The sequence below is a fragment of the Muntiacus reevesi genome, chromosome 4 (genome assembly GCF_963930625.1).
Source record: "Muntiacus reevesi chromosome 4, mMunRee1.1, whole genome shotgun sequence".
Lineage (NCBI taxonomy): Eukaryota > Metazoa > Chordata > Mammalia > Artiodactyla > Cervidae > Muntiacus > Muntiacus reevesi.
This window is the reverse complement of record NC_089252.1, coordinates 145,560,522-145,821,122: the sequence shown is the minus strand read 5'-3', so window position 1 is coordinate 145,821,122 and position 260,601 is coordinate 145,560,522. Positions and strand designations below refer to the sequence as shown.

The 260,601-nt window shown below is 38.7% G+C and overlaps 3 protein-coding genes and 1 pseudogene across 7 annotated transcripts in view; 2 read left to right on the top strand and 2 right to left on the bottom strand.

Annotated features, from left to right (window-relative positions):
• Window positions 1-33,286: 33,286 nt before the first annotated feature.
• Window positions 33,287-123,290, bottom strand: FAM186A (family with sequence similarity 186 member A). Its single transcript, XM_065935063.1, is given in 11 exon segments — window positions 33,287-33,443; window positions 48,835-49,017; window positions 49,667-49,818; window positions 52,206-52,398; window positions 69,230-70,249; window positions 70,340-72,912; window positions 73,162-74,255; window positions 74,258-75,601; window positions 87,433-87,603; window positions 88,547-88,763; window positions 123,120-123,290. Coding segments are annotated over 11 exon segments (7,275 nt in total).
• Window positions 123,291-127,502: 4,212 nt separating this feature from the next.
• LARP4 (La ribonucleoprotein 4) lies at window positions 127,503-198,346 on the top strand. Of its 4 annotated transcripts, XM_065934428.1 has the most exons (17): window positions 127,528-127,648; window positions 138,320-138,368; window positions 148,786-148,933; window positions 150,248-150,400; window positions 154,260-154,335; window positions 160,128-160,264; window positions 161,747-161,850; window positions 168,209-168,319; window positions 169,050-169,103; window positions 180,020-180,232; window positions 180,411-180,544; window positions 186,113-186,322; window positions 186,963-187,011; window positions 188,818-188,979; window positions 191,935-192,059; window positions 192,177-192,342; window positions 193,464-198,344. In XM_065934428.1, the coding sequence occupies exons 4-17, from the start codon at window positions 150,271-150,273 to the stop codon at window positions 193,800-193,802; spliced, it is 2,010 nt and encodes a 669-aa protein (XP_065790500.1). In that variant the 5' UTR covers window positions 127,528-127,648; window positions 138,320-138,368; window positions 148,786-148,933; window positions 150,248-150,270; the 3' UTR covers window positions 193,803-198,344. The 4 variants fall into 4 exon arrangements, with proteins under 4 accessions (XP_065790499.1, XP_065790498.1, XP_065790497.1 ...); XM_065934427.1 differs by lacking the exon at window positions 138,320-138,368 and having other exon boundaries at window positions 127,503-127,648; window positions 186,131-186,322; window positions 193,464-198,346; XM_065934426.1 differs by lacking the exon at window positions 138,320-138,368 and having other exon boundaries at window positions 127,503-127,648; window positions 148,789-148,933.
• LOC136166077 (large ribosomal subunit protein uL24-like) lies at window positions 178,280-178,791 on the bottom strand (annotated as a pseudogene).
• Window positions 198,347-216,479: 18,133 nt separating the features above from the next.
• DIP2B (disco interacting protein 2 homolog B) overlaps window positions 216,480-260,601 on the top strand; it is a 223,070-nt gene continuing 178,948 nt past the window's right edge. For both annotated transcript variants that reach the window (XM_065934424.1, XM_065934423.1), the window contains exon 1: window positions 216,480-216,709. In XM_065934424.1, the coding sequence (XP_065790496.1) occupies window positions 216,610-216,709 (100 nt within the window). In that variant the 5' untranslated portion in view covers window positions 216,480-216,609. The remainder of the gene's footprint in view (window positions 216,710-260,601) is intronic.

Below are 260,601 nucleotides of genomic sequence, written 5' to 3'. Positions count from 1 at the left end.
CTCCCAAGTTCTCCTGCAGCTCTAGCCGTTATTATTCCTTCATCTCGACCTCTGCTCTAAACGTTGAGAGTTCGTAAGGAGGCCTAACACTTAACCTTCCTGGCCCTAGATTTTGCCCCAGGTACGTGTGGGCTGCATGAATGCCCTTCCAGAGTATCTTTTACTTTTCTTGCACCCCAGGTGTAGTCAAGTTCAAACTACAAGTTTTCTGCAGTTTTCGGAATTCAAGTAGCTTGATAAGTACTATAAGTGGCTCGTGGTCGGAAACACCTGTATTTACACTTCCTAAAGCAGTTAAGGGGCTTCCCAGGTGGCACTAGTGATTAAAAAAAAAAAAAAACCCGCCTTCCAATGCAGGGGATGGAAGAGACAGTGGTTCGATCCCTGAGTTGGGAAGGTTCCCTGGAAGAGGAAATGGCAACCCACTCCAGTATACTTGCCTGGAGAATCCCATGGCGAGGAGCCTGGTGGGCTACTGTCCATAAGTAGCAAAAAGTCCGACCTGATGACTGAAGCGACTTAGCACCCACACATGCAAAGCAGTTAGTTAAGGACGATTTCTATAGACCGGTCACTTGTTTTGTTCTTTCAAATACCCAGCCTAGTCTAACTGTGGATAGGTATCAAACATCAAGACTCGTATTCCCATGCTACCTGCCAGTTTTCTTGAGTCCTAGCAAATATATAGGATGGTACTTCAGAAAATGCATCCCATTAGGTGTGGCGTTCCTTTAATAAATTACCCGTCTCCATTTTTTTTTTTAAACAACCCAATAAAGGTCCTTATTCTCTGCTAAAGAAATTAGGAAGACTAACTGAGGTCAGAATTTTGGACCTAGATTTCAGTCTTGACTCAGCCACTTACCAATTAGGCAAATTACTACTTGTTCTCTTGCACCTCATTAAGTGCCCTCTTGGTAATAGAGTTAGTTGTATGCCACAGTTGGCTTTTACCAGTTTGCAGGACTGATTACTGGGGATTCCACATGGCTCAGTGGTTAAAAGAATCCAGCAGTGCAAGAGCTGCAGGAGATGTGGATTTGATCCCTGGCTAGGGTAGATCCCTTGGAGGAGGAAATGGGAACCCACTCCAGTATTCTTTCTGGGATAATCCCATGGACAGGCACCTAAGACTGATCTCTGTATTTGGAGGGATTTTTATGAGTCAGTTGTTAAGCATAACCACTATTAAAAGTCAAATTATATAAACTAACAAATATGTTAAGAGGTAATAAATGCTCAAAATGTCACTTTTCTTTACTTCATTTTACTAATAACTCTAAATGTTGTCTACTTATCTGTAGGGTGGAAATATACTATATAATGTTGTGTGTCTTCCCAACTCTATTCATGTTCGTGTGCTTGTCTTGTTTGTAGCATGAAATTGGCTGCAGTAAGAGTATTTACACATGGAAATTGGCAAATACTACAAACAAAGGCTTGGTTTCTGGCTGTATTCATTTTCTAGACCAACTGTAGGCAATTTTTTCTGTAAACAGCTTATTAGTAAATATTTAAGACCTTCTAGTACATATGGTCTTTGTCACAAGTACTCAACTTTGACACATAAGTGGGCATAATTATGTTCTGATAGTGCTTTATATACAAAAAACAAGCAGTAGGCTCATGAAGAAAATATTAATACTTAACAGTGTATCAAATCTGTGGCCTTGACATTTTGAGTAGTACAAAAAGTTTAAGTATTTTTCCAGTGTTCAAAAGTTATTATCCAGTTCCATAAAGTAGTTGCTCATGTCATTGATATATGAATGAAGCTCCCAACAGTGAAGTTCACTGTTTTTCTTTTGTCTTACTACTGAGTAAAACAAAAAAGGTCAGTTTTCATCCCAGTCCCAAAGAAAGGCAATGCCAAAGAATGCTCAAACTACCGCACAATTGCCCTCATCTCACACCCTGACAAAGTGATGCTCAAAATTCTCCAAGCCAGGCTTCAACAGTACAAGAACCGTGAACTTCCAGATGTTCATGCTGGATTTAGAAAAGGCAGAGGAACTAGAGATCAAATTGCCAACATCCACTGGATCATTGAAAAAACTGGAGAGTTCCAGAGAAATATCTACTTCTGCTTTATTGACTATGCCAAAGCCTTTGACTGTGTGGATTACAATAAACTGTGGAAAATTCCTAAAGAGATGGGAATACCAGACCACCTGACCTGCCTCCTGAGAAATCTGTATGCAGGTCAAGAAGCAACAGTTATAAATGGACATGGAACAGCAGACAGGTTCCAAATTGGGAAAGGAGTGCGATAAGGCTGTATATTGTCACCCTGCTTATTTAATTTCTATGCAGAGTACATCATGAGAAACACTGGGCTGGAAGAAGCACAAGCTGGAATCAAGACTGCCGGGAGAAATATCAATCACCTCAGATATGCAGATGACACCACCCTTATGGCAGAAAGCAAGGAAGAGCTAAAGAGCCTCTTGATGAAAGTGAAAGAGGAGAGTGAAAAAGTTGGCTTAAAACTCAACATTCAGAAATCTAAGATCATGGCATCTGGTCCCATCACTTCATGGGAAATAGATGGGGAAACAGTGAGAGACTTTATCTTTTTGGGCTTCAGAATCACTGCAGATGGTGACTGCAGCCATGAAATTAAAAGATGCTTGCTCCTTGGAAGAAAAGTTATGACCAACCTAGATAGCATATTAAAATGCAGAGATATTACTTTGCCAACAAAGGTCTGTCTAGTCAAAGTTATGGTTTTCCCAGTAGTCATGTATGGATGTGAGAGTTGGACTATAAAGAAAGCTAAGCACTGAAGAATTGATGCTTTTGAGCTGTGGTGTTGGAGAAGACTCTTGAGAGTCCCTTGGACTGCAAGGAGATCCAACCAGTCCATCCTAAAGGAGATCAGTCCTGGGTGTTCATTGGAAGGACTGATGCTGAAGCTGAAACTCCAATACTTTGGCCACCTGATGTGAAAAACTGACTCATTTGAAAAGACCCTGATGCTGGGAAAGATTGAAGGTGGGGGGAGAAGGAGATGACAGAGGATGAGGTGGATGGATGGCATCACTGATTCAGTGGACCTGAGTTTGAGTAAACTCCGGGAGTTGGCGATGGACAGGGAGGACTGGCGTGCTGCAGTCCATGGGGTTGCAAAGAATCGGACACGACTGAGTGACTGAACTGAACTGAAACCAAAAACGTCAGTCAGCATCCATGTCTGAACTACACTTCTTTGGCAGTGATGTGAACATCTTGTTTGCTGAATCAAATTGTAATTAAGCATTTATTCATAGTCTGATTGTTGTGAGATATTACTGGAAAAAGAATTAAAACTGATAGTAGATAGTCAAGAAATAGCAAGTCACACTGAAGGTACAGTTATAGACACAGTATTTTAGTTTAAAATTCATGCCAAAGACTCCATTAAAAAGCTACTAGAACTAATAAATATGTTCAGTAAAGTTACAGGCTACAAAATCAATACACAAAGTCTGTTGCAGTTCTGTTCACTGGCAATGGAATATCAGAAAGAGAAATGAAGAAAATAATCCCATTTACAACTGCATCAAAAAGAATAAAATAGGAATAAATTTAATCAAGGAGGTGGAAAACCTATATATTGAAAATTATAAAACATTAACAAAAGAAATGGAAGAAGACAGATAAATGGAAACATTCTGGGCTCTGGGATTGGAAGAATCAGTATTCTTAAAATGTCCATACAATCCAAAGCAATCTAGAGACTCAGTGTGATCCTTATCAAATTCCCAATGGCATTTTTCAAAGGAATGAAAATACTCTTAAAGTTTAAATTGAACCACACCAAAACCAAACCAAACAAACAAAAGAAAAACCCACAACTGAATAGCCAAAGTAATCTTGAGAAACAAGAACAAAGCTAGAGTCATCACACTCCCTGACTTTATATTATAAATCTTCTATAATTAAAACAATATGGCATTGGCCTAAAAATAGACATGTAGATCAATGGAACAGAAAAAAGAACCCAGAAATAAACCCATGCATATATGGTCAATTAACTTATGACAAAGGTACCAGTAATATTTAATGGGGAAAGGATTATCTCTTTAGTAAATGGTGTTGAGGAAACTGTCTTACACCATAAACGAAAATTAATTCAAAGACATTAAAGATTTTAATGTAAAACCTGAAGCTGTAAAACTCCCAGAAGAAAAAACACAGATAGTAAGCTCCTTGACAGGTCTGTTGATGATTTTTTGAATCTGACACCAAAAGCAAGAGTCACAAAATCAAAATTATATAGGACTACATCATACTAAAAAGCTTCTACACAGCTAAGGAGACCATCAACAAAATGAAAAGGCAACTTACTGAATGGGAGATAATATATATCTGATAATGAGGTAATACCCGAAATGTATAAAAAAACCTCATACAACTCAATAGCAAATAAAGGTCAGTTAAAAATAGGTTGAAGATTTGAATACACACTTTTCAATAGAAGACATACAGAATGTAAACAGGTTCATAAAAAGATACACAGCATTAATCATTCAGTTCAGTTCAGTCACTCAGTCGTATCCGACTCTGCGACCCCGTGAATCACAGCACGCCAGGCCTCCCTATCCATCAACAACTCCCGGAGCTTACTCAAACTCATGTCCATCGAGTCGGTGATGCCATCCAGCCACCTGATCCTCTGTCGTCCCCTTCTCCTCCTGCCCCCAATCCCTCCCAACATCAGGGTTTTTTCTAATTTGTCAACTCTTTGCAGGAGGTGGCCAAAGTATTGGAGTTTCAGCTTCAGCATCAGTCCTTCCAATGAACACCCAGGACTGATCTCCTTTAGGATGGATTGGTTGGATCTCCTTGCAGTTCAGGGGACTCTCAAGAATCTTCTCCAACACCACAGTTCAAAAGCATCAGTTCTTCAGCGCTCAGCTTTGTTCACAGTCCACCTCTCATATCCATACATGACCACTGTAAAAACCATAGCCTTGACTAGACGGACATTTGTTGGCAAAGTAATGTCTCTGCTTTTGAATATGCTATCTAGGTTGGTCATAACTTTCCTTCCAAGGAGTAAGCATCTTTTAATTTCATGGCTGCAGTCACCATATGGAGTGATTTTGGAGCCCCAAACAAAAAGTCTGACACTGTTTCCACTGTTTCCCCATCTATTTCCCATGAAGTGATGGGACCAGATGCCATGATCTTAGTTTTCTGAATGTTGAGCTTTAAGCCAACGTTTTCTCTCTCCTCTTTCACTTTCATCAAGAGGCTTTTTAGTTCCTCTTCACTTTTTGCCATAAGGGTGATGTCATCTGCACATCTGAGGTTATTGATATTTCTCCTGGCAATCTTGATTACAGCTTGTGCTTCTTCCAACCCAGTGTTTCTCACGATGTACTCTGCATAGATGTTAAATAAGCAGGGTGACAATATACAGCCTTGACGTACTCCTTTTCCTATTTGGAACCAGTCTGTTGTTCCATGTCCAGTTCTAACGTTGCTTCCTGACCTGCATATAGGTTTCTCAAGAGGCAGGTCAGGTGGTCTGATATTCCCATCTCTTTAGGAATTTTCCACAGTTTATTGTGATCCACACAGTCAAAGGCTTTGGCATACTCAGTAAAGCAAAAATATATGTTTTTCTGGAACTCTCTTGCTTTTTCAATGATCCAGCGGATGTTGGCAATTTGACCTCTGGTTCCTTTTGTAAAACCAGCTTGAACATCTGGAAGTTCACGGTTCACATATTGCTGAAGCCTGGCTTGGAGAATTTTGAGCATTACTTTACTAGCGTGTGAGATGAGGGCAATTGTGCGGTAGTTTGAGCATTCTTTGGCATAGCCTTTCTTTGTGATTGGAATGAAAATTAACCTTTTCCAGTCCTGTGGCCACTGCTGACTTTTCCAAATTTGCTGGCATATTGAGTGGAGCACTTTCACAGCATCATCTTTTAGGGTTTGAAATAGCTCAACTGGAATTACATCATCTCCACTAGCTTTGTTCATAGTGAGGCTTTCTAAGGCCCACTTGACTTCATATTCCAGGATGTCTGGCTCTAGGTGAGTGATCACACCATCATGATTATCTGGGTCATGAAGATCTTTTTTGTACAATTCTTTGTATTCTTGCCACCTCTTCTTAATATCTTCTGCTTTTGTTAGGTCCATACCATTTCTGTCTGTTATTCAACCCATCTTTGCATGAAATGCTCCCTTGGTATCTCTAATTTTCTTGAAGAGATCTCTAGTCTTTCCCATTCTATTGTTTTCCTCTATTTCTTTGCACTGATCACTGAGGAAGGCTTTCTTATCTCTCCTTGCTATTCTTTGGAACTCTGCATTCAAATGGGAATATCTTTCCTTTTCTCCTTTGCTTTTTGCTTCTTTCTTTTCTCAGCTATTTGTAAGGCCTCCTCAGACAGTCATTTTGCTTATTTGTATTTCTTTTCCATGGGGGTGGTCTTAATCCCTATCTCCTGTACAATGTCATGAACCTCCATCCATAGTTTATCAGGCACTGTGTCTATCAGATCTAGTCCCTTAAATCTATTTCTTACTTCCACTGTATAATCATAAGGGATTTGATTTCAGTCATACCTGAATGGTCTAGAGGTTTTCCCTACTTTCTTCAATTTCAGTCTGAATTTGGCAATAAGGAATTCATGATCTGAGCCACAGTTAGCTCCCGGTCTTGTTTTTGCTGACTGTGTAGAGCTTCTCCATCTTTGGCATTAATCATTAGGGAAGTCCAAACTGAAACCACAATGAGATATCACCTCACATGTGGTAGAATGTCTATATCAAAAAGACAAGAAATAACAAGTGCTGGTGAAATGTGGAGAAAAGGGAACACTTGTGAACTATTAGTGGAAATGTTGAGAGTCACTTGGACTACAAGGAGATCCAACCAGTAACTCCTAAAGGAGATCCGTCCTGAATATTCATTGGAAGGACTGATGCTAAAGTTGAAAACCCAGTGCTTTGGCCACCTGATGCAAAGATCTGACTCATTGGAAAAGACCCTGATGCTGGGAAAGATTGAAGGCAGGAGAAGGGGATGACAGAGGATGAGATGGTTGGATGGCATCACTGACTCGATCAATATGAGTGTGAGCAAGCTTTAGGAGTTGGTGATGGATAGGGAAGCCTTGTGCTGCAGTCCATGGGGTAACAAAGAGTTGGACATGACTGAGCAACTGAACTGAACTGAAGTTGATGCAACCACTGTGGAAAATAGTACAGAGGTTTCTCGAATAGTTAAAAATAGACCTACTATATGATACAACAATTCCACTTTGGGATATTTATCCAAAGAAAATGAAAACACAAGAATAGCAGTTGTTGTTGCTCAGTCACTAAGTCCTGTCTGACTCGTTGCAGCCCCCTGGACTACAGTACACCAGTCTCCTCTGTCTTCCACTGTCTCCTGGAGTTTGCTCAAATTCATGTCCATTGAGTTGGTGATGCTCTCTAACCATCTCATCCTCTGCCACCCTCTTCTTTTTTTTTTTTTTTTCTGTCCTTCATTTTATTTATTTACTTATTTATGTTTTTAAAAATTTATTTATTTACTGAAGGATAATTGCTTTACAGACTTTTGTTGTCTTCTGTCAAACCTCAACATGAATCAGCCGTAGGTATACATATATCCCCTCCCTTTTGTTTTTGTTTTTTTTTTTTATTTATTTTTTTTTTTAATTTTTATTTTTCAGTGGGTTTTGTCATACATTGATATGAATCAGCCATAGAGTTACACGAATTCCCCATCCCGGTCTCCCATCCCACCTCCCTCTCCACCCGATTCCTCTGGATCTTCCCAGCCCAACAGGCCCGAGCACTTGACTCATGCCTCCCACCTGGGCTGGTGGTCTGTTTCACCACAGATAATATACATGCTGTTCTTTCGAAACATCCCACCCTCCCCTTCTCCCACAGAGTTCAAAAGTCTGTTCTGTACTTCTGCGTCTCTTCTTCTGCCCTGCATATAGGGCCATCGTTACCATCTTTCTAAATTCCATATATATGTGTTAGTATACTGTAATGTTCTTTATCTTTCTGGCTCACCTCACTCTGTATAATGGGCTCCAGTTTCATCCATCTCATTAGAACTGATTCAAATGAATTCTTTTTAACGGCTGAGTAATATTCCATGGTGTATATGTACCACATCTTCCTTATCCATTCATCTGCTGATGGGCATCTAGGTTGCTTCCATGTCCTGGCTATTATAAACAGTGCTGCGATGAACATTGGGGTGCACGTGTCTCTTTCAGATCTGGATTCCTCAGTGTGTATGCCCAGAAGTGGTATTGCTGGGTCATATGGCAGTTCTATTTCCAGTTTTTTAAGAAATCTCCACACTGTTTTCCATAATGGCTGTACTAGTTTGCATTCCCACCAACAGTGTAAGAGGGTTCCCTTTTCTCCACACCCTCTCCAGCATTTATTGCTTGTAGACTTTTGGATAGCAGCCATCCTGACTGGCGTGTAATGGTACCTCATTGTGGTTTTGATTTGCATTTCTCTGATAATGAGCGATGTGGAGCATCTTTTCATGTGTTTGTTAGCCATCTGTATGTCTTCTTTGGAGAAATGTCTGTTTAGTTCTTTGGCCCATTTTTTGATTGGGTCATTTATTTTTCTGGAATTGAGCTTCAGGAGTTGTTTGTATATTTTTGAGATTAATCCTTTGTCTGTTTCTTCATTTGCTATTATTTTCTCCCAATCTGAGGGCTGTCTTTTCACCTTACTTATAGTTTCCTTTGTTGTGCAAAAGCTTTTAAGTTTCATTAGGTCCCATTTGTTTATTTTTGCTTTTATTTCCAATATTCTGGGAGGTGGGTCATAGAAGATCTTGCTGTGATTTATCTCAGAGAGTGTTTTGCCTATGTTCTCCTCTAGGAGTTTTATAGTTTCTGGTCTTACATTTAGATCTTTAATCCATTTTGAGTTTATTTTTGTGTATGGTGTTAGAAAGTGTTCTAGTTTCATTCTTTTACAAGTGGTTGACCAGTTTTCCCAGCACCACTTGTTAAAGAGATTGTCTTTTTTCCATTGTATATCCTTGCCTCCTTTGTCAAAGATAAGGTGTCCATAGGTTCGTGGATTTATCTCTGGGCTTTCTATTCTGTTCCATTGATCTATATTTCTGTCTTTGTGCCAGTACCATACTGTCTTGATGACTGTGGCTTTGTAGTAGAGTCTGAAGTCAGGCAGGTTGATTCCTCCAGTTCCATTCTTCTTTTTCAAGATTTCTTTGGCTATTCGAGGTTTTTTGTGTTTCCATACAAATTGTGAAATTATTTGTTCTAGTTCTGTGCCACCCTCTTCTTTTGCCTTCAGTCTTTCCCAGCATCAGCGTCATTTCCAATGAGTTGGCTCTTCACATCAGGTGGCCAAAGTACTGAAGCTTCAGCTTCATCAGTCCTTCCAATGAATATTCAGGATTTCAATATTTAATATTGAATATTTGATATTTAAATATTCAATATTTAGGATTGACTGGTTTGATCTCTTTGCAGTCAAAGGAAATTCAAGAGTCTTATCCACCACCACAGTTCAAAAGCATCAATTCTTACATGCTCAGCATTTCCTGTGGTCAAACTCACATCTGAACATGACTACTAGAAAAACCATAGCTTTGACTTGACAGATCTTTGTCAGCAAAGAGATGTCTCTGCTCTTTAATATACTGTCTAGGTTTGTCATACCTTTCCTTCTAAGAAGCAAGCATCTTTTAATTTTGTGGCTGCTGTCACCATCTGCAGTGATTTTGGAGCCCAAGAAAATAAAGTCTGTCACTGCTTCCACTTTTTTCCCCATCTATTTACCATGAAGTGATGGGACCAGATACCATGATCTTAGTTTTTTGAATGTTGAGTTTCAAACTAGCTTTTTCACTCTCCTCTTTCACTTTCATCAAGAGGCTCTTTAGTTCCTCTTCACTTTCTGCCATTAGAGTGATAACATCTGCATATCAGAGGTTGTTGATGTTTCTTCTGGCAATCTTGATTGCAGCTTGTGATTCATCCAGCCCAGCATTTCCCATGATGTAACTTCTATGCAATATAAGTTAAATAAGCAGGGTGACAATATACAGCCTTGTTGTGGTACTCTTTCCCAATTTTGAACTGATCAGTTGTTCCATATCGGGTTCTAGCTGTTGCTTCTTGACTTGTGTTCAGATTTCTCGGGAGACAGATAAGGTAGCCTGGGATTCTCATCTCCTTAAGAATTTTCCACAGTTACACAGTCAAAGGCTTTCACATAGTCAATGAAGCAGAAGTGTATGTTTTTCTGGAATTCCTTTGCTTTTTCTATGATCCAACCAATGTTGGCAATTTGATCTCTGATTCCTCTGCCTTTTCTAAACCCAACTTGTATATCTGGAAGTTGTCAGTTCACATACTGCTGAAGCCTAGCTTGAAGGATTTTGAGCATAACCTAACTTGGCTCAGATGGTAAAGAATCTGCCTGCAGTATAGGATACCAGGGTTCAATCCCTGGGTTGGGAAGATCCCCTGGAGAAAGAAATGGACAGTATTCTTGCCTGGAGAATCCCATGGACAGAGGAGCCTGGCAGGCTACAGTCCATGGGGTTGCAAAGAACTGGACACAATGAAACAACTAATACTTCCTTACTAGTATGTGAAACGAGGAAAACCGTAGGGTATTTTGAACATTTTTTGGCATTGCCTTCTTTGGGATTGGAATGAAAACTGACCTTTTCCAGCCCTGTGGCCACTGCTGAGTTTTACAAATTTGCTTCCACTAGCTTTGTTCGTAGTAATGCTTCCTAAGGCCCACTTGACTTCACACTCCAGGATGTCTGGCTCTAGGTGAGTGACCACACCACCATGGTTATCCAGGTCATTAAGACCTTTTTTATATAGTTCTTCTGTGTATTCTTGCCACCTCTTCTTAATTTCTTCTGTTTATATTAGGTCTTTGCCATTTCTGTCCTTCATTGTGCCCATCCTTTATTCCATATTGCAAAAGAAATTATATGAAGATATTTAAAAATATTATAAAAGGGAATGCTAAACAAGTGCTATAATTGATCAGACATCTACACTTTTGTAGAAAACACCTTGTGATTTCTCTTCAGTGCACAGCTGAATCAATTTCTGTATTGGTAATGGTATGTGTTGTTTTAAAAGAATTTATGTCAGCTACAAAGAGTGTATTTCTAATACATTATTGTCCTAACTTTAGATGATTGTGGCTTTGATAATATTCAAAAACAAACTTAATTTCATTTTATTTTAATGATGCTTGTACAATAGTGGGAAGGAAATCTTGAGTAGTCACAGATTTGTTAGAAAATTTTCCTGAAGTCATTATTTGGCACTGTCATCAGTTGCAATTCAGTATCTGAAATAAAATAAGTCAGTCATTTAAAAATACTCTGGATAAAATGTATTCTATTTATCAACATTCTAATAAAAAGAAAATTGATTGGAGGGGGACTTCCTTGGTGGTTCAGTGCAGGGGGCCCAGGTTCAATCCCTGATTAGAGAGCTGAATCCAACACGTCCCAGCTAGGAGTTTGCATGTTGCAACTAAAGATCCCGTCTGTTGCAACAAAGATGAAAAATCCTGCATGCTGCAGCTAAGACCTAACACAGCCAAGTAAATATAAATATATATATATATAAAGAAAGATAGAGGGGTGTGTGTTTGGTTGGTTCACTGAAAGGATAGATAGACAGGAGAAGAACTATACAAAAAAGATCTTCACGACCCAGATAATCACGATGGTGTGATCACCAGCCTAGAGTCAGACATTCTGGAATGCAAAGTCAAGGGGGCCTTAGGAAGCATTACTATGAACAAAGCTAGTGGAGGTGATGGAATTCCAGTTGAGCTCTTTCAAATCCTAAAAGATGATCTGTGAAAGTGCTGCACTCAATATGCCAGCAAATTTGGAAAATTCAGCAGTAGCCACAGGACTGGAAAAGGTCAGTTTTCATTCCAATCACAAAGAAAGGCAATGCCAAATAATGCTCAAACTTCTGCACAATTGCTCTCATCTCACACGCTAGTAAAGTAATGCTCAAAATTCTCCAAGCCAGGCTTCAACAGTACAAGAACCATGAACTTCCAGATGTTCAAGCTGGATTTAGAAAAGGCAGAGGAACCAGAGATCAAATTGCCAACATCTACTGGATCATCGAAAAAGCAAGAGAGTTCCAGAGAAATATCTACTTCTGCTTTATTGAGTATGCCAAAGCCTTTGATTGTGTGGACCACAACAAACTGTAGAAAATTCTCAAAGAGATGGGAATACCAGACCACCTGACCTGCCTCTTGAGAAATCTGTATGCAGGTCAGGAAGCAACAGTTAAAACTGGACATGGAACAACTGGTTCCAAATAGGAAAAGGAGTACGTCAAGGCTGTATATTGTCACCCTGCTTATTTAACTTAAATGCAGTGTACATCATGAGAAACACTGGACTGGATGAAGCACAAGCTGGAATCAAGATTGCCAGGAGAAATATCAATAATCTCAGATATGAAGATGAGACCACCCTTATTGCAGAAAGCGAAGAACTGAAGATCCTCTTGATGAAAGTGAAAGAGGAGAGTGAAAGAGTTGGCTTAAAACTCAACATTCAGAAAACTAAGATCATGGCATCTGGTCCCATCACTTCATGGGAAATAGATGGGGAAACAGTGGAAAAAGTGAGAGTTTATTTTCTTGGGCTCCAAAATCACTCCATATGGTGACTGCAGCCATGAAATTAAAATGCTTGCTCCTTGGAAAAGGAATGACCTTGCTCCTTGGAAAAGAAAAGTTATGACCAACCTAGACAGCATATTAAAAAGCAGAGACATTACTTTGCCAACAAAAGTTCGTCTAGTCAAAGCTATGGTTTTTGCAGTAGTCATGTATGGATGTGAGAGTTGGACTGTGAAGACAGCTGAGTGCTGAAAAATTGATGCTTTTGAACTGTGGTTGTTGGAGAAGACTCTTGAGAGTCCCTTGGACTGCAAGGAGATCCAACCAGTCAATCCTAAAGGAAATCAATCCTGAATATTCATTGGAAGGACTGATGCTGAAGCTGAAACTCCAGTACTTTGGCCACCTGATGTGAAGAACTGACTCATTTGAAAAGACCCTGATGCTGGGAAAGATTGAAGGCAGGAGGAGAAGGGGACTACAGAGGATGAGATGGTTGGATGGCACTACCAATACAATGGACATGAGTTTGAGTAAACTCCGGGAGTTGGTGATGGACAGGGAGGCCTGGTGTGCTGCAGTGAATGGGGTCGAAAGAATTGTACATGATTGAGCAACTGAACTGAACAAAGTGTAGTTGGGCTATGCTTTCTTTAAAAATGGGGAAATTTTTCAAGAGACCTTAACCCTAGAGGATAGGAGGTAGTAGTCATCGATAAAACCAGAAAGGTAAGCAGGGGCCAGGTTTTACCAGGTATTGAAAGACATATTAAGGAATTTGAAGTCTATTGTAGGAGAACTGGGGAGCCAATAAGTGTTGTGCTTTAAAGTATGGATTACCTACCTCAGAATTAGTTAGAAATCTTACTGAAAATCCCTACTCCTATATTCTACTCCACACCTATTGAATCAAAATCACTGGGGTAAAGTCCTTAAATCTATGTTTTTTTAAACAACAATGCTAAGTAATTTCTTACACATATTGAAGTTTGCACAGTATAGTGTTTGAGGCCAAGGAATGATATGATCAGATGAATATCGGGAAAGATAACCGGTTGCAACATGAAGAACAGTTTAGAAGGTGGCAAAACTGGAGGCTAGGAGACACACTAGGTGACTGTTGGACCAGTCTAGGTAAGAGAAGTTGATGATCTTAACTAGATTAGGACTGGAGTTTGAGAAAAGATGAATTGGAGAGATGTGAATATCAAATTATTTGGAAGATGAATTGTCAAGGCTTGACGATTTACTCGAATATGGAGATAACTTGTGAAACTGGATGAATGTCAGTGCTATTTCCTGATCTGGAGAATCCACAAAAACTAGTAAGTTCCTCATGGTGATGGTGGGAGAGTAGAAAGCAGAAACCAAGTTCAACTATGCACATGGGAACTTAGAAGGAGAGAGCTCTAGTAGGCAGCTGGAGGAAAGCTCCATAGTTGCTAAGGGAAATCTATTCATAAGATATAGCTATAGCAGAGGCAGATTTGCTGTGAAGCTGATGAAGTTAATCTTCAGGTCTCTTGCAAAGGCTCCTTTCATGGCTCTAAGACAAACCCTGAGAATTCTGTATTTGAAGAGCTATATCAATTTTCTTAAATTGTGTGAACTTAATTTTCTTAATTTCTTAATTTTCCAATTATATAAAAAGCCTCATAAAACCTTGAATCTTGTTTCTGAACTATATAAGTCAAAAATCATCAGCACACAGATGGTAACAAAGGACCTTGAAAAGGATGAGATTACGTTAGGAGAATGTATAAAGTATAACACCTCAGAGGTCTTAATATGTTACATGTTATTTTCCAGGAGTAACTATTAAATTAGATATAGAGAAAAATCAGGGGAAAATTTTTAATAATGTAAAAAGTTTGTAGTCATATGATACACTATGACAATTGAAACTAAAGCTTTATATATTTATATTAAAATATTTAAATTTGCCTTTTTGGGTAGGCCCATAAGGAATCATTCTGATAACCACATATGAAAAAATTAAACTCTCTGAGTTTTTTTTATAACTTTTAAAAGAAGGGTGAAAACTTAAGAAATATTGTGGTTCTTATCTAAATACTTTTAGAATCCAATAAATATTTGCTAGATAATAGATAATATATATGTCATATATAATATATAGATAAGTGTATCATTTATTCTTTGCCTTAAAAAAATCTATTCTAGTTGAGTCATTGGCCTTCTCTTCTTCATTCTTAAAAATTGTCAAGGAAAGGAAATCTTTAATAATGTTCCATGATCAGAAATCTCTTATGTCTAACCTAAATCTCTGATTCCTGTGAAGGAAGAGGACCATTTTTTAAAAAATCAGCCTTATTGAGGTTATGTTTTACATACATTAAAAGTCATCAGTTTTTAGTATACATTTCAATGTCGTTTTGCAAATGTGTACAGCAGTGTAACCACCATGACCATCCAGATATTTCTGTTACCCTTTGTATTCAGTCTCCCCCACAGTCTCTTACCCCTGCCCCAGGCAACCACTGATCTGTTTTCTGTCATTGCAATTTTTTAAAAAATACTTATTTATTTGGCTGTGCCAGCTCTTAGTTGGGGCACGCAGAATCTTCGTTGCAACATGGGAACCCTTAGCTGTGGTATGTGGCATCTAGTTCCCTGACCAGGAATTGAACTCCGTCCTCCTGCATTGGGTACGTGGAGTCTTAGCCACTGTACCACTAGGAAAATGCATGTCATTGCAATTGACTTTACTAGAATTTTATGTAAATGTTCATAGTCTTTTGTATCTGTCTCTGGCTTCTTTCACTTAACATAATGCTTTTGAGATTATCCATGTTCTCTCAGTGGTTCATTCCTTTTAAAACTAAGTAGTATATTGCATTGTATGGATATATCACAATTTATTGATTCACTAGTTATTGGACATTTGAGTTATTTCTAGTTGGGGCCTATTATGAATAAAACTGCTATGAATGTTTACATACAAGTTAAATGCCAGTCCATATTGACATTGTTTTTTATTTCTCTAGGGTAAATACTTAGGAGTAGAATTGCTTAGGAGTGAGTTGCATTGCGGTGTACATTTTTTAAAAACCCACCAGATTTTCCAAAGTGAATGCAATATTTTGCATCCCCACTAGGAATGTGTGAGTTCTGGTTGCTCCTCATCCTCTACTGCACTTAGTATTGTTGATCTTTTTAATTTTAGTTGTTCTAGTGGGTGGGATGATACCTCATTGTGGTTAATTTACATTTCCCTAATAACTAATGATGCAAATCATTTCATGTGCTTATTTGCATTTCATATATCTTTGTTGATAGAGTATCTATTCAAATCTTTTGCCCATTTATTAATTGGATTATTTGTCCTATTGAGTTGTAAAAATTATTTATATATTTGGATACAAATCTTTTATCAGATACATGCTTTAAAAGTATTTTCTCCCAGTCTGTGGCTTATTTCTTAATTTTTCTTAAGTGTCTTTCAAAAAGCATATTTTTTTCTTTTTAGTTTTTCTTTTAATTGTCATATGTTTTTTATTTTATTCATATTTTTAATTGAAATATAGTTGATTTATGATATTAAATAAGTTTCAGGTGTATAACATAGTGATTCCCAATTTTTAAAGGCTATACTCCATTTATAATTATTTTAAGGTATTGGCTATATTCCCTGTGCTGTGCAATATATCTTTGTAGTTTATCTATTTTATACATAGTAGTTTGTAGCTCTCAATCCCCTAACCCTATCTTGTCCCTCTCTACTTCTGTCTTCCCACTGGTGACCAGCAGTTTGTTCTATATATTTATGAGTTTGTTTCTTTTTTGTTATATTCACTAGCTTTATTTTTTAGAGTCCACATATAAGTGATAAAATAAAATATTTGTCTTCTCTGTCTGACATTTCATTAAGCATAAAAACCTCCAAGTCCATCCATGTTCTTGCAAATAGCAAAATTTCATTCCTTGTTATGGCTGACTAGTATTCCAGTATATGCATATTTGTGTGTATATATATATATGGCACATCTTCTTTATTCATCTGTTGATGGACAGTTGGTTGCTTCCATATCTTGGCTATTGTAAATAATGCTGCTATGAATGTTAGGATGCAATAGTGTTTTTGTTTTTTTTGAATATATACCCAGGGGTGTAATTGCTGGGTCATATGGTAGTTCTATTTCTAGTTTTCTGAGGAATCTCCATCCTGTTTTCCACAGTGGTGCACCAGTTTACATTCCCACCAGCAGTGTTCGAGTGTTCACTTTTCTCCATACCATGAACATTTGTTGTTTATGATCTTTTTGATAATAGCCATTCTGATAGATATGAGGTGATATCTCATTGTGGCTTTGATTTGCTGTTTCTCTGATGATTAGTGATGCTGAGCATCTTTTCATACACTGTTGGTCATCTGTATATCTTCTTTGGAAAAATGTCTATTCAGGTCTCCTGCCCTTTTTAAATAATTGATTTATTTTTTAGATGTTGAACTGTATAAGCTATTTATATATTTTGGATATTATCCCCTTATCAGTCATATCATTTGCAAATATTTTCTCCCATTCAGTAGGTTGTTTTATTGATGGTTTCCTTTGCTGTGCAAAAACTTTTAAGTTTAATTAGGTCCCATTTATTTATTTTTGTTCTTGTTTCACTTGCCTTAGGACACAGATCCAAAAAAAATATTGCTGTGGTTTCTGCCAAAAAGTGTTCTGCCTATGTTTTCTTCTAGGAGTTTTATGATTCCTGGTCTTTCATTTAGGTCTTTAATTCATTTTGAGTTTATTTTGTATATGATTTGAGAAAATGTTCTAATTTTATTCATTTACATTTAGCTGTCCAGTTTTTCAAGCATCACCTATTGAAGAAACTGTCTTTTCTCCATTGTATATTCTCAGACAAGGAAAAGAAGTAAAAAGAATCTAAACTGGAAAGGAAGAAGTAAAACTGTCGCTATTTGCAGAAGACATGATACTACACATAGAAAATCCTAACGATGCCACCGAAAAATTACTGGAGCTCACCAATGAATATGGTGAAGTTGCAGAACACAAAATTAATATACAAAAATCTGTTGCCTTTTTATAAAATAACAGTGAACTCTCAGAAGGAGAAATTAAGAAAACAATTCCGTCTGCAATTGCATCAAAAAAGAATAAAAACCTAGGAATAAACCTATCTAAAGTGGTAAAAGAGCTGGACTCAGAAAACTATGCTGATGAAAGAAACTGAGGATGACACAAACCGATGGAAAGACATACCATGCTCAGGGATTTAAAGAATTAATACTGTTAAAATACCCATATTATTCAAGGCTATTTACAGTGGCTTTTTTTCACCAGTGGCTTTTTTCACAGAACTAGAACAAATAATTTAAAAAATTGTTTGGAGACAAAAAAGACTCATAATAGTCAAAACAGTCTTGACAAAGAAGTACAGAGCTGGAAGTATCACATTCCCTGGCTTCAGACTATTCTATAGAAAGTAGAAGTTTTAAGTTTTGATGAAGTGCAGTTTATCAATTTTTTTCTTTTACAGCTTTGTGGTTTTTTGAATTCTGTCCAAGAAATGTTTGTCTAACCCAAGGTTTTAAAAATTTTTGTCTATGTTTTGTAGTTATAGAAATTTTATAGTTTCATCTCTTACCGATTGTTTTATGATTCATTTCAGGTTAATTTTTTGGTATACAGTGTGAAGTAAGGGTAAAGGTTTTTCCATATAGATATCTAGATATTCCAGCATCATTTGTTGAAAAGGTTATCCTTTCCCCCATTGAATTACACTGGGCCTTTTTTTGAAATTTAATTGAATATATTTGTGTTAGTCTATTTTTGGACATTCTATTCTATTTAACTATATGTCCATGAAAATCTTTTAGTAATGAAAGTAATTGCTGGTGACAACTATTCTGAAGTTATTCTTGGATATTATGAGACAGGGTTGAATTCTATACATGTGAAAAATTTGTATTCTTCCCAGACACCTAGTACTCTAATTGACAATGTATATGTGTATTTAGCATATTTTTCCATAAATGAATATACATTTTTTATGTAAAAGAAGTAATTAGGCATTTTTTTGTTTGCTTAGAGCTAACTTCCCAGAGTATAAAAAAGAGAGTAAAATAAATTCTTGTCATGTGGAAATCTTTACAATAACCAAACTATATTCTATTAAGGAAAAATGAAAAAATATAGAAAAGTTCAAAGAATAAAGCAGAATAAATCTGCTCTTTGGGAATAACAGCAGCATCAATTCAATTCACTTCAGTCGCTCAGTTGTGTTTCCCTGTCTATCACCAACTCCCGGAGCCTATTCAAACTCATGTCCATCGTGTCGGTGATGCCATCCAACCATCTCATCCTCTGTCGTCCCCTTCTCCCACCTTCAGTCTTTCCCAGCATCAGGGTCTTTTTCAGTGTGTCAGTTCTTTTCATCAGGTGGCCAAAGTATTGGAGTTTCAGCTTTAGCATCAGTCCTTCCAATGAATATTCAGGACTGATTTCCTTCAGGATTGACTGGTTGGATCTCCTTGTAATCCAAGAACTCTCAGGAGTTTTCTCCAACAGTTCAAAAACATCAATTCTTCAACACTCAGCTTTCTTTATGGAGAAGGAAATGGCAACCCACTCCAGTATTCTTGCCTGAAGAATCCCGTGGACTGGGGAGCCTGGTGGGCTGCCGTCTATGGGGTCGCACAGAGTCGGACATGACTGAAGCGACTTAGCAGTGGCAGCAGCAGCTTTCTTTATAGTCCAACTCTCACATCCATACATGACTGCTGGAAAAACTATAGCTTTGACTAGATGGACCTTTGTTGGCAAAGAAATATCTCTGCTTTTTAATATGCTGTCTAGGTTGGTCATAGCTTTTCTTCCAAGGAGCAAGCGTCTTTAAATTTCATGGCTGCAATCACCATCTGCAGTGATTTTGGAGCCCAAGAAAATAGTCTTTAACTGTTTCCACTGTTTCCCCATCTATTTGCCTTGAAGTGATGGGACTGGATGCCATGATCTTAGGTTTCTGAATGTTGAGTTTTAAGCCAACTTTTTCACTCTCCTCTTTCACTTTTATCAAGAAGCTCTTTAGTTCTTCTTCTTTCTGCCATAGGGTGGTCTCATCTGTGTATCTGAGATTATTGATATTTCTCCCGGCAGTCTTGATTCCAGCTTGTGCTTCTTCCAGCCCAGCATTTCTCATGATGTATTCTGTATATAAGTTATATAAGCAGGGTGACAATATACAGCCTTGATGTACTCCTTTCCTGATTTGGAACCAATCTGTTGTTCCAAGTCCAGTTAAATACTACAAATCAAGGAAGGGGATTTTCTGACTTCTGCTTCCAAGCAATTTCAATAAATAGAGGAGGAAGTTATTTTCCTTTTTTATGAGACTGACGCGCTGCCTACTGCGCTAAGAAGGCTCTATTTTCCTTTTTTAAAAAACTTATTGTTGGCAGGATTAGTGTACTTCCTTTCACTGTTTTAGGATTTAAAATACATATACACTAATGTTACTGAACTTCATAAACCTTTGGGATTTTTGTCAGATTCCCAGATTGCTGAGTGTTTCAGCAAAAAGTCACTCTGTTGTGGAAATGTTCCAGAGCCAGGGAGATGCTGCATTACCAAAAGGGAGGAGAATGCCCAAACATTAACAATTGACTTTGATGGATCCCTTGCTCTGGTGAAATAAGCATAGGATTTGGAATCAGAATACATTTGCATTTCATCTCTTTGACTTCTTAACATGGTGTGGGGGCAGGGAGTGGTTTGCTCACATTTCTTAACTTCTTTAAGTCTCAGCTTCTTCTTTGGCAGTAATAATACTTGGCTGACACTGTTGCCATGAGGATGAAATTAAATGACCTAGTATTTTGCTTAGCATATGCTCCACATTCAGTAAATATCATATCCCTTTCCCTTTTCTCTCAGTCCTCCTGCGTTTAGACTGAGAAGTTTTCTGGGAGTCAACTGCATACCTCACAGCAGAAGCTAATTTGTTGGTTCTTCCTCATTTTGGGGGAGGTAAAAGATGGATAGAAGTTTGAAAAGTACTGGGGAACAGGAGAACAGATGAGCTTAGGGATCAGACTCTAGGATAAGAAACTAGTTCAGCAGGAAGTGTGTGCTGTCAGCCCCTTAAGGATCATATGCTCAAGGTGTCCAATCCCATCTCACATGTTTAATACCTCAAATGTCACTTGATGGTAGAAGACTCTCTAGGGAATTCTGTGAGAACAGTACCCAGCTGTAGTGGAAGGCTGACCTGAGAGCACCTTTTAGACTTTCTCTATCCTTCTTTGTCCTCATGTAATTTAGTTGTGTCCTCTCTTGCTTCAACTTTTAAATTCAAAGACACATTATTAGTGTTTGTCACCTTAAATTACCAGATTCTGGCCCTCTTCATCGCCTCCCACCTTTAGCCTATGAAAGAGATAGTGGCAACACCTAATTTAAGCTGTCTCTGATTCTTCCTCCCTGCTTCCCCACACACCTGCCCTTTCACTTTCATTTCTAAAGCAGGAAAAATCTCTTTTCAAAATGCCCCAGCTGTTAGCAAACAACACATCCTCAGTTATATGTGCAAATATCTTAATGTGCATTGGGGATATTACATAAAAATTCTCAATTTTATTTTGAGAACATAGGCCAAAACTGAAAACACTCTCAATTAATTAGTTTGATTAGACTAACTGACTGTTATATCTGTACCACTACTCCAATTCTGTGATGTCTGTATCACTATTCCAATTCTAATGAACAAAATGAAGATTAGAGTTTCTATATTGTTTACACACTGTATTAGACCTTGTGAATATAAAAAGTACAAGATTTATACCTCATACTTAAATGACAAGGAAGGCATTTAAGATTAGAATTCAAAGTCCCTAATTCTGTTTTTCTGGCATGTACAAAAATTCTATCGTATAGCATGTTGGATCTATCTCAAGCATAAAAATGCACAGACTTTTCTTATTCTGTATATAAAATATATTTTTATATATGTACATATATTTAACTTAGACTATAACACCTATCAAATAATATTTCATTGATTAATTTCCAAAAAGTTCATTATTTTTTATAGATTTTTAAAATATTTATTTTTGACTGTACTGGGTCTGTTGCTATGTGCAGGCTTTCTCTAGTTGCAGTGCATGGTCATCTCATTGAGGTGGCTTCTCTTGTTGCAGCACGCAGTTCTAGAGCACATGGCCTTCAGTAGTTGTGGCACATAGGCTTAGTTGCCCTGTGGCATGTGGAATCTTCCTGGATCAGAGATCAAACCTGTGTTCCCTGCATTGGCAGACAAATTTTTAACCACTGGACCACCAGGGAAGTCCAAGCTCATTCTTTCATCTGCTTCTTTTTTTGAGGCATGAATTTGAGCCTGCTTAGATACATATACCAACTTTTTTTTCACTTTCTGTTACAGTATCACTCAGATGTAGCATCACCAATAGTAAGAAAAACACTGCCATTATCACTCTTTTCTGTAGAGTTCTAGTTAGAAGAAATAATTAAGAGTCTTAATATTTAAGCCATTGCTACATGGATATTCTGGTTCATGCTACTGAAAGCACAAATAAAGAAATTCAGTCTATAGTTAAAGCGTCTAACCTAGATGACTTTATTTAGGTATTCTTCCAGATTTTCGAAGACTAAATTATTTACATCTTATGTAAACATTTCAATAAAATAGAAAAAGTGGAAATATTCTCCAACTCTTTCAAGACCATGATAGCCATACTAAAACAAAACAGGAGAGAAAGAAAAAGGCCAATCTCATAAAAATTCTAAGTAAATTATTAGTAAACTGAACCTAGCAGTGAATTGAAGAGATAATATGATAGGTCTAATTGGGTTTATTCCAGGAATGCAAGGAGGTTTAACATTCAAGACAAAACACACTATCAATGTAAATTACCATGTTAACAGATTAGAGGAGGAAAAACTGTGGTCATCTGGGAAGAGGAAGAACAAACATTTGAGTACCCATTTATGATAAAAGCTCTTTATTGTTGTTGTTCAGTTGCTCAGGCTTTTTGTGACCCCATGGACTGCAGCACACCAGGCTTCCCTATCCTTCACCATTTCCTGGAGCCTGCTCAAACTTGTATCCATTGAGTCAGTGATGCCATTGAACCATCTCATCTTCTGTCATCCACTTCTCCTTCTGCCTTCAATCTTTCCCATCATCGGGGCCTTTTGCAGTGAATTGGCTCTTTGCATCCGGTGACCAAAGTATTGAAGCTTCAACTTCAGCATCAGTCCTTCTAATGAATATTCAGGATTGACTTCCTTTAGGATTGACTGGTTTGATCTCCTTGCAGTCCAAGGAGTCACTCTAGAGTCTTCAACACCACAATTCAAAAGCATCAGTTCTTCGGCATTCAGCCTTCTTTATGGTCCAACTCCAGTAGTCATCCATACGTGACTACTGGAAAAACCACACACTATACAGACCTTTCTTGGCAGAGTAATGTCTCTGCTTTTTGATATGCCATCTAGGTTTGTCATAGCTTTTCTTCCAAGGAGCAAGTCTTTTAATTTCATGACTGTAGTCACCATCTGCAGAATTTGGAGTCCAAGAAAATAAAGTCTGTCACTCTTTCCATTGTTTCCCCATCTATTTGCCATGAAGTGATGGGACCAGATGCCATGATCTTAGTTTTTTGAATGTTGAGTTTTAAGCCAACTTTTTCACTCTCCTCTTTAACCTTCATCAAGAGGCTTTTTAGTTCCTATTCACTTTTTTCTGTAAGGGTGGTGGCATCTGCATATCTAAGGTTATTGATATTTCTCCTGGCAATCTTGATTCCAGCATGTGAGTCGTCCAGCCTAACATGTCATATAATGTACTCTGCATATAAGTTAAATAAGCAGGGTGACAGTATACAGCCTTGATGTACTCCTTTCCCAATTTGGAACCAGTCTATTGTTCCATGTCCAGTTCTAACTGTTGCTTCTTGACCTGCATACAGGTTTCACAGGAGGCAGGTAAGGTGGTCTGGTAATCTCATCTCTTGAAGAATTTTCCACAGTTTACTATAGTCCACACAGTCAAAGGCTTTCGTGTAGTCAGTGAAGCAGGAGTAGATATTTTCTGGAACTCTCTGGCTTTTTCAATGATCCAATGGATGTTGGCAATTTGATCTCTGGTTCCTCTGCCTTTTCTAAATCCAGTTTGAACTGGATCTGGGAGTTCTCAGTTCAAATACTGTTGAAGAATTGCTTGGAGAATTTTGAGCATTACTTTACTAGCATGTGAGATGAGTGCAATTGTGTGGTAGTTTGAACATTCTTTAGCATCACCTTTCTTTGGGATTGGAATGAAAACTGACCTTTTCTGGTCCTGTGGCCACTGCTGACTTTTCCAAATTTGCTGGCATATTGAGTGCAGCACTTTCACAGCATCATTTTTAGGATTTGAAATAGTTCACCTGGAATTCCATCACCTCTGCTAGCTTTGTTCATAGTGACAATTCCTAAGGCCCACTTGACTTTGCACTCCAAGATGTATGGCTCTAGGTGAGTGATCACACCCTCATGGTTATCTGGGTCATAAAGATCTTTTTTGTATAGTTCTTCTGTGTATTCTTGCCACCTCTTCTTAATATCTTCTGCTTGTGTTATGTCCATACCATTTCTGTCATTTATTGTGCCCATTTTTGCATGAAATATTCCCTTGGCATCCCTAATTTTCTTGAAGAGATCTCTAGTGTTTCCTGTTCTATTGTTTTCCTCTGTTTCTTTGCATTGTTCATGTAGGAAGGCTTTCTTATCTCTCCTTGGTATTCTTTGGAACTCTGCATTCAGATGGGTATATCTTTCCTTTTCTCCTTTGCCTTTACCTTCTCTTTTCTCAGCTATTTGTAAGGCCTCCTCAGACAACCATTTTGCCCTTTTGCATTTCTTCTTCTTGGGTATGGTTTTAATCACCGCCTCCTGTACAGTGTTATGAACCTTTAACCATAGTTCTTCAAGCACTCTATCAGATCTAATCCCTTGAATCTATTTGTACTTCCACTGTATAATTGTAAGGGATTTGATTTAGGTCATACCTTAATAGCCTAGTGATTTTCCCTACTTTCTTCAATTTAAGCTCTTAGCAAACTAAGAAGAAAACTTTCCTAATCTGTTAAATCTACAAAAAACGTTAAGTGAAAATCATTTTCAACATTAAAATGTTATAAGAATTCTCTCTAAAACCAGGAACATGGGAAGGATATCTACTATTTTGCCACTTCTAAACAGAATTGATTCTTTTGCACTGTGGTGGCGGACTCTTGAGAGTCCCTCGGACAGCAAGGAGAGCAAACCAGTCAATCCTAAAGGAAACCAGTCCTAAAGGAAATCAGGATGAATATTGGAAGAACTGAAGCTGAAGCTTCACTACTTCGGCCACCAGATACAAAGAACTGACTCGTTGCAAAAAACCCTGATGCTGGGAAAGATTGAAGGCAGCAGGAGAAGGGGATGACAGAGGATGAGATGGTTGAGTGGTATCACTGATTTGATGGACATGAGTTTGAGTAAGCTCCGGGAGTTGATGATGGACAGGGAAGCCTGGTGTGCTCCAGTCCATGGGGTTGCAAAGAGTCGGACATGACTGAGCGACTGAACTGAACTGAACTGAAGCAGTATTTTATAGATAAAATTCTAGACAGGGGAGTAAGTCAAGAAAAAGAAATAAGAGATAGGAATAAATCTAACAAAATATGTGGTAAATACAAGGAGTAATTTTAAATTTTATTGAAAACATTAAAGAAACATTAAAGAAGCTAAATGAGTAGAGAAGTATACCATGTTTACATGTAGGAGGACTCAGTGTGAAAAAGATACTAATTTTTCCAAATGTATCTGTAAATTCAATGCAGTCTAATAAAAATCCCAACAGTATTTTCCTAGAAACTTGACAAGTTGATTTCTAAAATTTATAATAATTAATATACAATATGGTATTCTTGGTACTAGTATTGGTCAATGAAATAGAGTATAGGGCTTAATAATAGATTCCTACCTAAAAGGATTAATTTGATATATGATTAAACATTACATTTCAGATCACTGGCTGATGAGGTAGTCAGTAAAAAGTGTTGGGATAATTTACTTTTCATATGGAAAGATAGGAAATAGTATCCTATTCACATCAAAATAAATTTCAGGTTCCGTAAAGCCCTAATATAAACATCTCTACAAAGCAGAGAATAGGATTTAGAGCTGAGCGACAATAATTCAATAACTGGGGCAGTACATTCCACCTGGTACCAACTGGTACCAGTACATTCTATCTTTCCTCTAGATCATGTGTGTGTGTGGTTAGTCATTCAGTCATGTCCAACTCTTTGCAACCCCATGGACTCCTTTGTCCATGGGGATTCTCCAAGCAAGAATACTGGAGTGGGTTACCATGCCTTCCTCCAGGGAATCTTCCTAATCCAGGGATCAAACCGAGGTCTCCTGCATTGCAGGCAGATTCCAAACCCAGGTCTCCTGCATTGCAGGCAGATTCCAAACCCAGGTCTCCTGCTTTGCAGGCAGATTCTTTACTGTCTGAACCAGCCAATTTCACTATGTCTTATCTTTCATCTTGTCCTCCCCAGTCCATTCTCTATTCCAGTAGAGTATATGCTCTAAAATGAAAATTTTCTTGTTATACTCCCCAGCTTAAAATCCATTCATGGCTTCTCATTATCCTCTGTATAAAATTTAAAACCCTCAGTGTGGCCTGGCAAGCTTACATCTCTAACCTCATCTCTTAGCTCACTACCCTCACTCTCCCTTCCCTGCAGGGTAGGTTCCAGCTCTTTTGAACTTTAGATCTTGAAGTACAATACTGTCTGGCCTCTGGATCCTCTCATGACAGGCTCTTGAACTGGAATACTTTTTCTTGCCGTGTTTCACTTGATTAAATCTTCTTCCTCATTCAGTCCCATCCTAGGGGTCATTTCTCTGGTAAACTTCCTCTAACACTCTAAACTAGATTAAGCATCCTTTCTAAAATCTCCATTATTAACCTCTAAGTTTACCTATTATTATCATGTCTATCAAATCATGAGATAAATGCTTGTTTGTTCCCTTACTGATTTCTTCCAGTTCATGAAAGCAGGGGTCGTTTATCTAATTGACCACTATTACATCCCAAAGGCTTAGCATATTGTTGTATAGGCATTCAAATACTTATTAAATTATCTCAAATATAATTTCCTTATTCTTTTTTTTCCTGCCTACCTATCTGTAATATGACTTTGAAGTATATACATATTTATTATTTTATTTATCAAAAAAATGTTTGTTTCTAGGGAATTCCCTAGAAATCCAGTGGTTAGGACTCCATGTTTCCACTGAAAGGGATACAGATTCCATCCCTGGTTGGGGAATTAATATCCTACATGCTGCATGCAGCACAGCCAAAAAAAAAATTTTTTTTTAATTTTACTTCTAGTAATGTTTTAATGATAGCTAAATCCACTAGCACATGAGTCAGCAAACTATTTCTATAAAGGATCAGTTAGTAAATATGTTGGACTCTGTGGACCACAGCATCTATTGCTGCTGTTTCTACTTCTTCCTCTTCTTCTTTTGCTGTTAAAATTCTTTAAACATGTAAAAACTATTTACTGTACAAAATAGGTCATGGGTCAGATTTGGCTCACATGTTATAGGTTGCCAATCTCTGCACTAAAACACAATTTGAGTGCTATAGATTTTGTTAAAATTAACTCAGCCAATTAAGTCATTCATTGCTTTTGTAACTTGATGATTTAGATTGAATATTTCTATTGCCACTTCAGAAATTGAAAACTGAAGCAAAGAAGGATTAGGTGACTTACCTCAGATCATACTTTCTGTGTAGTAGAGCTCAGACATGTTGTTCTCACATATCATATGTGTCTTAAATCAGTCCTAAAATATTCTACCTTTGTAAATAAACTGGTAGAAGTGGAATAAAAGGAGCTAAGAGTTTCAGTTATTCTAATGGTCAGAAATATTATTAACATTTTAGATCCTAACATTGAAGGAACACCCCAAAAGTAGGTCCATTGGATAAGAGGATTGTGTCAAATATTATATGATTAAAGCGTGTTGCTTTAATAGAAGGACTGATGCTGAAGCTGAAGCTCCAATATTTTGGCCACCTGATGCGAAGAACTGGCTCATTGCAAAAGACCCTGACGCTGGGAGATTGAACGTGGGAGGAGAAGGGGACGACAGAGGATGAAATGGTTGCATGGCATCACCCACTCGGACATGAGTTTGAGCAAGCTCCAGGAGTTGGTGATGGACAGGGAAGCCTGGTGTGCTGCAGTCTGTGGGTCAGACACGATTGTGCAATTGAACTGAACTGAGAGCATGTTGCAATAAATATGTCATGATGCCTTCCCAAGGAGTGAGAAAAGGTTAGCAATCTCATCCAGGCCATAGCCTTATGCAAACTGACCTCATCTAGAAAGTAAACTATTTATTCCAATCATTTAGAAGTGATGGAAATTTGTGATAATTGAATTCTGGCAGTCGGTTCTAAATAGTGATCTACAGAATCTTTACCTTAAAAGAAGTCCCAGATCTTTCTTTCATTGGGAGATGTTTTTTTCATTAGATTTATTGGTGAAATGAAGTCTCTCAGTCGTGTCCAACTTTTTGCGATCCCATGGACTATACAGTTCATAGAATTCTCCAGGCCAGAATACTGGAGTGGGTAGCCATAACCTTCTCCAGGGGATCTTCCCAACCCAGGGATCAAACCCTGGTCTCCCGCATTGCAGGCAGATTCTTTATTAGATTTATTAGAGAAGTATAGAATTGTGTTTTAGGGTTGCTTGATTGATTTTGTCTAAGTGTTAAGCAATGCCAGGATCTTTGGTAAACCAGAGTTTTCAAATAGAAGATGAATTAGAGCTATGAATTCCAATTAGTTCATTTATCTAAGAGAACTGGAAGACAGTGCTTTAGTTTCAGCACTCTTGAAATTAAAAATTAGTACTTGAAATGAAGGCTGACCATAATTCTTATCTTGATTTCTACTAAGTTGTTCATTTGTTGAATAGATAAACTAGATAGAAAAGGAAGAAAAGATATAGTCCTTCATAAGTAGCTTTTATTCTAGGTGGAGATAATCACCACTTACTTACAAGAAAGACTTTATACTTATCCTCTCATTTTGTCCTTTGCTTGAGGCTCTTCATCAAGGCAAAGCCCTTTAAACTCAAGCAGGACCAAGTCCAAAATCTTAAATTGCACTATCCTTAAAAGGTCTTTTGTCTTCCAAACAAGTCAGATAATGTTGGAGCTTTCCATTAGTGAGTCATGCTGACTAAACATAGTTTCTGTGTTTTTCTTGCCATAAACTTTTAATCTCTTTCTTTCCTATTGAATGACAAAACTCAAAAGTTAACAAGCTCTTGTATAGAGTATTTTCATGATTTAAGACATTTCTGTGATCTAGGCATTGACAGCAGACTATATGATCAAAGAACAGCTTTTTATTTTAGTAGATAAACAATCCAAATTTTTACTTTTGGTGCACTGTCTGTGGCAATTTTAAAACATTCACAAATTCTTTGATATTCCTTCTTTCAAATGGTAGGATCCCTCCCCTTGAACATGGATAGTACTGAGGGCCTTGCTTCTAATGAATAGAATGTGGCAGAAATGACAGTGTGGTATTTTTGAGACTAGGTCATAAAATGGCCTTGTGGCTTCATCCTTTCTGTCTCTCTTGAATCATTGGTTCTGGGAGAAGCCAGATACCATGTCATAACAATACTCAAGAGGGTCTGTGAAGAGATCTACATGACTTCAGCCAACAATCATGTGAGTGAGCTAATTTGAAAGCAGATCCTCAGGCAACATCTTTTTTTTTTTTTTTCCTTAGGCAACATCTTGACCACAACCTTCTGAGAGACCCTGAGCCAGGACCAGCTAGCTAGATGCCAGTGAACTCCTGACCCACAGAAATTATGAGGTAATATGTGTGTGTTGTTTTAAGCCACTAAATTTTGGAGGTAATTTGTTACACTGACATACCATCGTGTAATATTTTGTAGTAAAAGTTTTGATAAACCTTTTATGTCTTATAGATTAGCCAACCAACATTGCTTTTAGTTCTCCTAAAATCTTACTTTTTTGTCATTATTTCTTTGGACTATCTTGGACTGAGAGATAATCATTAAAATTATTATAATAGCATCATTAGCATTTTTCTGTTTCTCCAAACTTCTCTTGTAGTTGCTACTTTACAAAAGTTGTTGTTGTATTATTTGTTGCATAGATATTCATGACTATTATATCTTTATAGTAATTATAGCTTTTAGCACTATGAAGTGTTATTTAATGCTCTTTTTTTTTTGCTTGAATATTGCCTTGTCTGGTATTATAACCATTGATTTTAAAATTTGCTTTTACCCAGTACCTCTTTGTTCATTCTTTTAGGTTCTCTTATATAGAGCCAAGAATTAGGTTCTATTTTGTGAGTCAGCCTGAAAATCTTTTTCTCCTTTTAAGTGTTTTAACCCTACACACACACATATACACACAAACACACACACATGACTGCTATGTTTGATCTCAGTTATGTCATCTTTATAAATATGAAAAGTCCATGGTCTTCCAGAAAACTGTGTTCAATTTTCTTTGCTCTTTGTTTTTCTCTTGATATTTATTTTTTGTTCTAATGATTCCCTTTATACCAGTACTCATATTATACCTTGGTACTTTTTTCTTTATACATTGACTATTTGTTTCCAGCTTGGAGCACTAATGAAAGAACTTGAAAGCACCTTCTCTTTCCTCTGTGCCCTCCACCATCCAATTTTAGTTGTTAGTGCTATTTTTCTTAATGTTTTTTCTTGTGTTCCTAAATATGTTTTGGTTCATATGACTCAACTTTGGCCTTAAATGACATTCCTTTTTTAAAAAAGAATTTTTATTTATTTACTAATTTTTGGCTGTGCTGGGTCTTCATTGCTGCACACTTTTCTCTAGTTGCAGTGAGCCTGGCTACTCTCTAGCTGCAATGCATGAGTTTCTAATTGCAGTGGCTTCTCTTGTTGCAGAGAACAGGCTCTAGGGCGCACAGGCTTCAGTAGTTGCAGCTCCCAGGTTCTAGAGCATAGGCTCAATGGTCATGGCACATGAGCTTAGTAGCTCCAAGACATGTGGGATCTTCTCGGCCCAGGGATCCAACCTGTGTCTCCTGCATTGGCAGGCAGATTCTTTATCACTGAGCCACAAGGGAAGCCCCTAAATGACATTTTTTAATCCCACTTTTAACCTTTTAGACAATCAGTGAGGTTATTCTACTTTTTCCTCATTCCCCCATCTCTCATTTTTTTTTTTTTAAGTTCTGACTATATTGTCAGAGCATGTAATGTTTATGTACTATTTTTATTCGCACCTTTGTTTTAGCCTTAGATATATATCCAAACAGATCCATTGAACACTACCAGTCTCTTTGCTGAAGTTTTCTCAGTCCTCTCTTAGTTGGGAGCACTTTGTCCTTAGGAAGGACTCCTAAGTATAATAGTCCCAAGGTTTAGCATCTGAAATTTTTTTTCCCCTAAAGCCTTGCTATTTATGAGACAGTTTGTCTACATTAAAAGTCCTTGGTACACATTTTTTCCCCTTGATTATATTATAGATGTTGCTTTACTGTTTTCTGGCTTTGAATGTTGCTGAGAACTCTGATGACTAACTGGTTTTCTGTCCTCAGAAAGTGACTTGGTTTTCCTGCCAGGAAGCACAGGAAGTTGTTTTTTTTTTTTTTCCTCTTTGTATTAAAGTGTAATAATTTCCTATGCTAAATCTAAGAGTTGATTTTTGGGTATATTTAACTTGGTATATGGTATGCCCTTTTAATGCATGGATTTGAATCTTCTTCCCCTATACACTCTACCCCCCTCCAAAAAAGTGTATTGAATTACAGTTCTATTCCATTATTTTTATTTTCTTCATCAAGACATTCAGAATATGTGTTGGATGTTGTTTGTCGGATTTCTAGATCACTTTCCCTTTGATCCTTTCAATCTCTGTTTCATCATTCTTATTTCCATCCTCTGTGTCCTAAATGTTATATTTGGTCCTAGTTACTCTTTTCTGTTGTTTTAGGTTGCATTCCCTGGGACATAGACTTTGAGACAGAGATTTGAATGCATGAAGTATACTGGAGAGTACCTTTGGGATCAATGTTAAGGATGTGATGATGTTAAGGAAGGAGAATTGGACAGAAGGAGGAACTGAGCTGTAATTAGTGGTATGCTGATGAATGTTTAACAACCAGTTCTCTGGAGCAGGGGGAGCCCTGATCTGTTGCATTTTCCAGCATGTGTGTGCGTGTGTACTAAATTACTTCAGTCGTGTCCAACTCTTCGACTTCATGGACGGTAGGGCACCAGGCTCCTCTGTCCATGGGATTTTCCAGGCAAAAAGACTGGAGTGGGTTGCCATACCTTCCTCCAGGGGATCTTCCCAACCCAGGGATCAAACTCACATCTCCTGCAGCTCCTGCATTGTAGGCCGATTCTCTACTACTTCGATTTTAGCAAATTCTAAGCTACCAAAATGATGTCACTGAGCATAGATCTGCATAGTAATACCCATACAGATGCAATAGATATACCTTAAGAGCATAGATGTAATAAAATGTTTAGGAAGTAATGAATACTGGGTATTTATTACCTTGGTTTTGAATATAATTTATTTAATTTTAACTTTTATATAATTTAAATTTTAGTAATGGGTTATGGTTAACAACTTGCTTGTAAAATTCCTAAAAATGTTAATTGGCTCCAGTGCTTTATTGACCATGACCAGTCACAACAAAGATTTCAGCTCATACCATGAAGAGTTCTGAAGTTAGGATGGCCCTTCAGCATTGCTCCTCCCTGAGGCAAGGGCCTGGTCACTGAATGCAGGCAGACCCGGGGGAGAGGGTTAGACCTTGGATGAGGGAGTTTTCTTTGGCTAAAGGAAATACTCAGAGAAGGACTCATCCTCCAACATTCCAGCAACTTGGAGTATGAGGGTTTCAGTCTCAAAGTGAGTGTCTGGGGAATATATCACAGGATCCACTACAATTAAATATCTTGTAGTTTAGTCTTAATTTCTGCTTTGGGACAGCATTTTTTCCTGGTATCTGGTTCTGCAACTGCTCCTAAGTCGCTTCAGTCGTGTCTGGCTCTGTGCGACCCCACAGACAGCAGCCCACCAGGCTCTGCTGTCCCTGGGATTCTCCAGGCAAGAACACTGGAGTAGGTTGCCATTTCCTTCTGGTATCTGGTATACTTTAATTTGTCAAAACTTGTGACACTCGTTTCTGTTTTTTTTTTTTTATCCTTATAGTAATTTTGTATAGATACTGATTTTTTTGGTTATTTGCATTCATGTTCAAATATGTTGCATTTTTCTGGGTAACCATTCTGGGTCACTTTTGGAGAGAATGGAGAGGTTTTTGTGGGTCTTTTCTGGTTTTTCAGCTCAACCACTCCCTCTCCTGTTGCTATAGTGAAGAGCAGTTTTCTTAATTGTAATGTGTATGTAGAGTGGTGGTGTTGTTTTGTTTTTTGTAGTCAGACTTCTGATTCTCTTGTTCTTTTTTTCAGTGCTTTACTTATTATAGTAACTATTTTTCTTTCTTCCAATTACTACTGGCTACTGCTCCAAGGAACAATGACTACTTTCCGAAGTGCCTTCTCCAAAGGGAACTTCTCTTCCAAAGGGCACTTTGGAAAAAGGGTACTTCTCTTCCAAAGGGCACTTTCCAAAGTGCCTCTTCCAAGGGTCCTTCTCAAGACTACCATCTTTGTTCCTGTGAATTTTCCGAGCCATATATATTTTAACATTTATTTTTATTTATTTATTTGACTGCTCTGGATCTTAGTTGCCCAATGTCGGATCTTTGATCTTTGCTGTGAAGTAAAGGATCTTTATTTAGTTGTGGCATGTGAATTGATTTCTGTGTTTTGACTTCTCTTGCCATTGCTGATCTGCCATTTTTCAGACCAGATCTCAGCTGTTCCCAATAAAGTTTGGGTTATTTCCTCCTTGGACATGAATCCTTGTTGATGTTACTGGGTTCTACCATCACCAAGACCCTACATATTCCCTTACTCTTTCAAACAGATTCTGTGACCACAGATAAACTTGTAGGGGTTCTAGATGGTCTCTTCTGTATTTTCCTCAACCTGCATATAAAATTGGAGATTGTAGGATTTTTTTTTTTTTTTTCTGTATTTAGTATCCGTTGTAGGAAGTTTTATTTTATTTATTTTTGGCTGTGCTGGGTCTTCATTTCCAGTTGTGGAGAGTGAGGGATAATCTCTAGTTGTGGTGCATGGACTTCTCATTGCAGTGGTTTCTCTTATTGAGGAGCATGGACGCTAGGGCACATGGCTTCAGTAGCTGCAGCACGTGGGCTCAGTAGTGCGGTTCCTGGGCTCTAAGCACAGACTCAATAGTTGTGGCACACAGGCTTAGTAGCTCTGAGGCATGGGGGATCTTCCCAGATCCGGGGTTGAACCTATGTCTCTTGCATTGGCAGGCGGATACTTGACCACTGAGCCACCAGGGAAGCCCCAGTAATAGGAATTTTTATTTGTTTTTCTTTTTGCTCCCTATAGCTTTTTGGAAGAGGTATGAGAAGAGTTGTGGGTTTCCCTGGTAGCTCAGCTGGTAAAGAACCCACCTGCAATGCAAGAGACCACAGATCAATTCCTGGGTCAGGAAGATCCCCCTGGAGAAGGGATAGGCTAACCGCCCCCCACCCACCCCGCCCAGTATTCTTGGGTTTCCCTTGTTACTCAGATGGTAAAGAATCCACCTGCAATGAGGGAGACCTGGGTTCATTCCCTGGGTTAGGAAGATCCCCTGGATGAGGGCATGGCAAGCCACTCCAGTATTCTTGCCTGGAGAATCCCTGTGGACAGAGGAGACTGGCGGGCTACAGTCCATGGGGTCGAAAAGAGTTGGTCAGACATGACTGAGCTGCTCAACACAGCACAGCACATGGAAAGAGTCATAGAATGCCAGAATGTGTATTTGTTTTTATTAATAATATGCATAAATAATATTGTGCTTCAAATATCCTTCCATTTTTTCACTTCTCATGGTTTAATATCTGTCTGTGCACTATATGTACACTAGGTTGTTGCTTTTGTTGATACATTTCTTCTCATCTGCATCCACCCTATTTTGTGTACCTGTTCCCCTGGTTAATATACCTGAGTTGGTTCCACTAACCTGCTACCCTCCTGGAAGAACATCTTGACTGTTGAATTCAGTTATATAATATTTATCTGTATCTATTTTTTTAAATCTATTTTCATTTGTGACATAGATTATGATTCTCTTTTCTTGTACTGTCTGTCTGATTTTGGAATAAATTTTTTCCCTTTTTTCCTATTTTCTGGAGCAATTTAATTGACAAAAGGATTAGTGGTCCCTTGAAGTCTTGGAAACTCACTCTAAAACCATGTAAGCCTAAGGCTCTTTTCTAGGGAGTAAGGTCTTAATTATTTTTCAATTTATTTATGGTATTTTGTTTGTTTATATTTTAATTTCTTTTGCCAATTTGGCATTTTATAATTTTACAAAATCATATACTGCAAGTAAGTTTTTTAGTGTATTAGTCTATAATTAATCATAATACTCTTTTCAATTGCTGCTGTATTTGGAGCTGGTTCCCTTGATTTTATTATGTGATTTGAATATTCATATATTTTTTGCTGATTAACTCATTAGGGAGTTGTCCATCTTACTCATTTTTGTAAATAAAACAGCAAAAATTAGTTCTAATATAACTGAAGTTACAATGAATGTTAACCAGTTAAATAAGACAAAAACTCAGATTGGAGCTTAGACTGGACATAAATTAAGGTCTAGCAATATATTATTTATAAAAGACACTTTAAAAAATATGGAAAAATTGAAAGTGGAGATATAAGTAGATGTTTCAGGCTAATATGAACAGAAACATCAAATAAATAAATGTAGAAACAAAATAGATATATTCAAGGTAGAAATTCAAGGTGAAAAGTATCAGGGACGAAGTCTAAAGAATAGGCAGACTATCAGGAGCTCAACCACGTGAAATTATCAAGTTGATAGTTGGATATACAGGACTAGAATGCAGGGGCAAAGTTCAGAAGCAAAATAAAAGCTGAGATTAAGTTTGGAGTCATCAGAATATACATGGTGTTTAAAGCCATAAGACTGACTGAAACTATCAAGGAAGTGTATGCAGGAAAAGAGGTCCAAAGAGTAAACTCTGAACCATCCCAACATTTTGCCATCAGAGAGATGAAGAGGAGCCAGCAAAATGATGTAGAAGTAGCCAGAAAGATAGGAGGCAAACCAGGAGAGCATGATGTCCTGGAGCCACCTGGAAAAGATGTTTACAAAGAAAAAGAGTGATTGGCACTTTCAAATGTAGCTGACAGGCCAAGTAAGAGTAAGGCCAAGTAAAATGACCTTTGAACTTAACAATCTGGAGGTTGTTGGCGACCTTGCTACGAGTAAGTTGGATGATGGAACTGGGGCAAAGACCTGATTAGATGGGTTCAAGAGAGAAAAGAAATTGAGACAGTGAGTTTACACAGGTTTTGAAAGGAATTTTTCTGTGAAAAGGGTGAGAGAAATGGAGCAATAACTGGCAGAGGAGGTGGATCTAAGAGAGCTGTTTGTTTTTAAGTTAAATGTTAAGAAAATTAACATCATGTTAGAAAGGAAAATGTCAGTGGTACTGAGAGAAATGAGAGAATTATTGAACTGATGTCCTTGAATAGGTCTAGTGTGCAAGTAGAGAAGCTGGCACTAAATAGGCAGCATACAGTTAAGTTCATCCACAGATAGCAAGAGAGAAAGAAGACTATACAAGTACAAATTTAGATAATTAGGGAGATATGGGGGCTAATAATGGGGCTTCCCAGGTGACTCAGTGGTAGAGAATCTGCCTGCTGAGGCAGGAGCTGCAGGAGCTGCTGCTGCTGTTGCTGCTAAGTCACTTCAGTTGTGTCTGACTCTGTGCGACCCCATCCCTGGGATTCTCCAGGCAAGAACACTGGAGTGGGTTGCCATTTCCTTCTCCAATGCAGGAAAGTGAAAAGTGAAAGTGAAGTCGCTCAGTCTTGTCCGACTCTCCGTGACCCCATGGACTGCAGCCTACCAGACTCCTCCATCCATGGGATTTTCCAGGCAAGAGTACTGGAGTGGGTTGCTGTTGCCTTCTCCGGAGATGCAGAAGATGCAGGTTCAATCCCTGGGTCAGGAAGATCCCCTAGAATAGGAAATGGAAACCCATTCCAGGTTTCTTGCCTGAAAAAAATCCCATGGACAGAGGAACCTGGTGTGCTACAGTCCATGGAGTCGCAAGGAGTCAGACAACAACTGAGCAAGTACATACAGGTGGCTAATAATCTGAGTTAATCATGATTGCTTCCATTTTCTCAGTGCAGTAAGGAGCTACATGACTATCCAAAAGAAGGAAGATGGAAGAGAAGGCCTCAGAGATCTGAAGGGACAGGAGAAAATACAGAATTTTTTCCAGGACAGTGAGAGTAATGGATTAGAGAAATAGAGTATATTTGCCAGGCAGTATTATGGGCCACTTGAGGTTAATGATTATTTGAAGTAAGATCAGTCAGCAAGTTTGAACGTTTTCCTGAAGCCACATTCAGCTTCCAGAGTGCAGTTATGAGACAGACAGAAAAAACTGAATTTAAGTTGAGCTGTGATCAGCCAGGGATCTTTCTTTCTTCAGAGTAAGAAAGAAACAAGTGAGTTCAAGTTTAGATCATATATCAGAAACTGAGTATAATTATCAACTGTGGAATTCTAGCTGGGTTCCCAAGGAAGTGAGGATATGAAGGGATGAGAGGCAGTAAGCAGGTAGTTAAATCAATAAAGGAAAGGACCCTGTGGAGTTCAAAAGGATTGTTGGAGTTGGGGTACTAGAAGGAGCAAGCTGGAAAGAGATGATGTTTGGAGAATGAATTACTTGAAACTGAGACTATGGAAAGATTGCAGTTTTCCTCCCCCCACCCCCCACCCTGCTTTTTTTGTGATGATAAAGTCAAGGTTATGATTAATGGATCAAGGGTTATATCTCTGAAGAAGAATAGATCAAAGAATTGTGAGGCCAGGTGTTGGAAAGAACTGTATGAATATTGAAATTGCTGGTGATGACTTCCGGCTCATTTGGTAAAGAGTCTGCCTGCAATGCAGGAGACCCGAGTTCGATCCCTGGGTTGGGAAAATCCCCTGGAGAAGAGAATGGCAACCCACTTCAGTATTCTTACCTGGACATTCCCATGGACAGAGGAACCTGATGGGCTACAGTCCATGGAGTTGCAAAGAGTCGGACATGATTGGGCAACTAACACACACCACGCACACACACACACACACACACACACACACACATGTGACAGAAGTACTGGATTAAGTTACAGTGAGTAAGGAGGAGGTAAAAGATTTCAACAGAGAGAGCAATGGATGGTATTCAGTCTAATGACAGGAGATTTAAAGTTGAATCTTATTAGAAACTAGGAGAGAATGATCTGGAAGTAGCATTGAGGAGCGAGGAAGATCCCCATGTCATTTCTAGGCCAAGTGAATAAGAGGGATGAGAGTTAAAATAGACAACACTTGACGGACTTCCCTGGTGGTCCAATTAAGAATCCACCCGCTGGTACAGGGGACATGGGTTCAACCCATGGTCTGGGAAGATTCCACATGCTGTGGGTCAGCTGAGCTCACGTGCCACAATTACCGAGCCCCCTGGGCCACAGCTACTTAATCCAGAGCACCTAGAGCCTCTGCTCCACAACAAGAAAAGCCACCTCAATGAGAAGCTGGAACACTGCAACTAGAGTAGCCACTGCTCATCGAAACTAAAGAAAGCCTGGGCAACAACGAAGACCAAGTGCAGCCAAAAATATACAATAATTAATTAAGTAAATAAATAAAATAGACATCATTTGAGTGGGTTGCAAGTGAGGAAGTATTATCAGTGTTATCAGGAAAGAGCAAGGGGTCAGTTATTGCTTTGCATATTTTGAGGTTACAGTGTTATAATCATCTTTATTAACAATATAGGTGCATGGTATTATCTCTGTGTTCTTTATCTACTATCTCCCTTTGCCCCAATTATGCTTCTTGCCTTGAATTTATTTTTGCCTGTTATTACATGTCCTCTTTGCCTTGGCGGGTGTTGGGGTGGGGTGTACATATTTGTCCCTTTCTATCTCTTTGTTTTAACTTTGTCCTGTCCTACTTTTTAAAAATTTTAATGGCGTTTAGTTGATCTACAGTGTTGGGCTGTTTTTTGCTCTACAGCAAAGTGAGTCAGTTATACATATATCCGTTCTTTTTTTGATTTCTTTTGTCCTGTCCTTCTTTTAAGTGTGACTCTTATAGACATTATATTGCTAGATCTTATGTTTAAATTAAATCTGAGCATTCTATCTTTTCTTGGTAAATTAATAAATTATCTTTATGTTGAATATTTTCTTTCTTCCTAGTTTAAATTTTCTTTCATTTTTTTTCTTGCTTATTTCCTTATATTAACCAGTTTTTTCTATGGGTTTGAAAAGTACACATTTTATATTTGTTCTTCCATTGGTTATCTTTAACTTGTTAAGACTCTTACTTGTATTTATCTTTTCCAACTTACTAAACTTATCAACACCTATCTGTGCCTTCGCCCTTCGTGGTACAGATACTTTTTAAAAATTATTTATTTAAGTATTTGGCTGTACTAGTTCTTAGTTGTGGCATGCAGGGTCTTTGGTCTTTATTGTGCCATGCATGATTCTTAGTTATGGCATGTGGGATCTAGTTCCCTGACCAGGGATCAAACCCTGGTCCCCTGCATTGGGAGCACAGAATCTTAGCCACTGGATCACCAGGGAAGTTCTAGGACAAATATCTTAATATACACTCTTATCTGTCTCTGGATATTGCACTCTCCCCCTACTTTGTTATATGTGGTATGTGTGTGTGTGTATAATGCTTATGTATATACAGTGTTTTTTAGACACCAACAAGCTTTACACAATTATTTTCTCATTTTTACTATCTTATATTTTATAGCATTTCCTAAAATTTTCATTCAATAGATTACTTCCTTCAAGAATACTTTTAAAAGGGGTCTTAATGACAATCTGATGAGACCTTGAAGGTCTGAGAATATATTTGCTATACCCTCATGTTTAAGCGATAGCTTAGTTGAATATAACTTAGCTTCAAAGTTTCTGTTTTTAATATTTTAAAAATATTTATTGCTTTCCTGTCCTTACTGTTGCTCCTGAGAAGTCTGACATCATTCTGATTCATTTTCTTTGTGGGTGAGCTGCTTTGCTTAGGATTTTCTCTTTGCTTTGGAGTTCTTAAATTTCATTAAAATATCAATAAATATTCAATTTTCCTATATCAGCCTCATTTATCCTCCCTATTTACCCTCCCAATATCAATCTTTTTTTGAAGGTTCTCACTTAAAAAAAAAATAATCTTCCCTACAATAACTTTTTTCTCTCCTGTTAGGACTCCTATTATATAAATGCTGTCTTTTCTATGTCTAAATTCTTTTTTTTTTTTAATTCATTTTTTAAAATTTATTTTCATTTATTTATTTGGCTGCGTAGGATCTTAGTTGCAGCACGCAGGCTTAGCTGCAGCGTCACATGTGGGATCTTAGTTCCCTGACCAGGGATTGAACCCTCATCCCCTCCATTGGAAGGCAGATTCTTAACCACTAGACTACCAGGGAAGTTTCTCTAGCCTCATATTTACTAATTTTTGTATTTTTTCATCTCTTATTTCTTCTCAATGTCTTCTAGAAAAGTTTCTTGACTGATCTTGGTTGATGTCCATTTTGCTGTTTATATCATCTAGTGAGTTTATTTCAATTATGCATTGAATAGTCAGTAATCCTACTTGGTTCTTCACAAATGTTTGTTTCTGCTTCATTATCAATATCCTCTTGGGAACATTTATTTGGCTTATTGTTGTTGTTCAGTTGCTAAGTTGTGTCTGACTCTTTGCAACCCCATACCTGCAGCATGCCAGGCTTCCCTGTCCTTCACTGTCTCCCTGAGTTTGCTCAAACTCATGTCCATTGAGTCAGTGATGGCATCCAACCATCTCAGCCTCTGTTGCCCACCTTTCCTCTTGCTCTCAATCTTTCCCAGCATCAGGGTCTTTTCCAATGAGTCAGCTCTTCACATCAGGTGGCCAAAGTATTGGAGCTTCAGCTTCAGCATCAGAACTTCCAATGAATTTTCAGAGTTAACTTCCTTTAGGGCTAACTGGTTTGATCTCCTTGCTGTCCAAGGGACTCTCAAGAGTCTTCTCCAGCACCACAGTTCGAAAGCATCAATTCTTCAGAACTCAACCTTCTTTACGGTCTTTATTTGGCTTGTATTCTAGTAATTCTTTCATCTCGAGTAGGTTATTTATTTTCTTCCTAAATGTCTACGTACTTTCCCCTGTGAGGTCATTTTCTTTCATGAGTATCCATTATCTCAGGGGGTAATGGAAGGAGAACAAGGTGGGAAGTGTCAAAACCTAGGCTTTAGCTTGTATACCACTCCTGGTGAGTGAGACAGTCCAACTTTGAATATTCTTATGTGTATTGCTCTCATCAGAGGGCTTTGCCCCTTGGTGAACTTCTCTATACCCAAGGCTTTGTTCTTTTCTAAGGATGTATTTGTCTAGCCCTCTGGATAAAGAGAAAGCCTACGAGGAAAGGTAGGAGGAAAACTTTAGATGCTTGTTTCTTGAATCAGAAGTTTACTGTTGTTGTTTTTTTTAATCCAACCTTCCAGTAGTGTTCCCCTGTGAACTTACTTTCTGGTATTATAGAAGAGCTGATGGGAAAGGTAGTGATCTACTCTGGGCGGTGTTGGATAGAAAAGAATCCAACTCAGGATTTCTCCCCAAATCTACTCTCCATGTTGGAAGCCTGGCCCTCCTCTGTCCAGGGCTTCTATTTTCCTTCTTTATCAAATCATAAGTATCTCCTGACCCTCCAGGGATTTCTGCTGGTTTCATTTTCTTTTCTTTTTTTTTTTTTTACCCATTCATTTCTTATTTCTGAGGTATATTTAGGCTTGGGTTGGCATGGGAGGTATAGTGTACCACTTTGTCATTACATCAGGGATCATTTTGTAACAGCCTACCTTAGTGTTTGTTGAAGCTTTGTGTTTCCAGCAATTTAGAGCAGAAGATATTCTTTCTTGAGTGGTAGTAGTCTGGAAATGAAGATGTTTAGCCTGAAGAACTACAGGCAGAAATAAAAGCATAGGATAGGCAAAGCAATGTATATATATGAAAGAGAGCAAAATAGGCATTTTACTGAAATGTTGAAATTTACTTTCAACATACTTGTATTTAATTTTACAGTCACCTGGGAATCTTCTTAAACCTGGAAACAAGACAAGAAAATCTTATTACAAGTTGCTCTTGAACACATTTGTGGGAATATAGATGATTTATAGGGAAATTGAGTGCCTCCAAAACTCACAAAGTTAAACTAGTAAAATTAATATGTAATTCATATATATAAAAGTCACCTTAACAAGGCAAAATGTCTCCCAGGATAAAATAAGGAAGAGCAGGACTTGGCAGTAGTTTATATTTATTAGACAGTATTCTTACACCTAAAGTTAGAACATGGCCTGATTATTGACAATGGTTGTTATTTCTAGGCATGGACTTGTCTGTATTTTCTGGATTTTTTATGATGAACATTCATTACCTTTGTAACTGGAAAAAAATTATTTTATTGAATTTTCATAGGAAAATCATCATATAAATATACAAACCTGTACAAGGATATTTGCTGCAGCATTGTTTGCAATGTTGAAAAAGATCCAAATTTCTATCAGTGGAAGAACCATTCAATAAATTATGATAGATCTATATAATAAATATCATGTAAACAATAAAAATGATGCTGTAAGCCTATATTAATGTAGAAAAATTTCAAAGATTTACTGTTAAGTGAAACACAAAGTAGGTTAAAAGATGTGTCTGATATGAGTCCATTTTTGCAACCAAAAGTAAGTGCATGGAAATGTTTTGAAAAATATATGCAAGAAGTTACTACTCAGTCTTAACAAATAAGTTGATCAAAGTGAAAAATCAGCAACTCTTCTTTGATTCTTTGGAGAAGTGAGGTCACAGGGAAAACCACTGCCCCCAAATTGGATAGACAGATGATAGAGAATTACAGCTTAACTAAATCAGAAGCTCATGAGCAGAAACTCCTGCAGGAAGCAGCGCCTGGTAGAAAACCTAAAACTGTGACTGATGAATGGTTGGAGGCTCAGTATTAACAAGTCTGAGAGTTAAAAAATCCAGGGGACCTAGTCAAAACGACCTCCAGAAACTCTACTAGATCCTGACAGTGAAGATTGGAGAAAAATCCCGTTTACCCCAGGGACTGGGGAAGGTAACCATTCTGAAGTAGAGCAGAGCATTCTGTTTTTCTTAACAAATCTACCCTCAAGAGAAACTATTTACCAAAGTTTAACATGCTAGAGTTTCATCAGGGCCTAACCTGCTTGAAGGAAATACCCAACTCCAGTCAACTCTAGCCATCCTGTCCCATCTAAGGTGAGGTAGGGGTCAGGGTACTAGCAAGCATTGGTAAAGTTCACAGTCCAGAGTTATAGGCTCTCCAAAAGATGAGACCTAATCACAGAGCTGTAAAATGTTTCCCCTTCTCCCATACTTCACTACCATACCACTAGAGGCCTATTTGCCAGAGTTCCTTTCACCTAATATATCTCGATTTTAATTTAAAACTTACAAAGTACACTAAAAGAAAAAAAGTACAGTTTGAAGAAGCTGAACAAGCATCAGAACCAGAGTAAGGTACAGTAGTGATATAATTAAGATAATTACAGTCATAATTAACTATAATTAATATGCTAAGGACATTAATGAAAAGGTAGATAGCACATAGGAATACTGGATAACGTTAATTTTCTTTAAAGAAGACTTTTCAAGAGAAATTTTAAAATATTTTGAACTAAATTAAAATGAAAATAGAAACTTATCAAATATTTTGAGCTGCAGCAAAACAGTATGCTTAGAGGGAAATTTATAGCATTGAGTGCACATGTTAGGAAAGACGCTTCCACCTTTGGAAACTAAAAAATGAGGAGCAAACAAAATCCAAAATAATCAGGGGAAAAGAAATAATAAAAATTAGAGCAGAAATTAGTAGAGAAAAGTAGCAGATTTAACTGGGCACCTTGCTCAATTATGTGTTTATGTTTTTAAGTACAAAGCCAAATGTGTAGAAATATTAACACCATATTCAGGATCATGGTTTCTCTGGCTCATGAAGGAAAAAAGGTCATTGGTTAGGGGTACAATGGAGAAATTCACTTTTATGTGTGTTTGTATTATATATTTTTAAGTTTTGCTTTTTGGATTTTTCCTTTCTTTTGTAAAGAGTGTATTTTATTTCTGCATATGCAGATTTTTAATATTACTATGTTTCTTGCAATCTGAAATATTGATAATAAATACTGAAAAAACTTCAATAGCCCTCTAGATAAAGTCCGGGGAACCTAATATGGATTACAAACACCTTCATGGTTTCTCTGACCCTACTTACCTCTCTAATCTTCCCACTTCCAGTTTGTACACAACAGTCTCACCAGGCTGACCAATTTTCCTCAAAAGACCTCCTTCCTCCTCTCCAGCACAGCCAGTCCTCCTCCCCTTATCACCCATCTTTCTCTTGATAGTAAATCTTTGCTTAATTGTCCATATCTTTAGTAAAACATCTCTGGCACTTTTTCTTTGTCTGGGTTGGATACTTCTTTGTACTTCCAAAATATTTAGCACTTTCACCATCATTTACCACTTAATCATACAGTATTGCAACTGTTGATTTACTTCTCTATAGCTTCCATTAGAATATAAACCCCCAAAGTATAGAAACTTATGTCTCACTTATTCTAACATCCCTGGCCTCTGCTTAGTATTTAGCAATGATAGGCCCTCAATAAATATTTTTATAGAAATTATTTAGTTAATTAATGATAGTCTGGTTTATTTAACGTTCTTGAGGCAAGCTATAATTTTATTTTTAATGTGAACCCTGTTTTATAATCAGTATTTAGTTGGAATCATAAAATCTTACCATCCCATACTGTGGTTAGAAATTATTTCCTGAAAACAAATAAACAAAGAAACTCAAAACAGAAATCATTACCTGGAATAAAATTCTCTTCAGTCATTCACATAATAAAGTTTGGGTTAAACTAGGTCTTGCTTTTGTTTTTAGGATTAGCTCATAGTAAGCGTTCATCAGATTGCATAAACCATTCTTAGGCAATTGTGATAAAGTTCTTAAAGTTGCCTTTTATTTTTATAAATTCAAATTTGGGACTATAATAGGTATTACTCTAATGTATGGTAAATATGTACTGATACCACTTGCATTTAAATGAACCAAATAAAAATGCCATTGTTACTTATATTTTCTTCTTAGCTTACTCTTTTGCTTCATTTTCCCTAGAGCCTGTGTGCTGCTAACTAAAGACTGTGATTTTCGAATAGCTTCTAACCCCATTTGTTAAAAAAAACAATTATACCTTGATAGAAAAATACAATTTTCCTTTTCAAACAGAAGTTTATATAGCAACATGTTAGCAGCAGTATTATCCCTGAATGGTAGAGGTCGAAAGTAATTTGTCGTCTTTGTTATACTTTCTTATGCCTTATATATTTTTGAAATTTTTTAATGAAAATATTTCAAATTATATTTTGTTGAAAACTGTTCCTTTGGGAATTCCCTGGAGGTCCAGTGGTTAGGACTCAGCACTTTCACTGCTAGGGGCCTGGTTTCAATTCCTGGTGGGGGAACTGAGATCCCACAAAGCATGCAGCATGGCCAATAAATAAATAAATAAATACTTCTTTAAAAAAATTGTACTTTTGATAGTTGTTATCTTTTGTAATTCATCAGTATCTTATCATCCCCTACTTTACTTTTTACCTCTTTGGAGACAGAAACATATATTTATTCGTTCATTCAACATTGAACTTTTTTGAATATTTATAATGGGTCAAGATGTCAGACCTCTTGGGATACAAAGAGACAGATGCATAAACAGATCATTATAATACCTGTGGTAGATACAATGATAGAGTAATAAGCTTAGGATATTATGGAATTTTAGGAAATGGCACATAATGGCAATAGGGAAGATTAGGAAAAGCTTTCCTCAGGGGGAAAAAATATAAACTAATTAAGTCAGTAATGTTTTTGAGCTGTAAGTAACAGAATCCCTGACTAAGGATGGTTGAAACTAAAAAGTTATTCATTGCTCACCTAACAAAAAGGTCAGAGGCAGGTGTACTCAGGGTTGTTCTAGTAACTTAATGTCATCAAAGATAGGGTTTTACTTATCTTCCTCCTCTGTAATTCTTGGTGTATTGTCTTTTTGGTCCTGTGGTTATCACCTGAGGGTTGCCAAAGATGACACTAGCTCTAAGCATCACATAACACATCAAGGCAGGAAGAGAAATTTTAATCCCAGTCACCTCTGTTGGAAACAGGAAGAAAGGGTACTGGGGGAATAGGGAGGTTTCTGTTTGTATATATTTTTAATTTAAAAAATTTATGAGATAACGTAAAAGAAGCAATATGTTATTGGTCCTGAATTTTTTCAAATATTGTTCCTTCTGCCTGGCATCCATGGTCTCTTGAAACTTTCTCACATGTTGTATCTCAGTGCCTCATTTATAGTACCTGGTACATAGTAAATAGTAAATATTTTTGAAAGTAAAGCAGGCAGAGCAAAAACACAAGCAGTTGAACACAATAGGCAGCTAATCTCCCTAAAATATATTGTCTAAAATCAGGGAAAGTAAGTAATAAGGTAATTACAATACATGATAGGTGCAAGGATAGTGTTAATTACAAGATACTAGTAAGATTATGCTCAAAATACTTCAAGCTAGGCTTCAGCAGGACGTGAACCCAGAACTTCTAGATGTACAAGCTGAGATTAGAAAAAGCAGAGGAACCAGTGATCAAATTACTAACATTCGTTGGATCATAGAGAAAACAAAAGAATTCCAGAAAAACATCTGCTTCTGCTTCATTGACTACATGAAAGTCTTTGACTGTGTGTATCACAACAAACTGGAAAATTTCCAAAGAGATGGAAATAACAGACCACCTTACTTGTCTTCTAAGAAACATGTATGTGGGTCAAGAAATAACAGAACTGGACATGGAGAAATGAGCTGGTTCAAAATTGGGAAGAGTATGACAAGGGTTTATGTTGTCACCTTGCTTATTTAACTTACATGCAGAGTTATGCAGAGTAGATCATGTGAAATGCTGGGATGGATGACTCACAGACTGGAATCAAGATTGCCAGGAGAAGTATCAACAACTTCAGATACATAGATGATACCCCTCTACTGGCAGAAAGTGAAGAAAAACTAAAGAGCCTCTTGATGTGGGTGAAAGAGGAGAATAAAAAAGATTATTTGAAATTCAACATTCAAAAAACTAAGATCATGGCATCTGGTTCCATCCCTTCATTGTAAATAGAAGGAGAAAAAGTGGAAACAGTTACAGATTTTATTCACTTGGCCCCAAAATCACTGTGGATGGTGACTGCAGACATGAAGTTAAAAGACACTTGCTCCTTGGAAGGAAAGCTATGACAAATCTAGGTGCAGTGTATTAAAAAAGCAGACACATCACTGCCAACAAAGATGTGTATAGTCAAAGCTATTATTTTTCCAGTAATCATATATAGATGTGAAGTTGGACCATAAAGGCTGAGCACCGAAGAACCGATGCTTTCAAATTGTGCTGGAGAAGACTCTTGAGGGTCCTTTGGACTGCAAGGAAATCAAACCAGTCAATCTTAAAGGAGATCAACCCTGAATATTCATTGGAAGGACTGATGCTGAAGTTGAAGCTCTAATACTTTGACTACCTGATGCAAAGAGCCAACTCATTGGAAAAGACCCAACTCATTGGAAAAGACCCTGATGCTGGGAAAGATTGAAGGCAAAAGGTAGAGGAGGCCCAGAGGATGAGATGGTTAGATAGCATCACCAACTCAAGTGAACATGAATTTGAGCAAACTCCAGGAAATAGAAGGACAGAGGAGACTGGTATGCTACAGTCTGTGAGGTTGCAAAGAGTCAGACACAACTTAGTGACTGAACAGCAGCAACAAGATTATGTAATATTTCTGCTATTATTTTACTTTATTAAAGTAAAATTTTAAGTGTCTTATTTCATGGTCGCTCAGTCGTTCCTGACTCTTTGCGACCCCATGGATGACTGTAACCTACCAGAATCCTCCATCTATGGGATTCTCCAGGCAAGAATACTGGAGTGGGTTGCCATTTCCTTCTCCAGGGGATCTTCCTGACCCAGGGATTGAACCTGGGTCTCCTGCATTGCAGGCAGATGCTTTACCCTCTGAGCCACCGGTATCTGCCACCTAAACAAATTTATGAGTTAATGCTGTTTCTTCTTACCCCAGGACTTGGATTTCACCAGAATAAATGAAACTGCTGCCACAAATTCTTTCAGGTTACAAAGTTCAATCTTCTAAATTCTTAGTTTAGAACATTAAATTCTCTTTCCTGAAAGAGGTAATGCAGACTCTAAAACTCTTTAGTTTCATTGGAATGATTTCCAATGATAGGCTAAAATCTGGTTTAACAGAATTTGGAAACATGGAACCACATGACCACCTTACCTATTGTTTCCAAGTGTCTTCAGTGTATCCTGGGATCTAAGCCCTGAATTTACTTCAGATTGGGCCTAGATGTGACAATTGAATTTAAGGTCATGTTGCTGAAGCATGAAGTGAGCAAAAGCACTTTACAGTGGTCTTTCTGGTATTTTCAATAATAAATCCCTAAGTGGAATTCAAAAGTGGACCTTTCTAGTGTTAGATTAAGTTTTGCCATATTATAACTGTTTTTTGTCTGTCTGTTTATATTCTTCCAATAGGCCCATGAAAAGAAACACTAGAAGACTAATGCTGAATTTATGGGTACTTTCTTATAACTGGTGTGAGTTTGACGTCACACCAAGAACCTACTTTTGGTAACTCCCTGGTGCTGTAAGTCAAGTTAAGGAAACAAAAGGTATGTGATCAAAGGCCCAATTATCAGAGTTCTCCCAGTGCTTAACTTACCTTGATTGAATACATGTAAGAGATCTTATGAAGGCTGACTGAACATCTAACTGAAGCAGCATAGGAATATCTGGGTACCCACCCAGCTGGGCCCAGAGTGAATGCATTGATGTCTTCTCTGTTATTGGGTAACTCGAAGTGGATAGATCTGCATTCCAGATGGCTTGCAGTTGGTCGTCTTTTCTAGAGAATCAGAGAGCACTCCTTAAGCATCAAACTCTCCTGAGCTCCAAAGACATTCAAGATATAATTCCTATTCTCCTCCCTTCTCTTCACCACCACCCTGTCCTATAGAGCTCCCCCTGGCACTGAGGAACTTTAGTTATGGTCACTTCAACTGAGAGATGGGTTAAAATAGCAGAATTTGCAGAAATAGCTTTCTTTTTTTTTTCCCTGAAAGTTGCCTTCCCATGACTTCACCTACTAATATATTTTAAACAACTTCCTTAGCTTCATGGAGTACACATTCCATATTCAGGCTATTACCCCACCTCCACAACAATCTTTTCCCTTTCTTTCCCAAAGTTTCTACCTTTTTTTTTCTTTAAGAAAATGTTTCTAAGTTTCTTCATTGTGTATATTGAAATAATTTGTTTCTTACTAACAAAGAATCAACTTCATTTTTTTAAAGGAACTCAAAACTAGATGTTAAATTTTTAAGTAGAAATAAGCCTTTTGCAGACTAGCTAAGAAGATTAATACTTGCACCACCATTATCCACTGCACCATATCATAATTGTGGAGAAGAGGAATCTCTTGGGCAGAAAAAAAAAGCATTAATTTCCATTTATTATCCAAAGAAAGTTTAATGTAAGTCTTTCCTACCACACACCTAAATTTATTGAGAATGTTATACTTCCTTTTGTCTTCTTTAGGTAGCTTTAGGCATGGCTTTTGAACAGATTTGGTAGAGGCAGGTATTTGCTTTTTTTCAATGACCAAAGGGATAGGTTGATCGAGATTCAATTTATATGTCTCTTGAAGCTAAAAGTAAATAAATCAGAAAAAGGAAATCATGAAAAGAAAGGGCCAAAGTCTTTAGGACGATCTTCTGAGTTGGCACTAGCTAAACTATGACATATTTCCTCTTCCAAATTCTCTTTCTCCATGCCTTTTCTCCCTTCCTCCAACCACTCCTCAATCTGTACCCACCTCCAACACACAATTTCAGAGTTGGCAGTTATTAATATATAAAGACCATGGTCCTGCTTTAAGTTCTAGTTTTAGTTCTCTCATTTCCTAGCTTTGTGACTTTGGATTAGTTGCCAATTTTATTGGCACCTCTTTCTTCTCATTTCTAAAACAAGGATAATAATACAAGGTTGTTGTGAGAGTTGTATAATATGTTTGGAAAACTTCACAAATTGTGAAGAAGCACTGTGCAAATGTAATGATAGCTAACACTGACTGTCAGATGCTTTCTATATGTTAACTTGCCTGCAGTGTGGGAGACCCGAGTTCGATCCCTGGGTCAGGAAAATCCCCTGAAGAAGGAAGTGGCAGTACTCTTGACTGGAAGATCCCATGGACGGAGGAGCCTGTGGGGCTACAGTCCATAGGGTCGCAAAGAGTAGGACATGACTGAGCAACTTCACTTTCACTTTCATTAATATTTACAGTCTTATGAGATAGGTGCTATTATTATCCTCGTCTTACATATGGGGATATGAAGCTCAGAAAATTTAAGTGGCTTGCCCAAGGTCTCTTAGCAAGTATGTAGTAAAGCTGGTCTGGTAGCAGAACCAACTTGTTGACCACGATTCTGATTCACTGTAAGGTATTTATACATGTCTACCCTTTCATTCCTTTTGTTTTTCCCTCTCTTTTCTTAATACCTTCATACCTACTTCATTATCTAGATTCTAGCTTTCCTGACCCCAGACCTTTATTCATCTTTTGAAATACCCTAGACATTGTCATTCCTGTCAGACAGCTCATGACATTGCCAATTCATCTTGCCTTACTCCATCTACATTGGTCATACTTTCCAAACCCAGAACTGTCAAAAATATCCATGTTTAAGGTGAGAGAGTTTTAATATTTATATATTGTAGCTTGTAATTTCTGGAGAATTCCCTGATGGACTAGTGGTTAGAATTCTAGGTTTTCATTCCAGGCCTGGGTTCAATCCCTGGTTGAGAAACATATCCTGCAGGCTGTGTGGCATGACCAAAAAAAAAGTAACTTCTAAAAAATTCACAGCATGCCTATAATGAGAAGTTTCTCTGTACCTTCTAGAGTAGCAAGTAAGCTAATCTTATTAATTAATTACTTTAGTGAAACACAATGATGTATAAATAGAAAATATTCCTAGAACTCCAAAAACATTCCAGAGCTGCACGCTGGAGAAAGTAAGGGCAGTGTGTAATTCCAGAGCAAAGAACTCTAATCTCAGCTTTGTAACTTTTGAAAGGTCACTATCACTTCCAAAAGCAACACTGATGGTTATCAGAGTGAATTCACCCATTCACACTGGGTGAATGTCAGAGTTTAACAGGATCTTCTGTGCCTGGTACTCTGTAAGCAAGTTAGTTAACTCTTATCTCCTTTTTTGTAAATGTTTGATATTAAAACTTGCTTTCTGATAGTTTTGAGGAAGGAAGTAAACACCAAGAATCAGTTGGACAGCAATGACTTCAAGAGGTTTCATATCTAGAGGCTGGGAGGCGTGGGTTGACTAAGAGGGAGTTGAGCATTTCTGAAAGTCTCTCCCATTCTTACAGGCTTCCAGATGGTGCAGTGGTAAAAGAATCTGCCTGCCAGTGCAGGAGATGCGAGAGATGCAAGTTCAAGCCCTGGGTTGGGTAGATCCCTTGGAGTAGGAAATGGCAACCCACTCCAGTATGCTTGCCTGGGAAATCCCATGGACAGAGGAGCCTGGCAAGCTATAGTTCACAGGGTTGCAAAAGAGTTGACATGACTGAGCAACTAAACACCACCGTCAATAGATATAATTAAGTTAAGGATCTCAAGATGAGGTCATGCTGGTTTAATCAGATGGGTCCTAAATCCAATGATACATTGGCTTTATAATAGAAAAGAACAAAAAACACACTAGACAGAAGGACATGGAAAAGACAGAGGCAGAGACTGGAATTATGCAACGACAAGCCAAGGAATGCCAAGGATTGTCTATAGCCACCAGAGTCTAGAAGAGAAGCTTGGAACAAATTTCTCCCTCAGAGCATCTGGAAAGAACCAAACCATAAGAGAATACATTTCTGTTGTTTTTAAGCCATGAAATTTGTTAACAGCAGCACAGGGAACTAATATATATGGTATCTCTAGGAAACTGTTATTAATATTTTCAAACCCTGCCCCTTTCACTTTTCTTACAACAGATTGGGGAGAAGGAATAGAAAACAGATTACCTGGCTGAATAAGTACGTCATTTTCCTTAGGCACCGATTCCGTTTCTGCTCTAGAGAATTCTGCTTCTCTGTCCAGATCTGCATCACCTTTTTTTGATAATCATCAATCCTCTTCAGCATTATGTAGAGGTTCTGGGTCTCATAACTTCTTCCAGTATTCTGGATGGCTTGTAATCGTTTAATTATGTTGTTTCTTGGAAAAATGAACAAGAGTTAGGTTGATAAAATTACTGACACTAACTCAGCAAACCTGGCCTCAGTTACTTTCCATTCTCATCTCATCCTTAGCAAGTAGAGATGGTAGAGGGGTGACAGTCTTGCTTAATGTGACCTTAACCTAGTTCCCTATATGACTAAACTTTCAAAACTCTATATAACTGTCAAATTCTCATTTAACTCCTCACAGAGTTTTTAGTGTTACAGTAGTGCTTATTATTTTTTAAGGAAAGTGAAGTCGCTCAGTCGTGTCCGACTCTTTGTGACCCCATGGACTGTAGCCTACCAGGATGGAAAATCCATCCATGGGATTTTCCAGGCAAGAGTACTGGAGTGGGTTGCCATTTCCTTCTCTTAAAATACAGTAATATTTTAGTAGTGATATATATAAGACATATAGAAGGTATTTAATACCTTGAAAAAGACAAGTGTCCTTGCCTTCAAAGCACTTACAAGCCAGGTTAGAAGACTCATAAAAATTAACTGTGTCAGAGAGAGAATGAAATAAATGCTAAATAGCAGTTGATCTGTTTGAACAAAAAGGAAAATGTAATTAATTCTAACAAGAGGAATAAAGAAGGCTCCATAGGAAAATGTTGAATAAGATCTGGAGGATGTAGTACTCTGTTTTTTGTGCCACAACATTTGGGCCTAGATATTTTTTTTGCCATCCCCATTCTACAGGAGAGGAAAAGGAATCTGAACGAGTTTTCAGAAGTCACATAATTAATTAATAACAGATTTGGGAAGCAAACCCAGATCTTTCTTTCCACAATACCAATATTTCTCAAAGTGTGGACCCTAATCACATGGACTGATTCATCTTGTGGGGAGGAGGGAGGGTGGTACTTGTTGAATATGCAGATTCCAGGGCACCTCCCCAGACCTTTTGAATAAAAAAGCTTGGTGGTAGGCTTCAGGATCTGTATTTTAAACAAAATCTCAGGCAAACCTTACAGCCACTAAAGTCTGAGAAAAGGGGGATGAAGAATTCCAGATTGAGGGACTACTGTAAATACAGGCAAGACAATGAAAGTTGTATTTTGGGAGTAGAGAATAGCATGGAAATTTTTAGACCGCAGATACGTGAAAGGATACATGTTGGGGGATAAGGCTAAAACAGCTGGATTATGAAGACTTTAAAAGGCATGTTGTGGAGTTTGGATTCAGGGGGAGGTAGGCAATGGGAACACACTGAAGATATTTTTCTGAGTAAATGTGCTTTTCATGTATAGAGGAGCTTCCCTACTGGCTCAGTGGTGAAGAATCTGCTTGCAAGCAGGAGCTGCAGGAGATGCGTGCTCGGTCCCTGGGTGGGGAAGAGCCTCTGGAGGAGGGCATGGCAACCCACTCCAGTATTCTTGCCTAGAGAATCCCGTGAACAGAGGAGCCTGGCGGGTCGCGAAGAGTCGGGCCAGAAATGACTGAAGCGACTTAGTGCAACACATGCCATACATATAGAGATAGTGGGGGGAAGGGAATAACTCTTAGGTCTCCTTTGCGGGTTATAATTAATAGCTTAGAATGTACTGCATATGTGGATCATTTAATACTTAAATATACTAGCTTTCTGAATTATTTCATTTTAAATTAATTTTCCAATAGCCTTAGGGTTTTTTTTTCATATCCCATGGGTGATTTTTATTTTTCTACTTCTATGATCTTTATTGCATGTGTTTTTTTTCCAGTTTTTTTTAATTGAAGTATAATTGATCTACAATGTTGTGTTACAGCAAAGTGATATGTATACATGTGTATAAATAGTATAAATATTATAAATGTATTTACATAGTCTCCTTCAGATTCTTTTCCATTATAGGTTATTACAAGATACTAAACATAGTTCCCTGAGATTACATGTGTTTTTAATCACATGTAATCATACACATGCATCTCCTGTATCATTTCTCCATGCGTTACCAAATTCCTATCACATCCATTCCTATAAATAAAGATGTTCTCAATGAAGCAATTGGGTAACATTCTAATAACCATGTTTCATATGTATTTGAGATATAAGTGACTGTGTATATTTATAATTGAGGTATTTTATATTTATATAAAATTGAGATATAAATTTAAACTAAGTTTAAGGTGTATAATGTGTTGATTTGATGATACATTTATATACTGCAATATCGTTACCACTGTAGTGTTAGCTAATCCCTCTATCATGTCACATAATTATCATTTCTTTCCTGTGATGAGAAAAATTAAGATTTGGTCTCTTAGCAACTTTGAAGTTTACATAGTATTTTTTTTTGTTTTTTTGGTTTTTTTGCTGCACTGGGTCTTCACTGCAGTACATGGGCTCTTGGTTGCAGTGCATGAGATTCTCTAGTTGGGGAGCACTGGCTTAGTTTCCCCTCTGCAAGTGGAATCTTAGTTCCTGGACCAGGGATCGATCCTGTGTTCCCTGCATTGGAAGATGGATTCTTAAACACTGAACCACCAAGGAAGTTCCTATAAATACAGTGTTGTTGACTATAATCACTATGCTATGTATTAGATCTTCCCAATAAATTTTATTTTTCACATCAAATCTTTCCTGCTGTTTTTCTCCCTATTCACAGTCTTTTAGACTTTTCCCATGGTTTTTCCTTATTGAAATTATATGTCCCAACTTGGAAAAGTTTGCAGTTTCATTTCAAACTTAGAGATTTTATTGTTTTTGTGTTTTAAAATATAATTCAATATCTAATCACCCAGTCAAATAGCAACCACTGAGGTATCTCATTATTTAAAATTTTCTATCTAGAAATATTTTTGTTCATTTCTTCCTACCATTTGTTCGCACTCTTAGCAAACTGTACTTATATTGATAAAATACTGCCCTCATTCTAATAAATATTTTATAGAATTTGGTATAAAATTATGATTCAAAGGAAGGTGTTTTAACATTTACTGAGCATCTACTATGCATCAATCACTGTGCTGGAGATGTTATTTCTATTTTAAAATTTATGTTAAAACATTTTAATAGTTTAAAGTATATTATTTCATTTAATCATCACAATAATTCTTTGAAGTATATATCATTACATCATCAGTTTTACAAATTTGAGTCAGCACATTAAAATCTTAGCGACGTTCAGAACTAGAAACTTGAACCAAGATCTTCCTGACATTAAAGAGAAGATATGACTAAGATTTGGATATAAAACTATTACTACCCTCCTACACTGTCAAGGGGAATGTAAATTGGTATAGGCACTATGGAGAACAGTACGGAGTTTTCTTAAAAAACTAGAAATAGAGTTACCACATGATCCTACAATCCCACTTCTGGGCATATATCCAGAGAAAACTCTAATTTGAAAAGATACATGCACACAGTATTTATAGAAGCACTATTTGCAGTAACCAAGATATGGAAGCAAACTAAATATTCATCAACAGATGAATGGATAAAGATGTGGTATCTATATGTATGAATATTACTCAGTCATAAAAAATGAAATGCCATTTGCAGCATTTGGATGGACTTAGAGATTATCATCGAAGATGGCAATGGCACCCCACTCCAGTACTCTTTCCTGGAAACTCCCATGGACAGAGGAGCCTGGTAGGCTGCAGTCCATGGGGTCTCTAAGAGTCGGAGACGACTGAGCGACTTCACCTTCACTTTTCACTTTCATGCACTGGAGAAGGAAATGGCAACCCACTCCAGTGTTCTTGCCTGGAGAATCTCAGGGATGGCAGAGCCTGGTGGACTGCCATCTATGGGGTTGCACAGAGTCAGACACGACTGAAGCGACTTAGCAGCAGCAGAGATTATCATATTAAGTGAAATAAGACAGAGAGAGATAAATATCATATGATATCATTTATATTTAGAATCTAGAAAAATAATACAGGGAATTTCCTGGTATTCCAGTGGTTAGGACTCTGTGCTTCAACTATAAAGGGCATGGATTTGACCCCTAGTCAGAGAAGGCCAAAAAAAGAAAAAATATACAAATAAACTTATTTACAAAACAGAAATAGACTCACAGACATAGAAAATAAACTTATGGCTACTAAAAGGGTAACCAGGGGGTGGGGGAGATAAATTAGGAGTTTGGGATTAACATATACACATGTATACATTAACATATACACATTTGCCAACAAAGGTCCATCTAGTCAAAGCTATGGTTTTTCCAGTAGTCATGTATGGATGTGAAAGTTGGACTATAAACAAAGCTGAGCACCGAAGAATTGATGCTTTTGAACTGTGGTGTTAGAGAAGACTCTTGAGAGTCCCTTGGACAGTAAGGAGATCCAACCAATCCATCCTAAAGAAATTCAGTCCCGAATATTCATTGGAAGGACTGATGCTGAAGCTGAAACTCCAATACTTTGGCCACCTGATGCGAAGAATTGACTCATTTGAAAAGACCCTGATGCTGGGAAAGATTGAAAGTGGGAGGAGGAGATGACAGAGGATGAGATGGTTGGATGGCATAACCAACTCAATGGACATGAGTTTGAGTAAGCTCTGGGAGTTGGTGATGAACAGGGAAGCCTGGACTGCTGCAGTTCATGGGGTCACGAAGAGTCGAACACGACTGAGCGACTGAACTGAACTGAACTACACACATTACTATTCATGAAACAGGTAAACAACAAGGACCTGTACAGCACAGGAAACTATACTCAGTTTCTTGTAATAACCTATAATGGAAAAGAATCTGGAAAAAAAAAAAAAAAATATATATATATATATATAAATGAATCACTTTACAATTAACACAACATTTTAAATTAACTATATTTCAGTTTTTAATAAATAAAAAGCTTATTGCTAAAGAGTGCTAACCACCATCTGAGCTGGTAGAGTTTTGCCTCAGAGCTGATGACTGCTTGGAAAAGACCCTGATGCTGGGAGGGATTGGGGGCAAGAGGAGAAGGGGATGACAGAGGATGAGATGGCTGGATGGCATCACTGACTTGATGGGCATGGGTTTGGGTAGATTCTGGGAGTTGGTGTTGGACAGGGAGGCCTGGCGTGCTGTGATTCATGGGGTTGCAAAGAGTCGGACACGACTGAGCGAATGAACTGAACTGAACTGAACTGATGACTGCTGACTGATTAGGTAGTAGCTGCTGAAGTTTTGGGTGGCTTTGGTGATTTCTTTTTTTTTTTTTAATAATTTTATTTATTTATTTATGGTGTGTTTAGTCTCCATTGCTGCATGGGCTTTTCTCTAGTTGCAGCAAGAGGGGGCTACTCTCCAGTTAGGGTGCATGGCTTTCTCATTGCAGTGGCTTCTCTTGTTCCTGAGCATGGGCTCTAGAGCTTGCAGCCTTCAGTAGTTGCAGCATGTATGCTCAGTAGTTGCAGCTCCCAGACTCTAGAGCACAGGCTCAATAGTTGTGGTGCATAAGCTTAGTTGCTCCAAGGAATGTGGGACTTACCGGATCAAGGATCAAACCCATGTTTCTTATATTGACAGGTGGATTCTTTACCACTGAGCTATCAGGGAAGCCCTGGTGATGTCTTAACATAACACCACAATGAAGTTTCCCATATCATGTCCTTTTATGGATGATTTCTCTGTTGTGTGTAATGCATTTGATAGCATTTTACCCACAGTAGAAATTTTTAAAATTGGAGTCAGTCCTCTCAAACCCTGCTACTACTTTATCAATGAAGTTTATGTAATATTGTACATCCTTTGTTGTTATTTCAGCAATCTTGTCAGCATCTTCATCAGAAATAGATTCCATCTCAGGAAACCACTTTCTTCACTCATCCATAATGCAACTCCTCATCTGTTCAAGTTTCATCATGAGATTGCAGCAATTCAGTCATATCATTAGGCTCCACTTTTAATTCTAGTTCTCTTGCTATTTCCACCACATCTGCAGTTACTTCTTCCTCTGAAGTCTTGAACACCTCAAAGTCATCCATGAAGGCTGGAATTATCCTCTCAACTCCTGTTCATGTTGATATTTTGCCTTCTTTCTCTGAATCATGAATGACCTTTTAAACAAAATATTTATTTATTTTGGCTTCATCGAATCTCAGTTGCAGCAGGCAGGATCTTTGTTGCAGTGCATGGACTCTCTAGTTGTGACACGTGGGTTCAATAGTGGCGATACTCAGGCTCAGTTGCTCTGCAGCATGCGGGATTTTAGTTCCTTGACCAGGGATCAAAGCTGCATCCCCTGCGTTGCAAGGTGGACTTTTTAACCACTGGACTGCCAGGAAAATCCTATGAGTGACCGTAATGGCATCTAGAAAGGTGAATGCTTTCCAGAAGGTTTTCAATTGACTTTGCCCAGATCCATCAAAGAAATCATTATCAATGGCAGCTACTGTATAACCTTATGAAATGTATAATAAGACTTAAATGTCTTAAAAGGCAGAATTACTCCTTGATCTGTGGGCTGCAGAGTGAATACTGTGTTGGCAGGCATGAAAACATCATAAAATAATTCTGCATCTTCAATAGAGCTCTTGGGTGACCAGGTGCATTGTCAATGAGCAGTAATATTTTAATAATCTTTTTAAAAAAGTAATAATATTTTTTTCTGAGCAGAATATCTTAACAGTAGGCCTAAAATATTTAGTAAACCATGTTGTCAACAGTTGTGCTGTCATCTAAGTTTTGTTGTTTCATTGATAGAACATAGGGAGAGTGAAATTAGCATAATTCTGAAGAACCAAAGGATTTTTGGAGTGGTTAATGAGCATTGACTTCAAATAAAAGTCACCAGTTGCATTAGTCCCTACCAAGGAAGTCAGCCTGTCTGAAGCTCTGAAGCCTTGAAATCAGTCATTGACTAATCCTCTGTAGCTATGAAAATCCTAGATGGCATATTCTTCCCATATAGACTGTTTTATATACATTGAAAATCTAGTTTTTTTTAGTGTAGCCACCTTCATTATTTTAACTATATCTGGATAACTTGCTGCAGTTTCTGTATCAGCACTTGCTGCTTTACCTTGCATTTGATGTAATGAAGAGGCTCCTTTTCTTAAACATCATAAATCAACCTCTGCTAGCCTTAAACGTTCTTCTGCAGCTTCCTCACCTCTTTCAGCCTTCATAGAATTGAAGAGAATTAGGGCCTTGGTCTAGATTAGGCTTTCCATTAAGGGAATGTTCTGGCTGATTTGATCTTCTATCCATACTACTAAAATTTTCTTCACATCAGCAATAAGACCGTCTTTCTTATCATTTGTAAGATTCACTAGAGTAGCACTCTTGATTTCCTTCATGAACTTTCCTTTGCATTCAACAACTTAGCTAATTGGTGCAAAAGGCCTAGCTTTCAGCCTTTCTTGGCTTTCAACTTGCCTTGCTTGCTAAGTTCATTCATAATCTAGCTTTTGACTTAAAAGTGAGAGACTTGAGACTCTTCCTTCCACTTTAACACTTAGGAGCCTTTGTAGGGTTATTAATTGGCCTAACTTCATTATTATTATGTGTCTCAGGGGATAGAGAGGCCCAAGGAGAGGGAGAAAGATGGAGGAATGGCCAGTTGGTGAAGCAGTCAGAACATACAAACATTTATCATTTAAATTTGCCACCATCTTATGTGGATATAGTTCATCATTCCTTGAAACAATTACTCTTTTCACACACACACACACATACACACACTTTGCTTCTTGCTTCCTTTCTTTGTTCTGCTACACTCTCTGCCTTTGCTGCCTTAATGACTCTTACCAGGCCTTTGAGACATAGTTCAAAAGTCTGAACACCTAGAAGCTTCACCTAACTCTTGTGTTTGCTCAGTCTTCTGTATAGAGTTGGTGATATACCATCATTGTTCTTTCCACCTCATACTATATAGTCATCTGTTTGTGTGATTGTTTTTGAGGAGACTTTGAGTGCCCTTGAGGCAGGAATATGGTTTATCCATTTTTGTATCCTTCCACCCTCCACCCTCTGGGCCTAACTCACCCTGTCATGTTTTTAAAATGTTGATGATGAACTAAATGATAAGTTAAATCCTATCTATCACTACCACATTTAGTATCTTTAAGAACTTTCTTCAATACGTATGGAAATGAAATGTTTCATTATCAGCACATGGTATAATTTTATATCCTCTCCATCATTGCTTCTCAGGTATATTAACACTGATCATATGGTAATGTAACTCTAAAACAGTACTTTAGTATTTAAATATGAAATCTTTACTTACAGAGGTTCTACAAAAATTTCTTTATTCAAAAAAATTTATATTATTATAGTTTACATTTTCTTTCTAATACAATGTCACAATCTTCTTAACTTAGCCATTTTTATTATGGAATTGTTCATCTGTCAGTATGTAATTCTTTGTTAGACTTGTTGGTGATTTGATCATTATAATATTAAATATTAAAGAAGAGCTTACTGAAAAATGAATGAATTGATCCTTGATGGGATTAAAGTTTTGTGTATAAATTAAATATTGTTGTGAAATGTTGATCTGTCTATTTCAGTTTTTAAATGATTTTACCAAAACAGGTCACATCATGTCACTTAGGTCTTCAAAATATTTAATAATTAAAAACAAACTTAATTGCCATGTAAAAATTAAATTGTCAAAGAACTTCCCACAAAAGTACCAAGTTCATATATTAGCATAGGTAAAAATCTGTCAAACTTAAAAAGAACAGCTAATTTTATCATTAAATTGTTCTACAGCATAGAAAAGAAAGTTTTCACATTTTTAAAATGATGCCAAACTTAAAATTATACCAAAATTTGACAAAGAAAGCACCAAAAAATAAATAAATAAATAAACCACCAGTCAAACTTATGAATGGAAATCAGTACAAAATAAAATCCTAAATAAAGTATTAGCAAATATAACACATTCAAAGAAGGATACTGGGTTGGCCAAAATGTTCATTCAGGTTTTTCTGTAAGATGCTACAGAAAAACCCGAACAAATTTTTTGCCAACCCAATACAAATAGGATTTATTCCAAGGATGCAATGATAGTTTAAAACATTAGTCATATTACTAAATCTTAGGAGAAAATATTTTCTCTAATAACCATGAAAATGAAGTGCTGAAATTACATTTAACAAAATGTAATTTAATAAATTTAACAAAACTCAACATTCACTCTTGATTTTAAAGAAATAATGAAACAGGGGCTGAAGGATACTTCTTTAATATGATAAAATGTATTTCAACCCAAAAGCCAGCATTTTTTAGTGACAGATACTAGAATGATGTCCTCTATCACCATTATATTTTTAATCAATTCATATTTACATTTTAGTAATTAGCAGTGAAAGAATGACTTACATTTGGCATTCTGAGTTACAAAGGAATGGAGAAAATAACTCCCCTCAAAATGAAATTGATTAAGGTTAAAGATGTTTTGCAGCTTTTTTAGAAAGGAAAATATAAATATAAACAATCCTTTTAAACATTCTTGAAGGTGAATTTTTCCTAGAAAAAAATAATATGAGGCCATGGAAGGGCACTTCTAGCTGTTACTCTGGGTAAGTCAAATTAACAAAGATGGCCTGGTGCTGGTGGCCACATCACCAATATTTTTTAATATAGTTCTTAAGGTCCTAATCAATTCAGGCAGTCAGGAGACAGAAATGAGATATTTAAAAATTGGAAAATCTAGATGTAAAAACATGATTATTTATAGGGGATATGATTATATAATTGGAAAACTCAAGAATATGAACTGAAAAACTATCACATGCTTTTGAATACAGTAAGATGGCTGCATATGAAATTGATATAGAGAAATCTAGCCTTCCTTTATACCACTAACAACCAGTTAGAAGGTGGTATAGGAGAGAGTCCATTTACAACATCAAAAATAAAAACTACCAAGATATACACTTATGGAAGAATATTCAAGAGCTAGATGAAAATTTTAAAACACTCCAATAGAACACACACACACACACACACACACACACACACCCTGAACAGATAAAAAGGTATGTCATTTTCTTGACTAGTAAGACTATGTTAGTAAAGATAAGCTAGGTTTTGCTGTTTTAACAAATAATCCCAAAATCTCAATGACTAAAAACAACAAAAGTTTATCTGTTGCTCATAGTACAAATCCATCATAGCTTTGGAGAAAAGAACTTCATTTTATACTTTCAGGAACACAGGCTAACAGAATAGCCATCACCTTGAACACTATAGCTTATCATGCCAATGGAAAAGGAGACTCTGCTGCTGCACCGCTAAGTCGCTTCAGTCGTGTCTGACTCTGTGCGACCCCATAGACAGCAACCCACCAGGCTCCCCCGACCCTGGGATTCTCCAGGCAACAACACTGGAGCGGGTTGGCATTTCCTTCTCCAATGCATGAAAGAGAAAAGGGAAAGTTAAGCTGCTCAGTCGTGTCCGACTCTTAGTGACCCCATATACTGCAGCCTACCAGGCTCCTCCATCCATGGGATTTTCCAGGAGAGAGTACTGGAGTGGGGTGCCATTGCCTTCTCCACAGGAGACTCTAGAGGGTCTCAAACTAACAATGGCAAGCTTAGCACAGAAACGACACACATTAATTCTGCTCAGATCTCATGGACAAGTACTAGGAAACAGTAATAATAACTTAATAACTATCACAAAGACTCAGCATCATAAAAATAAAGCTACAGCAAATAACAGTAATCCAAGTCTATGCCCCAACCAGTAATGCTGAAGAAGCTGAAGTTGAACAGTTCTATGAAGACCTACAAGACCTTCTAGAACTAACACTCCCCCAAAAATGTTCTTTTCATCATAAGGGACTGGAATGCAAAAGTAGGAAGTCAAGAGATATCTGGAGTAACAGGAAAATTTGGCCTTGGATTACAAAATGAAGCAGGGCAAAGGCTAACAGAGTTTTGCCAAGAGAACGCACTGGTCATAGCAAACATCCTCTTGCAACACCACTAGAGAAGACTCTATATGTGGACATCACCAGATGGTCAATACTGAAATCAGATTGATTATATTCTTTGCAGCCAAAGATGGAGAAGCTGTATATAGTCAGCAAAAACAAGACCAGGAGCTGACTGTGGCTCAGATGATGAACTCCTTATTGCAAAATTCAGATGTAAACTGAAGAAAGTACTTGCACCACCTGGGAAGCTCCAAACAACTAATAATCAGCTATTAAAATATTAAAAGAAATCTCAAAATAATTTAAACTATATATATATTTCTCAGAGTGGAAAGGGCTTTTTAAATTAAGGCACAAAGCATTATTTAAAAATATATAAACATGAACTCCTTATTGCCAAATTCAGACTTAAATTGAAGAAAGTGGGAAAAACCACTAGATCATTCAGGTATAACCTAAATCAAATCCCTTATGATTATACAGTGGAAGTGAGAAATAGATTTACGGGACTGGATCTGATAGACAGTGCCTGATAAACTATGGGCAGAGGTTCATGATATTGTACAGGAGACAGGGAGCAAGAACATCCCCAAGAAAAAGAAATGCAAAAAAGCAAAATGGCTGTCTGAGGAGGCCTTACAAATAGCTGTGAAAAGAAGAGAAGTGGGGGGTGGAGGGAGGGGGGAAGAAAAAGAAGAAAAGTGAATGCAAAGGAGAAAAGGAAAGATATACCCATTTAAATGCAGAGTTCCAAAGAATTGCAAGGAGAGATGAGAAAGTCTTCCTCAGCGATCAATGCAAAGAAATAGAGGAAAACAATAGAATGGGAAAGACTGGAGATCTCTTCAAGAAAATCAGAGATACCAAGGGAACATTTCACGCAAAGATGGACTCAATAAAGGACAGAAATGGTATGGACCTGACAGAAGCAGAAGATATTAAGAAGAGGTGGCAAGAATACACAGAAGAACTGTACAAAAAAGATCTTCATGACCCAGATAATCACGATGGTATGATCACTCACCTAGAGCCAGACATCCTGGAATGTGAAGTCAAGTGGACTTTAGGAAGCATCACTATGAACAAAGCTAGCAGAGGTGATGGAATTTCAGTTGAGCTATTTCAAATCCTGAAAGATGATGCTGTGAAAGTGCTACACTCAATATGTCAGCAAATTTGGAAAACTCAGCAGTGGCCACAGGACTGGAAAAGGTCAGTTTTCATTCCAATCCCAAAGAAAGGAAATGCCAAAGAATGTTCAAACTACCACACAATTGCCCTCATCTCACACGCTAGTAAAGTAATGCTCAAAATTCTCCAAGCCAGGCTTCAGCAGTACATGAACCATGAACTTCCAGATGTTCAAGCTGGATTTAGAAAAGGCAGAGGAACCAGAGATCAAATTGCCAACATCTATTGGATCATTAAAAAAGCAAAACAGTTCCAGAAAAACATCTATTCCTGCTTTATTGACTATGCCAAACCCTTTGACTGTGTGGATCACCATAAACTGGAAAATTCTGAAAGAGATGGGAATACCAGACCACCTGACCTGCCTCCTGAGAAACCTATATGCAGGTCAGGAAGCAACAGTTAGAACTGGACATGGAACAACAGACTGGTTCCAAATAGGGAAAGGAGTACGTCAAGGCTGTATATTGTCACCCTGCTTATTTAACTTCTATGCAGAGTACATCTTGAGAAATGCTGGGCTGGAGGAAGCATAAACTGGAGTCAAGATTGCTGAGAGAAATATCAATAACCTCAGACATGCAAATGACACCACCCTTATGGCAGAAAGTGAACTAAAGAGCCTCTTGGTGAAAGTAAAAGAGGAGAGTGAAAAGTTGGCTTAAAGCTCGGCATTCAGAAAACTTAAGATTATGACATCTGGTTCCATCACTTCATTGCAAATAGATGGGGAAACAGTGGAATCAGTGGCTGACTTTATATTGGGGGGCTCCAAAATCACTGCAGATGGTGATTGCAGCCATGAAATTAAAAGACACTTACTCCTTGGAAGGAAAGTCATGACCAACCTAGACAGCATATTAAAAAGCAGAGACATTACTTTGTCAACAAAGGTCCGTCTAGTCAAGATCTATGGTTTTTACAGTAGTCACATGTGGATGTGAGAGTTGGACTGTAAACAAAGCTGACTGCCAAAGAATTGATGCTTTTGAACTGTGGTGTTGGAGAAGACTCTTGAGAGTACTTTGGACAGCAAGGAGATCCAACCAGTCCATCCTAAAGGAAATCAGTCTTGAATATTCATTGGAAGGACTGATGCTGAAACTGAAACTCCAATACTTTGGCCACCTGATGCAAAGAACCAACTCATTTGAAAAGACCCTGATGCTGGGAAAGATTGAAGGCGGGAGGAGAAGGGGATGACAGAGGATGAGATGGTTGGATGGCATCACTGACTCAATGGACAAGAGTTTGAGTAAACTCCGGAAGTTGGTGATGGACAGGGAGGCCTGGAGTGCGGTTCATGGAGTTGCAAAGAGCCGGGCACTACTGAGCGACTGAACTGAACTGAACTGAATATAAACATATAAAAATAAAAATTATTTAGAAAGAAAAACCCACCAAAAGCAGAGTCTAAACACAAGTGGGGAAAGTTTTGTAGTTTATAACACAGACAAGGGACTAATTTTCTGAATATTTGAACAGGTCCCAGAAATCAATTTAAAAAGCAACAGAAATAAAAACAAAAATAAACAATTGGGACCTAATTAAACTTAAAAGCTTTTGCACAACAAAGGAAACTGTAAGCAAGGTGAAAAGACAGCCTTCAGAATGGGAGAAAATAATAGCAAATGAAGCAACTGACAATTAATCTCCAAAATATTAAAGCAGCATATGCAGCTCAATACCAGAAAATTGAATGACCCAATCAAAAAGTGGGCTAAACAGACATCTCTCCAAAGAAGACAAATGGCTAATTAACACATGAAAAGATGCTCTACATCACTCATTATCAGAAAAAAGCAAATCAAAACCACAATGAGGTACCATCTCATACCAGTCAGAGTGGCTGCTATCAAAAAGTCTACAAACAATAAATGCTGGTGAGGATGTGGAGAAAAGGGAACCCTCTTATACTGTTGGTGGGAATACAAACTAGTACAGCCACCATGGAGAACAGTGTGGAGATTCCTTAAAAAACTGGAAATAGAACTGCCATATGACCCAGCAATCCCACTTCTGGGCATACACACTGAGGAAACCAGAATTGAAAGAGATACATATACCCCAATATTTATTGCAGCGCTGTTTACAATAGCTAGGACATGGAAGCAACCTAGATGTCCATCGGCAGACAAATGGATAAGGAAGTTGTGGTACATATACACAATGGAATTTTACTCAGCTATAAAAAAAGAACACATCTGAGTCTGTTCTAATGAGGTGGATGAAACTGGAGCCTATTATACAGAGTGAAGTAAGTCAGAAAGAGAAACATCAGTACAGAATATTAACGCATACATATGGAATTTAGAAAGACAGTAACAACATTCCTATATGTAAGACAACAAAAAAGACACAGACGTAAAGAACAGACTTTTGGACTATGTGGGAGAAGGCGAGAGTGGGATGATTTGAAAGAATAACACTGAAACATGTCTATTACCCGATGTATAATAGATGACCAGTGCAAGCTCAGTGCATGAAGCAGGACACTCAAAGCTGGTGTCCTGGGACAACCCAGAGGGAGGAGTGGGAAGGGAGCTGGGAAGGGGCTTCAGGATGGGGGGAGACATGTGCATCCATGGCTGATTCATGTTGATACATGGCAAAAACCACCTTAACATTGTAATTAGCCTCCAATAAAAATTAGTTAATTAATTTTTTAAAAAAGGAACTTGATAACCCAGTTAAAAAATCGGCAAAGTATTTGAATAGAATCTTCACAGAAAATAAAATGCACATGGTTCTTAACTCTGTGAAAAGAGTTAACTTCAACCTATAATAAAAGTAATGCAAATGAAAGCATGGAAGTGCCATATTTCATCTATTACATTGACAATGAACAAAAAAGTTGATAATATTTGTGGGGAAATACTCTTTTATAATGCTGACCAATATATAAATTGTTACAACCTTTTTGGAGAACAATTTGACAAAAATTTATCACAATTACAAAATGTTTACCCTTGATTTAGAAGTTCTACTTTTTGGGACACACATACAGGTATACATATGTATATACAAGATTGTTCATTGAAGTACACTTTTTATAATCCAAAATATTGAAAACAGCATAAATGTTATGTTAACCTCATTAGAGGTTAAGTAAATTCTGGTAAATCTAGACTTTGGAGTACTATAAATCTGTAAAATGAATGAGTAGACTCTATATATTAATACCTAAATTCTAGCTTGTTATGAAAAAATCAAACATTGTAATTTTAAATGTATAAAGAGTGGGATAAAAGAGCCTATGTACTTTGCTACATATGTAGAAAGTATCTCTGGGTGGAATACCTGGGTAGCCCTAAAGGAGGGGCCTAATGGCCAAGAATAAGACTATTAAGGAGGCTTTTCACTCTATTTGTATTTTTAAAATACTGCACCAGGTGAATGCAATTATTTATTTTAATTTAATATAACAAAGGAAAAAAAACATAAAGGAACTGGAGAATGACCAGAAACATGTTACTTCAAATTCTCAACTGGATGATAGTGTTTACATGTAAAAACAGATTTAAAAGACTAGGAACATTCATTCTGGGAAGAGAAAAACACACTATAGAGCAGAAAATATTTCAACAATTCTAAGGTAACTTCAGCTTTGAAATGAAAATTTCTGTCTACACACTAAATGTCTTTCTTTTACACCTTGTTATTCCAGTGCTTAGTTTTCAAATGAATTCAGTCCTCAAAAATGTAAATATGAGAACAGGGTACTTTGTTTTATTCACTGCTGTATCCATAGCATCTAGAACAGTGCTTGCCAAATAGTACATATTCAATAAATATTTGTTGAATAAATGACATAGATTTTTCCTATAATTAATGATAGCCTTTTCTATTATAGATCTTAGTTTAACATATTGTAATTTTAGGTTAGAAAAGTTCTCCAAATAAGGTAACACAGTATTATAAATTAACTATTTTAAAAAGGGGAAAGAATTTCTACAATAAAAAAATGTTTCTTAAATCCCCAAAACAATAAGTTGGCAACCTCAAACACAAAGGCCAAGAATGGCAGGCTAATTTCAATTTTAAAAATCAAGACTAGAACCTGTTTCCTGTAGGTCACTCCAGCATCAAGGCTCCCATGGCAACATGAAGTACATAAACCTGCCTGCCATCTCTCACTTTAATAGATCTTCTGTCCAACTTCACTTCAGTAAAAAGTAAATTAAAAGAAAGAATCATAGGTCTTCTGGTGAATGCAAGATGAAAGTAATTCAGAATAGCTGCAAGCATTTCTAAGCTTTTGAAGTTGGTACTTTGGAGATCAACCATGATCCTCAAAATATATTTTAGAATCTCTGCTAGAGATATATATGAGTGAAATGGATGTTACATGACATTTCTTATTTCTAAAAAATACACCTCCTTTTGCTATCTTAAATATGCTTCCATCTTACAAACCTTCTATAACAGAATCTTTTAGAACAGCTAACCTGACAAATCAGAGAAGGCAATGCACCCCACTCCAGTACTCTTGCCTGGAAAATCCCATGGACGGAGGAGCCTGGTAGGCTGCAGTCCATGGGGTCGCTAAGAGTCAGACACGCCTGAGTGACTTCATTTTCACTTTTCACTTTGATGTATTGGAGGAGGAAATGGCAACCCACTCCAGTGTTCTTGCCTGGAGAATCCCAGGGAAGGGGGAGCCTGGTGGGCTGACGTCTATGGGGTCTCACAGAGTCGGACATGACTGACTTGACTTAGCAACCTGACAAATACATATATACTGATAGGATAATGAGGGAGGATATTTGAAATCAGGACTAAACCAGACAACTAGACATAATATTTACATCTACCTTGCCCGCTGGATCAGTCTGTAGGCATTGTACTTGCGGAATAAGTATCCCAGCCGAACTTTGTCTGTATGAAGTGTCTCAATTATGAGATTCCTAGCTTCTGTGTGTAGCTGTGAAGGGAGTATAGAAGCTTTTGTGGCCTGATTTAAGAGTATCAGGTTCTTCCGCTGAGCCTCCACATCAACAAAATAGTTCTCTTCTTTGAGCTCTTGGGGATAGGAAGTGGGCACCATCATCTTGGGTTGCTTGGTATCTGAAACTGAAGTCAGCACCCAGGGCATATTGACAGGGGGAAGTGGGGATTTCTGGTCCCATTCAGAAGGTGAGCTCTGCTGTGTTTTGAGTAGTTGAGTCGTAACAAGAGAAGGTAGTGGTGTTACAGGCTTAATGAGAGTAGGAAGGGTCCTCTCATGAACATAAGGGGCTTGTGATACTGGTGTCTTGTAATCAGTGAGATGGCACTTAAACATTCTAAATCGTTCCACGGTAAAAGGATCTTTGGGTATCTGGATTTCTTCAGAAGCGTCAGGGGCTTGAATTACCTTGAAACTTGGAGCACTGGGATGGACCAATACTGATTTCAATTTCAGAGAAGAAATAATTGACAATCTTTCCTTCCTTTTCTTAGAGACAGCAGAGGACAAATCTTTCTGTGGCTTCTCAGGGATTGAGGGAGTCAACAGTGTTAGGGGATGCCCAGGGGTGGGAGAGACCCATACTGGGGAAGCTTGCCCAGGAAGGGTCCTTGGTGACAGATGCTGCCTAAGGGTAGAAGGGGCTTGTAACTGGGGAGGTTGCTTATGAGTGGCAAAGGTCTGGGATGCCTGAAACTGCTCAGAGAGTGTTAAGCGTCCAGATTTCAAGAACTCTTGAGGGATGGAAGAGGTCCCAGGAAACAAGCGCTTGCCAGAAGAGAAAGGAGCCCAGATTTTGGGAATCTGTGCAGAGGTGACTGGGACTCCAGATATAAGGGGCTGTCTGGGGTCAGGAAGGGGCTTCAATGTCAAAGGTGACTGGGGAGTCATAGAGTCCCTAGATGTGAAGAATCGCCCAGAACTAAGAAGGGCCTCTGGTTCAAGGGGCTGCTGTGAAGTGGGAGAAAGCTCAAATATTGGACTGGGAACTGGTGTTGGGAACGGAACAGAGGTTGATAGATCCTTAGACACTAGGGTCTGTCTGGAGGAAGGTGAAGTCTGTGGTGCCAGGAGCTTCTCAGGGTCTGAAGGAATCCTCATGCCCAAGAATTTCTCAGAGGGGGCTTGTTTAAGAGGAAACCTTGATAGATGCATAGGAGTAGAAGGCACCTCAAATACAAGGGACTTCTCAGCAATAGCAGCAGATGATACTGGGGACATCTTAGGAGTGTGAGGAATATGTTTTGTGACAGATTTATCAGTAATGGAAGAGATCCCAGCTTTCAGAGTATGCTCTGAAGGAGGACCAGCCCAGGGTGGTAAGGGCTGCTCCTTCATGAGAGGAGTTGTTGATGTTGGGTCCTGCACAGACCTAACAGTAATACCCATGGACTTAGCCTCCCCTGGGGTGAAAGGAGCGTCCAAAGGTTGGATTTGTTCTGGGATGTGGGGATATTCTAAGGTATACACTTTATCTGAGGTGAGAGGAACCCCTAATTCTGCAAACTGTTCACGAGAGAGAGAAACCCCCAATGCTTGAGCCTGTCCTAAAGTGAAAGGGGCCCCCAAACCCTGAGCCTGTGGAATGGTGACAGGGATTCTCAGTGCCTGGAACAGCTGAGGGGTAAGAGTGATGCCCTGAGCCTGTACCTGCTCAGGGGTGATGTGTATCCTCAGTGCCTGGGCCTGCTGAGAAGTGAGAGACACCCAAGGTGCCTGGGCTTGATCAGGAGTGAGAGTGATCCCTAGTGCATGGGCCTGCTCAGAGGTGACATGGATACCCAGGGCATGGGCCTGTTCAGAGGTCACATGGATCCCCAATGCCTGGGCTTGCTGAGGGGTGAAGACGATGCCCTGAGCCTGGGCCTGCTGAGGGGTGGCAGGGATTCCCAAATCCTGGGTCTGCTGAGGGGTGAGAGTCAGAGTCTGAGCTTCAGCCTGCTGAGGGGTGACAGGAATCCCCAGTGCCTGAGCCTGTTGAAGGGTGAAAGAAACCCCCACTTCCTGGATATGCTGCAGGGTGACAGGAATCCCCAGTGCCTGGGCCTGCTGAGGGGTGAGAGTGATCCCTGGTGCCTGAGCTTGTTCAGGGGTGAGAGTGATCCCAAGTGCCTGGGCCTGCTGAGGGGTGAGGGTGAACCCTGGTGCCTGAGCTTGTTCAGGGGTGAGAGTGATCCCAAGTGCCTGGGCCTGCTGAGCGGTGAGGGTGATCCCTGGTGCCTGAGCTTGTTCAGGGGTGAGAGTGATCCCAAGTGCCTGGGCCTGCTGAGGGGTGAGAGTGATCCCTGGTGCCTGAGCTTGTTCAGGCGTGAGAGTGATCCCAAGTGCCTGGGCCTGCTGAGGGGTGAGAGTGATCCCTGGTGCCTGAGCTTGTTCAGGGGTGAGAGTGATCCCAAGTGCCTGGGCCTGCTGAGCGGTGAGGGTGATGCCTGGTGCCTGAGCTTGTTCAGGGGTGAGAGTGATCCCAAGTGCCTGGGCCTGCTGAGGGGTGAGGGTGATCCCTGGTGCCTGAGCTTGTTCAGGGGTGAGAGTGATCCCAAGTGCCTGGGCCTGCTGAGGGGTGAGAGTGATCCCTGGTGCCTGAGCTTGTTCAGGGGTGAGAGTGATCCCAAGTGCCTGGGCCTGCTGAGGGGTGAGAGTGATCCCGGGTGCCTGAGCTTGTTCAGGCGTGAGAGTGATCCCAAGTGCCTGGGCCTGCTGAGGGGTGAGGGTGATCCCTGGTGCCTGAGCTTGTTCAGGCGTGAGAGTGATCCCAAGTGCCTGGGCCTGCTGAGGGGTGAGAGTGATCCCTGGTGCCTGAGCTTGTTCAGGGGTGAGAGTGATCCCAAGTGCCTGGGCCTGCTGAGCGGTGAGGGTGATCCCTGGTGCCTGAGCTTGTTCAGGGGTGAGAGTGATCCCAAGTGCCTGGGCCTGCTGAGGGGTGAGGGTGATCCCTGGTGCCTGAGCCTGTTCAGGGGTGAGAGTGATCCCAAGTGCCTGGGCCTGCTGAGGGGTGAGGGTGATCCCTGGTGCCTGAGCCTGTTCAGGGGTGAGAGTGATCCCAAGTGCCTGGGCCTGCTGAGGGGTGAGGGTGATCCCTGGTGCCTGAGCTTGTTCAGGGGTGAGAGTGATCCCAAGTGCCTGGGCTTGCTGAGGGGTGAGAGTGATGCCCTGAGCTTCAGCCTGCTGAGTGATAGGAATCCCCAAAGCCTGAGCCTGTTGAGGGGTGAGAGAAGCCCCCATGTCTGGGATATGCTGTGGGGTAACTGAAATCCCCAGTGCCTGGGCCTGCTGTGGGGTAAGAGTGATCCCTGGTGCCTGAGCTTGTTCAGGGGTGAGAGTGATCCCAAGTGCCTGGGCCTGCTGAGGGGTGAGAGTGATCCCTGGTGCTTGAGCTTGTTCAGGGGTGAGAGTGATCCCAAGTGCCTGGGCCTGCTGAGGGGTGAGTGTGATGCCCTGAGCTTGAGCTTGCTGAGAGGTGACAAGAATCCCTAGTGCTTGGGCCTGCTGAGGGGTGAGAGTAATCCCTGGTGCCTGAGCTTGTTCAGGGGTGAGAGTGACTCCCAAGGCCTTGACCTGCTGATGGGTAAGCATGATGCCCTGAGCCTGAACTTGCTGAAGGGTAACAGGAATCCCCAGAGCCTGGGCCTGCTCTGTGCTAAGAGCCATCCCCAAACCCTGAGACATCTTAGGAGTAGTTTCCCTCAGCGCCTGAACCTGATTAAAGGTGTCTGTGATTTTCAGTGCCTCGGCCTCTTCAGAAGTGAGGTCAGTTTCCATTACTTGGGCAAGCCTAGAGGTAAGAGTGATGGACTTTGCAAGAGATGCTCCAGAAACAGAAGAGGATTCACGTGAGGAAGATTGTGTGGAGATGGGAGTAGTGGTTGGAGTGGGATGCTTTCCTTCAGCCAGATCCCCTAATTTCTTAAGATTCCCAGTGAAATCTTTTCTTTGGTGTATCTGCGGTATGTCTTTCGGTGTGCTCTCCCAACTGTGAAACAATGGGACTGAAGTCTGACTGAGCACCTGTTCTAGTTGTTCAGCTGTCTTCATCTTCTTTGCTGTTTTTTGCTTCTGACTTTCATAGTCCCCTACCTTTCTCCTTGCCTTCTCCTCCTCTCTCTCCAAACTGCTTTCTTGCTCCAGATGTCTCAGTTCCTTCTGAACCTGCATCATCTGCTGTCCTTTCTCCTTCTCCAAAGGCACACCTTGTTGTTTCATTTTTTGTTTCCATGCTTCCAACTGCTGCTGCTTTGACTTCTGATACCCTTCTTTCTCCTCTTCCCTTTGCTTTTGCTTCTCATCTAACTCGATCTGCTTTTGTATCTTGTGTTTTTGCTGTCCCTTCCACACCTCTTCTTCCTGCCCCTGTTTCTGCTTCTGTTGCCCTGGCTTTCCCTCCTTCATTGGGAGCCATGCCCCTTCCTTCTCCAAATTCTTATTTATCATCTCAAACCTCCTTTCTTCTAGCTCTTGTTTTTCCTTCTCTTTATAGTCTGTCCCTACTGTTGAGGCTTCTGGAACATTCCTTTCACTTTCTAGTTCGGTCAAGATCATTTGTATTAAATTGTCAGTTAGTGGGTCAAGCCTCTCCAGTGAAATTAAGGTGCTAATTTCTGACTTTGCACTAGTTGTTTCCTGAGAATGCCGTTCTGGCATAAATGAGACTGCCGTTTTTTGTTTCAAAGGTTTCTCTCTAATTCGTCCTTCATTTTTTGTATCTTTGTATTTTCTTAAGATTTTTGTCACAGTTTCAGCCACTTTTTGGAAATATTCCTCCATTTTTGCCTTTATGATTCCTAATTTCTCAACTTCTGATCTTCTTAATAACTCTTTTTTTGACTCAGTATTTTTATACAAGGGCTTTCCTATGTTATCAGTTTTCTCTTTAAGGAATGACACTATGGCTTTCTGAACTCTTCTAGGTTACTCTGTTCACTTTCGCCATCTGGAATACCTGATTTAGCAAGTGTAAGAGACTTGAATTTCTTTGTGAAGACTGACATATCTTTCTCTTCAGATTTTTCTTCTTTTCTTGTAGTGCTTCCTGGAGAGATATGGTGTTTCTTTCCTTTTATTTTTTCAGAGGAATAATCAAGTTGGCTCAAACTGGATGGCTCTGGTGGGCTGCTCATCTCATTTCTGCCATCTTTGTTCACTGACTCAGTGGTGAGCTCCTCTTTATTCTCTGAAGAAATTTGACTTTTACTCTGTGAATATTCAGATTTAGCCTTGCTGAGTTGTTCCATTATAACACTTGTTCCACTTTTACCATCTTGGCTCTTGTCAGAAGGGAAATCAGAAGGAAAATGTTGATTTTTTGATTCAGTGAGTGACATTGATTTGGCTTCAGGAAAGGGTTTTGTTTCTTTTCTCTTCTTATCCAGTGCTTGTACTTCTAAGTGGTGATCAGGTTTGGTCCCTGTGACTTTCTGTTTACCTTTATCATCATTCACATTCGATTCAGAGGTCTCCTGCACAGACAGGCCTTTTGTGTGCATTTTTTTCTGTGACTGGAACTCGTCAGCCCCATCTTTCTGAAAGGCACCACCTTTCTTCACTGATATCTTATCTTCAGTGATCTCTCCAGAAGACTTTTTCTGCTCACCAGTTAAATCTTCAGTAGCTACACCTTGGGCTGCATATAAAAGAGATGAGTCCCACTTGATCCCCAAGGCTTTGGTCCCTTTTTTGGGGGCCTCATCTACCATGTTTTCAAATTCTTTGGCCAAAATACTGTCTAAATTGTCTTCTGTGTCAGCTTGGCTAATGGCTGATTGTGGAGAAGGCTCAGGTAATACTTTCAGTGTTGATGTGGGCAATGCTTGGTGTTCTAAAACTTTGGATCGAATAAGGTGTTCATATTTTTCTTCTGCTTCTTGAAGTTTTTGCTGAAGCATTTCATTTCTTTCACTGAGATTTTGTATTATCTTCAGGGAAATCTCTTGTTCTCTTTCAACTGTCTCATTTGCATATATATCAGAAGTATGGAGGTTAATAGCTTTCACTTCATCATTTAGTGTACTCAAAGCTTTAGAAAGGTTTACTGTTGTTGATGATATATATTTAATAGCATTGTTTTCCAGTTTATTGAACATTGAAGTACCTATGAGTTCCTGAAGCATATCTTGGATTTCTGACACCTTTTTTTCGGTGGCAAATTGATCACTAATCATCTGATCTGGTCTTAAAGCATGAGCTGTTGCAGGTCGCTTTATAACTCTTTCTTTCCATGATTTCCATAGAGAACCTCTAGATGCTAGAAGAAAAAAGACATAAAACATCAATGAGGTTGCATTTCTCCTTTTGTGCTGTGCTGTAATCTAAGTCTAAGTGTAAGTGTTAGTCGCTCAGTTGTGCCCGACTCTTTGCGACCCCATGGACTGCAGCCCGCCAGGCTCCTCTGTCCAAGAGATTTTCCAGGCAAGGATACTAGAGTGGGTTGCCATTTCCTTCTCCAGGGGATCTTCCCAACCCAGGGATTGAACCCAGGTCTCCTGCACTGCAGGCAGATTCTTTGCTGACTGAGCTACAAGGGAAGCAGACTAGGGAATTTAGCCTAAATTAACAGATAGATATAGGGTGAAGTTTCATTAGGGAAGTTTGGCCCCAAAATAAACAGCATTATTTTCAAAAGAATGACGCTTTCTCCACAATTATCTAGAAGTTCTTCTTCCAGAGTTTAGGAGAAAAACTCAGCTGTGACCTCAACTTACTTTAGGTTACAATTTTGAGATTAGATTAGGATGAATACCAAAATTTTCCTTTGGTTTTGATAATGCTTGATGCTTTCCATTTTTTTTAATGGGTTCCTGTCTTTCGTTTTTCCCATTTCTGAGTCAAAGCTAACCTTAGTTCTTTCAGAAGGATCACAAAAAATAGAAGGCAAACATTTGAAGGGATTTTCAAAATGGCTGAATGAGAAACTCAGCAAATTTTTCCCAAAAGAGTAAGAAAAATGCTGAGCAAATTTGCCAAAACCAACCATTTTAGGACTTTGGAAACTGACCAGAGGCATACAACAAATTGAGAAGAATTAGTTCAAGAAAAATTTGCTGTGATGTTTTAGCTTGTAGCTGCTTCCATCTCCAACTCCCTAGCCCTATGGCCTGGTAGTTCTACCAGAGTGAAACAGGCTGTGAAGACTGACAACTCTGCTGCCTGAGGGGGTTGATTTGATCTGGAGCAATGCAAGATTATAACAATACTACTTTAACCCATAAATAGATTCATTAGCAAAGAGTATAAGCCTTACTAGATTAATCTGAATTAATTGATGATTGACTGATCATTGGCTGACCACTAAGCTATGCTGAACCAAAAGTAACCCTTAAAATTCAGGCTTAAAAATAAAAACCGGAGTTTCCCTGGCAGTCCAGTGGTTAAGACTCCTCTGGTGGGTTTGATCCCTGATCAGGGAACTAAGATCCCACAAGCCTTGAGGTCAAAAAACTAGAATGTAAAACAATAGAAGCAATACTGCATCAGATTCTATAAAGACTTTAAAAATTGTCCACATTAAAAAAAAAAAAAACTTAAAAAAAAGAAAACCAAGTGGAAAAACTGGAGTTGAATAGTATAATACCGGAAATGAAAAATTCACCAAAAGGGCTCAACAGCATACTTGAGCTGATAGAAGAAAATAACCAGCAATCCTAGTGCTAGATTACTAGAGACTGTCTAATCGGACGAACAGGGAGGAAAAAGCAATAAAGAAAAATGAACAAAGGCTCAGAGATTTGTGGGATACCATCAAGCATACCAGTGTACAAGCAATAGAGGTCCCAGAAGAAGAGAGAGGGACATTTAAAATATCTAAAGAAAGGACTTCTCTGTGGTCCAGTGGCTAAGACTTCATTCTCCCAAAGCAAGGGACCTGGGTTTGATCCCTTGTCAGGGAAAAAGATCCCATATTCCGCAACTAAGAGTTTACATGCTACAACTAAAGATTCCCCATGCCCAGTGAAGATTGAAGATCCCATGTGCTACAACTAAGACCCACCACAGTCAAATTTTAAAAACATATAAATAAATAAAAATACTTTAAAAATATATTTGAAGAAATAATGGACAAATGATCCCAAATTTGTGGAAAAACATTAATCTACACATTCAAAAACTCAGCAAATTCTAAGTGGGATAAACACAAAAAAAGCCATACCTGGAACATCACAGTCAAACTGTTGAAAGCCAGACAAAATAAGAGTCTTTAAAGCAAAAAGAGAAAAATGACTCAACAATCAAAGGAGACTCAGTTAGAACAGAGGAACCACAGAAAATTTAGTAGGTTACTTCTTACTGGAAACAATGGAGGCAGAAGTCAGGGAATGATATATTCAAAGTGCTAAAAGAATAATGTGTGTGTGTGTTAGTTGCTCAGTAGTGTCTGACTCTTTGTGACCCCTTGGACTGTAGCCCAGGTTCCTCTGTCTACGGAATTCTCCAGGCATGATTACTGGAGTGGGTTGCCATTTCTTTCCAAGAATTTCGTAGCCAACAGAATTCTTCTTCAAAAATAGCTACGAAACTTGATGCTATATTACTAGAAGGTAATTCCATCATTCCCTGGAATAACACTCTTTCCAAAGTACACGCATGTACAACTCTCATGCTGTTGTTCAGTTGCTAAGTCTGTCTGACTCTGCCAACCCACGAACCACAGCACACCAGGCTTTCCTGTCCTTCACTGTCTCCTGGAATTTGCTCAGACTCATGTTCATAGGGTCGATGATGCCACCAACCATCTCATCCTCTGTCACCCCCTTCTCCACCTGCCCTCAATCTTTCCCAGTGTCAGAGTCTTTTCCAGTGAATTGGCTCTTCATATCAGGTGGCCAAAGTATTGGGGCTTCAGCTTCAAAATCAGAACTTCCAACAAATATTCAGAACTGATTTCCTTTAGGATTTGCTGGTTTGATTTGCAGTCCAAGGGACTCTAAACAGTCTTCTCCAGCACCATAATTCGAAAGCATCAATTCCTCGGCACTCAACCTTCTTTATGATCCAGCTCTCACATCTGTACGTGACTACTGAAAAAACTATAGCTTTGACTAGGCAGATCTTTGTCAGCAAAGTGACGTCTCTGCTTTTTAATATGCTGTCTAGGTTTGTCATAGCTTTGTTTCCAAGGAGAAAACATCTTTTAATTTTGTGGTGTTCAGTCACCATCTGCTGTGATTTTGGAGCCCAAAAAAACAAAATCTGTCACTTTTTTTTTCATTCTTTTTTCATTTTGACATTTTGCATTTTCACACAAAGAAATAAAGAGCACTAATATAAAAATATCATAAAGAGCACTAGTATATGTAGGTAAATAAAAATACAGCGAAAATATTTTTTTTCTTTTTCCTCTCTTAGTTAATTAAAAGACAATCATATAAAACAGTAATTATAAAGCTATATTTTTACTGTTGGGCTTAAATATGTAGTATACATTGTCACCCTACTTATTTAACTTATATGCAGAGTGCATCATGAGAAACGCTGGACTGAAAGAAGACAAACTGGAATCAAGATTGCCAGGAGAAGTATCAATAACCTCAGATATGCAGATGACACCACCCATATGGCAAAATGAAGAGGAACTAAAAAGCCTCTAAATGAAAGTGAAGGAGGAGAGTGAAAAAGTTGGCTTAAAGCTCAACATTCAGAAAACTAAGATCATGGCATCTGGTCCCATCACTTCATGGGAAATAGATGGGGAAGCAGTGGAAACAGTGTCAGACTTTATTTTGGGGGGCTCCAAAATCACTGCAGATGGTGATTGCAGCCGTGAAATTACAAGATGATTACTCCTTGGAAGGAAAGTTATGACCAACCTGGATAGCATATTTAAAAGCAGAGACATTACTTTGCCAACAAAGGTCCATCTAGTCAAGGCTATGGTTTTTCCAGTAGTCATGTATGGATGTGAGAGTGGACTATAAACAAAGCTGATTGCCAAAGAATTGATGCTTTTGAACTGTGGTGTTGGAGAAGACTCTTGAGAGTCCCTTGGACTGCAAGGAGATCCAACCAGTCCATCCTAAAGGAAATCAGTCCTGGGTGTTCATTCGAAGGACTGATGCTGAAGCTGAAACTCCAATACTTTGGCCACCTCATGTGAAGAGTTGACTCATTGGAAAAGAACCTGATGCTGGGAATGATTGGGGGCAGGAGGAGAAGGGGACGACAGAGGATAAGATGGCTGGATGGCATCACCAACTTGATGGACATGGGTTTGGGTAGACTCCGGGAGTTGGTGATGGACAGGGAGGCCTCACGTGCTGTGGTTCATGTGATCACAAAGAGTCAGACACAACAGAGTGACTGAACTGAACTGAACTGATACATGGCAAAGCACAAAGGAGATGAAGAGGGTGGAATTATTGGAGCAAAGATTCTATATTTTGCTGGAATTAAGTTAGTTCCAATCTGGAAAAGATTGTGATAATTTAAGATGTATACTGCAATTCCTATAATTACCACTAAGAAAATGTAAGAAAAAGTGGAATTAAAAGGTACAGTAGAAAATACCTATTTAACACAGAGGCAAGAAAAGAATAGAAGGAAAAAAAAAGATACACGAGAAAAATAGCAGGTATATATTAAGCCATATCAATAATTACATTAAATGTGAATTAATTAAACACATCAGCTAAAAGTCTAGAGTTGGACTATAAAGAAAGCTGAGTGCCAAACAATTGATGCTTTTCAACTGTAATGCTGGAGAAGACTCTTGCGAGTCTCTTGGAGAGCAGAGATCCAACAAGTCAATCCTAAAGGAAATCAGTCCTGAATATTCATTGGAAGGACTGATGCTAAAGCTGAAACTCCAATACTTTGGCCACCTGATGTGAAGAACTGACTCATTTGAAAAGACCCTGATGCTGAAAACGATTGAGGTGGGAGGAGAAGGGGACGACAGAGGATGAGATGGTTGGTGGCATCACCGACTCAAATGGACATGAGTTTGAGTAAACTCTGGGAGTTGGTGATAGACAGGGAACCCTGTCATACTGCAGTCCATGGGTTCGCAGAGTTGGACATGACTGAGCGACTGAACTGAACTGAGCTAAAAGTGAGATTGTCAGATTATATTTTTTTAAAAAAACCCAAAGGATCCAAATATAAGCAACAGATGTTATATTCAATTATACTAACAATAAACACAGTAATTGGGTGCAGTCTCAAAAATGACAGAATGATCTCTGTTTCCAAAACAAATCATTCACTATCACAGTAATCCAAGTCTATACACCAACCACTATTGCCGAAGAAGCTGAAGTTGAACGGTTCTATGAAGACCTACAAGACCTTCTAGAACTAACACCAAGAAAAGATGTCCTATTATTATAGGGGACTGGAATGCAAAAGTAGGAAGTCAAGAGACACCTGGAGTAACAGGTAAGTTTGGCCTTGGACTACAAAATGAAGCAGGGCAAAGGCTAACAGAGTTTTGCCAAGAGAGCACACTGGTCACAGCAAACACACTCTTCCAAAAACAAAAGAGACTACTCTACACATGGACATCACCAGATGGTCAATAAAGAAATCAGATTGATTATGTTCTTTGCAGCCAAAGATGGAGAAGCTCCATACAGTCAGCAAAAACAAGACTGGGATCTCACTATGGCTCAGATCATGAACTCATAATTGCAAAATTCAGACTTAAATTGAAGAAAGTAGCGAAAAAATCACTAGAAAATTCAGATGTGACCTAAATCAAATACTTATGATTATATACAGCAGATGTGACAAATAGATTTAAGGGATTAGATCCAATAGACAGAGTGCCTGAAGAACTATGTATGAAGGTTCATAATATTCTACGGGAGGTGCTGATCAAAACCATCCCCAAGAAAAAGAAATGCAAGAAGGCAAAATAGTTGCCTGAGGAGGCCTTATAAATAGCTGAGAAAAGAAGAGAATGAAAGGGAAAGGAGAAAAGGAAAGATATATCCATCTGAACACAGAGTTCCAAAGAATAGGAGAGATAAGAAAGTCTTCCTAAGTGGTCAGTGCAAAGAAACAGAAGAAAACAATGGAAGGGAAAGACTAGAGATCTCTTCAAGAAAATTAGAGATACCAAGGGAACATTTCAGGCAAAGATGGGCACAATAAAGGACAGAAATGGTATGGACCTAACAGAAGCAGAAGATATTAAGAAGAGGTGGCAAGAATACACAGAAGAACTATACAAAAAAAGATCTTAGTGACTCAGATAACCAAGATGTTGTGATCACTCACCTAGAGCCATATATCTTGGAATGTGAAGTCAAGTGGGCCTTAGGAAGTATCACTATGAACAAAGTTAGCGGAGGTGATGGAATTCCAGCTGAGGAATTCCTAAAGATAATGCTGTGAAAGTGCTGCACTCAATATGCCAGCAAATTTGGAAAGCTCAGCAATGGCCACAGGATTGGAAAAAGTCGGTTTTCACTCCAATCCCAAAGAAAGGAAATGCCAAAGAATGTTCAAACTACTGCACAGTTGCACTCATCTTACACTCTCGCAAAGTAATGCTCAAATTCTCCAAGCTAGGATTCAAGAGTATGTGAACCAAGAACTTCCAGATGTTCAAGCTGGATTTTGAAAAGGAAAAGGGACCAAAGATCAAATTGCCAACATCTGTTGGATCATTGAAAAAGCAAGAGAATTCCAGGAAAACATCTATTTCTGCTTCATTGACTTCCAAACCCTTTGAATGTGTGGATCACAACAAACTGGGAAATTCTTCAAGAGTTGGGAATTCCAGACCATCTTACTAGCCTCCTGAGAAATCTCTATGAAGGTCAAGAAGCAACAGCTAGAACCAGACATGGAACAATGGACTGGTTCCAAATTGAGAAAGGAGTATGTCAAGACTGTATAATGTCACCCTGTTTATTTAACTTATATGCAGAGTTCAGTTCAGTTTAGTTCAGTCACTCAGTTGTGTCTGACTCTTTGTGACCCCATGGACTGCAGCATGCCAGGCCTCCCTGTCTGTCACCAATTCCCGGAGTTTGCTCAAACTCATGTCCATCGAGTCAGTGATGCCATCCAACCATCTTGCCCTCTGTTGTACCCTTCTCCTCCTGCTTTCAATCTTTCCCAGTATCAGGGTCTTTTCAAATGAGTCAGCTCTTTGCATCAGGTGGCCAAAGTATTGGAGTGTCAGCTTCAGCATCAGTCCTTCCAATGAATATTCAGGACTGATTTCCTTTAGAATGAACTGGATTGTTCTACTTGCAGTCCAAGGGACTCTCAAGAGTCTTCTCCAACACCACAATTCAAAAGCATCAATTCTTTGGCGCTCAACTTTCTTTATAATCCAACTCTCACATCCATACACGACTACTGGAAAAACCATAGCTTTGACTAGATGGACCTTTGTTGGCAAAGTAATGTCTCTGCTTTTTAATATGCTGTCTAGGTTGGTCATAACTTTTCTTCCAAGGAGCAGGTGTCTTGTAATTTCATGGCTGCAATCACCATCTGCAGTGATTTTGGAGCCCCAAAAAACAGTGTCACTATTTCCACTGTATCCCCATTTATTTGCCATGAAGTGATGGGACTGGATGCCATGATCTTAGTTTTCTGAATGTTGAGGTTTAAGCCAACTTTTTCACTCTCTTCTTTCACTTTCATCAAGAGACTCTTTAGTTCTTCTTCACTTTCTGCCATAAGGATGGTGTCATCTGCATATCTGAGGTAATTGATATTTCTCTCAGCAATCTTAATTCTAGCTTGTGCTTCATCCAGCCTAGCATTTCTCATGAGGTCCTCCTCATATAAGTTAAATAAGCAGGGTGACAATATACAGCCTTGACGCACTCCTTTCCTGATTTGGAACCAGTCTGTTGTTCTATTTCCAGTTCTAACTGTTGCTTCCTGACCTGCATACAGATTTCTCAAGAGGCAGGTATGGTGGTCTGATATTCCCATTTCTTTCAGAATTTTCCAGAGTTTGCTGTGGTCCACACAGTCAAAGTCTTTAGTATAGTCAATAAAGCAGAAGTAGATGTTTCTCTGGAACTCTCTTGCTTTTTCAATGATCCAGTGGATGTTGGCAGTTTGATCTCTTGTTCCTCTGCCTTTTCTAAATCCAGTTTGAACATCTGGGAGTTCATGGTTCTTGTACTGTTGAAGCCTGGCTTGGAGAATTTTGAGCATTATTTTACTAGTATGTGAGATGAGTACAACTGTACGGTAGTTTGAGCATTCTTTGGCAATTCCTTTCTTTGGGATTGGAATGAAAACTGACCTTTTCCAGTCCTGTGGCCACTGCTGAGTTTTCCAAATTTGCTGGCATATTGAGTGCAGCACTTTCACAGCATCATCTTTTAGGATTTGAAATAGCTCAACTGGAATTCCATCACCTCCCCTAGCTTTGTTTGTATTGATGCTTCCTAAGGCCCACTTGACTTCGTATTCCAGGATGTCTGGCTCTAGGTGGGTGATCACACCATCGTGATTATCTGGATCATGAAGATCTTTTTTGTATAGTCCTTCTGTGTATTCCTGCCACCTCATCTTAATATCTTCTGCTTCTGTTAGGTCCATACCATTTCTGTCCTTTATTGAGCCCATCTTTGCCTGAAATGTTCCCTTGGTATCTCTAATTTTCTTGAAGAGATCTCTAGTCTTTCCCATTCTATTGCTTTTCTCTATTTCTTTGCATTGCTCACTGAGGAAGGCTTTCTTATCTCTCCTTGCTATTCTTTGGAACTCTGCATTTAAATGGGTACATCTTTCCTTTTCTTCTTTCCCTTTGGCTTCTCTTCTATTCACAGCTATTTGTAAGGCCTCCTCAGACAATCATTTTGCCTTTTTGCATTTCTTTTCCTTGGGGATGGTCTTGATCCCTGCCTCCTGTACAATGCTACGAACCTCTATTCATAGTTTTTCAGGCACCCTGTCTAGCAGTTCTAATCCCTTGAATCTAGTTGTCACTTCTACTGTATAGTCATAAGGGACTTGATTCAGGTAATACCTGAATTGTCAAGTGGTTTTCCCCTACTTTCTTCAATTTAACTCTGAATTTGTCTATAAGGAGTTCGTGGTCTGTGCCACAGTCAGCTCCTTGTCTTGTTTTTGCTGTTTGTATGGAACTTCTGTATCTTTGGCTGCGGAGAATATAATCAGTCTGATTTCATTATTGATCAACTGGTGCTGTCCATGTGTAGAGTCTTCTCTTGTGCTGTTGGAAGACGGTATTTTCTATGACCAGTGTGTTCTCTTGACAGAACTCTGTTAGCCTTTGCCCTGCTTAATTTTGTACTCCAAGGCCAAATTTGCCTGCTACTCCAGGTATTTCTTGACTCCCTTTACTAGACTCCCTTACTAGAATACTTTTGTGTTCTAATCCCTGATAATGGAAAGGACATCTTTTTTGGGTGTTAGCTCTAGAAGATCTTGTAGGTCTTCATAGGACTGTTCAGTTTCAGCTTCTTCAGCATTATTGGTCAGGGCATAAACTTGGATTAATGTGATATTGAATAGTTTGCCTTGGAAACAAGCAGAGATCATTCTGTAATAAGCAGAGTACATCATATGAAATGCTGGACTGGATGAAGCACAAGGTGGAATCAAGATTGCCGGGAGAAATATCAATAACCTCAGATATGCAAATGACACCACCCTTACGGCAGAAAACTAAGAGGAACTAAAGAGCTTCTTGATGAAAATGAAAGAGGAGAGTGCAAAAGCTGGCTTAAAACTCAGTCTTCAAAAATGAGGGTCATGGCATCTGGTCCCATCACTTCATGGCAAATAGATGGGGAAACAATTTAAGCAGTGCCAGATTTTATTTTCTCAGGTTCCAAAATCACTGCAGATGGTGGCTGCAGTCATGAAATTAAATGATGCTCGCTCCTTGGAAGGAAAGCTATGGCAAACCTAGACAGCATTTTAAAAAGCAGAGACCTTACTTTACTGACAAAGGTCCATCTAGTCAAAGCTATGGTTTTTCTGTAGTCATGTATGGATGTGAGAGTTGAACCAAAAGAAACCTGAGCAATGAAGAATTGATGCTTTTGAACTATGGTGTTGGAGAAGACTCTTGAGAGTCCCTTGGATTTTAAGGAGACCAAACCAGTCCATCCTAAAGGAAATCAGTCCTGAATATTCATTAGAAGGACTGATGCTGGAGTTGAAGCTCCAGTACTTTGGCCGCCTGATGCAAAGAACTGACTCTTTAGAAAAGACCCTGTTGCTGCAAAAGATTGAAGGCAGGAGGAGACGGGGTGACAACAGAGGATGAGATGGTTGGATGGCATCACCAACTCAAAGGACATGAGTTTGAGCAGGCTCCAGCAGTTGGTGATGGGCAGGGAAGCCTGGTGTGCTGTAGTCCATGGGGTTTCAAAGAGTTGGACATGACTAAATATCTGAACTGAACAATAACCACAGGGGACCTAGAGAGACTATACAAATATCAAACAAAATAAACTTTAAGGCAAAGAAAAGGAAATGGATCTAGTGACAACAAAGGACATTTTATAAAAATAAAATCATCTGTTCATCAGGAAGCGCCACAGTTATAATCATATGTGTACCTAACAACCGAGTCTTAAAATACAGGAAGCAGATAACTGACAGAATTAAAGAGAAATAACAATAATAGTTGCAAAATTCAGTATCCCACTCTCAATGGATAGATCTAGATAGAAAATCAGTGAATATATATATATATATATATATATATAGATAGATATATATGACTAGAACAACAATATAAACAAACTGTAAAACACTCTACCTGACAACAATGTAGTGTATATTCTTTTCAACAACACATGGAATACTTTACAGAATAGGTCATATGCTAGGCTATAAAACAAGTCCCAATACATTTAAAAGGATTAAAATAATACAAAGTGTGTTCCAAATTGCAGTGTGCTAGATAGATGGATAGACAAAATATAATCTCCATTTGGTTCAGTTTTCAGAGTTGAACCCTGACTGATAAAGGTTCTTAATGCAACACTACAACCATCATCCATATAAGAAAAAAAAAAAAGATAAACTGATGGAACTTCATCAAAATTAAACACTTTTGGGCTTCAAAGCACCATTAAGAAAATGAAAAGACAAGCCACAGACTGGGAGAAAATATTTGCAAATTATTTTTCGGAAAAAGGACTTGTATCCAGAATATCTAAGGAGCTCTTAAAACTCAATAATGAAAATGGGTAAGTATTTGAATAGATATTTCATCAGAGAAGATATAGGAATAACCAATAAGCAAGTGAAAAAGTACTCAACATCATTAGTCAGGGAAATGCAAATTAAAGCCACAATGAGAAACCACTTCATACTTATTAGGAAAGCTATAATAAAAAAGAGTAGAAACTAACACAACATTGTAAAGCAATTATACTAAAAAAAAAAAAAAAAAGACAATAACTAGTGTTGTTGAAAATGTGAAGTATGTGGAACCCTAATACATTGCTGATGAAAACTGAAATGGTGTTGTCACTTGGGAAGTCAGCTAATAATTTCTTTAAAAGTTAAATATGTTTACCAGCAATAGATAAATAAATGACATAGAAATTCTGCTCCTAGGTATCTCCAAAAAGAAATGAAAATTTATGTTCATACAAAAACATATGTGTGCGTTCATAGTGGCATTATTTAAAAAAATGAAAAAGTGGGAGCAATGCAAATGAACTGGTAAATGGATAAACAAGGTTTGGTATATGCAAACAATGGTGTACAATTGGCACTAGAAAGGAAGAAACTATAATACATTCTGTAACACAGCTGAACCTCAAAAATATTATGCTAAATGAAAGAAACCAGACATAAAGGACTATGTGAAATATGATTCCATTTTATGAAATATCCAAGAAATGCAAATTTATTGAAACAGAAAATAGATTATTTATTGTCTGGGGCTGAAGGTAAGAATGAGAATTGACTGCAAATGGGCCTGAGGGATCTTTTGTGGATCACAAAATGTTCTAAAGTTAGACTGTGGTGATAGTTGCACAACTCTAAGTGTATTAAAAGCCATTGAATTATACAACTATTGTGGGTAAACTTTATGGTATGTAAATTATACCTCAATAAAGCTGTTTTTTAGAAAAAGTAATATCTATATCCAATGTCTTAGAACACTGTTACCTGTTTTTTTCTTTTGTTTCTTCTTTTCTTCAAGCAAATACATACTAATTCTGCTTAGTATCTTGATATTGTTTTCAATAGCTTTGAACGTTTCTGGTAACATCTCCATTTGTGCTAAACAGTGATGGTGTTCTTCAATATCAATTGCAGTAATCTCAGACAAAGTGACATCTTGAAGAGAGTAAAAAAAAATTACTTTTGTGCAGAAAAATAATTATAACCATATAGGCTTACAATATTGCCTACCTACTCAATACTGTAGTATTGGGAAATACAGATATTTTATACTTATTTCTATTCTGAGGCATTTCTCTGTGAAGAAATGAAAAAAGAAAAGACTTGGAATGGAAGACTGAATAGTAAATCTTGGGCATGAAAATATGCTTAAAACATAGTTAAAATGTGTCTAATTGGTTTAATTCCCTGATATCAGGGATAAAGGTCTAAAATGTGAATATATGCCTTAATACTGGGGATTAAAACCCCAATTAACTCCCTTGGTAAGTTTTCTAGTATTTCATAACCCCTGTTATATGAGATTTCTTGTAACTAAACGAAATTTCTCTTTTTTGTATTCTTAGTTTATTCATTCTTTCACTCAACTAGAGTCTTCTCTGTCATATATTGTTCTAGATGCTGAAGACACAGCATTGAATAAAACAAATTCCCTGACTTTATTACTATTTATATTCTAGGGAAAGGAAACAAACAAAACTTTTTAAAAATATTAATTATTAATTATAAAGCATGCCAGATGATAAGAAAAGCTATAGACAAAAATAAAGAATTGTAAAGAATAACAGTCAGTGCCAGAGTGTAGAGAATGCGGATGGTCAGAGAACACCTCATTTTAAAGTGAGGTGTAAGCAGAGAATGAACCATGTGGCTACCTGGTAGAAAATGTTCCAGGCAAGGGACTAGGAAGCATTGAGACAGTGGGCAGGAGCATGCTAAGTGAGCAAACTTGTTTTCCTTATTTTATTCTTCCTGAAACAGAGAGCAACTGTTTAACCATCTTAACCTTTCCTTCTTTAGTCTTCTAATCCTTCAACATTTACTTATAATTCTGTTCTGTAGGTTTTTCATTAACTTTAAATCACTTCTGGAAACTTACTCCATTCTTCCAACCAGGCCAGAATGTAGGCAAGAGTCTTGTTTTTAATTTCAGCAGTCTTAGCACAATCAGTTATTTTCTCCAGCAAACTTCCTTTCTGTTTCTTATGTTCTGTAAAGGATATTTTCCTTCCAGCATGCATATTCTCATACATAGTATAGCGATTTATTATACGCTTCACATTTTGCATTATGTCTGTCAGCTGCGTATTAAGATGCTATAAGAATAAGAAGGGGGATTATAATAATAAATCCTGTTTGACAATAAGATTTGATCAGCTTTCTTCCTAGAATGTCAGTGATAGTACTATAAAGCTCTCTAATCAAAGGCTTTTTAATTCTAATTTTTCTGTAAGTCTAAGATTTTCCTCTTAATTTTTTTTTCTCTGCCTTCATCCTAGAATTTCTATGATATAATGAAAAGAATATTTGGTTTGAAACTATATCTGGATTCTAACTCTAGCTTCCTCCTTAAAATGACTTTTAGTGAACTTCCCTGGTGATCCAGTGGTTAAGAATCTGCCTGCCAGTGTAGGGGACATGGGTTTGATCCCTGGTCTGGGAATATTCCACATGCCATAGGGCAGTAAGCCCATACACCACAACTACTGAAGTTCCCTCTCTGTAGAGCCCATGCTCCACAAGAGAAGCCACCTCAATGAGAAGCCTGAAACTAGAGAATAGCCCTCCTTTTGCTGCAACTAGAGAAAGCCCTCACAGCAACAAAGACCCAGCACAGCTGAAAAATAAATAAAAATTGTTTTTAAAAAGATAACTCTTTAAAAAATTATTTTCTACAATCATGACTCATCTGTAAAATAATGGAGATGCTAAGTTCACGGTTGATCTGAAACATGTAGCATATGTGAAATGCGTTATAGACTGTGGCTGCTATAAACAAACTAATTAAAGGAAGTCACTTTTTAAAAAATTAACCCTTACACCTGGAAAGCGGCTATTGGAATATTCCACATGACTTTTATTTCATTATTTCCCCTCCTCAAGAATCTATCAGTAAATTTCTTCTGTTCATCACTTTATCCTGGTAGTTCTCAATGGGGGTAATTACTGCCTCATATATGGCAGTTAGAAATTGATGGGACTTCCTGGTGGTACAATGGATAGGAATCTGCCTCCTTATGCAGGGAACATGGGTTTGATGTTGGGTCCAGGAAGAGTCCACCTGCAGCAGATCAACTAACCTCGTGCACCACAGCTACTGAGCCCCTACTCCAGAGCCCTGGAACTGCAACTACGGAGCCCGGGTTCTACAATCACTGAAGCCCGTACTCCTAGAGCCCGTGCTTGGCCACAAGAGAAGCCTGAGCACTGCAACCAAGAGTAGACCCCGCTGACACAACTGGAGAAAGCCCACGTAAAGCAATAAAGACCCAGGGCAGCCAAAAGAAAAAGAGAGAGAGAAGTAAACTTCCCTGGTGGTTCAGTGGTTAAGAATCTGCATTGCAATGCAAGAGACACCAGTGCAATCCCTGGTCCCAGAAGATCACACGTGCTGCAGAGCAACTAAGCCCTCGAGCCTTCTACTGAGCCACTACTCTAGAGCCCCCGAGTTGCAATTACAGAACCTATGTGCTGCAACTACTGAAGCCTGCACTCCTGGAGCCCATGCCCCACAAGAAGAGAAGCCACTGCAATGAGAAGCCCACACACTGCAGCAGAGAGTAGAACCCCCATCCCACCACTGCAACTAGAGAAAGCCCATGCACAGCAACGAACTCCCGCCATAGCCAAAAAATAAAGATAAATATATAAGCTTAAAAAAAAAAAAGGTCATAATATCTGCCAAAGAAGAGAAGCACTTCCGGTTGTAACAATGAATGGAAGGGAAGACATTGTACTTAGTAAAGCATGCTAAGTTGTGGCAGCCCATCCTATGTGCAATGGACAGTACACGTATTTGACAATTGGCTCATCCTGCATAAATTTTCACTGTCCAATGGGATATTCACATAGGTTACATAAAATCTGTTTATAATTATCTGAGTCTAGAAACTTACTCTTTTTAAAGTATAAATGAAAAGTAAGTTCTTACCAAGTTTAATTGCTTACTGAATTTTCCAGGAATGCAAATATTATGCAAATCAAAGGAAAATGTTCTTTAGGATTTCTCCAATAAAATTTCACCATTCACCAATAAAATGTTCACCACAATACCAACCAGCAATGCACTATTCCTAATAGTATGTAGTGTCACTGCAATAAACCTGCATTTGTTTCAGCCTATATTCATAGCTTTCATATTTATTTTAATTCTGCATAAAGATGCAAGCCTCTGCTACATCTTTGTAATGTCTTCTAGTGAAGTTTGACTTAGAATTTACACATTGAAATGCATGTTATTAAATTTAGCACTTTTATTTACCTTCATATATTAATTTTTTAAAGTATGAGAGTAGATATTTTATTTAGGAAGTTCACTTCAGAGGAACAAAAGGAAAGTTAAAAATATTATAAAAGGGCACAGTAAATCTGATAGATGGAGAACAACTGCTCCATCTTTTCCAAATTTATCAATTGCTTTCTCAATTTGACTTCAGATAAACCTAACTTCCTCTACAGCTCTTACAATAGCAGTGAGATTTGGATTTTGCAAGCCAAATCGCCATGCCAAAAGTGTAATCAAATGTTAGGTGCTAGAATTACTGCAGTCATAAATAGAGAATGCAGTTGCAGTAAATTAAGTCAGAAATACAGGAGAGCAGAGACAAAGTTTGATAAGTCAAGTGATGAAGAATAACATTACAAACTAACACATAACATGGTGATTAAGGAAAAAATATTACCAACTTCTCATATATTCTCCCACAGAATGGAAAAAGAACTCTTTTCAATTCATTCTTTGTGGCCAGAATTACCCTCATACCAAGATGGATAAAGATATTGCAAAAAGAAAAAAAACCCACTACAGATCAACATCTCTATAAATTTTGTTGCAAAAATCCTCAACAAAATACTCAATAGAATTAGCACCATATTAATAGAATTATATACCGCAATCACGTGGGATTTATTCCAGGGATACAAAAATGGTTCAACATGTGAAAATCAATGAATGAAATACACCAAATTAACAAAATGAAGGAAAAATCATATGATCATCTCAACTGATACAGAAAAAGCATGTGATAAAAGTCAACACCCTTTCATGATGAAAGCTCTCAGCAAAGCAGGTGTAAAGGGAAAATATAATACAATAAAAGTCAATATAATAAATGTCATATATTGACAAGCCCACAGCTAACATCATACCGAAAGGTGAAAATCTGAAAGTTATTCCTTTAAGATTAGGAACAAGTAAAGGATCCCAACTCTCATCTGTTCTATTCAACATATTACTGGAAGTCCTAGCCAGAGTAATTCGAGAGGAAAATAAATTTGAAAACATCAAAATTGGAAAAGAAAAAAAAATATTTGTTTGTAGATGATATGATCTTATATGTTGAAAACTCTAAAGCTCACACACACACACATACCCCATACCTGTTAGGAGAAATAAATAAATTCAGCAAAGTTGCAGGATACAAAATCACACACACACACACACACACACACACACACACACACAAATCACACACACAAAAAAACATGTTTAATTTTCTGGGACTTCCCTGATGGTACAGTAGTTGAGAAACCACCTTGCAATGCAAGGACATGCATTTGATCACTGGTCAGGGAGTTAAGATCCCACATGACACTGAGCACGCTAACCTATGGCCCACAGTTACTGAGCCTGCACGCTCTGCAGCCCACATGCCACAACTAGAAAGTCCATGCACTACAACAAAAGATTCCACATGGCACAACGAAGATCCTGCAAAACTAAGACTTGATGCAGTCTAATAAATAAATAGATATGTTTAATTTTTTATATACTAATAATGAGCTATCAGAAAGAGAAATTAAGAAAATGATCCCATTTACAATTGCATCCAAAAAAAATACCTGGCAATAAATTTAATTGAGGTGAAAGACCTATATATTGGAAATGAAAGGCATAAATGAAAGAAGTGAAGAATTAATATTGTTAATTCTCCTAAGAATTAAAATGTTCATACCACCCAAAGCAGTCTACACATTGAAAGCAATAGTTTTCAAAATTCCAATAACATTTTTTATAGAAATAGAACAAAAAGCTGTAAAATTTGTATGGAATCGTAAGAGACTCTGAGTAGCTAAAGCAATACTGGGAAAGAAGAACAAAGCTGGAGCTCCTTGATTTCAAACAATAGTACAAAGTTATAGAACTTAAAATAATATGATATTGGCATAAAAACAGACCCACAGATCAACGGAAAATAAACCCATATACACATACGGTAAATTTACAAAAAAGGAGCCAAGAATATACACTGGGGAAAGGACAGTCTTTTCAATACATGGTGCTGTAAAAACTGGGCAGCCACATACAGAAGAAAGAAACTGGGGATTGCTATCTTACACCATGCCTAAAAATTAACTCAAAATGGATGAATAACTTGAATGTAAGACCTCAAACTATAAAAATTCCTGAAGAAAACACATAGGCAGTAATCTCCTTGGCATTGCTCTTGGTGATAATTTTTTAGATTTCACACCAATAGCAAAGGTAACAAAAGCAAAAATAAGCAAGTAGGACCGCATCAAACTAAATAGCGTCTTCACAGCAAAGGAAACCATCAACAAAATGAAAAAGCAACCTACAGAGTGGGGGAAAATATTTGCAAACCATGTGTCTGATAAGGGGGTAATATTCAAAATATATAAAGAACTCGATACAACTCAATAGCAAAAACCCAAACAATCTGATTGAAACATGGACAGAAGATCTACACAGACATTTTTCCAACAAATACATATAGATGTTCAATGGGTACATAAAGTAATTACTGTCATTAACCATCAGGAAAATGCAAATCACAAAATGTACCACACACCTGTTAGAATGACTGTTATCAAAAAGATTGGAAACAATAACACTTGTTAATGTTCGCAAGGATGTGGAGAAAAGGAAATCCTCATGCATTGTTGGTGGGAATGTAAGTTGGTGCAGTCACTATGGGAAAAAAAATGGGAAAAAAAAGCTGAAGCTCCAATACTTTGGCCACCTGATGCTAAGAGCTGATTCACTGGAGACCCTGGTGCCGGGAAAGATTGAAGGCAAAAGAAGGGGGCAGCAGGAGATGAGATGGCTAGATAGCATCACCAACTCAATGGAAATGAATTTGAGAAAACTCTGGGAGATAGTGGAGGACAGAGGAGCCATGGGGTGACGAAGAGTCAGACATGACTTAGTGACTGAATAACTATGGAAAACAAAATGGAGGTACCTCAAAATATTAAAAATAGAACTACAATATGATCCAGGAATTTCACTTTTGGGTATTTATCTATAGAAAACAAAAATAGTGGAGAAGGAAATGGCAACCCACTCCAGTATTCTTGCCTGGAAAAGTCCATGGACAGAGGAGTCTGGCGGGCTGAAGTCCATGGGATTACATGACTGAGCATGTGTGCACGAGGGTGGAGGGAAATGGGTTGGTAGCAATAAAGTGGTAGAACTAAAAAAAAAAAAAAAAAGAAAACAAAAATAGTAATTAGAAAATAAATATGCACTCCCATGTTCACTGTAGCATTATTTACAATAGCCAAAATATGGAAATGATCCAAGCATCCATCAATAATGAACAGATAAATGTGTGTATATATACACCTACACAAATATACAATAAAATATTATTCATCTGTAGAAAAAGATAAAGGTTTTCCATTTGCAACAACATGGATGGACTTTGAGGGCATTACACTAAGAGAAATAAGTCAGAGGAAGAGAAATACCATATGATCTTTCTTACATGTGAAATCTAAAATAAAACCAAGTTCATAGCTACAGAGAAGAATTTGGTTGTTACCAGAGGTGGGGGTAGGGATGATGTGAAAAGTGGGTGAACTAATTTTTATTTTTTAGTTTAGTTGAAATAAATTGAACTTAAAAAATCAATTGTGGATTTCCCCGGTGGTTCAGTGGTTAAGAATCTGCCTGCCAACGCAGGGGACACAGGTTTGATCCCTGGCTTGGGAAGATTCCACATGCCACAGGGCAACTAACCGCTAGCATCCCAACTACGTGAGATCATGCACCCTAGAGCCTGTGCTCCAAACAAGAAAAGCCACTGCAATGAGAAGCCTGTGCATCACAACTAGAGAAAGTCCACATGCAGCAGCGAAGACCCAGCAAGCCAAAATAAATAAGTTTTTTTTTTAATAAAAAAATTTCAAATAAAAACTTTTTTAAAATCTGAAAAGGAAATTAAGAAAGCAATTCTACTTACAGTAGCATCAAAATAATAAAATTATTCATAATAAACAACCAAGGAGGTGAAAGACAATGTTAAAACATTAATACTATTGAACGAATCTATAGATAGTGCACTCCTTAGCAAAACCTCAATGATATTTTTTGCAGAAATAGAAGTACATCTTTAGGATTCATGTGGTATCTCAAGGAACCCCAAATACCCAAAACAGTCTTGAAGAATGAAGTTGGAGATCTCATACGTCTCACTTTCAATTATTATTGTAAATTTACAGTAGTTAAATGGCATATTTTAATTATAAGAGACATATAGAATACAAAGCCCAGAAACAAACTTTCACTCATATGGTTAAATAATTTTTTTTAACTTAAAAAAATTTATTTGGCTGTGCTGGGTCTTAGTTGTGGCACTTGGAAACTTGGATCTTCTGCAGCATGGGCGATCTTTAGTTGTGGAACTCGGACTTTCAGTTGGGGAATGTGGGATCTAGTTCCCTGACCAGGGGTTGAACCCCGATCCCCTGTACTGGGAGTGTGGAGCCTTAGCCATTGGGCCACTAAGGAAGTCCCTGGTCAAATAATTTTTGACAAGAGTGTCAAGGTTTTTCAATGGGAGAGGACAATCCGTCAACAAATGATGTTGGGAAAACTGGTACCCCCACGCAAGAATGAAGTAGGACTCTTATCTTATACCATATACAAATATTAACTCAAAATGAAGAAAAAAACCTAAGCATAAGACCTAAAACTATAAAACAGAAAACATAGAGAGAAAAGCTTCATGACTTTGAATTTGGTACCAAAAGTACAGGCAACAAAAGTAAAGATAGATTGTTTAGTAGCTAAGTCCTGTTCAACTCTTCTGCCACCCCATGGACTGTAGCCCGCCAGGCACCTCTGTCCATGGAATTTTCCAGGCAAGAATATTGGAGTGGGTTGCCATTTCCTTCTCCAGGGGATCTTCCCAACCCAGGGACTGAACCCACATCTCTGCATTGCAGGCGGATGCTTTACCACTGAGCCAGCAAATCAAAATTTAAAACTTTTCTGCATCAAAAAACACAATTAACAGACAACCTATAGAGTGGGGAAAAAATGTGCAAATCATATATCTAATGAAGGGGTAATACTACAGTATATAACGAATTCTTACTACTCAGCATCAAATAAATAAATAACCCAATTCATAAATGGGAAAAGGACTTGAATAGACATTCAAAAAAGATGTATAATGGCCATGAAATTAAGACCCTTGGTCCTTGGAAGAAAAGTTATGACAAACCTAGACAGCATATTAAAAAGCAGAGACATTACTTTGCTGACAAAGGGCCGTATAGGCAAAGCTATGGTTTCTTCACTAGTCATGTTTGGATGTGAGGTTGAACCATAAAGAAGGCTGAGTGCTGAAGAATTGATGTTTTTGAACTGTGGTGCTGGAGAAGACTTTTAAGGGTCCCTTGGACAGCCAAGAGATCAAACAGTCAATCCTAAAGGAAATTAACCCTGAATATTCATTGGAAGTTCTGATGCTGAAGCTGAAGCTCCAATACTTTGGCCACCTGTTGTGAAGAGTCAACTCATTAGAAAAGACCCTGGTGTTGGGAAAGATTGAGGGCAAGAGGAGAAGGGGGCAACAGAGGATGAGATGGTTGGATGGCATCACCAACTTAAAGGACATGAGTTGGAGTAAACTCCAGGAGATAGTGAAGGACAGAGAAGGCTGGTGTGCTGCAGTCCATGGGGTCACAGAGTTGGACAAAACTTAGCAACTGAACAACAACAGTGTCAATGGCCAACAAGCATATGAATAAAAGCTCAATATCACTAATCATTCAGTTCAGTTCAGTCGTTCAGTCATGTCCGACTCTTTGCGACCCCATTAACCACAGCACACCAGGCCTCCCTGTCCATCACCAACGCTCAGAGTCCACCCAAACCCATGCCCATTGAGTTGGTGATGCCACAGCCATCTTATCCTCTGTCATCCCCTTCTCCTCCTGCCCCCAATCCCTCCCAGCATCAGGGTCTTTTCCAATGAGTCAACTCTTCACATGAGGTGGTCAAAGTATTGGAGTTTCAGCTTTAGAATCAGTCCTTCCAATGAACACCCAGAACTGATCTCCTTTAGGATGGACTGGTTGAATCTCCTTGCAGTCCAAGGGACTCTCAAGAGTCTTCTCCAACACCAGAGTTCAAAAGCATCAATTCTTCGGTCCTCAGCTTTCTTTATAGTCCAACTCTCACATACATACATGACCACTGGAAAAACCATAGCCTTGACTAGACGGACCTTTGTTGGCAAAGTAATGTCTCTGTTTTTGAATATGCTGTCTAGGTTGGTCATAACTTTCCTTCCAAGGAGTAAGCGTCTTTTAATTTCATGGCTGCAATCACCATCTGCAGTGATTTTGGAGTCCCCCAAAATAAAGTCTGACACTGTTTCCACTGCTTCCCCATCTATTTCCCATGAAGTGATGGGACTGGATGCCATTACCTTAGTTTTCTGTATGTTGAGCTTTAAGCCACTAATCATTAGGTAAATGCAAATCAAAACCACAATGAGATATCACTTCACACCCATTTAGGTGGCTACTGTGAAAAACAAATGAACAAGCAAAAAATAGAAAGTAACAAATTATTGGTAAGGATGTGAAAATTGGAATTCCTGTGCACTATTTGTGGGAATCTAAAATAGTGCAGTCACAATGAAAACTGTATTTGCAGCTCCCCAAAATATTAAAAATAGAATTACCATATGATCCAGCAATTCTACTTCTGAGTATATACCCAAAATAACTGAAAACAGGCACCCTAACAGATAGTCAAACACCTATGTGTGTAATAGTATTACACACAATAGCCAAGAGATAGAAGTAACCCAAGTGTGCATTGACAGCTGAATGGTAACAAAATGTAGACTATATTTACATTGAAACATTATTCAGCCTTAAAAAGGAAAGAAATTCTGAAACAGTAGATTCCATGGACAGAGGAACCTGGCAGGCTACAGTCCATACGGTCGCAAAGAGTCAGACATAACTGAGCATCTGAGCACACATGTGGTTAAACTATAAGACATTAAGATAAGTTGGGACTTCCCTGGTAGTTCAATGGTTAAGAATCTGTCTTAAAAAAAAAAAAGAATCTGCCTTCAAAACTGAAGAAACAAAAACTTATAGCCCAAGAATAAATGCTGCAAAAAATGAATGCAAATAAAAGTTTAAAAAAAAAAAAAAAGAATCTGCCTTCAAATGCAGGTAAAGTGGGTTTGATCCCTGTTCAAGGAACTAAGATTGAACATGTCTTGGGGCAATTAAGCCTGTTCACCACAACTAGAGAAGTGTGATCATCAAAATGAAGACTCAGCACAGCAACCCCTCACCCCCCCCCCAAAAAAAAAGACATTAAGCTAAGTGAAACAAATCAGTCATAAAAAACAAATACTGGAGACTTTCTAGGTGGTCCAGTGGTTATGATTTCTCCTTCCAGTGCAGAGGGTATGGGTTCCATCCCTGATTGGAGAGCTAAGATTCCACGTGCCCCTCAGCCAAAAAACCAAAACATAAAAAAACAGAAGAAATATTGTAATAAATTCAATAAAGACTTAAAAAATGGTCTACATTTAAAAAAAATACCGTATGAATTCACTAATATGAGGTATCTAGACTAGTTGAATTTACAGAAATAAGTAAAATGGTGGTTTCCAAAGGTTAGAGGGAAGAAGGAAATAGGGTATTGGAAGATGAAAAAGTTCTGAGGAAATTCCCCAGTGGTCCAGTGGTTAGGACTTCACTGTCTCACTGCAAGGGCTGTGCAGTGCTGCCAAAAAAAAAAAGTGAAAAAGTTCTGGATGTTGATTGCATGACAATGTGATTATACTTAGTAGTACTGAACTGTATACTTAAAAATGATTAAGATGGTAAAATTTGTGTTATGTGTATTCTACCACAATTAAAATTAGACAAAATGTTTTAATATATAAAAGGAGTAATCAGATGTTAGGTGCTGGAAATATTGCAATAAGGAACAGAAGATCTAGTTGCAACAAATAATTTGTCAGATATACAGGAGAACCAAGACAGAGTTTGCTAGGTCAAGTGATGAAGAATACACTACAAGCTAACCAGTTGCTCATAAATTCTTCCAGAAATCTGAAGTGGGAAAAACATTTCCCAGCTTATTCTTTGAGGCCAGTATTATCCTGATGCCAACACCAGATAAAGACATAAAAAAATAAACTATATCAATATTCTTTATGAACACAGTCACAAAAATGCTTAACAAAATATTAGAAATTAGATCAAACAATGTACTAAAAATACAACAGTATGAACAAGTGGGGTTTATTATTAGAACATAAGGCTGTTTCAAAACTGGAAAATTAATAAGTGTAAATAACCATATCAACAGACTAAGAAGAAGCATATGAGCATCTCAATAGATGCAGAAAAAGCAGTTGACAAAATTCAACATTCCTTCATGATTTTTTTTATTCTATAACAAATTAGGAATAAGGATAACTTCTCCAAGCTGATGAACATTTACAAAAAATTTACAGCTAGCATTATACTTAATGGTGAAAGCCTAAATTGCTCTAAGAATTCCTTTTTATTCAATCTTTTATCAAGGTCCTACCCAATTCAATAAGTTCAAAAAAGGAAATAAAAGAATATTGGAAAAGGAGAAATAAAAAGGCTTCCATTCACACATCAAACAAAACCTAAAACAAACCAAAAATTAAACAAAAAACTGTGTAAAAATTCCCAAAGGAATATATTTTTAAAAAGCTGACAATATATAAAAATCAAAATCATGCTTCTATACACTAGCAATAAACAATTAGAATTTGAAATTTAATAAAACTATCATCTGCAATTATACTAAAAACATGAAAATATTTACAAATCTAACAAGAAAATTGTACATTGAAAATTACAAAACCACTAATGAAAGAAATCAAGAAGATCTAAATAAATGGTGACAATACTAAGTACAGACAAGGATGAAGAGCAACTGGAACTCTTACAGTTTTCTGATGGGAATGCAAAATAGTAAAGCCATTTAAGATAACAGTTTGAGAATTTCCTATAAATGTATGCTACCACAGGACCTAGCAATACCATTTCTAGGTATTTAGCCAAGAGATGAAAACTTATGTTTATAAAAGAATTCATACATGGAATGTTTATAGTGACTTTATTCATAGTTGCTCCAAACTAGAAACAACTCAAGTATCTTTCAACTAGTGATAGATTCAAGTGACATAGGGTATGATTCCATTTGTATGGCATTCAGGAAAGGAAAACTATAAGCACAGAAAACTAATGGCTTCAGGAGGCTATCAGCCACGAAAAGGGTGGCCACGGAAGGGTGTAAGGGGATTTTTCAAGGAGTTAGAACTGTTTTCAATCTGAATTTTGGTGGTGATTACACATCTATATGTCTTTGTCAGAATTCTCAAACAGTACACCAAAAAGGGTGAATTTTACCTTAATTTTTTAAAAAAGGCAGTAGAATCACAGAATACTTGGATTTGATTCCAGGACCCACTATGTGTAACAACCATGACCTTTAGGCCAGCCTCAAATATTGTCAGTTTCTTCATCCATGAAATAAGATTAGTAGTAATACCTATCCCTGTTGAATCATTCTGGGGATTAAATGAGGTAATCTATAGATAAGTTTATGCCATACATAACATGGTAAACACTTTAAGTGCTACCAGGTTATTAAGTGCTTACTATGTGCCACACCCTTCTTCACTGGAAGAACTGATGCTGAAGCTGAAGCTCTAATACTTTGTTCACCTAATGTGAAGAGAAAAAGACCCTGACGCTGGGAAATATTGAAGGCAAAAGGAGAAGGGAGCAGCAGAGGATGAGATGGTTAGATAGCATCACCAACTCAATGGACTTGAATTTGAGCAAACTCCAGGAGATGGTGGAGGACAGAGGAGCCTGGCATCTGTCACCAGACAGACATGTTAGAAACATGTGCCACAGGAGTGAAAGGGTCAAAGTAAGAAGATGGGTAGAGAGAGCACCATAACCCAGAGCAGGACAGAATCTGAGAGGCAGATAATAACAATAGCAGTGCTAGGGAAAGCACACTGACTGAAACTGCCCACCCTGGCCAAGCACCATTAGTGTGAATTGTTTTAGGACAGAAGATCCTGGTAAGGAACATGGAACCAACAAGCCACCACCAACCGGAAAGGTTCAAAAAAAGTCAAAAGGAGACACCACCTGTACTGCTACCTCCCAGAATCCTTCTCGCTGGCATCCGTCTTGGCTGAGCAATTTGTGAACAACCAAGAAGGACCCTGAGTCAGAATGATTGGCCAAAGACAACCCAGAAGCTAATGCCATCACCATAAAACCCGAGACTGTCAGCCACAAGGCAGAGCAGTTCTCCTGGGTTCCCCTACCGTGGTGCTCTCCGCTGGGGTGCCCTTTCCAATAAAGCCACTTGCTTTGTCAGCACATGCATCTCCTCAAACAGTTCTTCTCTGAGTGTTAGACAAGAGCCACTCTCAGGGCCCTGGAAGGGGACTTCCTTCCTACAACAACAAAATGAACATATGGCAACCCACTCCAGTATTCTTACCTGGAGAATCCCATGGACAGAGGAGCCTGACAGGCTACAGTCCAGAGGGTCGCAAAGAGTTGTACACAACTGAAGCAACTTAGCGTGCATGCATGCACCTATTCTCCAGCTGAAGAAAGAGAAAATCCTTAAAGTTTCCTGTGTTCCCAATATCAATTGCATCGCTTTCCCAATGTCCAAAGATAAATACTATCCTGAATTTTAGTCTCTATACTTTTAACACTATAGTAAACTGAATGATGTCCCTCCAGCAAAAATATTGTTAGCAAACACAAGTTCACCTGCCCAACACACAGTGAGGCCAAACAAATGGAAATGTTGGAACAGAAAAAGGTTTACTGCAGGGTCAAGCAGGGAGAAAGGGTGGCTCCTGCTCAGAAACCCATAACTCTCCAATGGTTTGGGGGGAGAAGTTTTTATAGGCAAAACTGGGGGTGAGGGCTGCAGTGTGTGTGACTTCTGATTGTTTGGTGGTATGATAACAGGGCAGAACTCTAGGAATCTTGTGCTCAGCCTTAAGTTACCACCCTCCACCTGGGCAGAGGCCTTACTGCCTGCAGAAGAAGGATTATTATGAATATTTCTTGAGGAGGAAACTGACCTGCCCCCAGGCTGCACTGTCAGCCTAGACTGCTCCTCCTTTGTTTCTAAATTCCCTCCCTTCCCTGATTAGCAACTATTTGAATCTGCCCTTTGGAACACAGGGAAGGTCAAGGAGGCTGAAGCCTTTTTTCCTGCAAATAAGAAACTGGGGATATGGAAAGGATTTGTACCAGGGAGGGCCCCACAGTGTCTTACTCCCTTTCTGGAATGTGTAAATGTCACCTTATATGAAAAAAGAGTCTTGCAGGTGTGATTAAATTTATGATCGTGGAGTGGAGAGATTATCCTGGATTATCTAGGAGAACCCTATTGCAAGGTCACATGTGTCCTTATAAAATGGAGGCAGAAGGGGCAATATTTAGACACATAAGAGAAGGTTCAATGTGAAGATGGAGCAGAGAGAGATTTAAAGCTGGAGATTGGAGTGATGTGACCACAGCCAAGGAATGACAGCAGGTACAAGAAACTACAAGACACAAGGAATGGATTATCAGAGAGAGTCTAGAGAGAGTATAGCCCTGCTGACAGTCAGCCCAGGGATTAGCAGATTTCAGACCTCTAGAATTTCTGACCTTTAAATTGTGAGAGATTAAATGTTGTTGCAGGCTTCCCAGGTGGCTCAGTAGTTAAGAATCTGCCTGCCAATGAAAGAGAGGCTTCCCTGGGCTGGGAAGATCCCCTGGAGAAGGAAATGACAACTCACTACAGTATTCTTGCCTGAGAAACACAGAGCTCCAGAGGTGCTGGAATGTAATGTGGAGGCTGAAGAAAAGAAACCTGAGGAATGGTCAGAGGCATGTGTGGAAAAGACTCTTGAGGGTCCCTTAGATAGCACGATCAAACCAGTCAATCCTAAAGGAAATCAACCCTGAATATTCATTGGAAAGACTGATGCTAAAGCTGAAGCTCCAATACTCTGGTCACTTGATTTGAAGAGCCAACTGATTGGAAAAGACCCTGATGCTGGGAAAGATTGAAGGCAGGAGGAAAAGGGGGTGACAGAGGATGAAATGGTTGGATGGCATCATCAACTCAATGGACATAAGTCTGAGCACACTCTGGGAGATGGTGAAGGACAAGGAAGCCTGGCATGCTGCAGACCATGGGTTTGCAAAGAGTCAAACAGGATGGAGTGACAGACAACAACAAAATGCTGCTATTTCTTTTTCTCCCATAAGAATGCACAAAAGGAAGGTTAAAAAAGCTCAAGCTATTAATACTTCTGCATAACTTAACTAAGTTCTCAAAGTTCAGAATATTTATAGGATTAGAAAAAAAATACCCAACACCTAATAAGATAAAATTTATAATATCTGATACTTGATTGAAAAGTAACAGACAAGGGACTTCCCTGGTGGTGCAGGGGACACAGGTTCAATCCCTGGTCCGGGAAGACTTCACGTGTTTCAGAGCAACTAAGCCCCTGCTCCACAACTACTGAGTTTCCCCCTAGAGCCTGCACAACGCAACTACTGAGCCCATGTGCTGCACTGCAACAGCTGCAGGCCGCATACCTAGAGCCTGTGCTCTGCAACAAGAGAAGACACTGCAATGAGAAGCCCACGTGTCACAACAAGTAGACCCCACTGACAGCAACTTGACAAAGCCTATGTGCAGCAAGACCCAGCACTGCTCTTAAAAAAAAAAAGTTCAAAAAAAAAATATCAGGCAAGAGGGGTGATACCAGGGAAATGGCTGAGCAGAAAGCATGAAGAATCTATCGGTCCAACTAGGCAAAGCTGTTTTGGCAGAATCTATCTGATTTAACAGTCTTGAAATTCTGGCGTCTATTCAATGGTTTCCATATGTCAAAGGAAATCTTGACCAGTAAATTCTTGGTGAGTGTGTACTAAGTCGCTTCACTGGTGTCCGACTCTTTGTGACCCTATAGACCATAGCCCACCAGGCTCCTCTGTCCATGGGATTCTCTAGGTAAGAATTCTGGAGTGGGTTGCCATGCCCTCTTTCAGGGGATTTTCCCAACCCAGGGATCAAACCCACATCTCTTACATCTACCTGCATTGGCAGGCAGGTTCTTTACCACTAGCCCTACCAATTTCATTCAACTGAAGCCTTTAGCATAACAGTTCATTCACTCAGTCATGTCCGACTCTTTGTGACTCCATGGCCTGCAGCATTCCAGTCTTCCTTGTCCTTCACCAACTCCCTGTCCTTCACCAACTCCCAGAGCTTGCTCAAACTCATGTCCACCAAGTCAGCGATGCCACCCTACCATCTCATTGTCTGTCATCCCCTTCTCCTCCTGCCTTCAATCTTTCCCAGCATCAGGGTCTTTTCAAATGAGTTGGTTCTTCGCATCAGGTGACCAAAGTATTGGAGTTTCAACTTCAGCATCAGTCCTTCCAATGAATATTCAGGGCTGATTTCCTTTAGGATGGACTGGTTGGATCTCCTTGCAGTCCAAGGGACTCTCAAGAGTCTTCTCCAACACCACAGTTCAAAAGCATCAATTCTTCGGCACTCAGTTTTCTTTATAGTCCAACTCTCACATCCATACATGACATACATGACATACATACACACATGACTACTGGAAAAATCATAGCTTTGACTAGAGGGACCTTTGTTGATAAAGTAATGTCTCTGCTTTTTAATATGCTGTCTAGGTTGGTCGTAACTTTTCTTTCAAAGAGCAAGCGTGTTTTAATTTCATGGTTGCAGTCACCATCTTCAGTGATTTTAGAGACCCCCCAAAAAAAGTCTATCACTGTTTCCACTGTTTCTCCTTCTATTTGCCATGAAGTGATGAGACTGGATGCCATGATCTTAGTGTTCTGAATGTTGAGTTTTAAGCCAACTTTTTTACTCTCTTCTTTCACTTTCATCAAGAGGTTCTTTAGTTCTCCTTTGCTTTTTGCCATAAGGATTGGTATCATCTGCATATCTGAGGTTATTGATATTTCTCCTGGCAATCTTGATTCCAGCTTGTGCTTCATCCAGCCTGGCATTTCGCATGATGTACTCTGCATATAAGTTAAATAAGCATGGTGACAATATACAGCCTTGACATACTCCTTTCCTGATTTGGAACCAGTCTGTTGTTCCATGTCCAGTTCTAACTGTTGCTTCCTGACCTGCATACAGGTTTCTCAGGAGGCAGGTCAGGTGTTCTAGTATTCCCATCTCTTTCAGAACTTTCCAGTTTGTTGTGATCCACACAGTCAAAGGCTTTGGCATAGTCAATAAAGCAGAAGTAGATGTTTTTCTGGAACTCTCTGGCTTTTTCAATGATCCAATGGATGTTGGCAATTTGATCTCTAGTTCCTCTGCCCTGTCTAAATCCAGCTTGAACATCTGGAAGTTCACAGTTCATGTACTGTTAAAGCCTGGCTTGGAGAATTTTGAGCATTACCTTGCTAACATGTGAGATGGGTGCAATTGTGTGGTAGTTTGAACATTCTTTGGCATTGCCTTTCTTTGGGATTGGAATGAAGACAGATCTTTTTGAGTCCTGTGGCCACTGCTGAGTTTTCCAAATTTGCTGGCATATTGAGTGTAGCACTTTCACAGCATCATCTTTTAGGATTTGAAATAGCTCAACTGGAATTCCATCACCTCTGCTAGCTTTGTTCGTAGTGATGCTTCCTAAGCCCCACTTGACTTCACATTCCAGGATGTCTGGCCCTAGGTGGGTGATCATACCATTGTGTTTATTTGGGTCATGAGATCTTTTTTGTATAGTTCTTCTGTGTATTCTTGCCACCTCTTCTTAATATCTTCTGCTTCTGTCAGGTCCATACCATTTCTGTCCTTTATTGAGCCCATCTTTGCATGAAATATTCCCTTGTTATGCCTAATTTTCTTGATGAGATCTCTAGTCTTTCCCATTCTATTGTTTTCCTCTATTTCTTTGCATTGATCACTGAGGAAAACTTTCTTATCTCTCCTTGGTGTTCTTTGGAACTCTGCATTCAAATGGATATCTTTCCTTTTCTCCTTCTTTAGCTTCTCTTCTTTTCTCAGGTATTTGTAAGGCATGATAGCAGCTACTCATTTTTTACCCTCCACATCTGTGACAGAAGTGTTCCTAGAGCAGCTTAGAAGAGCCAAGGAGGGCAATAAGAAACTTATACTCCAAATATGAGAGATCTGTTATGATTGTGAATTGTTATTTCAAATCACAGAGGTGTAGACACTAAGCCAACTACCACAGTTGTAACTTCCACTGAGTGGAAGCAGCTTTCAGGGGATTTAGAGGCAATATCAGGATTTTTCCCTCACTTTTCCTTTTTTTCCTCTTGGAAGCCAGACATTTAAAGGTTAGGAAATTGAATGCAATTTTATTTTTAAGGGAACTTAGAAGGTCACCAGGTTCAGTTCAGTCACTCAGTCATGTCCGACCCTTTGCAACCCCATGGACTGCAGTACATCAGGCTTCCCTGTCCTTCACCATCTCCTGGAGCTTGCTCAAATTCGTGTCCATTGAGTTGGTGATGCCATTCAACCATCTCATCCTCTGTCGTCCCCTTCTCCGCCTGCCTTCAATCTTTCCCAGCATCAGGGTCTTTTCCAATGAGTCAGTTCTTTGCATCAGGTGGCCAAAGTATTGGAGTTTCAGCTCCAGCAGCAGAAGGTCACCAAGCATGCCCATAAAAAGATTCAGGTTCAGAAAAGACCTGAAAGGACCTAAAAATTATACCTGGCACATAGTAAATACCATACAACTCTAAAAACAAGCAACAACCCTAGGAGAGAAAAAGAATCTTATTTCTAGACTAATCACATTATAAGATTCAGATGTCCAATTTTCAATAAAAAATATCATAAAGCATACAAATGAATAGGAAAACATGTCCCAGTCAAAAGAAAAAAAATTACAGAAACCATGGGGAAGAAATTAAGACATTATCAGATAATTGCTGAGGAAGATAGCACTAGAACTGTTTTATGAGGTATGCTAAAGGAGTCCTTCAGGTTGAAATGAAAGTAATCAAAACTGCACGAAGAAATAAAAAATATTTGCTAAAAGCAAATACATGGGAAACTATAAAAGCTAGTATTGATGTAATTTTGGTTTATTATTTATTATTATCTGAAGTGAAGTGAAGTAAAATGAAAATTGCTTGGTCATATCTAACTCTTTATGGCCCAGTAGACCGTAGCCTGCCAGGCTCCTCTGTCCAAAGAATTCTCCAGGCAGGAATACTGGAGTGGATAGCCATTCTCTTCTCCAGGGGATCTTCCCAACCCAGGGACTGAACTCAGGTCTCCCACATTGCAGCAGATTCTTTACTGTCTGAGCCCCCAGGGGAACCCTTATTATCTACATGATTTAAAATACAAATGCATTAAAAAAAAAAAAGTTACTCTTTTGGGACACAGGATGTAGGAAGACATGATTTGTAACATCAGAAACTGAAAGCAGTAGGGACAGAGCAGTATAGGGGCAGAATTGTATGCTATTAAAGTTTAACTGGTATAAATTCAATTTAAGAGTGTATAACTTTATAATGTTATGTGTGATTCCCATGATAAACACAAAGAAAATAAGTATAGTATATACTCAAAAGGAAATGAGAAGGGAATTAAAACATTTCACTAAAAAAAAATTTTATAAAACACAAAAGATGACAACAATGAAAGGAATGAAGGGGGAAAAGTTTTAATACAAATAGAAAATAAATAGCAAAAGCTAAACCCTCCTTATCAGTAATTACTTTAAATGTAAGTGGATTAAACCATCTTATCAAAAGTTAGGGATTAACAGAATAAATTTTAAAAAGCCAATGATCCCTGCCTTCTGTAAGATACTCACTATAGATCTAAAGACCCAAAGAGATTGAACATGAAAGGATAGAAAAAGATATCCATGTAAGTAATAACCAAAAAAGACACTGATGCCAGGAAAGATTGAGGGCAGGAAGAGAAGGGGATGACAGAGGATGAGTTGGTTAGATGGCATCACCGACACAATGGACATGGGTTTGGGTGGACTCCAGGAGTTGGTGATGGACAGGGAGGCCTGGCATGCTGTGGTTCATGGGGTTACAAAGAGCTGGACACGACTGAGCGACTGAACTGAATAACCAAAATGTGGGTAGTTGTATTAATATCAGACAAAATAGTCTTTAAATTTTAAAAAAAGATTACAAGGTGGGGGAGAATGGATACATGCATATGTATGGGTGAGTCCCTTTGGTGTTTAGCTGAAACTATCACAACATTGTTTACTGGCTATACCCCAATACAAAGTAAAAGAGTTTAAAAAAATTACAAGAGACTATAATGAAAGTTTCAATAGACCAAGAAGAAATAACAATTATAAACATGTATGCACCTAATTACAGATCCTCAAAATATAAGAAGCAAAAATTAACAGACTTGAAGGAAGAAACAGATAGTTCTACAAAAATGAGGCAAGATTTCACTTTTGATAATGGATAGAACAACTAGATAGAAAATAAGTTAGGAAATAGAGGACTTGAACAACCAATAAATCATCTAGATGTATATAGAATACTCCATCAAACAAGAGTATATAAAAAAAAGAAAAATAACAATATATGATTTTCTCAATGGCAGATGGTACCTTCTCCAGGATAGACCATTTCCAGGCTAGGCCACAAAACCTCAATATATTTATTTATTTGTTTTTGGCTCTGCTGGGTCTTCATTGCTTTGCACAGGCTTTCTCTAGTTGTGGAGAGCCAGGGCTATTCTTCATTGTGGTGTGCGGGCTTCTCATTGTGGTGGCTTCTCTTGTTTTGGAGCACAGGCTGTGGGGCGTGTGGGCTTCAGTGTTGTGGCTTACAGCCTAAGTAGTTGTGGCTCATTGATTTAGTTGCTCCACAGCATGTGGAATCTTCCCGGACCAGGGATTGAAACCATGTTCCCTGCATTGGCAGGTAGATTCTTATCTGCTGTGCCACCAGGAAAGTACTCAATATATTTAAGTATGTATTACACAAGGTATCTTTTCCAACCACAATGAGATTGTTATAAATCAACCACAAAAGGAAAACTGGAAAATTCACAAATATGGGGAAGCACATACTTAAACAACAAGGGAGTCAAAAAAGAATTACAAAGGAAATTAGAAAATACTTAGAGATGAAAATGAAATCACAACATACAAAAAACTTATGGGATGTAACAAAAGCAGTGCTAAGAGGGAAATTTATAGAGATAAACATGAAGAAAAGAAGGTCTCAAGTCAACAACCTAACTTTATGCCTTGAAGGAACTAGAAAAAGAAAAACTAAACCCAGTTAGCAGAAGGAGGGATCAGAAAAATTAGAGCAGACATGAATAAAGAATATAGAAAATCAATGAAACAAAAAGTTGACCCTTCCGCTCAAATCAACATAATTGACAAACTTTTAATTAGACTGACAAAGAAAAAAAGAGATTACTCACATTACTAAATTCAGAAATCAATGTGAGAATTTTATTGCTGATTCTACAGAAATAAACAGGATTAACAAAAACACAAATTTGAAAAGATATCTTCACCCCAAGGATCATAGCAGCATTATTGACAATAGCCAAGATATTGATACAGTTGGAGAAGGCAATGGCACCCCACTCCAGTATTCTTGCCTGGAAAATTCCATGGACAGAGGAGCCTGGTAGGCGGCAGTCCATGGGGTCACTAAGAGTTGGACATGACTGAGCAACTTCACTTTCACTTTTCACTTTCATGCATTGGAGAAGGAAATGTCAATCCACTCCAGTGTTCTTGCCTGGAGAATCCCAGGGACAGGGGAGCCTGGTGGGCTGCCGTCTATGGGGTCGCACAGAGTCGGACACGACTGAAGCGACTTAGCAGTAGCAACAGCAGTAAGGGTCCATTCCAGATGAATGGACAAAGAAGATGTACAGGACTTCCCTGGTGGTACAGTGGATAAGAATCCACCTGCCAGTGAAGAGGACAAGGGTTCGATCCCTGGTCTGAGAAGATTCCGCATGCCCTGGGCAACTTAAGCCAGCACAGCTACCACTACTGAAGCTTGTGCACCTTCAGCCTGTGCTCTACAAGAGAAGCCACCACAATGAGAAGCCTGTACACTGCAAGGAAGAGTAGTCTGCCCGTGCTTATTACAACTAGAGAAAGCCCATGCACATCAGCAAAGGCCCAGCACTACCAAAAATAAATAAATAATTTAAAAAACAAAGATGTACACACACATATACCACAGAATACTACTCAGTCATAAAAAAGAATGAAAACTTGCCACTTGAAGTGACATGAATGGACTTGGATCTTTTCAAAGTGAAATAAGTCAGACAGAGAAAGACAAATACTGTATGATGTTACTTATATGTGGAATCTAAAAAATACAACAAACTAGTGAATATAACAAAACAGAAGCAGATTCCCAGTTATAAATAACAAAGTAGTGGTTACCTGTGGGGAGAGGGAAGTGGCCAGGAGCAATATAGGGGTAGGGGATTAAAAGATACAAATTATTAGGTATAAAATAAGTTACAAGGATATATTGTGTAACATAGGAAATATAGTAAATATTTTATAATAACTATAAATGGAGTCCCTTTAAAAATTGTGAATCACAGAATAGCTGGGTGGATAGGTGGGTGGATGAATGAATGGGCCGGTGGGTAGATGGATGGATGAATGAATGGGTGATGGGTGGGTTGGTGAAAAATAACTGTGAATCACTATACTGTACACCCACAACTTATAAAATATTATACATCAACTATACTTCAAGTAAAATTTTTTTCTAAAAAATAATGAACAACCGTATGCCACCAAATTGGTAACCTAGATAAAATGGAAAAATTCCTGAAAACACAAAACATATGAAAACTGAATAACAAAGAAATACAAAATCTGAATAGACCCATAATTAGGACAGAGAACAAAACAGTAATAAAAAACCTCACAACAAAGAAAAGTCCTAGACCAGATGGTTTCACTGGTGAATTCTACCAAAATGGAGAGTTGATGGAGAAGGAAACAACCCACTCCAGTAATCTTGCCTGAAAAATGGACAGAGGAGCCTGGAGGGCTGTGTTCCAAAGGGTCACAAAGAGTCAGACATGACTGAGCAACTAAGCATGAAGAGTTGGTATGTCCCTGAGGTAGACCACTAAAAGTGTACTGCTCACCTTGCCAACTGAAAGAAAACTGATTCTGGTGGTTCATATTGATAGGTATGGAGAAAAGCCACATGCAGAATCAGTAGCTGCATACCAGTTACCAAAAGGTATGATAATTTGCTTAAGCAATGAAACCACATCTGGTACATCAGCTGTAATTGAGGTCAGTTCAGTTCACTTCAGTCACCCTGCCGTGTCCGACTCTTTGCGACCCCATGAACCGCAGCATGCCACACCTCCCTGTCCATCACCAACTCCTGGAGTTCACCCAAATCCATCACCATGAGTTGGTGATACCATCCAACCATCTCATCCTCTGTCGTCCCCTTCTCCTCCTGCCCTCAATCTTTCCCAGCATCAGGGTTTTTTCCAATGAGTCAGCTCTTCACATCAGGTGGCCAAAGTATTGGAGTTTCAGCTTTAGCATCAGTCCTTCCAATGAATACCCAGGACTGACCTCCTTTAGGATGGACTGGTTGGATCTCCTTGCAGTTCAAGAGACTCTCAAGAGTCTTCTCCAACACCACAGTTCAAAAGCATCAATTCTTCTGTGCTCAGCTTTCTTTATAGTCCAACTCTCACATACATATATGACCACTGGAAAAACCATAGGCTTGACTAGATGGACCTTTGTTGACAAAGTAATGTCTCTGCTTTTTAATATGCTGTCTAGGTTGGTGATAGCCTTCCTTCCAAGAAGCAAGCATCTTTTAATTTCATGGCTGCAATCACCATCTGCAGTGATTTTGGAGCCCCCCAAAATAAAGTCAGCCACTGTTTCCACTGTTTCCCCATCTATTTCCCATGAAGTGATGGGACCAGATGCCATGATCTTAGTTTTCTGAATGTTGAGCTTTAAGCCAACTTTTTCCCTCTCCTCTTTCACTTTCACCAAGAGGCTCTTTAGTTCTTCTTCGCTTTCTGCCATGAGGTTGGTGTCATCTGCATATCTGAGGTTATTGATATTTCTCCTGACAATCTTGATTCCAGCTTGTGCTTCCTTCAGCCCAGCATTTCTCATGATATACTCTGCATATAAGTTAAATAAGCATGGTGACAATATACGGCCTTGACGTACTCCTTTTCCTATCTGGAAACAGTCTGTTGTTTCATGTCCAGTTCTGACTGTTGCTTCCTGACCTGTATACAGTTTTCTAAAGAGGCAAGTCAGGTGGTCTGGTATTCCCATCTCTTTCAGAATTTTCTACAGTTTATGGTGATCCACACAGTCAAAGGCTTTGGCATAGTCAATAAAGCAGAAATAGTTGTTTTTCTGGAACTCTCTTGCTTTTTTGATGATCCAGCGAATGTTGGCAATTTGATCTCTGGTTCCTCTGCCTTTTCTATTTTTTTTTTTTTTTTTCTTTTTTTTTTTTTTTTAATTTTATTTTATTTTATTTTTTTAATTTTATTTTATTGCTCTGCCTTTTCTAAAACCAGCTTGAACAGTGGGCCTTAGGAAGCATCACTACGAACAAAGTGTGAAGGTGATGGAATTCCAGTTGAGCTATTTCAAATCCTAAAAGATGATCTATGAAAGTGCTGCACTCAATATGTCAACAAATTTGGAAAACTCAGCAGTGGCCACAGGACTGGAAAAGGTCAGTTTTCATTCCAATCCCAAAGAAAGGAAATGCCAAAGAATGTTCAAACTACTGCCCAATTGCACTCATCTCACACGCTAGTAAAGTAATGCTCAAAATTCTCCAAACCAGGCTTCAGCAATATGTGAATTGTGAACTTCCAGATGTTCAAGGGAGGTCACCAGCTGGTTAATTTTACAATGATCCACTGTCATTCTCGAAGGTCCATCTATCTTCTGCACAGGCCAGATGGGCAAGTTGAATGAAGATGTGGTGGGAATTACCACTCCTGCATCTCTCCCTGATGATGGCATTTATTTCTGCCATTCCTCTAGAAATGCAGTATTTTTTTCAGTTTTCTACCTTCCTAGGTAAAGGCAGCTCTAATGACTTCCACCTGGCCTTTCCCACTGTAGTAGCTCTCACTCCACAGTCAGAGAACCAATGTGGGGATTCTGCCAGTTGCTGAGTATGTCTTTTCCTTTTATGTATTCCAGAACTGGCAAAATAGCCACAGGATGGGTTCAGGGGCCCAGCTGGCCCACTGACATAGACCTGAGCTAAAACTCTACTGATCACATGACTTCCATAAGTGCCTACACTCTGGTAGATCACAATGATACTCTTGATCTCCTAGAATTAGTATCAGTTCAGAGCCAGTATCCAGAAGTCCCCAAAAGGTTTCATTATTTCCTATTCTCCAATACACGGTCATCCTAGTAAAAGGCCAGGTCTGTTTGAAGAAGACTTGGAGAAGGATTAATAGCATGAATTTCTGACTGTGTCCTTCCTCAAAGGAACCCATCTGCTCCGTCATTCAGGGAGTTCTGGGTCTGTAAACTGGCTTAAGTCTGAGAATTGATTGAGGAGCTATAACTCTCTGTCGTTATGATTAGGATTAAACTTTGGTTCACTTGACCTAGAAATTTTCCACTTATGCAGATCAAGTAAGAGTTTAGTAAGTGAAAGTCAGTCGGTCGTTTCCAACTCTTTGCAACCCCATGAACTATAGAGTCCATGGAATTCTCCAGGCCAGAATATTGGAGTGGGTAACCGTTCCCTTCTCCAGGGGATCTTCCCAATCCAGGGAGCCAGCCCAGGTCTCTCGAATTGCAGGTGAATTCTCTACCAGCTGAGTCACCAGGGAAGCCCAATTTTACTTTTAGTAGAAATACTACAATCAACTAGCCAATGCCATAGCTCTTCATAAGTCATACTATTCTGATTGGTGTCTGACTGGACTCTGCTGTGCATTATGGTAACCATGCCCACTCAGCCTTTCGTGGTTGTATGCCCCCACTTGACCCTTGCCACCTCAGGATCCAATTACTCCCAATGTTTTTAGATTTTCAAATTCCACTATAAGGTCTGGCCTACAGAGAAGAGCGGTCACAGAGTTCTCCAAGGATGCCAAGGCTCCTCTTATAAAGTTATTTCTCACACTTATGATGAAAGGTATGTCTTCTGGATTCTCCTAGGGTGGATGAATAGATCTTAAATCCACCTTAACATTCCAGTCTCTCTAATCCTTCTAATTCTTCTCTACGTTAAACCAAGGCAAGTCTGGCATGTCTAACTTATTCACTGTGTGTGAGTAACTTTTTGGTTCATGTTTCAGCGAACCAACCAACCAAATTGTTAGAGCCTTTTCTAACTCACCAAGCTGCAACGTTAAATACTAAATCTTGCTTTAGTGAGTCTACATCAGTTAGCCTGATGCAACTTTATGTTTTTTAATATATATATAAGTTTTAAAAATTTATTTATTGGCTGTGCTGTGTCTTCGTTGCTGTAAGGACTTCTCTCGTTGTGGCAAGTGGGGGCTACGCTCTAGTTGCATTGTTCAGGCTTCTCATGGCAGTGTCTTCTCTTGTTGCTGAGACAGGCTCTAGGGTACTCAGGCTTCAATAGTTGAGGCTGAGGGCTCAGTAGTTGCAGTTCCCCAGCTCTAGAGCACAGGCTCAATAATTGTGGCTCTCAGGCTTAGTCACTGGCAGTATGTGGAATCTTCTCAGCCCAGGGATCGAACTGGCGTCTCCTACATTGGCAGGCTTATTCTTTATCACTAAGCCACCAGTGTGTGTGTGTGCATGCTTAGTCACTCAGTTGTGTCCAACTTTGTGAGACCCCATGGACCATGGCCTGCCAGGCTCCTTTTTCTATGGGATTCTCCAGGCAAGAATGCTGGAGTGGGTTGCCATTTCCTTCTCCAAAACCACAGAGAAGCTCCAACTTTATGTTTCTTCTGTCACTATCCCACACCTTCAACATCCATTCCCATACATATTCCCTGGACTTCCATCTGTAAAAACTAGAAAATTCAAGTAGTTCTTTTGGAGTGTAGTGCACTTCCTCATGGGTCACACTGTCTACATCGTCTTCAGTGGTTTACTGGATTTTAATCTAGTTACAGGTCTAGAAACAAAGAGATGTTGTGGGAGTGGTTTCTGAGGAAGCAGCCTCATCTTGCTTGGTACAACTGCCTCAGGAGAGGTCATTGTAGTTTCCTCAGGCAATACAGGGTTAATCCTCTGAGACAGGCGTGGAGCAGCCATTCTCACTGATGTTGGGTAAAGAGGCAGCTTCTCTGGCAAAGAAAACTCATCATTACTTAGAGCTTTCAATATTCCAAGCTTTAACAAAGCCTTTGCATACATCCCCATTCCAGTTTTCAGGACCCCACTCCTTTTCAATGTTTTCACTCTAACATGAGCCACCTAGTGACACTGGGGGCTCAACTTGTACTGCAATTCCGCAAGTCAGAGAATAGAGTATTTTGGTTTAATTTTCATCAGTTAGCTGGCACTACAGTTCCTCAATAAATGAAAAATAAAATTACCATATGATGCAGCAATTCTACTCCTGAGTATACAAAGAATTGACAGCAGGCACTTAAACAGATTTTTGTACTTCTTTATTCATAGCAACATTATTCACAATGGCAGAGAGCTGGAAGCAACTCATGTGCCTAAAATATGATATATACATACAGTGGAATATTATTTAGCTTTAAAAAGAAAAAATTCTAACATGCCACAACAGAGATGAATTCTGAAGACACACTAAACGAAATAAATCAGGCACAAAAGGACAAATACTTTGTGATTTCACTTACATAAGGTGTGTAGAGTAGGCAAATTCAAAGGGACAGAAAGAAAAATGGCTGTTGCTAGGGTATGGGGGAAAAGGGGAATGGGTAGTTAGTGTTTAATGGGTCAGAGTTTCTGTTTGGGGTGATGAAACATCATGCCAGGCTTCCCTGTCCTTCACTATCTCCTGGAGTTTGCTCAAACTCATGTCCATTGATTTAATGATGCCACCCAACCATCTCATCCTCTGTTGCCCCTTTCTCCTCTTGCCCTCAATCTTTCCCAGCATCAGGGTCTTTTCCGATGAATTGGCTCTTCACATCAGGTGGTCAGAGTATTGGCACTTCAACTTCAGCATCAGTCCTTCCAATGAATATTCAGGGTTCATTTTATGGTTACATAACATTGTAAATGTATTTAATGCCAATGAATTGTATAATTAAAAATAGATAAAATCACAAATTTTGTTATGTATATTTTATCAGAATAAAAATTTAAAAATAGGTTAACTGCTTGTTTCAAACAAAAATAATTGGAAAGTAATAGACATTAAGTTTATAATACATGTAGAAGTATGATATAAAAATCACATAGGCCTGGAGAGGGAAAAAAGTAGAATATTGCTGTAAAGTTTATACACTGCTCAAAATTGGTGTAATACAGGTAAATGGTGATAACCTAAATGCATACACTATGAACCCTAAAGCAACCAATGAAAAGTAAAAGTATAGCTAGTAAACCAATAAAGGAAATGAAGTGCAATCATAAAATATATTCACTCTAAAAGAAATCAGAAATAATAAAAGGAAACAAACAAAAAATATGAGACAAACAAAACAAATAGCAAGATGGTAAATTTAAACTTAACCATAGATAGTTGTATTAAATATAAATGGTCTAAATATCCAATTAAAAGGCAGAAATTGTCAGGTTGGATAAAAAAGAAACTCAGTTATATGCTTCTTGTAAGAAACCTATTTTTTAAATTATTTATTTGTTTATTTTTGGTTGTGCTGGGTCTTCATTGCTCTCAGGCTTTCTCTAGTTGCGGCAAGTGAGGGCTTCTCTCTAGTTATGGTACAGGGGCTTTTCATTGCAGTGGCTTCTCTTGTTGCAGAGCACAGGTTCCAGGCGCACAGGCTTCAGTAGTTGTAGCAAACTGGCTCAGTAGTTGCGGCTCATGGGCTTAGTTGCTCTGAGGCACATTGGCTCTACTGGGACCACAGACTGAACCCATGTCCCCTGCATTGGGAGGTGGATTCCTATACACTGTATCACCGTGAAAGTCTATATAAGAAACCTATTTTAAATATAGTAAGCCAAACATATTTAAAGTAAAAGAATAGAAGGAGGGAAAGGAGGGCTTCTTGGAGGTCCATGCTTCTACTACAGGGGAACATGAGTTCGATCCCTGGTTAGGGAAATAAGATCCAACATGCTGCACAGTGTGACCAAAAGAAAGAAAGTAAAAAGGAAAAGGATGGTAATGCTCATCAAAGGAAAGCTACAGTGGCTATAACAAACAAAATTTGTGTTAAATTACTCACAAACAAAGTTTGTTTAAGTTACAAGAAAAGTATATTGTGGTTTAGTTGTTAAGTCATATCTGACAGTTGAGACCCCAAGGACTGTAGCCTGTCAAGCTCCTCTGTCCATGGGATTTCCCAGGCAAGAATACTGGAGTGGGTTGCCATTTCCTTCTCCAGGGGATCTTCCCAACCCAGGAATTGAATCCAGGTCTCTTGCAGGCAGATTCTTTACCAACTGAGCTACAAGAGAAGCCCAAAAAGTATATTACTAGAGATAAATAGGATCATTCCATGATAGTAAAGTAGCCAATTCATTGAGAAAACAGACCAATTCTAAATGTTTAGTCATCTAATAATAAAGATTTAAAGTACATGAGGGAAATTTGATAGACTATCAGAAGAAATAGAAAATTGCACAGTTATAGCCAAACATTTCTATATCCCTCTTTCAATAAGTGATAAAGTTGAGAAAAAAACAACAGAAGACTTGAACAATACTATCAACTGATTTGAGGTAATTGTTATTTCAATAACAGGATGAAAATTGTATTCAATGGCATACATAACATTTACTAACATAGACCATATTCTGAGCCATAAAACAAATTTCAAAAAATTCACTACATTTCAGATCATATGAAGTAAGGTCTCTGACCCCAATGAAATTGAATTTGAAATAAACAAGAGCAAGAAGTCTCCAAATATTTGGAAACTAAATAACACTCTTCTAAATAACACATGGGTCAAATAAAAAATTAAAAATGAAATTATAACTTATATAAAACTGAATGAAAATGAAAACACAGCATTTTCATTTGCAGAGGGGGAAATATATGGAACAAAACACTAAAAATGTTAACAAGTCGAAGTAACTAGAACCTGTGCTCCGCAATAAGAAAAGGCACTGCAGTGAGAAGCCTGTGCACCGCAATGAAGAGCAGCTCTTGCTCGTTGCAACTAGAGAAAGCCCTGGCACAGCAACGAAGACTCAGCATAGTTAAAAACAAAACAAAATAAAACAAATGTTATCAAATCAGTGACCTCAGCTTGTGCTTAAAGAAACTAAAAAAAAAAGAAGAGCAAATTATTATTTTTTTTTTCAGAAGAGCAAATTATATGCAAAGATTTATAGTTTATTCCAAAAGCGTAAGGTTGGCTTAACATTCACTACTGAGGAAAATTAGACCTAAATAAATGGAGAGATATGCTATGATCAGGGGTCAGAAGAGTCAATATTGTTAAGATTTCAATTCTCCCCAAATTGATATACAAATTCAATACATTCCCAGTCAAAATACCAGTAGACATTTTTCCCCCAATAGAATTTGACAGATTGATTCTAAATTTCCTATGGAAAAGCAAGGGAGAAAGTAGTGTGAACAAAGACAATTTTTAGGTTACAAATGTTTAAGTATTGAGAGAAATGCCCAAGAAGAGGATAAAGAGTTAAAAGGCAGATGTGAGAGAAACTGGGCACAGCTGAAAAACTACAAAGTTGAGGAACTAAAACTATATGATTTCAAGAATTATGAAACTTCAGTAATCAAGACACTGTGGTAGTGGCATAAAGATACTTAAATAGTCAAGAGAACAGACTGGAGACTCTGTTAACTCACACATATATGGTCAATTGATTTTCAAAAAGGTGCAAACGCAATTTAATGGAGAGAGTAGTCTTTTCAACAACAGAGCTAGAATAATTGTTTTTAAAAAAGAATTTCTATCCGTATCTGATATGATATACAAAGATTAAGACAAAATGGATCAAAATGGATCTAAAAGTATAAAACTCCTAGAAAAACACATAAGAAAAAATGCACTGTCTTTGGATTTATCTTGGCCAATAAACCCCTCTTCTATGAAGTGTTCAGGGGAAAGAAAAGGAGCTAGAAGTCAATCACATTTCTTCTTGTTAATAACTATTTGATAAAAGCTCAGTAGACAACAAATGAAAGCTTTTGACTAAAATTAGATATCAATATTAGCTATAGACTAATTTTTCTATCACAATCACTCAGTAACACATGTGATTCATTTCTTAAAAAGCTTGATTAACTCTGATATGAAATTGAAAGTGATTAATATAGAATTGGAGCTTGTGGGGACTTCCCTGGTGATACAGTGGACAAGAATCCACCTGCCAATGCAAGGGACACGGGTTTGATCCCTGGTCTGGGAGATTCCACATGCTGCAGAGCAACTAAGCCCATGTGCCACAATTACCGAGCCTGAGTTCTAGAGCCAGGAGTGCAACTAATGTGCCCTTGTGCCATAGTTACTGAAACTTTGTGCTGCAAACACTGAAGCCCCTGCACCTAGAGCCTGTGCTCTGCAACGAGAGGCCACCAAAATGAGAAATCTGTGCACTGAAATGAAGAGTAGCCCCCTCCCGCTGCAACTAGAGAGAGAGCCCGCATGCAGAAATGAAGACCTAGCACAACCAAAAATAATGAATAAATAAATCATTAAAAAAAAAAAAGAATTGGAGCTTATTATCCAGAGTCTGGCTCTAGGCGAGTGATCACACCATCATGATTATCTGGATCATGAAGATCTTTTTTGTACACTTCTTCTGTATATTCTTGCCACCTCTTCTTAATATCTTTTGCTTCTGTTAGGTCCATACCATTTCTGTCCTTTATTGAGCCCATCTTTTCATGAAATGTTCCCTTAGTATCTCTAATTTTCTTGAAGAGATCTCTAGTCTTTCTTAATCTATTGTTTTCTTCTATTTCTTTGCATTGCTCACTGAGGAAGGCTCTCTTATCTCTCCTTGCAATTCTTTGGAACTCTGCATTTAAATGGGAATATCTTTCATTTTCTCCTTTGCTTTTCACTTCTCTTCTTTTCACAGCTATTTGTAAGGCCTCCTCAGACAGCCATTTTGTTTTTTTTGCATTTCTGTTTCTTGGCAATGATCTTGATCCCTGTATCCTGTACAGTGTCACGAACCTCCGTCCATAGTTTATCAGGCACTGTGTCTATCAGATCTAGCCCCTTAAATCTATTTCTCACTTCCACTGTATAGTCATAAGGGATTTGATTTAGGTCACACCTGAATGGTCTAGTGGTTTTCCCTACTTTCTTCAATTTCAGTCTGAATTTGGCAATAAGGAGTTCATGATCTGAGCAACAGTTAGCTCCCAGTCTTGTTTTTGGTGACTGTATAGAGCTTCTCCATCTTTGGCTGCAAAGAATATAATCAATCTGATTTCGATGGTGACTATCTGGTGCTGTCTATGTATAGAGTCTTCTCTTGTGTTGTTGGAAGAGGGTGTTTGCTATGATCAGTGCGTTCTCTTGGCAAAACTCTATGAGCCTTTGCCCTCCTTCATTCTGTACTGCAAGGCCAAATTTGCCTGTTACTCCAGGTGTTTCTTGACTTCCTACTTTTGCATTCCAGTCCCCTATAATGAAAAGGATATCTTTTTGGGGTGTTAGTTCTAAAAGGTCTTGTAGGTCTTCATAGAACCGTTCAACTTCAGCTTCTTCAGCGTTACTGGTCAAGGGATAGACTTGGATTATCGTGATATTGAATGGTTTGCCTTGAAAATGAACAGAGATCATTCTGTCTTTTTTGAGATTGCAACCAAGTACTGTATTTCAGACTCTTTTGTTGACTACAATGGCTACTCTATTTCTTCTAAGGGATTCCTGCCCACAGTAGTAGATATAATGGGCATCTGAGTTAAATTCACCCACTCCTGTCCATCTTAGTTTGCTGATTCCTAGAATGTCAACATTTACTCTTGCCATCTCTTGTTTGACCACTTCCAATTTGCCTTGATTCATGAACCTAACATTCCAGGTTCCTATGAAATATTGCTCTTTACAGCATCAGACCTTGCTTCTATCACCAGTCACATACACAACCGGGTGTTGTTTTCTTTGGCTTCATCCCTTCATTCTTTCTGGAGTTATTTCTCCACTGATCTCCAGTAGCATATTAGGCACCTACTGACCAGGGGAGTTCATCTTTCAGTGTCCTATTTGCCTTTTCATACTGTTTATGGGGTTCTCAAGGCAAGAATACTGAAGTGGTTTGCCATTCCCTTCTCCAGTGGACCACATTCTGTCAGATCTTCACGACCCAGATAATCACAATGGTGTGATTACTCACCTAGAGCCAGACATCCTGGAATGTGAAGTAGACCTTAGGCAGTATCATTATGATCAAAGCTAATGGAGGTGATGGAATTCCAGTTGAGCTATTTCAAATCCTAAAAGATTACGCTGTGAAAGTACTGCACTCAATATGTCAGCAAATTTGGAAAACTCAGCAGTGGCCACAGGACTGGAAAACGTCAGTTTTCATTTCAATCCCAAGAAAGGCAATGCCAAAGAATGCTCGAACTACCACACAATTGTACTCATCTCACATGTTAGCAAGGTAACGCTCAAAATTCTCCAAGCCAGGCTTCAGCAATACGTGAACCGAGAACTTCCAGATGTTCAAGCTGGTTTTAGAAAAGGCAGAGGAATCAGAGATTAAATGGCCAACATCCACTGGATCATCGAAAAAGCAAGAGAGTTCCGGAAAACATCTATTTCTGGTTTATTGACTATGCCAAACCCTTTGACTGTGTGGATCACGATAAACTGTGGAAAATTCTGAAAGAGATGGGAATACCAGACCACCTGACCTGCCTCTTGAAAAACTTGTATGCAGGTCAGGAAGCAACAGTTAGAACTGGACATGAAACAATAGACTGGTTCCAAATAGGGAAAGGAGTACATCAAGGCCGTATATTGTCACCATGCTTATTTAACTTCTATGCAGAGTACATCATGAGAAATGCTGGGCTGGAAGAAGCACAAGCTGGAATCAAGATTGCCAGGAGAAATATCAGTCACCTCAGATATGCAGATGACACCACCCTTATGGCAGAAAGTGAAGAAGAACTAAAGAGCCTCTTGGTGAAAGTGAAAGAGGAGAGGGAAAAAGTTGGCTTAAAGCTCAACATTCAGAAAACTAAGATCATGGCATCTGGTCTCATCACTTCATGGCAATTAGATGGGGAAACAGTGGAAACAGTGGCTGACTTTATTTTGGGGGGCTCCAAAATCACTGCAGATGGTGATTGCAGCCATGAAATTAAAAGACGCTTACTCCTTGGAAGGAAAGTTATGACCAACTTAGACAGCTTATTAAAAAGCAGAGACATTTCTTTGTCAACAAAGGTCCATCTAGTCAAGGTTATGGTTTTTCCAGTGGTCATGTATGTGAGAGTTGGACTATAGAGAAAGCTGAGTGCAGAATTGATGCTTTTGAACTGTGGTGTTGGAGAAGACTCTTGAGAGTCCCTTGCACTGCAAGGAGATCCAACCAGTCCATCCTAAAGGAAATCAGTCCTGGGTGTTCATTGGAAGGACTGATGCTGAAGCTGAAACTCCAATACTTTGGTCACCTGAAGCCAAGAACTGACTTATTGGAAAAGACCCTGATGCTGGGGAAGATTGAAGGCAGGAGGAGAAGGGTACAACAGAGGATGAGATGGTTGGATGGCGTCACTGACTCAATGGAAATGAGTTTGGGTAAATTCTGGGAGTTGATGATGGACAGGGAGGCCTGGTGTGCTGTGGTTCCTGGGGTCACAGAGAGTCGGACACGACTGAGCGACTGAACTATACTGACTGATCCAGAATCAGAGTTACTTCAGTCAAATATCATGAAAACAAAGTGAGTATTTGAAAAAAAGAAAAGTATATGCTCATGGTAAGTTTAAAAAGAAAGTTGCAATCTATAAACTTGCCATTTACTACCTACCTCTCTGGTTCGCTGGGTCTGTGCTTGCTCAATCCTACTGATGACATCCTGAACTGCAAATGGAGTCTCAAGCTTAGGAACCTCTGATCTTTGTAGAACAGTTTTGTACATTTTGGTGAAATCCAAAGTTTCTTTTTCTGCTTCATCTTCATCATTTGTCTCAGTTGACATTTTGATAAACGTTTTGGATAGTTGAGTGATTTTCTTTTATTTCTTCATTTTTTACAAAATATAGGCAAACACTTTGAAGCCATCCACAAGGAAGCTAGAAGAGGCTTTTCTTGCTCCCAGAGATTGTCGAGTACCCTGATCCTACCCATAGTGTTCCAGTCCTGGTGATGTCATAACAGACCCATTGTGACATTATCATTGACTCAAATACTTAAAGAGTGCTTACTGTATGCAGAGAATTAGGCATTCTATATGCTGTGATGGTAGTGGGTGAAGGGGGGAGGGTGGGTAGGAAAGAATAGACAACAGGAACTATAAAAGAAATAGATGATATAGCCTTGCTTAAAAGAGCTGAAAGTCTAGGTGTTAGAATTCAACTTCCAGTATATCAATCTTAACTCCTGATTCTTCTCTCTTCCTGAGGTTTTGCTTAAGAATGTTTAAGCTTGTAATGGAATAATTGCATTACAACTTCCTCATCTGCCCCTCAACTTTTCCTAGACTTGTAGTAACTTGGAAGATAGTATTTGGATGAAGATCACACTCTTTGTACTGCCTAGTGGCTCATTTATTCAAGGAGCCTGACTGAAGAAGGCTTTGAAGTTCCATAGTTGGCTGAGAAATTGAAGGGTATGCTTAGAGGCTGCTTTCTAACTGAAAAAAATCACTTTGGGCAGCTCCTTTGTAGAGGAGGTGAAAATATTATGGACACCAGAGAAATTAAAGGACAGATGGTTTTGTTGGCTATATAGATTATTTTTTAATTTAAAAAAGTGCAAGAAAGTACAGAAAGTAATATTAAAAATGGCCATGTGACTATCAGCGAGAATGAAGAGATATTAACATTTTGTCATATTTGCTTCAGATATTTTTTAATAAAGCATTAGAGATAGCGTTTGTTATTCTCCCCAGATTCCTTCCTTCCCCTTTGTCCATTTTCAGAGGGCAATAACAAGCATAAATCTGATGTATTTAGGGCCATAAGAAGCATAAATCTGATGTATTTATGTCTAGTCTATGTTTATATAGTTTTACTGCAGGTGTTTGTGTTCATAAACTATGTAATATCATTTTGTAGGTTTTAGATTTTATACAAATTGTAGATGTATACCAATTACTCTATGAGAACTATGAGTACTTTATGAGTGCTTGTTGAAAAACTTGTAAATTTAAACAATTTGCTTCAGTCCTTTGGAGAAAGGGATACAGGGGATCATAATGTAATTGTCTTTAAAAAGTATCAAGCAATATATAAATATTTTCCCTTCTCTTTAAGACTCCCCCTCCCCCGTTAGTATCAAGCAATATATAAATATTTTCCCTTCTCTTTAAGACCCCCCGTTGTCTAAGTTATCCCTCCCCTCTTGTCCCAAATCACCTTGTAAACTTAGTATTATAGTACTTATTGAAATGTAACTATTTATTATTTGTTTCTATCCACTAGTTGTTGAACTTCTCAAAACCAGATGCTGTACTTTAGGTTTCTTTTTTCCCTTTTTTGGCTGTGCTAGCTCTTCTATGCAGCATGCAGACTTCTGGTTGCAGAGCACTGGCTCTAGTGCACACAGGCTTCAATAGTTGCAGCCTACAGGCTTAGTTGCCCTGTGCCATGTGGGATCCTATTTCCAATCAGGAATGGAACCTGTGTCCCCTGCGTTGGAAGGCGGATTCCTAACCACTGGACCACCAGGGAAGTGCCTGTACTTTAGGTTTATCTAACGTTTGGCATACTCTTTTTCAGTACTTCCATGGAAACTGTCTAAAATATTTGGATATTCATTACAGTTTAAAACTCCTTCCCTGGTGGTCCAGTGGCTAAGACTCCGTGCTCCCAATGCAGGGGACTCGGGTTAGATCCCTGGTCCGGGGAACTAGATCCCACATGCTGCTACTAAGAGTTTGCATGCCTCCACTAAGACCAAATGCAACCAAATAAGTAAGTAAGTAAGTAAGTAGATAAATAAATATTAAAACTCCTTTCCTTGTGGAAACTTCTCTAAGTCCAGAACACTTTCTTTGATTGTTAAGATTATACACTCCTCCCCCTTCCCATAAAATATCACTCCCTCCTTTCCTACAAATCACAATTAAGTCTATTTATTCAAGGGAGTTCATAATGCTTTCTGAAAGGGCCACGATTAAGGAGAATTATTTGCTTTTAGAAATGTTAGGTTTCACTAAAATGTTGATCATTACCCAATATTCCTTGACATTATCAATTAATCTACTAAATTACTTTGTTGATAATACTATTAGATTATGAGGTCTTTTAATAACTTAATTCCTCTTGATTCCTTTACATTGCTTACCTTAGTAGGCATTCACAAAGCACCCTGCATGCTGATCAACTAAACTAATTTAGTATTATTGTGCTTTCTCTCTCCCTCATATTTTTTATGCAGCATGGAATTCATCAGCAACTGGCAATGAAGGCTTTTTAGAACAAATTTTAAAAAATCTCTTCAAGTTGACGAGCATGTGTTGAGATACTACTATGTGGCTACCATTATCCTAGACTGTGAAGAATATATGATAGGGTACCTGTGAATAAACTGAAAAACAACAAAAAAAGAAAAAATAATTTAAGTTAGAATATAATATTCAAGTGCTAAACAAGGGACATGAAGAAGAGATCTGTGAGGAACGGAGTCTTTGGGAAAACCTTATGGAGAGAGAAGGTTGATTGACAAATGAAGGTATTCCAGAGAGGGGAGACACCTTGAGCCATGGCTTTGGAGGTGAGTGCTGAGTTTGTATTTCAGGGGAAAAGTAACTGGTTTAATTGAAGTGAAGTAATCTTGAATTTGACTTCCCTGGTGGCTCAGACTGTAAAGAATCTGCCAGCAATGCAAGAGGTCAGGATTCAATCTTTGTGTTGGGAAGATCCCCTGGAGAAAGAAATGGCAACCCACTCCAGTATTCTTGCCTGGGAAATCCAATGGACAGAGGAACCTGGCGGGATACATTCCATAGGGTCACACAGGGGCCAACACAACTGAAGCGATTTAGCATGCATACACACAAGGGAGATTACATTGGATGTAATAGCAGTTTGGTGAAAATGAAGCCTTCAATTTAGGAAGATTTTTTGAAATAATGTAATAGAAAAAATTTATTGAAAATCAAGACATGATTATTTCAAACGACAAATGTCTGAGTTAAGATATAGAAGTGGGACTGTTAAGGGAGGGATAAATCCTAGTAAGTGTGGCTAAAGATGATAAATTTGGATCATCTAACAGATAATTATAAAGATTAATTTTAAAAATTTGTTTTTATTGTATTTCATTTGAATTGATGGCAGGACATCAATGAAGAGGCTATCCAGACAAAGTATTAATATTACCAAACAGCATACTGAGCAAAGATGTGGGTACCTGATTCAAGAGAACGTGGGGCAAAGTTCTTGAATGTGTGTCTTAGGGAACCCCGCCCTCCCAGTAAGTGTTAGCTGCTCAGTCGGGCCCGACTTTTTGCGACCCCATGGACTGTAGCCCACCAGGCTCCTCTGTCCATGAGATTTTCCAGACAAGGATACTGGAGTGGGTTGCCATTTCCTTCTCCAGGTGATCTTCCCAACCCCGGGACTGAACCCAGGTCTCTGCACTGCAGGCAGATTCTTTACCAACTGAGCCACAAGGGAAGCCCTAGATGACTCCTTCAACAGTAAAATGGGGATAACCGTATTATTGCGTTGAATTGTTTAGACTAATTCACATATATAATAGTTAGAACAGTGCCAGGCCTTTAATGTGAACGGGTTGCTGTTAATATGTTTACCATTACTGGTGCTTTTTTTTCCTTTCTCTCCTTTTTTTCTGCGAGTCACCATCTTTTCGGTAGGGCTGGCCGTTTTTCAGTACACTTTGCACAGTCTCGGCCTTTTATCAGATCTAGGTCTTGGGTCATGAGAAACTGCGGAGTTACTATGACCATGCTAACTCTCCGATGGGCCAGGGATAAAATGCGCCCGTAAAATTTTTCCACACCCCCGTGGCACAGAATGGTGTCTTCCTCTGATAGATTCAATCCCCCCCACCCCCAGGTCAGATGATAGTACAGTCCAAACTGCGGCTGGAAAAGGTAGTGCAAAAGTTGAGCGCGCCGAGGATTTTCTCTTCTCCCGGAAGCAATTGTTCTCTAGAGCCGGAAACAGTTGCTGTTTCAAGGGAGGTGGGACGGGGCGGGTCAGGGCGCAGCGGCTGACGGCGGGGGAGGAGCCGGGTCCGCTGCCGGGTGGAGGGGCCAGGCGAGTGTCCTTATCCTAGCGATTGGGGCTCGGGCCTGTAAGCCAGTTGGAGTCGCGTTGGCGAGAACGATTGGGCCGAGCGGAGGAAGACATGTTGCTCTTCGTGGAGGTGAGTGGACTTGGGAACCTCATCGTGCTCTGAGGAGAGCTGGAGTGTGGAGGCGCCGGCCAGTCCCAGCGCCATGTGACTTTCCAGGCCGTACACGGCGCGGAGCCGGCAGACAGGCTGACACAGCACCTGGGCCGTGCAGGCCCGGGGCTCCGCGCTGCGCGCTCGCCGCACTTTGGGAGGCGGGGGAGTGGGGGGCGAGTGCCTTGGTGGGGGAGAACCGGAGGTGGAGAATCCAGGCTTGTCTGGTGCGGTGTGAGGATCGGAGGAAGGGGAAAGCGTCCCATATGGACCTCCTAAAGGAGGCGAGCTGGGGGTGGGGGGGCGGAGGGCGGAGTCTGGGGAGAGAAGGGTAATCAGGTGGGCGCGTTCCGGGTGAAGCGAGGCCTCGCGCGGCCCTCTGGGAGCAGGCGAGCAACATGTGGGGCCACCGAGGGAGGAAGGTGAAATTCCGTCTGAGTGTTTGGAAAAGAAAGTTGAAAGCCTCTTTCTAGCAGCCCCCACCAGATTTTGTTTGGTCCCCATCCTTCGTCTCTGGAACGTTCTGTGGGTGGAAAGCGAGTTACTGTGAACGAAGGAGAAAGCCTGTAGGATTTGGAAGCCTTGAAAGGCACCGCTTTGACCTTTTGTAAAAGTTACTCAGGCAGCGACTCCGTGATGAGGGACCGGTTTTCAGAACGGATAAGAGCCTTTTACAGGGAAAATTTCAAGAACGAGCGAAACCCAGTTCGGGCAAAGCGTTTTTTTTTTTTTTTTGTTATTTAACAATTTGTTATTCAGTCGCAAAGTCGTGTCCGACTTTTTGCGACCCCATGGACTGCAGCACTTTTATTACTTTAACCGGAACGTCTGTTGTTGGCCTATTTTAGTTTTCAAGGTAGTGGATACCTGTTTTACATAAATACAAGGTTCGGTTTCTCTTATTTCTGTCTTTCTCTTGTGTGCAATGAGCATCAGCTGACTGCCTGGCTAATGCTTTGAGTAGATTCCAGATCGTATTGTTCTTGCATTGTGAAAACGTCAAACCAGCAAAGCTGCAACTTCGCAACTTGGCACTTGTTCACTATGCCCATAAAAAGAATCTTTTCAATAAGAGAAGGAATTCACAGGTTGTATAATGGGTCGGGAACCAGGGCCAGTCTATGGCGGGTTTCTTTCAGACGAAGGGAAGAATCTTAGTCCGTAATATTCCGACATAAATACGGGCTTCTACGGTTTTTTGATAATCGACGGTGTAGCTGATAATTGGATTTTAAAGAGGCAAGCTACCTTTTAGAATATTTCAACATTGATAATAAACATTCACTGGAACATTCCAAGTACATCATGAAGAGATTTTAAGTTATTGAGTCTGTTTGGTTTTTCTAATCCTCGTTGATTTCCTTGGGCAGAATAAGAAATCAGATATGATTTTAAACAGCACCAGTTTGTATTAGGAATGTTACGCCAAGCAAATGCTGCAGGTTTTAAGTGTATGTGTTTTACCGGGCAAAAAACTGTGACGTTTCAGTTATATCAAGATGAATTCCAAAACAAACTTTTGAGTTCCAAATTGATTGCTTTGGCTTTGTTAAAACGTGAACCTTAATAATAGCTCCATTTATTGACAGCTTAAGCTGAACTTCTCTTATTTCTAAAACAACATTGCAGTGTTCTACAGATGAGAAAACTGAGGTGAGAGGTTAAATAACTTAGTAAACCTAAAATAGTGGAGCTGGGATTTAGATACAGGTCATTCTGATGCCAAATCATGACTCTCACTTAATGTTACATGTAACTGATATTTCCATTAATCATTTTCTTTGTGAATCAATATTTGGCTTTTAGTTTTTTGTCGTTGTTTCACTGTTTTGTTTTTACATATAATGAGTTTTCCTGAAAATTAACAATGGCACTAAATATTTGGGTCTAATTACATGGCATTAAAATCAGTAAAATATAACACACTGGCCTTTTGGCATTTTGTTAACTAATATTCAGTGCCTGTAACCTCATGATGTAGGAATTATTCTAAATGAGTTTGATGTCCAAGGTCATTCAGGTGTAAATAATGTGAGGACTAAAGTCTGAAGTCTGACTTCTAGAACACAAGTCACTGATTCCAAAACTTATTTTTGCACTTACTTTCCAGTGACCCAAGGGTTCCTAATCTGGGTCCCCAAACACAGAACTTGGTTGAGGGAAAAAAAAATTACCTATTTATTGTAGGTAAATGTCTAAAGTAGACATTTTAAAATATTTTGGTAACTGTAATTTATTTTGTGGTTCTGCATTTTTCATATACTTAAAAATATTCTGAGAAGAGATTCATAGGTTAATTGAACTACTGAAAAGGTCCAAGGAGGTTAATAACCGCTTGACTACAAACCAAGTTGCTTTGAATAGGAGTTCTCTAATATAGGATCCATGAGTCCTCTGCAGTTGTGTTCAAAGTCTTTTATTTGCATGCATTTTTCTGGAGAGACCCCAGCTTAATTATTTTATAAGCTGGAATCAGTGGGGTAGAGGATAGTAATGATAATACTGTAATAATAGTGGTGTACACATAAATTGTGCTTACTGTGTGTCAGGCCTCTTGAGTCTTGCTGCATGTATACATTTATATACATCAACTCAAACCTACCTATGAAGTAGGTAGCATTATTACCTCCATTTTAGAGATAAACTAAGTCACAGAAAATTAAAGAAACTTGCCCAAGATCATGCAGCTAGTGAGTATTGAAGCTGGAGTTAGAACTCTGAATTGCAGTATGTGCTGTGTGCTGTGCTTAGTCGCTCGGTCGTGCCCACCTCTTGGGCGATGCTATGAACTGTAGCCTGATAGGCTCCTCTGTCCATAGGGATTCTCCAGGCAAGAAGACTGGAGTGGGTTGCCATGACCTCCTCAAATTGCAGTTTACTGTAATAGAAATCTATAGGGAGACAAGGAATCCTATTTTAAATAATACTTAAGATGTAACTTTTTAAAAACTTGATCTTGCTAAGGTCTATACTGACTTCAGTAGTTTATTGTTTTTATCTCGCCTCTGTTCTGAAATAGACACATACAGGGTCTGTCTTTGTGTAGAGGTAAAAACTTTTGGATAATATACCAAATTGTCAAACTTGCTCCAACATACTTGGTTAAAAGATTCTGAAAGTTTGAAACGGCAATGTGCAGTGTTCTTCTGGTGATTATTGAATTACTTAAGTTTTTGAGCATTGAGGAGACAGTTTGCAGTTATTTTCATATTTTTATAGTTTGCTAACATTTTATTCAGATCGTTTACCCCCTCCAGTATTTCCAGCCAATTATGTCTGCTCTAGTTGTTTGGCAATGTTTTAATTGGATTTCTGTCTCTGTTTGAGTTTTTCTGTAAAAATGAATACTCAAGGATGTTTAATACTCTCACGTAATTTTTAAAGAATAATTTTAATTATGGAAAGTACACATAAGATGTATCATCTTAACCATTTTTAATATACAGTTCAGTTGTATTAAGTACCTACAAGTATTTACATTGTTGTGCAACCACTACCACCATCCCTATCCAGAAGCTTCATCTTGCAAGACTGAAACTCTGTACACATTAAGTAGTAAATCCCTGTTCTCCCTTCCCCCAGATTTTACACAATTTTAAAAAGTATTTTATTTATTTATTTCTGTATCTTCATTGCTGTGCAGGCTTTCTGTAGTTGTGATGAGTGGGGGCTACTCTCTAGTTGCGGTGCATGGACTTTCATTGTGGTGTTTTTTCCTGTTGAGCATCGGCTGTAGCGCTCACAGGCTCAGTAGTTGTGGCTGCACCAGGGATTGAGCCTGTGTCCCCTATATTGGCAGGCAGATTCTTGACCATTGGACCACCAGGGGATGTCCCTTACACGAGTTTTAAAATAACTTAACTGACTTGTAAATTTTTCTGCCTCTTTTAGGTGATAACATTTTAAATTTTAGATTAGCCTTAGAATCTGAAATAAGTGACATATTTGCCTTGATAATAAAAATTGATATTATATTGCAGTAATTATGAATAGTTTTGTGTCTTTTACCCTCAGTACAGTACTCAGTCTTTCCCCATTAGCTTAAATAGGTTTGTATTTATAAAAAGTTATTAGATACCACCGACTGAAAATGATTTTTCAAAAATGACTGAAAAAAAGAAAATGTCTACACAAATTGTGAACTGATTGCCAGGAAGTAATAAATAAGTAAATAGCTGAGAAGTTTTTGAACAATTTGAGTTTGGAATATTTATTGGAAAATTCTGGATGCAGAATTTTTAAATGGTTAGACATTTTCAAAGAAATACTTTCAGATGTAATGGATTGAAAATGAAGTAGAAATTATTTTCTATTTTCATAGTGTGAAAAGTGGAATAGCATGCTCAGAAGTGAATATAAAGATGTAGAAGTACCTCAAGGTGCTTCAAATTACATGTGAAAAACTGGAAATTAGAAATATTGCTATTCAACTATTTTCTATCCGGTTGGATTTGTTCAGGCTGCCTCCCTGCTCCATATTACTTTCCAGCAGATGGAAATGTTCCTAAGTACTAGACATGAATATTTCAAGTCTAAAATTTTGGTCTTTGCCTGTGTGCGCGCGTGTGCTCAATTGGCACAGTTGTGTCTGACTCTTTGCGACCCCATGAACTGTAGCCTGCCAGGTCCCTCTTGTCTGTGGAATTCTTCATGCAGGAATACTGGAGTGGGTTGCCATTTCCTCCTCCAGAGGATCATTCTGACTCAGGGATTGAACCTGCATCTCCTGCATTGACAGGCAGATTCTTTATCACTGCGTCATACCTAGGAGCTTAAAAAAAAAGGTTTTGACCCTGTGGTTAGAGATGGGGTCTGTGACTGTATTGCAGAGGAGCAGAAAGTAGAGGAAATGGAGAAACTAATGCAGCTGTCACTGTGAAGTCTTAAAAAATATTTTTTAATTTCCACTTTGAGAGTATTCTTAAGTGAAAATGAAAAATGACTCTAGCTCTGATAGTGCTTATAGCATTTTAATTTATCATTCCTATATTCTGCGTTTTGCTTAAGTTGTTTTCTTTAAAGTTCATTCTTGAGGGAGGTTTCCAGTTTCTGTTGTAAACTTTCGCACTATGATTTTTTGTAAGGGTTTTGATTTGGAATCCTGGGATCAAATGTTAGCTATGACCTGAGGCAAGTGACAGCTTTTTTTGAGCAACTTCCTATCTGTAGTTTGAGAGTGATTCTTCTACTATTTAAGTTGTGTTAATGGTGTTTATGTGATACAGTAAACCTTGTTTGCAATACAGTCTAGGTAAAGTCTTGACAGACATTATCATTTGATCATCACTGCAAGTGTGTCATTGTGTAAATTGTCCAGGATATGGCCTTCCAAATGACTGAAATTTTTACTTTTATGTATTAGATATTTCTGGGAAATTTATTAAAACTACATGATAGTAGCACTGTTTATTGCAAAGACTACTGTGTGATAGCACTGATTTAATGAAATGTTACTCAGCCATTAAAAAGAATACATTTGAATCAGTTCTAATGAGGTGGATGAAACTGGAGCCTATTATACAGAGTGAAGTAAGCCAAAAAGAAAAACACCAATACAGTATACTAACGCATATATATGAAATTTAGAAAGATGGTAGCAATAACCCTATATATGAGACAGCAGAAGAGACACAGATGTATAGAACAGTCTTTTGGACTCTGCGGGAGAGGGCGAGGGTGGGATAATTTGGGAGAATGGCATTGAAACACGTATATTATCATATGTGAAATGGGTCGCCAGTCCAGGTTTGATGCATGAGACAGGGTGCTTGGGGCTGGTGCACTGGGATGACCCAGAGGGATGGGATGGGGAGGGAGATGGGGGGGGGCGGTTCAGGATGGAGAACTCATGTAAACCTGTGGTGGATTCATGCCAATCTATGGCAAAACCACTACAATATTGTAAAGTAATTAGCCTCCAATTAAAATAAATAAATTTATATTTAAAAAAAAGAGAGACACATATATCTTTGAGTTCTGTCTAATCCTAGGCTTGTTACTAATTTGCTCTGATTCTCGGTAAGACAAAGCAGTTAATTACCTTAAAGTTTTTATACTTTGAAAGTGAAAGTGAAGTAACTCAGTTGTGTCTGACTCTTTGCAACCCTGTGAACTATAGCCTACCAGGCTTCTCCCTCCATGGGATTCTCCAGGCAAGAATACTGGAGTGGGTTGCCATTTCCTTCTCCAGGGGATCTTCCCAACCCAAGGATCGAACCTTGGTCTCCCGCGTTGCAGGCAGACGCTTTAACCTCTGAGCCACTAGGGAAGCCCTTGGGTTTACTATTAATTGGGCAAATAAAACTTTAAAAATGAGGATGAAGACTGCAGTCTGCTAAAATACAGACTCATTTATGTGCAAGATTTAAAGAAATACAATTGATAAAGTACAAATAGACACTTTATATTTGCTCTTTGGGAAAAAAAAATTTTTTTTCCAATGTATAGTGTGTTAGTCGCTCAGTTGTGTCCAACTTTTTGTGACCCCATGGACTGCAGCTCACCAGGCTCCTCTGTCCATGGAATTCTCCAGGCAAGAATACTGGATTGGGTTGCCATCCCCTTCTCCAGGGGATCTTCCTGACCCAGGGATTGAACTCGGGTCTCCTGCACTGCAGGCAGATTCTTTACCATCTGAGCCACCAGGGAAACCCTTCTAATGTGTAAGTGTAAGTAAATGTAAGGAAAAGTAATTTGAATATCAGATAATACTCATGCTTCCTCTCTTGTCTATTGCATTGTCAAGACATTTGAACCAATTTTTAGTTTAGAAAATCTCTCTCTATATATTAATGACTGGCTCTAAATTAAAGACAGAGGAATACTTTAGATGAGTATTACTAGTAGTATGGTATGAGCATAGGCAGAGAGCCAAGGATGTGGAATTAAGTTTTGTTTGGTTTATATATTATTGAGGAAAGAGAAGAGTATTTTCTGTGTCAGGACGGAAAAGTCAGAAGTAATCAAGGGTTTATATAGTGTAGAGTTGGGCAGTATTTTTACTGGATACTACAAACTGCAAAACAAGTAAAATTAGCCATACCTCCCATTTTGACCTGAACAGTCATAGTGTACACCTGTTTTCTGGAACAGCTGTCCCATTTTATTCTCAAAAATGTCTTGGTTTGTATGATAATTTTTTTCAGAAGATACTAGAGGCTCACTGTGTGCTTGTTGGCAAGTTTTTTCCCCCATATCATTAAAAAGGCAAGACAGTGTTCTAAGTTGGTATCAAAGTATTTGTTGTTGAAGGCATTGAGAATTACAGTTCAGCTAGCTAAGGGAAATAGGGTTATTCTATTCTTTTGAGTTGGAGGAAGGAAAAAAATAGGAGGGCAGTGACTGAGTAATAATGATAAGATACAGTTATATGAAAGGTTGCATAAAAGAATGGTTAGGAACATGGACTCTGGGGCCAGGCTGCCTGCTCAGGTTAGGCAACTTTCTAGTATGACCTTGTGCAGGTTGTTTAACACATGTTTCTCAGTTTCCTTATCTGTAAATTCAGGATAATGTTAAAGTATGAGATAATATTTGTACTTATTATCTGCCTCAAAGAGTTGTTAAGAGGATTGACAGTCAATGTAAAGCACTTAGTGTCTGGTACACAATAAATGTATGTGAGTTTTCTTTCACATATTAGTTGTGAAAGATAAGTCTCATTTCAGTTTCCATAACAAATGGTTTGCTCACTTGACTGTACACACTAGAAATTTAAAGTTGTCCTTTTTTGAAAAGGACTATTTTGGTATTTGAGTTTTGAGGTTTTTTTAAGCTCATTTGTATAATTAGCTGTTGACTCTATCAGATGACCAATTTGAAGTAAAATGACTTGGTATTTTGTTGTTGTTCAGTTGCTCAGTTGTGTCTGACTCTTTGCAAACCCATTGACTGCAGCACGCCAGGGTTCCCTGTCCTTAGCCATCTCCTGGAGCTTGCTCAAACAATTGTCCATTAAGTTGGTGATGCCATCCAATCATCTCATCTTCTGTCATCTCTCCCTTCTCCTGCCTTCGATCTTTCCCAGCATCAGGGTCTTTTCCAGTGAGTCAGCTCTTCACATGAGGTAGCCAAAGTATTGGAGTTTCAGCTTCAGCATCAGTCCTTCCAATGAATATTCAGGACTGATTTCCTTTAGGATTGACCGGTTTGATCTCCTTGCAGTCCAAGGGACTCTCAAGAGTCTTCTCCAGCATCACAGTTCAAAGGCATCAATTCTTTGGCGCTCAGCCTTCTTTATGGTCCAACTCTCACATCCATACGTGACTACTGGAAAAACCATAGCTTTGACTAGATGGACCTTTGTTGACAAAGTAATGTCTCTGGTTTATTTAATATGCTGTCTAGGTTGGTCATAGCTTTTCTTCCAAGGAGCAAACGTCTTTTAATTTCATGGCTGCAGTCACCATCCGCAGTGATTTTGGAGTCCAAGAAAATAAAGTCTGTCACTGTTTCCATTGTTTCCCCATCTATTTGCTATGAAGTAATGGGACCAGATGCCATGATCTTCCTTTTTTGAATGTTGAGTTTTAAGCCAACTTTTTCACTCTCCTCTTTCACTTTCATCAAGAGACTCTTTAGTTCCTCTTTGCTTTCTGCCATAAGAGTGGTGTCATTTGCCTATCTGAGGTTACTGGTGTTTCTCCTGGCAATCTTGAATCCACCGTGTGCTTCATCCAGTCCAGCATTTCTCATGATGTACTCTGCATGTAAGTTATATAAGCAGAGTGACAGTGTACAGCCTTGACGTACTCCTTTCCCAACTTGGAACCAGTTCATTGTTTCATGTCCGGGTCTAACTGTTGCTTCTTGACCTGCATGCAGGTTTCTCAAGAGGCAGGTAAGGTGGTCTAGTATTCCTGTCTTTTGAAGAATTTCCCACAGTTTGTTGTGATTCACACAATCAAAGGCTTTAGCGTAGTCATTGAAGCAGAAGTAGATGTTTTTGTGGAATTCTTTTGCTTTTTCTATGATCCAGAAGATGTTGGCAATTTGATCTCTGGTTTTTCTGCCTTTCCTAAATCTAACTTAAACATCTGGAAGTTCTTGATTTAAGTACTGTTGAAGCCTTGCTTGGGTAATTTTGAGCATTACTTTGCTAGCATGTGAGATGAGTGCAATTGTGTGGTAGTTTGAACATTCTTTGGCATTGCCTTCTTTATTTTGATGACTATTTAAATGCTAAATACCTATCAGTTGGGTTCCTAATCTTTAACAATAAGGTGGTGCATTAATCTCAGTAGAACTTATGTAAGTAGCCTGATTATATATTAGAGCAATCCATGACTCCAAAAGTTAAGCTGGTAATCTATGGCAGCCTCATTTTTTTCTTTTTTAGAGCAGTCATCATCTGTCATCTGACTGAAGTAGTGAGAATTTAGGGAACTTATCTTTTCCTCTGATAGTGGAGGACCAGCAGTTATAGCTTTATTGATGAATAAACTTAAGGTTTTCTTCTGGGTGTGGAATAAGTGAATCCTGATTTTTGACAACTTGGCATATGACTTAGGGTGGTCCAGTTTCCTTGCTGTTCAAAGTGTGAGCCTCAGCAAACTTCTTTATCCAGGACTTGTTAGAATACAAACTCTCTGCCCTATTTCTGAACTGCTGAATCAGAATCTTCCTTTTTCTTAAAAGTCCCCGGATGATTCTTATAAGCACTACAGTTTAAGAAACTCGCATATGGCATATAAATTTTATTGTTGATCTGTTCAGAGTGCTAGAGAAGGGTAAACCATAGATGAGGTCACTGCCATTGTGGAGCTTGCAGACGAAATAATTCAAGTTAGGATAAGTGCTTTGTGAGAAGGGGTAAATTTTATTGTACAGACTACCATTTTTCTTTTTTTCTAACTGGAAGTTAGTTGTACCATGGCCCTAAGATAGAAACCATTGCAGAGCTCAATTGACTTCTGCCCTGAGTACTCTAGTTCTTATCTGGTAGCTCTTTTTCTGTATCGATTTCTTTTGTATTGTTACCCACTCTTAACTAGCCTTTCGGCCAGGGACTGTTTGACTTGGTAAGGAGATTTGCAATATTCCTTAAATAGTGTTAACTATTAAAGTTTTCTCTGAGGCGCTGTAGTATAGTGGTTAAGAGCCACTGTAGTGTAGTGGCACTCTCCGGACAGCCTAGGTTCAAATTCTGGCTCTGTCTTTATTAGCGATATAACCCTGGGTAGATTACATTTAGGTAAAGTAAGTTTTTCCGTATCTGCAAGATGTAGATGATAAAATTTAATGTAGTTGTTATGAAGATGAATTCAGTGTTTCATAAATGCTAACTGACCTTCCTTGTGAGAAGGGTGAAAATTTCCCAGTTTTCATTTTTATTTTTTATAAAATGCCCTAAGCTTATTCTAGTAGGACTCTGAAGTTTCATGCTGGATGAAATGACAGGTGTTTGTTTTGTCTTTTTTTTTTTTTTTTTTGGTCACCTGTGCAGCTTGTAGGATCTTAGTTCCCCGACTAGCGATTGAACCCATCCGCCTAGCTGTGGAAGCACAGACTCGTAACTGTTGGAATTTTCTTTTTTTAATGTAGTTTTGTGGTCCTCTCAATACTGGAGATGTAAAAATTAAACCTAGATGATTGATCTGCCATAAGGCAAATGAGTTTAATCATTTTATTTACTTTATTTCTGTTTTTCAGCATTTGTAGGGTTAAGTGGCATGGGATTTCTGTTTCTGATAGTAAATAGGTAAGTAAAACAAATCTATGTTTTGACCAAACATATGTGGTCAAATCTGTGTATGACCACAGAGATGGTTTTGCCATATTTATGGTGACTTTTTCCTAACTCTTGGTTCTGTTACCTTAAAACTGCTCTCTTCTGACCAGAGGGTATCGTTTTGCCAAGAAATTGATGTTTCCTTTTTTTCCTTTCCTTTTTATCTTTCCCCAGATAGGAACTAGCATAAAATGGGTCAGTGATGAAGACTGCTTTTGGCTATTCAGTAATGACATGTATTGCTTAGAAATAGAAGTGTTGATCTGTTAGTTTTACACACTGACAATTTGAATATTTTTGTGGTGGTTTGTGAGTATGTGTGTGCTTATATGTGTATGTTGGCAGATAGTTTCAGCATGCACTTAGATAATTTACATCCTTTAATAGGTGTTTTATATAACTGTGTAGCCTCACGGGCTTAATTCTAGTTCTGTGGGAGAGATAAGGATTTTTATGGAGTTCTTTATTAAACCTTAGTCAAAAGATGAGTCAAAGGTGGTTATCTAGAATTTAAATGGAAAAATAAGTCTTTGTTCTTGTTAAACTGACTTGTCGGGTTCATTATTGTGTCATTTTAAAGATTATTTGTTATAGAAAGACACATCAACTTGTTTTTTTGATGGACATTGTCATTTTCCACATTTTCTTTATGTTGAGTAATTCTATAAAGAACATTCTTGTGTGTGAAGCTCTTAGACTAACATTTACTGTGGTAGCTCATATGGTGAATGTTTTAAAAGTTTTTCACATCAGTATTGACAGATTGCTTTACGTAGGTGTTGCAGATTTTTTTTTTTTTAAACTGTGATGCGTGGCATGCAGGATCCCCAACCAGGGATCAAACCCACACCCCTGCAGTGGAAGCACACAGTCCTAATCAGTGGACCACCAGGGAATTCCCTAAAATTCACATTTTGCAATTGATTATTCCTGCTTGTTTTAGTACATCTTCTATGTTTGGCAGATCTTTAACTAGTTTGCAGTTAATAGTAACCTTCCCGACCTTTTCTGTTTTTACATACCAATATGCTTATCTGTACAATGATTTTATGTGTTTGCTAATATAAATTTAAAAATGCTTATTGTTTTGCACCTTGAATTTTTTCATGGAACAGTATGCCTTGAAGCACTTTCACATTGATGTATGTAGACTTGTCTTTTTTTTTTGCTTATAGTGTTCTGTGTTATGAAATATACTGTGTTTTATTTAACCATTTGTCTATAGGTGGACATTTAGGTGGTTTTCAGTCTTTGACTAATGGGATCAGTGTTGCAATATACATTCTTATATGTCTTCTTGTGTACATTAATGGCTTTTCGAGTGTGCTGTTAAACTAGGCTGGTGAAAAATATAAATATGCCCAGGTGTACTGCTGTCTATATGCCACAGACCTCACACTTTGGTTATTCTTGGCACCATTAGCAAGGAAGACATCACATTTATGGGTAGTGTATTGCTGAAAGGCATCTAGTTAATTATTTTGAGTGATTATTAAATGCTCAGTGAACTAGTACATCCCATCAGTAAGCAAAAGGTAAGTTTAAAAAATCATAGTTCCCCAATATTGTGTATTTATTTATAAATAAGTATATATGGGACAATATATATTATTATATATTATATATATGTTTATATATATATTATATTAATATCTTGTATGTTAAATATTAGTCTTAATCTCTTTGTCATATTTGGGGTCTCCCAGCTCTTGAGTAGCTTTCTATATTTGCAGAAATGCCTGCACAATGAATTAGGCCTCTCCAGTGACCGTACTAGTCAAAACTCAAATTCCAAGATTCCCTTATACCTTGATGGATGCAGGCATGTTACTGACAGCTCCTAGTCAGACCACACATACAGGTGAGAATATAGACAGTGTAGGGAAATGAGGGTTCTATTCTTAACTTCCATTTTGTAGTCAGGAGTGGCAGTAGAGGTGGTCAGCTTTAGGTAGAGTTAATAGTTGCAAGGTTGAGTTCCTGATGGAGAAGTAACATTGGTACTAGTAATAATAAAAGTTGTGATGGATTTGACTTTTGGCATTTACCACTTGATGGTGGCATGGATAGTGATTTCCTCATCAAGCCACTTCAGCAACATTATTTTGAGTGAGATTACCTTTGCATCTAATTTTTCAGCCTTTCCAGTGACAGTGACACTACCTTTTATTTACTTTGCTGTCTAATTTATCCAGAGTGGATTCTGAATACTAATAAGCATGCACTGTTCGCATTCTGCATAGGAGCAAATGTAAAGATGACTTGCTTTCTAAAATTGCTACCTAAAAATATAAAAATAAAATTGCTACTTAGAGGTGTTTTTTGTTGTTTTTCTTTTTTTTTTTCTTTTTGCCACACCATTCAACTGGTGAGATCCCAGTTCCCTGACTAGGCTTTGAACCCGTGCCCCTTGCAGGGGAAGCATGGAGTTCCAACTACTGGACTACCAGGGAATTGGAGATTTTGTTTCTTTGTTTTGGCCTTGCTGCAGGGCATGTGGGATCTTAGTTCCTGGGCCAGATATTGAACCTATACTGCTTGCTGTGGAAGAAGTATGCAGTCTTAACTATCAGGAAGGTTTCATAGAATTATTTTTAATATAGTTTTTGTTTATTTATTTACTTATTTATGGCTGTGCTGGATCTTTGTTGCTGCCTGGGCTTTCCTCTAGTTGCAGTAAGTGAGGACTGCTCTGTATTTGTGTTGCATTTGCTTCTTGCGGTGGCTCCTTTTGTTGTAGAGCACAGACTCTAGGGCACTCAGACTTCAGTCGCTGTGGTATGTGGGCTCAGAAGTTGTGCCTCTTGAAGTCTAGAGCACAGGCTCAGTAGTTGTGGCACATAGGCTTAGTTGCTCTGTGACACGGGAGAATCTTCCCAGATCAGGGATCAAACCAGTGTCTCCTGCATTGGTAGGCGGATTCTTGACCACTGAGCCACCAGGGAAGCCCTCCATAGAGGTTTTTTAAAAATTATCTGTGTACCTATCCTGTTGGGGCTAGCTGGTGGTACTATAAGGAAATTGGTTGTTCTTTTCCCTGAGCTAATTATGGTATGAAACAGTTGTCAGTTAACATCTCTAAGCTCAGATGTTGTTTTGGTTATTTATCTTTGGTGCTATTTCAAAGATGCTTTTGCTTCCTTGCTAGGTTTGACATTTTGTTATTGGTTTTGATGTTTATTGTGAAAGGCTTTGTCAGCCCTGAAATCATAAGCCAAGAAGCACTCCAATAAAAGACTTCTATTTTAAACAAGCATATGAAAAAAAGGAAGGTTGTATCAACTCTGATTTTCTGTCACATCAGAAGGGTAAATAGAGTATCCAAACATTAATTTCTTTTTTTTGCACCTATGCCTCTACTATTCCATTCAGATTGACTGTTGAAGGTCTACTCTCAGCCTGGTTTATTTTAATAGCTGAAATAGTAGAGGATGACCCAGCTACCTTTTTTGATTGAGTCCAGTGGCTTGTTGTAAAGAACACTTAATAAACTATTACAGTGGTAACAAATTAGAAGTATGTACAAATAACAAGAAGGAAAGAGAAGTAGTGACCAAGACAAAGGCAGGTGTCCAAGGTTTGTAAAAACATAAGGAGTTTTGGTAGAGCAGCCATTACATTTTTTAAAACAAGGAAGCTGAGATCAGTGACTGCATAATTACTAGGTGGCAGAGTAGAGTAAATTTTTGTCTCTTATACCATAGTTCACTTTTAATTGTTGGAATTCCTCTTCAGTTTAGCTTTAAAGTGCCAATATTAGTACTTTGTTCTTCTCTCTCTCTTTTTTTAAGATTTATTTGTTTTTGGCTGTTCTGAGTCTTTGTTGCTCTACACAGGCTTTCTCTAGTTGCGGTGAATGGGGCCTGTTATTTGTTGTGGTACGAGGGCTTCTCATCGCAATGACTTTGATAGTTGCAGCTTGCAGGCTCTAGAGCATGGGCTCAATAGTTGTGGGGCATGGGTATAATTGCCCCTTGGCATGTGGGACCTTCCTGGACTAGGGAACGAACCCAAGTATCTTGAGTCTCCTGCATTGGTAAATGGATTCTTTACCCCTATTTACCCTAGCACCACCTGGGAAGTCCTGAAACTTCAAACTTAATTACACCTGACCCTGTCTACCCCAAGCTTGCAGCCATGGTTGTGTTACGCTGACGTGCGTGCTCAGTTGTGTTTGACTCTGCAACCCCATGGACTGTAGCCCACCAGGCTCGTCTATGGAATTCTCCAGGCAAGAATACTGGAGTGGATTGCCATTTCCAGTTTGTTTGGCTGCATTGGGTCTTACCTGTGCCACACAAGATCTTTCACTGAGGCACACAGCACCCTAACGGAAGAAACAAGCTCTATCAGAGAAAAAGAAAACTGGTCAGCTTTAGTCTTGGCTCTGGGTTGGTGGAAAGAGGGGTCTTATATTAACCACAAATCCTCACTGATGCAAGGTAGGGCTGAAATTCCCACTACTTGTTGTTCTCCAAAAACCCATATTGAAAACTTTAAGTCATGGGAACTCCCCCCATGATCCAGTGGCTAAGACTCCATGATCCCAATACAGGGGCCCTGGGTTTGATTCCCTGGTCAGGTGACTAGCTTCCACTTGGTGCAACGAAGACCCAACACAACCAGATAGATAGATTTTAAAGAAAAATTTAAGTGATACCAGATTGATAGTCTTACTGTGTAGTCATCCAACGGGAAGAAAACAAATCCTCTCCTGAAGAGCACATTTTAAACAACCGTTAAAATCCCCACAAATAAAGATTCAAAGAAAACAAGTGTGTGGAACAAAATCATAAAACACGTAAGTCTTAATGAACATGGTTCAGGATTAAAAAAAACAGATCTCAGCAGAAACTCAAACCCTTTGATTTTGGATATTACACATACTGGAATTATCAGATACAGACTATATAATTAGAATGTTTAAAAGAAGGAAGCTACTGGAAATTCCCTGGTGGTCCAGTGATTAGGACTCTGAGCTTTCACTGCAACAGGCCCGGGTTCAATCTGGTTGTGGTGGTATGGCCAAGGAAAGAAGGAAGGTACTGAAAGGATTGGAGGAGAAAAAGGAAAATTCCATGGATAGAGGAGATAGCTATAGTCCATGGGATTGCAAAGAATTGGACACAGTTGAGCAACTGAGTGCACACACACACTGAAAGGATGATCAAAAAACAAAATATTGATCGGATAGATTTGAGGAAGGAACCAAAAGGAACTTCTGAAATGAAAATGTAGAAAGAACTTAGAAACTTACTGTACAAGTTGAATGCATCTTAGAAACAACTGAAGAGAGAATTGATGAACTGGAAGAAAGATCTCAAATTGCTCAGGATATAATTTCTCAGGAAGACAAAGATGTGGGAAATAAGAAAGAAAGAGAGATTGATACCAGGAGAGGTGGAATACAGGATTAGAAGGTATAGAATATTTTATTGGCATTCCAGAGGAAGTAATAGAGAAGTTGGTGAAGAGCAAATTTGAAGAGGTAAATGAATGAATATTTTACAGAATTGATGAAAAATGCATCAGATTTCAAAGAGTTCAGTGAACTCCAAGTAGAATAATGAAGAATTCCACACTTAGGCTTATGATTGCAAAACAACATTGACAAGGGTTAAGCACCAGAGTTGAAAGAGAGAATAGGAATGACAGCTAGACTAGTGACTGGATTCTGATCAACAGTAGTACAAACAGCAGTGGGGCAGTGGCTAAGACTCCATGCTCCCAATACAGGGGCCCTGGGTTCGATTCCTGGTCTTTAATATGCTGAAGAGGAATTACGTGCCTAGAGAGATTTCTGTATACAGCAAAAGTAGAGTATAGAAATGTATTTTTTGAGAAACCACAGCTGAAGAGTTTCCAAAAAAAAAAAAGTTCTGAATGATGTTCTTGGGGAAGAAGGAAAATGATGCAGAAGAAACATCTGAAATGCAAAAAAAGAATGATGATCAAAGATAATTGGTCAAAATTTATAGAAATTTAAATAGACATTGCGTATATATTACATATATGCAGGCATAAAGGGCACAAAATTATCTTTGATGATAATGTACTAGCAGGGAATTCCCCAGTGACATTTATGCTCTGATTTGAAAAATCCTTAATGGATGTAATAAACCTTTTTTTTAAAGTTTCATGTCTTTTTATGACAGACTTAAGGCAACATTTTTTTTAAATTACTTTTTAATTAATTGAAGGATAATTGCTTTACAGAATTTTCTTGTTTGCTGTCAAACATCAACAAGGCAACATTTTAATGAATGCTTTGATTTTTTTTAAAAAAACTATTATTTATTTGCTCCAGGTCTTAGTTGAGGCACTTGGGATCTTTGATTCTCATTGCAGCATGTGGGGTCTTTATTTGTGGCATGTAGAATCTAGCTCTCCAACCAGGGACTGAACTCAGGCCCCTTCACCAGGAGCACAGAGCCTTAACCACCAGAGAAGTCCCATGAATGATATATTAATGAAATGCTTTATAGAGGAAAAATACCCCTGATCTAGTTATTCTAGCAGATCATGTTTTCTCCTAGCCCATGTTCACATGTTTATGTGATTTTTTACAGTTGTAATAATCTGTGAGTTGTAATCATTATAGGTTAATACAGACTCCATACTTAATTTCTGTATATCTTTAGTTGGATATGTTATTTCTCATATAATAGGATAACATGTAAGAGTGAAATACTAGTACTTACGGATTGTCTTAAGAAGTCAGTGAGTTCATAGATGTGTTCAGTATAGCTCCAAGCCCAGAGAATTGCTTAACATGTTTGCTTTTGTTATTGTGGTGGCGTTTTTTCTATTCCATTGTGTGAAATCACTTTCCATTTTTATACTTTTCATAATTCATCAGGACAGTATTTGGTGTGGCATGGTTTAATTGATAGCAATTTTTTTGTGATGTATTAATACCCCCCTTTAGATTTAATAAATGTGGTAGTGTATCTTCACAGCTTTGTTGAGGTGTTTCTTTGTTATTTATTTATTATTTATTTTATTTATTTTTGGCTGTTCTTGAGTTTTCGTTGCTGCACAGACTTTAGTTTGGTAAGAGGGAGCTAGTCTGTAGTTGCAGTGCCCGGCTTTGCATTGCAGTGCTTGTCCTGTTGCAGAGCACCGGCTTCAGGGCTTGTGGACTCAGTCCTTGCAGCTCCCGTGCTCGAGAGCACAGGCTCGGTAGTCATGGCGCTCGGGCTTAGTTGCTCCCCAGCGTGGGATCTTCCCAGATCAGGGGTCAGACCTGTGTCTTCTTCATTGGCAGGCAGATTCTTTACCACTGAACCACCAGGGAAGCTCTAGGGGGGGGTTTTTTGACCACTACACATGGCTTGGGGGATGTCAGTTCCCTGACCAAGGATTGAACCTGGGCCCTGGCAGTGAACGAAACATGCCAAGTCCTGACCACTAGACTGCCAGGGGATTCCCTCTTTATAGCTTTGAGTGGTTGTGTCACTTTATCTAGTGAGTGTGTTTTAATTTCCTCTTTTGCTCCTTTGTTTGACTTTGAGTTATTTCCATTTCTTAGCTCTTATAAATTATTATTCTTATAAATAATACTAGAATGTGGGAAGCTAAGTTGCACCGTTTTATAGTCTTCAATAAAATAATGAGTTTGAAAATTTTATGCCAAGGTAGGAATTATTTTTAAGTGCTAATCTAATGAGCATAAAATGGTACTTAATTTTCCTATTTGTGTGCATTTGTGAGGTTTTTTTAGACTTTTATTTTCCTAGTCTTTATTTTCAGGTTGTTGTTGTTTCAGTTTTGTATTATTCTGTAGTCAACCATTCTCCTTGTGATTTGCTTCTTAAAGCTAATTTTCTATGACATAATAGTTTACATTTATGTAAATGTAATAGTTTACATTTATGTAAATAGTTAACTTTGACCATACCTCACAGTTATTTTGATTAATGCATTAGTGTTTGCATAGTATTCTTTTGAGGGTGAGACAGCCAAATAGCTTTTATTCAAAATCAACATGTTTTGTAAAAAAAAATATGGAGTATTTATACATGTCAATTGCTTTTCATTGTTAATATTTACTTTTTAAAATAAAGAATTCTTTTTTTTTTTTTTTTTTAAGCAGTCCACCTTGGACCTCTTTGTTTGTTTGGCTGTATTGGGTCTTAGCTGCACCACGCAAGATCTTTCACTGCAGCACTTAGACTCTCTAGTTGTGGCTTGTGGGCTCTCAAGCTGTGGCCCGAGGCTTAGTTGCCCCAAGGCATGTGGGATCCCAGTTGCCCCATCAGGGATCAAACCCCTGTTCCCTGCATTGCATGGTGGATTCTTAACCATTGGACCACCAGGGAAGTCTCTAAAATAAGGAATTCTTACCTCAATTTATAGTTGAGAAAATTGAGTTAAGAAATATCCCCACAATCACACAATTGATAATGTTAAAGCTGGGTTTTGAATATGTGATTATAGAGCCTCAACTTTTGCATGTAGTTATCTATAGTTGTTACCTATTTTGCTTTACTAAAGCCACAGCCGTTCTATTAGTTAAGGGTATTTCTAGTAGATACATGGCTTCTCTATATTTTTCAGGTACAGGTTTTACTCATGAAATGAATTTTTTACTCTTTTATTGTATTTATCAAGATTTAGGAGTTTGATTTTTCTGAGAACCACAGTCTTTATTATTTGCCATTTTGGAGGGTAGGGACATAATTGGTATTTTCAGAATTGAGTAAAAGGAGAGAGGGTTAGTATGTATTAATAAATAAATTTTCTTCTGTCAAAATGCTCAACACGAAATTAAATGTTATTCCCATGGCAGGAAGGGTAGGCTGTCACAAACTCTTCACAGTTCTTTTCTGCCATCAGTCAGAAATTAAGCTATACGTAAAATTCCCAAATCACATTCAGTCCCCTCTGCTCCAAAGGACAAGTGTTGAGAGGCCACTGCCCTGGTGAATGCAGGAAGGGGGTGTATTGTCTGTAGAGAATTTTAAAATAATAAAATTGACTAAAAGCCAGATGTTTATATACAGTTCTAAACAGTGTCAGTAGTAAAATAATGTCCACTAACACCACCATTTCAAGGCCCAGCCCTGTTCCCAAGATAAAAATGAACCTTGACATGGAAAAGGGCATTGTGTCTGGGTATTCTCCTTTATTCCAGATTGGATTTCAGTTGATATGTGAAAGGAATCCAAAGATCCATGCAAGCTGTGGAGTATAATTAAACAATGTTTCATTGGTTCATACATTCAAGTTATGTTAGCCATGTTAGTTGCAAAGTATGGAAACTCACTCAAAGTGAAAAATCAGTTTATTAGGTTCAAGGGTACAGGGGAATTTCATGGTACATAATTATAGGAAGTGCAGTTAGGCCTGTCAGAAGCTGAGTCTTCTGAGCAGCTCTCTCTGAGGCTCTTCAATTCTTCCTATCCAGAGTTCTGCTTTGTTTGGCTATATTTTGGTGTTGGTGATACTTAAAGGCTGTTTTCCCGCCTCTCCCTAAACTCCATGAGTCAAGGTCAGTTGTAAAAAAACTTAAGTAGACAGAATTTATGACAATGTCCTGATAAATGGCACAGTGTGTGCCAATTATTTTTTAATGAAAATCAAATCCCTGGTATCTGCAGGTCATAAAGCTTCCTTGCTGTACCTTCTGGCACTTGTCATCCAGGAGAGGGGCCTCCAGTTGAGAAGACAGAAGTAACTTTATGGAAAAGGAGTGAACTCTATGGAGAGGATCATTAGTGTACTTGAGAAGGATCAACCCTGTTGTTTGATTGAATGTGATGAGAAAAATGTATTATGTGCTTTCTGCTTCCTTTCCTTCTACCTTTTGAATACTCTTCTCTCTCACCCCTCGCCCAATGATCCGTTTCTGCTCTGTGTGTGTGTGTGTGAGAGAGAGAGAGATTAAGTGATGTATGCAAATGATCACTTTAGATGGTAATATGTTAAAATAATTGTTTTAGACATTAAGAATATACACTTTAAGGACAGATGGAATAATGCATTCTAATGTAAGGCAGAATGCTGGTTTTGACTTGGAAAAAAGTTTCCACTTAGAGTCATTCAGACTTGAAGGTCTCTGTCACAAATTAGATGGCAATAAATATTTACTCTGAAAAATTGCTCTTGATAATGCAAATGGCCAAGATAATGTGCATAGTTTTAACTATAATATTTGCAAGTAGGTTGGGGTAAAGCAGTATGTCTATATTAATAGTATTTTATGGAGATGTTTTTATTGTATAGGTAGCTAAATTTTACATATAAACATTTCAAGTTCATCTTCTTAAAAGGTTTATAGTTCAAGTTGAGCCCAAAACTTTAAATTATTGTTTATTTAATCTAAATTTGTAATTTTAATGCACTGACTTTTAAAATTTACAAATGAATCCTATGATTATTTTAGCAGGTGACATCTAAAGGAACTGGTTTAAATCCTAATGCCAAAGTATGGCAAGAAATACCTCCAGGAAATACTGACGCTACACCAGTAGCTCATGGAACTGAAAGCTCTTGGCATGAAACAGCAGCTACATCAGGGTCTCTTCCTGAGGGTAAGTCTTAAATATTTCATCAGAATGCATCACAGTTTGGTTATACATTTGACCAACCAGTTTACAGAACTTTGGGGTACATCCTTTGATTATCTGATAAGATATATTTATAAATGTTTAACATGTAGTTTGCATACCATTCTCATTTATATCCAGTATGAGTAGATTGTCACTAATTTCAGAGAGCAGCTGTGTCTTTGGGCTCAGTATTTAACCCATGTAGAATATGGTATTTGTAAGTTAGTTGTGATCTACCGTCATTGACAGTGCTGTTTACTCACTGATCTTGAGCAAATGATTTAACGTTTCCATGCCTGTTGTCTTCATCTGTAAAACATTGGCAATAATAGTTTGGCATTGGATTTTCTGAGTATTAAGTAAATAAAAGTACAGAACAGACTTTTGAACTCTGGGAGAAGGTGAGGGTGGGATGTTTCGAAAGAACAGCTTGTATATTATCTATGGTGAAACAGATCACCAGCCCAAGTGGGATGCATGAGACAAGTGCTCGGGCCTGGTGCACTGGGAAGACCCAGAGGAGTCGGGTGGAGAGGGAGGTGGGAGGGGGGATCGGGATGGGGAATACGTGTAACTCTATGGCTGATTCATATCAATGGATGACAAAACCCACTGAAATGTTGTGAAGTAATTAGCCTCAAACTAATAAAAAAAAAAAAAAGAAACATTGGCAATAATAGTTTGGCATTGGATTTTCTGAGTATTAAGTAAATAATGTGTGTGAAGCTGTCATATACATAGATAGTACTATGTAAGTTTGGGCTATTTTTTTAAATTTATTTATTTGTTTGGCTGCATGTGGGCTCTAGAGTGTGTAGGTTTCAGTAGATAAGGCGAGTGGGATCTTTCTGGACCAGGGATTGAACCCATGTTTCCTGCATTAGCAGGCAGATTCTTAACCACTGGACCACCAGGGAAATCCTTAAGCTAGTTTTAATCCTTTTTTTTTCGGGGGGGTTGCTGCACGGGGTCTTAGTTGCCACATATGGGATCTTTAGTTTCAGCATGTGGGATCTAGTTCCCTGACCAGGGATTGAACCTTAGCCCCCTGCATTGGGAGAGCAGAGTATTAACCACTGGACCACCAGGGAAGCCCCTGTTGTTAATCATTTTAGCTTATTTCTAATGGTCAAGCTTACGACCTATCAAAGACAGTTCTTACTTAAAACCATATGGACATTTTCCCAGTTGATAGAATTCTTTGAAATCTTGTTATAGAAGACAATTGCCCAGAGTACCTAAAGATAGGATTTTAAAGAATTACGATTTACTTTTAGTATGTTTTCTTTGATACAGGTAATAGAGAACTTGCAGATGATATGTGTAAGGAATATGAAGTAATGTATTCATCTTGTGAAACCGCAAGAAATACTACAGGCATTGAAGAATCAACTGATGGAATGATTTTGGGGCCAGAAGATCTGAATTATCACATATATGATGTTTCTGGTAAACTTTATGATTTTATTGGTAAAATGAGAATGCAGTGTGCTAGTCTTTTCCCCCTTCCAGTTTTTACTTTATCATTGTTCTAGTAAATAGTAGCATTGATCAGTCTATTTTATTATTTCAAAAGAAGTTTATTTTAATGGAATATTAGGCAATGTGTATCGATAAAATAGTCACACATGAATATTGTAATTAAAAAAATATTTTTAAAGATCTTATTAAAAGAAAGTGTGAAGTTAATGATAAAAGGAAAAAACAGTCAACATAGTTAAAAGAAACCTAAATTACAGTCTTTCAGAGAGTCCAGGTTTCTTGGTCTGTTAATGGGACTTGACAGAACTTGTCAGCGCAAGCTCTGTCAATTTTCCCATCACTTTTGTCAAGGAGAAATGCATTTTGAATGGTATTAATTTTGAGATTATATATGTGTGTTGTTTGTGTATGTGTATGGGATTAATTTTGAGGAAAGGTTTGTATTAAATCATAATTCTGTTGTAGTTCAACTTGTGAGATAATGGTTTTTTTTCCCTCCACATTCATTTGTTGGCATAGGTTGGTAGTTGCTTGAATTTAAAATGGATGAAATTTAAAGGAAACTAAAAATAGACCACAGACCCTGATTACCTAACTTTGTTTTTCTAATTTCCAGTCTCTTTGGAAAATAAGTGAAATAGGGAGTACGCATTTCTATCACTGCTTAGTTACATACATTCAGTTCAGTTGCTCAGTCATGTCCGACTCTTTGCAACTCCATGAACTGCAGCACGCCAGGCTTCCCTGTCTATCACTAACTCCTGGAGCCTCCTCAAACTCATGTCCACTGAGTTGGTGATGCCGTCCAACCATCTCATCCTCTGTTGTCCCCTTCTCCTGCCTTCAATCTTTCCCAGCATCAAGGTCTTTTCAAATGAGTCAGTTCTTCGCATCAGGTGGACAAAGTATTAGAGCTTCAACTTCAGCATCAGTCCTTCCAATGAATATTCAGCACTGATTTCCTTTACCGATTTGCTAACATTAGTCAGCAAATTTGGAAAACTCAGCAGTGGCCACAGGAATGGAAAAGGTCGGTTTTCATTCCAATCCCAAAGAAAGGTAATGCCAAAGAATGCTCAAACTATCCCATAGTTGCACTCATCTCACACGCTAGCAAAGTATTGCTCAAAATTCTCCAAGCCAGACTTCAACAGTACATGAACCGTGAACTTCCAGATGTTCAAGCTGGATTTAGAAAAGGCAGAGGAACCAGAGATCAAATTGCCAACATCTGTTGGATCATCAAAAAAGCAAGAGGGTTCCAGAAAAACATCTACTTGTGCTTTATTGACTATGCCAAAGCCCTGTGTGGATCACAGCAAACTGTAGAAAATTCTGAAAGAGATGGGAATACCAGAACACCTGACCTGCCTCCTGAAAATCTGTATGCAGGTCAGGAAGCAACAGTTAGAACTGGACATGGAACAACAGACTGGTTCCAAATAGGGAAAGGAGTACGTCAAGGCTGTATATTGTCACCCTGCTTATTTAACTTATATGCAGAGTACATCATGAGAAATGCTGGACTGGATGAAGCACAAGCTGGAATCAAGATTGCTGGGAGAAATATCAGTCACCTCAGATATGCAGATGACACCACCCTTATGGCAGAAAGTGAAGAAGAACTAAAGAGCCTCTTGATGAAAGTGAAAGAGGAGAGTGAAAAAGTTGGCCTAAAGCTCAACATTCAGAAAACTAAGATCATGGCATCTGGTCCCATCACTTCATGGCAAATAGATGGGGAAGCAGTGACAGACTCTCTTTTTGGGCTTCAGAATCACTGCAGATGGTGACTGCAGCCTTGAAATTAAAAGATGTTTGCTCCTTGGAAGAAAAGTTATGACCAACCTAGACAGCATATTAAAAAGTAGAGACATTACTTTGTCAACAAAGATCTGTCTAGTCAAAGCCATGGTTTTTCCAGTAGTCATGTATGTGTGTGAGAGTTGGGATTATAAACAAAGCTGAGCACCAAAGAATTGATGCTTTTGAACTGTGGTGTTGGAGAAGACTCTTGAGAGTCCCTTGAACAGCAAGGAGATCCAGCCGGTCCATCCTAAAGGAAATCAGTCCTGAATATTGATTGGAAGGACTGATGCTGAAGCTGAAACTCCAATACTTTTGCCACCTGATGTGAAGAACTGACTCATTTGAAAAGACCCTGGTGCTGGGAAAGATTGAAGGCGGGAGGAGAAGGGGACGACAGAGGATGAGATGGTTGGACGGCATCACCAACTCAGTGGACATGAGTTTGAGGAGGCTCCGGGTGTTGGTGATGGACAGGGAAGTGTCGTGTGCTGCAGTCCATGGAGTTGCAAAGAGTCGGACATGACTGAGCAACTGAACTGAACTGAACATTAGTCAAGGTCTATAAACCTTTGTCCTTAGTTTGTTATATATACCTGCATTAGATTTCTCAGGTCAGCCAGCTTGAAAGTTAATTCCTCAAGTGAAATGGGATGGTAGTTCCATATAATAATGAAAGGTTGAAAAAATAAAGAAAGAAAGGTTGATTAGGTTTTACTCCCTCATGTTATAAAATACCTAACCACTGGCTACATTTTGAACATAGAGTTGGTTTAAGTGAAGTGGCAACCAGTTGTATTTTTAAAGGTTTGCTATAATGACATTGAAAGCTTAAGCATTTTGGTGGATGAATTTTGTATTAGAAGGGTTGCATATACTACATAGAAATAGAATGCTTTTTATTTTTAATGAAATTAATATCTAATGACATTTCGAGTCTTGCATAGAAGACAAAGTAGTGGTAAAATCATGCACAAAATGTATGTGTACATATATCCTGTTATCTGCATATTTAAAGGAAATTAGCCTAGTTAATCATTAGTGCTTTTAAAGAAGAGGACATATCATATGATTTTAGCAGGTGGTATTTTTTATAAGAATCTAATAAGAACTGATGGTTTTCCAGGCTTTAGTCTGAAAAATCATGTTCTGGGTTTAAATAGAAAGCATAGAGGGCTGTTAGAGAGTTGGTCCAATCCTTTGGACATTTGAATGCTTTAAATATCCTAGGAAGATATAGTGCTCTAAAATTAAGCAATGAAAAGAGTTTAAAAAGATAGAAGTGGGGTTTTTTTTTCTTAAAGTATAGTTGATTTACCATGTTACTAATTTCTGCTGTACAGCAAAATACATACATACATATATGTTCTTTTTTATATTCTTTTCCATTATTTATCAGAGAATATTGAATATAATTCCCTGTGCTATACAGTAGGACCTTGTTTATCCATTCTTTATATAATAGTTTGCATCTACTAACCCCAAACTCCCAATCCATCTCCCCTCCCCACACACATACACCTTGGGTACCACAAGTCTACTGAGAGAGAGAAATTTAAGGAGTGTGACTTATATCAGGTTTACTACCAGTAATACAAATGTGGAGCCATATACATATATCCCACTTTGTGTAGTTCCTGTCTTCAAATTTAGATTACTATTACTTTAGTTCTTTGAGTTTTCATTAAAGGAATAAGTAGTTATCACATTTTTTAAGTATTGACGACTGTGTTTTACAAAATGATATTCAGGTGCTTTTAGTATTACTGATGATTCGTTAATTGCTTGATAAAATATATAGTTTTAAAACTGACATGAAATCTGTCTAAACAAATAAGAACAGATAAGTTGAAAGAATTTATTAGACCATGTGTATCTGAATTCTAAAAAAGAAAGAAAACAGTTTTCTGGTGATTTTAATTTGTGCATATTTTGTGGCTTATTCTTAAAAGAACAATATGTAAAGTTTACTACCTATGGTAATTAGGTGTTAACTTTCTCTCTCGTTTTCTACCATCAGGAGAAAGCAACTCAGCAATTTCTACCGAAGAACTGAAAGAGTGTTTAAAGAAACAATTAGAATTCTGTTTCTCACGGTACACTATCATTTTTTAATTGACATTCTCCTGTTTTGAATTGTTTGATTAATATATGTAAAATACCAATGAAATATTAGACTGGTACAAACGTAATTGGTGGTTTCAGACCATGAATTTTAAATCATTATAACAAGACTCAAGCAAATCTTTATTAATCAAAATAGGAACCATTATAATCAACACATTTTTGCCAACGAGAAATAAATTTATTTAGTCCTGTAGTGTAAAAATTTGTGCTTCAGGATTTGACAAATTCTTGGAAAGCATTTTCTGCTTCCTGCTGGTTGTGGAAGCATTTTCCCTGCAAAAAGTTGTCTAGATGCTTGAAGTAGTGGTAGTGGGTTGGCGAGAATCAGGTGAATATAGTGGATGAGGCAAAACTTTGTAGCCCATTTCGTTCAACTTTTTAAGGGTTGGTTGTGCAATGTGCTGTCAGGTGTTTTGGAAAAGAATTGGGCCCTTTCTGTTGACTAGTGCCAGCTGCAGGAGTTTTGCAGTTTTGGTTCATCTCAGATTTACTGAGCATATTTCTCAGATGTAATGATTTTGCCAGTGTTCAGAAAGCTGTAGTGGATCAGACTGGCAGCAGACCACGAAACAGTGATCATGACTTTTATTTAGTGCGAGTTTGGTGCTGCTTCTTGGTCCAGCCACTGAGCTGGTGATCATCAGTTGTCATATAAAATCCACTTTTCATCACACATCACAGTCTGATCAAGAAATGATTCATTGTTGCCTATAGTAAGAGAAGATGACCCTTCAAAATGACAATTTTGATTTTTGGTCAGCTCATGAGGCACCCACTTACTGAGGTTTCTCAACTTTCCAATTTGCTTCAAGTGCTGAACGACTGTAAAATGGTCGATGTTGAGTTCTTTGGCAACTTCTTGTGTAAGAGGATCAGCTTCGATGATTGCTGTCAGTTAGTCATTGTCAACTTCAGATGACCAGCCATTGCCCTCCTTGTCTTCAGGGCTCTCTTGTTCATTGCAAAACTTCGTGAACCACCACTGCACTGTATGTTCATTGGCAATTCCTAGGCCAAATGGGTTGTTGATGTTGCGAGTTGTCTCCACTGCTTTACAACCCATTTTGAACCCAAGAAAATCTCTCCAGTTTGCATTTTGTCTAACATTGTTTCCATAATCTAAAATAAATATAAAATACACAGCAAATAATAAGTCATTAGCAAGAAAATATAAAGCGAGAAATGTGCATTAAAATGATGTATAACAAAAAAAATAAAATAAAATGATGTATAACATAACCACATTTAAGAATGTATTCCAATATCAAATGGCAAAGTTCAACAGTGTAAAACCACAAGTACTTTTGCACCAACCTAATAGAATGGAAAAATGGTTTTTTAAATTTTCTTTGGTAATGTATTTTGGTATCATTCTTCAGTATATTTCTCAACTAGTTTTAAAGATGTAGTCTCCAATTGGATATGTAAAGGATCTATTCTCAGTAGAAAAATAATGAAATTTCATTTGGATATTTTTCCTATAATCATATTCATTTTTAGGGTTCTTAAGTTATCTCTTAATTATAGTTGTAGTAGTTGAGCTCTTATAACATTTGATCATGGAGTTGTTTTTTAATAAGATGACTTATAAGATTGAAAAGATAAATATAAAATTTTTCTCTTTTTGTCTTTTTTTATTTATAGGGGTATAGAATTTATATTACCAGTTATTTCTTAGAAAAGGCAAACATTTTAAGATGTCTTATTTACAGATAAGAATTCAGAATTATATAGGTATATTTATAGCTTAGAAGTATAAAATTTCAATACATAGAACTTCCCCTTCCAGAAGAGATAGAAGTTGGATATGCTTGCAATGTAATGTCTTCTGTTTTTCAGAGGAGGACTAGTAAACCAATTTTTTAAGCTAGCAATCTAGATTTTGTTAGACTTGTTTATTTCTTTATATATAATACATATTGACTTGAGCTTAATCTTGAATATCTCCCTTTTCTTCTCCTTTTTATTCTTTGCCTTGGTAGTCTAGTATAGGCCCTAGTTTTATAAAAGACCTGTGGCTTTTCTCTAGTCATTTGTGCCAGTGAGGCAATTTATTTTGTGTAACATACTTACGGTAGTTATTTTAAAATCTTTGCCTACTAACTGGATCATTTGTTTGCCTATATTTCTTGAGTTTTTTCCCTCTTAATTCTCTATTCATAGCTTCTGCCTTTTTGCATGTCTTAAGCATTTTGATTATAATTTGGACACTACATATGCTGGCCACGCCATATAAAAAGAAACTAGAAGCTGCAAGTGCCATAATTTCTCTCTCTGGACAAGGTTTGGTTGGCAGTAGCAGATTGATTTCTTCAATCTAGTCAGGAATTGAGCTGAGTCAGGGCTGAGCAGCCATTTTAAATAAACTCAATCTACCTCTGATTTATCTCTGTTCTTTTGGCATGACCCTCTTAGGCTTTTGATTTGGAAACGCAGTTTTCTGTTAGCTCAGTCCTGAAACACCAAAGGAGATTTAGTTCTGTTGTTCAGAGGTTTGAGATGAGCTCTTTAGCCTCTTACTCTGTATAGCTTCAAAATCTGGCAGATGTCTCATCAAGAAGACCTGTCTTAGGTTTGATGCAAGGTTCCTTCTTCCACTGGGACTGCCGCAGGACCACAGAGATTCTACTCTGCTTTTTCAGCCTGGCTCCCAGCCTCCTGTCTTCCTCCTTTGAACTCAATAAATGTCATATGGAGGAAAACTGTGTGTGTTGGAGGCTCCTAACCATAACCCTGTGCAAATGCCTGAGATAAAGATCTGCTTGTTTCCTTCTAGTCCAGGATCTGCACATACCTTTGGAAAAGAAAGATCATCTTCCTGGAATTTCATTTTGTCCTTTTGCTTCCATAGCTCTCCTTTATCACCAAAAACATGACTTTTTGGTAATCTGTCCAAGCTTTTATGGTTGTTGCAGCATGAGCTGTAGCTTATCATGATCTGCCACATGCTACTGAGATCTACGAAACAGTTCAAACCGACTGGGCATTTGAGATTTGTGGCTCAGCAAACTTGCCACTGAGACGTTATCAGATTTAGTCATGAGCATATTAGGTATTAGGTCCTATCTCTTCATGGCAAATAGATGGGGGGAAAGTGGAAACAGTGTCAGATTTCATTTTCTTGGGCTCCAAAATCAATGCAGATGGTGACTGTAGCCACAAAATTAGAAGATGCTTGCTCCTTGGAAGAAGTAGTCATGTACGTATGTGAGAGTGGGACCATAAAGAAGGCTGAGCAGCGAAGAATTGATGCTTTCAAACTGGTGCTGAAGAAGACTCTTGAGAATCCCTTGGACAGCAAGGAGATCAAACCAGTCTATCCTAAAGGAAATCAACACAACATTCATTGGAAGGACTGGTGCTGAAGCTCCAATACTTTGGCCACCTGATCTGAAGAGCCGACTTATTGGAAAAGACGCTGATGCTGGGAAAGATTGAGGGCAAGAGGAGAAGGGGGTGACAGAGGATGAGATGGTTGGATGGCATCACTGACTTAGTGGACATGAGTTTGAGCAAATTCCGGGAGATAGTGAAGGACAGGGAAGCCTGGAGTGCTGCAGTTCATGGGGTCGCAAAGAGTCAGACACTGAGTGACTGAACAATATTAGATATTAGTCGTAATCTTAGATGTTATATATCTATTAATTTGACTTAACTTCTGACAAGGTACGGTTTCTTTAAGGGTATGCCATTCTGTTTTATAAGAATAGACCTAAAAAAAAAAAAATAGACCTGGTGAAAGTCTCAGTCGATTTATACTACAGTCTTTTAGTTGTATTCATGTTTACAGTAGTCTTGTTTTCAGGTTCTTAAGGAATAAGACAGTATGTTCTAATGTCCTTTCTTTTGTGCTGAAGTGAATTTGTCACTGTTTTCCTCTGTATTCTTTCCCCCCCCAAGACAAATAACTACTATTTATTGACAGTTATAACCTTAAAGTAATTAATACTCTATTTTAGTATAATTTTTTAATTTTTTGTATTAAATAGTAGATAAATTTAAAAATGATTTTATTTATATATTTGTTAATAAAAATTTTAATGTTTATTTGATTATTTTGGTTTGTGTGTGTCTTTGTTGCTGCACATGGACTTTCTCTAGTGGTGGCAGGTGGGGGCTACTCTTTGTTGTAGTGCACGGCTTTCCCATTGTGGTGGCTTCTCTTGTTGGGAAGCACGGGCTCTGGGAGCACAGGCTTTAGTAGTGACCATACTCAGGCTTAGTAGTTGTGGTTTCATGGGCTTAGTTGCTCCACAGCATGTGGTATCTAGGCAGACCAGGGTTCAAACCCATGTCCCCTGCATGGGCAAGCAGATTCTTATCCACTGTACCACCAGGGAAGTCCAATTTTAGTATAAGTGGAATGTAAAGGCCTTGACCCTACTCTTTGCCAGGCACTAAGTCTTCCCAGGTGTTGCTAGTGATGAAAGAACCCGAATGCCAATGTGAGAGACATAAGAGACACAGGTTCGATCCCTGGGTTGGGAAGATCCCCTGGAGGAGGGCATGCCAACCCACTCCAGTATTCTTGACTGGAGAATCCCCTTGGACAGAGGAGCCTGGTGGCCTGCAGTCAATACAATTGCAGAGTGGACTTCCTTGCTCGCTCAGCTGGTAAAGAATCTGCCTGCAATGCAGGAGACCCCAGTTCAATTCGTGGGTCAGGAAGATCCCCTGGAGAAGGGATAGGCTACCCACTCCAGTATTCTTGGGCTTCCTTGGTGGCCCTGATGGTTAAGAATTCGCCTACATTGTGAAAGACCTGGGTTTGATCCCTGGATTGGGAAGATCCCCTGGAGAAGGGAAAGGCTACTCACTCCACTATTCTGGCCTGGAGAATCCCCATAGACAGAGGAGCCTGGTAGGCTCCAGTTCACGGGGGCACAAAGAATCAGACATGACTGAGCAATTAAGCACAGCACAAGGCTTTGTAACCCACATTGAATGACAAAGGTACTTTGTGGAACCTGTATTCTGACTGGGGAGACAAAACAAATGTAATAAGAAGCTTAGAAGTGTGTTGGATGATAAGTGCGTTGGATAAAAGTAGAGCTGAGTAAGCAAGGGAGGAGTTGAAACAGGAGTGCTTGGGTAGTTTTAGTTTTAAATAGGGTGGTCATTGAGACGATTTTTAAGCAAAGATTTCTAGCTATCTATAACCATACTGTTTCAAAGGTTTGATGTAAATTATAAGACATTAATTTGATTCTCCTTCAGTTTCTTGTTAAACAGGATTTTATGTGTAAGATAGAGTGTGTCTTCCTTTTTAAAAAATGTGTGAGACAGAATCTTTTGTCTTAATTTAAAATGATTTAAATTTGTTATTTTAGCTTTATTATTTAAATTTAAAAGTCAAATTACCTGTTAAAAATGAAAAACATTAAAAAATTTAAAATCCCTCATGATCCAACTATATTCTCCATATACATGTTCTAACATCAATGATAAAGTATGATGGAACAAAACTGTATGTAATATTTTGTGATACACCTTAAGCCTTTTTCCATATCAGTATAATTTGATAAACTCCCTTGTTCAAAACTATTGGGCCCAGTGTATTTAGGGATCCAGAAACTTGCCAGAAGTTGTTAAAATGTATCTGTTGCATATTATGTATTTTCATAGTTTACCTTGTTATTTCTGATAGCATAATTTTGTTTTCCTAGATATAGTGATAAAAGTAAATAAGGTGTCTCTTTTCTTTAGATGCTTTTTAAAGTTTGTTTGTTTTATAAGACTGTACTTCTCTTATTCCTTTCAGAGAAAATTTGTCAAAGGATCTTTACCTGATATCTCAAATGGACAGTGATCAGTTCATCCCAATTTGGACAGTTGCTAACATGGAAGAAATTAAAAAACTGACCACAGACCCTGACCTAATTCTTGAAGTTTTGAGATGTATGTAAATCATACCTTTTACTTTACTTTTAAAATCAAAGATTAAATATTCTTTTGATTTCTGATCGTTTAGGAAATTTTTTTTAACTCTATATTTTTTGCTATTCTCTGCTAATAGTTTTTCTGTTTTTATTGACTGATATATATCTATATCATTGATTGGCCATTGTACCTTGGTTGTTCATCTTGATACCCATTTACTCAAGTATAGGCAATTAAACCTCAGGTTTTCTTGGCTGTTAAAACGCTTCATGTATTGTTATCCCACCCTCTAAAGCAGTGTGTTTCTTGAACAACAGTAAGAAGTAAGCTTCATGGCATGGCCTAATACACACACTGCATACACAGAACTGAAATGTTAATTATGTAGATTAGTACTGAATGCTTGAAATGAGTTCGTTTCCTTTATTTTGAATTTGTTTTCACAGCCTGTTAGAGAGTTGCGACCTGCAGTTTAACTAATACTGCTCTAAAGTTTGGTAAAGGGTTTATATTTTTAGATTAAGGTTTAAGAATTTTTGGTGGTGATTGTGTCTTACATCAGCATTTCTTGGTTACCTGTCTTGTGTGGGTTTGTTAACTACTTGAGTAAAGACAGCTTCACTTTTATATGAAATTTGTTTACAGTGTTTAAAAGTTAAATACAGAAAGTCCAATAATAGTTTTACATAGGAGGAGGGATTTCTATTCTCAGAGGAATATTTATTAAATCTGTATTTCACTTGGAAAGATAATTTCTTAAAATGACCCGGTCTTGTCAACATTTAAAGAATTGGCCAAGAGACAGAATCTCCTACCTCCAAGGGCTGAAACCTAGGATTTATAAAGAAGCCTTCTTCTTCTTTAACAACTGCTTTTATTCTCTCTACTTACCTGTGCAGGGAGGTGTGGAATATTATCCTTTGACAGTACTAGAAAGTTTTGGCTTGTGGTACCACCATTATTCAGTATTACTCAAAAGCAGCAGATGGCTTCTGGGTCTCTGTAGTAGTAAGTAAGAGTAAATATGTTAAAATCACAGAAAGTTTGTAATGATTTCTATATAATTGACTTGGTTTAAGTGCTTCTCAGACTTGAAGAAGAATTTCTTCACATGTCAAAGCTTGTTACACTTACCAGAGTAGTGTTTGGCTAGTGTAGGTACGTTGATTTTACTTGAATTCAGTAATTGTATATAGGGAAATACCTTATGAGAAATAATTACTGAATACTCTATGAAGGCTTCTTTTCAACTCCAGCTCTGTGCCAAGTGACAGAGCAAGTACTCTGAATATTTATTCAGTGAATAACATTGGACGGTGTTCTTTGCGTATTAATCTCAAGATATTTTATCGTAACTGTAATCTTTGAGTCTACCACTTAATTTTTTTCAGATGTTAGCCTCTGCTGATTGATTTAGTTGGAAATTGAAATGAATAGTTTTTTAATCGAATTATAATATCACTGTTTTTCACTTTTGAATGAAATTTTTTTTAATTTCAGCTTCTCCCATGGTACAAGTTGATGAGAAGGGTGAGAAAGTGAGACCAAGTCATAAGCGTTGTATTGTGATTCTTAGAGAGATTCCTGAAACAACACCAATAGAGGTAAATCATTAGCATTGTTTGAGCTAAATATTCTTTACTGTTTAAATTGGAGGAGGTAAACAAGCAAGGTTTGTCACTGCTGTCATGTCAATACTTTGAATAGGGTAAATACTGGTTTGCTTAGTAAATTCTGAAGTACTGAAAGAATGGCACACAGGGAGGAAAAAGATATAATTCTGTTTTCTTAGAAGGCTAAATTTGACTATTGCCATGATACTGATTCTCTATTAATTTAATTGACTGCCAATTAAAATATAAATACGTTCTTTTGGAGCTTGATAGTTAAACTGAAAGGATTAACTTAGGAATGAAAAATTTGAGTAAGGATTAATGATTTAGGACTGGTTAGCAAAATAAAAGCAAAGCTGCAATTATAAAGATAGTATGGTACAGGTAGAAGGGTAAAATAATATTTTAATGAGACAGTAAATCCAGAAATGAGGAGTGACCTGGTGGCCTCGTGGTTAGGATTCAGGGCTTTTATGGCCATGACCTGGGTTCAATCTCTGGTTAGGGAACTGAGGTCCCGCAAGCCATGTAGTTTGGCAAAATGAAATGAATTTAAATAAAAATAAAAATAAACAAAATTTAAAAAGCATTCAATAGGTGTTCTATTTTTAAAAATCCAGAAATAGATCCTTTTATGTAATAGTATAATAGCATTTATTTAATAATCAGATTCTACCAACTCTCATACTATAGTTATTTAAAGCCTAAGATTTTTTGTTTTGATTTACACATAAAGTAACTGAGCCTTGGAATGGTTAAATAACACATGGACTGTTATAAGTTATAGAATCTGGATTCAAACTGTAACCTTCCTGTTTCCACAACCCATGTTTTTTAAGCCATGGAGCTTCACTCTGAGTTGTCATGTTAAGGATAAATTAGAGATGGGGAGGGTTAATCAGTAACTGATATGGTAATTGATTAACCATTTTAAAAAGAATTTTTAGACCTTGTCACTTGTTTGACACATAAGTAGTTAATCTTTTTGCCTGAAGTCATTCAGTATTAAATTTCCAAAAGGATGATTTTCTAAACTTAGAAGTAGTGAGAGAAATTAGAAAAGAAACTGTCACTAGATAGATCTTGGATTTTAAATTATGAATTATATGTCAGAAGTAACAAATTGAATGGAAAATTGCAGAAAGGAAGAATATTTGCAGTATTAAGAAAAAATTTCAAGTGTATGAGCCAGAAACTGCCCAGATTTGAATTCCAGCATTTTTATTTACTAGCTCTGTGACCTGGGATAAGTTACTTAATCTCTTTTTGTGTTTGCCACAGTTTCCTCATCTATTAAGTGGAATAATGCATGAGTGCTATGTCACTTCAGTCCTGTCCAACTCTTTGCCACTCTATGGACGGTAGCCTGCCAGGCTCCTCTGTCCATGGGATTCTACAGGAAAGAATACTGGAGTGGGTAGCCATTCCCTTCTCTCAGGGATCTTCTGTTTCCTATATTGGCAGGCACATTCTTTACCACTAGTGCCACCTGGGAAGCCCAGATGGGATAATTTGTTGTTGTTTAGTCACTCAGTCGTGGCTGACTCTTTGCTACCCCATGGACAGCAAGCAGCATGCCAGGCTTCCCTGTCCTTCACCATCTCCCAGAGCTTGCTCAGATTCATGTCCATTGAGTTCGTGATGCCATCCAACCATCTTGTCCTCTGTCATCCCCTTCTTCTCCTGCTCTCAGTCTTTCCCAGCATCAGAGTCTTTTCCAATGAGTTGGCTCTTTGCATCAGCTGGCCACAGTACTGAAGCTTCAGCTTCAGCATCAGTCCTTCAATGAATATTCAGGACTGGTTTCCCTTAGGATTGACTGGTTTGACCTTGCATTCCAAGGGACTCACAAGAGTCTTCTCCAACACCACAGTTCAAAAGCATCGATTCTTCGCCGCTCAGCTTTCTTTGTGGTCCAGTTCTCATATCCATACATGACTACTGGAAAACAATAGCTTTGACTGTATGGACCTTTGTTGGCAAAGTAATGTCTCTGCTTTTTAATACGCTCTCTAGGTTTGTCGCAGTTTTTCTTCTAAGGAGCAAACACCTTTTAATTTCATGGCTGCAGTCACCATCCGCAGTAATTTTGGAGCCCACGAAAATAAAGTCTGTCACTGTTTCCATTGTTTCCCCATCTGTATGCCGTGAAATGATGTGACCGGATGCCTTGATCTTCGTCTTTTGCATGTTGAATTTTAAGCCAGCTTTTGCACTTTTGTCTTTCACCTTCATCAAGAGGCTCTTTAGTTCCTCTTCACTTTCTTCTATAGAGGTGATGTCCTCTGCATATCTGAGATTATTGATATTTCTCCTAGCAATCTTGATTGCAGCTTGTGCTTCATCCAGCCAGATGTTTCGTATAATGTACTCTGCATGTAAGTTAAATAATCAGGGTGATGCTATATATCCTTGATGTACTCCTTTCCTAATTTGGAACCAATCCATTGTTCCATGTCCAGTTCTAACTATTGCTTCTTGTCCTGCAGACAGATAGTTCTCAGAAGGCAGGTAAGGTGGTCTGGAATTCCCATCTCTTTAAGAAATTTGCAATTTCTTGTGACCCACACAGTCAAAGGCCTTAGTATAGTCATTGAAGCAGAAGTAGATGTTTTTCTTGAATTCTCTTGCTTTTTCTATGATCCAGCAAATTTTGGCAATTTGATCTCTGGTTCCTCTGCCTTTTCTAAATCTGACTTGTATATCTGGAAGTTTCTCAGTTCACATACTGTTGAAGCCTAGCTTGAAGGATTTTGAGCATTAACTTCCTAGCATGTAAAACAAGTGCAGTTATGCAGCGGTTTGAACATTCTTTGGCATTGCCATTCTTTGGGATTGGAATGAAAAGTGACCTTTTGCGATCATGTGGTCATTGCTGAGTTTTCCAGTTTGTTGGGATATTGAGTGCAGCACTTTAGCAGCAGCATCTTTTAGTTGCAGTTGAAATAGTCAACTGGAATTCCATCACCTCCACTAGCTTTGTTGATAGTGGTGCTTCCTAAGGCCCAACTTCACACTCCAGGATGTCTGGCTCTAGGTGAGTAATCACATCATCAAGGTTATCTGGGTCATTAAGATCTTTTTTGTGTAGTTCTATATATTCTTGCCACCCCTTAATATCTTCTGCTTTTATTAGGTCCATACCATTTCTGTGCTTTATTGTGCCCATCTTTGCAAGAAATGTCCCCTTGGTATCTCTGATTTTCTTAAACAGATCTCTAGTCTTCCCCAGTCTGTTGTTTTCCTCTACTTCTTTTCATTGTTCACTTAGGAAGGCTTTCTTATCTCTCTTTGCTATTCTTTGAAACTCTGCATTCAGAGTTCCAAATGGGATAGTAGTAACCAGTGAAATTGTGAGAATTGAGCTATTACATAAAGAGCTTTGAGCAATACTTGGTACATTAGCCATTGTTATTATTTCTGTAGTTATTCATATTCTGCATACTTAAGAGTGCTTATACAGATGAAAAACAGCAGATAAAGAAAGCAACACGGTATTCATTAAAAGAAAAAAGTAAAGGAAGTACAGATGACTAGCCAGAGGGTTAATCTTGGCAGTAGTCCCTAAAATTCAAATTAAATTGAGGAGATTTGGATGATGACCTGAAAGACTGCTGTCACGTAGAATAAATTTTGATTTGTTTATATCCAGACTTCTTATACTTGGGAAAGTAAATCTATGAATATTATTCTTTCTAAAGAATGATAAAAGGATAAAAATAATAGATTATGTTAAGATTTAACTAAATTCATTATACTATTTAAAGGAACTGGGAATATCTGAAGAATATTGATAAATTTTTGAAGGTGGAAATCAATGGGTGGCAGTCTAATAAAATCTGTCACTGCTTCCACTTTTTCTCCATCTGTTTGCCATGAAATGATGGGACTGGATGCCATTATCTTAGTTTTTTGAATGCTGAGTTTTAAGCTAGCTTTTTCACTCTCCTCTTTCACCTTCATCAACAGGATCTTTAGTTCCTCTTTGCTTTCTTCCAGTAGAGTGGTATCATCTGCATATCTGAGGTGGTTTATAATTCTCCTGGCAATCTTGCATGCAAAGGCTTTAGTGTAGTCAGTGAAACAAAAGTAGATGTTTTTCTGGAATTCCCTTGCTTTCTCTATGATCTGGTGTATGTTGTCAATTTGATGGGGTTCCTCTTCCTTTTCTAAACCCAGCTTATACATCTGGAAGTTCTCAGTTCGCATATACTGAAGCCTAGCTTAAAGGATTTTGAGTATAACCTTACTAGCATGTGAAATAAGCACAGTTGTATGGTAGTTTGTACATACTTTGAACACTGACCTTCTTTGAGGTTGGAATGAAAACTGACCTTTTCCAGTTCTGTGGCCACTGCTGAGTTTTCCAAATTTGTTGACTTATGAATGCAGTACTTTAGCAGCAGCATCTTTCAGGATTTGAGATAGTTCAACTTGAATTCCAGCACCTTCACTAGCCTCATTTGTAGTAATGCTTCCTAAGGCCCACTTGACTTCACATCCCAGGATGTTGGATTCTAGGTGAGTGACCAGACCATTGTGGTTATTATCTTCATTAAGACCTTTGTTGTATAGTTCTTCTGTGTATTCTTGCCACCTCTTTTTAATCTCTTTTACTTCTGTTAGATGCTTACCATCTGTCCTTTATCGTGCTCATCCTTTCATGAAATGTTCTTTTATATCTCCAGTTTTCTTAAAGAGATCTCTAGTCTTTTCCATTCTATTGTTTTCCCTCTACTTCTTTGCACTGTTAACTTAAAAAGGGCTTCTTATCTCTCCTTGCTATTCTCTGAAACTCTGTGTTCAGTTGGGTAAGTTTCCCTTTCTCTCTTGATTTTTGCTTATATTCTTGGGCTCCAAAATCACTGCAGATGGTGACTGCAGCCATGAAATTAAAAGACGCTTACTCCTTGGAAGAAAAGTTATGACCAACCTAGACAGCATATTCAAAAGCAGAGACATTACTTTGCCGATAAAGGCCCATCTAAGTCAAAGCTATGGTTTTTCCAGTAGTCATGTATGGATGTGAGAGTTGGACTCTAAAGAAAACTGAGCACCAAAGAATTGATGCTTTTGAACTGTGGTGTTGGAGAAGACTCTTGAGAGTCCCTTGGACAGCAAGGAGATCCAACCAGTCCATCCTAAAGGAAATCAGTCCTGAATATTCATTGGAACGACTGATGCTAAAGCTGAAACTCCAATACTTTGGCCACCTGATGCAAAGAACTGACTCATTGGAAAAGACCCTGATGCTGGGAAGGATTGAGGGTGGGAGGAGAAGGGGACGACAGGATGAGATGGTTGGATGGCATCACTGACTCAATGGACGTGAGTTTGAGTAAACTCCAGGAGTTGATAATGGACAGGGAGGCCTGACATGCTGCAGTCCATGGGGTTGCAAAGAGTTGGATATGACTGAGTGACTGAACTGAACTGAACTTCCCTCAGCTATGTGTAAAACCTGCTCAGACAGCCATTTTGCCTTCTTGCATTTCTTTTTCTTGGGGATAGTTTTGGTTACTGCCTCCTGTACAGTGTTAACAAACCTTTGTCCATAGTTCTTTAGGCATTCTTGTCTCCCAGATCTCACCCCTTGAATCCATTTGTCACCTCCACTGTATGATCATAAAGTATTTGATTTATGTCCTATCTGAATGGCCTAGTGGTTTTCTTTACTTTTTAAAATTTAAGCCTGATTTTTGCAATAGGGAGCTGATGATCTGAGTCATGTTCAGGTCCAGGTCTTATCATTTTGCTGGCTGTATATACATTTGCTCCATCTTTGGCTGCAAAGAATATAATCAGTCTGATTTCGATACTGACCATTTGGTAATGTTCATGTGTAGATGTCTCTTAGGTTGTTCGAAAGGGGTGTTTGCTCTGACCACCACGTTCCCTTGACAAACACTCTTTGTTGCCTTGTCCTTCTTCATTTTGTGTTCCAAGGCCAAACTTGCCTGGAGAAATGCAGGAAAATACTTAGCACCTAGAAAATGCTAATCTAGTACCTTCTCCTTCCCCCCACCACTCCCTCCCCCCTCCCATTTTTTAGATAGTGATAGGACTTCAGAGATTTTTCTTTAAGGAAGATTTAGCTTGCCATTAGGATGGAAATAATTTTTCAGTTTTACTGATTATAAAATAAGTTTCCTTCCCTAAATCATGAGCACAGTTTACACTATGACTGTGCATATTCTTCTTTTAGAGCATAATTCTACTCAACAGAAAAATGGGCAGAAGATATAAACCGTTACTAAGTAAAGAAATAGAAAGGACCAAAAGACATGAAGAGGAAAAACTGCCTATGATTGATGTATTTTTAGGATTAACTGAAGTTTTTCATTTTTAGGAAGTAAAAGCTTTGTTTAAAAATGAAAACTGCCCCAAGGTGATAAGCTGTGAGTTTGCGCACAATAGCAACTGGTATATCACTTTCCAGTCAGACACAGATGCACAGCAGGTGAGAAGAAAGCTTTTCTTTTGATTTGAACTGCTGGTGGTAAAAGAGATAGTGTGTATTTTAATTGAGAAAAATTTGTGCTTACAGTAATGTTTATCAGGACTTCGGAGAACTTTGTTCACCTTTTTGGTTTTGCTTTCTAATTGGTTTCCTTTTTGATGATCTTCCTAAAACTTTGTTTCAACATAAGAACCGTTTCCTATCAATAAAAAATTAGCACACAGTTTTCAAATTAACATGTACTCAGTAGCTAGTATTTCTGTTACATACTAGGTCGCAATATATATAACTTCTGATTCTTGGAATTTTGACATAATGATATTACTCTTAATTATTACCATGTTTTATATAAAGATAAGTAAAATTACTTTGAAACAAGAATTTATATAATAACATTTTTAAGTCACTCACAGATCTGTCTTAATTCTTCATCTTAGAAGGCTCTCTGAACCTATTTTAAAATTGATATATAGTGATATTTTGGGTCTTTTCTGAATTTTGTACATTTTATCTGTAGTGATCCATAGTAGTTATTGCATAATAAATGTTAACTATAGCCGAGGTCTTAACATTTCTGCTTTTTCATTTCCTATCATCTGCATAATGGGATCACCTTCAGAATTTTTTATAGTTTAAAGATAGTTGGTAATATTAAACTTCTCAATAGAATAATGATCGCTTTAATGAAATATTTGAATGCTAATGAAAGTTCCTTTCTGCTTTGTAACAGGCTTTTAAATACTTAAGAGAAGAAGTTAAGACATTTCAGGGCAAGCCAATCATGGTAAGAAACATTTGTAAGTAGTCCAGTTTCAGACAAGAAGGTTTCTGTTGTCTGTTAACAAAGATGAATGACATTTTATAAATCACATAGTGAGTTTAAAGAAAATTTCTGACTCATATGAAATGCTATTTCAGAAAATTAGTTGATAGAACATTAAAATACTTTCTAAACAGCAGTAACTTCTGAAAGTATAACTTCAGACGGCTTGAAGTTTTAGTTAGATGCTGATTGACAACGTGTAAGATAATTGTAGATCTCAAAAGTTAGGAGCAAGAATGAGTTTTTAGCAACGAAGTTGGGAAACATTCCCTATTTCCAACCTCATTTCAGTTAACTGCATCTATGCTAATACTCAGCTATTTGAGAAACTGGAAGTTGTCATTGATGATACTTGGCTCACTGTTTACATGTCTAATCTGTTCTTATAAAATCCACTTCAAAACTTCTTTCAGTCATTATTGCCATTGTTTAGGCTTGAGAGATTAGAATAGCCTTTTAGCTATTATGCCTTCAGCTTTCCCCTCCTTAAAGCCCATACTCCACATTATTACCAAACCTATCATCTAAGATAGAATCCTAAACATGCACTTACTTTGACAAGCTCCACATTCCCTATGTAATATGTAATTATTGTTTGTAAGTGTGGTGTGTTGTTCTTACTCTTATTGAGTTCAGTATATCAGTGTCTATTCTAAGCATGGTGTGTGTAGACTCATTTTAATTTTTACAGGAACCTAGTAAGGTGGGTACTCTCCTTTTTACTGGTAAAGAAAGTGAGGCCTGAGAGTCACCCACCCAGTTCCACATGACTAGTAAGTGAAAGAACCAAATTGAGAGAAGCTTACATTTATTAAGAGGTTGTGTCTCGGATACTGTTCTAAGAACATGACATATTTAAATCTCACTACTACTGTATTATTACTTTCCATGGTGGTATTACTTTCCATATTACGAATGAAGGTATCTGCCAGTTGTCATTCTAGTTCCTCTGCTTGTAATGCTCTTCTTATTTCCTCTCCCTGCTTGAGGCTGTTAGGATATTCCCCGAGGCCTTCTAACAACTGCAGAGTTTTATATGTCAGGTTTAGGTCTTTGATACATCTGGAATTAACTTCATATATAGTATAAGACAGGGATCTAATTTCATTTTCCCCTCATTTATAGAAAGGCAGTTGTGTTAGCACTTATTAAGTGGTCTGTCCTTCCACAAGTTGTGTATAATGTTGCATCTATCCTCTATATATCTAGTTGTTTTAATTACCATAGATTTCTAACATCCTTTTATCCTTGTCCAGAGTCTTCCTCCTTGTGCTTTTTTAGAATTATCTTGAGTATTATGGTACATTTGGCAGTTTTACCCTAAATTATTCATTATTGTGGTAACTTTATTATGATATATTTTCTCTATTCAAGTCTGTTGTATTTCTTACTTCCTTAAAGAAATTTTTACTGCTTTTTTCCACTCTGGTTGGTAACTTTGTGATTTTTTTCCAAAAATGTTTTCATTTGTAGCAGCCTTGCTGAACTCCTTAGATCTATTAGTTTGTTGGGCCTTTTGGATTACTTGCTTGATAGATCTTACCAATAAATAATCACTATTTTGATTATTCCTTATACCTCCTGTATCTTATAGCTTATTGCTTTAGCTGAGATCTCAGGTTTAGTGGTAAATTTGTCCCTTCGTTCCTTCCTTTCTTTCATTATAAATAGTTTTCTTCTTTCTCTGCCATTTTGGTTTTCAACTATGGTTCTTTTGATTATCCATCACATCATCCATAGGGTTGCAAAGAGTCAGACATGACTGAGCGACTGAACAACAACAAAGCAGTATTCTTGCTAGGAGATTCACATTAATTTTTTTTTCTTTTTTTTTTTTTTCATATTAATTTTTATATTATTCATTAAAACCAGATGACCTTGCACCCAGAAAGACACATGTAGGAGCAAGAAATTGTATGTTCCAGGCCTTGATGCTATTTTCAGCCATACATCCTCTGATCTGGGCATGTCATTTACCCCTAAGGTCTTGGTTTGTTTCTTTGAAGTGTGCATGCTTTTCATTTCTGAAGTTCTCTGGTTCAAAAGCAGTGATCTTGGAGGACAAAAGGATTCAGTGAACAATGCTTGCCCTCTTGTGCTGTGGATAATTTCATTAAGAGGCAGTACTTCCTGTTTTAATTGAGCTTTTATGACTGAGAATATGAAGTTTTATTTGGATTTCATATAAATTGTATATATTATAGAATATGTATATAGTATATATGTTTATTTCTATATATATTTCTATTGTGTATTTACTGTTTCAGAATTTTTAACTGTGAAAGTAATACTTGTATGTGGTAAGAAGGTCACGTGATTCATAGTAAATTAATTAATTAAATCTCCCTCTCTCAGATTCCTCCAGTCATTTTCCCTGTAGGTAATATAAGAGAGCAGGTTTTTCTGCATGCCTTATAGAGATCTTTTTTGTGTCTCTCTTTATGGGAATAGAAATGTACAGTGTATATACTTCTGTTGTTTTCTCATAGTAGATCCTCAGGATCTTTTCATTCACCATTGTTTCTGTTATACATACAATATTATTCATGTATATCATGATTTAATCATTTATCTCCATGGAAAAGCATTAAGGTGTTGCTCTGTTTACAGATAATTTATAATGTATGCTTTCTGAAAAAAAATTTTTTATTATTGTGGTAAAATATGCATACATGCAATTTGCCATTTTTAAGTGTACAGCTCAGTGACATTTAGTATATTCACATCACTGTACAATCGTTACTGGTATTTTTCAGAACAAAAACTCTGAAACAAAGTTCCCAAACATCCCAGCCTCCCAAATAAAAATGCTATACCCATGAAACAATAACTTCCCATTCTTCCCAGCTGCTGGTAACTTCCCTTCTAGTCTCTTGTCTTTCTGAATTTACCTATTTTAGACGCCACAGACAAATGGAATTATGTGATATTTGTTCTTTTGTGTCTGGCTTACTTCACTTAGGATAATGTTTTCAAGCTTCATCTATATGGAGCATGTATCAGAACTTCATTACTTTGTGTGTGTGTGTGTTTTATAATCCATTTCTCTTTTTTAAAGATTTTTTTTCAAAAAATTTATTTTTGGTTGAAGGATAATTGCTTTACAATACTGTGTAGGTTTCTGCCATACAGCAACATGAATCAGCCATAGGTATAGAACTTTGTTACTTTTTATTTGATGAATAATATTCCACTGTGTGTATATACCACATTTCTTGTATCCATTATCTATTGAAAAATGCTTGGGTTGCTTCCATCTTTGGATTATTGTAAACAATGCTGCATAACTATCTGTTTGAGTTCCCGTATGTCCTGGGAATTACTGGGTAACATGATAATTATATGTTTAACATACTGAGGAGTGCATAACTGTTTTCCGGAGAAACTATATCCTTTTACATTCCCACCAGCAACAGAGGAGGATTCAAATTTTTCTACATCCTTGCCAACACTTATTTTTGCTTTTTTGATAAAGCCAGTGGGTAAGAGTGGAATCTTATTATGCTTTTGGGTTTCATTTTCCTAGTGACACAAGATATTGGGCATCTTTTCATGGACTTCTTTGACATTTTTATGTCATTTTTGAAGAAATATGTATTCAGGTCCTTTGACCATTTTTATTTTCTTTTGTAAAAATATTTTTAAATTTATGACTGTATTGGGTCTTTTTTATTTTCTTTTGTAAAAATATTTTTTAATTTATGACTGTATTGGGTCTTAATTGCAGCACGTGAGATCTTTGTTGCAATACGTGGACTTCTCTCTAGTTGTGGTGTGAGGGCTCAATAGTTGTGGTGTGCAGGTTTAGTTGCCTGGCAGCATATAGGATCTTAGTTTTCCAGTCAGGGATGGAACCTGCATCTCCTGCATTGGGAGGCAGATTCTTAACCAGTAGACCACCAGGGAGATCCCTGACCATGTTTTATATTGGGTTATTTGGCTTTTTGTTGATTTGTACCAGATCTTTATATATTCTGAATATTAACCTCTGGTCAGATATATGATCTGCAAGTATTTTTTCCCATTTTGTAGTTTACCTTTTGACTCTCTTCAAGTGTCCTTTGAGACACAAAAGTTTGTAATTTCTGTGAAGTTCAATTAATTTTTTTGTTGTATGTACTTTTGGTGTCACACGTCAAAAATCATTGCCAAATCCAAGATCATGAAATGTTAACCCTATGTTTTCCAACAAGGGTTTTTATAATTTGGCCTTTTCTTTCTATTTATTTTTTTTAAAATTTATTTATTTTTATTTTTGGCTGCACTGGGTCTTAGTTGCTGCACGCAGGCTTTCCCTGTCCTGAACGGGGGCTACTCTCTTGTGCAGTACTTGGTCTTCTCATTGCAGTGGCTTCTCTGGTTCAGAACACGGAGTCTGGGGTGTGGGGGCTTCAGCAGTTGTGGCCCGCAGGCTGTAGAGCACAGGCTCAGTGGTGGTGGCACAGGGGCTTAGTTGCCCTGCAGCACGTGGAATCTTCCCAGACTGAAGACAGCCTGTGTCTCCGGCAGCTGGCAGGTGGATTCTTAACCACTGGACCAACAGGGAAGTCTCTAGAACTTTTAAAATTGGAGTCAGTCTTCTCAAGCTTTGCCACCACTTTAACAACTAAGTTTATATAATATTTAAATCCTTTCTTATCGTTTCAGCAGTTTTCCACCATCATCATCAGAAGTAGATTCCATCTCAAGAAACCACTTTCTTTCTTCATCCATAAGAAGCAACTCCTTATTTGTTCAATTTTTTTCATAAGATCAGAGCAATCCAGTTCCATCTTCAGCTCTATTTCTAATTCTAGTTCTCTTGCTATTTCTACCACATTCACAGTTAACTTCCTCCAGTAAACTTGAGTCTTGAACTGCTCAGTTATCCATGAAAGTTGGAATTAGCTTCTTTTAAACTCCTATTCATGTTGTTATTTTGCCTTCTTTCAATGAATAATCTTAATGGCATCTGTAATGGTGAATCCTTTCCAGAAGATTTTTAATTGATTTTGCCCGTCTCCATTAAAGAAATCATTATCTCTGGCAACTACTCTACAGCCTTAGAAAATGTATAGTAAAACTTATATAATTAAATCTTGAAAGCCAAAGTTTCTCCTTGATCCATGTGCTACAGAATGAATGTTGTGTTAGCAGGCATGAAAACAACATAAACCCCATCATATATCTTCCTTAGAGCTCTTGGGTGACCAGGTACATTGTCAGTGAGTAGTAATGTTTTGGAAGGAATCTTTTTTTTTACTGAGCAGTAGATCTCAGCAGTAAGCCTAAAATATTTAGTAAACCATGTTGTTAACAGTTATGCTGTCTTCTAAGCTTTGTTGTTTCATTAATAGAACATAGGCATAGTTTGGTTCAGTCACTCAGTCGTGTCCAACTCTTTGTGACCTGATGGACTGCAGCACACCGGGCTTCCCTGTCCGTCACCAACTCCTGGGGCCTCCTCAAACTCATGTCCATTGCGTTGGTCATGCCATCCAACCATCTCATCCTCTGTTGTCCCCTTCTCCTCCTGCCTTCAATCTTCCCCAGCATCAGGGTCTTTTCAAATGAATCAGTTCTTTGCATCAGGTGACCAAAGTATTGGAGTTTTAGCTTCAGCATCAGTCCTTCCAATGAGTATTCAGGACTGATTTCCTTTAGGATGGACTGGTTGGATCTCCTTGCTGTCCAAGAAACTCTCAAGAGTCTTCTCCAACACCACACTTCAAAAGCATCAATTCTTCAGTACTCAGCTTTCTTTATAGTCCCAATTCTCACAACCATACATGACTACTGAAAAAACCATAGCTTTGATTAGACGGACCTTTGTTGGCAAAGGTGTATATGTTAATGTATATATATGTGTAAATGTGTATACGTTAATCCCAAACTCTGCTTTTAAATGTGTCTCTGTTTTTAAATATGCTGTCTAGGTTGGTCATAGCTTTTCTTCCAAGGAGCAGCAAGTGTCTTTTAATTTCATGGCTGCAGTCACCATCTGCAGTGATTTTGGAGCCCCCCAAAATAAAGTCTGTCACTGTTTCCATTGTTTGCCCGTCTATTTCCCATGAAGTGATGGGACCAGATGCCATGATCTTCGTTTTCTGAATGTTGAGTTTTAAGCCAACTTTTTCACTTTCATCAAGAGGCTCCTTAGTTCTTCTTTGCCATAGTGGGTTTAGCATAATTCTGAAGGGTCAAAGGATTTTTGGAATGGTTAATGTGCATTGGCTTCAAGTTTAGTCACTGACTACACTATCCCCTACCAAGAGAGTCAGCCTGTCCTTCTAAGCTTTGAAATCTTGAAGCCAGGCATTGACTTATCTTCTCCAGCTATGAAAGTCCTAAGGTATTGGAAAGTTTTTATTACTTATTTTAGGTAGATATTCTGGATAACTTGGTGCGGCTTCTACATCAGCCCTTGATCCTTCACCTTGCACTTCCATGTTACAGAGATGGCTTCTTTCATTAACCTCATGAACCAGTCTCTGCTATCTTCAAGCTTTTCTTTTGTAGCTTCCACATCTCTCTTAGCTTTCACAGAACTGAAGAGAATTAGGGTCTTGCTCTGGATTTGGCTTTTGCTTGAGGGAATGTTGTGACTGGTTTGATCCTCTATCCAGATCCCTGAAACTTTTCCACATACAGCTATTTGGCTTTCTTATCATTTGTGTGTTCACTGGAGTAGTTCTCATTTCTTTCAAGAACTTTCTTTGCATGTACAACTTGACTTAATTGTTTGTCACAAGAAGCCTAGCTTTTGGCCTTTTTTGTCTTTCATGGTGCCTTTCTCACTAAACTTGTTTCTGGGGACTTCCCTGGAGGTCCAGTGGCTAAGACTTCATGCTCCCAGTGCAGGGGCCCAGGTTCTATCCCTGATCAGGAAACTAGATTCCACATGCCACAACTAAGGGTTTGCATACCACAAGTAAGACCAGGAACAATCAAATAAATAATTTAAAAACCATTTCTAGTTTTTTATTTAAAGTAAGAGAACTGTGACTCTTCCTTTCACTTGAATATTTAGAGGCTATTTTAGGATTATTAACTGACCTGGTTTCAATATAGTTGTATCTCAGGGAATAGGGTGATCCAGGGAGAGATTGAGAACAGGAAAACTATCCATTGGTAGAGTAGCCAGAACACAGACATTTATTGATTAATTTGTCGCCTTATATTAGCATGGTTTGTGGTATCCCAAAACAATTAGAATAGTAACATCAGAGATCACAGATCACCATAACAAGTTTAACAATAATGACAAAATGAGAAATATTGCAAGAGTTACCAAAATGTCATGCAGAGACACTCCCCATAATTAGAGAAAGCCCACTTGCAGCAATGAAGACCCAGTGCAACCAAAAATAATTTTTTTAAAAAAAATTGGACCTTTATTTTATACACTTGAAGCTAATGTGAGCAAATGCTGATGGAAAAATTGTACCAATTGACTTGCTCAATGCAGGCCTAACACAAACCCTTATTTTGCAAAAATAGTACAAAACAAAAACACACAGAACTGTAATGTTTAGGAAGCACCGTAAAGCAACGTGCAATGGAAGTACAGTATGCCTGTACTTCAACTCGATTATCTAGTTACTTGTTCTTAGACATCTTTGTTCCTTGCTTACATCATTTTTTAGTGGACTGTCCTTTTAAATCTGTTTTCTATCTTTAAATTTGGTGATGGGACTTCCTGGTGGTCCAGTGGTTAAGACTTTATGCTTCCACTGGAGGGCACAGGTTTGATCCCTGGTTGGGGAACTAAGATCCCACATGCCACACAGCATGACCAAAGAAGCAACAAGCCTCTAGGTAGGGAATGCCTTGATGGTTTAGTGGTTGGAACTTCATGCTTCCATCGCAGGGGGCACGGCTTCAGTCCCTGGCTGGGGAACTAATGTCCCACAAACTGCAGGCAGAGTTCATAATAATATAAATCAAAATTTATTATTTGTGTGTGTGTGTATATATATATGTGTGTATATATACACACACACAAACTTTCTGTTTTTAGAATTAATCTATTATTTTTGGTTGCATTGGGTCTTTGTTGCTACAAGTGGGCTTTTTCTAGCTGCAGTGAGCGGGGGCTGCTCTTCATTGTGGTGCATGAGCTTCTGATTGCTGTGGCTTCTCTTGTTGTGGAGCACAGGCTTAGGCCCACAGGCTCAGCAGTTGACAGCATGCAGGCTCAGTAGTTGTGGCACACAGGCCTTCAGTTGCTCCATGGCATGTAGAATCTGCCCAGACAAGGGATCCAACCTGTGTGCTCTGCTGTGGCAGGCAGAGTCTTTACCACTGTACAACCAGGGAAGTTAGCTGTGTGTGTATATACATATAGTGTTAAAATACATACAAAATTTACCATCTTAACTATTTTAATTTCATAATAGTTCAGTAATAGTAAACATATTGTCTTTGTTGAACAGCTATCACCACCATCCATTCTCATAACTCTTTTCCTCTTGTAAAACTGAAGCTTTGTGCCTGTTAATAACTCCCCGTTTTCCCCTCCTCCAGCCCCTGACAACTACCTCAGCCTATATTTGATTACTTACCTCATATAAATAAATCATATAGTATTTGTCTCCTTGTGATTGGCTTATTTCACTTAATATTGTGTCTTCAGGGTTCATCCATGTAGCATATTGAAAGTTTTCCTCCTTTCTAAGGTTGATACATATTCCATTGTATTTATATAACACAATTTGCTTATCCATTCATCTGTTCATAAGACACTTGGATTTGCTTCCATGTTTAAGCTCGTGTGAATAATGCTGTTATGAATCATGGGTGTACAAATACCTCTTCAAGATTCTGCGTTGAGTTCTTTTGTAAATATACGCAACAGTGGAATTGCTGGATCATATGGTAATTCTACCTTCAACTTTTTGAGGGCCTTCTATACTGTTTTCCACAGTAGCTGTACCATTTACTCCTACCAGCAGTGCACAAGGTTCCAGTTTCTCCATATCCCCTCCAACACTTCACCGTTTTCTGTTTCTTATTAGTAGCCATCTTAGTGGATGTGATGTGGTATTGCTTTGTAGTTTCAGTTTATGTTCCTTCAGGAATTAGTGATGTTGAGTGTCTTTTCATATGCTTATTGTCCATTTGTGTAACTTTAGAGAAATGTGTATTCAAGTTCTCAGGCCACTTTTTAGTTGGCTAGTTGTATTCTTTTTTTTTTCTTTTTTCATTTTAACAGTTTTTAATGAAAGCTGTAGACAAGATTACTTTATTCCTGCATCTTCTCAATTGTTTCTTCCTTATATTTGCCCTTTTCCTTTCCTCCTTGGCGAGATTTGGCTTTATGTTCGAGGATCTTTTTGCGGTCTTTGTCCAGTTTTAGTCTGGTGGTAACCACCGTGCTGGGGTGAATGCCCACATGGACATTTGTGCCATCAGCCTTTTCCCGCTGCACTCGTTCAGTGTAGATGCCATATTTCTTCCTGTAAACCTGGGCTACTTTGCCAGTTTGCTGCCCCTTGTAGTGCCCTCGTACACCCTGAACTTCATCATCCTTTCGGATGGGCATGGATCAAATGTTGTACTTCTGTCTTAACTCTTTAGAAAGAGGAGAAGATATAATGTGGGAAGGCGCATTGACATGCCTTTTTCGATTCTCGCTTCCGTCAGAAGTCACAAAGGGATTGAACTTCATTTTGGCCGCTGACGCTTCAGCTATGGTCACAGGAGGGAAGAGATCTGCAGGCTGTCAGTTATATTCTTAAGCATAGTTTTAACACCGTCTTTGTCCTCTCTGTTTCATGCAAATTGGTAGCTAGATCTAGAGGCTTAATCAGAATTGGACTTGATTTTGGAGCAGCAGAGAGAACAAAAAAACATAGTATATGTCATTGTGTGTCTCTGGTATACTAGCTGTTGCTGATCATTGACTAGATACATTAATTCATTAAGGGTTGCTATCTGTTGCTATCTCTGTTCTATATTTTTTCCATTTGTTAGTCAAAATACTTTATTACCCTTAGCTATAGGTTATATATGTGATGTATTATAAATGCCTGGTTCTAACTTTTATTACCAGTTTTCAAAATAATGTGTTGGTTCCCTTGTTGTTATTTAGTCACTAAGTCCTGTCAGACTCTTTTGCAACCCCATGAACTGTAGCCCGCCAGGCTCCTCTGTCCATGGGATTTCCCAGGCGAGAATACTAGAGTGGGTTGCCATTTCCTTCTCCAGGGAATCTTCCCAACCCAGGAATTGAACCTGAGTCTCCTGCATTGCAGGCAGATTCTTTACTGTCTGCACCATCAGGGAAGCCCCTTCAAAACGACCTTCAAAAACTACCATTCAGATATTTTTTGTTTTTGAATATTTAAACATATTTGTTGTGTTTATTGTCCTTACTGATGAAGTGTGACCTCTTTGAGTCCTTTTGTTAGGGTATTTTTCAATGTTCCTTGCTTTCTAATAGGACAAGATATTCTAGGCTTCTCTACACTTTCTGTCAAAAGGCTCTGGAGTCACCAGGTTACTTTTATTTATTTCCCTTTTTAAGGGTTGTACTGTCTTGAATGCCCATCATCAGTTTATCAGAGTATGTGTTTTGCCACAGCTTTCTCAGTAGAGTATGTTGTCAGATTTTTAGGCTTTTGCCAATTTTATAAGTGAGAAATATTAATTCCATTCTAATTGTGTTTCTCTGTGAGCAGGATCTAGCATCTTTTCACATAAGAGCCACTTGCCTTTTTTCCCCTTGTTTTGATGAGTTGCAGTTAGTTTTAATATTTTGACTTTTATGATTTTACTTTGTTTATTGTATTGTATTTTCTGTGTAAAAGTTTTTAAAATGTAAATTAAATACATTTGTGACAGTATACCCTTAATCCTTTGTGATTATATATTCTTTGTGTTCTTCTTGCTTTTAGGCAAGGATAAAAGCCATCAATACATTTTTTGCTAAGAATGGTTATCGATTAATGGATTCTAGTATGTATAGTCAGCCCATTCAAACTCAAGCACAGTATGCCTCACCGGTCTTTATGCAGCCTGTATATAATCCTCACCAACAGTACTCTGTCTATAGTATCGTGCCTCAGTCTTGGTCTCCAAATCCCGCACCTTACTTTGAAACACCGCTGGTAAGTGAGATCCTTAAAGAATATATAGTTTTTCACTGAAGCTGAAATGTTAAGAAATCAGAGTTAGAGTTATTATTTTATTTTGTTTTGTGTTGATGGTTGTTACTTTCTAGGCTTTCAATGGTGATAAGTATATTTAATACCCCAAATCAATTTAAACATTAAAATTTTTTTTTAGGCTCCCTTTCCCAATGGTAGTTTTGTGAATGGCTTTAGTTCACCAGGATCTTATAAAACAAATGCTGCCGCCGCCGCTGCCGCTGCCGCCGCCGCTGCCACTGTAAATATGGGTCGACCATTCCAAAAAAATCGGTAAGGTAAAATATAATAGCTGGAATTTATTGTACATAATTCCTGGTAGTTCTTACAGTCACTATGTTAATAGCAATGCTTATTTTCTAACACAATAAAAAGGGTCCCAACTCCCCCCCGGAAAAAAGTGTGTTAACAGTTAATAAACACACTTTTACCTCAGAGTTGATAATGCATATAAAAAGGATTTGGGGCTGAGATTATACACCAGTATATATTGACCTTTTTCTTTTTTTAATAATAAAGAGAACAAAAAATTTTGTGGTAACAATATAAAATCTGGTTTCTAGGTACCATTTGATATGTTAGCATTTTGGAGAATGAGTTTTTTGATGGTAGAAATGTTAACTGATTTGAGTAATAAATACTGGGAGAGTGAGTTATTTATCGTTTTTAAGGATTGACTTGATTTCCACGAACTGCTGTGCTGAGTGGCTCAGTCATGTCTGACCCCTGACTGTAGCCCGTCAGGCTCCTCTGTCCGTGGGGATTCTCCAGGCAAGAATACTGGAGTGGGTTGCCGTGCCCTCCTCCAGGGGATCTTCCTGACCCAGGGATCGAACCCAGGTCTTCTACATTGTGGGTGGATTCTTTACTGTCTGAGCCACCATGGAAGCCCGTTCTTTGCTGAGTCATGTCTAAAGTTCTGTTTTAAGGCCTTGACTTGTTATATCACTGTTAATTTTCATAACCCTGTAGATACAGTATTGTTTCTATTCAAAAGAAGAAATTTGAGAAATAAAAATGTTATATATCATGTCTAGAAGCATGTAGCCAGTAGCTTGCAGAGCCAAGATTTGAGTCCAGGCAGTTTGATTCCAAAGCCTACACTTTAACCATAGTATTCTGAATAAATTATTAAGAACTCCAGAGTCTCAGTTGAGATTATCAACTGATAATCTCAGTAATTTGGTATATAATATGACTTTTGCCAGAGTGTAAGTAACCAAAGGAGAAGGGGCTCAGATTTATTTAGTTGTTTAGATTTATTTAGTAGTTCACATCTATTATTTCTCTGCCTTATTTTTGTGAGCCTCCTATGTTGTTTTTTGTTTCTAATTACTTCTGTTCAGTAATTTTTTTTTTTCTTGCCAGAATGAGAATTCTCTTACTTGGTTCTTTTTGTCAAGGAGACCACATGTGGGGTATGGTTTTCCAAAATAGCTTTTAGGAACTTAATTCTTTTTTATAAGGTTTTTCTGAAACATGCTTCACTGAAGAAACAAGCCTTCCAGTATTAAAAAAAGACTCTAGAAGCATTCATATGTACCACTCTCTAATAGTCACAGATTTTGTATTCACTTTTAACTGACACATTTGGTTTAAACATTTGAACATCTTTGTTGTTGTTTGCACCAGGAAGCTTGTAGAATCTTAGTTCCCTAATCAGGTATTGACCTTGGACCCATAGCACTGTTAAAGCCAAGTCCTAACCACTGGACCACCAGAGAATTCCCTGAAGGTCACTTTTAAGTGTTTGGAAAATTTTACTATATATACGCATTCATAATTATTCTATGAAGTTTCAAATGAGAACTCTTCATATTGTAAGAATGAAGGATTCTTTTTAAAGATTACTTGTGCTCTTATAAATGACTGTTAGTTTGATACAGTAATAAGAACAAAATTCAAGTAATTGCTAGGACATATGTGTAGAAGTACAATGACCCTTAAAACACACACTGTCCTCTAACCTCCTTTCTGTTAAAAAAAAAATGCATATAGAGACAGTGATGTTTAAGTCTGGAAAGATCTTTGTTATAGTGTAGTTTTATTAATTCATTTTACAGATGAAGGAACTGAAAGTTGAGGGGGATGGTTATCTTATTAGGGTTCAGTTCAGTCCAGTTCAGTCGCTCAGTCGCTCAGTCGTGTCCGGCTTACTAGGGTTACATGGCTTTTAATTAGCAAACCTGAGATTAGTATATTTATTTTTCTTCTACTATAGCTAGTAAAGTTTTTTTTTCCTTGAAAATAATTCCATTAATGACAGTTTATACTTCCCTTGTGAGGAGATGTAGATTTCTTATGATTAGAAATAGTAACTTTGCAGAAATACGTATCTGTTGATTTCACTTTTCTTTGAAGGGGTGAATTTTGCTTTAAGCAGTAAAGTGAAATAGACATCTTGGTTATATGATAGACTAAAAACAGTTTTCAGTAACAACAAAAAGTATTAGTGTTTGCAGATGTTTACCTTAAAAATACGTTATATGGGTTTATGGTATTCCTTTATTGTCACTTGATGTTTTTATCTGCTTTGTTTTCTTGGCAAAAGAGATAAAATTGCAATAAGAAAGCCAAAAATGACAGTCAGGCCATTCTTGCTTACAAGGAGATGTATCTGTGGTTTTGGAGATACAGATTTAGTGTGATTTTCCTTGTTACTCAAATCTATTTGTGTATAGTTTTATCCATATATTTGACCAGTGTAGATAGTTACTAATTTTTAGTCACAGAAATAATAGATACTTCCTTATAAAAATGTAGATGTTGCAGATGAACTAGAGCCTTTTGACTACGAACCCAAATCTTGATTTCCATCTTACTTCTAAGAAGTGACCACTGCCAAGCTTTTATTTTTGTATATTTAAGTCATTGGTCAAGGAACAGTTTATAATACTAACCTTGTAACAGCCCAGTGATGATCATAGGACTAACTTTCAGAAGTCTGAACAATTTTCTTCCTTTAATACTTTATCTTTCTGTCACTTTCCTTCTTGTCTTTTGTCACATTTCTTTCATCATCCTTTTTTCTTTTGCCTGGACTTCGATTGTAAGTCCTTCTCTGTGAAGGGAAAGATTATGAGATCTGAGGGCTGTTTAAACCTAGTAACTTGTGTTATTGGGTGTATTGATGCAGTGAGAAGATTTTGGTGATAGTTTAACAGATACATAAACAACATTTGTACCTCCTGAGGTCATTTTCAGATCTGATGGATAATATAAATGTTTTGAAAATTAGTTTGTGTTAGTTGACACTGAATTTCATTGCTATTCAGAATCTATTTTGTATCATGTAAGTAATTTTCTAGAAAAGTATCATATATGAGACTTAGCTAAAATTTATAGCCTGATATTTATGTTTGTTTTAGTAGTAGTACCTTCATTTGTTATATTCTCTAAAGAGTTAGTAGAATAGTTGAATAACTACAAAAATAGACTAAAAGAATGGAGTGTATAAACTGCAGGGAAGGGGCTAAATGGAAATCTAGTACTTCCTTTTTTAATCTGTAGAGCCAAGATCCTCAGTTACGTGGGCTTACTTGAAATATTCTCACTTTTTAAAAAATAAAGTTTATTTATTAATTTTAATTTTGACTGTACTGGGTCTTTCTTGTGGCCCCAAGCCTTCTCTCGTTGTGGCACATGTGGCCTGCAGGCTCTGGAGCACATGGGCTAAATAGTTGCAATGGCTTGCAGGCTTAGTTGCCCCATAGCTTATAGCATCTTAGTTCCCCAACCAGGGATCGAACCCCTGTCCCCTGCATTGGAAGGTGGATTTTTTTTTCTAATTTTATTTTCATTTGGAGGATAATTACAATATTGTGGTGGTTTCTGCCATATATCAACATGAATCTCACACATACACACCCCACCCTTGAATCTCCTGGGAGGCAAATTCTTAACCACTGGACCACCCAGGAAATCCTAAAAGTTTTCACTATTAAACTGCATCCTCTTTAATTTATTGTACCCTAGTTTCATCTGCTTATAGTTGTTAGAGAGTTGGGTACTTATACCTGTCATCCAAGGTAAAAGCTACTTTTGTTGAAGTAGGTGGTTTTTGTGTTTTTTTTTTTTTTTTTTTTTTTTTAAATATTATTTTATTAGTTGGAGGCCAATCACTTTACAACATTTCAGTGGGTTTTGTCATACATTGACATGAATCAGCCATATAGTTACACGTATTCCCCATCCCGATCCCCCCTCCCACCTCCCTCCCCACCCGACTCCTCAGGGTCCCCCCAGTGCACCAGGCAAGAGCACCTGACTCATGCATCCAACCTGGGCTGGTGGTCCGTTTCACCATAGATAGTATACATGCTGTTCTTTCAAAACATCCCACCCTCACGTTCTCCCCCAGAGTTCAAAAGTCTGTTCTGTACTTCTGTGTCTCTTTTTCTGTTTTGCATATAGGGTTATCGCCACCATCTATCTAAATTCCGTATATATGTGTTAGTATACTGTAGTGTTCTTTATCTTTCTGGCTTACTTCACTCTGTATAATGGGCTCCAGTTTCATCCATCTCATTAGAACTGATTCAAATGAATTCTTTTTAACGGCTGAGTAATATTCCATGGTGTATATGTACCACAGCTTCCTTATCCATTCATCTGTTGATGGGCATCTGGGTTGCTTCCATGTCCTGGCTATTATAAACAGTGCTGCGATGAACATTGGGGTGCACGTGTCTCTTTCAGATCTGGATTCCTCAGTGTGTATGCCTAGAAGTGGTATTGCTGGGTCATATGGCAGTTCTATTTCCAGTTTTTTAAGAAATCTCCACACTGTTTTCCATAGTGGCTGTACTAGTTTGCATTCCCACCAACAGTGTAAGAGGGTTCCCTTTTCTCCACACCCTCTCCAGCATTTATTGCTTGTAGACTTTTGGATAGCAGCCATCCTGACTGGCGTGTAATGGTACCTCATTGTGGTTTTGATTTGCATTTCTCTGATGATGAGTGATGTTGAGCATCTTTTCATGTGTTTGTTAGCCATCTGTATGTCTTCTTTGGAGAAATGTCTGTTTAGTTCTTTGGCCCATTTTTTGATTGGGTCGTTTATTTTTCTGGAATTGAGCTTCAGGAGTTGCTTGTATATTTTTGAGATTAATCCTTTGTCTGTTTCCTCATTTGTTATTATTTTCTCCCAATCTGAGGGCTGTCTTTTCACCTTACTTATAGTTTCCTTTGTTGTGCAAAAGCTTTTAATTTTCATTAGGTCCCATTTGTTTATTTTTGCTTTTATTTCCAATATTCTGGGAGGTGGGTCATAGAAGATCTTGCTGTGATTTATGTCGGTTTTTGTGTTTTGTTTGGTTTTGGTTTGGTTTTTTGTTTCTCATCAGATTTCTCACCTTAATTCATGAAGTCGTGCCAGGCTATTAGTTGCATTATATTTTCCTAGTTGTTTGGTCCCACAGTTTTGTTGGATCTTTGAACAACTGTTTGCATTTGGAGAGGGATGCTTAGTAAGAAACTTTAATTTTAATATATTTCACTATTCCTTGCTGTTTTTTTTTTAATTTTCAGTCCCCTAAAGAGCCTTTTTAGACTTTTCCCCAATTTCCTCATATGATAATTTAATGCTAGAGATTATTGTATGTCTACTTACTCCAATTCTTACTCCCTTTGGGGGTTTTATTGCCACATAATATATCTGAGACATTAAAGGGTTTACATTTTTACAGTATAATGCTTCTGTGTCCAACCTCGTTTATGGAAAATCAGAATACAGCAGAAGGCAGTTTTTAACTTGGCCTATTAAGAATTTCTACCATTAAGAGGAAGGATTTTTCTGTCTTAATTTATTCTTTCGTGTATATGGCCTTGTGTTTCTTACAGTGTGAAGCCTCATTTTAGGTCAGGTGGTTCAGAACATTCAACAGAGGGCTCTGTGTCGTTGGGGGATGGACCATTGACCAGATCTGGTTCAAGGAACTTTGCAACTGAACGACATAATCCTGCAGTAACAGGGCATCAGGAACAAAGCTACCTTCCAAAAGAGACTCCCACTTTGCAGATGGAACAGAATGGGGACTATGGCAGGGGCAGGTAAGGAAATATGGTAATAAATATGTAAATAATGTATATGAAAATTCTTTTATCATAATATGAATATTGGAAGTCCATGATCTAGTGATTTTTTTTAATTTAATTATTGGTATATAGTTATGCTAAAAAATTTTTTTGTTCACATAATATGAGTTACTAGTTTTTCATAATTAAGAAATTTATAATCCCTATAAAGAATATAATTCTGAGTCAGGTTTATAAAAGTTATTCTGAAGTTCTTTACAGTTCACTAAGGAAAGATTAATTAGAAAGATCTTATGCCACCATAGGTTTAATTTCTGGCAACGTGTGAACTGTGGGAATTGGTTATATATTGTCTGCCCTTCCTAAACCAAAAAACTGAACCCTAATATGTTTCTGATGTGGAAGGAGCACTGCTAATAAAAATAGGACCAGTTTAATTAGTGGTGATGGTGGTGGTAGTAGGTGAAGTTTTCTGTAGATCAGCTCAGGATCCCTTCAGGAGAATATATATCTTTTAATAATAAAGGAGATTTAGGAAGTATAGATACTTAAAACAGAAATTCACCTATCTTTGATAGAACATACACATTTGAAGAAAGTTAATGAGTTCTCCTTCCCCCCCCTACCCCCCACCCCCTTTTATCATTGTTAAAAGGAGAACTCTCTTCAGAGGTCGAAGACGTCGGGAAGATGAAAGGATCCCAGTAAGTTTTTTTTTTTAATTTTTTTAACTTTTAATTACATGTGTTCAGGGTTTGTTTGTTTTTTTTCTTATGTGATTTAGTATGAAATTGACTTCTGGTATGTCTTTCCTTGATTTTGTTTTATTGGTTGTAATATTCAGCAAAGATAATTACGGCCTGTTTTTGACCCTGAAATATCTACTATCACCACCACTCATCACCCTCAAAGCACACATGTAGTTAGAGATTTGACCTGTATTGCTCACTTTTTAAAAAAAAAATTGCTTGAATGCCTAACCTATTCACATGGTTTAAAATAAAATCCATGGAAATATTCATGTAAAGTTTAATTATTGCTTTATTAATGGAGATTTAAGGAATTTCAGTGTTTTACTCTTAACAATGCTGTTACAAACAATGCAGTGGTAACCTCGTATAACCATCACTTCCGTCTGTGCAATAGTATCTGAAGGAGAATCTCTGGAGGTGATTTCTGAGTCCCGGTTCAGTGAGTTACTGCCTGATGCTTTCCTGTAGGGTTTGTGGTGGTTTTCACTCAGTGAGGGAAGTTCCTGTTTGTCCATAGCCTTACAAAGTGTGTGATTTTTTGCAAATCTAATATAGTACGTGGTTCACTTTTAAAGCTCTGTTGGGTGGTATTGGAAATTGTTACACTATTTATTAATTGTTACTTAGGGGCAATTCTCTACCTATTGCTGATTTTTATATTTCCCACTTAAGACTTTAAAAAAAATTTTTTTTATAGTTCTAGGCAGGTTTTTGAATTCTCACTTAGCTAGCTTCAAATTATTCATATTTTTATTTTTTGAGGTTTGTTCATGGTGAATGTTTGCCATCTCCTAACTGGTCAAAAGGAGTTGAGGAATAAAAACAGTGTAGGAAAGCATGGAGGTTTCAAGAAAATACTAGAATTTACATTTATATACATTTATATATGTGTGGAATATAATGCTTTACCATGCATAAGTAGTAAATTAATATACATATATAATAGTGTACTGTATAGTGTTTGTGTAATGTACCTAAAAATATACAGATACCACATGTTTAAGCAGTGAAAAGTGACCAACTTTCAAAGAAAAATAATTGCATTTTAACACAAAGAATAGTTCTTGGGGCAGTAAGAGCAGTAATCATACAGAAATCAAAAACCTTCCAAAGAAGTTGACAGGGAAAGATGAGCACATGCTTGTCAGACCTGAGAATGAAGAGAAAGTACCAGAAGCTAAAGGAAGAATGAGCTCCCATAGGAAAGAATGTTTGCTCTAGTGAGGTCAGTGGAGGAAACCTCAGATTTTGTATTATGTAAGGTATTGGTGATTTGTCAATGCAGTTTTAGTGAGGGAGTAGAGGAGAAAGTATAATATGTGAGAGGTTTGTCTGAGAATATAGAGAATGGTAGATGAAAGAAAGATAAGATTCTTAAGGAAGGATATTGTTTTCTCTTGAGACTATGGAAGGAGAAAAGATGCTGGCAAATCTAGATAGTGTAGGGTGTTTTGTTGTTATTGTTACAGGAGAGGCTATAGCAAATTTGGAAAGCAAAGAATAGTGGAGATTGATTTGAAGGTTTAAGGAAAGTGGCAAAGTTTGCAAAGGAACCAAGAGAAGAAGCTGACTAAGGATAAACTGGACCAATAAATTACTAATGAGAGTTCAACTGAGATGAGAATCCAACAATTTACAGAGGAACAGTTCCGTTCATTAGGGTGCAGTTTTGTTTGTTTCTACAGCTTTCAGCTTCTGTGGTACAGGGTTAAGGAATGAAATAGACATATAACCTGTTTTTTGACTTATGTCTTTTAGAGACCCCATCCTTCAACAGCTGAAGCAAAGGTTCCCACACCAAAGTTTGACTTGCTAGCCTCAAATTTTCCTCCTTTACCTGGAAGTTCATCAAGAACCCCAGGTGAACTTGTTTTGGAGAGCAGGATGTCTGATGTTGTTAAGGGTGTCTGCAAAGAAAAGGTAAACACTAAAGTGTTGATCTATATCTTATGGGACCAATTTTTGCCTTTGTTTCCAGAGTTATTATTAGAATTAGAATTAGAATTTTATTTGCGCTCAGTGCTTCTGCCAGAGATTTTAATTCATGAGGTTTTCATGAATTCATGAATAATTCGAGTATTATGAAAAGATTTGTGTTAAAGCTATGCAAGGTCAATAAAATGTGTCTTCGTATTTGCATGTGTTTGTATCAGTCAACCCAGCTTGGTAGAACTAATTAATGCAAGCTGAATGGAAAATGTTGTTTCAACTTGTGTCGTTTCCAATTATCTGATAATGCGAGTGAATTCTAAGCTACTTTGGTAAACTCAGTCTTTCAAATAAATGGCGAGTTGATGTCAAAAGCTTAGGATAACCCACCCTACAATATTTTTGAGTGTAGACCTCTATATGTTAAATTTTCATGCCCCACAAATTTTTCTTATTTTCTACCTTTTGTTTCTAACTCAATTTTATTTTTAAGAGAATATGTACATAGTATATCTGGGCTTATAAAGAAAAATAGTGTCCCTTGAATCCACTTTCAACTTTAGCTTTTTCTCCTCACATTTATCCTTGTATTTCTGATTTAGCATGTTTATACTGCTGCTTCTTGACCATTCAGTTTTAGATGTTGTCTGTTAACTTTACACTCTAGAAGCTAAGGGTTTAACTCTCTTAAACTGAAGCACTTTATCTTCCCAGTATATTGTATTTCATCGTATCTGTGATGCCATCAGTTAAAGGATGCCCTGTTATTTTGGTATCACTAAGAAAGTAAAAAGACACTGCCAATTAAAGTAGGTCATGCCATCATTTATGAGTCATATCTCAGATTGCATCTTTTTTCCCTCATAACTGAGCCTCATAGGATACTGTTGCTATGTCTCCTTTCTTATACTCTGCACAGCTGTGTTCCTGGGACTTCACCATCATCCTGAGAATTCTCTTTGGTGGATCCCTTCTTCTTACTCTTGTTTGAGTTTCCCATTTTATGGTCAGTCAGATCTTCCTAGGATTCCTTTATAAGAGGTTTTTAGTATAAATTTTTTGAGATCTTGCATTCTAAAAATGTTTTTCGATTCTCATGCTTGACCCGGTAGCTTTTCTCCGTAGAATTCTTTATTAGAAATTGTTTTCCCTCAGAATTTTTAAGGTATTTTACAGTCTTTTTTTTTTTTTTTAAATTATGTAATTCTGTTAATTTGTAGTTGTTTAAATGGTAAGGAATCTGCCTGCAATGCAGGAGACCCGGGTTTGATCCCTGGAGAAGGAAATGGCAACCCACTTCCAATATTCTTGCCTGGAGAATTCCATGGACAGAGGAGCTTGGTGGGCTACAGTCCATGGGGTCGCAAAGAGTCAAACACAACTGAGCAACTAACACCTTGACTCACCAATTCTAAGATAGATTTTTTTTTTTTTTTTTTTAACATTTTCACCTTTGAAAATCAGACTGTCTTACAATTAAAATCTATTGTAATTTTAGTGGCATTGTTTTTTCTTAGTAGTATATAAACTAATCGGTATGTTTTACAGTTGATGGCTTCTCAAATTTGGTGAGGTATGATACATAGAGGTGTTGGTTCCCTGGTGGTGCTAGTGGTAAAGAACCTGCCTGCCAGTGCAGGAGACACAAGAGACTTGGGTTTGATCCCTGGGTTGGGAAGATCCCTTGGAGAAGGAAATGGCAACCTGCTCCAGTATTCTTGCCTGGAGAATCCCATGGACAGAGGGGCCTGGTGGGCTACAGTCCATGAGATCACAAAGAGTTGGACATGACTGAGCATGCACACATCTCATCTCAGGGGTGTGTTGGAGACATTTCATCAAAAACTGCTACATGATTGCTCTGCTCAAAAAAATCTAATTCCAGTGATACACAGATACATTTTTAAAGATTAATAATAAAGTCTACTTCTTGTACTTCTGACCCACAAATGTGAGATAAACGGTTAGTTTGATATTGGACCTTGTAAGTCAGATCTCTGATTTTCTTGTTTGGCTTTTCTAATTTTTGTCTTTTACTTGTCTATATTTTCTGCAAAGTTTTTCTGAATGTTACCTTTAAAACCTATTGTGAATTTTTAAAAATTTTAACCCCATACCCCTAAAATTTCATTGAAATTTTATTTGTCAGTCGATTTTAATTTCTTAGGGGTCTTTCTTGTTTTTCTTTTTTTTCACTTGTAGTAAAATACATGTAACGTAAGATTTATCATTTTAACCCTGATGAATAGTGTCGCTCACATTCCGCTCTTCCCTTGGCCCCGGCAACCACCATTCTGCTTTGTGTCTGTGAATTTGACTGTTATAGGTACCTCATATACGTGGAATCAAAACAATACTTGTCTTTTTGTGACTGACTTATTTCACTTAGCATAATGTCCTCAGGGACCATTCTTTGTTTTAGTGTGTATCAGTACTTCATTCCTTTCATTGTGCAGTGATATTCCATTGGATAGACATATACCACATTTTGTTCATCCACTCACCAGTTGAATATTTAGCTTGTCCACTTTTTGGCTATTATGAATAATGGTACTGTGAACATTTGTATTAAAGTTTTTATATAGACATATGTTTTCTCTTGGATTTTTAACTGTATAGAATTGCTGGGTCGTATGGTAACTCTATATGTAACTTTTTGAGCAGTTGCCAGACTGTTGTAACAGAGCGGCTGAATATTTTACCTTTCCATCCTCAATATTTGAGAATCCCAATATCTACATACCACCACTAACATTTGTTACTGTCTGTCTTACTGATTATGGCTATCCTAGTGAATGTGAAGTGGTTTCTCATTGTAGTTTTGATTTGCATTTCCCTGTTGGATAATTATGTCAAGCTTTTCATGCATGTTCTTATTGGCCGTGTTTATCGTCTTTGGAGAAGTATCTATATAAATTTAATTTTGAAATATGTTTCTGCTTTAAGGATAATGAAGAGTTCAGAGTTAGCTGCCCAGTGCCTGCAGAGGATGAACAGACAGATTGCACCTCTGCCCAGCAACTCAGTATGAGCCCCAGTCCCCCATGTACAGCTGAGCTTTCTGCATTAAGGTACAAGTTTCAATGTAGATGATCTTTCACATTAAGATTACTTTTGCATCTGGTCATTTGCTCAGCTGTTTCTTTGTGCTATATTTTAAGCCTAATGTCAAGTTCTTTTTTCGGTAGCACAACTCAGCCTGAAAAGGATCTAGTAGAGGATACTGTTCAGAAGGATGTTCCCAGCCAGCCAATAGTACCAGTTTCTTCCCCGAGTACTGCAAAGCCATCGAGAACAAATACTGCTTCACCATGTAATAATAACATAAGTGCGGCTGTAGCTGTGGCCCTGCAGGTAACCTGATAAATTTAGTTTATGTGAGAATAAAACAGTAGGATAAATAATGAGAGAAATTTTATTTTTCATAGAACCCTGCTAGAGCAGAGTCATTTGGAAATAGCCCAAACTGGGGCTGGCTGCCTGCATCAAAAAAAGAGTTTAAATAAAATGGAAAAAAAAAAAAACCAAAAAACAGAGTTTAAAGTCAATCTGAAGAAAAGGGAAATTTTAGCCTTGTTGAGGGAGTGAAGAAATTACTGTCATTGTTTCCAATCATTATGGTTAAGTGAAGCTTACTTTTCTTGGCAGCTGTGTCTTTTTTGGCTTTGAGCCTCTTGAAATTCTTTCTGTATAATGCTTAACAAATCTATGAAACCCTTGAGGGGCCACTGCCATCTTTATTAAGTTTCCAGAATCATTTTTATAAATTTGAAAAATACAAAAATGCGGAGGGGAAGAACCCACAGAATTTAGCCCTAAGTCTTTCATTTATTGATAAAAATGTCCATTTTTGGTAGAGCTCTTTCTTTTTTCTAGTTAAGAACATTTTACCTTGTCATTTAATAACAAAAGTAATAACAATAATAGAATAGCAGCTGCCAGTTTTTACATGCATTCTTTATGCTAGGACCAGGACTACAGTCTTTTTGCATACTTTGGCCCATTCTCACAGCATCCCTGTTCTCTTCCTTTTCAGATGAGGTAGTTAAGACTTTATCATTATTGGTTTCCAGATGCTCTGCTGAGATTTTTGTGGTCTCTCTCTCAGGATTCTTAGCCAGGGAAGAGAGAATGGAACCATTGTATTTCATCATCATTATTAATTTAATCTGTTTTCCCTTGTTAGACACTTAGGTTTCCAGTTTTTTGCATCACTATAAACAGTGCTGACTTCTACATCCTTCAAATAAATATCTCAAGTGAAATTATGGTATCATATGTAAAATGCTAGGACTTTTTAATTATATTCAAACTTTTTTTTAATTGTTCCAATACACCAATACACTTAATAGCAATTTGTATGAGATTGCCTTTTGCCCTTTCCTTACTGATTTCTTATGGTTGACACTGCTCGTTTTGAACTTTATCACTTAGAGTATATGTACCATAAATGTTTTTGTTTCTCTACTTCAAAGGAACCTCGAAAGCTCAGTTATGCTGAAGTGTGCCAGAAGCCCCCTAAAGAGCCAGCTCCAGCTCTTGCGCAGCCACTGAGAGAACTGCGCTCCAATGCAGTATCTCCCACCAAAAATGAAGAGAATGGAGCTCCCGAGAAGTCCTTTGAGAAACAACATGAGAAGCCAGAAGCAAGGGCTAGTAAGGATTACTCTGGCTTCCGAGGCAATGCCATTCCCAGGGGAGCAGCTGGAAAAATCAGGGAACAGAGACGCCAGTTTGGCCATAGGGCTATACCTCAGGGAGTGACTCGACGTAATGGCAAAGAGCAATATGTGCCACCCAGATCACCAAAGTAAAAAACAAAACAAAAACTACTCAAAACCTTCTCTCTCTTCCCATTAAACTTGAGCCGTGGCTATACTGAACTGTTTTGGAGGGGAGGGGGTGGCCAGGAAGGAAGCAAGAGAAAGTACATCCTTAAATCATTACGGATTTTGGAGTTTTGAGCAGTAGAATCCCAAAATTCATCTCTAAAGTGATTTTAAAATGCTGGAGGATTCCAATCAGTATAAATATATATATATATGTATACATATATAAAAATATAATTTTTCTATTTTTGTTTTTGATTTTAATTTGCAGAGATCTTCTGCCTGGAATCAATTTTGAGGGTTCAGATTTAGCTTGGGAAAAATACATATTACACATCCTTCAGTAGGAGACGAGGGAGTGAGAGAAAATATTTTTTGAAGAAGCATTTCTGTAAAATTAGAAATTAATTTTTTTAATCTATTTAAAGTTTGGCTTGGAGAATGCCATTTCTGCCTATATGGCCTTGTGTTGCAAAGCAGATCAGTGGCTGGGGTGCCTGTTGTGGTGTGAGTGTGTGCAAGTGTGATTGAAGCCGAATCTGTTGTCACGTTAGTACATGATTTGAAAACTGAATGTAATACTTGAGTAGATTTTTTTTCCAGTTTGAAATTTAGTCTGTCTTTTCAACCTTACTAATATTTCATTCAACAAGCTGTTCAACTCTGATTGTACGTAGAGATATGACTACCAATCAGTTTGAAATTCAAGGAAAGAATGGGGGTTATTCAAAAAATTGCAATTTTATAGTAGATCTGAGTGGGTGGGTCAAATGGAGTTCAGAGGTTTAAGCTGCCCTGTGATTCTCCCCAGCCCCCTAAAATAGGCAACAGTTTTCTTTTGTTAACTTCATTTGTTATTCTCAGTTCTTTGACTACCCACCCCCAAAAGCAAAATAACCAACCAACTACAGAATTGTATGTTTCTAACTGCCTTGATCAGTCTAGTCAAATCATAACTGTTCTAAATTTCTGACTTGAACATTGAAGGATTTTACTCTTCTGGTCATGTATTTAGAACTTATATCCCATAATGGTAGGGCAGACAGACCCTACAATAATTTATTTGTTAGTGTTAAAGATGAAACATTGTAGCCAGCTCTTAAAGTGTTAAATAGTGTAGACATTAAAAGAAATTTCTTTTTAAAGGCTTAATTTGGGGACAACTTTTTTTCTGTTTACAATGTATTTATCACCTCCTTTCTTTCTCTTTCTCCAAAAAAAAAAAAAAAAAAGACAGATTTGGAATTCACAGAAACAGAAGCCAGCAAGTCGCAAAATTTTTGAGTTAACAAGTTAGATAATTAAAATTAACATAATTTCTCAGTGAATAAAGTTTTAACTCATATGAAATAGACAAGTTTACATGCTGGTGTTTAGAAAATGGCTAAAAAATAAAAAACCATGTTGCATTAATCTGTTTCAAGTCATACCATTTTCAGAGTTCTGTGTTTTCTCTTTAGGGATAGTTTGTGATAGTAATAACTGTCCCTTATGTTAGTGAATTACATTTGTACAAACTGAAACTGTAAATTGTGAACACTGGAAAGCACCATTGTGACATAGAATAAACATCTTAGTAATATATTAAAATGAATGTAAATGGAGGTTAAAATTACATTACTGTGAAACTCATCTTCCAACTCTAAGTTAAGCTTTGGAGATTTGTATTAGTAGGTAATTGTTCAGAGCTTTGAAAACACTGCACATTTCTGTACAATCCAGAATTATCACTTCTTTGTAACTTATTATTCAGCTTGGCAATTGCTTTTGATTTGGTGGATTGATAACATGATATAATATATTTAAGCAGTTCGAAGCTATTCATTTCTACACACTATTTTCTACTAAATGAAACATACAATAAAACTACCTGTGTTGAAATTTGGGGGAAGTTTAGGTCCTTTAAAGAAAAAAAAGTATTAATCATTGACTACATCTATGATAAAAGTGCTTATTTTGGTTTACTTAGATAATGCTGCAGCTGGTGGAATGATAAGCATTTAAAGTGTTAACACTCTGTGAATGCATTGGATTTAAGAGAATAAACATTTTATAAAAATCACTTGGTAAGGATTTTAAACTTAATTATTGCACTTAGATGAAACTTTTTTTTTTAACAATGTGTCACAGAAATAGGCCTTTATTATTTGTATCCTTGTGTGTCTTACTGTTAGTCTGCCTAACTTCTAGAAACTGTTTTAATTGATACACAAGACAAAAGAGTTCTTCTTTAAGAAAGCAAGTGGGTTCTTGCTTTTTCCAAGAATGTTATTGAAAGTAGAAATTTAAAAACATGACCATTTTAAAATTTCTTATTAAATACAGTGTTTTAACTTATTTTGCCTCATTACAGCTAATAGTTTCCATTTTGATGGGATGTATAGGGAAGAATAATGTGTGTGTGTGTATGTGTATGGGTGTGTGTATATATATATAATATATATATTCACAGTATGTATTTAGCATTTATTTTATTACATCAGATTAAGGTCTGTATCTAAATGATGCCTGTGAGTTGTGTGAAACTGATGGGTTTTTTTTGTCCAGCGTTACTCTGTAAACTGATGAGGGTTGGGCGTTCATTGTAGTTTAACTATTTATTTGGTTCTTTAGAAGGCAGAATTTAAATGTCTAGAGTTTCTCTTCATTCTTATGACTTAACACTTCCTTGGGTTGTTGGAGGTAAAAGTAGATACAAATGATAATTGAGTGTGTGGTACAGTGATCTTCTGCTATGTATAGTTCTTAAGGTATGAGGAGAAGAGTTATACAAGTTCATCACCTTGCACTTCATAGAGAAGCTATATAGAGATATGGCAAAATCTGCCTCCATTTTCTATCCAGATAATTAAGATTTTCATGTTATCTAGGCCTGTCTTTAGTCTGAGTAATTTCATTTTTGCTAATACACTGGCATTTAAAGGAATGATCCATCTAAATTTTTTTCAACTGGATTTTAGAAGAAGGTATGATCTTTCAGTGATATGGTTTTATTGTTACCATCGTATGTGTTCAATTTGCATGTGATCAAATGACATGCACATTTATTTATTTTGGGTTCCTAAAAATTAAGGTAGCTTGAATATTGTTTTACATTCCTTTTTCTTAAATAACCAGGATGACTTTGGAGAAGGCTTTATGATGGAGTATTAGCATCTGCTGGAGCAGAGAATAGTATTTAAAAGTCACTGAACACTTTCTAAAGTTTTATTAGTTGTGACATTAATATGTAATCTTTTGGCTTAAATGTCCACGGGTTTTTTACTTTGACACCGTTAAACAGTACTGGGGTTAAGTCTCTGATATATATGTTGGCCATGTATATTAACCATATTTTTAAAGTACTGTTTTTGTTTTTACAGGAAAGGTAAAATGTGAAAGTATGTTCCTTTTGAGGGATTTTTATAAATTCTTAACTACAATTTATGGGGTTCTTTCATAACTTTTTACATTTCTTTACAATTTGGTGGCCATTAATTTAACCTAGGGCTTTTTGGTGTATGCTAATTTAGCTAGTCTGAAATTTCAAGAAGAAACATAGACATTTCAGTCCTCATTAAATGAGAACATTTTAAGAAGTTGAAAGAGAATTTTTCAGGTTGAGAGTATTTTCTTTTAAAATCCACCTGATTATTACATAGTTTCAGTTTTATTTTTAAAAGCTGCAAATTGTTGAGTAGACGGTTCCTAAAAGTACAAGTGAGATATCAATAAGGCTGTGTATAAAATGGTTTTATTTTCAGTTATGCAGCACAAAATACTGATTAGTATAAGAAACAGTCTGCATCATTATTGGGTTTTGTTTTTTTGGGTTTTGCCTGATTCAGGTGTCCTTTGAGTGACATCTCGTAAATGTTGAGCTTAGGGGTCAGAACCAGATATCTGGCTTCTCTTGTTCATTGCTAAGGTTTGTTCTTGTTGTCCACACTGCCCCCTGACGCCGCTCCCCCCCCCCCCCCGACATGTGACACATGCTCATGCATATTATGTTAAAATGAGTACATCCTTGTATTTGTATTTTTGTTTTCAACATTGCCAAGGTGCTATCGGAAATTAAAGTGACACAAAATTAGAAAAAATAAAATTATTAAAAAGCAGGACTGGTTTCCTTTTCTCTAGGTGGCTTATATCTAATGACTGCTTGTATTTACTTTCTGATTACTTTTTATGTTGCCCACTCTGTAGTTCTATTCTGATTTCAGCTGTTGGTTTTTTTGTGTGGGGGGACTGGGGGAGCTTGAAGTGGATTGTGTGATACTTCATCTGCAAAGTGAGAGAGTAAAAAGCTAGAAGATTCAGCTCTGTGATTCTGGGGTTTTATTCTTTTAGTGTCACAAGCAGTTATTGAAGGGAAGAAAAATCATAAGGCAATATATATCTTTAGAGTTTTGCCTTCATGGGTCAGATAATGGCCTGACTTGAGTATGTAAGCTCTGGACCTTTAAACTTCTATTTTGAAGAGAAAGCCTTGGTTACCTTTACTTTTTCAGCCACTTCTTTGCTTTGAGTACAAACAGTATGAATCCTTTTTTTAATTAAAAAAAATTTTTTTTTAATCAAAGATGGCAAAAATGGAAAAACTGAATAACCTGTGGCTTTTTCAAATAGCTGACATCTGTAAATTAATGTCATAGTTCAACTTTTATTTAATATAGTATTGCTATAGAGCCCTTAAGTGTTACATTGCTGTTATGCCACAGTTCTTGAATTGTCTAGCTATAATGAACTTTTTAATAGTAGAAATCAAGGTCTTTTAAATATAGGCTAATTTCAAATTAAATATTCTAATCCTCATATATTTAGAAATTTTTATTCAACCAAGTTATGTGTTGTATGTTTATAAATAATACACATAATGGTAACATTTAATGTGAGCATTCACTTTGATAGTTACTTAGCTCAGTAATATTGTCCTTGCAACAGCTAAAACCTTTATTTTGCTAATGAACATTTATCTTAATGAAGTTAGCTAGTGTCAGTGAGCAAAATCATCCCAGTAATAACAAATTTACAGGGGTAACACGCTAACAAAGCATTAGGGCCTTCCTATCAGGTGTTTGCATAACTTTCTTCTTTACCATACCAGGAACACAGTATAATTGTGTATTATTTTTGGTGAATTAATGCCCAATTGATAAACTTAATTATGTAGGCTTTTCAGTTGTTTTAAAAGTGGCTTTGTCGAAAGATTCTCATCACTGAGATAACCTTATATATGCCTTGTTAGAAAATGTTAATGGAGTATTGTATGTCTCCCAAGTTTAAATTTCAGTTTTATGCATAGAAGCTTTTATAAAAAGTCTTTTTTTAACATTTACTACTAAAGGGTTGTGAGTTTCCTTTAAAATCTTTGGCATGAAAACTATTATGGGTGTCTTTAGTTGGTATGAGGGTTTAAAGGAATTGAGATGTTTTCACTTTCTTCATAATGCTCCTAAATATGGACCTTCATCATCATCTGGTGGTGTAGGAAGGAATAAGCTTCCTGAAAGTTTTTTCTTTTAAATTCATTTTGGTAGCTGTTCTGCAGATCTTTGAAGCCCGTATATTTCACTTCTGTTTCCTTTGTGTATCTACTGTATCACACTTAATGAACCATGGTAGAACCTCAGCCTCCCGTATACCCTTATGTAGGCTGTTATTTGTCTTAAGTTCTATTTTAGCTGTTTTGCATTCCAGATTCTGCCTATACAAATAACTATGACCTCAACATGTCAAAACTCAGGGTATTGACAGCAGTGAAGCTAATGAGTGGAGCATTCATTTAGCCAGTATTACCAGTATTTACACTTCCAGGCAGTGTGCTATGCAGCAAAAAATAGGTTGGATTCCAACCATTATGGTCCTTAGCATTAGATAGTCATAAGTAATCACAAAATTAGACCAGCAGTAAATGTGAAAGCTGGAATCAGGCAGAATCCATGCAGCTGGAGTGGGAGATGGTATAGGAATTGAATGCGTCCCTGGTGCCTCAGATAAAGAATCTGCCTGCAACGCAAGAGTCGCCAGGTCTAATTCCTGGGTCAGGAAGATCCCTGGAGAAGGGAATGGCAACCCACTCCAGTATTCTTGCCTGGAAAATTCCATGGAAAGAGGAACCTTTCCTGAGATGCAGAGGACAGATGATGGGAGTAGTAGTTAGGTGAGCCAGGAGGAGAGTGTTGGAAATGAAGGAGTAACCTGTACGTTACCACTTTATGATGCATTGGAAGAATTGTAGGGCCCTGCAGATACAGTATGGAGGACCTTGTTCCATCTTCCAAGCTGAGGCTGGAGAAAGAGGTAAGAACCAGACACCTGGGACTTAAAATTTGGGCATTGTGGAGAACAGATGAGACCAGTTAGAATTTACCTGGTGATGATACTGTTGGAGCAAAGTGGTAGATTTGAGAAACATTTGGGTATGAACAGTTGAATGGATTAGATTCAGAGGGCAAGGGGAAGGCATAAGAAATGACTTGCAAAAAAAAAAAAAAAAAAATGACTCGCACATTTGTAGCTTTGAAACTGAATGGAAGTTTGTGGCATTCACAATGATTGAATACACTGGCAAAGAACCTTTTGTGGGGAGGAAAATATGAGTATAGTTTTGAAATGGTTATGCTTATTTTTGCAGGATTTCTGGTAATCCTAAAAATGGCATGATGGCGGGGGGGGGGGTGGGCTGCAAAATTAAATACTAAAATCCCTTTAATTATAAAAGATTGTTTAGCATTAGAGTGGCTTTCCTTGGATAACTTTTTTTTGCAGCTTACTGAGGAATAGGGCTAAAAATTATTTAGTTATATATCTGCCTCTTTCTTTGTCTTTATTGTTGCTACCTTAATCCTAATCATTAATCCTCTCTCCAACCTGGACAGTCTCATGTGCCAAGCAGCAACTGTGTGCTAAGCACTTCTTAGATGACTTCATTCAAGTTGTAATGTTTTCAGTCCTCACCAATAAAATAGATTGGGGAGGAATTAAAAGTATTAAGCTTGTTGTAACTGTTATTACTGCTAAAACAAACGTTTTGTTATCAACTTGCCATTTTTCTATGTGAGGATCCTTGTGTATGTGTTTAGTCACTCAGTGGTACCTGACTCTGGCTCTATGGACTGTAGCCCACTAAGCTCTTCTGTCCATGGAATTTTCCAGGCAGGAATACTGGAGTGGGTTGCCATTTCCTACTCCAGGGAGTTTTCCTGACCCAGGGATCAAACCTGCATCTCTTGTGTCTTATGCATTGGCAGGTGGGTTCTTTACCATTAGTACTACCTGGGAAGCCCTTAAAAGATAGATGTGAAGATTATTTAATTCTTTCAGCCTCTGTACTCTTAAAAAAAAATTAGGGATAATAGCAAATACTCATCAAGTTTCCAGATTAACTTAGACTAAATTAAAAAAAATATTATTGTATCTTATGGCTGTCTTATTTTCTTGTGGACACACAGCTGTTTGTGTAGCATGCCATATTTCATCAGTATTCAAATCTTGGGAAAATACACAGTAGCTCCATGACTTTAATTGTTCCATTTATGACCATTCTGATCTTATGTATCTACTGTAAGCCAAGATACTGGGTGCACAGGATGCTAAAATTAAGAAAATTCTACCCTTAGTAAATTCAGAGGCCAGCATTATAAACCAAAATATTCCTAAAAAAATATTATTGAATGTTTTGATGATACTAGGTATACACCAAGACAACAGTGGTCAACCCTCCTGGTGGAGAAAGACATTAACTTCCAGATGGAGTCTTAATCAATATATGTTGGTGAGGTAGGTGAAGGAAGAATGGGCAGCAAACTGACCAAGAGTGCAAATAAAGGCAAAGAGGCATGACCATGTGCAAATTCAGTGTAATAGTTTGGAATGGGTGGAGTGCAGGTTTCAGTAGAGTAATAGAGAAAAGCTAGTAGGATTTGTTTTACAATCAAATCATGACCAACTGTATGCTAAAGAAATGACTTCACTTGATTCTGTAGGGAATGGAGAGCCACTGAAAGTCTTAAGCAGAGGATTATGGTTAGATTGGAAAATGAGAACACAAACCTGGTGACTTTCTAAATAGTTTGGGAATTGGCCAAGTGAGAAAGATGTTTGAAATTAAGGGGGCAGCAGTTAAAACAATGTGAGAGGATGAATAAAGATGTCCACACCCTAATCCCCAGAACCTGTGAAAGTTATTTATACAGCAAAGGGGGTTTTGCAGATGGGATTCAAGATTTTGAAATGAGGTGGGCCATGAATTATCCAGGTGGGCCCAATATAATCACAAGAACGCAGGGATTCGACAGTAGTGGGAAGTGTGATGATGGAAGATGAAAGAGATGTGTCCATGTGCCAAGAAATGCCAGTGGCCTCTGGAAGTTGGAAGAGGCAGGGGAAAGATTATTTTCTGGATCCTCCAGAAGGAACCAGCCCAGGCAACACCTTGATTATAAGACTTGTTTCAGGCTTCTGACCTCTAAAACTGTAAAAGAGTAAATGTGTTCTGAAACACTAAGTTTGTGATAATTTGCTGTGGCAGCAATGGTGCAGGTATATATGTTTTTAAGGAAGTCAAGTGGGTAAGAACTGGTATCTGATTGGATGTGAGAATGAGGGGAAGGTTTTAGGATGCCTGTGAGACATGTCTGGTCAGTAACTTGGGAAGTCATGAGTGAATAAGATAGGAGGGATAAGTACAGAAGTCTAGAAAATGTCAGGCTTTTAGGGGCAGGAAGAAAATATATCAGTACAATTGGTACTTTTTATCCTTGGGTTCTGCATCTGCATCTGCAAGCTAAAATACTCAGGAAAAAAAATGTTCCAGAAAATTTCAAAAGTCAAAACTTGACTTTGCAGCACACTGGCAACTATTTACATAGGATTTATATTATATAAGGTTTTATATGTAATTTAGAAATCAAGTATATGGGAGAAAAAAGTATACAGGAGGGTATGCATGCTTATGGGCTTCCCTGGTGGCTCAGATGGTAAAGAATCCACCTGCAATGTGGGAGACCTGGATTCAATCCCTGGGTTGGGAAGATCCCCTGGCAAACCACTCCAGTATTCTTACCTAGAGAATCCCCATGGCAGGCTACCGTTTATGGGGTGGCAAAGTTGGACACGACTGAGTGACTAAGCACAGCACAGCATACATAGCTTCTATGCGAATACTGTATCATTTTGGCAAGGATGAGATGAAACAAAAGTTCTTATATACTGCTATAGGAGTATAAATTGATGAGACCTTTTTTTGGAGAGTAATTTGCTGCATTTAGAGAGTGATGAGCATGCCTTGGAAATTGGTAACTTTACTTCAAGGTTACATATCCTGGCACTTGATTCATGGAGGTTATAAGAATATTGCAGTTTTTTTTTTTTTTTAACAATGATATGAAAACAATGTTCATCAAAAAATAATTATAGTAAATTTTGTGATGGAAAACTATCACTTAAAGGGAATGAACTGGAACAGCTCTTACATGTCAAAAGAAATTTTTAAAGAGCAAGTTAGATTAACATGTTTGATAACTTTTTACTTATAGTTTTAATATGACTATATATTGTTTATGGATACACTTAGTAAAAGTATAAAAATGTACTAGTACACTTGGGAATGATACCAGCTGCAAGATAGTGGATACCTTTTAAATAACTGTCTTTGGGGAAGGAGGAAGGGAGGTAAATAACAAGGGATGTATGTAAAGGGTCTTCAAATATATCAGTGTCTTTAAAGTTCTGAAGCAGAAATAGGTGGTTAGATAGGTACATAGGTATAATTCTCTATACTTGTAAATATTTTCATTAAATAAAAAACAATTTTTGAAAATACAAAAAAGGCAGAAGAAAAGGAGTTCCCAAACATACTGGCATTAAATGTCCCGACAAAAGCAAGAGAAAGAGATGTGAAATTTCAAGATGTGAAGTATAAATGCCACGTAATTGAGATGACTGAAAAAGCCATTGAATATGACAGTTGGACACTTACTGGTAACCATTACCAAACTGATTCAGTAGACTAGGAGTGGAAGCCTGATGACAGAGGGTTGAGAAAAGGTTAGAAAGGAAGCAGAGGGAAGCCAGTGGCTTATTTAAACGTCCAGTGATGGAGCTGGATCCAGTTGCATAATTAGAATTACTTTAACCCCTGCCTTTCTCCTTCCTTCTCACCTTTTTTCCACACCTTTCCCTCACATGCCCAGTCTGCTAGCTGTGTGTTGGCTTCTTCCTCAAGTGTGTTCTCTATGTGACAGGAAAGATTGGTCAGTATCAGTTATAGGTTCTCTATGTGACAGGAAAGATTGGTCAGTATCAGTTATAGGTTTAACTGGTCCTTGCAGCTAAGGAAAGAATTCTCTTCCCAGTGTGCATATGACAAATCTTTCACATAACAGGACAAGTCACCCTCAAGAGTTTGGGACTTTGATGATCCTGTAGCCTGTGGTCCTCAGCATCAAGGGATGGGATAGACCCAGTATCTATTTATCATTTAGGTTCCTTTTATTTGTTATTGCTAAAATTGCAGCTCCTTGATTTCTGGTAAGTTTTCAAAAGTTTAGTAGTCATTTCTCAAATGGTGCTTATTTTTCCCATTAGGTTATCATTTTGTTGTTGTTTACTGGTAGGGCTCTTTTTATGATCTGGATATTTCATTGTCTGTTAAATATACTAAAAGTATATTATTGTAACATCTAAAATTTTCAACTTGTATATGGTTTCTTGCATTTTTAATTGTTTTGAGGGCCATATCTATCAATCTTTATCTGTGTGACTCTTTCCTTCTAATATCTTAATAATTTTTCTCTAAATTATAACTTTTAAATACATTCATTTTCTTTTAGTGCATTATGAAATGTTTATCTTATTTCTTCTAAACAGTGAAAAAACTGTTTTTTGTGTTTTTTTTTTTACTTTCCTTGAACATTCAAGAAGCCCAGGTGGCTCAGTGGTAAAGAACCTGCCTGCCAATGCAGGAGATGCAAAAGACTCAGGTTCAATTCCTGGGTCAGGAAGATCCCCTGGATGAGGAAATGGCAACCCACTCCAGTATTCTTGCCTGGAAAATCCCATGGACAGAGGATCCTGGCAGGCTACAGTCCATGAGGTCGCAAAAGAGTCAGACACAACAACTGAGAACATCCAATCTTCATTTAAACTTTAGAATCAGTCAAGATTTAGAAAATAACAAAGATTTCATTAACCTTTCTGGATTAATTTTTGGAGTACTGATATTGAGTCTTCTCATCTGGGAATGAGAAGATGAGGAGGGAGGGAGGAGCCTGGTAGGCTACAATGCACGGGGTCCCAAAGAGTTGGACACATCTGGGAATAGGTAACTATTATTTATGATTACAGTTTCTTCATATAAATCTTACACGTTTCTTGTTAGGTTTATTTCTACTTATGTTTTGTTGTAACAGAATGGCTTTTTCTTTGAATTAACTATTGCTATAAGGCAAGAGAGACCTTTTTCAAACACTGTATTAGTGCCTTTCATGTTACATTAACTCTTGTGTTTGAATGAATGAATGAGTGAATGATAATAGTTGATTTTCTTGGGTTTCTGGGTAGACAATATGTCCAAGTTTTTAACTACTGTAATTATAAGACTTTTTAGCAATTTAAAAAAAAAATTGCTTTGTAGGTTCATATTTTAAAGTATTCTTTGTCTTGCATACATATCAATATTAGATAAAATAGAAAAAGATAAAATTACAAAGCTATGATCTTCTGCAGAAATAAGAAATATTTCTCTGTACTTAAAAATGTTTGATTATGGAAGTTTTAAACTATGTACAAAAGTAGACTCAAGCTGCATATTCCCATCACCCAACTCCTGTTATGACCTCAGCCAGTATTATTTCTGATATACCTCTACCTTCTTCCTACCCCACCCTCCAGTGGGTTATTATGAAGCAAATTTCAGGCATACCATTTCATCCCTAAATATTTGAGTGTGTTTTCCCTTTAAAAAGTACTATTTTAGGGTGGTCTGTTGGCTAAGACTGGGCTCCCAATGAAGGGTGCCCAGGTTCAATCCCTAGAGAACTAGGGACTAGGTCCCACATGCTGCACCTAAAGCTCTGTGCAGCCAAATAAATAAATTAAGAAATAACATATATATATTTTAAAGTATTATTTTAAAGTTCTATACTGGGAGTTCCCTGGCAGTCCAGTGGTAAAGACACTGTGCTTCCACTGCAGGGGTCACAGATTCGATCAAAACCAAAGTGAAACCCCCCAAAAAAAGCTATAGACCAAAGATAATTGTAATACATTTTACCATAAGAAAGGTTCATTTAAAAAAATTCTATTGAACAATTAGAAAAATATAATCCAAAAGGAGAGAAGAAAAAGGGCAAGCTTGTAAAGTGCAGTATACTGACATGGGAACCTAAGAGTTAATAATAAAGTCTTTCAGGGAAATATGAATTCTTTCTTAAAACAAGAGATCATTTCCTATTAACCATACTGATAACATTTCAACAGTGTGCTAATATCAAGTACAGTAAAATGCAGAGTACTGGGAATTCTCTTAGATTTCTGGTGGGAGTATTAGCTCTTTGGAAAGTTATTTGGCAATATGTAATGCAGGTGAAGGTGATCAAACTTAATTCAGATACAGACAAGAAATTCTCACATATGTACTCAAGAAGATGTATACAAGACTTTTGTGGAACTCTGTAATAGCAAAAATCAAAGCCCACAAACAAACCCCAAATAATAAATGTTTAATAGAGATAAATTATAACGTGGTCTTGGGGCTTCCCAGGTGGCTCAGTGGTAAAAAATCTGCCTCCAATACAGGTGACATGGGTTCAATCCCTGGGTCGGGAAGATCCCCTGGAGTAGGAAATGACAATCCCCTCCAGTATTGTTGCTTGGGAAATCCCATGGACAGAGTAGCCTGGAGGGCTACAGTTCATGGGGTTGCAAAAGAGTCAACATGACTCAGCAACTAAACAGCTACAACAATATCAATAAGCAGTTAAAATGAATTATCTAGAACTACATATATACATACATACAGAAAGAGGTATACAACATGATACTATGCCCACAAACTTTATAAACATGTAGAAGATAGTGTACATTTGTATAGCTATATTATTCACCTTTTGTTTTTGTTGACTGTATAGAGCTTCTCCATCTTTGGCTGCAAAGAATATAATCAATCTGATTTTGATGTTGACCATCTGGTGATGTCCATGTGTAGAGTTTTCTCTTGTGTTGTTGGAAGAGGGTGTTTGTTATGATCAGTGCGTTCTCTTGGCAAAACTCTATGAGCCTTTGCCCTGCTTCATTCTGTACTCCAAGGTCAAATTTGCCTGTTATTCCAGGTGTTTCTTGACTTCCTACTTTTGTATTCCATTCCCCTATAATGAAAAGGATATCTTTTTTGGGTGTTAGTTCTAAAAGGTCTTGTAGGTCTTCATAGAACCGTTCAACTTCAGCTTCTTCAGCATTACTGGTCAGGGCATAGACTTGGATTACCGTGATATTGCATGGTTTGCCTTGGAAATGAACAAAGATCATTCTATTGTTTTTGAGATTGCATCCAAGTACTGCATTTTGGACTCTCTTGTTGACTGTGATGGCTACTCCATTTCTTTAAGGGATTCTTGCCCACAGTAGTAGATATGATGGTCATCTGAGTTAAATTCACACATTCCAATCCATTTTAGTTCCTGATTCCTAAAATGTCATCATTCACTCTTGTCATCTCCTGTTTGACCACTTCCAATTTGCCTTGATTCATGGACCTTACATTCCAGGTCCCTATGCAATATGGCTCTTAACAGCATTGGACCTTGTTTCCATCACCAGTCACATACACAACTGGGTATTGTTTTTGCTTTGGCTCCTTCTCTTCATTCTTTCTGGAGTTATTTCTCCACTGATCTCCAGTAGCATATTGGGGACCTACTGACCAGGGGAGTTCATCTTTCAGTGTCCAATCTTTTTGCCTTTTCATACTGTTCATGTAGACATTTTCCAGTAGATGTTAATTTGCCAACAAAGGTCCATCTAGTCAAGGCTATGGTTTTTCCAGTAGTCATGTATGGATGTGAGAGTTGGACTATAAAGAAAGCTGAGCACCGAAGAATTGATGCTTTTGAACTGTGGTGTTGGAGAAGACTTGAGAGTCCCTTGGACTGCAAGGAGATCCAACCAGTGCATCCTAAAGGAGATCAGTCCTGGGTGTTCACTGGAAGGACTAATGATGAAGGTGAAACTTCAATACAAGGACTAATGTTGAAGATGAAACTTCAATACTTTGGCCACCTGATGCGAAGAACTGACTCATTGGAAAAGACCCTGATGCTGGGAAAGATTGAAGGCAGGAAGAGAAGAGGATGACAGAGGATGAGATGGCTGGGTGGCATCACCGACTCAATGGACATGAGTTTGGGTAAACTCTGGGAGTTGGTGATGGACAGGGAGGCCTGGTGTACTGCATGCAGTCCATGGGGTCGAAAAGAGTCGGACACGACTAAGTGACTGAACTGAACTGATTATGCACTTCATAAATATGTAGAAAAAGAAAAATCTTAGAAGGGATGAAAGGGTTCATAGGGGCTTAAACTCTATAAAATTTTCCTTTTAAAGAATAAGATAGGGTAAATGTTGATATTTCTGAAAGCAGTGTATTAGGTAACTGTGTTACATTACTTTTATATTTTATGTTAGAAATATTTTAAAATCCCCCATGGTCCTTCTTTATTGTAAATAAACATTTTAGAATAGTTTTCAATTGGCTGAGAAGTTGCCAAGATAGTATAGACTTTTCTGTATACCCTGCATCCTATTTCCACTACTGTTAACATATTACATTATTAATACTATGGTACAGTTGTCAAAACTGAAGAACCAGCACTAATGCATACTATTAGCTAAAGTCCATGGTTTATTGAGATTTCTATTGTCCTTTTACTGTTCCAGGATCCCATCAGATACCACATTACTTATAATCATTATGTCTCCTGATGCTCTTCTGCTCTGTGACAGTTTCTCAGACTTTTTTATTTTTGATGACCTTGAAAGTTTTGAGAAATATTGGTCAGGTGTTTTGTAGAATGTCTCTCAATTTGTTTTTCCCCCTGGTTAGACTGGAGCTATGGATTCTGGGGAGAAAGACAACAGAAGGGAAACACTGTTTTCATCCCACAGGATCAAGGTTCATCTCTCAACAGGACTGATAATGCTAATTTGGATCACCTAGCTGAGATGGTGTTTGCCAGGTTTTTCCACCGGAAAGTTGATTTTTGTTTCCTCCTTCCATACTGTATTCTTTGGAGTCAGGTTACCAAATACAGCCCACACTCAAGTGGTGAGAAGTTAAACTCACCTCATAGAAAAGAGGAATAGTTCCCTAAGTTACCGGGAATTCTGCATATGGAAGATTTGTCTCTTATAGTTTTTATTTATTTATTCATTTTTGAATTTCATGTAATTTTCTTTTTTCTTTTTCCTATTGGAGTATAGTTGCTTTACACTGCTATGTCAGTTTCTTCTGTACAACAGAGTGAATCAGCCACATGTATACATATATCCCCTCTGCTTTGAATTTCCTTCCCGTTTACGTCACCACAGAGCACTGAGTTCCCTGTGCTATACAGTAGGTTCTCATTAATTCTCTATTTTATACATAGTAGTGTATATACATGTCTGTCCCAATCTCCCAATTCATCCCCTCTTCTCTCTTGGTATTCCATGTGTTCGTTCTCTACCTCTGTGCCTCTATTTCAGCTTTGCAAATTAAGATCAACTATACCACTTTTCTAGATCCCACATATGTACTGACATATATTTGTTTTTCCCTTTCTGATTTACTTCACTCTGTGTGACAGTCTCTGTTCCATCCACATTTCTGCAAATGACACAATTTTATTCCTCTTTCTGGTTGAGTAATATTCCACTGTATATACTTACAACGTCTTCCTCATCCATTCCAATGCTGATGGACATTTATGTGGCTTCCATGTCCTGGTTATTGTAAATAGTGCTGCAATGAACATTGGCATTTATGTATCTTTTTGAATTATGGTTTTCTCTGGATATATGGCCAGGAGTGGGATTGGTGCTTCCCTGTAGTTTCTTTTTAAATTAATGTTCTACATAACTCTGTATAGGTTGTTATTTGCCTTACTTCCCACAGATGTAACCCTCCAAACAGAAGTTTTGTTTGCTTGTTTTTACCATTGTTATACGTTCATTCCATACTGGAATGAAACAGAAATAGTAAATGGACTGATCTCACCTCTGACCATATTATAATCTTTTTATCTCTAAGTCTATAGCTATGGTTGAAGCAGCTACGATCATAATGGGGATTGAATCATGCAAATTGATTGAATATTAGTATTTAAAGGGTTCAACTAGTTTATTCTATTTTTCTACTGCCTGCCAGCATTTCACTTACGCTCACAATGAAAAAAGATGCCTTTCCTTTTAAAGTACACCTCAACCTCTCCTGGTAATATGTCACAGCACATTCAGGAGGAGATCCTTCTTTCTAATACTTTCCTGAGCCATGCCAAACTGAAGAGAGCCTATTGTAACTTCCTTCTGTTTCTCCCATGGTTTCAGATGAACTTATCGTAAAAATCTCCACATTAATCGTAAGATGTTGGTGTATCTCACAACAGCTTTTTACTTTATGGAATGTCTTCCAGTTTATACAGGGCTTTCTTACATAGTTTCAATTATAAGTAATTTTTCTGTAACCTTGATTTTCCTAATACTCAGTTTAGGGTCACAAGTGAGAGCCTGTTAACATGAATGCAAACAATTTTGTCACTTCTGCCTACCGGTGAGAGATTCTCTGACAACATCCTTCTGTTCTTCATCCAGCTCAGGCACCTTTTAGGTATTCCTAGGAGGTGGATCACAAGTCATTCCAGGCTGCTGCTTCCTGCCACCACCTTCAGGACTCTGTGACTGTCACTGTATTCCAAGCTTTTGTTTGCCAATCTTGCTACTTCCACTGTTCTCTGAGGGTAAAATTATCCAAGAGCCCCAGCAGAGTTCTCAGGATTCTCCTCATAGTCTCCCTTATCAGGGAGGAATATCTTTCCCAGAATTCCACCTCCACACTTTCTCTTCCTCAATGGCATTCCCTTCAGGCACCCTGGTGGGAATGGGGTGCTATGCTAATGCCTGGGTGGCGAGTAAGGCTGAGTACCTGGCATTTTTAGCCTCTATGGTGGTGGGTGGGCTCTCTACATAAAGTAGAAAGGAGAGGAAATGGGCTTTGGGAAGACAGTTCACGGCCACTGCCATGGCCCACTCAACTGCAACAAACTTTTATTCCATTATAAACAATTAAAAATGTGTAGAATTCATTTACAGAGCTTCCCAAATGGTGATAGTGGCAAAGAATCTTTGCCTGCCAGTGTAGAAGATGCAAGAGACATGTGCTGTGACATATTGCCAGGAGAGGTTGAGGTGTACTTTAAAAGGAAAGGCATCTTTTTTCATTCTGAGCGTAAGTGAAATGCTGGCAGGCAGTAGAAAAATAGAATAAACTAGTTGAACCCTCAGGTTCAATCCCTGGGTTGGGAAGATCCCCTGGAGTAGGAAACGGCTACCCACTCCAGTATTCTTGCTTGGAAAATTCCATGAACTGGCGACTACAGTCCAGGATGTCGCAAAGAGTCAGACACAACTGAACACACACACACATACACACACACAACTCATTTACATGAAATTTCATCTATCCCTCAAGGAAGACAACCCCAAGATTATGCAGCTCTGTCCTCCAGCTCCAAGTCCAGGACCTCTGGGACTATGCAGTTTTCTCTTTCAGATCTGAAATGATTCCTCGTGGACCAGAAACCTGGAGTTTCAAGGCAAGTTAACTGTCTCCAACATATCCAATATACCAGTGTTTCTCAAAGTGCAGTTTACACCAGCAACAGCAGTGTCACCACAGAACTCGTTGGATGTGAAAATTACTGACTGGGCCACATCCCAAAACTATGAAATCAGAAAATCTGGGTTATACCTGTGAAATTGCTGATACAATGTAATTTTAAAGGTTTGGGGGCCTCAAACTATAGGGAAAGCTGTCTTCTCTTTTGTGTTATTACTTTCCTAAGCAAAAAAAGGAAAGAAAAAAACGATAGTGGTTCCTGAGAAATAACTGCTAACTTTAGAACTCTGTATATTAAGCAGCCTGTTCTTTCTCAGTAGCAGTACAATAAAATGGTTAGAAACTTAGGGTTTGATTTTTGAGTGCCTGGATTTCAATCTTACTGCTGCCACACATAAGCTGTGGGACCTTAGGCGAGTTAAAATCTCCATGCCTCATTTTCATTACCAGCAAAATTAGAAACTAACAATATAGTCCCTTAAAGGGATTGTGTGAAAATTGATTTAATGTATTTAGCGTTTAGAATTGTACTGGCCCTTTGTTTAAAAGTGACAGCAATATGTAATATTTAAGTAAATATAATATTTACCTTATATCCCCTATTGGTAAGTCTGTTGATGTTAAGAATAAAACAAGTTCTTTTTAAAAAAAATCTCCTCCAGCATCTAGCAAGCTGAAACAAATGCTAGATATTAAAAAAATGACAATGTGAGACATAGAGTGCATGTACAAAAAAATGAATTTAAGTTGTAAATGCAATTAATTTAAATAAAAAGACCTCTTGGTGTAAAAAAAAAAAGAGAAAGAAACTCTGGGTTGGATCTACCACTTTGTGTTTACTACACTTTCCCTGTGACTCTGATGCATACTGATGTTTGAGAATCACTGCAGAAGACAAAGCCAGAAAAGTAAGTGTAAGTACAATAACACTTCCATTCAGGAAAGGAAATATGGGACTTCCCTGGTGGTCCAGTGGTTGAGAGTCCGCCTTCCAATGCAGGGGACATGGGTTCTATCACTGTTCGGGGAACTAAAACCCCACAGGCCAAGGGCAACTAAGCCCACATGCTACATCTAGAGAGGCCTGTGTGTACCCACCACCAGGATACAGCATAGCCAAAATAAATAAGTAAAATTTTAAAGACATGAATATAGAAAATATACATGTAGGAATCATGCTCTTTCCTTTCAAAACAAAAAAGGATGAGAAAATATGCGGTGGACACTGCTCCTGAGCATATAGCACACCCCATTTTTCTTAGTTTTGCTGTGTAACAAGACTCAGTGGCACACATTGGCAATGATCTGTGGTTCATGCGCTTTGGCCACGTGGGCTGGGCTCAGCAGGGCTTACCTGTGGCCCTATGATCAACTGCAGGTACGCCTTGCAGTTGGCTGGGTTTTGCCGGGAGTGATGAGGGTAGCTGGGCCACATCTCTCCTCATCTAGGAGTCCAGCTCCCACTGAATCACAAGACGGTGGTCTCAGAGTTTCCAAAAGCAGAAAGAAAGAGGATAAGCAACAAGCACTTTCCAAATCTCTGCGTCATGTTCGCTATTGTCTCATCAGTCAAAGCAACCATATGGTCAAGCCCCATGTGTAGGAGGGGGGTCTACACAAGGATCATGAATACTTGTGATGAGGGGGTGCACATTTTTGCAGCCATTTCTGCAAACAATTCACCATACCACCTGACAGGATTAGTGAGGGTGCCCTACCTTGGCAGATGAAGTAAGTTTGATAGTCTGGCAGCCTCTGGTTTGGATCTCCAGGATAGCATAGTTATTCATTGTCCTTCACTGGCATACTATGCCATGCTACTAGATATGGACTTCAAGTATATGTCTTTCTTGGGGGCTGCATGGTTTGTTGCTGTGTCCCTATTGGTGGGAGTTGTGAGTTAGAGATTAAGTGTTGAACAGCTAGAAGCAGTTACAGCCAGATTTGGAGTGTCTTTGGCAATACATCAGCTGCAAAATCTTAGTGGGCTTCTGGACTATTCAATCCAGTGAATTCTACGGGCCGATAAAGAAGGTAAAGATTGTGTCTAGACCTGTGCTGTCCAATGCAGTAGTCACTAGCCAGAATTAGTCATTGAACACTTGAAATGTAGCTAATCTTGAGATGTGCTATTTCTTCTTACTTCCTGATATAACTACTAGAATATTAACATTACATCTCTGGTCACATTGTATTTCTGTTGGTTGGCAGTTAATCTGCCTTGAAGCCTGAGACTTTTGGCCTCGTATTAATTGTTCTTTCCAGTAAATAACACCTTCTCTTTTAGCTTAAACGTGTGTTCCTTGAAACAATTTAAAAAATACATATTTATTTTTTGGGCTGTTTTGGGTCTTAGCTGCAGCATGTGGGATCCAGTTCTCTGACCAGGGATCGAACCTGGGCCCCCTGCATTGGGAGTAGGGGAGTCTTAGCCACTGGACCACCAGGAAAGTCCCTCTTGAAACAATTTGAAAGTGGTTCTCTGGAGAGGGAGAATTCCAAGAGACCAAGGATAAGCTGCCTGTCTTTCTAGGACCTAACTTCGGAAGTCACATAGCGCCATCTGTATCATACTCTACTGGTCAAAGCAATCAGAAGCCCAGCCAGATTCAGGGAAGGGAACATGGACCTCAATTTTTATTTTTGGTTGCACTGGGTCTTCACTGCTGCACAAGGGCTTTCTCTCATTGTGGCAGCAGGGGCTAGTTTCTAGTTGCAGTACGGGACTTACTGGGGTGGCTTCTCTTTTTGTGGAGGACGGGCTCTAGGCAGGTGGGCTTAGGTGCATTAGTTGCCTCTCAGCACGTGGTATTTTCCCAGACCAGGGATCGAACCCATGTCCTCTGCATTGGGAGGTGGATTTTTTTTTCTTTTTCTTTTTTTGTATTTATTATTTTTTAAAAATTAATTATTAAAGATTATACCTGTACAATATTGAGAAGTATAGAACAAAAAACACAATTATTGGAGGACAACTGCTCTACAATAGTGTGTTGGCCTCTGCCACAGATCAACACAAATCAGCCACACCTATGCATATGTCTCCTCCCTCTAGAACACCCCATCCCATCTCCTTCCCCATCCCATCCCTCTAAGTTGTCACAGAACACTGGGATGGGCTCCCTGTTTTACACAGGAAATTCTCACTTGCTATCTATTTTACATACAGTAATGTATATGTTTCCATGCTATTCTCTCAATTTGTCTTACTCTTTCCTTCCCCCACTGTGTCCACAAGTCTGTTTTCTATGTCTGGCAGGTGGATCTTAGCCATTGGACCACCAGGGAAGCCCTGGACCTCACTTTTTTGATGGGAGGAATGTCAACAAATTTGCCACCTTAGGAAAAAAAAAAACCTGCCACAGTCCTCATTGTAAACCAGACAGACATACTTACATTCCCACAGATTCTTCTTACATTGTTGCAGTTAAAAGGAAATTTCAAACTCTACTACTCAATCCGGCATGATGTTACACTCCTTTTTTCAAGCTGAAATTCTTTTCTCAGCCTAAGAAAAAAATTTCCCCCCTTCCAGCCCATGAACTACTAAATAGATGCTGAGGCTTTAACTCTCAAAGTACCAATTTTGGATCAGCATGGGAGGGGAAGAAAAATACTGGAATTCTATCAAACTGTATGGGGAAATTTGGTATTTACATAAAAGAGACAATACTATTAAAGAATGGCAATTTAAGGCAACTGTCCCAGTAGTTTGTGGTAAAAATACACACAGGTCTGGACTTCCCTGGCGGTACAGTGAACTCAAATCCGCCTGCCAATGCAGGAAGCATGGTTTTAAGCCCTGGTCTGGGAAGATTTTTACCTTCCATGGGCAACTAAAGCCCACGGCCCACAACTACTGAAGCCCAAGTGCCTAGAGCCTGCGCTCCACAACAAGAGAAGCCATTCAAAGAGAAGCCTGTGCAAGGCAATGAAGAGTAGCCCCATCTCATCCAACTAGAGAAAGTCAGCACACAGCAAGAAAGAGCAACCAAAAATTTAAAAATAAACACATAAGTAGTAAAAAATACATACAGGTCTGGATCTTTATGTTGAATTAAAATACTAATACTTTTGGAACACCTATTAATGATACATCGAGGATGATAAAAAGAAAAAGAAGACGAAGTTCTCCTTCTGGGAAGAGGTCAGAAGTCTAGGCGGGAGGACGCAGATTCTCCTCCTTCTGTCTTAAATGCTAGAACTGAAATAGAAACATAGCTTGCCAGGCTCTGCTGTCCATGGGATTCTCCAGGCAAGAATATTGGAGTGGGTTGCCATGCCCTCCTGCAGCGGATCTTCTGGACCCAGGGATTGGAACCTGAGTCTCTTACATGTCTTGCTTTGGCCGGCGGCTTCTTTACCAATTAGCGCCACCTGGGAAGCCCCTTAGACACAAAGAGCTCCTGGTAAATGTGACCCATTTACCACAGGAAGCCCCAGTGAAAAGACCTGCCTGAGTTCAAGTCATTATGAATGGGTGGTGTCAAATAGTCCGGGAAACGAAGCAAGGGACAAAAGCATACACTATTAAGTGCAGAGAACTGGAAAAAGCAAGGCTTGGGGCCCCTGAAAACTCCTTCCTCGCGAGTTCATAAAAGGTAAACAAACGTCCGGGTTCACAGCAACCCAGTGAGCCCATTTCGCTCGAGAGAAATCGTGGCAGCGGGCTTGGACTCGTAGTTTCAGGAATCTCCCAGTAGAGGGCGCCATCAGCCCGGGAGTCCGCCTCTTGACTCGCCTGCGGAGGCGGTGCGTCCTGGGTCCGGGGGCGGGGCCGCCGGGCTCACGTGACCCTTGCTCATGGCGGCGGCGGCAGCGGCGGCGCTGGAGGCGCTCGGCGGCCGGAGCCGGATCCTGTAGCCGGGGTGTGGGCCGCGTCAGTCCGTCCCTCCTTCGGCCCCCTCGTTTGTCTTCCGGAGTGTGGCTGGTAGAGCCGGGATGGCGGAGCGAGGCCTGGAGCCCTCGCCGGCTGCGGTGGCGGCGTTGCCGCCCGAAGTGCGGGCGCAGCTGGCGGAGCTGGAGCTGGAGCTCTCGGAGGGTAGGAGCCGGGCGAGGGAGCGGGCGCCCGGGCGCCGCTGCGGATCGCGGCGAGGGGAGACCAGGTCCCCACCGCGCGCCCTGGTGGCCGTGCGGGCAGAGGGGAGGAGCGTGCCGGAAATCTGGCCTGGGCTTCACGTGAAGGGTCGCTCTCCTCCCCTCCTACCCCGGAAAGTGGCTTTCCCTGTGGTTCATTGTGTTCTCTGGGAGGGAGAGAGCCGGGGCTGAGGGGAGAGGTCTTCCTCAGGCTCGGGCTGCTTCCGCGCTCCCTGCCCCCCGAAACCCCAGACAAAGCTGTGTCCTCCCGCTTCAGGCTTCTGCCCGGGCGCCGGGGCACGGTGGGGCGGGGTGGGGGTGAGGCCGCCCGCGGGGTGGCTGACAGCTTGCTCCTGTACTCTCTTCCAGGGGAGGGCCCCAAGCCTGTTTCAGCTCCCCTTCCCCCCTTCAGAAAGAGAGAGACACAGGGGAAATCCGCCAGCATTTCTTCTTCCTTGTTTAACAATGCGAGATGCCTCCCCAGTGACAGGAGTGAGATAGAAGCGGGGTGGGCCGTTGAGGGTCCTAAGGAGGCCAGAAGCAGTGGTATTAACCCAGAGAGAGGCACTCGGGGCGGCTTTTAGACCACCTTTGTCAAAAGGGTTCCCCCCCCCGCTCGGTGCCTGTATTCGGGCTGAATTTTCCGCATCTGATCACCTTTTGGAATCGTAGAAGAGGAAAGGAGAGAGGTGGCTACCGGTTACATGCAAATCCTGGCCGGCACGGTCTTTCTTTTGACAATGGATTGTTACAAGGACGCCTGGATTGGTTTTGAGAATTAGAAGAATGAAATAAATCGAGCCACTATTATTCGAGAAGTCCCTGGACAACAATGAGAGAAACGTTGCTCTGTTGTGGGCATGTGATCAGGCTTCTTGTGCAGTTGTGATCAGTTCTCCATAAAGTTCCTGTTTTTGTCACAGGCTGCCTCTGAGACAAAAGCAGCATTTTCTCCAAGCTTGATGTCAGTACTGTGGTGGTGCCCCCAGAGTTGCATATTCTTCTTGAGTTCTTTGCCAAAGGCCCTCTGTCTCCACTAGCATTTTTCAAGTGGATTAAAAATTGCTGATTGGAAAAGAAGAATGTGACAAGTTCCCGGGAGAGTTTTGACTTTTTGTTTACTTATCAGGGCATTCTCTCTACACACCCCTCCCCCCATCCTTTACAGTAAAAAACCAGAAGTAGATTTGAGTGTTATAAAGTCACTTGGGCATGGAGGGAAATAATTATTTTTAATAACCCTGTTAGGGTTTCCCAATATATAGGGAGGTGCCCTTTTCACTTGCACTCAATTTGCAACATATTATTTTTCAGTTAATCAGTTGGGAAGTTACTCTTTGGCCAGTCCCCAGTATCAGTTGTGTTGGATGAGTCTGTTTCTGTGAAATGTTCAGGGCATTGCTGTCTTGATTCTACCTCTCAAAATACCTCATTCTTCTAGACTAAAGCATTGTCATTCAGTCCATGATGACTTTCATTCAAATTGGACTTTTAAAGCAAGTTAGAGTAACACATCAGCTATCTTTGATTAGCTAGAAGGAGAGAAGTTTGGCTGGATGTTTGCGTCAGAGAGATTAAAAATAGGAGTTAATTGCTTTTACATGGAGAGGGAAATCCTGCAGGCTCCTTATTCTTGGTATATCTGCTTCCAGCTGATTACTGTTTACTTCTCTGGTTGTTTCTAGAGATGATTCCAAGGAACTGTTTCTAGGACTCATACTGGCTAGCTCACTTTTCTCTCCTTGAAGAAGGTGTGAAGCTCCTACAGACTGTAAGGCTAAGGCTTCAGCATTTTTCAGGACAAGTGCATGGTTTGTTTCCTGTTGCAGGATTGTTTTGGTTTGGCATGTGACTGAGATCTGAAATGGTTTCTTAAAGATTTGTACTACATTATCCGGTATTTCATCTCTTTTAGCGATGGAAAACTGGAAAAAATACAGTTGGAAAACCTCAGGCCTGCAGTGTCAGCATCTTGACCATCTGTTTGTCTCTCTTGCTTAAAGTACAGAGAATGGTTGACTGGAGAAGTAGGTAGACATTTTTAGGAATTCAAGTGAAGTTGAAACCACCCCCCCCCCCCCAAATCTATAGCCCAGTGTTATTTGTGATGTCTGTTAGCATATTTTGAAGGGACCTTTGTTTGTTTTACATCTTCTCTACAGTTACTGCTCTGGCAAAAGTACTTTTTTCTTTCGGGAAAAAGAGAGCTACTTTTAAGTATGTGTTTGCGTGTGTGGTTGGCTTTGGTGCTCTCATTCCTCGATTTTATGCATTTTTCTCGGTTCAGGCTGTAGTGGGTCCTAATTATAGCGGTTGCCTGAGCTGTATGCCGTTAAAGAATTTTCTTTGTGCTCACTTGTGTTTTCAGCTGCAGGCCTGGGCCGCAGATGAGCCAGCTCTGCCGGAACGCAGGTTGTGCCTCCCTGGGCCGTTTGCCGCAGAGCGCGCCGCAGAGCCAGCGCTGTGGCTGCCGCTCCGCTCGGGCAGGTCACTGGACTTGGTACTTCAAGCCGCCTGCTTTCGCAGCAGGAAGAACAGGCCAGCACTGTCCGGAGAAGCACTGAGAATTGAACTGGCACCTAGTCACAAGCTTTTCTGTAGACTAATTGAATAGATAGAAGGTTTCTATAAGTATTCTCATAACTGAAATTTTTTCATGACCTACATGTCCTGTTATATTGTTTATATATTTGGCAATGAGCTCTGTTGTCTGAACTTAAATCATATGTTTTAGACAAATGTATGCACATAAAATAACACTAATGATGGGAATTTGTTTAAATTTGTCTGATAATATGTTGTATTTGTGTTATGATTTGATATGTTATGTCATTTGAGCCTCACTTTTTTTTTTATTTAACAGAAGGGAAAACCAAGACTCAGAAAGGTTAAGTGTTTTGTCAGTGAGTATTAGCTGCTCCCTAATTAGTGCCAATAGCTTAAGCTGCCATATTATTATGGCATCTGCTATCATTGTATGACTTAAATATCTGAATAGTTATTGCACAAGCTATTAAGTCTAATTTTTACTTTAAGCAAATGCTACAAAACAGTTGTACGCCGGGACTTCCCTGGTGGTCCAGTGGCTAGAACTCCAGGCTTCCCGTGCAGGGACCCAGGATCGATCCGAGAGCAGGGAACTAGATCCTGTGTACTACAGCTAAGACCTCGTGCAGCCAAATAAATACTAAAAAAAAATAATAACTTTTATTAAAAAAAAAACTTGTATGCCATAATTCTAAAGAGTCTTATTGTCTTTCTGAAATCTCTTTAAAAATCTGTCATTCACTTATTTGATTGGCAGACATTTATTTTCTGCTTACTGTGTGCTCAGGACACAGGGTTAGCAGGGTACTGTGTTAGCTTTCAAAGAGCTCTGAGTCCGAAAGGGAAATTACTTAAAAATGCCAGCAAAACAGTTCATGAGACCAAAGGGTACTTAAGAGTTTGTACAGAGACTGCCTTCTAAGAAAAGAGGAAACTGTCTGCTTTATCGCTGTGAAAAAGAAACAGCACAGAACCAGAAGTACAGAACTGGACGCTGGTAGAGGGGGCTGTGATTAGCTTGGCAAAGCTCAGTCCTAAGCGTGAAGGAAGGAAGGCTGGCTGTGGTATCTCGAGGAGGGGGTGGGGGTGGGAGCCTTTCTGCCTGAGAACAGTCCCAGGGTGACAACTGGAAAGGTATTTAAGATAAAATAACACTTGCAGGAAGGGATCCTCCCTTTGCTTGTTTGAACACTTCTCTCAGCACACACACAACAGACCCAGACGCATCCTCCCTTTCTCCTGTCTGTTTCATCACATAACTCAGGGTCCTCAAAGCGGGGTACAGGCCGGCCTTGAAGGTGGAGGGTTAAGACACGGCCGCTTCCTAAGGGTTGAAGTGCACCCCAGTAGAAGTTGGGCAGAGGACTTGAAGAGGAAAGGGGAAAGATGCTGAATTGAGATTGTGCTGCAGTCTCCAAGCTGGGAGTTTAGAATTAAGCTACCAGAGAACTGGTGAATCCTTCTTGCTTTACTTATCATGGAAAAGTGTGGCCACTCCTCAAATATGTAGCATAGTCATGAATTCACAAGAAACACCTTTATCAGAAAGTGACATCTAAGCAGTTGTCTCTTCTAGTGTTAGAAGTACTAAGGAAGGCATGTTTGTGGGTTTTTGAATAACCCAAACCGGGCATTAGCCAAGTGGTTTATTCTCAGGAACTTGTGTATCTTTTTTTTTTTTTTTTGGTGGGCTGTACTCAGCTTACGTTGGAACGCTTCTTTAGGAATTGCTCATCAGAGCCTGTGACACATAGCTCTGCAAACCCTGATGGTGGCAGTTTTTAATTCTTTGAGGGTAGAGTTTCATTTTGTAGGTCACTCGGTGTCAAGTAGAGAAAAGCTGGTGGATGTTCTCTTGGAGTCCAAACTAGCTGTGAATGAAAAAAATTAGAGTGATTGTAAATAGGTTTTATTTTTGACTGTCAAAAAGCTAGAATGGTGGTAAACCGGTTTTGAGGGGAGTTCCAGAAAGTAGTGACAGACAAACTCATTGGAAGGATGATTCACTTTACTGTAAAGGATGGCGCTTGTTTAGACATTCTAGTTCTATGTACTGACATTTTGAAAAATTTATCTCGCCGTTTGACAGTCCCATAACATTGAGGGGAGTTTTTGAACAAGAGAAATCTCTAATCCTTCCCTCTTAGCACAGTGCTTGATGGCAGCTTTCTTTCCTGGTCTCTGTGCGGATTAGCGCCTCGGGGTTGAAAGTTCAGATGATTGGCTAAAAAGGGCCTTCATATGTTTGTATCATAATGATTACAGTCCTTCACGGTTCTCATGATTAATCAGGAATGCTCTTTGAAACACTCCTTCCTGCTCCTCTGCACCATTTCTCACAGTTCTTTAAGAATTAGTTGAAGTTCTACCTTTTTTCTAAACCTGCCCCTGACGACTGTGAGCTCTCTTGCTCCAAACCTTACATCATTTACATTTTTACCAGTCATAGGTTTTTTAAATTATATAAGTTGTTTTTCATTTCACCTCAGTGTAAACTCTTGCAGAGGTCATTCTTTAAGTCCTTTAAACAACTGCTGACCAATTTCTTTCTTATGAGTGCAGTAAATTTTTGCTCACCTCATTTAGATGTGAATTGAAACATAAAGTCTCTGTCTTGGGGATTTGATCTTGGCACGAGGCAGGGTTGTATGATCATTTGAGGAGTGTGGGCTTCGGCATCTGGTGGGCTGGCATCCAAGTCCTGGCTTTCACTCAGCTCTCTGACCTTGGACGGACTGCCTAACCTCCCTTGTTTTAGTTTCTTACATTCTTAAATAGGAACAGCAACTTAACCTGATTAGAGTTGTAAGGTGGTTTAAAAAGAGATCCTAGGAAAACAGCTGAGCGTGGTGTGTGCATGCAGTTAGTGCTGCGTATGTGTAATCTTTATTGTTTCTGATAGTGAAGAGATGCGTAAGTGACTTGGCTGTTTTTAATATCTTCTGTTACTTAGCAGAATATGGTTATGTTTGAAGTGATGAATGGAATCAATTTGTGTAATTCTTTTCTGTAAGTAAGACTTGACTCCTCCATCAGTTGCTCCTGTCGGCACCCTCTACCCTTGTTCAACACGTGTTGAGTCACGGCAAGCAGTTGACTAGAGCAGAAAAGAGTAGCTGGTTTGTTTCACACAGGCATCTGGCATGTGTGCATTTCCAAGCCTGTAGGTTCCGGCAAATGGCTCTGACATTTAAGCATGGTTTCTTAGATTCAGCCGTCTCCAAGCTGTGAAAAGGCACATGTGGATACTCAGCCTTCACTTGCGTTTTGACTCTTCTTATTCCTCCATTTGTCCTTAGTGAACAAATCTTTTGAATTCCTCCTTCAAAACTTTCCTTGCATCCACTTTTCCTTTGAGTTGCGTTTATCTCCAGCCTTGCTCAGTCCTTTGTCTTTAGACCTAAGAGTCAGCTCTAGATTGATCTTTTTTTTTTTATCTTTTAAAAACACTGCTTTGATCTGAAACCATTGGTAAATCCAAGACTCTGTAACTCATTGTTTTTAAATTCTGAGATTTGCGAAAGCAGGGATGGTCTTCTGTATCCTTTATGCCTAGAGTCTAACTGAGTGCTTTTATGCACATCAAATAGTCCATCTTTCTTGGTAACTATGTCATAGATGTTTAAGTAAAAGTTTTTCATGTTTTTGTGGTTTTTTTTTTTTTTTTAAATATTTATTTGTCTGCACTGGGTCTTAATTGTGGCATACAGGTTCTTTGGTTGTGGCATGCAAACTCTTAGTTGAGTTTGATCTAGTTCCCTGACCAGGGGTCGAACCCAGGCCTCCTGCTTTGACAGCACGGAGTCTTAGCCACTGGACCGCCAGGGAAGTTCCTCATATACTTGTGTTTATAGTGAATAAGTCACCTTCCCTTGTGAATGCTCTTCTGTGAACAGAATATCTTCTGAAAGGCCGTTTCTTTGCAATTCTGTAGCATCACAGCTGACAGGATCTTTGGATACGTGGGTTGGCTTTAGTGGACCTGGAAATGCTGAAGTCATGTGTAGAATTTTGGGTGTGCTTCTATGCCTTTTTGGGAGCAGAGTCTCCAGATTCCATCAGTTTCTTACAGCGGACTGTGAAGCAAAGTTAAGAACCAAATCTGTGGACTTCCCTGGATGTCCAGTGGTTAAGAATCTGCCTGTTAACTCAGGGCACATAGGTTTGATCTCTCGTCTGGGAAACTAAGATCCCACATGCCGTGGGGCAACTAAGTCCATGTGAGTAGAGCCCATGCTCCGCAACGAGAAGCCATGACAGTGAGACCTCTGCACTGCAATGAGTAGGCCCCGCTTGCCGCAACTAGAGAAAGCCCACACATAGCATTGAAGACCCAGCACAGCTAATAAATAAATAAATAAATAATATTGGTGGGGGGGGTGGAAAGAAGGCAGCAAAGGAGAATGGCTGCTAACTTAGCCCCTCCTTCCCACTGTGCTTTAAAAAAAACCAACCAACTCTGTATGACCAGTTTTCATTATTACTAGTTGGTAAGGGGGGCCAGACTCCCTGAGCCTCTCTCTTCAACACTCACAAATTTATCTCTTTCAGTTCCCACGTTTCCTTTTTTCTCAGAGTTCCCTTTCCTTCTTTTCTCAGAGGAAGAGCTGTCACCCTCCGGTTCTGCAACTTATCCCTCTGACTGTGCTCTTAGTCCCATCCCTTCTCTTCTGGGATCTTGGGATCTTACTTTATTGATTGCTCTATTCATTTGCAGTCTTCTGTCTGTCTTTTCCTCTCATCTTTAGCCTCTCACTTAACGCTTGACTCCTGGCTCCTTCGCTTCAGCCTATGAAAGTACTAAAGTTTCTCTCATCTTAAGAAAAGCATCTTCCCACAGTCCTTTGTTGGAACCTGTTTGCCCTTGCGTACTGGTGTTCTCCTCCTCTCATAGATCCTTTATTTCTTACTTTTGCTCACTCTTCAGTCCATTGCTTTTTCCTCATCAAGCCTCCGAAACAACTGTTTCCAAGGCCACTAGTGACTTCTGATTTCAGACTGAAAAGGACCCACAGTATACAGCATCTTTCTCTGCAGCATTGGATACCATGCTCCATTATCTTTATAGGAAACTTCCTTCTTCCTTAGCTTTTATGGGGTCATGTCCTTCCATCTCCCTAAATGTTCCTCCTTCAGCTCTCTCTCGGGCTTCTTTTTCTTTCTCCCAGTGTGGGTGTTCCTGTATCGTCATTAGCCTTCATCTCACTTCACATACACTTGCTAAGTGATTGCACCGATGCCCAGGGCTTCACTCTCTTGGCTGGGAGATGGCTTTCTAGTCTGTATCTTTAGTCTTGACTCCCATCTGCTGCCTTGATTCCCATTGATTCCCCCTAGACAGCTGTAACTTAGTAGATCCTAAACTGTACTCCTTGTTTCAGGCTGCTCCACAAATACTTGGGGGTCATCCTTAACTTCTAATGAGTCAGTAAGTCCTGTCGATTCTGCTTCCTGCCCTCCATCAACATTGTTTCTGCCTCTGTTTAGGCTCTTACCATCTTTTGCTGAGACTGTTGGCAGTAGTCTCCTAACTTGTCTGCCTGCCTTCAGTCTCTTTTCCCGCCTAGTCATCCTTCTCTATTCTGAGATAGAATGATCATCCTGAAACACAGATCTCATTGTGTCCTTTTGCCTGAAAATTTTTTTTTGGCTTCCTCTATCCACAGGATAAAATCCAGGCATCTTTTGTGTATCAAGACCTTTTTACCCTCCTTCCTCTGCCTTCCACAGTTTTGCTCTTGTCTCTAGCCATGCTGAACGACTTGGCCTTCCCTGAATGCATGGTACTTTTTCACTTCCATGCCATTGTGTTGTAGGGGGCTTCTCAGGTGACTTAGTGATAAAGAATCCACTAGGCGATATGGGTTTGATCCTGGGGCAGGAAGATTCCCTGGAGTAGGAAATGGCAACCTACTCCAGTATTCTTGCCTGGAAAATTCCATGGACAGAGGAGACTGGAGGGCTGCAATCCGTGGGGTCACAAAGAGTCAGAGATGACTGAGTGAGCACGCACGTCGTTGTGTTGTACGCGTCACCCTTCTCTGAGAAACGCCCACTCTGACATACTCTTCCCTTTTCCTGCCTGGTTGACTTCTTCTCCACTCAATTTCCTGTAAGACGCCAACCTTTCGTAAGCTCTCTTAAGAAGTTAAGGTCTCTGTATAAGTAACCATCAATTACTGAGTGCTTATTATGTAACAGGGTTTATAAACTGTATACCTGCCAAGCCAGGTAAGTAGGTGCTGAATAAATTGCTCCTATTATCATGATGAGGAGGGAACTGAGCTAACAAGAAGCACCTGAAGCTTGAGAGGCATGCAGGGTGTGCCAGAGCCGCCCGTTACACATGACCTGGTCTTTCCCCTTCTCCCTGCCAGCAGCAGCAACATCTGATGTGAGTGGCAAAGGAGAGAGAACACAGCTGGGTTCGAGTCCTGTCTCCCCTGCTTACTCTGTGACCTTGGACAAGTCTTTGAAGTGTGCTTCTAATCCTAACAACTCCTAAAGATCGTGTGTTGTTTCCATTCTGTAGAGACTTGTTAAGGAACGTGAAGTCTGGAAGTACAGTGTGCTGGGGTTGGAACCCAGGTCGGCTTGGCTCCAAAACCCATGGTGTTTCCATACTGGTTCCATCTCTCTGAATCACGTTGTTTCAAGTAATTTCAGCAGAATTCTCTTCCATCTTAACTCTTGGGCCCCCTTTTCTTAGGATACAGTGTCTTTGGTGTTTGGGAGTAGGGCTCCCTGGAGAGAAAGAATGGAAATGTTCCATCTTATTCTAGGAGAAATAGATAGGAATAGGAGTGAGGTTATTCTTGACCTTGCTTTGCCAGAACTCTGGGGAGTTAGCACTCTAAAATGTGTTTGGAGAAGTTCCATCAGCCTAACTTCTGGCAAGGTGTGACTGCTTTATTTCTTAAAAGAACTAAAGATATTGGGTAAAATCCCTTCAAGATTGTGTATCTGTAAAGTAAGAGATAATTTTATGTACTTATAATTTGATATGAAATTAATTTTTCTTCCTTGAATTGAGATGGGGATGATGAAAAGCTGAAAAGGGGAAATCCAGAAAGAAAATATTTGGAATGCTATACAGGTCAACCCTAAATGAAAGCCCACAGGACGTCTTTGAAAGGTCCTTGTGTCCTGGACTTGTTTTTTTCTGAGCTTCAGGTTGAGTATTGTGGTTCTGTTCTGCTTCAGAAAGAATTTTTAGTTTTGCTTTATTTTTTTCCTTAGGCTATTTATGTTTAATTTAAAAATTAATGTTTAAACTAATGTAGGTATTTCTGTAGATGACATATACTTTTAATTGATTTTTTGGGAGTTCTCTTTTTTTTATGAAGGAATAGTGCTCTAATATCCCTTTTTTTTTTTTAGAGGATTCTTGTTTTTAGGGATAGATTAAAGTGGCTGTAGGATTTTCTTTCTTTCTTCTTAAGGACCTTGGGTTATGTTGTCTCAGTTTATTCATAGGCTGGAACCTTGTGGGTTTTAACTTAGGTCAGACATTCTAACTTAGGTCAGACATGAATGCATTATGGTGTTGGCCATTCTTGTCAGGAATCGTTAGGAGAAGCTTCTGATAGTCTCTTGTTTAGTTGATCTGTGACTTTTTTAAAAATTGAGATGTAATTGACATACAACATTATATTTATTACTTTCTGGAGTATGACATAATGATTTGATATTTCTGTATGTTGGGAAATGATCACCTTAGTAAATCTCATTAACATCTATCACCATACAGAGTTTTCTTTCTTGTCTTAAAACTGTAAAGAGTTGTCATTCTTACTTTATTGGGCTTCCTTTCTGGTTTGGAGAAACTTTCATTTTTAAATTGAACATGTAGCAAAACCTCTGGTGAGTTTTCCTCCCGTGGTTCTTTGCTTACTGTTTTCTTCAAGGAGACCAAGGGGAGTCCTAGAAGAGAACTTCCTGTTTAAAGAAAAGACAGCTTCCTCATTTGTTGGTTCTCTGAACTCTTTAACTTCTAATGTTACTCATATATTTTAGCTATTTTTCAGATGATCTGAAAGTTACTGTATGATCATTTGCATAAATACTGTCATCTCCCTTGGTAAGGTGCTGGAGGACAGCCCACGGCATCCTCCAGCATAAGTGTTTTTCAGTACCTATTCCGCCAGTGAATGAATCTAGACTCTGTCCTCAACCTCCCTATCTGTTCTTCTTTCCTTTTAAGTATCTGACAGACTCTTCTGTTACAGTTAGACTTGTTTGCTCACCCTTTTCCTCAAACAGCTCATTCCTATCTCTGTACCTTTGCAGTGATTATTTTCTTTGTCAGGGCTGCCTTTTCTCCTCCTGAAATTTACCTGTGGTTTCAGGGCCTGATTAGATGGCCTTTTCATCATGAAACTGGCTGACACTTTAGTCCATATTAATTTCTTCTGTTTTAGGCTATTGTATTCAGTAACAGTTTAACACTTAACTGACAGCTTTATTTGTTTTGTTGATGTTGTTTTTGCCTCTGCAGTTAGACTTTATTTTTTCTTAATTGATTAATTACTGTTACTGTTTTTCTGCTGTGCCAGCTTTTCTCTGGTTGCGGCTAGCAGGGGCTGCTCTCTCGCCGTGTGCAGTGCGTGGGGTCCTCATTTCGGTGGCTTCTCTGGTGCAGCCGGGCTCTCGGGTGCACACGCGTCAGTGGTTGCGGCTCCCGGGCTCTAGAGCACAGCTCATGGCCTTAGCTGCTCCGAGGCGTGTGGAATCTTCCGGTATCAGGGATTGAACCCGTGTCTCCTGCGTTGGCAGGCAGATTCTTTACCACTGAGCCACCAGGGAACCCCCTGCAGTTAGACTTCAGATTTTGTGAGTGTAATGACAAGGTTTTCTACCTTTTGGAACTTGTAAGTTGCTGAACATATCATTATATCAATAAAGATGTAATGAGCACATTTGTTTACAGGATCTAGTGAGAGATGCATAAAAGGCAGGTTCCCTGCTTTCAAGGAGCTTTCAATCTAGTAGCTTCCTTAGAAGTATTAATTTAAAGTAATTGTCTTTTGAGTGAGCACTTACAAACTTTTTTTTTTTTTTTTTAACACTTGAGTGGTAAGAAAGCCTTTAAACAACTCCATTTGAAATCATTTTGGGAAAGTGGTAGCTTGAGCACATCACTGCTGCCCTCTTTTTAAAACTCGGTTCAAGTGAAATAACAATTTCAAAGCTTAGAACAAAAATACTAAGAATTGGAATGGAAACTCATGAAAGTGGGAGGACTTGAAGGATAGATCCAGGAAGCCAAAAATGCAGATAATAAGAATTTTAGGGGAGATAACTAGTAGAAGAAAAATTCCCTGAGACAAAAAAGATTGCAGATTGAAAAAGATCAAAGATTGACTGAGTTCACTCTCTTCCAGGCAAGATGGATGAGAAAAGGCACAAATCTAGGCATATTCTGATAACATTTCTGAATTCAGTGATGAAGGGAAAAAAATTCTACAAACTCAAAAAAGGATAAAGATACAAAAAAAAGGTAAAACTACAATAAAATCGGCTGTTCTCATTTGCAACACTATAGTCATGGTGTAAGAAGCAAACTAGTTAGAGAAAAGTTCTACACTACCAAAATCTTACATGCAGTCTAAATACTGTTCACCTTTCAGGAAAAGAAAGCTCTATGTGGGTGTGCAAGAATTGACATTAAATCACCCATAGACTTGAATCTGAGCAATATACTCTAATCAAACATAATAATTTCCTTTCCTCGAAACAGTGATGGACAACGGACTTTGAAATATGTATATATATCATGTGCTATACCAATGTGCTGTTGTTACTGTAAGTTACATACTACATATATGTATATATATAAAATTACATACATTGAGAGTAACAAGAAATGTGTAATATAAATGGTAAGTAAGGATCTTTGAAATTAAAGAGACATATCGAAAGAGAAAACCTTGTTGTCTGAATGAAATATTCTAAATGATTCCTGCAAAACTCAGACATCAAGGGACAGGGTGGTATGGGGGCGAGAGGGAACTCAAAGCATTCTTTGGTATCTTTAGAATGTTGGCAGGGGACGCATGGCAATGACCTGCCTTAATGAGAAGAATACTTCTTTTATAATGGTGTTAAAAAATTATAAAGTACTTCATGGAAAGGATCACAAGAAAGGTACAGGGTCTGTGTGAAGAAAATTGTTAAGTGTTAAGGATGATCTGAAAGAAGTGGAAATGCATACCATGTTCCTGGATGGGAAGACTAAATATATGTAAATTTAATGAAAATTAATTACAACTCCAATGGAGAGTTCTTCTGAAGGTAGGCAGTTAGGTAAAACAGTCTGTGTTCATGTGGAAGAATCAATGTTTTACAGTAGCCAAGAAAATTTAGACACACAATAGTGAGGTGGTCTTTGCTTTACCAGGCATTGAAACAGATTCTAAAATTATTAGTATCACACTTGAAGCAGTATGGTATTGACATTTGAATAAAGGATGAGCAAACAGAATAAGGTGTCCCAGTCCTTGTATGTATAAGAGAAATAATTATGAAAATATGTAAGTTTAGTAGAAAAGATCTTTCTTTAAGTTACAAATAATGCTTTTTATTATATAACTTCTTACAGTACTCACATTACAGAAGACAGAGCCTGACAGATTCGTGTTGCTGTCTAGACGCTAAGTCATGTCTGACTCTTGCAACTCCATGGTCTGTAGCCCGCCAGGCTCCTCTGTCCATGGGATTTCCCAAGCAAGAATACTGGAGTGGGTTACCATTTCTCCCTCCACAGTCTCTTAAAATAAATTAACCAGGGCTCCATAGGATATCAGAAATACTAATACTGTATTTATCTTTGATACTCTATTTATCCTGCCAAAAGGAGCACATTGGAAGCAGAGAGAAAAGTCTGTTCCTCATGCGTTGTCTTTCCAGTGCCTCTACAGGCAAAGCTTAACATCGTGGCGTTTGGCATAGGAAAAATATTTAAAGAGTTCATCTTAATTTTCACAGAGTAGGCAGTGAAGGGGAGATTTGGGTCTGAGAAGCACTTAGTTGATAACTGACACATTCTTGATTCCTCTCTTTTTTTCATTATAACAGTCCATATCTAGTCCATCAGTAAGTATTTTGGGTGCTCCCCTTGCATCTGCTTCCCTCTGTCTGCCTCGCCTGTCACCTCATCTCTGGCTTCCATAGCGCCTCACCTAGTGTCCCCTGCTTTCTTTAGTCTGTTTTCCACATGGCAGCTACAATCAGCTCTGTAAACTAAAATTAGATGCTCTTTCTTCCCTGCCTTACAACCCTTCAACAGATTCTGTCCTTTAAATGAAATTCCAGCATCTGTTTCATGGTCTACTCCTTCACACTCCGGTTCCCCCATCCAGGGTGCTTCAGCCACGCTCGCTGACTCTTCTTTCTCTCCTTCCACTTTTCCTCTCTCTCTCATGTCTTGTTTCCCTGTCTCTCTCTCCTTTCCTCCCTCCCTCCCATTCTCTCTTTCTTTCCTTTTTATTTATTTAGCTACTATTATTGAGTGCCCACTTTGTGCCACATGGGTACAGGCATCACAGCAGTGATTAAAAGAGCAAACGTCCTTGCCCCGGGACTTGCCAGGTGGTCCAGTGGCTAAGACTGTGCTCCCAAGGCAGGGGGTCCGGGTTCCATCCCTGATCAGGGAGCTAGATCCTGAATGCCGCAACTAAAGGTCCCCGCGTGCCCCAACTTAGACCCGATGCAGCTAAATAAATAAATATGAGAAAAAAAATCCCTGCCCTAAGGAGCTTGCATTCTGTAGGAATAGACAGAAATTAATAAGTAGATGAAATTAATAAGTACTTTATATTGCCTGTCAGATGGTAAAAATTTCAGTGGAGAGAAATTGCGAAGAGGAATAGAGAGTACTGGGCCGGTCAGTGGGTAGTTTACAATAGTCAGGGATGACTTCATTTGAAAATGACACTGGACCTGAGGGTGGAGAGACTCGCCCTCTGGATTCATCGCGCCTGTTCCTGCCCCCAGGCCTCTTTCCTTGCTTTTCTTCTGCCGAAATGCTCTGCCCCAAAGAGCTGTGCTTGGCTGACAGCTTTGCCTCCTTTCTGTCTCAGCTCAAAAGTGACCTTCTCAGAGATGTCTTCCCTTACCCCCCGAGTTTAAATGAGCAACTCCTGCCGCCTTGCTCCATCTCATCTTTTTTTTTTTTCACCCTGTTTAAAATTTTCAACGTAATGCCGCCATTTAAAATGATCTTGCTTGTGTATTTATTCATTATCTGGTTCTCCTCCAGTAAAATGGGAGTTTCCTGAGAGCAGAGACTTTGCTGTCTTGCTGCCTGCTGGATGCCCAGGGCCTAGAATAGAAGACACTCAGTCAACACTTGTTTGCAAACAGATGGGCTTTGCAGAGAGAAGATTCCAACAGGATTCCTTAGATGGTGACAGCTTTACTGAGTAAAGAAGTGTGAGCTCTGTCCAGGACCTCTTCTAGGAAGGGACAGGGACCCCTGTGGAAGCTGGCCAGGGCTGGAACTCAAGGGCCCATGATGTTTCCTGGCCCTGGATTCGTTTCTCACATTTGTTTTTTCTTTGTTTCCCTCACCTATTTATCTGCATGCTCTGATTCTCCATGTGCCTTTTTTTTTTTTTTTCTTTTTTTGGGCATGGGGGTCCATGTGCCTTTTACAGTTGGATGGTATGTGACAACCTTCCGTTTCATTAGCCTGCCTGCTATTTATTATGCAGAAGTGTATAGAAGACGCAGTGCCAAGCCTAGAAGAGCCTTGCGTGAGAGCCGGCAGCTGGAGCGGGCCCCTGAGCGTGTCTGCTCCCTGTGTGGGGTGGCGTCCACTTCTGTGTTGCCTTGTACTTGCTTGTATGTCGATTCCCTTTTGCTCTGCCTTGACCAGCCGTATTACTCACAGGAACTAATCTGAAGTGTAAGCTCATTGGATGCGTTTTTCTTTAGAATAGTGTAAACAACCTTCGTTTTGATTTAACTGGTCAGTATTGGTTGGAAAAAAACTAAATATTTCTCGTGTTTGGTTTTCCAGCCTCTTTTCTTGATTGCATTAAATCTTTTGCAAAACTGTTGGAAAACCAGGGAAGTGAAATATTTAGCCATATGGTAAATATTTGATTTGTTGAACTAAGTCAGACTCTTGGGTAATTTATCCTAGTTTATGCAAATTGTATGGGCCAGCTAGACTGCTGAAGGCATTCATAGGCCACCCATATTATGTCCACCTGTGTGCACACAACACTTTTTTCTTAGCTCCTAATGTTTTCTCCCAAGGGCTTCTTTGAGTTCCTATGTCCAAGATAGTATTCAAACATTAAATTTATTGTAATTTTATACATAGGATAAATATAATAAAAATCTCACATTCCATTTATTTATTATTCTGTCATCAACTTGAAGTATATCTTTGTGGCTGAGAAGAAGAGCTTCTGAAGCATCTTAATAATTTAAATTATCCTATTTCAATAAAGACAGAAATAAATATGACTTAGATGATTATCATCGGAGAAGGCAATGGCACCCCACTCCAGTACTCTTGCCTGGAAAATCCCATGGACGGAGGAGCCTGGTAGGCTGCAGTCCATGGGATTTCGAAGAGTCGGACATGACTGAGCGACTTCATTTTCACTTTTCACTTTTATGCATTGGGGAAGGAAATGGCAACCCACTCCAGTGTTCTTGCCTGGAGAATCCCAGGGATGGGGTCGCACAGAGTCAGACACGACTGAAGTGACTTAGCAGCAGATGATTATCATGTTGAAAACAAGACTAAAGTCATTATTACATGTTTACCAACCAAAGACCACCATTGTCAGGAGTAGTCAGTTGCTCAGAATTCTGAATTTGATTTGATTATTGTCTAACTTTTCCTTACAATTGTTGAAAAAAAAAGTTTTTCGTTAGAGGTGGTGTTTCTTTCCCCTTCAGCCCTTGCCAGTTTTAGTTTTCTGCTTCCTTCCCTATAAAATGTGGATAAAAATGCTCTCTCATAGGATTGATATGAGAACTAAATGAGTCAGTACATAAAAATACAGTGATTAGAGCAGTGCCCAGCCGGTGATAAGCACTATGAACCTTTCTTGTGCTGCTGTGGTATTTTAAATTTTCAAAACTTCATCCACGCAGAAAGTGAGATTAGTGAGTAGAATATATGAACCCAGATTAGGTTTCCAGCTCTATCTGAAACAGGATGGTAGTTGAAGCCATGAGAATACATGAGTTCACCCAGGAGAGGGGCTTGGGGTGAGCAGAGAGAAGTATTTCAGGCAGATCCCTAGGTATGCTAACATGCACAGAGGAAAGGAAAACCTGCAAAGACGGCCAGGAAGAAGTGGACGGTTAGTGAGAAAGCTGGAGAAGGAAGATCAGGAGAGTTAGGGGATCAGAAAGACAAAAGAGGGATTCCGATCAAATGTTGCTGCAGATTCAAGAATGGTGAGGATTGGATGGAGTCATGTATTTAGCCACTAGGTGATTTTTGAATTTAGTGAGAGTAGTTTTCATGCAGTGGCCCCAGATGACTCAGTACCTGCCAGTGCGGGAGATGAAAGGGATATGGGTTCGAGCCCTGGGTTGGGAGGATCCCCTGGAGGAGGAAATGGCAACCCACTCTTGCCTGGGAAATCCCATGGACAGAGGAAACTGGTGGGCTGCAGTCCACGGGATTGCAAAGAGTTGGACACGACTGAGCACCCATGCCCACATGGGAATTATGAGGTGAGGAGTGAATGGGAGAAAATAGATACATTTCAAAAACAAAACAGTGTTAGTAAATTTGACAGTCGTTAGGAGGGGCAGGACACAACAGTAGTTTTGTAGTTATTTGCAGAGGTTAAATATTGCAAACTCTCTCTGTTACATAATAAATGCCATAAAGAAGACATGTACAAATATGGAGGAAGCTCAGGCCAAGGGCATTCGTGTACCTGTGGCGTTTCTGAGGAGGATGCCCCAAAGGAGCATCGCTCAGGCTCAGAGTTGTCAGCTGGGTAGGAGTTTGATGGGGAGACTGAACAGGGAGGAGGGCACTTCAGTCTTGGAGGAAGGCGTGCGTTTTTGAGTCATTGGCGTGTGCTCAAGGAGTTAGGGTGTGAGTAGTCTCACTGCTAGAGCATGAAGAGTGAGCCTGGACAGGTGGGCAGGGCTGCGAGCGTGGCAGGGGTAGGTCTTAGAATCTTCTTTTTATCTTGTTGGTTCTTGCTTGTCAGTAGGAAATGGGCCAGGGGTACTCTAAACTGTGGGGTAAACCATGGTACATCTTGGGGTATCCAGCTGAAGTTTGGGAAAATTACTGCTATGTTGAAACATGAGTATATTATAATACAGTATTTAAAATCCAAGATAAAATATAATTTTAAATTACAAAAACATTTTTTCCGTAACAGTTGACTTCTTCAGACTGTGCCTCTTCTCACCCTCCACCCCCCATCACTTTCTTCAGGTCAAAGTTTAAAGAGCACCCATCTGCTTCATAGGGGATCGTTAAGGGAACTGTAAGCAGGAGTGGATGGCGTCTGTATCTGGTGGAGCTCAACCCAGAGGAGAATGGTTGAGTCTCCTGTGTCACATGGTGAGGGGTCACCGTTCTCACGGAATACAATGTCAGATGTCTTAAGTAGATACAGACAGTATAAGAGAGCAAGACAGGAATGGAGGATTGACAAGGTGGCTTCTGAAATGAGCTGGTGGCCTCTGTGGTGAGATTGAGGAAGAGGGAAAGAAAAGAGGTATTTAAAGAGAGAATCAATGAGACCAGTGTGGTGAAGAGGAGGGCATGCGATGTGTAGGAAAAACATTAAGTTGACGCCTTAGAAACCTAAGTTTCTGGCTTAGCACTTTGAGGGAAAGAGGGCGTCATTACCTAGTACAGAGAATAGGGGAAAAACAATTTGGAGTATGGGAGGAGATAAATTCGGTGTTCCTGGAACTTCCCTTGCAGTCCAGTGGTTAAAAATTCACCTTCCAATGCAAGGGGTGCAGGTTCAATCCCTGACCGTGGAGCTAGGATCCCATATGCCTTGCGGCCAGAAAACCAAAACATAAAACAGAAACAATATTCTAACAAATTTAATAAAGACTTAAAAAAAAAAAAAATTCGGTGTTCCTTAGTTGGAGAGATCTTTGGGCCCTGGGGGTAGAGATCTCTAGTGGACAGTGGGCTGTGTGCGTGTGGAGCTCTTTAGAAAGGCCTGGCCTCTTGACACACCCTCAGTGTTCCCAGGAGGCCGTCACTGGCAGTGGGGCCCACGGCATGACTGAGGCGGTCTGGGGGGAGCACAGGCAGTGAGGGAGCTACACACAGAGCTCTGGGGCGCTGCCCTGTAGTGGGGAGGCGGAAGAAAAAGAACCTGAGGAATGGTCAGAGAAGGCTCTTGAGAGTCCCTTGGACAGCAAGGAGATCAACCTAGCCAAGCCTGAAGAAAATCAACCCTGAATATTCATTGGAAGGACTGATACTGAAGCTCCAATACTTTTTAAATATTAAAAAAGAAAGAGAGTCATTCCTGATATCCTGAAGTCCCTCCAGAGGGCCTTGGAATCTCAAACTTCGCTGACTGATACAAAGAGCCAGCTCTTTGGAAAAGACCCTGAGGCTGGGAGAGACTGAGGGCAGGAGGAGAAGGGGTGGCAGAGGATGAGATGGTTGGATGGCATCACTGACTCAGTGGACGTGGGTTTGAGCTAACCCCGGGAGTTAGTGAAGGACAGGGAAGCCTGGCGTGCTGCAGTCCACGGGGTCGCAGAGCCCGATAGAACTGAGTGACTGAACAGTGTGCGGCTGAAGGGGGAGGAGTGTAGAGCAGCAGAGAATTTCAGGAAGCGCCTGTTGCTGCAGAGTTAAGAGGGGACTGGGAAATGCCGGTTTACAAGTGGAAGAGGTCACTGCTGGTGACCTTTCGCTGAGCTGTTTCTGTGGTGTTGGGGGTGCAGACTACAAACCTGTCCAGAGAGGGTGAGGCCTCTTGGGTGGGAAGGAAAGTGGAGGCAGGCAGCTTGCGCTGCTTTTGCAAGCCTGACTGTGTGAAGCGGAGAGAACCGTAGCCGTGATATTCATACATTCACCTCTTTCTCTCCCACTGGAGGGTCAGTTGCATGAGGGCAGAAATTTCATTTTATTCACTGTTATATCTCCAAGGTAGAAAAGAGCACCTAGTAGGTGCTCAATAGATATTTGATGGCCGAATTAATGAGTTACATGAGGAAGGGAGAGGCTTGAGCATGTCTGGGGGGTGAAGAGTAAGAAGTCTTGGAGAGGAGGGTTTGAAGATCTAGAAAGGATGTGATGGGACATGAGCTCCGTGAGTCAGGAAAGATGGAGATTTCAAGTCCCACTGGACTGGCTCTCTAGGATAGCAGGGATGACTCCTTTCCTGAAAGAATATTTATTTATTTGGCTGTGCGAGGTCTTAGTTGAGGCATGTGGGATCTCGTTGCCTGACCAGGGATCGAACTTGGGCCCCCTGCATTGGGAGTGTGGGGTCTCAGCCACTGGACTGCCAGAGAAGTCCCGGAGTGATTCCTTTTCTGCTGAAATGGAAGGAATGGAGGAACGAATGGGAGCAAGGCAGATATTTAGAGGTGGTAGAGGAGGAAGTTGAGGGAGTTCTCTCCTTATGAGCATTCTCTGAGTTAAAAATAAATTAAGGATGAGTATCATATGTGTATCCTTGGAAAACATTTTGTGAAGACATTAAAAAAAAAACCACTCCTATTTAAGCAGTTAGGCTTGTGGAGAGAGTCATAGACAGGTAATTGGAGGCACATACAAGGTTGTGGTCAGTGACATAAAGGGTAGATGAGGTAAGGATGCGCCCAGGGGATGAGTAAGTAGGTGAGACAAGAGGTCTCTAGTCTCGGGCAGGAATGCAGGGAGTGGCTGAGAGCTGGGTGGAGCGATCCACACACCCTGTGCACAGCCGTTTCATCCTGCCCCAGGGACCTTCTGCCTGCAGGAGAGTGTCCTTGGATCTTGGGAAAGTGGGAGAGGAGAGGCATTGAGCGCATGGGGCTCCCTCTTTCCTCTTTGAGAGAAAATGAACAGAAACTTGAGCCTTGAGTGAAGTAGAGTCACTCATCATTAGCAGCTCTTCTGGTTCTAACCAGGCTGGTTTTCCAGTGATTTACCTCTGATTCATTTGACAGGAAACTGCTTTCCCAACTTTTGACAAACCTGTTATCTGAAAGGATTTGTCTGTTTAGAAGTGGAGGTAGTGGAGAGAAAGGATGTGACGGTGTTGCAGTCATAAAGAGCGCAGCATGACCATATTTATCTACCTCATCAGTCTTTAGTTAGAATTGATTTCTGAAAGAATATTAAAGTATCCGCTTTGTTTACATTAGCAGTTGTTTAGTAATAAGGTTGAACCCGTTCAGAATTCTTTATTTTCAGTCTGAGGTCAAGACTACTTATTTCTCAGAAACTTTCTGAAAGGGCAACGAGTAGTAAGGATGGGTCTTCTAATTCTCAAGATGTCCATTGAAATTAAATAACCCAGCGAAGCTAATTTTGTTTTTATCTTTTGCTGTTATATTGGCCATTATTACCAATCAGTCTCTGACAGTTAAGTCAGAGTTGGACTTGAGTCCTGGTTACTTCTGTTTTTGCATTTCTCACATGTTAAAACATGTTCCCTATAAAATGATCAGAGGCTCATATTCTCAGAGTTAAAGGGGTTTTGTTTAGAACAAGTTGCACATTTTAATCCCTTATTTAAGAGCCCTATCAGGGAAGACAGATTTATAGTGTGAAAAGCACCTGTCAGTTTTTGGAGATGGAGAGAAGTACTTTTTTTCTTGCTAGAAGGTGAAATCAGAGGTTGCCCACGACATGCTAATTGGGACTTGGTGTAGTCTCAGTTGGCTCAGGACTTAGAATTCATTTCTTAGAATTCATCCCACTTCTGAGTGGGGAGTCAGGTAACCCTATGTGTCTCAACCTCTTCCCCTCAGTTTTAAGGATTTAGCCAGTAGTTTGAATAGTTAGAACTCCAGTTGGGACATTATTTGAGGGAAGAAAAATGACTTTATCAGCATTTGGGAGAGAACCCAGGGAACAAGGGAGTCTTAAAGTCAGGTTGGCGTCAACAATCTGAGTACCTATTTCTCATTTTCACTTTCACTTCACTATGTTATAGCCAGATCCCTATTTTCCTAGAACGTGTGTGTGTGTGTGTGTGTGTGTGTGTGTGTGTGTGTCTAAGAGACCATGTTGGGGTTGGCATTTGGGAGAGAACCCAGGGAACAAGGGAGTCTTAAAGTCAGGTTGGCGTCAACAATCTGAGTACCTATTTCTCATTTTCACTTTCACTTCACTATGTTATAGCCAGATCCCTATTTTCCTAGAACTAGTGTGTGTGTGTGTGTGTGTGTGTGTGTGTGTGTGTGTGTGTCTAAGAGACCATGTTGGCGACTTCGAAAGAAACCTGATGTCTGGACCCTCTTTACAAGTTCTCATTTCTGTTGCCTTTTATGGGAATCAACTGGGAAAAGCATTTTGGGATGAGTTTGTCAGAGGCAGAGTGTGAGGTAATAGGGGAAAGATCAGTGGGTTCAGGTCTCTGCTCTGCCCTTTATAAGCTCTGTGACCGCAGGCAAGTGCTCTAACCTCTCCTAGCCTCTGGGAGATGAAATGGGTAGGTGAGGGAATCTAGTTCTTCCCAGCCCTTAATTCCTGGGGTGACCTGTAAGTAAGCTTTAGGAAAGTGTGTGAAGAGGAAATCCACCACACACTGGCACACACACGTGCAGATGCACACACACACAGCGTGTGGGGTCTTAGTTCCCTGACCAGGGATCAGATCTGTGCCCCCTGCAGTGGAAGTGCAGAGTTTTAACCTCTGGACCGCCAGGGAATGAGTTCCTGAGGAAATTCTATTTTAAATTTATTAGGACAGATAGTATTTAAAGAAAATGTATAGTGAGTTACAAATAAATTAGCTTAATCATCAGTTGCCCAATTTATATTCATTCCATCAAAACTCATATGTTGAATTTTCCTAAATCGAGTTATACATTTAATTATTCAGGATGTGTGCTGTTACTGTTTTGGCGTAGTGAGGCTTATGGGATGGAACTGTCATTCTGACTCAGAATTGACAGCTTACCGAATTCCCCTCCTAATGCATCTCCTCTTCCCTTTGTCCCTCTCCCCCACACCCCGCTCCCAACCTCAGCATCTTGTGCATTTATCTTTGGTAATGCCTGTATCCCTTATCGGACTTGCCTGCTGGCACTGGTGGTAAAGAGCCCATCTGCCAATGCAGGAGACGTAAGAGATGCAGTTTTGATCCCTGGGTCGGTCAGGAGTATCCCCTGGAGAAAAGCATGGCAACCCATTCCAGCGTTCATGCCTGGAGAATCTCATGGACAGAGGAGCCTGGTGGGCCACGGTCTACAGGGTTGTGAAGAGTCGGACACAACTGAAGTGACTTAGCATGCATGCATATATTTCCTTATAGGGCTTACTCAGTGGCTTAGTGGTAAAGAATCCATCTGCTATGTAGGAGATGCAGGTTGAATCCCTAGGTCGGGAAGATCCCCTGCAGGAGGAAATGGCAACACACTCCAGTTTTCTTACCCCAGAAAATTCCATGGTCAGAGGAGCCTCTCGGGCCACAGTCCATGGGGTCACAAAGAGTCGTACACGACTGAGTGAGCACTCGTACACGTATTCCCTTTTCTCAGAGGCTGGAAATTATGTCTTACTCATCTTTACTTTTCTTATGTAAAACACTGAAGGGAAGATAATATGTGAGTATATAGATAACAGCAGATCAAAAGATTGTCCGGATTTTAACTGGGGTAAGGGGAGAATGTTGGTGTTAAATATAGAAATATCTGAGGTGCTGGTTTGGGGAGAAGATGATGAATACACTTTTAGACATGATGGAATCTGTGACATTGGCAGGACATTCGGATAGACTGTTCAGTAGGCAGTTAGAAATGGTAAATTACATCCTGGAGCGGTCGGAGGATTTGCTCCGAAGAGATCGGAAGCTCTTCATGAGGTTCATCAGAACGAATCAAGTCTTTGAAAAGGAAAGTGAAAAATGAAGCTAATGGGGAATGCCTGTGTTTAGGAACCTAGAGAAGAAAGAACAGTCATCTAGGCTGCCAGAGGTAATCACTGTGGTAGGAGGTGCATAGTGAGCAGCTTTTATGGAGATAAATGCTCAACTATGCTAAAGCTGCAGAAGGGTTAGAAGAATTAGATGAGGAAATACAGATGATTGGATTAGCCAGTTTCAGTCCTGCTGAATCAGTGGCTGCGTTAAAAAGTGATGAGGACGCAAACAGTGAGTCTGTAGGCTTCTTATTTTGAAGGTGGAGGGAAAAAAGAATGAAAGAACAAGGGCAGATTCAAAGGAGTCCTTATTCTTTTACTTTATTATTATTTTTTAATAATAGAGGTTCCTGAGAAATCTTTATAGTCCTAAGGAGGCTGAGAAAGGAGGCTAAGGAAAGACTGTGTAGGCTAGGGAGATTTGGACGCAGATTGGATCCCTGGAGGGGCGATAAGGGTGAATTAGAGAGCAGGATGGTGGGGCTGGTTGGAGAGGAGGGAGGAGCCTTCTCTGAGATGGGGGGAATGGCTGGATTTGAAAAAAATGATTTGGGGAGAAGAAATTGGTGTGGGATTAAAGGGAAAAGAATAGAAAGATGGAAGCATGGGGTTTTGAGACATATGAAAAGATTTAGAGCAGAAGCTGCAGGGGAACTTGAGAAGAATTAATGACACAAGAAAGCGATTCTGGCACTCTGGAGACCGGACCGAGTATGGTCACCATGAATCTGGGGACACGAGTGTGATGCTTATGTCTAGGTGTGAGATCAGGGTGTCATACAGGTTGTCAGTGTGAATAGCGCCAACCCCAAGGACAGCGAGTGGACTTGGGTTCGGGGTCCAGGGGTGGGGGGAAGCAAAAGAACCCAGCCATAAAGTTGGAACATACTCTGGGGTTTCCGGGCCTCGGTACCCTAACCTGGCTTCACAGTTTAAGCTGGCAGCATTCCTGAGTCCCTTCATGTGTGTGTTTAGGAAAGAGGAAAAAAGATGGTCTTATTTAAGGGTTATTGAGGTGGAAATGAAGTATGAGAATACTTGTAAGAATACTAATTAATTAAGAAAAAATGAAGAAAAAAAGAAAAAATGGCATGGAAAAACACTGTTGAAAAATTCCATGAAATGGAAAAATAGCCTCCTCTTCCCCCACCCCAACCCAGTCCCACTTTCCAAGGTGTAACCACTTTTAATATCACTTCAGAACCCAGACATGCTATTGGAGAAGGAAATACAAGGTTTTGCTGCCTCGAAGAGAATGGTGCAAATAACAGGATTGACCGGATCCTCTTTAATTTCTTCTGTACTTTCTGTGTTCCTTTTCAGTCTTACATAGTTGCTGTTGTTGCTCATATTTTAAGTTGTCATTTTTCTTATATTCTTCTTAAAATTTGGAGTAGTTGTTTTTTCAGATGAGGTGCATAAGAGTTAAACCTCAAGTCGTTGCCTTTCAGAAATGTCTTTATCTCTCATTTGATTATCATTTCTTTGAATGTAACTTATTTATATGCTCTGGACACTTTGAGGGTTTGCTTTTTGTCTTTGGAGCTCTGACGTTTTCACCAGGGTGTGTCTAGGTGCTTGTCTTCTCCAACATCCTGTTTGGCAGTTAGTAGACTCTTTAAATCTGTGTGTATTGGCTGTCCTTCTGGAGCTCAGGGACAATTTTACTTTATTATTTCTTCTCTTTCATGAGCTGTGTTTTTAAATCTACTTTGTGTTTGCTGCCCCTCTCTTTTATTTACCCTTTTTTAAAATAGCTGTTTATTCTTAATTTTTATAGACATGATATCCTCTTGAATCTCTCTGAGCATGCTAATTAGAATTTTTTAAAAGTTCTCATCTAATTCCTAAAATAGCATGTATTTCCTTTGGGGCATGTTTTACCAGAAGTCCATCTTGGCCTGCTTTTTTTATTTGTTGGGTTTCTTCAGATGTCATTTGTGGTTGTTCACAGCTAACGTGAGTGACTAGGTTAGGTGTGAATAGTTAGTAGGTTGCTAGGTGAGTAACTAGTAACTAGGTGAGCGACTAGGTTATCTAGACTAGGTAGTTGGTATAGTTTTCTTTTGAAGTTGAATAGGTCTTAGTAGGTGTTTACATTTTTATTATGGAAAATCCATAAAAAAGAGTATATGTTATGTGTGTACAAAGTTTAAGGACGAATAGTAACTTGTCTATGATCTAGTTTAAGAACTAAAACCTTAAAATATCTCTGAAGGCCTGGTGGGCCTGTCCTGTTAATTTCACCTCACCCTTCCATGTAACTCTCATCCTGAATTTCCTTACACATTCCCTATTTTTGCTTTATTGTTCGTATATATCCCAAGCAAAATAATATTTAGGTTTTTAGGTTTTTGAACTTTAGTAGTGGAATCATCCTATATATGCTCTTTTTCAACTCGCTTTTTTTCTTTTTCCACTTCGTATTGTTCACGAGGTTATTCTTGCTGATGCAGGTTGTTGTAGTTCTCTTTTTGTTTCCAGCTGCTCTAGCATTCCATTGCATGAATCCATCTCAATTTATTAGTTAATTTACCAGTTGGCATGTATTTCAGTTGTTTCTAGTTTTTTCTATTGCAAATGTCATTGTTAAGAACATTCCTCCATATGTCTTCTACATTTAAATATATATATATATGTATTTTTAAACCTTTAGTCATGGATTTTCAGATCATATATAAAAGTCTAGAATGAAACAGAACAAAATTTCTGGATAGGAAACTGTGAATGATTAAAAACTTTTATAAACTTGCCATTTTCCATAGTTCCTTAAATGGTCTTAATTTTATGTTCTGGAATTAAAAAAAAAAAAGCAATTTGACATACATGGCTATTTTCCTTTGAAAAAATGCAGAAAGGAGTAAGAACTATTAAGAGAAATTTGCATTAATAAATGTGGAAAGAATCAGTGCAACTTTGATGTGTTAGCTATGATTTTTTTGCAAGCTTAATGACTTTATAGAATTATTAACAATACCATCAAGTAAGTCTATTTGTAAGTACTTCTAGGTTTGAATTGTAGTTTTTCTGTCAAGTTTGTATCTTTTAAACTTCTTTTCTGTTATTTTCCTTTTTATATACCATCAGTAACTCATGTTTCCCTTGTTAGCATCATGTAGGATAAAGGAGACCCACCAAAAACTTTTGCTAAGGACAAAGAACACTTAAAGCACTGAAATAATTTAAGAGATTTATTGTAGGTTAATTGAATTTTTGCATTGTGACTTTTGGGGGGTTTTGTTCTGGTTTTAGTGCTAAGGTTTCTCAGATTAAGACATGCCAGGCTTTGATAATGATTTTGGACTCTGACTATATTACGAAGACTTAGGATAACAGTTTTCCTGCATGGCGTCACTGACTCAGAGCAGATTGAGGCATTCAAAACAGCTGACCACAGAGCTTGGGAAATTTGTATTCAATTTTCATTGATTGGCAGTAGAACTGATAAACTTGGCCTCAGACATAATGAGAAATCCATTTTAATTAATTAATGTGGTTGAAGTATAGTTGGTTTACAATGCCAATCTCTGCTGTGCAGTAAAGTGACTCAGTTATATATACATACATACATACATTCTTTTTTAATATTCTTTTCCACTATGATTTCCGCTATGATCACAGGATATTGAGTATGGTTCCCTGTGCTATACATTAGGACCTTGTTGTTGGTCCATTCTAAATGTAATTAATTTGCATCTACCAAACTCCCAGCCCATCCTTCTCCCCCCCTCACTCCCTCTTGGCAACTGTGAGACTGTTCTCTTTCTGTATTGTAGATAGATTCATTTATGCTGTATTTTAGATTCCAAATAATAAGTAATATCATGTGGTATTCATCCTTCAAGGAGAAATCCATTTCAGATACTTCTGAACTTTGGGGAACAGTTTTGTTTGACTTGCGTTTAATGATGCATCCCTCTCTGACAAATGTCACTCACAGGCCTCTGGAGTTTTCTGTCTAAGGCAACTATCATTCTTTGAGTGTTTCCTGAAGTTCAAAACGTGGTAATACATCCATTTATTATGGGAGTTGGTTGAGAATTTCTGATGATCACTGTGGTATTAAATTTGGATAATGGAATTTGCATGTAAGCAGTTTTCCACAGTTGATTTATGAAAGGAACCTAAGCCTCACTTTTGGAGGAATCCCAGACATCACTTGTACCACCTCTTTGCAGCAACATGTATTTACGTACAAACTTGAGAAAAAGTGGCTATAATACCAGTTTTATTTCAGGAAGGCCCACCTTCAGAGTTGAGGTGGATGAAGAAAGTTTCTTGGTAATAGTTCAGACTTATGTATGGTTCAGAAGATGAGAAAGTAAAAATTGTGGTTGTTGCAGCAACCCACTTAGTGTCCATGTTAACTTCTAAAATGTGAGCGCTTTATTTCTTACGTCATCTCCTTTTCATATTCCACCAAACAGAATACTCATGATCTTTCTGTGCCCTCCCATGGCAAAGCCTTTTAGAGATTTTATTTTGGTCTTGGTGAGTGTATTCTTGCTGGGAAAATCCTGTGGACAGACGAGCCTGGCAGGCTGTCGTCCGTGAAGTCACAAAGAGTCAGACACGACTGAATGACAGAGTGCAAGTGTTTGTAGAGCAATGTTAGTTTCCCCCATTCAGATGTTATGCTCTTATTTATTAATTAGTCCCATCTTAATAAGATTTAGAGAGTCTCAAGGGAAAGGTGGGGAGAAAATGACCCAACTATTAGTATTTAATATTTTTGTTATTTTTAGGGTAAGTTAGTAAGTGAAAGGGATCCACATGTACTTGGTTTACATGAGAATCAAAATCCCTAAAAGTGCTTAGGGTGTTAAAAATAGTTGTAATTCCGGTTTGAAATTTGCATCATTGCAGTATAAAAGCTGAACTGATGTACTTACAGTTGGTGGGGAATTTTTTTTTAATCCGTGGTCACAGGCAACTTCTGTTTGGAGAACAGAGAAAGGCAGACTAAGAGAAATACAAATGGAAAATGTTTAATCCTGTATTGTGGCTTACTGTAGCATTTCTTACTCCCTTAACTTTTGGACTACATTCTACCAGAATTCTATGAACTTGAGTAGCATGCCTGATTGCCAGCTCTGTGACCTTTTTAGATTTTGAACTTTCTGGACTTCTTTGTACTGTCTATAATATGTAGGGTGGGACGGTAACACACACACACACAATTAGGGCAAGCTAGAAAATATCATAAATAAAATGGTAAAAGCTACTGTTGTTTTGGGATTCATAAATGTGTTTAAAAAGTTCATTTTTTTAATCTTTGTAGATGTGTATTTCAGTAATAGGTTTTCATCTCATCATTTTCCTTCATAAAAGAAAAGCGTTTGATATTCCTGAGTTACCACTCACCTAGAATCTACTGTTGTGCTCTGATCTGTGCTGTGTATAGTGTGTTCTGTTCCTGCCCACATCTGATGTGAAAGGAGAGAGACAGACGGCACAGTGGTGACTGACTCAGAGAGATGTAAATGATCTTATTATACTTGAGCTACAGCCACACCTAGAAACCTTGACAATAACAGGGCCTGTGTTTGATATACCTTACTTGTTAAATCCTGTCCGGATTTTAGTATGTCACATGTGTGGTGTTCATCAGCAAAGTTGAATGATGCTAGAACAATTACAAAGCTTTAATCAGACTCACGATTACCCTGTTTCTCACTTTGGCCATTCAAAGAAAACGAAACACATAACCAAGACACATTTCTAGTTGTTGCTGGTATTGTTGTTTCTAGTTCAGAGGTTTCAGTGCTACAAATCCTACACCGAGAGATTTTCATGGCTAAATTCATTGAAGTTAACATAATCTCAGTGTCTGTGGCAAGCTGTTAATGTTTTTAAAAAAACTTTTCCCTCATTATATAAATAATACATGCTTAATTAAAAAAAAGGAAACTAAAGAAGAAAATGAATATTTTCTTAAATGTAACATCTGAATATAAACAGTAATATTATTTAAGTAAATTTCCTGCCTGTCACTTTTCTATTTAGGTCTTTTTTAAAAATTGAGGTAACATAAAAAAAGAAAAAAAAAATTGAGGTAACATAGTAAATTCAATTTAATCAACCTAAAATAAACTATTTTTAACATTTCCTATTTCATCATTCTTTAAAGACATGACTGAGTAATAGTCCATGGGTTTGGATATACCATAATATTTGAGTATTCACCTACTGTTAGAATTATAGGTAACTTTCAATTTTTCTACAGTAAACTGCTTTAAAGTAAACTTTAAAAGTGAATTATAAGAAGAACTTCCTTGGTGATCCAGTGGTTAAGACTCCAGGCATTCATAATAAATGATAATGCATTATTTGAGATAATAAAGGACTATTTTAATTAGTAAAAAGAAAAGACTCTGTGCTTCCAATGCAGGGGGTGTGGGTTCGATCTCTAGTCAGAGAACTAAGATCCTATATGCCATCGCGCCCCTTGATCTTAGTTCTGAATCTTGAGCCAGAACCAAGATCCCATAGCACAGTGTGGCTAAAAGATTAAAAAAAAAAAAGAATCATAATAAGTACCAAGAAAGAGTCCAGATAATGAGCATGTGGGGCTTCCCCGGAGGATCAGTGGTAAAGAATCTGCCTACCAATGCAGTAGATAGAGGTTTTATTCTTGGCTCGAGAAGATTCACCTGGAGTAGGAAATGGCGACCAGCTCCAGTATTCTTGCCTGGGAAATCCCATGGATAGAGGAGTCTGGCGGGCTACAGTCCATGGGGTCACAAAGAGTCGGACACAACTGAGCCTACTGAGCCCACAGGGAGCACGGAATAAACACATAGCTTAGAGAATCTGTAGCGAACATTAATTACCAACATCCAGAAGTTGCGCCCCTTCCCGATATTACCTCCCCAGAGTTAACCACTCCTTGTTATCATTGCTTGGTTTTGCCTGTTACGAATTTTACACAAATGGAGTCACATGTATGTTCTCCTTAGTGTCTGGCGTCTGTTGGACAGCATTGTGTCTGTGCATTTCGTCCGTGGTGTTACTTACATAGCAGTAGCTGATTTAAAAAAAACCCTTTATTTTTGGTTGTGCTGGGTCCTCATTGCTGTGTGGGCTCTCCTTCATTGCGGCGAGTGGGGGCTGCTGGTTGCTTGCCGTGTGCGGGCTTCTCTTACAGAGCACAGGCTGTCGGGTGTGCGGGTTCAGCAGTTGTGGCTTGTGGGCTCCAGAGCACAGGCTGGGTAGTTGCGGTGCGCAGGCTTAGTTGCTCCAGGGCATGTGGGATCTTCTTGGATCAGGGATTGAATCCATGTCTTCTGCATTGGCAGGTGAATTCTACTGTTTGTGGACAATTTGGTTTGTTTCTAGTTTTGGCTCTTTTAGATGTTCATCTATATGTCTTTTGGTGCCATATATTAAATATATACCCCATAGTGGAAATGCTTGGTCCTAGAGTTCACATGGTCAGTTTTCATAGATATTATCCGACGGTTTCCCAACGTGATTATACCAAATTCCCATCAGCAACGTATGAGACTTCCATTTGCTCCTATACTTATCAGCACTTGGTATTGTTAGTTTTCTTATTTTTTAGACCATTCTACTAGATACACAGTAGTAGTATTCCCTAGTGGTTTTCATTTACATTTTCTTGAGGTCTAATGATAGTGAGCACCTTTCCTAAGAGGCCTTTTGAATATGCTCTTCTGTGAAGTGCTTGTTCATACGTTTTGGAAGTTTCAAAATTGTGTTTAGCTTCTTCTTACTGATTTGTAGGCATTCTTTATATATGCTGAGGATGAGTTCTTTGTTGCACACACTGCAAATGTCTTCTCACTGTGCCTTGATGTTTTACTCTTTTAATGGTCTCTCTTGATTACACAGTAAACTTTTAAAAATTGACAGTGTTATTTTGGTAAAAATGTAGACACATGGTATCTTGCCATAGGTCGCTTACTTGGCGGACAGTGCATAAACAGAAAATAAACTTAGAAGTCCTGTTATTGTTAGCTTTGTCCAGTATAAGGGCCATGGTTTGCCTTTCCAGCAATGCCAGCTCTCTTACAGTATTAAATATGGGCCCTTCATTGCAGGAGGGAACCAGCTGAGCCTGTGAATGGATCAGTGAAATTTCTCTCTAACCCTGGTAGACCACTAAAAGCTCAATCCCTGATGATACTAGCTTAGTAGAATCCTGTATTTATACTAAGTATTGTACATACAAGTTAATGCTTAAATTGAACAGAGTGGTGTAAGATCTCGATATGTTTTAATCTATCTGTTTAAAGTAGGTTTTGCATAGAAGAGTAAAAGTTGACTTTACTTTTCTCCAGAGTTAGAAGAAAATAAGAGCTGCAAACCAAAAGTTAAAAACATAGGTACTAAGGACAGAAAGACAGGAGGTATTATTTATTTGGTTAAGAACTTGGGTTGGAATTCTAGCTCTTCTGTTAACTAGTTTCTGTTAACATGTTATTTAGTGTCCTTCAACTTTAGTGTCCTCGTATTTGAAATGCAGGTAATAGTGAATTCACCTGATAAGGTTTTTGTGAAAATTAAATGATAATTAGTGGCAGGTGTCTGTGTTTCATAGTGCAAGCTCAGTAAATGTTTATTTACTATTATTAGGAAGTAAAGGCTAAAAAATAAGGTTAAAAACATCTGTTTATTTGTAAGGACAAACTGAGTTTACAGATGCTTTTGGCAAACCAGATTTTTTAAGAGAGCTAGAATAAAAAAGACACAAGTAATCCTAAAATTTTGTAAATTCACATATTCAAAAATTGTTTTATTACACTTTTCTACTTTTGGGTTCAGAGTCGTGTCTGAATTTGAAACTGCCTCTCCTGTTTAAACTTTTGTCCTCTGCAGGTAACTCTTCCAAATAGCATTTTGGCTGTAGACACCAGAAGTTCAGTTTATATAGCTTATTAACCATTTCACTTTAAAAAAAACCAATTTTTAAAAACCACATAATACTTGTATTATTTTTTTAAAGTTATTTTTTTGCTAAAAGATTAATTTCCCTCTAAAAATCCAGCCATAGTTTTCTGTGTTAAACGTCCTCTGATTCCTTTGGAGGACAATATCCTAGAAAGAATTATCTCCTTTCAGGTATAGGTAGGGACTCCCCTGGTGGTCCAGTGGTTGCCTTCCAATGCAGGGGGTGCAGGTTTGATCCCTGGTCAGGAAGCTAAGATCCCACAAAGTGAAAGTGTTAGTTGCCCCGTGGTGTCCAGCTCTTTGTGACCCCATGGACTATGTAGCCTGCCAGACTCCTCTGTCCATGGAATTCTCCAGGCAAGAGTACTGGAGTGGGTTGCCAGTGGCTAAAAAACCAAAAACATAAAACAAGCAACATTGTGACAAATTCAATAAAAGACTTAAAAAAAAAAACATGACAGCCTTAAAAAAAAAGACATATTCATTTTCTCCTAGTTAAGAATTCATTCTGTCCTTTCTGTGATTCAAGGTTCCAAAAAGAAAACAAGATATATCTATAATATTGTATAAAAACAAGGTAACTGGAAACTAGGTACATTTTAAAATATTTTTTTCTGCTGTGAATTTCTAAATGAACAAAAGGAAAGAAGAAACTTCGTGAATATTATTCTTTATTGTTACAGACTGTCCAGACTGCTTCATAAGAGTAGAGAGACTAATATAACAAATCCCTATGTATCCATCACCCAGTTTAACAATGATCAGTTTATAATCAGTCTATTTCATCTATAATCCTCTTGTCTTCCCCCTCCCCATACTATTTTAAATCCTAGCTGTATCGTTTTGTTCATAAATATTTTAGTACATATCTCTAGGAAAGAATAAAACCTTAAACAGAAAAATAAAAAGACTCTTAACAAAACCAAAAAAAAGAAAAGCAAACCCATTATACCATGATCATCTAAAAAAATAATTTTAGTTTTCCCAAGTATTCAGATATGTGTTCAGAATTTCCCAATTGGCCCATTGGTTTTTCTTTGTCTGGTTTAAACCGTTTGAGTTGGATAGATCAGTGCTTTTTCGCTGCGGGGCCTCATTCATGTTCTCAGTGTGCTGTATTTGGACATTGTATTTCAGGTGTGGGATATTTTATAACGCCAGGATTTGGAGGAGGTTGAGGTAGGGGACTACCGCTAGATATAAGAATTTTAACACCAGTATATGAGTTAGTAGACTGGTCTTGGTTCTGACTATTTGAATGTGAGGACAGTGATCAGGGCAAATTGGCCAATAGGCAGCTGACTTCTTCCTTATATTTCACAAAGGAATCTCTACATTTGCTGTTGCTACTCCATCCTCCCTGTTGTGCCTTCTGTCTCCCTCCTTCCCTGGATGTGTTCAATCTAAATCTAAAATATTTTATGCTCTCCCGTTTTAAATTTTATCTGTACCTGTATCTGGGTCCTTGCCTCACTGTATCATAATTAACTTTCTACTTGCTTTTCTTCTATAACTGAATGTAAACCCCTTGAGGTCAGTACTTCCTTGTTTACAGTTAACAGTTCCAGTACCTAGCACAACTTAGTGCTTAGTAAATTTTGTGGAACTATAACTAGGTTTTCTTTATTAATATTAATTGTTATAATTTATTGCAAGATTTCAGACCTATTGTAATATTTACCTCTTTGTAGTAAAATAAGTCATGATGACTGAAAATCTTCTATGTTGGCCATTGCCCTTGGCCTTTTACGTGAATTTTCTCTAATCCTTACAGTAACTAGTGGATGGAGAGAATCCCTGTTTTATATTTGAGGAAACTGAAGCTCAAGAGGTTTGTTTTCTGAAGGCTGTACGTGTCCATGCCTCAGGCTATTAAGCCAGTGCTTTTTCCATTACATCACATCCCCTAAAAGGGTTCATGTGTCTGTGTTGGGGAGAGACTGATACGAAACTTAGGATACTGCCTTTGCCTCCTGAAATAGTATTCAAAAAGCGTAGGCAGGACCAAGTCAGAGGTCAGTTATCAAGAAGGCTTTGTACGAAGTTTCCATGAAGGTACTAGGGAGATAGGATACAGACCAGGAAATAAACTGGGAGAGTCAGAGCAGGAAAAGCTGCTTAGTTAGACTTTAGGCTGGAAGGGCTGGAGTAAATAGGCTGGAGAGGCACAGATAGAGAACGGAAAAGACCCAGGGTACAGTGTACAGGCACATCACTGTCTGCTTTGAGTCAAATCTCACCAGTGTGGAGTTCCTTTACGGCAAGTCCCCTTAGAGCGCAGTTCTTATTGGGCTAGGGGTGGGTCCTCTTAGAAATACCAAGCCGAACAAAGCTTGGGAGCCAGGAACCAGGGAAGCCTAATTAATATTCTAAGCTGATTTTATGGTGCCTGGTGTACTTAATACAGGCCTTTGAATCAGTGATGAATTTATTTCTGATCTTTCAGAGTTGTTGACATGGAAGAGATGCTGAGAACACTGTCATTTTGTAAAAATACATTTTATGTTCAACTGGCAATGTTCAAAAGGGAAAAAAATAGCTCAGTTTGAGATTTGGGGCAGAAGATTGGGAGAAAGGGAAGGGAAGTCCTGTCATATTTGGGACTGAAAAGAAAGAAGGGGCAAGATAAAGTGAATGAAGTTAATGGCGTGGTACTTAGTTGTCAGCATAATTAAATTCAATAAGTCCCTTTTGAACACCTATTAATGTGCCAAGATTGGCTTCCCATGTTGCGCTAGCGGTAAAGAACCTGCTTGCCAGTGTAGGAGACGTCAGAACCGTGGGTTCGGTCCCTGGGTCAGGAAGATTCCCTGGAGGAGGGCCTGGCAGCCAGTACTCTTGCCTGGACAGTGCTGTGGACAGAGGAGCCTGGAGGGCTATAGTCCGCAGGGTCGCAGAGTCAGACACGACTGAAGTGACCCAGCATGCATGCGGTGTGCCAAGACAGTGTGCCGGATACTGCGCAAGGCTAGGGGTACGTTAGATTAGCTCCCTCTTTGGGAACCCCCAGTCTCAACTAGAAGAAGACACAAACAACGGTTGACAACCCCTGTCAAATGACAACCCTCACAAATGATGCTGTTGTAAGGAATACCAGGGAAGTTCTGTATTAGTTAGTTAGGTTCAGCTGAGACAGACAGGAAGCCCGAATGAACAGTGACTTCATGTGAGGTAGGTTTGCTTCCCTCTCAGGTAACTGTTTGCTTAGGTGGCCTGGGGCTTGTGTGGTGTTTCATGGTGTCAGAGTATCCGTCTTAGTGTTCCACCTTGTGTGTGCCCAGCTTCATGGTCTGAGATGGAGCCTCTTCTTTCAGGCAGTGGATTGGGGAAAGGGATGAAGAAGAGGCATAGAGCTGTCTCATAAAGAAGGTCCATGGACACTTGGGCTTACATTACGTCAGTGAGAGCTTCATTATGTAACCCCTGTTGTTAGCTAAAAACAGGGGTCCTACCCATGTGCTTGGCTAAAAATGAGAGTTCCCTAACTTAGACGAGGAGGGTGAATTGTGCAGAATAACTAACAAGCTCTGTCCCTGGAACCAAATTTTACCTCTTGGAGAAAACGATGCTCAACCTGAGACTTGAAGATAATGGGAGTTAGCCAGGTGGACAAGATGAGAGGAAGGCTGAAGAAGGCATGGGGACGGAAGAGATACTGGCCTTTCATGGAACTTCAGGTCTTAGGCTTGAGTCAGCATCAGGTAGGTAAAGGGGAGTGGCCTTAGATGAGCCTGAAGAATCAATAAGAGCCACGTGTGTCATTTTAATGAGTTTGTATTTAATTTTGTAGTAGGTGAGAACCCTTGAAGAATTTTAAGCAAAGGAATGACTTGTTGAAATTTCTATGTTACAAGGGTAGCCCATGTTATTTAAAAGATAGATTTTGGGTATGGACTTGAGTTTGAGTAAACTCTGGGAGTTGGTGATGGAGAGGGAGGCCTGGCGTGCTGCAGTCCATGGGGTCGCAAAGAGGGGGACAGGACTGAGGGACTGAACTGAACTGAAGCTCCCTTTGAGCTTCAAGACCACTTAGAGTGGTCTAGGGGAGAGCAACTAGTGGTCTATTTTTAGTTCTTCAAGCCTGCCAAAATGTTTCTTCTTTCTTCTTCCCTCCTTCCCTTCCTCCATCCTTTTCTTTCTTTGTTGCTCAGTTTAAAAAAATCCCATGGACCGAGGAGCCTGACAGGCTACCATTCATGGGGTTGAAAAAGAGTTGGACATGACTTAGTGACTAAACACATGAGTACTTACATAATAGTCTTGATTTTGCCTTTGGTCAGTAAAGCCTAAAATATTTCCTTTCTGACCCTTTAAGAAAAAGTTTGCTAAGCTCTGTATTTATCATGCATTTCTTGCATGTCTTTCATACTAGAATAAGCTTCTTAAGGGCAAGGACTGACTCTTGTTCATTTTTCTGTTCCTGTGGTCTAGGAAAATACTTGGTATACGGAATCCGCCTGCAACGCAGGAGACGCCGGTTCGATTCCTGGGTCAGATAAATCCCCTGGAGAAGGGATAGGCTACCCACTCCAGTATTATTGGGCTTCACTTGTGACTCCCTTGTCACCAGCTTCCCTGGTGACTCAGATGGTAAAGCGTCTGCCTGCCATGCAGGAGTCCTGGGTTCGATCCCTGGGTCGGGAAGATCCCCTGGAGAAGGAAAAGTCAACCCACTCCAGTATTCTTGCCTGGAAAACCCCATAGTTGGAGGAGCCTGATAGGTTGCAGTCCATGGGGTTGCGAAGAGTCAGACATGACTAAGCAGCTTCACTTGTGACTCAGCTGGTCAAGAATCCGCTTGCAATGCGGGACACCTGTGTTCGATCCTTGGGTTGGAAAGATTACCCTGAGGATGGGAAAGGCTTCCCATTCCAGTATTCTGGCCTAGAGAATTCCATGAACTGTATAGTCCATGGGGTTGCTAAGAGTTGGACACGACTGAGTGACTTCATGTGTGGTCTAGGAGAATACTTGGTATATGGTTTAGGGGTTCAGTGAATATTTTTTGGGTGGACAGATAGTGTGACACAAAGTTATTTTAAAATTATTTACTTTTATAATATCTTGGTTTTTTGCTTTGTCTAGTTACATTTTGTATACAAGTATGAGTTATGTAAATTTCAGAATTTCTTTACACTTTTAAAAAAAGACTTATAGAATATAGTTATGGAACACATTTTTAATAGAGAGAAAAATCAGAGTACAGATAAAGGAAAATTTATTGAGGAATTTACTGGAAAAAGAGCAGGAATCCCCCTCGTGATTTTGCAGTTCCTTCTATGGAAAAGATATGAGTACAGTGGGACATAGTGGGCTGCTGTGTCTGTCAGCTTTGTTTCCACTCTGTACTGATTCCATCATTTTACCCTGTCCTAGGCCAACCAGAGCTTCCTGTCTCAAACAAGATGAAAACAGTTCGTTGTGTATGCACACTTGTGCAAATAGGCACAGATGTAACAGAAGTTAATCCTGCCCTTCAGGAAATACCACGAACTAGTATTAAATGAGAGGCAGCATGGTTTACTGCAGGGATGACATATAGTCTTAGATGCTTACTCCTTCCTGTCAATTTGAGTTGTGTGGAGAATTCTGAGATCGTGCCTAAGATCACTGAGTAGATTTGTTGCAGGAAGAGGACATGTATGTCACACGTTTACCTTTCACCTTCAGATATCTCTAGCCCTTATTTTTAGGCAAGTTATTTTGTTCTTCAGGAGTCTCAGTTTTCTTATTTGGAAAATGAGTTCAGTAATACCTTCTTCACATACTTGTTAGGATTAAATAGGGTAATGAATGTAAAGCATCCCTGCCAGTGTTTTGCAGATAGATTTAAGGGACTAGATCTGATAGACAGAGAGCCTGATGAACTATGGACGGAGGTTCGTGACATTGTACAGGAGACAGGGATCAAGACCATCCCCAAGGAAAAGAAATGCAAAAAGTCAAAATGGTTGTCTGAGGAGGCCTTACAAATAGCTGTGAAAAGAAGAGAAGCGAAAAGCAAAGGAGAAAAGGAAAGATATTCCAATTTGAATGCAGAGTTCCAAAGAATAGCCAGGAGAGATAAGAAAGCCTTCCTCAGTGATCAATGCAAAGAAATGGAGGAAAACAACAGAATGGGAAAGACTGGAGATCTCTTCAAGAAAATTAGGAATATCAAGGGAACATTTCAGGCAAAGATGGATTCAATAAGGGACCGAAATGGTATGGACCTGACAGAAGCAGAAGATATTAAGAAGAGGTAGCAAGAATACACAGAAGAACTATACAAAAAAGATCTTCACGACCCAGATATTCACAATGGTGTGATCACTGACCTAGAGCCAGACATCCTGGAATGTGAAGTCAAGTGGGCCCTAAAAAGCATCACTACGAACAAAGCTAGTGGAGGTGATGGAATTCCAGTTGAACTGTTTCAAATCCTAAAAGATGATGCTGTGAAAGTGCTGCACTCAATATGCCAGCACATTTGGAAAACTCAGCAGTGGCCACAGGACTGGAAAAGGTCAGTTTTCATTCCAATCCCTAATAAAGGCAATGCCAAAGAATGCTCAAACTACCGCACAGTTGCACTCATCTCACACGCTAGTAAAGTAATGCTCAAAATTCTCCAAGCCAGGCTTCAGCAATACGTGAACCGAGAACTTCCAGATGTTCAAGCCGGTTTTAGAAAAGGCCGAGGAACCAGAGATCAAATTGCTAGTATCCACTGGATCATTCACAAGCAAGAGAGTTCCCGAAAAACATCTATTTCTGCTTTATTGACTACGCGAGAGCCTTTGACTGTGTGGATCACAATAAACTGTGGAAAATTCTGAAAGAGATGGGAATACCAGACCACCTGACCTGCCTCTTCAGAAGCCTGTATGGAGGTCAGGAAGCAACAGTTAGAACTGGACATGGAACAACAGACTGGTTCCAAAGAGGAAAAGGAGTACGTCAAGGCTGTATATTGTCACCCTGCTTATTTAACTTCTATGCAGAGTACATCATGAGAAACGCTGGGCTGGAAGAAGCACAAACTGGAATCAAGATTACCGGGAGAAATATCAATAACCTCAGATATGCAGAGGACACCACCCTTATGGCAGAGAGTGAAGAGGAACTAAGAAGCCTCTTGAAAGTGAAAGAGGAGAGTGAAAATGTTGGCTTAAAGCTTAACGTTCAGAAAACTAAGATCATGGCATCTGGTCCCATCACCTCATGGGAAATAGATGGGAAGACAGTGGAAACAGTGTCAGACTTTATTTTTTTGGGCTCCAAAATCACTGTGGATGTTGACTGCGCCATGAAATGAAAAGATGCTTACTCCTTGGAAGGAAAGTTATGACCAACCTAGACAGCATATTAAAAAGCAGAGACATTACTTTGCCAACAAAGGTCCATCTAGTCAAGGCTATGGTTTTTCCAGTGGTTATGTATGGATGTGAGAGTTGGACTGTGAAGAAAACTGAGTGCTGAAAAATTGATGCTTTTGAACTGTGGTGTTGGAGAAGACTCTTGAGAGTCCCTTGGACTGCAAGGAGATCCAATCAGTCCATCCTAAAGGAGATCAGTCCTGGGTGTTCATTGGAAGGACTGATGTTGAAGCTGAAACTCCAGTACTTTGGCCACCTCATGTGAAGAGGTGACTTATTGGAAAAGACCCTGATGCTGGGAGGGATTGGGGGCAGGAGGAGAAGGGGACGACAGAGGATGAGATGGCTGGATGGCATCACCTACTCGATGGGCATGAGTTTGAGTAAACTCCGGGAGTTGGTGATGGACAGGGAGGCCTGGCGTGCTGCAATTCATGGAGTCGAAGAGTCGGACACGACTGAGGTACTGAACTGAGCTGAACTGAGGTGCCTAACAAGTGTCGGCTCTCAAATAGGGATACTTCAAAATCTTGGTTCTTTCAGAACCAAGAATGATCCCATCTTGGCCCTGTGTGTCAGTTTTCAGGGGCTAATGCAGCAGACAGTGGAGAAAGAATCTTTAAATGAGATGTTGCTTTTGAACTTACAACTGATTTTATGTATAAATAATTTAGAAATGCTTTATTTACAAAACAGTTAAAAAAGATGCCACTTCCTATTTGCCTTTATTCCCCACTTTACTGAATCTGCTTATCGAAAGGTTAACAGTTTACCTTGGTTTATTTTTACTCCCCTCCCCCATTGAGGTTCATGACACTGTTAACCACAAACTTAGTTGAAGCCCTTTCATTCCTTGGCTGTAGTGAAAACACCACTTTCTAAACACTTTCACTCCCTTTTTGGGGAGGAAGGGAGTGTCTTTTTTATAGAAGGGACAAACTTGTATGTTTAACCTTTGATTATTAATTTGTTTGGTAGTTAAAATTAAAGTTTGGCTCTAAAGATTGAAAGATATCTAAGAAGTAATAATTTCCCAGTGTAATTTAATGATGACTGTACAACACTAGACAAGAATCACTTAAGAACACTTAATGGGAATATTAATTGGTACCATCTTTTTTAGAAGGTAATTTGGCAGTAGCTCAGAGCAGGGTTAATATCGTGTAACTTGGAATCTAGCAGTTGCATGTCTAGCAGTCTCTTGCACAAAAATAGCAACAAGGACAGTAAAAATATATACTGTAAAATGTTAATCTAAGTATTAATATTACTTTAAGAGCAAAAGTGGGAAACAAGCTAAATAGAAAAATAGTGAAATTGTGGCTCGCTTTTACTATTCATTCTTTAAAAAAAATGAGTTATACATGTACTGAGCTAAGAAGTGTCTGATAAGTGAAAATAATCAGGCTGTGACACGTATGTGTAACAATTTCATTTTTGTTTAAAAAGAGAGTGTACATATTAAATGTTTGTATAAGCATAGAAAAAACACTTTAATCTTAGTGGTGATTTCCTTTGGAATTGGGCTTAGACAGAGTAAGGAACTTTCTCTTCTTACTATGGTGGATAATTATGGATGACTTTTGCATTTTTTGTGTGTCCTTTCCAGTGATTTTCAAATAAAGTAACCTTAGGAAAAAAAAGGAAAATTAGTGGAGAACAGTGAGGGGGGCACAGATGCAACTCGCTACTCATAAAAAAGATGTCCTTTAAAATTCTGTATATTTATATGCATACTCCTGTATATATGTACGTAAATTTATGCAAACAGCATTAGTACAGTTGGGCATTCAATTAAGGTACAAGATGCATTGTACTATATGCATTTTGAGGTAGAATACACAAGTGTTTTTCAAACATCACAGAGTACAGGAATAGTTCTTCAGTTCTTTAAGAAGTGACTGGATTTGTTCTGAAAATGTGTAGTTTTCTAGTGTGGCAGTAATATATGTTCAGGTTTCCTTAGTGCGAGTCACAGCTTGTTCATTTCTCTTAGTTAAAGTTTAAATTTTATGGTAATTAACCAACTGCATGATGACCTTTGAAACAGAGCAGAGAAAGTTCTCCAGAGCAACGAAACTCTCAGTGCAACTCCTCCAGTTTGGACTGTGAGTTGGAATTCTCCCACTGAGTGAGTCAGGGGTGAGAATGGCGACTGTTAGGGAAGCTGTATGGTTGGTTGGTTATGATTTCCGGTTTAAATTTATTTCATAATGATCTTTACATGTCGAAATATTTAGCTTATGTCTCTGTGCTCCTAATTTTGTTTCATTCTGAATAATTTTTAAAGAATTGAATCTTGTGACTGGTTCCTTTTTTAGTATGGAAATTTAAGATCTGCATGTAATAAAGGAAAAGTCCTGTTCCAGATATAATAATCAGAATGCCTAGTTGTATCAGATTTGGGGATTTCCTTTCCTTCCCTTCAGTGTCACTGGCAATTTTAGGTTTTATAGAGACTTTGCAGTTTGCAGGTTATCAAGGCTTCTGTTTTCCTCTTTCAGTATTTGCCCTCTCCGTATACTGTGCCTGGTATTCTTTGCCTATTGAAGGCAAAGGAGATTCCTAGAAACTGTGAATTTTGTTTGTTAGGCCTGACTAGTTTTGTCTGTAATGGATAACGTTTAAATTTTTAAAATTTTGATGAGATCTCCTGGGTTTTAAATTTGGGATTAATAGTGGTGTACTTGTGGGACCAACTTTTTTTTTTAATTGGAATATAATTACTTTACAATGTGTTAGTTTCTGTTGTACAACATCGTGAATCAGCCATGTGTATACATATATTCCCTCTCTCTTGAACCTCACTCCCATCCTCCCCATTCCACCCCTCTAGGTCATCACAGAGCACCAAGCTAAGCTTCCACCAGCTTGTTTTTTGAGACTTGAAGTTTCTTGCAGGTTTGACTAGTTTCTTCATTGATTTTTTTTTTTCTCCATTCATCTTTTTCATGAGACTGTGACTTTCACAAGTGAATTAAGAAATTGAACTACTCAGAATCTAAGTATGACTATTTCATGATAGAAATGTAGTCAGAAAGAACAAATAACCTCTAAGATACTCTTTATAATCATTACTATATTACTAGGTCTATAAAAGTTTACCATATTCTAGGATTTCTGAGGGGAATGGTCTGGATAACCTAACAGGTTTCTCCATCTCTTATGATTCATTTTACCTTAGTGAAAAATTGCCTTAAACATAAGGAAATGAATAGAATGAATGAATGAATAGAATGAATAGAATCTGGTCCTACCAGTTTTTGGCTGTGCTGGTTCTTTGTTGCTGTGTGGGCTTTTCTTTAGTTACTTTAGTTAGTTAGTTCTTTAGTTAGAGAGTGGGGGCTACTCTCTAGCTGTGGTGCACGGGCTTCTCATTGCGGTGGCTTCTCTTGTCGCCGAGCAGGGTGCGTGGGCTTCAGTAGGGAGCGTGGGCTTCTAGAGTGCCTGGCTCCCCGGCTCTAGAGCACAGACTCAGTAGTTGTGGCACATGGGCTTAAGTTGCTGTGCTGAGATCTTTCCTCAGCAGGGATTGAACCTGTGTCTCCCACATCAGCCGGCAGACTCTCCACCACTGAGCTCCCGGGAATCCGCGAACCAGATTCTAAACGGTGCTGCTTCTGTGGGAAAGCAGTGATTTGTCAGCCAGTGCTCATTGTGAGTGTTAATCTACAGGCAGCGCAGTGGCCGCGTTTGTGCAGTTGGCAAACAGTGCCGTAGGCCGTCGACAGGTGCTGCCTACACACATCTCAAAGCAAGTGACAAATTGCTGTTTTTCTAGGGATTCCATTTAGTACAAATTTAAGGTTTATCAGTGTTTTCAAAACACAGTATATTGAGGACTAGATTCTATGATATCTTTGTCTTGAAGTCTGTAGTCAAAGCAGCTTACATAATGTATCTATTAACAATCACTTCTGTTTATTGAATACCTACCTGCTCTGTACCAGACACTGTGCTAAGTGCTCTATTTATATTATTTCTGTG

What these genes read in the sequence shown, in the direction of transcription:
- LARP4 (XM_065934425.1), top strand. An exon ending in AATTCTTGAAGTTTTGAGAT is followed by an intron (nt 160,265 to 161,746) that starts GTATGTAAATCA and finishes TTTTAATTTCAG; the next exon opens with CTTCTCCCATGGTACAAGTT. An exon ending in CTTACTTTGAAACACCGCTG is followed by an intron (nt 180,233 to 180,410) that starts GTAAGTGAGATC and finishes ATTTTTTTTTAG; the next exon opens with GCTCCCTTTCCCAATGGTAG.